Here is a 270,990-nt window from a genome sequence, read left to right as displayed (position 1 = left end):
CCAGGAATAAATACATGGAGAGGATTATCTTCTAGATGAACTTCTTAGCTATTAATACATCCACAGTTTGTACAGAGAAAAAAAGAAAAGAAAAAATAGCCCCATCTCAAAACCTTCAGAAAAGAGGAATATTAAATAATACATCAATTTTTTTTATTTTGTTTCCATTCATTTAAGCTGCATGGACCATGAAATACCATTTAAAGGTTTTCTCTTCTCTTTCTCACTACACTGATCCTAAATCAAAGCAAGATGGGTAGTAAAATTGTCAATGGTGTTTCAGTTGCCTTGAATGTAGGCTAATGTTCATGTATTATGCAAGAGTCTAGCATTTCTCCTTCAAATATGATGCCTTAAGGTTATTTATGTTTCTCTCTCAGAATTGCAGGTAAGGGCCTGCTGTATTGGCAGAAACATAAAGTTAATGAAAATTTATTCATAACATATTTATGGCAAATAAATGGCTCAAGTCATTTCACCTCTCCCACCCCTTCTCTGAATACTTTCCTTTAATTAAAGAGACTCTGTCCCCTTTTTTCTTTCAAACATAAATCCAATTTTGTTTGAGAGGTAGTAGCAGAAACAACAGTGAATGAATCTGGGAGTCCAGTGAGTCAGGATCATATCCCAGCAGTCTCCAAACGTGCTTTTTGACCTCAGTAAACCTGCTTCCTTGTCCCCTCTCCCTCAGTTTCTCCCCTCTGGAAGATCATAGACTGTTAATCTTTTTATGGGCAGGGAAAGTGCCTGCTAATTAATGATGATATTTGTTAAGCGCTTACTGTGTGTCAAGCACCGTTCTAAGCTTTGGGGTAGATACAAGATAATCGGGCTGGACACAGTCCCTCTTCCACATGGGGCTCACAGTCATTTTACAGATGAGGGAACTGAGGCACAGAAAAGTTAAGTGACTTGCCCTAGGTCACCCAGTAGACAAGTGGCTGTCGCAGGATTAGAACCTAGGTCCTTCTGACTCCCGGTGTTTTGCTCTATCCACTAGATCATGCTGCTTCTCTAATTCTGTTGTACTCTCCCAAGTGCTTAGTACAGTGCTTTGCACATAGTAAGCACTCAATAAATACCACTGATTGATTGATAAAATGATATCCACAGGAAGACCTCTAACTAAATTCAAAGGGGTGCAGTTGGTGCATTAAAATAGAATAGAATTAGAAATGCAGTACATGCATTAAAAAGAGATATGAAGAGGTAGTAATTATGGTTTTTATGAAGTGCTTAGCTTGTGTCAAGCGCTATTCTAAGTTCTGGGGTAGAGACAAGTTAATCAGGTCATACACTGTCCCACATGGAGCTCAGAGTCTAACTAGGAGCAAGAGCAGTTATTGAACAAGTAGAAAGAAAGGCCAATTTTACAGGTCCAAAGAGAAGAAAAAGATATTGCCCAGTGAATGGGACTATCCTGAAAGAAATCCAATGAGAAATTGAGCCCTCATTCTGTGGGGCTTTGTCTCCCACTCAGTTGAACCCATGATGTGACTTCCCGCCCATTCTCACCTCATTGGTAGTGGGTAGTGGTAGTGGTAAGGAGTAGTGGGTCTCAGGAATCCAGATATAGATAGCCAACTCTCTTGTGTGGGAGGGGTGGGATCCTCAATCCTGCAGTTTTGGGTGGGAGGAAAGAGACCCTTCTGCCCCTGAAGTGACCAGAAGAACCTAAAGACATGGTGGCTCTGGACCTCATGGGTCCCAGCTTCCAGCCTGGGGAAAGTGCACAATCTGTGAACTAAAGTGTCAGCCACACAGTTCTTAATAATGACTTATTGGGTGATCTTGGGGAACTTGCTAAACACCTAGGAAGCTTCCATTTCAGGCCACCAGAGGCTGACATCAACAGGGTGCAGGACATAATCAAGACAAGGAAGAGCCTAAACAAGTTTACAGTCTAACAAGTAAATCATACTATCCATTTTCTCCTCCTGAATATCTGCTCCACCCAACCTCAGAGGGATGTTGTAAGGACCATGTATGATAATACAAGTAAAAGAGCCTTAATTTTTCAAACTGCTAGGTCAATACAAAGAATTATTAGTCCAAGATGTTTACCTTAATTATAACTTACATAAAGTCCTCATCCTTTATATTGTAGATGACATCCTAGAAGAATTGATATGTTCTTTTTCTAATTTGGCCTGGAAAAAAAATGAAATAAATTCATTTGCACCTGGTTACTACCAATCAGATATATCATTTTCTATTTGAGTAAGTGGTGTAGAGGCTGGGAGAATCAAGAAATTGGTAATATGCCCTAGAGATTTCCCTTTGGAGCTTAGGGGTTCAAATGTGCAGCCAGGACTGTGGCAGTGCATCAGTCTCTAATGCCCAAGAAACACATGACTCCACTGTAACTCTGGATAGTTGTCTCCCCACAGAGACATCAAGCTGCTGAACTGGAGGGTTGCCTTCTTGACTGAAGTTAAGATATTCTACTCTGGCAGTGTTCTCTATTTGCCAATGCTGTACCTTGTCTGACAAATCAGTGGAGTATATCCATTTCCCCTGCTCACCATAATCCCTCTCATGAGCAGAAAAATATTTTTATGGTATTTTTTAAATGTTTACTATGCATCAAGCACTGTTCTAAGCACTGGGGTAGATATAAATTAATCAGGTTATACATAGTCCCTGTCCCATATGGGGCTCACAGTCTAAATAGGAAGGAGAAGAGATATTGATTCCCTATTTTGCAGTTGAAGAAACTGAGGCACAGGGAAGTTTAGTGACTTGCCCAAAATCACACAGCAGGCAAGTGGCAGAGCTGGGATTAGAAGCCAGGTCCTCTGGCTCCCAGACCCATGCTTTATTCACTAGACCATGCTGCTTCCCTGCTTCCATTTAAACTCAGGTTTAAAATGTTGAAGTGGTGATAAATTGTATTAGCATAATCATCCCAAAAGGCTGCTGTAGTGGAATCCAACTTTTGCTTTGTTTTACTTTGGTTTATGTGGGATAACTAGATTGTAAACTCTTCACTAGCTTGTTGTGGCCAGGGAATGTGTCATTCATTCATTCATTCATTCATTCATGCATTCATTCAATCACTTTTATCAAGCACTTACTGCATCTGATATATTCTACTCTCCCAACTTCTTTCTACAACGTTCTGCACACGTAAGAGCTCAATAAATATGACTGATTGAACTCTTCACTAAATTGTAAGCTCCTTCAGGTCAGGAATCTTGTCTATCAACTCTATACTATTGTGCTCTCCCAAGTGCTCAGTACAGTGCTCTGCATACTACAGTAAGTGTTCAATAAATGCCATTGATTGATTGACCTAAATTGGGAAAAGAGTTAAACATCTGGGTGCACTCTTCTCTTGGGAACATGAGTCTCTCTGTAATTCTGGTGTAATATTCAGAACAATTCTGCAGCTATCCCATGCCCAGCGTGAAGAATCCCAAAATGTGAAAAGAGATTTATGATGCCTAAAAAAAAAAGAAAACCCTCCAAACTCCATCCCTCTTGAGAGTTAGGTTTGCAAAACATCCAACTGAATCATGTCTTTCAAAACCCACAGACAGATGGTTAGATCTCACAAATTAAACACTTGTTCTAGTTGGAATTTTTCTGCATTTCTTTCTGCCCAAAACACCTATTAATAAAAAAATCTTTTAAAAGAAACATGTCTTAAACAACAATGAGTATTTTTTTAAAAAGTTCAAGAGTCTTTTTAGAGCTGTTTTAATCCCAAGAAGCTAATCCTGAAATGTTTCAAGCTGAAACTGTGGAATGTCAGTGATAGTGCATAACCAGCACAGAGCCCTGGCCCCCATCCTCTCTCACCAGAAATACTTGAAATTACAGTATCCCCTTTCACAAATTACTTGCTGGAACAGGTTGTGTCCTACAGTTCTTTTTAAAATGCAGGTGCTGTCACTTTTAAGTTAGTGCTGGTCTCTCTTTAGTTATTTATTTTACTAGATTACATTATAATAGAATTTGGAATCTTAGTCAAGAGCCCTTCAGATTCTCTATGCTTAATATTCTTTATCCTAGAAAAAAAATACACTAAAAAGGTACAAACACCTGACTTTCCAGTGAAGTTATGGGTTTTTATCTCTTCCCACTGTACTTGTTGGAATAAACCAAATCAACATTCCAGATGCCCCATCTCACCCTGTTATTTCCTTTTGAGACAGGATGATTCATGAGCCAATCTGCCCCAGAGAAAACAGCAAGATTGGTGAGCAGTTAAGGAATCTTTCTCTGCCTGGCAGGACACTGACTTCACATATTTATTTCAGTGCCCCTTTATGCTCACCTTCCAAATAAATTCCAAATCACTTCTAGTATGGACATCCATGTAAGAAATAGTTATTTCTCTTTGAATAAATTGTTTCTCAACACCCATGTCCTATGTATATGTTTTTGTCACCCATGTCATTATCATCAATCAATGGTATTTATTAAGTGCTTACTATGTGTAGAATACTGTACTAAGTGCTTGGGAGACTACATTACAACAGAGTTAAGAAACACGTTCCCTTCCCACAAGAAGCTCTCAGTCTAGAGGGGGAGATAGACATTAATGAAAATAAATAATTTAAAATATATAAATTATAAAAATGTACTTAGGGTGCATACCGCAAGTTCCTTGTCACCATAAACCCCAGTGACAAAGATTACATCTATTTTAATGCATTTTTAAAAACTGTAAAATTTGTATCAAAAATAAAGTCAAATATATACATACCTTATACCCTGCCATTATCTCCACCTATAATTTATTTTAATATAATAATAATGGTATTTGTTAAGCACTTCCTATGTGTCAAGCACTGTTCTAAGTGCTGGGGTAGATACAAGGTAAACAGGTTGTGCCACGTGGGGCTCACAGTCTTAATCCCCATTTTACAGATGAGGGAACTGAGGCACAGAGAAGTTAAGTGACTTGCCCAAAGTCACACAGCTGACAAGTGGCAGAGCCAGGATTAGAACCCATGACCTCTGACTCCCAAGCCCAGGCTCTTTCCACTGAGCCATGCGTTTCCCTAATATCTGTCTGCCCTTCTAAATCATTAACTCTTTATGGGTGGGGATCTTGTCTACCAAGTCTACTATATAGTACTCTCCCATGCGCTTAGCAATGTTCTCTACACGTAGTAACTGCTCAATAAATAACACTGATTGATTGATTGATTGATTCTTCCTGGATTCATGGATTGCAAGGATTAGGGACAAAATGTCTATCACCTTAACATAGACATTCTTTAAAGATGAGCAAGTTGTATTTACCATATATGGTTCCACTTGCACATTGGGAAAAACATGTTATTGCTATTATGCTGCCGTAGAAGTAAACAATTATGTATCGGAAGATATTCATTATTCAATGAGAATATATTGAAATGGATGATGCAGAAGAAAGGAATTAAAATTATATCAATTGCACTTGAAGAAGACCAAGATTTAATGTGAACAGACACTTAACATTAACAGGCACAGTCATGGGTTTGGGATGCATTGTATTCCCACAGAGCCTCCAACAGGCCACTAGTATCCTGCTTTCAGCCAGGTGGAGTCGGGAATCTGAGAATTCTGATAGTGGTCATGCAGCAGCAGCAGCAGTGGAGGGAAGGGTGTCCAGTCTAGTCTCTCTCTTGCTTTTCTTCTTCCTCTTTCTCCTCTTTATAGGTCCTAGTTGATCACACCTTAAGCCTCCCCAAAAAGATCACTTTACCCAGGACTATCTCCCCATATGTCTTCATGGTGAAATGTTGGAGTCAGTCCTTTCCTGAAAGAGCAGATTATGCACAAAATGAAGGAAAATTACACCAAACAAATCCTCTATGATGCTTGGGAATCCCAGTTTCTCTGGGATAGCTCTCTAGCAAGAACTGAGACTTCCACTCCCCTTGGTTTAGCATTTGTCACCCACCTAAACCCCAAGAAGCTAGATTCTAAAATAATTCTTTGCTGGTTGACACCCCTTAGCAAGATCAGACTAAAATGCATGAAAATTGGGCTTTTTTTTTTTTTTGCCTATGAGTATCTAGGTGGCAACCTTGACATGTTGATGTCTCATCAGCCAGAGGCTCATCAACTTCCTTCAACATTTATATAAGCTTCCAGAATTTTGTACAAATCCGGTGACCTTTCAAGGTCTCGCATGTATATAAACTTGTAGCTAAAAATTGGAACTAAATGGTAACAGGCATTCCCAGGCAACATTTTGAGGAGGATTGGCTATTTTCCACAAAATAAATTTTTGACATGTGTGAGCCGGATCTTGGCCTAGAGAGTGGTAGGTATTTCTAATAGCAGGTGAGTGCTGCTGGCACATACTGTGTTACTGTGTGGTAGAACAGAAGGTTGCTGTGTGGCATTTGCTAGTAATTGTTTGTTTTTATCCTAGGAGTTCGTTCAAGCTCAGGAATAATTATTGCAGGAATGCATTCCAAATTCAAAAGAACTCTCATTCTTGTGCTGCTGCATAATAGCATGCCTTTTCCAACGCTGCTGAACTAATGATGTTAACTATTCAGGCTTTATATGGCAGAGAAATACCTTTCGTTCCAGCCAAAGACATGATTTCTCTCATTTTTTTGTACATTAGACTTTTGACTCCCATATTTTAGAAGTTTGTTTTATGGCTATTTTCAGTATTTTGTTTTTTTAAAAAAATAGTATTTGTTCAGTGCTTACTTTGTGCCAGGCACTATACTAAGGGCTAGGCTAGATACAAGCTAATCAAGTTGGACAAAGTCCATGTCCCACATAGGGCTCACAGTCTCAATTCCCATTTAACAGATGAAGCAACTGAGGCACAGAGAAATGAAGTGACTTCCTCAAGGTCACAGAGCAGACAAGGGGTGGAGGCAAGATTAGAACTCATGACCTTCTGAATCCCAGGCCCGTGCTCTATTCACTATGCCATGCTGTTTCTCAGCACTTAGTACAGTGCTCTGCATGAAATAAGAGCACAGTAAATACTGTTAATTGATTGATTGCTAGCCATACTCCCTCTCCCCAATTCAAAGCAAAAGTCCTCAAGATTCTGCCTGTTTGAGTGCTGAAGAAGTAGCTGTAGTGTTTATTAGTTCTCCAGCTGAATGAGCAGCTCATTTGATTGGGGAAAGGCCCAGAACGGGTGCCTATTTCTTTTCACAGTAAAGATTTGGCTTGTACACAGTAGGAAGGGGCTGGTGGTCACTCATGCTCTCTTTGGCCACCATTGCTTGTAGAAGTAGAAGTAATCATGATATTATCGAGCAGCTATTGAGTTCTTGGGAAAGTATAACAAAAGCCAAACCCACGTTCCCCGCCCACAGAGATTTTATAATCTAATGAGACATTTGTCTGTGTGAATGTAATCTCATTGTCAATATTGTACTGTTTGATTAGAAAAACAGCTATGCATTGACAAATATTAGAAATTCAGACAGATGCTATTTGGTCAAGAGAAGAAATACATCACAAAGATTAAGTCTAAATGCCCCACCTGAGGAATTTATATGTGACAGTCTTGATTTTCTAGAGAAGACTGATTTGGGATTTCAAATCAAAAGCATCATTATTCTTCCTTTTTATTAATGGTATTTGTACCTGGCACACACTAAGCAAAAGTTAGATACAAACTAACTAGGTTGGACTCAGTCCATGTCCCATATGGAGTGCTCAATTTTAATCCCCATTTTAGAGATGAACTAACTGAGACACAGAGAAGTGAAGTGACATGCTGAAGGTCAGATAGCAGACAAGTGGCAGAGTCAGGATTAGAATTTAGGTCCTTTGACTCCCAAGTCTGGGCTCTTTCCACTAAGCTATGCTGCTTATAGGAACTTAACTGAAATTTAACTTTCTTCCTTTTGGAAATTTGCTAATCCAAATTCAATTTGGGACATTACTTATTCCAGAAACCTTTTTCTTTTTGTTCCAAGTATATACTTAACCGTAGACTTTTACATTTGATTCTTTAATCCAAAAATGTGATCCTGAACCAGCAGATACCTTTTTCACCTGGGTTTTCTTTGACTCTCATAGAATATTGAATGATCCAAGGAAAATCATTCTTCCATTAATATCTCCATATTTTTAGGATGGGAAGGTTGTAAATAGAATCCAGGAGGCCTGGATCGTCCCACTGGGATTCTGGAAAAATTCTGGTGGGCCAGCAAGTAGTAGTAATACTGTTTATTAAGCACTTACTGTGTGCATAGCACTATACTAAGCGCTGGGAAGGAATAAGCAAGTGGGATTTAGACACAGACCCTGTCCCTTGAGGAACTCACAATCTAGGTTGGGGACAGGAATGGAGTCACAAAAACTGTAACTATCTACACATAACAGACAACAGAAAGAAGAAAGGGTCTCCCAGATTCTGGGGGAAATGAGGAAGAGGGAGTCAAAACAAGGCTGAGTCGAACAGGGTTCATTTCCCATCTTCATAAACCACGATCCTCTAGGTGTGTACGCATCTTGCCCGCACAACGTGAGTAAAGCCTAGCGAGGAACACACTGTCATGTCCAACAACAAGCACCTAACAAAAGTCCTGAACTTCCTCTTGCTGTACTAACTGGCTTCGGAGCCATCTGTTATTTATTCAGAGCTGCAGAGTCAGGTAGGCAAGCAGCATGTTAGAGGTAAAGGAAATTTCTCTCCTCAAAGCTCCCTCTTATTCCCCACAAAGCCTCCTCATTTTCAAGTGTTCACACCAGGATTTCCTGGTAAGAATTTCAAAGTCACCTTATTCCAGGGGGGCTCCCTTATCTCTTTACTGGAGGGGTCAAGTTCCCTACTTGGTCATCATTTCAGAGTCTTGCCTTCATTCTTAGGCAATTTTTTTTGAGGAAACCATGACACACTGTCCTCAATTATGCCTAGCAAGCTCCCATTATCTCATTTCCCAGAGGGAGGCAGCTTGCCAGCAGAGGACACACAGGAACACTGTTTTAAGGCTACACCACAATTGCCCATTTTCCCATGAAAAAAATTTAAACTTGTATTCCCTACCCCTGGAAGTTCCTTCTTTGAAAACAATGCCATACTAAATGTGCATTTTTCATTAAGATTTGACAGATTCCCATGCTTGGAACTGAAATCTGCATTCGGCCAATGCTTTGGCCAAATGCACACCCACATATTTTGGACATTCTCCTGGCAAAACTCTGCACCCACAGCATCTGTTCTGTGCAAAAGATTAATGGAGAAAAAATGTGAGAGCAATTCAAAAAACCAAGCAGCGGTTCAACCCTTCAGCAAACCAGTCTTCCTTAGCTCTCCTCTGTCAATAGAGTCCCTATAGAATATATAATGAAAAATTAGTAGTGTTGTCCTCCTGTTCAAAGATGATGCTGTCTACAATGAGAACTGCAACCTTTAGTGTGTGTTTGAGAAAAAAATCTGCTGTGCCCTGGCACACTTTAATGCAAATTCAATCAATCAATCAGTGGTATTTATTGAGTGCTTCCTGTGTGCAGAGCACTGTACGAAGCATTTGGGAGACTACAATAGAGTTGCCAGTCACATTCCCTTCCCACGATGAGTTTACAATCTAGAGAGGGAAACGTTAATATAAATAAACTACAGAGATTTACAAAAGTGCTGTGGAGCTGAGGGTGGGGTGAATAAAGCTCCAAATGCATAGATGACACAGAGGAGAGAGGGAGTCAAGAAAAGAGGAATTAATCAGAGAAAGCCTCCTGGAGGAGTTTTTACCTTAATAGAGTCTCTTTTCTCCCCCCTTGCCATTTTGGGTGAGCACTACCTAATCCCAGTGGTTGAGAGTAGGAAGGAAAGTCTTAGCCGCAGCAGGACAAGAACTTAAATTGTTTTTACAGCAGTTGTGATGGTTTGTGCTGAACCATTCACACTGTCTCACCTATTTTCCCTACACCCAAAGGCCTACAATGAAAGACGGCTGGGGGTACAGAACAGGTACAGGGTGGGCTCATATAATTTAGTATTTCCGAGTCTACTCACTGCAAGAGGCATCACTGGGCTTTCCTCTCTTTTATATGCCATCAGTGAGTATGATAGACTGGCTTACCAAGGGATGTGGAGCCAGCAGGAGCGGAGCGAGGGAGCGGAGGGATTCAAATGCCAGGAGAAATGCAAAACAAAAACAAAGAACAAGAAAAACAAAATATGCAGTTGTTACCATGTTGTCTTCCGACAGCTAGTCAGATCAGAGCCAGAAAATCAATCAACGAATGGTATTTATTGAGTGCTTACTTGTGCAGAGAACAATACTAAGTGCTTAGCTCAACAAGTTTGCCTGGAAAACTATCCTCCTTGTCAGCTGAAGTAAAGACCAAAACAACGTTCATCCCAAACCTAGTACTACCTAGTGGAAAGAGCCCAGGCCTGGGAATCAAGAGACCTGTGTTCTAGTCCTGGCTCTGCTGCTAGCCTACTCTGTCACCTCAGGCAAGTCACTTATCTGTGACTCAGTTTCCTCATCTGTAAAAAGGGTATAAACTACTAGTTCTCTCTTTTAGAATGTGATTCCCTGTATGGGCAGGGATTGGGTTCCAATGTGATCATCTTGTATCTACCCCAGGGTTTGGCACATAGTAAGTGGTTAGTAAATATCATCATTATTATCCTGTCTCCTTGAACAACCCTTCATCAGGCTGAACAATGAAGAAATTATTTCTCATTAAACTACTCTGCCCTTTATAATTTAATTCAATAATTAACATATTTAAGAAGGTAAATAAAAAAAGACTTTCCTATTTTCCTACCAACAAGGGGATATCTGCTTTATATGAAAAGCTAATAGAAGCTACAGTGTTTATGGTTCATGATGAACCATTTGAAAAATGTTGTTTTTTACACTCTAAAGAAAATCTGTTACTTCATATTTGGACATAATTTTATTCTACTGGTAACTATGGAAGGGAAGGCATGGGAAATGGTTGGCTTTATTCCCTTATAAATGATATTCATTCGTTCAATTATATTTATTAAGTGCTTACTGTGTGCATAGCACTGTACCGAGTGCTTGGGAGAGTATAACAATCAACAGCCACATTAGCTGCCCACAATGAGCTTATAGTCTAGAGGTGGAGACAGACATTAATATAAATACATAAATAAATTATAGATACAGATAGAGCATCAATTTCCCTTCTGCCCAGTGTTCCTCTTTCTGCCCTCTCTTTCTATACTAAATTCAGGGTAGGATCAGCATCAGTCAGTCAGTCAATTGAATTTATTGCACACTTACTGTGTCCAGAGCACTGTACTAAGAGCTTGGGAGTATACAATATAGCAATATAACAGACACATTCTCTGTCCACAAGGAGCTTACAGTCTAGAGAGTGCATGGCACAGTGACCAAATACTTTGATAATGGAATTTAACTTCCATATGAGGAAAACGAGTTTTGAAAACAAGAATACTAAAGTAAAGATATTGAAATTTGTGATCATTGTGTTATTTTTTTAAAAAAGCCCTTTTAAATCTAAATCAATATGTATCTGAAGCAAGATTCCACTTATTTTTTCTGGTAATGAATCAAAATAATCTGATTTAAAATTTAAAAACTGGTCCCTAAAGGATTATCACAGAGCACCCCCTTATGGCAAATGCACTCACTGAAACAAACATTTTAAGAAGGAAACCAAATTTACTTCAAATCTTTAAGTGGGATGGGCAGATACAGCTAATAAATGTTTCCAGGCAGTTGAGCAGCAACTCAGTTTTTAAAGCAGCATGTCCTAAAGTTTATTAAGTTCTATAAACTAAGGGACGATCATTTTTTCCCCTCAAGTAGCTTATTAAAAACAACCATTTAATGATTTCATGAATTGCCTTGCCACTTTCTTCAAACTGTAAAAATCATAGAAAGAGATTTTGAAACCCATCATCTTCCTGGATTAACCAGTTGAACCTACTCCACCTTGGGTGAGATCTGCTTTTGGAGCAATAGCCTGTGCTAGGTTTTCAATTCCAGCAGAACTTGGGGTATGTATTTGGTTGTAGTGAATTATACTGGAACTGCAACCATTATTATAACACAGTCCAGCACTGAATCTGGCTGAGTCTGAGGGGTATTTGGAGTAGTTATTATGAAGCGAGATCACTGATTTCTATTGTTAAGGTTTTGAATAATCCCAGCTTGTAAATAGGATTCTACAGAGAGTGTTTGCTGCAGCTGGTTAGGCAAGGAAGGCAGGAGCAGTTTCTACTCAAGCCTACAGTTAATTGTTATTTAGGCACCGCAGAAAGTCATTTAATGTCTTGCAGCTTTCTTCTCCCACCATTTACATTTTCCCATGTGTGTCATATGCTAAATGTATTTATTTACATTTACTGCACATAAAATTCTAAATGACTGTTTTCAAATCTCAGTTTAAAATCCAAAACCCATGTAAATAGGAACATCATATCACTTATGAATAGAATTTGAAGGACCAGCTCGGTTACTAAGTCTCTCTGTTAGACCTCAGAGTGTGCTCTCATGTCCTTTTAACTAATCAACTATCAGATTTGGGAAATGACACTGCCTGGGTACTAAGCTTTACATTCCCTGTAGCCCCAACTTCAGCAGGCTAGTAATAATGGTGGCATTATTTTTTAAAAAATCAGTCAATCTTGTATTTATTGAGTGCTTACTGTGCAGAGCACTGTAATAAGCACTTGGGAGAATACAACAGAGTTTTTAGACACATTCCCTGCTCATAAGGAGGGAATACACTCTAGAAGATTGTAAACTCATTGTTGGTTTGAGGTGTGTTCTGCATTGCTGTAATGAGTTATCCTTGCTCATAGTTGAGCCAAGCATGAGGTAGATACAATATAATCTGATTGAACACAGTCCCTGCACTACATTGAGTTTGCAATCTAAAAGAGAGAGAAAAGAGATATTTATCCCCATTTTATAGTTGAGGAAATGAGGCACAGAGAAGTTCAGTAATAATCATAATTGTGGTATTTGTTAAACACTTACTATGTGCCAAGCACTATATTAAGCACTATGATAGATAAAAATGAATCAGGTCAGACACAGTTCCTGTCCACATGAGGCTCACAATCTAAGTAGGAGGGAAAATGGGAGAATCCTCATGTTACAGATGACAAAACTTGGGCACAGTGCAGTTAAGTGACTTACCTAAGGTCACACAGCAGACAAGTGGCAAAGCCAGGACTAAAACCCAGGTCTTCTGATTTCTAGCCCGAGGCTCTTTTTACTAGGCCACACTGCCTCTTTAGTGAATGATTTGTCAGAAGATTTGTTGACTTAGCAAGAATAAATTCATTCTGCTGTCCAATAATTTTTTTACAAAAACGTTCAGGACATGTTTCCCCATTCCTCAAGTTACTCCAGTGGTTGACCGTCCACTTCCGCATCAAACAAAAACTCCCCACCATTGGCTTTAAAACACTCAATCACCTTACCTCTGCCTACCTCACCTCCCCACTCTCCTACTTTATCCCAGCCCGCACACTTCGTTCCTTTAATGCCAACCTTCTCACTGTACCTCCAGCTCATCTATCTGACCACCTGCATCCTCCCTCTGGCCTAGAATGCTCTCCCTCCTCAAATCAGAGAATAACTCTCCCCCATCTTCAAAGTCTTATTGAAAGCACATCTCCTCCAAGAAACCTTCCCTGATTAAATCTTCCTTTTCTCTTCTCCCACTCCCTTCTGCATTGCCCTGACTTGTTCCCTTTATTCATGCCCCCTCCCAGCCCCACAGCACTTATGTCCATATTTGTCATTTATTTATCTATATTAATGTCTGCCTCCCCCTCTAGACTGTAAGGTCACTGTGGGCAGGGAATGGATCTGCTTATCGTTATATTGTACTCATCCAAGAGCTTAGTACAGTGCTCTGCACACAATAAGCGCTTAATACGAATTAATGAGTGAATATAATTATTATTCACTTAATTCAGTGCAGTTTCGTCCCACTAATTTCAATCCTGCCTGAATTTACTCCAGAATCCGCTGGTACTTACAAAAAGAGGCCACCAGAGGGCACCTTGTCCTTGATGATTAATGGCACTTGACCCTTAATCCAAGGTTATTGAACAGTGAAAAATCTCTTACTTAAACTGAGAAATTCAAAACCGAGGGATTGCAAACAGAGGGGAAGATTTCTATTGAGGAATAAAGGCCGAGCGCCAACGCGGCTTTCTATAAATCAGTTATTTGTATTTACTGATTGCTTACTGTTTGCAGAGCACTGTATTAAGCGCTTGGGAGAGTGCATTAGAACAATAGACACATTCCCTGCCCACACGAGCTTAGAGTCTAGAGGGGGAGACAGACATTAATATAAATAAATAAATTAATTATAGATATGTACATGGGTGCTGTGGGGCTGGGAGGGAGGATGAATAAAGAGAGCAAGTTAGGGTGAAGCAGAAGGGAGTGGGAGAAGATAAAAGAAGCGGTTAATCAGGGAAGGTCTCTTGTAGGAGATGTGCCAATCCCTCAAATTTACTGAGTGCTTACTATGTGCAGAGCACAGTCCTAAACGCTTTGAAGAGTAATAGTAATAATAATTGAGGTATTTGTTAAGTGCTTATTATGTGCCAGGCACTGTACTGAGCACTGGGGTGGATACAAGCGAATAGGGTTGGACACAGTCCCTGTCCCACATGAGGCTCACAGTCTCAGTAACAGAACAGTTTGACAAAATTGGTAGACACATTCCCTGCCCACAATGAGCTTTCAGTCTAGAAAGGAAGACAGACATTAAAATAAATAAATGACAGATAAGTACATAATTGTTGTGGGGCTGTGGGGCTGAATGAAAGGGTAAAAATCCAAGTGCAAGCAGAAGGGAGTGGGAGGAGGGGCAGGGGAAATGGCCTATCTTGCCCATATCCTTTCAAATGTAGATTGCCAGAGGATTATGCTGATTTCTTTATTTAAATAAATAAAGGTCAAAATAATCCCTGCTGCCTGGGAGGAGAGTGTTCATGCCAAGGCAGGAAGTGTGTGAGTGGAGATTCTGGGGAGGAGGACAGAGGGCAAACTGAGGCTGACTGTTCCAGGACCTACCCCACCCCAGGCCCCTCACCTTGCCCTTCTTCCTCTGTTCTCCGGACTCTTGTGGCCTAATGCAAAGAGTACAGGGGAGCAGGAGACTTGGGTTCTAATTCCAGCACTGCCACATGCATGCTGTATGACTTTGGGCAAGACACTTGATGTCTTTCTGCCTCAGTTTCCTCCTCTGTAAGATGAGAATTTAATATCTGTTCTCCCTGCCTCTTAGATTGTGATGCCCATGTGGGACAGCGACTCTGATCTGATCTGATCTGATTATCTTGTATCTAAACCAGTGTGTGGCACATAGTAAGCATTTAATAAATATCATCATTATTGGTAATAATAATAACTCTGACTTCTCCTTGCAGAATGATCCACATGCTGAGCTGCCAGAAGATGAGTCTTATTAATAAGTTATTGTGGTATTTAAGTGCTTATATGTGCTGAGCACTGGGGTAAGTACAAGATAACTAGAAGATGTGTGTTCTAATCCTGGCTCTGCCACTTGTCTGTTATGTGACCTTGGGCAAGTCATTTCACTTCTCTGGGCCTCAGTTGCCTCATCTGTAAAATGGGGATTGAGACTGTGAGGGCCATGTGGGTGGGACAGGGACTGAGTCCAACCCGATTTGCTTGTATGCACCCCAGCGCTTAGTACAGTGCCTGGCACATAGTAGGTGCTTAACAAATGCCACATTTATTATTATAATCAGCTCAGACACAGACACATGGGGCTCATAGTCTAAGAGGAAAGGCCATCAGATATTTAATCCCCCTTTTACAGATGAGGAAACTGAGGCACAGAGCAGTTAAATTCGGTCATTCAGTTGTATTTATTGAGCACTTACTGTGTGCAGAGCAGTGTGCATACCCCAGATCCTCTGACTCCCAAGCCCATGCTCTTTCCACAAGGCCATATAGCTTCTCTAGCTGCTTCTCTGATTTCAACCAGAGGCCAAGAATCCCTGCCCAAAGGCCCCATTGCCTGGTGCTATCCAGGTCCGGAGCTGCTCAGAGGTTGCAGGAGTCAGCAGGGCCCATAGTCAGTCTAGGCCAGAAGCCACTTGGTGGGGAGAGAGAGCCGGGGGATGCCCCTCCCCACCATCCAACCTTTTTTTTTTTAATTTAAATTATTTTTGTGCCAGGCACTGTAATAAGTGCCGAGGTAGACACAAGAAGCAGCATGGCCTAGTGGTAGAGCACAGGCCGGAGTGTCAGAAGGTCATGGATTCTAATCCTGACTCCGCCACATGTCTGCTGTGTGACCCTGGGCAAGTCACTTCACTTCTCTGTGCTTCAGTTACCTACATCTGTAAAATGGGGTTTGAGACTGTGAGCCCCACATGGGACAGGAACTGTGTCCAACTTGATTTGCTTATAATAATAATTATTATTATGGTATTTGTTGCTTACTATGTACTAAGTACTGTTCTAAGCAATGGGGTAGATACAAGATACAGATAAGGTAACTGAGACACAGAGAAATTAAATGGCTTGCCCAAGGTCACACAGCAGTTAAGTGGCAAAACCAGGATTAGAACCCATGTTCTACTTCATGCTTCACTTCTCTGTACCTTGTTTGCTTGTTTCCACCCCAGCACTTGGTACAGTGCCTGGCACAAAGTAAGAGCTTAAAAATATGCCATCACTATTATTATTATCAGGTTGTATATAGTCCCTTACCCACATGGGGCTTAATATTCTTAATCCTCATTTACAGAAGTTATGTGATTTGCCCGAGAACACACAGCAGACAAGTGGCAAAGGCTGGATTAGCACCCAGCTCCTTCTGACTCCCCGGCCAGGGCTCTATCCATAAGGCCACGCTGCTTTTTTACAAGTTCCCAGTTCTACTGTTTGCAGTGTTCTCTTTCCACTGGAGCTTTTCGGCCCGGAGCCAGGATCTGAAGGAACCTCTCATAATTGACCCTTAATGCATTTGTTGATTATCTGGGAGATATACTGAAGAAGGGCTAGTGGGTGAGGGATGGGGGAAGGGGCGAGGGGAAATGGGCTCTGTCCCCTACATCCTTTCAAACGTAGACTGCCAAAGGATTACAATCCCTTCATTCAAATAAATAAAGGTAAAAATCACGTAATGATGACTACAGCAGCCACCCAAGATAATTAAGAATTTGGTGTACATGCTTGTCGAGTTCCCTAATAGGAAAAAAGAAATCAATTGAAGTTACACTAGAAAAAATCGGTTCCTTTATTCACCTTTGTACTTGTCTGAAGTTTGTGGTGCCTCTATTCTTAACAAATACCACTATTATTATTATTATTCACAGTCTTAAAACAAATAAATCTGTGAATCACCAACTTGAGGAGCTCTTCTAAAGAGAATGTTTTCAGTGCACGGCCTCCCGGGTCGGGCTGTACAGCTCAGCAAACGAGTAGAAGGTTCCCATTAACAGAGAATATATACTATAAATGATCAGGATGCAGCATTTACAGTTGGGGAGGGGTGTCTGACCCTATTATAATAATAATAATGATAATAATGATGCTATTTGTAAAGCCCTTACTATGTGCCAGGCACTGTATTAAGTGCTGGGGTGGATACAGGCAAATCGAGTTGGACACAGTCCCTGTCTCGGGTAGGGGACACAGTCTCAATTCCCATTTTACAGATGAGGTAACTAAGGCCCAGAGAAGTGAAGTGACTTGCCTAAGGACACAACAACAAACAAGCGGCAGAGCCGGGAATAGAAGCTATGACCTTCCGACTCCCAGGTCCTTGTTCTATCCACTACAGTGTTTGGCACATAGTAAGCGCTTTAACAAATGTCACCATTATTACTGACACCCGTTGCAGCAAGCGGGGCGGATCTTTCAATAGTTTTCAATGAGCTGGTGATCAGTATTGAGAGCAGCCAGAAAATAAAGGACTCCAATTACGTGCTCAAGAATCACTGTATTTACATGTCACTGCACTTCAAAATCTCTCTTGAAATGTGTGTTGAACAAAGAGGAATGGTGCTGGGACTTTTACCTGTATAGGTGGCATTTTACAGCTATCAAATCTGACCGATTTATAACACGCTTTTTATTGGACCCCTTTGTATGAAATGCTATTGTGGTGCTCTGCTAACTTTTCTAAATTTCTCCTTAGAGGTCTCGGGTTCATTAATTATGGCACATTGACTATTTGCTTTTTGAATTTCTTTGCTCCCTCCTATTTAACTATCGCGGTCATTTGCATGAAAATAGGGCATTCTTTCTTCTGCTTATTCCAGTTAGAAAACCAAATCCCCTGTTTATGAAGTCAGAAACTAACTGAATTAGCAGAAATGAAGTATATGATTTGAAGGAAGAAAAAAGTCAAGCAGACCAAACAGCAGACACCAATATCTTGTTTTCATGAAAATGCCTCCGATGAGCAAGAAAAAGACAAGAGGGGAAAAAAAAAAAGAAAAGAAAACGTTCCAAGTAACTGCATCCTCACACACAGAGACACACGCACACACAAATGGCTCTTTCGTTGAAACAAGAAGGAATCCTTATCCAATCAGATTGCATAAAGCAGCCATTGCTGCCGGGTTAAAATTGCCCATCATCACCATCCTGCTCACTTAGAATGGCCTTTTCTGATTCGAAATGGAAAGATTAAACCTGGCACCCTGGGGAAACTCAGAAGACAATAAAAATAAAACCAGAAGATGGGTGAGAGCAGATATTCAAAATAAGGGCACGCTATGCAAATGGTCCAGTATGTAGAATGTGTGCAGAGATGCTTCTCTTGACTCAGTGGGAGAATCACAACCAGCTAGCCACCCACAGTTGAGATATTCCCATTTTTTTACTGTATTTGTCTAGAGCTTGCTATGGTCCAGGCACTATACTAAATGAGGAGGTAAATGATGAGGTAGATGAGAAGCAGTGTGGCTCAGTGGAAAGAGTATGGGCTTGGGAGTCAGAGGTCATGGGTTTTAATTCCAACTCCGCCACTTGTCAGCTGTGTGACTTTGGGCAAGTCACTTCACTTCTCTGTGCTTCAGTTACCTCATCTGTCATATGGGGATTAAGACTGTGAGCCCCATGTGGGGCAACCTGATCACCTTGTATCCCCCCAGCACTTATAACAGTGCTTCGCAGATAGTAAATGCTCAACAAATGCCATCATTATTATTATTATTATTGTACAAGCTAATCAGGTTGGACACAGTGCCTGTCCCACATGGGGCACACCGTCTGAATATCCCCAGTTTACAGATGAGGTAACTGAGGCGTATTAGACAAGTGGTGGAGCAAGGTCACACAGCAGGCAACTGGTGAAGCAGGAGTTAGAACGCAGGTCCTTCTGACTCCCAGGCCCATGCTGTATCTAATATGCCACGTTGCTTTATTTGGATGTGGCTTCTTCTAGGATTATACGTCATTGTCATCAATTGAGAAGCAGTGTGGCTTAGTGGGAGCCAGGGGACCTCTGTTCTAGTCCTGCCTCTGCTATTGTCTGCTGTGTGATCTTGGGCAAATCCCTGAACTTCTCTGTACCTGTTTCCTCATTTGTAAAATGGGAATTAAATACCTGTTCTCCCTCCCCTTTAGACTGTGGGAGAAGGATTTTTTTTCCAACCTAATCATCTTATATCTACCCAGCCACTTAGTTCTTGGCACCTAGTTCTTGGCACTTAAAAACTATTATTATTGTTATTATTATTACCAGGAAGACTCACATTCAAAATCTCTTTTTCAGGGACCTGCAAAGTCTCATTGAAAGTGTTTCAAAAATATGTTTCAGCAGTCTCATCGGCTCCCAGTCAAGCCATGGCTACCATCTCAGGTTTTTGGACTGCCTGTGTGAATGCAAGGCCAAAGCTTGTGACGGGGTGTCAGCTGTTGCCACCTCCAACTTAATTAACCCTCCACTCTCAAAGTATTCACTGACTCGACCCTCGCACCCTCTGGTTACATTGGAACCAGAACGATAGCAGATGGCAGCATGTGCACTGTCCTGAAACAAGAGTTTGGAGAGGCTTCAGACTTCCCCCTGCTCTCAGTTCCTGGGTTTGGGGAGGGAATCACTGGGCAAGGCAGCAACTTTAATTAGAATGGAAAGTAATTGACAGTCCTTTCTTCTTGGACCCAGAAGTTTAGGTCAAGAAGGAGTAGTCAGCTTGCCTCGCAAAAGGCTTTGTGCTCTTTGTACCTGTGAAAAGCTGAAGCCAGGAAAGTCTATTGGCAAGAAGATGAAAAGCAGGCTAAATGTTTCCCTGGTGTACAAAATAATTCTGTCCCCTGAAGATTGTGAGCCCCCACTGCCCCTGGTAGGACAGGACAGCGACCATATCTAATTCCCATCGTTGTATTCTATTATAGAGCTCTGCACACAGTAAGCACTTAATAGATAAGTACTATTGCAACCAAAGGGTTCTGGGCATGGGCCAGTGGAACAAGCATAGTGTTTTAGTGGCTAGAGCATGGGCCTGGGAGTCAGAAGGACCTAACTTTGAATCATGGTTCTACCACTTGTTGGCTATGTGACCTTGAGCAAGTCACTTCACTTCTTTGTGCCTCAGTTACCTCATCTGTAAACTGGGAATTAAGACTATGAGCCCCATGTGAGACAGTAACCGTGTCCAACCTGATTAACTTGTATCTAGCCCAGCATTTAAAGCAGTGCTCAGTACATAGTAGGCATTTGACAAGTACCATTATTGTTATCATCATTACTACTGTTAATAAGAAGAATAACAATAATATTAAGGACAGTCTGGGTTCTTGTCTCAACTTTAGGCTACTGGCCTTGTATGATCACTTAACCTCTCTACACATCCATTTCCTCATTTTTACAGTGGGGATAAGAATGCCTGCCTTTCCCTAATGCACTGAGATGGTGTGAGGATAAAAGAAGTAAATTACTGCAAAAGGGAGTAAAAGGGTATGTAAGATATGCACATAAGATATGCTTCGGGGCCTGTGGTGATGTAAGTGCCTTAGATGGTGCAGGTGACTGGGATGGGCAGACTGCAAGGTGGGATGATGAGGGATTTCTTGGGGAAGACCTCCTGGAGAAGATGTGAAGAACTATACCTAAATTGAAATCTGGAGGTATACTTTTCTTTAAAAGTACTGAAGCCCAGCCTCCCTGTTGTGGAAAGGGAAAGATGGGTAAGTAGAAGTCCAAGCATGGAGTTCAGAAACCAACCAGAGAAGGCCTCCTGGAGAAGAATGATTACAGAAGGGCTTTAAAGATTGGGAGAGCTGTGGTTTGTCTGATATGGAGTTCACTTCTGTGTGCCTCAGATCCCTCATCTGAAAAATAGGAATTAAGACTCTGAGCCCCATGTAGGACATGGACTTTGTCCAACTTGACTATCTTGTAATTACCCCAGTGATTAGAATAGTACACAGCAGGCCTTTCAGTCACTGGACTCTCACATCCATACTACAGTAGACCTCTGATGGCTCCAGACAAATTCCAGTTTGTCCTGGGGCCTGTAAGGGCACCCATTTTGAAGAACTCCTCACTTCTATCTGCCAGAGTGACGGGAGAGGAAGACTGATAAGTGCTACTTTCTTTTATCACCTGGTCAAAAGCACCATCACAGTTAACATCATAGTTGGCTCCCTTGCAGGCAGTAGTTTTTCTATTCATTCATTCAGTCATATTTATTGGGCACTTACTCTGTGCAGGGCACTGTTCTAAGCGCTTGGGAGAGTACAACACAACGATAAACAGACACAATCTCTGCCCAACAGTGAGCTTACAGTCTGGAGGCTGGGAGACAGACATCACTATAGATAAATAAATTACAGGTTTGTATGGAAGTGCTGTGGAGCTGGGGGCGGGGGGGGGGGGGGGGAAGGGGGGGAGAAAGAGAGTAAGTCAGGGTGATGCAGAAGGGAGTGGGAGAAGAGGAAAGGGGGGTTTAGTCTGGGAAGGCCTCTTGGAGGAGATGTGTGAAGCGGGGGTGAGTAATTGTCTTTGGGATTTGAGGAGGGAGGGTGTTTCAGGCCAGAGGCAGGGGCTTTTGCATCCATATCAGCTGAAAGCAGCATGGCCTAGTAAAGCAGCATGGCCTAGTGGATAGAGCACTGGCCTGAGAGTCAGACATACCTGGGTTTTAATCCCAGATCTGCCTTTTGACTGCTGTGTGACCTTAGGCAAGTCACTTAATTTCTCTGTACCTCCGTTCCCTCATCTGTAAAATGGGGATTAAGACTGTGAACACCATGTGGGAAAGGGACTGTGCCCAACGTGATCTGCTTATATCCACCCCAGTGCTTAAGACAGTGCCTTGCACATTAGTAAGTGCTTAACAAATATCATTATTATTATTATTTTCTGTTTTCCTCCTGTGCCCAACAGATGAAAGCATTGGGTCCACTCTGACAGGCTGGCTGATCATAACTGGATCTAAGACAAGGAGTAATGGCACAGGAACAGTAGAAGAAACATGCCTGGTGGAGTCGCTTCCTGTGTTATTAGGTGTGGCTGATTAGGGTGACGCATGACTGCAGGCCCTTCCATATTGAGTGTATGAACAGATTAAGTGGAGGAAGTGAGATTCTCATCTGTGGATTTTTTCACTTTTTAAATTAATAGTTCAACAAACATACATAGGTTGCTCATTTTCTCCTTGGAGCAGTGCCTGCCTCATGTTCTATTCAGCACACTCTCAAAGATCAGAGGAGTACATGCAGGTGAATAATTTATGTGTGATAGAAGGGCTTCTTAACCAATTTGGACACCTTGGAATTTATATCTATTCAGCTTGGTAACACATTAGTTCGACAGATGAAGAATTGAAAGATGGAATTTTCTAAAACCATCATTCTTAATATGGTTATGCAAATGCTTTCTGGGGAAAGGACCTAGAAAAAGTGCTACACAGGACTATATTCACTTTACGAATATTTGAGGAGTTAAGTCTGAGTTAAAATGCTAACAAAATTTCATAATAATAAGCAGAAGACTACACCCCTCCTTAAAATTGAACACATTTTAAAACTGCTCAGGAATGCACAACTCTTCCTCAGTCTAGTTACCTAGAAATGAGACCTACAGAGTTATTTTTACTCCTGTCACCATGACTTGGCTTCTCCTTTTCCCAGCTGTTGCTAGCCAATGGGTAGAAACCTCTGTGGTAGAGAGGAGGTGAGAAAATTGGTGTAAACTACTTGCCCTATCAACAAAGTAAAATGTCATGGATAAAGATAACAAATAATCTCAAGTGAAGTAAATGATAAGATCAAAGATAGGATGTCAGAGTATTTTGCAGCATAGAAGCTGGGTCTGCATAAGTTTGACAGTTGGGAAACAAAGTGGTAGTGTAATGCATTGAGCGTAGCAGTGTAATGTTACTTTAATCAAAACTGACAGACAAAAAAAACCTTCATTGTTGTCTTTGAACCACTAATTTCAGACTGAAATTTAGAACATTCAAGTTTTAATTGTTAATACCGACACTGAAAAAAAAAACAGAATAAAATCTTTTATACCCAAATCACATTGCTGTTTTAAATTTGCCTGAGGAAACATCAGTAGAGACTGAAAACTAAATTGTACGGTTTCAGTTCAGTGTCTTCAACCAAAGTCCTTTTTAGCAATCATTCAGTGAATTATACTACAGTTTAATTTAAGATCTGTGTTTTCACAGACAGGTGTACTTGCCATCCAGGGTGTACTGTACCATTTTAAGAGAAATATACTTTTCTGTACATTTTTAGCGAAGTATTAGGCCTAGAGAAAAGAGCACAGGACTGGAAACCAGGAAACCCAGGTTCTAATGCTTACTGCCTCTTGTCTGCTCTGAGCAAGAAACTTAATTTCTCTATACTTCAGTTTCCTCATTTGTAAATGGAGGAATGATCAATCAGTGGTATTTGAGTGCTCACTATGTGCAGAGATTTCTCCCTCCACTTTAGGCCTTGAGCCTCATATGGGATTGGAACTGTGTCCAATTTGATTATGTTGCATCTACCCCAGGGCTTGGCACATAGTAAGTGCTTAATAAATACCACAATTATTATTAGGTTGGAGTTGAAAAGTTTCAGAAGTTGTTACAATGACAAAAAAATAGAAAAAAATTTGTATTGATCTAAACATCAGCCCCAGAGCTACTAGATAATTGCCTAGTTACACATGCTAAACTTCCATGAATTAATTTCACAGCCAAGATTGGACCAAATTCTCCTAGAGATATCTTTAGAGTCTAGCCTCAGATAAACTATAGGGTTTCAACTATTGGGAAGAAAGGTAAGAACCAATCAAAACTAAGATAGGTGTCCACTGAACTAATTTAATGGAATTAACTGGGGCACCTTGCATAATTAGCTCTCCTAGGGAGGCTGAACCCATCCCGCATCTTTTGAGAATGTTTCCCCAAAGGTATAAAAAGAAAGAAAAGTCCAGAGTCAAATTAAAACCAAAACAAATGTTTTTTATATTGCAATTATACTTTTTTTGCTAAAGTGAAAAGTAGTTGTAAATGGAATGCAACTGGAACATCTCTAGAGATAGAGTAGATGTCCCTTTTAGGGTTACCCATCCCTGATTAGATCAGAATCAGGTCCCAGAGAATGATTGAAAGGAGGGCCCAGATATCTCCTATTTTATTTTATCAGCTATTTTATTGCTGAATTGTACTTTCCAAGTGCTTAGTACAGTGATCTACACACAGTAAGCGCTCAATAAATACGATTGAATGAATTGAATGAATGAATTTCCCTGAACCCACTCCTATACTTCCCTTTGGAGGTCTTTCATTCATTCAATAGTATTTATTGAGCGCTTACTATGTGCAGAGCACTGTACTAAGCACTTGGAATGAACAAGTCGGCAACAGATAGAGACAGTCCCTGCCGTTTGAGGGGCTTACAGTCTAATCGGGGGAGACGGACAGACAAGAACAATGGTGATAAATAGAGTCAAGGGGAAGAACATCTCGTAAAAACAATGGCAACTAAATAGAATCAAGGCAATGTACAATTCATTAACAAATGAATTGGTCTTCTGGGGGCTCTCAGAAGGCTGATTGATTGACACACCTTCCATGAGTCTTTCTCTGGTAATACTGACACCCAGACTTCCTGGTTAAAGCCAGCTTCCCACAACCATTCCCTAGGGTTGCCTAACATGAACTACCCCCTCCTCATGGCTCTGGAGTTTCCTCCCACTTTTTTAACCTACACCTCCTTTTTTTAAAGTATTTGTAAAGGACTTACTATGTACCAGTCACGGTACTAAATGCTGGGGTAGATACAAGCCCATCGGCTTGGACAGAGTCCATGTCCCACAGGGGGCTCTCAGTCTTAATTTCCATTTTACAGATGAGATAACTGAGGCACAGAGAAGCTAAGTGGCTAGCTCCTTGTCCCAAACTTTTTCCTGCCATTGGCTGGGCTCCAGCTAATGTTCCCAGGTGAGAGATTGGCATTCCATGCGAAAAAGGCTTTCACCCTGGGTGTGTCCCTGAAGAGTGAGGTGTTCCTCTGTTCTAGAAAATTCTGGGCTGTTCCCCTTTATCTGTATATAAGCCTAACATTGTTTGGACAGCACAAGCATTAACATGAAACACCTGTGCTTCTACACCTGCAGTACCAGAGTCAGAATCAATACTATTTATTGAGGTTCTATTATGTAGTCTTCTAGTTATAAAGGAATAAGAAGTTGAAGATGCAACTTCTGTCCTTGTGACAGCAGGGATGTCATGACAAGGAAGGTGCAGGGGGCTTTATCCACAAATAGAAGGGAAGTTTGTACAAAACTCTAGGCTTACCTTTTTAAAAGGTAGCTGATTCAAAATTAATAATTAGGACAATTTACTCATTAATATCATTCACCCACATGAGTGTGTGTCAGCATGCAAAGCCCAGCCACAAAGTTGGGATAACCAGAAGGCAATTTCTCCATCATAGGTTTTTTTATTGTCCATTAACTGAGCCATGAATCTCTTGTTCTTGAAACAACAGAAGGAGGTCCACTTGATTTATTGCTTGTCGTTGCCAGTATGGTGTAGACAAGGTTAAATATTAATATACTTCAGGTGCTTGCAAGAATAAAACCACTCCAGGGTGTGGAAATGAAGCTTTTGATCTGGAGATAAAGGTTATTCCAAAGGGAACAACAAGAAAGCTTGACTGGCAAATTTATCCTACTTTAGAAGGACCGGTGTTATCTGGGCTTCAATCTAAGGAGTAAGAGCAATCATCTCCCTGAATGCTGCGACTGTAGGAACAAAACAGAACTTCTTTCCTCCCCTTTTTTAGTATTCCCACAGTTGTTCATTAGCTAAATTTTAGCCCATAAGCAGAATCTAAACCAAGCCCTATGTGCCAGACACTGAACTAAATTCCGGGGTAAATACAATCCGAGTAGAGTGGGCAGTGTCTCTGTCCCTCATGAAGTTCACAATCTAAGAAGAAGTGAGAACAATTATTTTATCCCCATTTTATGGATGAAGAATCTGAGTCAGGGAAAAATTAAGTGACTTGCCCAAAGTCACACAGTAAGCAAGTGGCCTGCTGTTTCTTACCAGGGAAATATTCTCCACCTTGTTCTCAGTGTTACAGATGATTTTGGAAGACTTCTGTCGGAGAGCAGCTTTCCGTCTTGTTTTGTCTATGCAGTCAAAGTGAGATTTATGTCTCATGCTGATCGGCTGGAAGTCTACCTGATGGTTAGCTTCTGCCTGAAATTTCTGGGACTTTTGGTTGCTCAGAGAAGCAGCATAGCATAGTTGAGAAGCAGTTTGACTTAGTGGATAGAGCACAGGCCCGGGAGTCAGAAGGTCATGGGTTCTAATCCCAGATCTTCCACTTGTCTGCTGTGTGACCTTGGACACATTTAACTTCTCTTTGTCTCAATTATTTCCTTTGTAAAAGGGGGATCGAGATTGTGAGCCCCATGTGGTACAGGGACTTTGATCAACTCGATTATCTTGTATCTACCCCAGCGTTCAATACCTTCCACTTGTCTGCTGTGTGACCTTGGACAAGTCACTTAACTTCTCTTTGTCTCTTTACCTCCTCTATAAAAGGGTGATCGAGACTGTGAGCCCCATATGGTACAGGGACTTTGTCCAACTCGATTATCTTGTATCTACCCTAGCGCTCAATACAGTGCCTGAAACATAGTAAGCACATAAATACTGCAATTATTATGTGCATGGCACTGTACTAAGCGCTTGGGAGAATGCAGGAAAACAGAATTAGCAGGCACATTCCCAGTACATAAGGAGCTAACAGTCTAGAGAGGGAGGCAGACATTAATATAAATAAATAATCAATTTATAAAATATCATTATTATTTCACCCTTACCCCACAGCACTCATATAATTCATAATCTTTTTTGGGATATATGAGTGCTGTGGGGTAGATGTGAAATAATGATAATAATATTTATTTAGTATTTACTATGCGCCTGCCACTATATTCCTCTGGGATAAATGTGCTCAATCTGATTAACTTGTATCTGCCCCAGCACTTAGAATAGTAGTTGGCATATAGTAAGCACTTAAAAAGTACCATAATTGTAATTATTAATTATTAGACAAGATAATAGGGACAGACTCCTTGTCCCAGATAGGGCTCACAGTCTAAATGAACTTTATGGGACTTTGTGGGAACCATGCTGCTCCCCAGAGAGGTAGAAGAGTTGAGGGACAGAGTAAAGGCTGATCTGTCAGGCAGGTGACATGCTGACATCAAGGGTTCTGAAACAGGCTTTTGCATAGAATGAGATACAGATATAGATATAAGGGCATATTTATATATACCTCGTTGATTGCAATCTTCTCTTTGATTGAATGGGATAATCCCGAGACATTATTCATTTGACTCGTTTTACGGACTTGGAGATTTGCAAGAAAAGATAGTTTAAAAAAATACACGTTCCATGCACATTCAGCCATTGAAAGGGGCTGCCAGAGAGGAAAAGCAGAGAATTTGGAACAAAGTAAATTTGGTCCTACATCTGGCTTTGTGTTGATTTAATAAGTAGTTTAGAGTAATTGGCTAATTCATCTTGCATGCATTATATCTTCTGAGGAAACTGTGAAATTCAAAAAGAGTTATGAAAATAGTTCACTCAGCTTTGGATGGATCCTAGCAGAATTTTTCCCCTTGGGTACAACTGGGGTGGGGTGGTGGTTATTTGTCTGATCTTTGACTCAATAATAGAGTTTTCAGTTGGTTTGTTCCTTGTCTGGGACAGATAGGGTACAGTATGTCTTTATTTCCAGTATTTTAACTTCAAACATCCAGCCTCCCTCTGCTTCACATCCTGTGCCCCTATTCAAGGGTCCTGTCAGGGAATGAATGTAATAGGTCTGGAGCAAGAGGAGGGTCAAATATCTGTGGCCCCCATCCTCACCACCCTAGACACGTATTCAGTTCTGTAGATTTCTGTGAAAGTCCTAAAGGCTCATAATATATATTTATATATATATATATAAACAATATCTGAACTTATTTAAGTATTGTTTGTGTGAGTTAAGAATCAAATGTGGGACCCTACTGGGCACACAAAAAATCTGTTCCTTGTGTCACTGTACTTAATGTTTGTAGCGCCTGGTGCTGTTTTCTCTTTTGATTCCTAACCTCTTTTTCCAAATAAAACTTTTGTTCAAAGAAAGTCATCCCCCTCTTTAAGCTGGTCTATCCTCAGCAAATGACTTGCAGTTTTCATCTGGGATGCACATTGTCGGAGACTTCGTTTAACCATTTTATAATGCTTGCTTTGCTCCCCTTGCTTTGGGCTTCCCAATTTCAGCTCTCCATGTGGGCAGGGAATGCGCCTGTTATATTGTTATATTGTACTCTCCCAAATGCTTAATACAGTGTTCTGCACTCAGTAAATGCTCAATAAATATGACTGACTGCTGACCTGGACTGTTTCCACTGTCTTCACTGGGTGGCAGATAGAGGAGGGACAGCTCTGGTTGGTACTGCCCCCAAGATTTTAAATACCTTGCCTTACCCCACCCTCCTGCAATATAATAATAATAATAATGATTGTATTTGTTAAGTTCTTACTATGTGTCAAGCACTGTTCTTAGCACTGGGATAGATACAAGCCAATCAGGTTGGACACAGTCCCTGTCCCACGTGGGGCTCACAGTCTCAATCCCCATTTTACCAATGAGGTAACTGAGACACCGTTTAGAATATCAGCCCTTGCCACACTGGGCCATCTTCCAAACAAGTGAATGTTGTGCATCCAGTGAACACAAATGTGGAAACAGCTATACTTTTCTAGTTTGTGGATAAGAATGCCCTGAAGAATGAAATCCAAAGTTATACTTAGCCTAGATCAACCGCATATATTTATTACTTCCCCTTGGACTATGTAGCCATTTACTGTAGCATAGATGATAATTAAATTGCTCTGGCTCTATTAGTTTTCCCCAGAGTCATTTGAGTGTTTTCCTAATATTTTTATATTCTTCTAGGACAATAAATTATTAATAATAACACTACTTATTATTCTTATTATTCTATTTATTAAGTGTTTACTATATGTCAGGCACTGTTCTAATCTAATGTTTCCTAATATTTTTATATTCTTCTAGGGCAATAAATTATTAATAATAACACTGCTTATTATTCTTATTATTGTATTTGTTAAGTGCTTACTATATGTCAGGCACTGTTCTAATCACTGGAGTAGATATCAGATAATTGGGTTGGAAGCAGTCTCTGTCCCACATAGGGCTCACAATCTTAATCTCCATTTTAGGATAGGGGTACTGAGGCACAGAGAAATTAAGTGACTTGCTCAAGGTCACACAGCAGATAAGTGGCAGAGTTAGGATTAGAAAACAGAACCTCCTGAATCCAAGGACTGTGCTGTATGCATTAGGCCATGCTGCTCCTCAATTAATTAATTAATTGATTGATTCATTATTTGTTCTAATAACTAAACAGACATCAGGATGAAGCTAATTACTCTTTAACTCCGGGATCATTCTTCTTCCCATTTTAAGACATGGATGTAATTTTCACCCCTTATCCAGTCCTCCAGGACTTCTTCTGGCCTGTATGAATTCTCTGAAATAATGGTCAGAGGCTGTAATAACATCCAATCAGACCCTGCTGATTTTAATCCATTCATTTTCATTTTAGATATGCTTTATTTCCTTCTTCTAGGTTGGCTTTTCAACCTTGCTCTTGTCAACTGTTCAAGTTTAGTCTTTTGCTTGAAGACAATGCAAAACCCACTAAAGCCTCTGCTTTTTATTACTTTTCCTTCTTACCTTAGGAAGAAGAGCACAGTTTTCTATGGCCCTTGTCTTTTACCTAATAAAATTGAAGAAATTTCCTTGCTTAGTTTGAAGTCTTTTGATGGCTGCATCTTCTTTTCAGCTTTAGCTTTTCCAATCTGTCCCTACACAATTGCTCTGTTTCTCTTTCAATGTGGAATAGCCTTTGATTGCAGAAAAGTGACAGATCCTATTAGTGGGCTCTGTGAATGAGGCCTGGGAAGGAACAGAGAGCTGCAAAGAGAGAAAAACCCTGCAGTGGCTCCACAACTCTCTAGGAATTCAGTCCTACTTGCATACTCAGACAGTAATGGTCAGCAGAGTCACCATTAAAAAAAGGACATCAATATACGTTCGTTAAGATTAATAGACGTGCACATAATGTGTGTGTGCATGAGTGTGTGTATTGTTTGGGGAGCGGGGAGGGAGGAGAAGAGAAACACATATCCTTCCAGATAAAAGTCTTCTCTTTATTCTTTATTCCCCACAATAGAGTGTGCTGAAAGTTTGGGGACTAAATTTTCCTGTGATCTTTGACTTTTTCTGCTAAAGTTTATGTTCCATAATCACATTCCAAAGGAATTTAAATTAGTGCCTTATTCCAGTAAATCCTACCCTTTAGAGTTATAAATGCAAGCCACAGAGAGCCCCATTTATTACAAGTGTGTCAGGTGCAGAATCCCTTTGCCAACCTTGGAAGATTTTTAAAATGAATAATACTTGGAGTAAAAGATGAATGACTGCCCAGAGAATTCAAGAAAGGCTACTGGGTAAAGCAGCTTGTGACCAGGTGGGGAACAGGTCAAATGCTCTCAGGGAGTGAAGTGGTTTGTATTCGGATGTTTTGAACTTCCAGGTGATAAGTTTCCAGAGGTGGAACACATCCATGAATTGAAAGTGGACCCAGAAGTCTGAGGAAAGTAGAAATGGAAACAAGGAAAGAGAGGCAACTATTCGGGAATTTCTTTATAGTATTTGTTAAGTGCTAACTATGTGTACTGTACTACGCGCTGGGGAAGATACAAGGTTTTCATGTTGGACACAATCCCTGTCCCACATGAGGCTCACAGTCTTAATCCCCATATGTAATCGAGGCACAGAGAAGTTAAGTGACTTGCCCAACATCACAGCAGACAAATGGCAGAGCTGGGATTCGAACACAGGTCCTTTTGACTCCCAGGCCCATGCTCTATCCATTTAGTCATGCTGCTGTAGGTGGTATCACATACTTGGAGCAGAACAATCCTTTTCTCTCTCTTTACCCTCATTTTTTCCTTCTTTTCTCATTCTTCAGCCTCCCAATCTTTTACCTTTCCCTTCCCCTGTTTCTCCATTTTCCACAGAGAACTTGTGCCCCACTCCCACTCTTTCTTTCTTTTGCTTTTGCTTAGAATAAGCTTGCTGCAACCAACCTGAGTTAATAATTGTGGTAGTTGTTAAGTGCTCACTATGTGCCAAGCACTGCATTGCACACTGGGGGAGGTACAAATTAATCAGATTGGGCACAGTTCCTGTCCCATATGGACTCATTGTCTTAAGTAGAAGGAAGAACAGGTACTGAATCCCCATTTTACAGATGAGGAAACTGCAGCCTGAAGAGGTTAAGTGACTAGATCAAGGTCGCCCAGAAGACAAGTGGCAGAGCTAGCTGGGATTAGAACCCAGGTCTCCGGACTCCCAGGGCTGGGACCTGGGCTCAAAGTGGGCTTTCACTGAGTTTTTACTGAGAATACTTTCATAATCTTATCCCTGCACAAAGCACTGTTTCTATATCCATGTGGAGTTGCCTTTGATTGCAGTTAATGAGCCAAAAGACACACTGGCAAGCAAGTATTAGAGAGCTCAGAAATGAAACCCAGGGAAGAAACAAGATGGAGGTGGCAGTAAGTAGCTGAAAAAGGTGGTGTAAACGATAGAGAAAAGCGAAGTTTCCAGAGAAAACTGCGTCACAAACTGATGACATCTATTATACAGTCTCAAAACCATTCCCTAGAAACATAATAATAATGATAATAGTAACAGTAATTATAATCATGGCATTTGTTAAGCACTTATTACGTGCCAACCACTGTACTAAGGACTAAGATAGATAGATACAAGATAATCAGGTTGGACACCATCTTTGTACCGTATGGGGCTCACAGTCTAAGTAAGAGGGAGAACAGGTATTGATTCTCCATTTTACAGATGAGTAAACTGAAGCACAGAGAGGTTAAATGCCTTGCCCAAAGGCACACAGTCAGCAAGGAGCAGAGTGGGGATTAAAACCCAGATCTTCTGACTCCCAGACCTAGGTCTTTCCTCCTGAGCCACACTGCTTCAGTAGTACATGAGATGGAATATCGTCTGTGGTCAATGAGGATGGCTGCCAAAGCAAAAGAAGATTAAGCATGGTTCTAGAGTGTTTTTTTAATGAACCTGAACGTATATACTCTACTCTTTTTCTATACATGGAGAAGCAGCGTGGCGTGGTGGAAAGAGCACGGGCTTTGGAGTCAGGGCTCATGAGTTCGAATCCCAGCTCTGCCACTTGTCAGTTGTGTGACTGTGGGCAAGTCACTTTACTTCTCTGTGCCTCAGTTCCCTCATCTGTAAAAAATGGGGATTAAGACTGTGAGCCCCACGTGGGACAACCTGATTCCCCTGTGTCTACCCCAGCGCTTAGAACAGTGCTCTGCACATAGTAAGTGCTTAACAAATACCAACATTATTATTATTATTATTACATGAAAATTGGGGTGGAAATTGTCCCTTCAAAATGTGTTTTCCTTTATCTATGAGGACAACTTTCCAACAGGATAGTTCAGTGTGAGGAAAACATTGTTCAGTGAGAAAACAAATGCTTGGAAATTCTCAAGTGCCGTTTTGATATTTGTAATGGTTCAGCTGGTATGTTACCTATGTTTTATTTTAATACAATACATTTTATCACCATGTTTAATAGTAAGATGAATATAAAAGAATTACTACCCCAGCTCTGCCACTTGTCTGTATTGTGACTTTACTTCCTCTGTGCCTAGGTAACCTCATCTGTAAAATGGGGATTGAGACTGTAAGCCCCACATGGGACAGGGACTGTGTTCAACTCTGTTTGTATCCACCCCAATGCTCAATACAGTCCCTGACACATAGTAAGCGCTTAACAAATACTATTATTATTACTACTCTGGGTTATCTTTATCAACCACTGAGTTGGGAAAGGGGAGGAACAGTCCCTGAAAGATTAAAACCAGATTTGCCCACCTTTCTCACCCAGATCATTTTTCTAGTGAGAACATAATTATACATACAGGCAAAATAAAAAAATTCAGAAACTTTCCACATTTTGTAACAGTGATCTCATTGAAAGTTTCCTCCTCTGCTATTTTTGACTTGGTTGTTCACCGAGGTTTTTTTTTCAAAGAGCAAGAAAGAGCTGGGAAGCAGCAGGAAACAGCAAGGCCTAATGGAAAGAGCAAGGACCTGGCAGTCCAAGGACCTGGGTTTTAATCCCAGCTCTTCCACTTGTCTGCTGTGTGACCTGAGGGAAGTCAGTTAACTTCTCTGTGATTCAGTTCCCTCATCTGCAAAATGAGGATCAGACTGTGAACCCCACAAGGGACATGGACTGTGTCAAAGCTAATTAGCTTGACTCTACACTAGCACATAGTAGAGTGCCTTGCGCACAGTAAGTGCTTAACATATACCAATTAAAAAAAGGACCTTGGTTTAAGGTCTAGTTAGGCTGGGAACTATGGACCCAAAAGTGTAATTTGCTCAAGGCTCAGACACACTACTAGTTTCAGGACTCAAAGACAACTGGTTACTTAGGCAGTCAACCTCACATACAGCCAGCCTCTCATGGCCCCAGAATGCAAGGAGGAAGTTTTGTAGGACTTCATTTTTCACTTCTAAACTGATAGAAGAGAATCTAGCCCGCTGATCTGAGGGAAATTTGTTAGGGTGTAGCCTGAGAGGTTGATGTTGAAGGAGCCAGGTAAGGCAGATGTGATAAATCCATCTTGAAACCCTCCTCGGGGCAGAATATCGGGGTCTGTCTTCTACATTAGGAATTGTTTAACTTAACATGCACATTCGTCCTTTGCATACAGGATGTGGTTTTCGTCAAATAAAGCAGCACTGTGGTGCACCTCTGCCTTCTCTTCCACTTTCTTCCTTTTGCAGCTCATTCCCTTCTGACCAGACAATCCTGCATGATTTTAGAATGACCTTTATTTGAAAAAAAGTGGAGAAGTGTTTCTAAATGGTTTGGAAGCTGTAAATTACCATTTTACAAACAGCCATTGTCAACACCCTCCACCTCCATTAAGCAACTTTGAAAAGCATGTTTAAAATGTAAAAGGAAAGTTGGAGATACTCCACTTCTTCCTTCAGCAGAGATTCCTTCTTGTTTATTCATTTAGCTTCCTTTTTCATTGTTATCAAGTTTTGTTCCCCAAAGTCCCTTTCTGTTGCTGATCCTTCTTGTCTGCCTTACTTCTTTTCTCATTCTTTTTGTCTTTTAATTGATAAGGATAGACAGATTTTGGTATCTGTGTTCCTACAGGGGGGAGGGTTAATTTAAAAATTAAAAATAATGTTTCACCAATTAACTAAGGAAAGAAATAAAGAAACAACTCAGTTTGACTCCAGACTTCCTTACCTGTCAAATTCCTCACCACTGGTATCCTCTAACTTTACCCATTATATCCTTGTCAATTATTTTCTATAAGCTCCCTCTTTCCAGGTCCCTCCTTCTACCCCTTCCCACTATGTTGTCTTGTTTTTGTCCATCTGTCTCGCCCGATTAGACTGTGAGCCCGTCATTGGGCAGCGATTGTCACTGTTGCCGAATGGTACATTCCAAGCGCTTAGTAAAGTGCTCTGCACATAGTAAGTGCTCAATAAATACTATTGAATGAATGAACTTGCCTACCACAGTATTTAGAAGCTTGAGCTTCCTCCCCTTCTCCCCTCCCTGCTCTCAATTCCATCAAGAAATCTCCTTCAGCCTCTCCTCTCCCTCCAGCCCTTTACTCTGATCTAGTCAGATGGGCTCTTTTCCAGCTCTCATCTTGCAAACTACCTGTTTTCCCGATTTTTCATTTTGCCTTCTGAGGCCCGCTGTCACTCCTTCTGCCAACATTTCCTTTTCTCACCGATATTTGATATATTTTCCCTTCATATTCAAGCAGACTTAGTCCCAGTCAAACAAATAAACAAAACCAAATCACTTTGATTTCATTCTAGTTCCTTTTACAATTTCTGTCACCCTATGATATGCCTATTTTCTTTTATTCTGACCTCTCCTTGACTTTTCATATCTGTCTTTAATCTTTCTACTCCATCGGAACAGAGCTAATGACTAGAGCAAGTTTAATTTAACCCACTAATCTCTGGTCTCCTACCCACCCGCCTCCCCTCCCCACTGCATGAAATTCCTTGCCCCCTCAAAACCACAAACCACATCCTGCTTTCCCTTCAAAGCCACTTCCTAAAATGCCACACCCTCCAGAAGGCACTTCTCAACTGTCGATCCATCAATCAATTAATAGGATTTATTGAGTGCTTACTGTAAATCAATTAATAGGATTTATTGAGTGCTTACTGTATATACTTAGGAAAGTAAAACAGAATTAGTAGACAAGATACTCTTATGGTGCTTACAATCTAGGGTCCAGCTAGGAGGACGTAATAGAGAATGTGAGATTGGTATACAAGTGCTGCCTGAGTTGAAAGTGTTTAAAGGGCTTATATGATGTGGAAGGGCTGAAGTGGCAGGTGGGGGGATATAAGGATAATAATAACTGTGGTATTTGTTAGGCACTTTCCACTATACCCCAACCATTGTACTAAGTACTGGGGTAATTGGGTCCCACATGGGGCTCACAGTTTGAGTAGGAGGGAAACTAGCTATTGAATCCCCATTTTGCAGAAGAGGGAACTGAGGCACAAAGAAGTGAAGTGACTTGTCTAAAGTCACACAGCAGACAAGTGGCAGAACCGGGATTAGAACCCAGGTTCCCCGACTCCCAGGCCTAAGCTCTTTCCACTAGGCAGTGCTCCTTCTGAGGAGATTAGAAATTAGAAATTAAGCAAATAATATGGAATGCTTTGTGAATATGGGTTTCATCCTTACACAGGGGGCATACTAATCTTCTCTGTATCATTTCTCCTGAATCTTGTCATCCTACCAGCTATCTAAAGTACATATGAGTATTTTTCTATGCCTGCTGAATGAAGTTGGGCAAGTCATTTAACTTTTCTCTGCCTCTTTTTCCTCATCTGTAAAATGGGGATTCAATACCTGTTCTTCCTCCTATTTAGATTGTGAGCCCCAAGTGGGACAGAGACTGTGTCTGATAAGCCCCTAATAAATAACATAATCATCAACATCATCATCATCATATTTATTTATTAAATTTTTCTTTAATTTCTATCAGGATTTTTACTCTTGTTTCATCTATAGGTAATCAATTTACATCTGGGTGTATCTCTGATTAGATTGTAAACTACTTGAGAGCAGAGATTATTTTTGCTCCCATTATATTTCCCTAATGCAATGTTCTGCACATAAGGGATGCCCAATAAATGCTTATGATAATGAAGATGATTAATCAATCAGTGGTATTTGTTGAATGCTTAGTGTGTGCAGAGCACTCTACTAAAGGCTTACATTCTCCCCTACAAGGACCTTACAGTTTGAAGGGGGAGACCGACATTAAAATCAAATATAGGTATGTACATAATAAGTGCTGCAGGGCCAGCCAAGGGTGGGGTGAATATCAAGTGCTTAAAGCGTACAGATTCAAGTGCATAGGCAATGCAGAAATAAGAGCGTGGTAGGGGAAATGAGGATTTAGCCTGGAAAGGCCTCATGGAGGAGTTGTGATTTTAATAAGGCTTTGAAGGTGGGGAGAATGGTAGTTTGTCATATACGAAAGGGTACAGGAGTTCCAGGCCAGAGGGAGGATGTGGGCAAAGGGTCCTTGGCACGAACGGGTATTGAATCCTCATTTTTAAATGATTTAAATGAGTTAAATGATTTGTCCAAGGTCACACAGCAGGGAAGATGAGGAATCTGAATTAGAACGCAGGTCCTTTGACTCATTCAATCGTATTTATTGAGCTCTTACTATGGGCTGAGCACTGTCCCAGGCCAATGCTCTTTCCATTAGACAGCACTGCTCCTCTTCAAAGACACTCCTCTTTCTTGGTGTCGCCCTGACTGCTGATCATTTTCACATCTATTGATGGTGGTGTTTCCCTGTCTCATTCCTGGATGTTTCACCATCACCTCCAGCTTATCATGACGGCAACAACTTTAATTAGAGTTTCAATTAACTTCAAAGGGATACATCTCCTAAAAGAATTGGTATGGTTTGCATTACACGACTCCTTGGAGAACAGGACGCTGAGGGTCTTTGGTTTAAAACCTGAGCCTGAGCCTACTCGTATGTGTCATGGGGACTAGACTGTGAGCCCGTTGTTGGGCAGGGATGATCTCTCTCTGCTACCAAATTGTTGAGAAGCAGCGTGGCTCGGTGGAAAGAGCACGGGCTTTGGAGTCAGGGCTCATGAGTTCGAATCCCAGCTCTGCCACTTGTCGGCTGGGTGACTGTGGGCAAGTCACTTAACTTCTCTGTGTCTCAGTTCCCTCATCTGTAAAATGGGGATTAAGACTGTGAGCCCCACGTGGGACAACCTGATTCCCCTATGTCTACCCCAGCGCTTAGAACAGTGCTCGGCACATAGTAAGCGCTTAACTAATACCAACATTATTATTATTATTATTATTCATCACTAGACTGTCAGCCCATTGTTGGGCAGGGATGGTCTCTCTCTGCTGCCGAATTGTACATCACTAAACTGTGAGCCCATTGTTGGGCAGGGATGGTCTCTCTCTTTTCCAAATTGTACATTCCAAGTGCTTGGTACGGTGCTCTGCACACCATAAGCGTTCAATAAATACGCTTGAAGGAATGAATAGAAGGAAAAGCTTACACGTGGTTTACACATTTCTGGTCATTTTGTTGCTTTTATGTTGCGAATTAATGCTGTGACACCCTACTTCTGAGCTACTTACTGGGACACCTGCTGCTAAGTGGCAGGTGTCTCTGACAAATAGCTCCACAGGAGCCATTAGGAGAATCCATTCCCCGGTCATTTTTTTAATCCGAAAAGCTCCTCTATTAGCTATAGACATGTCCTAGCACATTCCAGGGGCAGCGTGGATTCTCCTCGAGGGGCTTTCACCCTTTTCACCGCTCTGCCACTTATCAGCTGTGTGACCGTGGGCAAGTCACTTAACTTCTCTGTGCCTCAGTGACCTCATCTGTAAAATGGGGATGAAGACTGTGAGCCTCACATGGGACAACCTGATGATCCTGGATCTCCCCCAGCGCTTAGAACAGTGCTCTGCACATAGTAGGCGCTTAACAAATACCAACATTATTAACTTCTCTGTGCCTCAGTGACCTCATCTGTAGAATGGGGATGAAGACTGTGAGCCTCACGTGGGACAACCTGATGACCCTGTATCTACCCCAGCGCTTCGAACAGTGCTCTGCACATAGTAGGCGCTTAACAAATACCAACATTATTATTATTAACTTCTCTGGGCCTCAGTGACCTCATCTGTAAAATGGGGATTAACTGTGAGCCTCATGTGGGACCACCTGATGACCCTGTCTCTCCCCCAGCGCTTAGAACAGTGCTCTGCACAGAGTAAGCACTTAACAAATACCAATATTATTAACTTCTCTGTGCCTCAGTGACCTCATCTGTAAAATAGGGATGAAGACTGTGAGCCTCACGTGGGACCACCTGATGACCCTGTCTCTCCCCCAGCGCTTAGAACAGTGCTCTGCACAGAGTAAGCGCTTAACAAATACCAACATTATTATTAACTTCTCTGGGCCTCAGTTCCCTCATCTGTAAAATGGGGATGAAGCCTGGGAGCCTCCCATGGGACCACCTGATGACCCTGGATCTCCCCCAGCGCTTAGAACAGTGCTCCGCACGTAGTAAGCGCTTGACAAATACCAACATTATTATTATTTTCCGAGGGCGTCTGAGGAGCCCCATAAAAGTGGGCCTGGAGGCTCCTTGCTCGGCCCTGCCGGGAGGGGGCGCGCGAGGCGGGGGGGGGGGCGCGAGGCGGCGGGGGCGCGAGGCGGGGGGGGGACGCGAGGCAGGGGGCACGAGGCAGGGGGGGCGCGCGAGGCGGGGCTCGGGCGTGACGTCACGCGGTGACGTCGGCGGCCGCCTTCGCGGGACGGGGAGAGGGAGCTGGCAAGATGGCGGCCCCGGCGGGCGCGGGTGAGTGCGCCGTGAGGCGAGGCGAGGCGAAACGAGGCGGCCGGCGGGGGGGGACGGGACGCCCTCCCTCGACGCCCCCCGGTCCCCGTCCACCCCGCCCGCAACCGGGAGGCGGCAGAGCTTGGGCAGGACCGGACAGGGAGGCCGCCCGGGCTGTGGCGGGGGAGGGAGGCCAGCTCCGGGCCCCGAAGGCTCCCTCCTCCTCGTCCTCCCTCTGGCCCGCAGTGCCCTCCCTCCTCACCCCCCGACAAACTCATTCTCTTCCAAGCTCACCTCCTCCAGGAGGCCTGCCCAGACTGAGCTTCCCCTTTTCCCTCTGCTCCCCCTGCTGCTCCCCCTCAGCACCGTGCTCATTTGTCTGTCTTGATTTTGTTCATGAGGCGTCCATCCCCTTGATTCTATTTATCGTGATGAAGTTGTCTTGTTGTGGTCCGTCTGTCTCCCCCCGCCCCCCATCAGACTAGGAGCCCGTCACTTCATTCAATCGTATTTATTGAGCGCTTACTGTGTGCAGAGCACTGTGCTAAGCGCTTGGAATGGACAAATCGGTCACAGATAAGAGACAGTCCCTGCCCTTTGATGGTCTATCAGTTGCCCAATTGTCCAATAGTATTTATTGAGCGCTTACTATGTGCACAGCACTGTACTAAGCGCTTGGAATGGACCAATCGGGAACAGATAAGAGACAGTCCCTGCCCTTTGATGCTCTCTATCTGTTACCCAATTGTCCATTCATTCATGCAGTCGTATTTATTGAGCGCTTACTATGTGCAGAGCACTGTACTAAGCGCTTGGAATGGACAAATCGGTCACAGAAAGAGACAGTCCCTGCCCTTTGATGGTCTCTATCTGTTGCCCAATTGCCCATTCATTCAGTCGTATTTATTGAGCGCTTACTATGTGCAGAGCACTGTACTAAGCGCTTGGAATGGACAGTTGGGCAACAGAGACTGTTCCTGCCCATTGACGGGCTTACAGTCCAAGCGCGCGTAGTCCAGTGCTCTGCACATAGTAAGCGCCCCATAAATACTATTGAATGCATGAATATTGATCTTTATTGATGGCATTGATCATTGACTAATTGGTTTTGTGTCTGTCTCCCCATCTAGACCGTGAGCCCGTGGTTGGGCAGGGATGGTCTCTCCCTGTCGCCCAAGTGCTCGTTCCAAGCGCTTAGTCCAGTGCTCTGCACCTAGGAAGCGCTCAATAAATGCGATTGAACGGATGAATAAATAAAGAGGCGGAGGGCTTTGCGGGCAGGCCCACGAGGGGAAGCAGCGTGGCTCAGTGGAAAAGAGCCTGGGCTTGGGAGTCAGAGGTCATGAGTTCGATTCCCGGCTCTGCCACTTGTCAGCTGTGTGACTGTGGGCAAGTCACTTAACTTCTCTGTGCCTCAGTTCCCTCATCTGTAAAATGGGGATTAACTGTGAGCCTCACGTGGGACAACCTGATGACCCTGTATCTCCCCCAGCGCTTAGAACAGTGCTCGGCACATAGTAAGCGCTTAACAAATACCAACATTATTATTATTATTATCTCTCTGCCTCCAAGTGCCCGGGCAGCACTTAGTGGGGAAGAGCAGCGTCTGTTGTGGGTGTGAGTGTGTGTGCCAGGGCGTCGGGCCCCGGGGGAAGAAGGGACAAGCACCTCGACCGCTTTTAACGGTCGAGGAGTCTTCGGTTGAGGATGCTCCAAAACGGCGGGGGACAATTCAGAGGGGGCTTTGCGGGGCCGAGTTTCATTCGGTAGTATTTATTGAGCGCTTACTATGTGCAGAGCACCGTGCTAAGCGCTTGGAATGGACAAATCGGCAACAGAGACAGTCCCTGCCCTTTGACGGGCTTACAGTCTAATCGGGGGAGACAGACAAAAACAATAGCAATAAATAGAATCAAGGGGATGAACATCTCATTAAGTTGAACGCCATCCCCTGCCCTGCTCGGGCCCCTTGCACCTGCCGCCTCGCATCCCTCTCCTCCTCACCCCCCTTTTCACCGAAAACAACCAACGGCGACTGGGCCCGAAAATGCCCCTCTCACCCACGCTCATTATTATACCGTTACTATCGTTATTTCTTAAGCGCCCACTCTGTCCCAAGCACTGTTACTGATCGTGCGTATAAACGCCCGTCTTTAAGTCGTGGCCCTTTAAAAATCAAAGTTGTGAAATTCTAAGGGTTTGTGTTGGTTTTTTTTTAAAAAACCAACACAAACCGGCGTGGTGTTGATTTGCCGGCTGCCTCTCTTTCGAACTTGTGAAAAAAGGAAAGCGAAACACGGGGGTCTTGGGTGTTTAAAGAGCAGCGGCGTTTGTCTCCGTTAACCAGAAAAGCGTCGGTAGTTGCCCTTCCTATTTTTAAAGAAGCTTCTTCGCGGCTATCACAGTTAATCCAGATTCTCGGGGAGTTGTTTTTTAACGTGGGTGAAAGAGTTGGGAAAGAAGCGGGCGTGTGTGGCCCTGGAGCCTTTGCCCTTGAATTCTTTGTTAGGGGCCAGTGGGGTAGAGCCAGAGGGGGAAAGGTTTGAAAACCTTAGAGATGGCTTCAGAGACCGCTTTTGGTGCAAAAGGATGTAGGCGGAGAGTAGTTGGATGTGAACTGAAATCCAGGCCGATCTGAGAAATCCAGGCCGATCTGAAGTAGAGAAGAGTCGGGCAAGTTCGGAGTGGAGGCTTATGTTAGAAAAGTCTGGTGGGATGCTTTGCAAATCACACCACACTGCTTTGTATCTTGGGTCCCAGAAAATCTTAGCGTTAATGGAGCAACCCAAAGGATTGAGTGGGGTAGAGGATTCTGTATTTAGAGGGCTTTTTAAGATCAAATTTAACTTTTAGCCCTTGGTTAGTTGCGATTTTTGTACCACTTCAGAGTATAATTTGTCTGATTTCCACTTGGTGGGTAGTGATGCAATTGTTTATGTGTACACATAAAATCAAAATTAGCCCATAAGTGTCCAGAATTTAAAGAAAAACAACACAATTGCTGAAGTAAAATCTGCTTCACTTTGCAGTTTGGGTCAGAGATCAAGCTTTTTACGATTTCTAGAAAATAAACCAGTAAGTTTATGGTTCTGCAGGGTCTCTAAAATGGCAGCTGTTCTTTCCAAATATTTACATATTCAGAAGAAAATTTCAAAACCACTAATTCTTGCTCTATAATCATGATATAGTTGGGTTTTTGCATTGATTTTGTTCCAGGAAAAAGCAGCATTTAGACTCTTATTCTTGAGGTCATCAAAAGCAAGCCTTTTCTAGTAAATCACAAGCTGAAACTTTAGGCTTTGTCAATGTGTATTTATATACATTGTCCCAGAAATGACCAAAAAACCCCACAGTAATCTTTTTGTTGTGTTTATCTGGATTGTAAGCAGTGCTCAAATATATTTTGATACTAGCATGATTACTAATAATTACATCATAATGCCTTATTCCTGATGGTTTTTAACTCAGTATACATAGTGATGCATAGGCTATGTAACAGTCCCTAAGAAATTGTTTAAAATGTAATTCACGTCCATAACTGGTGTTTTAATTTCCATTTGTTTCCTAGGTGTATGCCTTTTGCCAGTCCTCATTCAGAAGACATGAATGTGATTATATTAGTACTTCTGTGAAATGACAGGCTCCACCATTTCATTGACTTTGGCATTAGTGTAGGCCACACCTGTGTTGGCTTGGGTACCCCAACTCTTTTTGGTATTCATTCAGTCATATTTATTAAGTGCTTACTCTGTGCAGAGCACTGCAATAAGCACTTGAGAAAGTGTAATACAGCAATAAGCAGAGATAGTCCCTGTCCACAATGAGCGCACAGACATCAATACAGGTAAATAAAATTACAGATATATGCACAAGTGCAGTGGGGGTGATGGGGAGAGCAAAGGTAGCAAGTCAGGTAATGCAGAAGGGAGTGGGAGATGAGGAATAGTGGGGTTCAGTCTGGGAAGGCCTCTTGGAGGAGGTATGCTGTCTTTGAAGCGGGGGAGAGTACTCATGTGTCAGATATGAAAAGGGAGCGCGTTCCAGACCAGAGGCAAGACGTGGGTCCATCCACGGGGAGACAGGTGAGATGGAGGCACTGAGAAAGTTAGCACTAGAGGAGCAAAGTATGCAGGCTGGGTTGTAGGAGAGGAGGTGGAGTAGGAGGGGGCGAGGTGATGGAGTGCTTTAAAGCCAAGGGTAAGGAGTTTTTGTTTGCTACGGAGGTGGTTAGGAAACCACTGGAGATTTTTGAGGAGTGGGTGACATGTCCTGAACATTTTTGTAGAAAAATGATCCAGTCAGCAGAAGGAAGCGTGGAATGTTATCAACAGTAGGTCTAGAAAGTTATCATCCTAACCAAGCCTAAAGGAATCAGACTTGTCCATTGATTAATCTACTCTCCTGAAAGAGTGGGGAAGAATCTGGAACTAGGGTATTGGTGAGTGCAGTAGATATTGGAAGGGAATTCTGAGAGAGTAGAAGCTGGAGGAAAGAGGGATGGTGATATATTTTAAATATAAAAATGGCAAGGGATGTCTTGCAATTTGTAGATGAGAAAAAGCATCAGAAAACTTCTGAATTATTTGAACCACTAAACCAGCCACATACAGAATTGTGATGACCCATGCAGGAAAGTTATCTTGCGTTGACCCAACCCACCAATATCAACCTCTCCTATTTCCCATATCATGAGATTAAGTGAACCCCCCAGCGTTTAGTTGTGGCAAACACATACTTTAGTTCACAGGCATGCTGTTGTTGAGTTCAACTGACACTACTAATTGTAAATTTTGTATGTGTGTTAGCAAGCTGAAAAGAATGATTCATGACCCACACAGTTCTTTCCACATGTAAAGTTTGTCTTTTGTGTTGGTGCCTTTGCTATTCATTGTCCAGTCATTTTTGATTTGCTTCGTAGTATAGTATTACCATCATCATCGTAGCTTCTATCTTCAAGACCCATTCCATTCCTGATTAATTTACACCATTCAGACTCTCTGCTGGTGTTGCCTCTCAGTAGTTTACTCCCGTACCCTTAAATGGGTTCTAAGAAAAATTGTGGTGGTAGAATATCCAATGAAGTAATTTCCCTAAGGAAATAACGTAAAGTTCATTTGGAAGTATTGTAAAGTTCGTTAGTGTTCCCAAGATAAAAAACAAAACAAAACTACTTTAGATCAGTGATAAAACACATGGTTTCTTCATCAAAAGCAGTGGAAATATGCTCCAATATTATTTTGAATTATATTGTATATATGTAAATACTTTTCAAAGTATTCTTCCTTCTTAACAAAATACCACCTTGTGCTAAAGGACTAAAGAGCTGTCATCCAATACTAAATTAAATTGAGCTTCAATCTCTAATCAAGTAGGTCAAAATATTTCTGAAGTTGAGGGCATAGGAGGTGTTTAAATGGAGGTAAAGTTTTCAGGGCAGTGTAAAAGAACTCTGCCTCCTCTCCCTCAAATATGTTTCCTCATGAAAATATGAAATGATTAAAGTCCGATTTACCCTTTTTGGCTTGATTCCGGATTTATAAGATGTGCTTTGATTCCTTTAGGACTGTGTTTGGGCTCATTTGCATGGCTGGACTGAACCATTTGCTTTTCCTGACAAATAGATGAAAATCCAAGAGAGTGGATCTATAAGGTAGAGGTCAATATATATTGAGGTGGTTACATTAGTCTCAAGCACTCTCCCAGAGTACCCAGATGCTTTTAAAAAATGCTTCCACCATATTTCAGATGAGAAACCTGATGGCAGTAGGTACACCAGCACTAAACCTTGTTTAAATGCTAGTACAGTAGGAAAATAAATCTAATAATTATGGTATTTAAAGGCTTACTATATGGCAAGTGCTGGAGTAGATGCAAGTTACTCAGGTTGGACACAGTCCCTGGCCACAAGAGGCTCATAGCCTCTGTAGGAGAGAGTCCAGCTATTGAATCCCCATTTTACAGATGTAGAAAGTGAGGCACAGAGAAATTAAAGTGATTTGCCCTAAATTACAGGATGCAAGTCACAGAGATGGGATTAAAACCCAGGTCTTCTAACTCTCAGGTCTGTGCTCTTTCCACTAGGTTTTACTGCCACTTTAAAAGTAAGAGAGTGCAATTGCAACTTCAGTAGGTAATTTTTTAGTGGAGAGAGGGGAAAAGAATATTCAATCCCCTCCTAGGTTGAGGAAGGTATGAATAAAAAGAGCAACACCTTTAAAGGAAGATGCTAGCAGAGAAGGGGAAAGAATAAGTGCCTTGAGGCCAGGGATCTTATCTACAAACTGCATTTTACTCTTTGAAGTGATTAGTGCCCTACTCTGCACAAAGTAAGAACTCAATAAATACCATTGATTGAGCCAATCTAATGGAAATATCCAAGGACTAGGAGACAAAGTATGTGCTTGTGTCTGACCTGATTATTTTGTATCCACTGCAACACATAATACAGTGCTGGCACACTATACTTATTGTTAAGCACAATATGCAGTCATGTAGTATTATTCATTGAGCTGTCTCTATTGAGCGCTTACTGTTTGCAGAGCACTGTACTAAGTGCTTGGGAAAGTACAGTGCAGCGATAAGCACATTCCCTGCCCACAACTAGCTTCCAGTCCAGAGGGGAGTCATGGTGCCAAATGATCACTTGGAAAAAGACAAGGACTAGCAGGGGGGTGTTCACTGAAGAGGGAAGAGGGAGCAAGTTGTGGGGCCAATTATGCTTGGCAGAGGAAGGATAAGGCAAGAGTACTGCAAAATGAAGCGAAAATTACTAACCTTCATGCGGCGAGGGCAAGACTCTACCTTTTTTACCATATTTTAAGAATGGAATAGTTATTCTCATTCTTGCCAGGGTTATGCAGTCTGTTCAGTGGGGGAGAAGTTTCCAAAATCAAAGAAAGATCCAACTACGTATGGGTTTTAATGGGGGAAATCACCTCCATATTGTGTAAAATAGCCTACAGGCTTCGATTTTGAGGTACTTAGATAAATCTGTTGGGATGTTACAGTAGTTTACTTGAAAAGATGAGTTTTATACCATCAAATTAAAGGCAACGTACGCCTGCTTTAGTTTTCAGTACTTATCCTAATAGGCAATCCAAGTGTTTATAGTGATAAAAAGCACTACATTTTTATTTAAAAGTATTCTAGTCATTAAGTGTCTTGTTTGCCAATGTGAACTCTCTCCTTTCCTAAAGTAGTCTGCTTTAAAAATAATAAAATATCACTGAAGTTACTCAGCTTTCTGTTATATACTCTCTTCTGCTGTAATGTGTATGTTCACTTCATGCTTTGTTTAGTACTGGGTTAGGGAATTTGAAGAAGTTCTTCCAACACTGCGGGGAGATACAGCTTGTGCATCAGCAAGCAGCATTAAGCTCTTGAGTTCAGTGCAAATTTTCCTTAACCCTGGTGTTCTGCAAGGACACAATTTGCACATTATAGGAAAATTAAGTGACAAAGTGCACTTTATTCTTGCAAGCATGAAATTTAACTTTTTTGCTTAGTTTGGTTCACCCTTTACAGTTGAAGGTTGTAGAGGTGGAGGGCTGATTATTTGATAGTGTCTTTGTATGTGTGTATGTGTGTTCATCCTGGTCTGGTGAAATCCCAGGTTTATAAAAGGGAATTTAAGATAGTTTTTTCTATCATTACTTAGCTATGCTTAGTTGTTGGATAACAGTGATCTCTTGTTATCGATCATTGGTATTTGTGGATCTGTTGAGGGCACTGTTCTAAATGCTGGGGAGAGTAGAAAATAATCCCTGCCCATAAGGAGTTTGCAGTGTAGAGTGGGAGACAGACATTAGCAGAAATTTCAGATAAATAGAAAAGGCAGACTCTAAGAATATGCACATGTGTCCCGAGGGACTGGGGGTAGGGTGAATATCAACCAGTCAATTGAAGTTACTGAGTGCTTATTATGTGCAGAGCACTGTAATAATTCTTGGGACAGTACAGTTCAACAAAGTTGGCAGACACATTCCCTACCCACGACGACCTGACAGTCTAATGGGGGAGACAGACATTAATGTAAATAAATAATTTGTAATATATAATTTAAAAGGGGTACAGAGTATAGTTGACTCAGAGGAAAGGGCAGGTTGGAGAAATAAGGGCTTAGGTGGGGAAGGCCTCTTGGAGAAAATGTGATTTTAGGAGAGCTTCAAAAGTGGGACAGTGGTCGTGTGCCGGACATTAAGGGAAGGAGAGAGTTCCAGGCCAGAGGGAGGACATGGGCAAGGGGTCAGTGCCAGAAAATAGGGTCCAGGTTCAGAGAATAGGACAGCCTTAAAGAAGTGTGCAGGTTGGGTTGTAGTAGAAGATGAGTAAGAGGAGAGCTGATTGTGTGTCGTAAAGTCGACTTTGTTGTTTATGTGCACTTGGCAAAATGTAGCCTATTCTTTTAAGTTATGAATATGGAAATTGGAATAAACTATTATAGCACATTGACAGCATGCATTGGGAAGTGCTTTTGTTGCCCACCAAGGCTCAGACCGCTCAGGCCCATCTGCATTCCTTTTGTCCATCATCTAGGTTTCCTGCTGACTCTGAGGAGGCAAGAGGCTAGGAGCCAGGGGGACAGCAGACACATCACTGCAGTGCTGGTCAAATTGTGGACTTTGGCTGATGGGCCATGAGCACCTGTGGGCCTCTCTTAGGCATCTGGGATTTCAGAAGCTCGCTTCATATTGAAACTGGCAAGTTTCACATTAAATTCAAGTCGCTTCAAAATAAACAAGGGCTTTAAAATGCATTCTGCAAAAATTGTGTTGACCCCGCCTTTTTCTTTTGGAAGGCATTCTGGAAATTGGAATAAGCAGTGCATTTTATAATCATCTTAGGTTGCAAGGAAAAAATGTAAAATATGCATTATGTTTAATTTTATTGTGGGTTCTGGGGATTACAAAGAAGCACACCTAATAGTCCCATTTTTCAGCACTTGGCTGTATCTACCGTAGGCCTGAAGAGCAAAGAAAGAAGGGAAAATAGAAAGAGGAGAGGGTGACTAGCTTTTTGTGGGAGAGTGTGATGTGGCTTTTCTTTTCTTTTTCTGTTTTTCTTCACAAAGATTGCTTTCTCCTTCCGGCATTGGCTTAATCTCTATCTGCTTGGGTTATCTTAACTACATGCTGTGTCATATTCAACCTTGAAGGACTTCTATATCCCACTGGATAGTAATGCTAGCAGGTTTCTCTTTTGTGGAAAATTTGTGAGGTGACAAAATTTAGCTCTTTCTAGGTGAAAGGTTTTGTGCTGCTATGTTGAGATGTTTAAAACCACTCTGCTTCTTATCTCTGCCTTTGCCCTTTCTCCCCTACTTCATTATGGGCAGGGAATGGGTCTACCAACTCGGTTGTATTATTCTCTCCAAAGTACTTAGTACAGTGCACAATAAATATGATCTACTGATTAGTTGCACGGGGGAAGCCTCCAGTGTAACAGGGAATAGGAGTCCAGGGCCTGGTAGTTAGTTTTCTTGTGCTGCTGCTTGCAGGTCATTCAAGGAGCAACAAAGAGTGGGTCCATTTACCCAGACTGAAAGTCTTCAGCATGGCCAAAGCTCTGCTTAGGGACTGGGACATCCAAGTTGGTCTAGCTCCCACTGGGAATGGGAGGTTCCCAGTGCTTCACTTTCAGAGAGTCTGCCACTTAATATGCGTGAAATATTTCACACACGGGTGGATGGGATGTCCTCATGGGCTGCTGGAACTAGAAGTCCTTGACAGCTGGACAGGTGCAAATGAAACATCTGTGCCTGTCAGCTCTCCAGCTAGTTTTCCATGATCTGGCTGTCAGCCCTATCAAGAATAATAATAGTAATTATGGTATTTGTTAGGCATTTATGAAGTTTCCAGGCACTGTACTATACCTTGGGGTGGATACAAACAGATTGGGTTGGACAGTCCCTGTCCCACATGGGACTTACCTTCTTAATCCCCATTTTACAGATAAGGGAACCGAGGCCCAGAGAAGTGAAGCGACTTGCCCAAGGTCACACAGCAGACAAGCGGCAGAGCTGGGATTAGAACACATGACCTTCCGACTCCCAGGCCCGGGCTCTATCTACTACGCCAAGGATGTGGAGGTGGTCCTGAAGAGATTGTAAACAAAACCCACATCCATTTGAGATTTTTTTTTTAATCCCAATTAACCCCTGAGCTAGGTATCCAAGAGCTGTCCGAAATATAGGGAGGATTCTAAGGCAGTTGGCAGCGAGTAAGGACCTATCTTAGCCCTCTCACGGATGTGCCATGGCACACATGCCGTGGCCATATGTCATGGTAAATGGCAAACGGAGGGCCTTGAGGGAGAGATCGAAATGGTCTAAATGGGAGTACTAAAAATGGTGGGAGTTATTTGGTTGTGAATACTGGCTACCCCTACACTGGACAGGATTTATATGCAGTTCTCTATGGAATAGTACTGAACTAGTGCAAGAGCACTAGAACAAGAGCAAGCAGCGTGGCTCAGTGGAAAGAGCACGGGCTTTGGAGTCAGAGGTCATGAGTTTGAATCCCAGCTCTGCCACTTCTCAGCTGTGTGACTGTGGGCAAGTCACTTAACTTCTCTGTGCCTCAGTTACCTCATCTGTAAAATGGGGATTAAGACTGTGAGCCCCACGTGGGACGACCTGATTCCCCTGTGTCTACCCCAGCGCTTAGAACAGTGCTCTGCACATAGTAAGCGCTTAACAAATACCAACATTATTATAGTGCTTAAAGGTTTAGTAGTTTTAAGATGATCACAAGCTTGTCCTGACTTTACAGTTTTGTTAGAGTTTGGAAAATGTTTCCTTTTTCACTGTTCAACTATTATTTTTTCCTCAGTACTTCGATCAGTCAATGGTATTTACTGAGTGCAAAGCCTAGAAACTTAAGTGCTTGGCAAAGCCCGTGAGCCCTATACACAAGGAGTAGTGTGGCCTAGTGGAAGTCAGAGGACCTGGGTTCTAATCCCTGCTAAGCCACTTGCCTGCTGTGTGACCTTGGACAAGTCATTTTCTTTGTGCCTCAATTCCCTCATCTGCAAAATGTTCATCTCCCTCCTACTTAGACTCTGAGCCCCATCTGGAACCTTATTATCTTGTATCTATCCCAGCACTTAGGACAGTGCTTGAAACATAGTAAGTGCTTAACAAAAACCACAACAAAGAGGCTGTGTGGTGAAGTGAAAAGAGCATGGGTCTGCCAATCAGAAGACTTGGGTTCTAGTCCCAACTGTGCCATGGTCAAGACACGGTCTCCATGAGCCTCTGCTTCTTCATAAGTAAAGTTTGTATACCTGCCTTTCCCTATCTCACAGGGCCGCTTTGAAGTCAAAAATGAGATGTGAAAGTTCTTTGGAAAATAAAAGCACTATGTATAATTCAAGGTGGCATTCATTATTACAGTCTAATGGGGGAAGACTTTGTGATGGTTACCTTTGTTGCCAGCCATCTTAATTTTTAGGAGGTAGTATCTAAAATCTTTAATTCTTTTTCTCTGTAATCCTAACTTCCCCTCCATAATGCAGTACTCATTGATATAAAATCAAATTTGCTAGTATTTTCAGTTTGCACAAACTTCCCTTAATAACAAATTTCATTTCTACCCCTCTGTGTGACAAAGTATTTGTCTTTTTTTCCTGTAGATCTGGTTCTCCCTAGCCTGCTCTTTCATCTTTGACTTTTGATTGTAGCTTCCTACCCTGTCCCCCTGAAGTCTCTTTCTGCCTCTCCCCCTGACAAATAAAAGTTTCTATGTTATTAAAGGTTTTCATAACAATTGTATTTGAGTGTTTTCTGTGCACAGAGGACTATGCTAAGTGCTGGGGAGAGTACAATAGAATTCATAGACATGATCCCTGCCCTCAAAGAGTTTACAGAGAAGACACACTAAGATATCCTAAAGGTAAAAGGTAGCAATAGATTATGAAGATATGAACAAGAGTGTCATGGGCGGGGAGGTGGTGAGAGTATTCCTAGTGCTTCCCAACAGAGTCCTATTGAGTAGAACAGATGAACTGTTATGAACTGGGAACAGACAACCTGACGAGAAATTTGCATGTTAATCTCATGCAGCTGGCTATGGTATGACATTTAATGTGCTCTCAGAAATTGTTGGTAGAGCAGATGAAGAGTATAAAGTTGGGAAAGGGGAACTATCAGAGAAATAATCAGAAATAAGGCACAGGCACATTTGTATTATGCTTTAATATAATTGTTTTTATGAAAAATGGTCAAAACATTTCATAAAAATAAAGAAAACTTCATCTGTTCTTAGTAGAAACCTTGATGAAAGCTATGCCTCAAACTCACTAAAGGTGGCTGTGAGGTGGTGCTGGTAGGTTAGGTCTGGCTTTTGGAAACTTCGAAAACAACTTTATGGGAACCAAGAGTGTTTTTATTCCTTGTTGCAGACCTTGCTCCTAAATCAACAGCTGTTGCTCTTTAGGTGCAGCTAGGAATGAGTGCCTTTTACCCTCTGTCTTTAGTCCAACGGTTGTAATGCTTTCCTTCTCAGTTTTATGTCAGTGTTGGGAATAGTCTCCACTGGATTCCATGAGTGACATCATTTGATGACTTTGGAGCTCGCTTTATTCCTAAGCAGTTTTCATTTCTCTCTCCCTCTCCCTCCTTCTCTTTCTCTCTCTGTATTATTATTGCACTTATATGAAGATGACACATTTTTAATAATAATAATAATGTTGGTATTTGTTAAGCGCTTACTATGTGCCGAGCACTGTTCTAAGCGCTGGGGTAGACATAGGGGAATCAGGTTGTCCCACGTGGGGCTCACAGTCTTAATCTCCATTTTACAGATGAGGGAACTGAGGCACAGAGAAGTTAAGTGACTTGCCCACAGTCACACAGCTGACAAGTGGCAGAGCTGGGATTCGAACTCATGAACCCTGACTCCAAAGCCCGCGCTCTTTCCACTGAGCCACGCTGCTTCTCCGGTTAAGTCCTTTGGGCAAGTCACTTAACTTCTCTATGCCTCAGTTACCTCATCTGTAAAATGGGGATTAAAACTGTGAGTCCCCATGGGACAGCCTGATCACCTTGTATCCTCCCAGGGCTTAGAACAGCGCTTTGCACATAGTAAGCGCTTAACAAATACCACCATTATTATTATTATTATTATGAGAGTGGGTGATTATGAAAAGACAAATTTGTGCACCTTTATTCCATCCTACACTATGTATGGAAGAAAGATGAGCTGGACTACAGGCCTAGTATCTGGATCATTTTCCTCTTTGCTTGCTGGAGCTTCATGGTCCATTCCTGATTCATGATGGCCAACCTCTACCTCCTACCGCACCTTCGTGCATCTTTGTACCCCATCAAAGTAGAAGAGGGCTAGGCCTCCTAAAATGCTGCGCTGATTGGTTACAGGAGCGCTTAGCGCTCTGGCCTTGGCTGGGAAGAAAAATTGCTCAATCAGTCGTATTTATTGGGCACTGACTGTGCAGAGCACTGTACTAAATCCTTGGGAGAATGCAGTATAATAGAATTAGCAGAGACATTCCATGCCCATAATAAGTCTACAGTCTAGAGGGGGAGACAGACATTAGTATGAATAAATAAATTTAAATAACCTTAAAGGTTACAGAAGTGCAGGGCTCCTGCTGCTTCTGCCTTTCCTATCTCCGTCACCTCTGGGTAGCCTACTTTTTTCAGATCCAGGGGAAAATGGAGAAGGGAGAGGCATCATATTGAAACGTCACTACCCCAGGGTATGTTGTAAATTTTGCCCCCAGTCTTGAATTATTCTGTGGATTATTCCTAATTCTGAGAAGAAAGCAATTTTGCTTAAAGCTTCTGAAGTGCTCTGTAGCGTGATCAAGAGTGTAAGTGAACAGGAACAGAGTGGAATTCAGTTCTGGTAAAGCAAAATTGCCAGAATAGCCATTCCAGCCAGGAAATCATTTTGCCACATTGGCCTGCTGTGTGCCACTGCTCCAGCCCTGACCTGTCTTGTTCACAGTCCCCATCACCATCCCCCTTACCCCCCTGCTCCCTTTAAAGGGATTTTTTTTTTTATTTTCAGCCCCAGGCTCTCAAAGAATGAAAAATAAACACAAGAAACACAAAATTTTTATGTCGGGGTTATTCCAGCTGCAACTCTGGGACATGTTTTTGGTTGGATGCTCTTCACTTCGTGAGGCTTGGCCACCCCCGTTTTGGAGTTTAGTTACTTCTTGTAATTATACTTGGAAGCTACTTCACAACAGTAATATAACTTTTTTAAAAAATTATTTGGCTAAGTCAGAGCAGATGGGCGGTCACCTGCTCACTAAGCATTCTGCAGGTTAAGATTAGCCCCAAATGGGGCAGATGGAAGCAGTTGAAAAATATATAATTAGTTAATACCATGAGATGATCAAGAAATTTTGTAATCTTCTGCTACTCACTGGCTGTTGCATTAAAAAACAGGTGTGCATTAGAGAGGAAAAAAGCAGTTTGTAGAATTGCACTTTTAAACTCGAAAAACAACCAATCGTCGTACAGATGAAAGCTTATGTATTCACCTCTTTCATTTGTGTTTTCAGAGCCGAGCGTTATGGAGGGGAAACTCACTTGGATTATGTTTCTCAGCTGGACTGCATAAATATTAACAATGGATAAGTGCAAACATGTTGGGCGACTGCGGCTTGCCCAGGACCATTCCATACTCAACCCTCAAAAGTGGCATTGTGTGGACTGTAATACTACAGAGTCGGTATGGGCCTGCCTCAGCTGTTCCCACGTGGCTTGTGGAAGGTACATCGAAGAGCATGCACTGAAGCACTTTCAGGAGAGCAGTCATCCCGTTGCATTGGAGGTGAACGAGCTGTACGTGTTCTGTTACCTCTGCGACGACTATGTTCTGAATGATAATGCAACCGGAGACCTGAAATTGTTGCGAAGTACGCTGAGTGCAATCAAGAGTCAAAATTATGACTGCACCACTCGCAGTGGAAGGATTTTGCGGTCTATGGGGGCAAGCGATGACTCTTACCTTTCCCATGGCGGTGCCCAAGCTCTGCTTCGCAACGAAGATCAAATGTTTACTGCTCTGTGGCATAGGAGGCGTACTTTAATGGGCAAAGTGTTTCGATTTTGGTTTGAACAAACTCCCATTGGGAGAAAGATACTGGAAGAAGAAAGGCTGCAGGAAGAAGCAGAAGCCAAAAGGGAGGAAGTTAGAAAAAGACGGCAGGAGCTGAAGCGGCAGTTGAAAGCAGAAATGGAGCGATTGCCTCCGAGGAAGAGCTCTCGTTTGCAGTGCCAAGCCACATCAGCCTTCGAGAATGCAGCGTCACCTCACGCCCCAGCCTCACCGGCAAAACAAAATGAACTATCTACCTCAGATGAAATAAGGCCCAAAAAGATAGGCGAGTCGCCAATTAAACGAAGGCCGACGGTGACTCCCGGTGTAACCGGATTGAGAAACTTGGGCAATACCTGCTACATGAATTCCGTTCTGCAAGTTTTGAGTCACTTGCTGATTTTTCGGCAGTGCTTTCTAAAGCTCGATCTGAACCAGACCCAAGAGTTGCTGGCTACAGCTGCTAGTGGGAAAACGAGATCCTCTTGTAAACACCCGTCCGTCTCAGATTCAGTGATTCCAATGCAGGAGAACCCAGAGAAAGTGACAGGCTCCCCGCTCTCCAGGCGTCCAAGTTTATCTTCGGGCTTGAGTGGCGGGGCATCAAAAAGTAGAAACATGGAACTTATTCAGCCCAGGGAGCCCAGTTCGAAGTACATTTCACTTTGTCATGAACTGCATACTCTCTTCCAAGTTATGTGGTCCGGAAAGTGGGCACTGGTGTCTCCTTTTGCTATGCTCCACTCGGTGTGGAGACTGATACCAGCCTTTCGCGGCTACGCCCAACAGGACGCTCAGGAATTCCTTTGTGAACTTTTAGATAAAGTACAGCATGAATTGGAAGCAACTGGTACCAGGTACCCTGCTCTTATTCCAAGTTCTCAAAGGAAACTTATAAAACGAGTTCTGAATGTGGTCAATACCATTTTTCACGGACAGCTTCTCAGTCAGGTATGAATTCTTTTGGTTTTGAGTCTTTTGCTTTTTAGGGGAATGCCTTGATTCAGTGTGTTGTAAGCCAGTCTTGAAAGAGGGACTGGGGTACCTACCCTCTTTGCATCTGGGATTTTAAGTTAAAGTACATTCTGCAAGAGTTTAGGACCCGTAAAGATGAGCTGTAAAACATTAACCGAGCAAAGATTCAGACTGTAGCAGCATTTTCTGTGCTGATATGGTCATTAAAACACCGTGACCTTAATCTTTCAGCTTGGACTAGAAGCTCTCCTATCGCCTCATTTGCAGTTTGGAGCTGCACTCCCTTGCTGGCTTAGTTCCAGACAGGTATTGAAAGCTTAAGCTTCCTACCACATGTCAGCACAGAGGCATTTTAGATCCTAGTGCAGGGGTAGGCATCCTGTGGACGCTCAGGAATGAATGAATGAATATTTTTATTGTTTTTGACCTGTTGGTATGGGCTATGGGAGAAAGGAAGCGAGGGTGTGCTGAGGTCATCTTAACTCCTTTGCAGGGAGAGTCTGGAAATGTCTGGTCTGTTTCTTTGTTGAAAAAATGCCAGTTAATTTTTAGAGATTTAATTTTAAGGTGCCATATCACCTGACTTAGACATGCCTCAGTTTTTTTTGTGGCTCCTGCTCTGCCTCCCACCCTCTGGCAGTGGGGGATCCCTCAAGGTTTAGTAATGGATCTCCTTTTCTCTATCTATATTCACTCTTTGGAACTCATTGGCCTCCATGGCTTCATCTCTATGAAGATGACTTCCAAATCTACATCTCCAGTCCAGACCACTCACCTTTTCTGCAGTCTTGCATTTCCTCCTGCCTACAGGACATCTATACCTAGTTGTCCCAGGACATCTCAAACTGAACCCCTTGTCTTCCCACCCAGACCCCGTCCGCCCCGTCTTTGCCATCGCCATAGACAATAACGTTGTCCTCCCTATCTCACAAGCCCATAACCTCGACTCATATCTCATCCACCCACATATTCACTCTGTCACCAAATCCTGTCACTTCTACCTTCACAACATTGCTATAATCTGCCCTTTCCTCTCCATCCAAATTGCTACCGCATTTAACCCTATACCACTTCGACTCCTGAATCAGCCTCCTGACTTCCTGGATTCTTGCCTCTCCCCACCCCAGTCCATACTTTCCTCTGCTGCACGGATCACGAATTAAGCCTCTGAGCCCAAAGTGGGACAACCTGATTAGCTTGTATCTACCCCAGTGCTTAGAACAGTTCTTGGCAAATAGTAAGCGCTTAATAAATGCCATAATAATAATAATTCAATAGACCAGGTAGACATGAGGCCATAAACCAGGAGCAAACAAAGCCCCCTAAGGCTGAGAAGCCTAGGTCTCAGTTCTTACAAGACCCTTAAGGAAATGTTGGCTGCTTGTAAGGCTGAAGGACAGATAAGGCATAGTGAAAATGTGAGTTTGTAGGCCTGAAAGATGTTGCTCACATCTTGGGACCCTGGAGTTCTCATGGTTCCGTGCTTCAGCCCCAGAAGAATTCAACCATCTGCAGCAGACCTTCCAAACTCGTAGCATGTTGAGGAGGTCACCAGCCAGGCTACCCGTCTGACTTCTGAGATGAGGCTGAGCTATGTGTTGTTATGGTATTTTTGAAGCACTTACAATATGCCAAGCACTGTACTAAGTGCTGGGGTAGATACAAGATAATCAGGTTAAACAAAGTCCATGTCCCAAGTGGGTCTCACAGTCTTAGCCCCCATTTTACAGATGAGGTAACTGAGGCACAGTGAAATGACTTACCCAAGGTCACACAGCAGGGAAGCAGTGGAGCTGGGATTAGAACCCAGGTTCATTCATTCAGTCATATTTATTGAGCGCTTACGGTGTGCAGAGCACTGTACTAAGCGCTTGAAATGTACAATTCGGCAACAGATAGAAACAATCCCTGCCCAACAATGGGCTCACAGTCTAAAAGGGGTAGAACAGGCAACAGAACAAAACAAGTAGTCAGGCTTCAGTATATCAAGATAAGTAGAATTGTAGATATCTACACATCATTAATAAACTAGAGTAATAAATAATATATACAAATAATAAATAAAGGTCCTCTCACTCCTAGGCCTTTGCTCGTTCCACTTGGTCATGAGCCTAAAATCCTGCTGCTCCTTTCATGTTTGTTGGTTTCTGTCTTTGTGGTATTTTGGTTTGCCTTTCCTTAGGTGTTTGTTGCTAATACTTCCCCTCCCTCCCCCTCTCCAGCCACCCACTCTTAGATTCTGAACGCCTTGAGGCCAGGAATCATATTTCTTATCTTATGTGTTTCTTTCTTAGAAGTAGTCATGGTACTGCTGGTAGCAGAATCTTAACTGTAGAAATCATTCTTAATCTTGTGACTTGCCTAACCCCATATCAGATTGAAAGGAAGCAAAATTCTTTTAAGTTTTAAGGACTGAAAATACTCAACTAATAGCATCAGATTCAGCGTACATGGTTCTGGTTTTAATGGGCTAAGTTGTATACAGTGAACCTATTTGAACACATACCACAAAAGGTCTTCCTATTGAGCAGTATTTATCTTCAAGTCAATTTGTTTCAGTATAGTGAACTTTTAGGCTAAAACAAACAGTGTGTCCCAAACATCAAGTGAGTTTCTCACATTAAAATGAAGATGGAAGTTTACTTACAGAAACAGGCTTCGTAGAAGTTTGAGAATGTGGGCCCAAATCAGATCAATCAATCCATGGTATTTGAGTGCTTACTATGTACAGAGCACTGTACTTAGTCCTTGGGAGAGTACAACAGAATTAGATCTGTTCCTTAAACAAATATAGTGTATTTGCCCCTTTTCATCCTTGTGTATGTTGTCAGTCACTCAATCAGTAATGTTTGTTGAGCAACTATTGTGTGTAGAGAACTGTCCTAAGCACTTAGGAGAGTTCAGTGGAATTTGTAGAAAGAGCAGACACAATCCCTGCCCTCACAGAGCTAAAAGTCTAGTGAGGGGAACAGATACTATGATGTAAATTACAGCTAGGAGGAAGTAGTAGATTATAAAATGTCAGTGCTTAAGTGCTAATGGCGGAGGGGGCATGAACTGGGAAGGCCTGAAGGAAGTGTGAGGGAAGATAGTAGATACAAGATGTGTGATGGAAGATATAAGAAACAAATATGTGATGGAAGATAGGACACAAGTATAAGTGGTGGAAGATATAAGATGCAAGTATAAGTGATGAAAGATATGATACAAAATATGTGATGGAAGATGAAAGAAAGAAGCGCAGGTTATTTTCAGGGAGATGAAAAGTGAGAGCTGTGATGAAGTGAAAATAAGTACTGCTAGCACCAACCATTTTGCTGTACCTCCATCTGTCTCTTACCACCAACCCCTTGCTCACAGCCTCCCTGGGCCTGGATCTCCTTCCCATTTCATGTCTGACTAACCACACTGCCCATCTTCAAAACCCTTTTAAAATCATGTCTTCTCTAAGATTCCTTCCTTCCCTTAAACTTCTCTTTTCCACAGCTTAATTGCCCTCCCAACTTCATTGCCTATGCACATGGTGTGTACTCGTTAATTACTTTGATACTCATCCCAGCGCCACAGCTATTAATGTAAACATTGCTGTACTCTGCCCCTTTCACTATCTGTAACTCATTTTAATGTCTGTCTTCCCAACTAGATTTTTAAGGTCCTTGTGGGCAGAAATATCTACCAATTCTGTTCTATTGTAATAGTAATAATGATATTTGTTAAGCGCTTACTATGTGCCAAGCACTGTTCTAAGCACCCGGGTGGATACAAGCAAATCGAGTGTACACAATCCCTGACCCATGTGGGGTTCACAGTCTCAACCCCCATTTTACAGATGAGGTAACTGAGGCATAGAGAAATGAAGTGACTTGCCCCAGGTCATGCTTGTACTCTCCCAAGCATGCAGACCAGTGCTTAGCATACATTGTGATCAATAAATGCCATTAATTGATAACTAGTGGGGAAGTGTGCCTTAAAGCCAGTGAGTGATCTTGAGTTCCTGCTTGATGTAGGCAACCATTAGAAGTATTTGAGAAAATGGGAAATGGTGCAAAGAAAAATGGTCAGGGCAGCAGAGCGAAAGTATGAACTCAGCAGGGGAGAAGATTAGGGACTGGGAGGTCATCAAGAAGGCCAATACAGTAACGAAGTAGAGATATGACATGTACCTCGAGAGAAAGGTGTGAATTCTGGAAATGTTGTGGAGGAAGAAGTGATAGGATTGGTGATGGGCTGAATATGGGTTTTGGCTTCCAAAATATTTCAAATTGTGGTGGATATGAAATGTAATGGGTAAGAATTATCTGGTAGAAATGTATAAATTCACTTTTAGTAGCTAAATGTCATCTTATTTCCTCGTGACAAGAACTCACTTTTTTAGCAGCAGGACCACTGTGAGATTTAAGATCCACTTCAGTACATCAAGGTGGATTTAGTGTTTATATTCAGAAATGCCTTTAACTTTTAAGGACAAGGGTGGTGTTTAAACTCTTAGATTTCTAGTATATGATGATGTGGGTTATGGGCAAAAGGAGAAATTAATCTATGACCTCTGCCAGAACAAGGTTTGGATTGACAGCGGCAGCTGAATTAGGAAACATTTTTCTGACAGTGTGTATCTGCCTAGTTATAACATGACACAGAATTTGCAGCAACAGCGATGTGACTGGAGTTGAGAAGGGGTGGGTACTAACAATGTGAGTTTTCCTTAATGAGGGATTCTGCAAGAACCTCCATGTTCTAGGCGAGCTGATGGTACGGGTAATAGAAATAAAACAAACACCCTCAGTCTGCAAGTGTTGATGAAATGGTTGTTATTAGGAGTACCAGTGATAATTTGTCTTTTTTCAAGCAGCGTGGCTCAGTGGCAAGAGCCCGGGCTTGGGAGTCAAGGTCATTGATTCAAATCCCAGCTCTGCCACTTGTCAGCTGTGACTGTGGGCAAGTCACTTAACTTCTCTGTGCCTCAGTTCCCTCATCTGTAAAATGGGGATTAAATGTGAGCCTCTCGTGGGACAACCCAATTACCCTGTATCTACCCCAGTGCTTAGAACAGGGCTCTGCACATAGTAAGCGTTTAACAAATACCAACTTTTTTTTTTGAGTCTTACCAGTATAGCTAAAGTACTGTTTGTCTACCATACAGGGATCTCATATATTTTTTACGTCCTGTGAAATGAGTAGTTGTAGAAAGTTTACAAGAAGCAAAATTATCAGTTGCTATAACTCCCTGTTTAATGGAATGAGTTATTTCTGAAGTGTTCATCCTCTTTTTACATGGAAATGAAAAATGCCTACTCTATTATTAAGAGCCAATTTGGGCAGTCTGAAAATAAGTTTTAATAGAATAGTTTTGGAGCCATGACCATACTCTACCAATAGATTTAACCTTTCTTATCATCGTTTAGAAAAAGGGACAAAACAAAAAAAATGGTTCCTGTTAATTACTAAAAAGAACCCTTTTTAAAAGGAAACTCACTATTTAGAATTGCACTGGATCTTCCTACGATATGTCTGGTTCCCAGAATTATGCATCCTTGAAATAGAAAATGAAATTTTTATCATTTCTGATGTATGTATCTTGTTGAATCTGGAGGTGATAGCCTCGAGTTCTGGGGATTATTAGTAATACTTGTACAATGCTTCACATAGGCTTTGCAAAATACTGTGTGTTGAAGGTATTCCTGGAAATGTTTTAATGAATACAAATGGGGATTTACAAGAGATTCATTTAAGACTTGGTTCCAGGCTCAATCCTGGGGAGGCCTGAATCACAGAGCAATGTGACTACGACAACAAGGAGAATACATTTAATATCGAGCAAGTCATAAGTAGCTACAGTAGAAATTTATCCAAGCTGATTTTTGGGCACCTCACCGCTTTGAGCAAAAAGGTGGTGGGGGAGAAATTTCTCAAAAGGCCTTAATGTTCAAAGTGTGTTCTGGCAACCCTATGCACTCATGCAAGGGTGGACTGGCCCTCCTATCTGTGTACAGGCACATAAGCAGTAGTAATTTGGTGGGGTTTATGTGCTGTAGTAGTCAGCAGCCAGTAGTCAGTGTAGGGAGGATTGTGAAGATCATTAGGCACAACTTAGTATTTAGCAAGCTGCTTGTCTGGGAGGGAAAAAGAGTATAAAATATTTTCTTGTGTTTCTTTTATATTGAGTCCAGGGCATGGTGAAAGATGGTGGTTGGGGGATAAGTGTTTTACATGATACCAATCTAGTATTTTTATTGACAGGTTACATGTCTTGCATGTGATAACAAGTCAAATACAGTAGAACCTTTCTGGGACCTTTCATTGGAATTTCCAGAAAGATACCACTGCAATGGAAAAGAAATGGTCTCCCAATATCCATGTTTGGTTACGGAAATGTTGGCCAAATTCACAGAAACCGAAGCTTTAGAGGGGAGAATTTATGCGTGTGACCAGTGTAACAGTGAGTATGTGTTCTGTGCTTAAAATATTAACTGATCAACTTTCTGTGAAAAAACTATTACCTTGATTTTTACATACTATCCATCTTCAAAGTTCAGGCATTCCTGCCAAAATGTGACTGTTTAGAGCTTGATTTTAATAGAAATACAAAGAACAAGGGAACAGAGTTACCATTGGCTTTAACAGAAAGCAGCTCCTCCAGAAGTTAATTCATTAGTATTGACACCTACAAAAAATTAGTTTAGTACAAATAGACTTTAAGCAGTGGCAAATGGAGTCCCCTCCAAGGCTCATAAGTGCTAATTAGTGTCAGAGAAACAAGTGGAGTTTTAGGGTTTGCCTTCTACAGCCATCTTGAAAGCAGCAGCAGCATGGAAAGAGCCTGGGGCCCGGGAATCAGAGGACCACCTGGATTCTAGTCCTAGGTCTGCCCAGCTTTAGTCTGCTGTGTATCCTTGGACAAGTCACTTCTCTGTGCCTCAGTTCTGTCATCTGCACAGTGGGGATTCAGTATCTGTTCTTCCTCCGACCGTGAGCCCCGTGTGGGACCTGATTATCTTTTATCTACCCCAGTCTTGGCACAGAGTAAGCACTTAAATGCCACGATTATTATTTTTGTTATTACGCTTTTGTAGGAAAAATCTATTAAAACCACATCTCCTCTAAGAGGCCTACTCTGACGAATCCCTCGTACTCCCCATCTTATTCCTCCTCCCTTCTGCATTGCTGTGGGTCTGTACCCCTTAAGCAGTTAGCCTTATGGATCTGTTTATTTTAATGTCTGTCTCCTGACCAGACTGTAAACTCCTTGTGGGCAGGAATTGTATCTGTCAACTCTATTGTAGTGTACTCTCCCAGGCTCTGCACATAGTGAGTGCTCAGTAAATACCACTGACTGAAGTGCCTAACTGTTTGCTGAAATAGTTGTTTGATGACAGCATATTTGTCTACATCTGATTTGGGATGCAAAGGTAATAATGGTAGATAATTATAATAATGTATAGTTAAGCGCTTAACAGATATCATTATCATCATTATTATTATTTGTTAGGTGCTTACTGGGTGCCAGGCATTGTACAAAGCGCTGGGGTGGATAGAAGATAATCGGGTTGTCCTTGTCCCATGTGATGCTCACAGTCTCAATCCCCATTTGACAGATGAGGGAACTGAGGCACAGAGAAGTGAAGTGACTTGCCCAAGGTCACACAGCAGACAAGTGTCGGAGCCAGGATGAGAACCCAGGTCCTTCTGACTCCCAGGTCGGTGCTCTCTCCACTATGCCATGCTGTTTGTCAGCATGGCACCCTTCAGGGTTGAAAACAGCTTGGAAGGGGAAGAGTAAATAGTGTGAAGGATTCTGCCATCTGTTTCTATCAGCAGAGAGTGGTTAGTCCACCTGGCAGGAGAGGAAAAATTTCCTTTAGGGATCACCCTTATGCTCTTTAAAAATTTGCGATTCATAGAATCTAAATGGGGTTCTCAAAGAAGAACACTTTTCTTTGGCCATTTGTAGCTGCAAAAATTATGCTGATAATGAAAAGTCATTAAACCAGTAAAACACAGTATTAAGAGTGCCTTACTCAGTTTTTCTGTGTCACTGTGGCTGCACAGAAACCTTCTGTTTGTCCTATTTGAGAAACACTGGTCTAAATGCTTACTATTGGTTTGATTTTGTTTTTAGTGAGTAACTGCAAAGGGGAGGTTCTGATTAAACACTGAACAGGTAGGCTTTTAGAATTGGAGATATTTTGTGATTCTTTCAAAAAAGTTTCTAGAGAAAGGAAAACTGAAATTTGTCTTACTAATACACAGCATTAGCCCAACAAAGATTTTCAGAACTGCACAACATGTAGTTAAATCACAAATGGGTATTAAAGAAATCTAGGCCATATGTATCAGTGTTGTGGAGTTCACTTTTTGCTGAATTAGTACTGGCATTCAAAATGAAGAATGGTAATATTTTCTACCAGTTCCATTTTTAGTTGTACCCTGAAAATGCCCACTTGAAATCTAAGCATATTATCCTTCTGTTTGCTCCGTTACAGCAAAACGTAGGAAGTTTTCCTCAAAGCCAGTTATACTTACAGAAGCACAGAAACAGCTGATGGTCTGTCGACTACCTCAAGTTCTGAGACTACACCTCAAACGATTCAGGTTAGTATTGTCGTCATTTCACAAGGTTTTGTACAAATGATTGGCTCAAAGTTGGTAGTCATAGCTACTTCATAAATTTAATATTTTAATAACTTCAAGTGCTTATTACCATGCTCTCTGCACACAGTAAGCATTCAGATACCTTTGATCAGTTGAGGAGCACATGCTGGCTTTAAGCTGACATTGGCAGTTAAAGCTATTTAATACAATTACTTTACTATTCCCCAGAATATCTCTAAAATATTTTAGCTGGCAATTAGTACTAATGATAGACATAATCAAGTGCTTACTACATGCCAAGTACTGTGCTAAATTTAAGATAATCAGATCAAACATGGCCCTTGTCCCATGACCCTCACAATTGAAGAGGTGAAGAATTAGGTATTTTATCCCTATTTTACCATTTTCTCATTGTGGACCTTGTGTGCAGTTGCTGGGAATCACTACCACTATTCTTGGTCCTGTCTAACCTCCTCCTCCTCCCCGCCATTCCCCAGTCAGAAAAGACCTAATATAGCAACCTGAATTACAAACCCAGCCCTGCAATTGTTTTGTCGGACCCATTACAAGATTCTACACCCGAGATAGTCCTTCCCTTGGAACAGGCTTCCTCCCAGTCTTGATTCTCCCACTTTATCCTCTCAGTGGTAGTAACCAAATGCAATGACTTCTATCTACTCCACTCTAGTCTTTCTCAACCTCTTGGCTGCCTTTGACCCTTGGACCACCCCCTTCTGGGTATATTATCCAAACTTGGCTTCGTTGACACTATCCTCTCCTGGTTCTTCTCCTCGTAGCTCTCTGGCTGCTCTGTCTTTTTTTTGTGGGCTCCTCTGCCTCTCACCCACTGACAGTGGGAGTACCTTGAGACTCAGTTCTGGAGCCCCTTGTATTTTCCATCTGAACCCACTCCTTTGGAGGACTCATTCACTCTCATGGCTTCAAGTGCCTCTCTCTGCAAATAATTACCAAACCTCCAACTCTAGTCCTGAGCACTCTTTCATTCATATTTATTGAGTGCTTACTGTGTGCAGAGTGCATGGGAGAGTACAATACAGTGACGGACAGACACCTTCCCTGCCCACTCGTCTGGAATCTCATATTTCTTTCCGCTTTCAGGACATCTCTACTTGGATATCCCACCAATACCTCAAACTTAACATGTCCGAAAGAGAACTCCTCATCTTTCCACCCAAACCTTATCCTTCCTCTGACTTTCCCATCACTGTGGACAACCTTGCTAACCTCCCTGCCTCCTGTCTCTCCTCACTTTAGTCCAGACTTCACCTGCTGTCCAGATTAATTGATATCCCCATTCCACATTATGGCCCTCATTGCCAATCCCCATTCTTATGATCCATTATCCATGAAAGACAAACCCTGATTTGAGACGGCCTCATCTCCATACTCCATGGATTCACAAAACTCTGCGACCATCCCTATAGAATACTAAATTTGATCCGTATTTGCTATGTAAGAGTTCACCAGAAATTTTCTCCCAAGGATGTATTTTGTGTCCTCGAGTTTTAGATATTGACTAGCTTTGTTTGTGTGCCCAGAGAACTGAAGGAAAAAAAAATTACAGAGGAAGGGGGAATGGACTTACCGCCTCCCCCCCCCCCCCCTTCTTTAAGCTACTAAGAACCTGGACAGTGCCATTACTGGGTTAGTCCAGCGGTCCACACAACCCTGTAGTGTGCAAGAAGATACTTGGAAGAATCACATGCTGGCTACTCTCTACAACATCAGTCCGAATGGTTATGGATGCCTTATTGAACATCCTTAATTTACCCTTCAATAATCCATAATGGGCTTCTTGTCCAGGGCATTATCCAGACCCCATCTGAAAAGAGTATATGCAGCTAAAATGGGGAAATAGATGTGTAGCGTCACTTTCATATGGTCAGGAAATTGTGAGCATCATTGAAAAAGATGATTTTCCTGTTAGAACCACCAGAGTGCCTTAACTTTTTAAAATTTGGTTTTGTAGATGGTCGGGACGTAATCATCGAGAGAAAATAGGAGTGCACGTGAGCTTTGAAGAAATTCTCAACATGGAGCCCTATTGCTGCAGGGAATCCGTCAAATCCCTCACACCAGATTGTTTTATATATGACTTGTCTGCTGTGGTGATGCATCACGGAAAAGGATTTGGCTCAGGACACTACACCGCATACTGCTACAACTCTGAAGGAGGTAAGGATGAAGAAGAATCCTACCTAATCCCAGCTCTGAGGAGGACTATGCAAATAATAAATGGAATCTTGAGCTAGGAACTTAATTCTTTCCAGGTCTAGCACTTACCAGCTAAATAGGCTCAGCAAGACCTGTGTCCTTAAAGGGAAAAGCTTGGGCTACGATGATGTTCCTCCCACTGTCCTAGCAGTGATATTAGCATAGATAGGCCAGACCATTTCAAATGAGCACAGTCAGTTCCTCCAATCGATGTGTTCACGGCCGGAGGGCAGAGTTAGGGAACGTGCTTCCATAATATCCCTGTCTGGTTACTGTGCAGCTTGGGTTCAGAAGAAGCCATTGTGCCCGGGTGTGCAGCAGTGGTCAGAGGGAGAGCACTACAACATCCACTTTCTAGCATGGGATGCTACATGAATATAACCCCAGCATCATAGAAAAACTGGTATACAATAAAAGCTCGCAGTGGTAGGTGCCAGTGAACCAAAAAGGCCTGTCATTAAGAGTAAGGTTATGTGATAGGGGGTTTACCAGTCCCCCGGAGAACTCTGTGACTGATGAGTCTTACAAATCCAGGATTTGCTCACGATTTTGACTCTGCAGTCAGGAGAGCATCTACGGGAGAGGCCCTGAGTGCTGCAAACTCCTTTTCTGCAAAAGATTGATCCAACAAAGCTTTTGAGGATTCATTATATGAATAGTTTTGCTATAGTCCAGCCCAATTTTGTTTTTGTGATTCAGTATTCGTGGTGCATGGTCAGAGAGAAACTCTGGGAAGACCCTTTTACACCCAATAGTTGAGGTGTATCCACACAGGATTAGCCAGTCACTGAGCGGTGACACTCCACAAATGGCAAGAAACTGCTCTATTTTCAGTCTCCATCAAGGTCATTTAATGACAATTTTAGAGTAGGATTAAGTCAGATTAATGAAACAGTTTCTTCCGATTTAGGATTTATCTGAAAAGAGTAATAACTTTTTCACATAATCAGGTATATCATCCGACTTCATATGTTCAGTCAGCACTGATATGATATACCTGCTTATGTAATCAGGATGATATACCTGATTATGTAAGTTTTATTGAAAGTTATGTTTATTAAAAAAATAGCAATTTAAATGATTTGCACAATTTTGTCTTATTGTAGGATTCTGGGTACACTGCAATGATTCCAAGCTCAGTCTGTGCACTATGGAAGAAGTATGCAAGGCACAAGCTTATATTTTGTTTTATACCCAGCGTGTTACTTGGGGAAGTGAACACTGTCAGTTCTCAACTGAGGCATTGCCTAGTTGCCAACAGTACACTGAAGAAATTGAGAATTCTTGCGAAAGCAGGAGCTGATCCACAGACAATGAATGGTTTTGGTAACTTGTACATATATGAACTGATTGGTTTTTGTACTTTTTTAAATTTTCATTTTGGTGAATCAGTGTACACTGTTGTTTATACATTTAGCCAGTTGAAACAAGTGGTATAATTTAACATATATATTGTCAGAAGGAATTTTTTTAAAAGCACCTGAATTTCTTATACAGCTATTTTTTTAAAGAAAAGTATCTAAATTTTACCTTACCTCAGGAGTTTCTGCTTTTTCTATTTTGATAGTCCTTAATTGGTTTTTTGAGATTGTGTTTTTTTATCGGGTGGTGATTTTTTGTAATGCTGGTTTTATCACGTGTAAGAAATAGCTTTTTAGCAGATCTTTCCTACTGTATCGACTAATTTCTACTAGCTCTGGAAATTAGCTATTTTCTGGATTGACTAGGTAGTTCACCAAAAACATTTTCCCCCAGGATTGGTAATGTTGAAGCAAACTGATCCCAACTGTCTGGCCTGTTTAGGTCATGCTCTTCACAGTTCACTTACATAGTACAGACCAACTCATCTTGAGATGTTATTTGGCTGCAAAAGCTAGGCCATAAAAAAAAGGTCTTAGTTGTTGGAAATAATGATTTATGAGGCCATGTGGCAGCCTATTAATGGGCTTGTATATTTAAGTGAATTTAGTTCATGGTTAAGGGAGTAGGCCTGTTGGCAACTGAGCGGTAGGATCTTTAAACTGTTGTTTTTTAACAGCATAAAATAAGTTAGATTCTAATTTGTACAGCTGAATTGCTGCAGTTTAAAAAATTAGTTTTTCCAAGTTCCAGCAGCATAGTCCTTTACCAGAAGTATGAACTGAAATACAGCATGCAGGGTAAGAGGTTGAAGCACAAGTTCATACTGGTGTGCACTTAATTGGTAAAGTTAGCACTTCGTATGTGCTGTTTTAAATGAATAAAATCAGTCTTAATTTGAATGTGTGCTTGAGCAGCCAAAGGTCTAAGCACACCTCTGTTTTTCCGGAAGACTACAGTGAATTATTCTTTTGATTGAAGGGGCTCTAACATTCAAAGCTTCCCTCTAACTTTAGGTCAATTACTACTCCCCAATTTTTTTTTAGAATGGTAGCATTTCCTTTAAGAGACAAAGTCCTCAGGGATAAGCACAGACAAGTATCAATCTTCTTCCCTTTTTGGAAGTCCAGTTCAGGTGGAATGTCAATAAAATTCAAAGCTGAGAAGGGGAGCAAACCACTAATTACTGCTGGGCTAGCTACATTGTCTTTAGTTTATGGACAGTGATCCCTCTTTACCTTCAGTAGCTGTTGGATTGTCTCAGAGGAGTGGAAGGATGATTTTGGGTGACAGCCTAGCATTAAACAGTTTAATTTAGCACCACACTTCCAGCAGGAATCAAAAAGTGTATCATAAAAATGGGAGCGAGAGTGGATTTTGAGGCAGCCTTTCTCCACCAAATCTATTGTACAAGGGTGAAAGAGGCCTTGATGTGCAATGAGAATTTACCACACATTTTTCCCGGAATAGTTTGTGCCAAAAAAAACTTGCATTAGTTTAATACTAGGATGTGAAATTGTGCATTTCATATACTATGCAAGTCATTACCTCAAGTTAGATCACTATACCTCAATAAAACTTCATGTGGCCAACACTTTTCCTGCTTTCTTAATTTTTAATGTCAAATTGTCTTCATTTAATAATACAGTATAAAGAGTAATATTGGTTGTTCAGGGGACTTGCATAAAAGAAACCTTCCTAGTCCTACCGTGACAGCGTGGGAATCTTACCTTGAAGCTGGTTCATGCTGAATTTTAAACACCAAGTATTACTCAGTGGGAGAGAAGGTATGCTGTTCACATTAAAATGAGAATGAATAGAGCAACACTGTGCAAGAAGTATATTCACTTAGCCCCTCACCAGATGGATCTTCCTGCTAATGCACCAGCAACCCTACAGTTTCGCTTTGCTTGTTCTTCTCCCTTCCCACTGCCCCACCCCATCCAGAATGTCAGGGCAACGTAAAGACATAGCAATTGCATGATGGAGTTTATTCACTTCTACAGCCAATTTTTTCAGTTTTGCAACACCAGTAAAAGCAGCCTAAAGTCAGTTCTTCGTTTAATACTTGTGATCTAATTTTTTTTTTTAAATCCTAATTTGAAGGAGAACTTAATACCCAGGGTCCTGCTCTAACCATGGGATTGAAAAATCTCACGAGTCACGGTTTAATCATTTCAAAAAAGTACTCAAACATCTCATCTTGATCGCTCAGTCTAACAAAAGCTCAATCGGTATAGATTGTTCAGCAATGTCTAAAGGCACTATGTGTTACCGATTTGGGTACGTCATTACTCTAAACGTGACAGCAGTCAAGTGAAACATTAATAGGTAGTTGTAAACTTATAAAATCACAGACATCAAACCCTTAAAGGGTTCAGTACAAAGTTAATAATACAGCTCTGGATCATCACTTTAGAACCAGCAAGTGACACAAGTGACTACGCTAAGAGCCTTTAGTCAGTTTTCAGGTAACAACAAATGTTTCTGAGCCAATTTAAGGAGGCCTCACTCCTACCTCCCCTGGTCCAAAGCACTTCAGCACACAATACTGATAACCATTTGGGCACTATACCCAGGAAGGGAAAAGTTACAGGTACCCTACCTCTTTCTCCAATTTTGCGTAATTATTTCAGCTGGCAGGTATGCCAAAGAAACCACTTTTATCAACAGATTTTAGGTGGTTGTAGGTTTCTCCCTATCGTGAGGAAAAAGGAGCCAGTGAGGACAGACAAAAATCATCTCAAACACACACAAGAACACTGTGAAGGAGGGCATAGCCACATTAACTTAAAATTTACCTAGTTTAAATAAGAAAGCTTTGGGCTTGCTCTCTGCTGCCCTCTTATGGTTTATATTAAGCATTAACCGTCTAGGTAGGTAGTTCAAATGGATTTCAGCTCAAAGTTGATAGAGACGGATTGCTGGAGACTCGATAGACGCTTAATTATCCCTCTAGTGGCTAAGGAAATAGGACGTTTGTATACCTTCGTACTTCGAATGATCGGTTGAAGGAAAGTCAACCCATCAGCTTGAAATAATCTGAGAATGAGCTTCTGGGAACACCTGGGCTTCAGACGGAAGACCAGCACCAGCCCGAATCCTGCATAACTGATGAGCTTCAAACAAAACCATCCTAAAAACAGAGGCAGTAAAAGTTTTCTTACCACCAGGAACCAAGGATTCTTACATTTTCTGGGGTGCACTGCAGGGTGGTTGGATGGACCTGTTTTTACTTAGCTCTATTAGCTGCAGTTGACTCGCATGAAGAGGAGGTGGCATCCTAAATTTGGTGAGCAAACAGTGATCCACAGAAAAAAATCTGGTGCAGAGACGATTTACTGTATCACCTCATCAGGCATTCGTCAACAAGTACATTCCTGAGAAGTCAGGATTCACATGGGAGAAACTAAGAAACCTGGTCTATTTGGAAAGCTCCACCACATGCAAGTAGTCTTCCAAACCTATTTTCTAGTAAGAAATCCATTCTCGAGATGGATTTTAAGCAGTATTCCGACAGTGATGATGGAGTCTTCCCAGGGAAGACTATTTTGAGCCTTAGGACCAAGAACTTGTGCAAAGAAAAATCTCTGTGGTAATAGTGGCTTGCACAGCCTGACTTAGTCTCTTGTCCCTACCAGTTGTCTTCCCACTGGGGCAGAGGGCAGTAGCGAATAGGCTGGCCTGCCACACAATGCAAACTCTCTTAGAATTGGGACTAAAACCCAGCTTTCCTGATTCCCAGAGCAGTGCTCAATCTACTGGAACGTTATTCTACTTGAACAGATCAGTTGACTGTCAAGATCTGAAGGATGGGAGAACGTGAGACAAGATGACGTGCAGGACTACAGACTTAAGCATATCGGTCTCGAACCCAGAATTCTCATGCTAGTCAAGGTGTGTGGAAACTCCAAAAATAGATGCTTTTTCTCACTGGTAAGTCACAAGCTGGGAGACCCATTGGGGGCACTCTGTGCAGAAGGGTTAAAAATCAATGGATTTGAGTCAAACCTTTTCTCATGCATTTTTCCATGTTTCCATTACTAGTGTTCTGGAGACAGACCATGGACAGAAGATGGCTTTGCTGGTTCCACTTTGATCAAAACAAGAAATTGCCAGAACAATTAGTAGCCAAACAATAAGAGGACTATTAAGGCAGCTGGGAGATCATCTTCACCTATAATGCAGGACATGGGTCATATCCTTCTCCCTACCAATAAACACACACTATCAGCCTGGCTCCTGGGAGCTTAGAGATCTGACAGACCTGCTTACCTCAGTATTTATTTAGCATTTGTGTAGAGAACACTATACCAGGTGCTTGGGAACATACAAGTTAAGGGCAAGGACCTTGAGGTCTTAATGTCTCCATGTGCTGAAGGTAACGCAATAAGATGGAATCAGGGGTGCAATGGAAGTTCTGTTTCAACTCAAGCTACTGATCCATGCCCTTCCTATGCAGCACATTCAACCTCACCTTTGGTTTTTTCACAAATGTAATTCACTTGGTAATAGAACCAAGGAGCAAATTGCAAACTTCATCTATCAATTCCCACTTCAGTAGGCTCCTCAGATGGACCCATACTATGGTCCTTCCTACTGTGATCTTTATCCTAATCAACTTTAAGAAATATAGATTACTCTCTACTCATCAGGGCAATTTTTACAAAGAAAGTCAATTAGAATCAAGTAGGTTACTATATGTAAGGGTTTGACTTCCTCTCACCTTTCTTATTTGGAAAAAGCCATCTCTGGGTACCTATGTTTTTTAGTATTTGTATCTAAAAATTTCTCAACCATGAAAGTCTCATGGCTATTTGGCTTTCGGGGGCAAAGATTGGATCTTTTATGTCTCTGGTATGTTCCCCAAGCCTCTATGTAAGTGCTGTGCAGTGGGTGCTCAATAAATACTGTTGGTAGTGATACAACTCATTTATCTCACACAATTATTGCTTGGATGCACCTGTCAGGCCAGATTTTGTACACAGATTTACAATTTTATTTCAGCAAATTTATCCCATTTTCATCAACCAGGAAACATGCTCATCTGTGGAGAAACTAGAGACACTTATTGTAACCACAGTTCTCCTGGGTTTTTTTTAAAGCATGCCATGGCTTCAGCTCTGCTGGACTCTGGACAAGAGGGATTTCTTCACTGGCATTTCAGTAAGGCATCAAACCTTTCCCCTTTAGGTCAGGCACTGTACATTGGCTAGCTCACTTTTACATTTTGGAGATGATCCCAAAGACAACTGGAAAATTACTGGAATAACCAAATGGGGTTTCTACATAAGCTTTGGAAAACTGTAGTTACAATGAGCAACTTAAGGTACTCCTAAAACAGCATTTCCAGATGAGATAAAGAAAAAACCCAAAGCATCATGGATTCATGTTGTGGAATTCTACCACACTCAAATAAAATTAATTCACCACATTGAATTTGTCAGTATTTTAAAAATTGTAATGTCTGGTGGTGTTTCATTTCATCTTTCCAAACACAACCAGAATGATCAGACATTAATTTGGCCTGAAATGCAGTTTCGGCTGTCACTAACCTGATGCGTTCTCAGTTGGCAAAATCTTTTCCAGTGTAACTGCAGGAATTTAAGCAGGATCGGATTTAAAAGCTTTCCTGCTTTTCAAAGTCATTCAACCTTCCATTGCTTGTTGGTCCTTCGCTAGAGAAGTTGAAGAGATTTCTCAGTGCTTATTATTAATGATGAGCAATTAAAAAGTGCTTCCTTAGGCCTGGATTACAGATTAGTAGCAAGAGCACACCACCATAAAGTTAATGCATCTTCCCATGGACTGGAACTCGTTGAAAGCCAAGAACGAAAAAGGTCTTATTAAGAAAATCCAAATGAGAATGTGAAGGCAAACTGCTGCTGTGTCCATGGTGATGAAGAGATGATCTTCCTGCTTGACTCATACATAGCAGGACTTGTTTTATTCCCCACTGCTTCAGCAAGAAACTTAATCAATTAATCAGTGGTATTTATTGACTGCTTACCCCTCAGAGTATTGTACTAAGCGCTTGAGAGAATTCAATACAAGTACCATAACCTAGTGGATAGAGCGCAGACCTGAGAGGCAGAAGGACCTGGGTTCTAATCCCAGCTCTGCCACTTATCTGCTGTGTGATTTCGGGCAAGTCACTTAACTTCTCTGTGCCTCAGTTACCTCATCTGTAAAATGGAGAGAGATTGTGAACCCCAGGTGGGACATGAACTGTGCCCAACCTGATTAGCTTGTACCTACTCCAGCACCTAATACAGTACCTGTAAGCACTTAAATACCATAAAAGAAAAACACAATAGAGTTAATAGCCACAATTCCTACACTCAAGGAGCGTACAATCTAGTGGGTAGAAGCCTAGATTCCAGCTAATACAAGTGATACTGGACTCTGATCTCTCAGCATGGAATATGGCAAGTTTTCTGCCCATAATTATAAACAAACATTGAAATATATCTCTTAGATCTGAAAATTTGTCTTTATTTTTTACAAAATGGATTCCAGGAAGTTTAAAAGGCAATAACCAGAGGATCTAAGAGCAGAATCAGATGTTGTCATTCAAAGCATTTAAGTAGGAATATGGTAATATAAATATCTGAAAAGCATCTCTTAAACAAAAATTCATTCCAAACTAAAAATTGAGCTTTATAGCACATTTCCCTGAACAGAAAAACTCTGAAATATTTCTAAAGGCCTGAAAGCTTTTTCCTTGGTTGAAGGTACATTAGAAGACTTGCCTTTGATTGAATTCCTTCCTTCTCAAACGTGGGAGAGTGTTACATAGGTCCACTGTTAAAACAGACAATATGTTGCAAATTATTCTGGCATAATGCGTTCCAACAAAGCATAGAATATAAAGATGTTGAAGTAGCCTTTGATTAAGTTTAATAGTCATCTCCTCTACTGACAACTTCTTTACATGTTGGGCGCAAGAGTATGGTATGCTCAAACTGTGCTGTGTATGAGCCTTTAATGTCGCATAGGGGTGGGTATGGATCCACTATACCCAAATCACACAGGTTCTTCAGAGCCATTAAGTATTTACTTTCTCCCAACCGATCTAGCCACCTGCGGCAGAAGGCGAGGGTGCCAAAGTTTTCGTTGATAACATTTAACAAGTGTTTTGCTCTTGGAAGTCTGAAAGAGAAAAATAAAAAACCCAGGGGATCGGTAGGTGAAAGAAAATTCATTTGGAAACATCTCTTAAGGTTTAAACCACTGTTAACTCTTTCAGGAACCCTCTATCCCAGAAGAGTTAACAATGATCAGAATACATTTAAAATCTTCCTTCTCTAGGCCAGATGTTTTCTAAGGGCTTCAGAAGCTAAAGGGTGGGACCAGATTCTAAGGAACTGCATCGCCAACAAAAATCCAAATTCAGGCATCTCTGGATTTCAACTAATTTAAGACTGGACTTCACTCCCTATGGCTATCATGAATTCTATGCCTCTTCCTAGGAAAGGTTCCCCAAAATATCTGATTCAGTTTACAGGAATTTTGGATTACCTGACACCTCCCACGCCCTCAACATGATGGATAACGGAGCTTTAATTACATTGTCTTCTTGTCATTGTCTGTGTATTTAAATGAGCTCTGGAAAGACTAAAATAAACTTGAAAATCATGGCACTGGTGGAATTTCTGTTTTCCAAAGTTCTGTTGAACTATATATTAAATATTCAATAAGACAATAGTCATCAAATTGTCTATCTCAAGGTGATGCACCTGGGTGCATATTTACTAGGCCAACACATTCACAGTCCTGGAAAAAGCTGGTAATGAAATTAAGTTTCTGGGTTGTTTTATTCTTAAAGATGCTGTTTAAGGAGTCGACAGTGTAAATAAAGTCTTCCGTCACATTTTGGTGCTCACGCACTGGTTTTGCACTACTCAAGTGAAGTAAAATTGACAATTTATCCACTTGATTTCCTCCATGAAGGCTACCTAAGGAATCATTTAGGCACCAAAGTGGATTTTTTGAGCCTGAATGGTTCATTTGGGCTGCCTAAAAAGAGAAAAACAACTGGATAATTGCTCAGTCTCTCATTTCACTTGAAATGAGCAGACCCAGCCATTTTCTCTTCATATCTTTTGAGAGCTTAGCTCTCTGCAAAAATCTTTATATGACGAGGCAGCAACAAGGTCATCTTATATAGGCTTAAAGATAATCAATCAAAGCAGTATTCTCACCTTATTGGCACATGTCCAACATCAAAATTCTTCATATAATGTGAACATTCCATGTCATCATGAACCACACCTTTTCCTGTGCTACCAAAAGTTTCTATGGCATATACTTCTCCTTCCTTTAAAATAAATAAATAAAAATTAAATGAGAGCATTCAGTTGTAAACTTCGATATGCTGTAGTCGGTCAAAGAGTGTCTACGGAAAAAAAAAGTTATCTTTTTCCAGCAGGGTCCAGAGGTGCAAGGTAAAGATTTGAGCTGTCAAGAGAGCTCTGGTGCACACAGCTTCTCCTAAAGATCACACATTGTACTGTACCCAATTCTTGTTGGTGGTTCTTCAGTGCCAGTTGGGCAGGCAAGATTAAAAAAATTGAGTAGTGTCTGCATGACTAATACCCTAACACGTAAACTTATTTTTTTTTTAATTTTAGGCACTGTATGCTATAAGGAAAAAACCTAGAAACATTCCTGGGACTCAATGGAGCCTCGATTCAGGCCACGTCCAGCTGAGGCAGGGGTAGGAGATTTTGGTAATAACAACAATTAATAATAATGGTATTTACGTGGTTATTATGTGCCAGGCACTGTACTAAGCACAGATCTGCCAAACATTCATTAACCACCAACACCTCGACTGTAGGAGAGAACCGAGGAGGCAACCATATAAAGTTCTCACTTGGCATTGCACTGCTTCTCCCTCTCCCACCCCATAGTTTTGGGGCTGGGGATCAGTCTAGGCTCTGGGATTTCAGTCTATGTGGGGATCCAAAGCAGAGGGTTTCTGGTTATTCTGATATCAGAGTGAAGTAGGTATTTGCTTAAAAATAAAAGAAAAACAAAAAACTCATGACCCTGAGCAAAAAACTTGGTGCCTTTTAGAGCTAAAGATGAAAGGCTATTTCATTGACCATTTAATTCTTGAAGTTTTTTTTAAGGTTTCCCATTTTTCCTGTAGATCATAGAAAATATGTCATGATGGAGTCTGTCAATTGACAGCTAATTAATTGTCCTAGGTTCCTGACCTACCAATTCACTGCACAAAAACACATGTCAACCAGATTTTTAATTAACCAAGAGCAATGGCAACATTAACCCTCTTTGAGCATTAGCCCTAGTTTACAGAAATGAAAACTTAAATGAGGGTTTAAATGACCTGCCTAAAGACAGTGAAAGAAAAGCCTGCAGCTACGGATTCCAACTCTAGTTAATAATTCTCTGAAGTCAAATCTATCTTGCTACCAAAATTTTGGCTTTTTATGTTTTATAAGTCCTGAACCTTCTCCCAATCCTCCCTCAAAATGTGAGAGTACTGGGGAAAAGCCAGGAAAGACCAAAAAGGACTGATGAGGTTATAAGTAGTCAAGTTGAATTATAGGCATCCACTGAATCTGAAATAGCTGAATGCACAAGCCCAGCACCATTCTTTGATTCTTGTAAATAGCATCCTCAGAGAACAGAGGCACTATGCAAAATGGGATTATACCTACTCCCATGGTTCGTCAGACCAGGTCACAAAATTGTTAGATGCATATAGTGAATCTAGAGATGGAAAGTGGAACTAGTTGTCCAATTTAACATCAACTGTAGCAGATCAAATGCATCCCAGCGTGGTTTAGTGGAAAGAGCATGGACTTGGGAGTCAGGGGTTGTGGGCTCTAATCCCAGCTCCGCCACTTGTCAGTTGTGTGACTTTGAGCAAGTCACTTAACTCTGCCTCAGTTACCTCATCTGTAAAATGGAAATTAAGACTGAGAGCCCCACGTGGGACAACCTGATTACCTTTTATCTACCCCAGCGCTCAGAACAGTGTTTGGCATATCAGAAGCAAATACAAATACCATTATTATTATTATCCCAAGCAACCTACATATTTTAATATATTTAAAGGGCAAGCTTCCTTTATCCATTTCACCCAACCCAGACTGGCCTAGAGACACACAGTTCTAGAAACCTTTACCTCACTGAATAGAACTTTGGGTGATAGTTTAAATATGACGGAAAACAGATATGTATAGCTCACCTCCATTCTAGTCGCTTCTCCTCCTTTCACAATGGGCACAGTTTTGCCAGCATGTATTCTATATTGTCCAATTGAATGTCCATTCAGATTACGAATTGGTTTCACTATTGTAAATGAAAGGAAGAAAACACAGGCAAGAGTCACAACTTCTTCATTAGCACTTCAACTCCCTGTGGGCTTGGTCTGTGTCTCATGCTTCTGTGGGACTTTCCCAAATGCTTAGTGAGTGATCAATAAATGTCACTATCACTACTATCTTGGGGCTTATGATCTTGAAATTGTGGCTACTAAAAACATCAATACTGAAGGCCCAGAGAGTACTTTAGAAGAATCAAACAATAGTATTTGAGTGCTCTCTGTGTACAGGACTGTATGAAGTGATTGAGAAAGTGCAATACAAAAGAGTAGGTACGTATATATGAGCTTACAAACTAGAGAGACAGACATTTAAGTAAATTACAGGTGGAATACGTAAGTGCTGTGGAGCTGGGAGAGGGATATATATCAAAGTGTTTAAGAGGTACAGACTCAAATGCTAGGTGAAGGGAAGGCTTAGACAGGGGAGTGAGGACTTACTCGGGGAAATCTCTTGGGTGAGATAGAGATATGATTCTAGTAAGACTCTGAAGATGGAAAAGTGGTGGTCTGTAGGGTGTGTGTGTGTGGGAGGGGAAAAGTTACAGACTCAAAGGTGGAGGTGGGCAATGGATAGGTGGCAGTAATCACAACGGGAGATGCTAAGTGCTCTGATTAGCATGCTAACAGTTTGGGTAGGGGAAGGGGCATTATAGAGACGATGTGAAGACAGAACTGATAGGATTTGAAGAGATTGAATATGCAAGATGGATGAAAGATGAGTCAAGGATAATGCCAAGGCTGCAGGCTTGTGAAACACGGAGGACAAGTGTTGTCTACGGTTGTGGGAAAGTCTGGAGGAAAAGACCAAAATTTACCAATGACTCAGTAAATCTCATGTTAAACATCACAGATAAATAGTCTCTATTATACATTATTCAATGTCAATTCCCAAACAAGGATTCCCATATAAGGCAACTGAATGAACACATATACATCAAAACAGATAAAATGAATATTTAGAATTAGTTTAAATGGAGGTAGCAAAATTTTGTTTTAGTCCAAACGTAGCAAGGATCTCACCAAGGCAAGAAACATAGCTGTCGAGTTGTAAGGATTATGTAGCTACATAATCTTTAATTTAAGATTAAGATTTAAGATGCAACCTATTCAAATGTAAGCACTACTGGAGAGACTGTCAATACTGCAGTTCATTCATTCATTCAATCGTATTTATTGGGCGCTTAGTGTGTGCAAGGCACTGTACTAAGCACTTGGGAGAGTACAACACAATAATAAACAGACACATTCCCTGCCCACTAAAAAAAGTCTCGATTTGTTTTGTATTTCTATGAAAGAGGCAGACAAAAGGGGCAGAGAACAAGAGGCATGAGAAAGAATGAAGGCAAGAGAAGAAAAAATGTGGCTAAGAGAAGTTCAGCTAGGTCTTTGGGGCAAGAATGCAAAGCTTCAAAAACAGTACCCCAAAGCAGGAGAGGGGCAACTGGCAGATCCTTACAGCCAAACACTCTGAGGTTTGTGCTAAATGAGCTCATATTTGCCATGTGAACTGCTTGCTGCTCTGGCTACCCTGCTTCATCTCGGCAGGGCTGCCTGGGTTTTCCACGGTATGTGCTCTCCACCTTCAATCTTAGGGCCAACAGGCACAAATAAGAGCCAAAAAGAGGCAGCAACCCAAGACCATATAATCTCGAGTCATTTGTAAATGCAATTAGCTAAACTCAGCTGTTGTTCAATCACTATCCTACTGTGCCTCACTGTAATGAGCAGAAGATATGGTAACTGACTGTGCCTACAACATGCACAATGCCAAGGGAGTGGTTTCCAATACACCTATGTCTCCCTTGACACAATGTGACTGCATACTTGCAGAACCTCAAATTAAGGAAAACCCAGGCTAGAGAATACTCACCTTGCCTGATCTTTCTGAAACTACGATGCAATATACCAAAACAGACTCACATCTTAATGTTCCCTATTCTCTCTAACAACAATCCACTCAAAACATGACCTGAAAATGTGTTATGGCAGAACTGAGTACATAGAGCTTAACAGTATTAGGTTTGGTGCATTTAAAGCAAATATTTGTTTTCTCAACTTCTGCAGGCGAGAATCCTTTAGCAGGAGAGAAACACTGATTAATTAACATTCCTGTGACTGTCTGAAAACGGTCTTCCAGGCCCTGCTCTTGTCCCCATTTTCCCCTACAGTCATGGGGTTCCCCACCAAGTAATCAGTCCCATTTTCCCTAAGGAAGTCCTCATTTCCCTAAGCCCTCCCTTCTGCTTCACCTAGTCCTTGAATATTCCTTAAGCACTTGGAAATTTACCCCTTTCCCAGCTCCACAGCACTCACATATTCATCTATAATTTACTTTAATGTCCATCTCCCTGATCACGACCTTCCCAGATGCTTGGACAGTCAGGTCAAGCCTTTGCGGGATTAAAAAGCTTCCCGTCAAAACATTATTAACAATTATTTCTGACTTATATAACTTGAGGAATTTAAATGACATTTTCTGTGAAATTATCATTAAAGCTATTTTGGACTATATGTATTCTACAATTTTAGCATATTGTTGAATAGTTGGAGCTTCCTTGGATCCAGAAATGGCTTTTAGACAGTAGCTCTAAGAGGGGTGGGAGGAGAGAAAAGGAAGGGGTCAGGTAAAAGTGGGAATGGCAAAGCACAAAGCAGCACCATGACTATAAATCCACGCATGTCCTGCCGGCAGGGGGTCATTCCTCTCCTCTCAATCATTTGTGCTTGAGCAATGCTCATCCCAAATGTCAGGAAAAAGTGTATTGCTATATTTTCAGCAGCTGCCTTTAAACTTAGGGGCAACTCGGCTTGTACTTCCCAGCCTGTCTTCTCCAGTTTACTTCCATCACAGCTATCTTAGGAGGGAGAGACAGTGTGCATCTACTTTCTGGTCTCCTTTTTTCCCCTTCTCTTCACCTCCCTGCCACTTCTCTCCCTTCTGTTTCTCCTTTCCCCAACTATCTCCTGACTTGCTGGGCTGGACTGACAGTAAGACTTCTGCAGTATATCCCAAATGGGATCTTGCTGAACTTAATTCCTCCTGTCTCATAGTAAGGGAAGTCAGATCAGAAAAAGAATGGTTCCAGAACCTTTCTGAAGGATAGCCCTGATTCTGCTGTCACAAATGCCTAGGACAAAAGAAAGGCTAGTGAGTCATACAATGTAAACAGCATTACCCCATAATCTTAGCAACCAGGCAAATCTGCCTAAGTCACTAAGTGAAGTGATTTTCAGAGAAAAGGACAGAGAGGTGTTGGGAAAAATAGGTACACAGTCATTCTGAAGCATCCATTTTTAGGGGTTTGTCTTATGGCTAAGATTGTTCTGTTTGGAACAGTACGTAGCTTGCCAACCAACACTTCCATATGCAAAATTAAAACTGAAATCCACTGGAGAACAAAGCAAGATACCTTGATATGTTTTGCCATCAATTTCAACCTCATAAGATTCCATAACTTCTTGGATGGCTTCTCCAACATCACAAAGACGGACATCGATCCCAGCACACTAGAAACAAAAAGTGTGGCTTTATTTTTTGTTCATCAAAAATGTACATGGATTTTACTCCGCACTACATTCAGAGTACAGTTAAAAGTGCCAATAGTTTACCTACTTTTATTCCAGTGTTAGTGGCATCTTTTACAGCTTTTAATAGTGTGTCATATTTGGGATTGAAAGTGACAGTAAAAGCACAGTCAATGATCCGGCCTGGGGGGGAAAAGAGTTTTAATTAGTTTTCTAAATCTAGCAAACCTTCAGCATTACATAATTAATTCTCAGGTATCTGCGGGGCTTATCCCATTTATTATTATTATTATTTTTACTATGGAATTTGCTAAGCACTTACTATATGTAAAGTACTACTTGAGATACAAGTTAATCAGGTCAGACACAGTCCCCTCCCACATGAGGCTCACTGTCCAAGTCTGATTCTGCTGCTTATCTTCCTCCCAGAGGAGAGCAGGTAAAATACACAAAACACTCTATTTTGTTATTTAGAAGGAGCTCTGGGAGAACCGATGCTGGGTTGTCTACACACTGTCTCGCATCAAGATGCCCTATTGCAGTGGAGAATCAAAAATTATCTTTGCCATTTTTTGATTAAGTACTCACCACTAATGTGTGTGCCAAAATCAATTTTACAGATATCGTCATACTGCAATACTGTTGGGTCACCAGCATTGGGAGTGTAGTGGGCTGCACAATTATTCAAAGAACATCCAGTAGGGAATGCAAGGCCTGCATTTAAACCATTCTCTTTTATGAGTTTGCGGGAGCAATCTTCCAGCTTTTCACTAGAACAGAAACGAAGACAAATGGGTTATTTTTCAGTTTTATGGACACTGAGCTCTACTCCTTAGGTGTAACCTGCTCACTTCCCGTCTGCCCCTCAAATACAGATTTACCGAAAATAGGCCATTAACTTCCCCAAAGCAAATCATTTCTCATTTTTAAAACAGGACTTCAGTGAATTGGCAACCTAATTTCAAGAAGGCATATAATCCCAATCTCTTCAGTAGGGTAAATGGAGTAATTTGTGAGAGAAAAATTATTCCATTGGAGAATCTGATTTCTGGATTTTTTGACCACATATGAACATACCACTGTCATTGTGCTTTGTAATCATATATTCCTTTCTCTCAGTTAAGATTCCTTGTCTTATTACAAAAAGAGGTTTGGACAAAATTTCTAAAATTTGGTATCTTAATCAAACAATTTCAAAGGGGTCTCCGAAATCCAAAGGGAAAAAAAGTCTTTCTGGAAACTAATCTCATTCTTTTGCTCACAGCAAGAAATAGACATAGATAAAGTTGACCTATGGTTTCTACCAGAAGTGTTGATTCATTGCCTCTGATTTTGCATGTCTTTTGCCTGGGTTTTCAAAAGTTTAGTTTTAATCTTCTCTCCATCCCTCCTCCCCCAGGGGTTTAACACATTCTTACCAGATTTCTATCATTGTCATTCCGGGCTTAATCCAGCTCATGACATATTTTCTCACTTGTCTGTGTGCTTCAGCAGCTTCCCGAAAATCATTCCATATCTCTTCACTGGCTTGATCTAATGCTTTCTTTTCATCACTGGTAGTTCTCCAGGCAGCAGTTCTCCTTTAAAGTAACCATGGTATATGTCAGCAAAAACAGAAAGACTGGAAAAAGTCTAGGTCCAGTTGAAAGCTTTAAGATACATTTCAGGGCTGTTTCATTTAATTTTTTCATTTTCTTATTTTTAGTAGTCCATACTAAAACAACAAAGCATACAAACCCACCAAGGTATGAAGAGGAAAAAATACTAGACCTAGAGCAAGAAATAAAATGACATTTTAATGTAGGAATAGCTAGACTCTGAAAAGTTCTGTAAGATTATCTATATCATCTTTATATGGCATTTTATGTAAACACTGTACTAAGTGCTGACATAGATACAAGACAATCACATTGGACACAGTCCCTGTCCCGCACAGGATTCACAGTCTTAATCCCCACTTTACTGATGAGGTAACTGAGGCACAGAAGTTAAGTGATTTGCCCAGGGTCACACAAACAGCTGACAGACAGCAGAGCTGGGATTAGAGCCCTGGTCCTTCTGATTCCCAGGCCAGTGCTCAATCCACTAAACCACAGTGCTTCTCATATCCCTAATTCACTGAAGAAGAGGTTAGAAGGAGTTGTTTTTTGAAGTCTTAAATTCGGCAACTTATTTTGTCAACTGTTAGAAACAGAGTGGCCAGCAATTTTCTGATTTAAGTGTGCAAGTTTTAATATAAAAATAAATACTTGCCTTGCTGTCAGAAGTTCCTAGAACTGGTATCTTGATTGTTGGTTAAATCCCTTAACAAATGATAACTGCTTAGAGAGCTCCTATGGAGCCAACCAACTCAGCAGAGAAAGTGAAGAAGGAACTTAGCTATTAAAAATAACCAAGTAATGATTCAGGTAATGTTAGCCTAGCCCTTTTCCACTGTAACACAACCTGGAGAGAAAGTGGGCTCGGGGACTATTTTAAATCAGGATAAACTGACAGTAAGTACTTTCTTTTTATCTTCTCAGATTGTGGGCAGAATTTAGATCTTCTTTTTGGGGGTTTAGGCTGCTTGGTCACTGACTCTACAGAAACCACTCCCCTCTCAAAATCCCATCTTTAATTTTGGGAATTTGCCTACTGCTAAACCTGTCATTTCCAAAAAAATGGAAATAGATGCCGGGATGAGTGTAATAACTAGTAGATTAACATTGTCTTCCAGGCCTACTTTAACTCAACTAGACTTAAAACATGAAAGCATTTGCAGCCACTTTACTTTGTCTGACCTCCTTAAATTCAGTAATCAGCCAACCAAAATTTTCTGGTAGTGAAGGATATCAGAAATGGTAGTTAATAGGGCCTTCTGCTTGAAAAATGCCAAATATTGGCTTTTCTAGTGAATTTGGACTTGTAGTAAAATTGGTCTCTTATGGATAATTCCTAAATACAGCAGGTCTTTTCAATAATCAGGATACACTCCTACCCTGAACTGCAGACAGCTCTCCCTAAGCAGTCTTTCAGCAGAAGTAAATTGGGCAATCCAGATTAGGCTAGCAGTGCTAAATTCTCTTCATCTAATGGGTAACATAGTCCTTAATCTAAATTTCAGCAACTGGTAGTGGACTCAATTTCTAAGGGTTGCATCCTTCATCCAATAACTGAATCTACATATAGTCAAGATTTAAGTAATCGGTAAAAATCTTTCTTCCCATTGATGACTACTTTCTGCCATCCTTTAGGTGAAGAGGCTGTTCCGTTAATAGTTTATTCTTAATATTTTGTTTTCACCAGTCATCTGAAATACTACCCCAAGAGTCCTAGCTTAGGCAGCCCTGATTAACTTAACTGTACTCCTTCCTACTTAAGACTGTGAGCCTCATGTGGGACACAGACTGTGTTGGACCTGATTGACTCGTACCTATCCCAGCGCTGGGATACACACACAGAAAGCGGTTAACAAATACTATAATTACTATTATGATTACTATGGGCACATGAAGAATTAAAGGGATTGCCAGTAATGTATACATAGTAGAGCACAACATGAAAGGCAGTCTTTTATATTACATATTTATACAAGACATACACAGTCATGCTTGCTTGGTGCTTCATACAGGGGTCATTTTTGAACTAAGTCTATACAGTGCAAGCGTAAATTAAGCAACAAGCTGATGCTGGCTGATTGTACAGTGTAGGCAAGACTGACTTTTAGAGCCATTTACCACTAGTTCCTCCTGAAAACAGCTTTGGAAATCCTGAAGTCAGCAAATCCGCCAGACAGATATATAGCATTTCACCCTTTTTTAGCCACAGAAACCCTGAAGGACCAGAGGTTTTTGTTCTGAGTCTAGGAAGGATTTGGGAGGGTGGGGAGGAGAAGGATGATGGGCCATAGGGCAGTAGAAGAGATGCAGAGCTGCCTACATTATCACATGGACTTCTACCAGTTAGAGAGCATGTATGAAAATGCAATCATTCCTAAAACACTTCTTCTGCAATATTGCAGCCCATTTTTAGGAGTGAAATTAAAGACTTATAAATCCCAAGTGGTAACTTATTTTCAAGATTATAAAAATTAATTCAGTCTGCTGTTGGTTTGACTTATGCAAATAATCAATGGGGACTTGCCATGTCTACTGTTCTCCATGTAATCTACAGTATTAAACTTCCACTAACTGAACTTTTAGGTTTTAATTATTTTAATGTCTACAGAAACACACCTTAGTTGTTTTTTTTAACTTTTTCATTAAAAGTAGAGGCAAAAATTGTGGGAAATTTGGGTAAGACATTTTTTAGAAAACCAAAGCTGTTTTTTGAGGCTTTTCTCTCAAATCCCCTGGTAAAACTTTTCCCAAAAAGAGCTGTTTTAATATGGGCCAAAAGAATTGAGAAGAAATGTTTCTCTGATTTCCACTGTGGTAGTAACTAAAGAAAGCCATAAGTATTCAACCAGCCTTATCTAGAAAAGTAGCACCTCTACAAGAAAATTAAGTTTCTTATACCGTCATATTAAATATTGTCACAAATGGAATTACCAGGCAAGTTTCTTTCTTTAAAAAATTCAAGTCCAAAGTAAATTAAATCCTGCGACACACTTCATTAATCTGACTTTGCCATAAGCAGTACCTAGAGCTCACACTATAAAACTGGCAAAATAATACTTGCACCACTTGTGTTTTCCTCAAGGTTCAATTGATCTCTATTGGGTTAATGAGATAAAACAGTCATTTGGTTTCAAGTTCACAGGACTCAAGGACTATGTAAATAACTATCTTATAAAAAATTGTTATTTTAAATCTCCATCTTGCACTCCAAATCAAGTCTGTTAGGATTCTCAAGGGACGGTTTTTGTAACTGTCAAATATTAGATAAAAGTCCACCTTACCCATCTTGAGTTGGTGGGTACTCGCATTCTTGTCCTTTTGGAAATACACCACCAGGATACAGGTCACAGATTGGAAGGGAAGGTGGATCCGTCTGAACCTTTGCTGTGGAATAGATTTAAAAAAAATTACCAAATTCATGGGGGTGGGGGGAAGAGCAGGAGTGTTGCTGGGTCAAATGAATGCTCCATTCAGCCCAGTATTCTCTCTCCAACAGCACCAAAGAATACTCGGAGGACTAAGGCTGTACTGTCTAATGTAACCTAATCCTCCTAAACCTCTTGGCTGCCATGACACCACGAACCACTCCTTTCTCCTGGAAACATTACTCAATCTTGGCTTAACTGCCACAGTTCTCTATGGAATTTTCCATTTACCTCTACGGCAGTGCCTCCAATCTCTTTTACTGGCTTTTCAATTTCTCACCCCCAAACTGTAGGTGGCCCCCAAAGCTTCATTAGGGGTCCCCTTCTTGCCTCAATCGATACCCACTCTACTGGGCAACTAGCTCATCACTCCTACAGCTTTTAACTGCCACCTCTGTGCAGCTGACTTCCAAGTCTACCTTGAGAGCCCTGACATCTCAACTCCACTACAACTTAACCACTAGGGCACCTCTCGTGAACATTCTAACACTTGCCTTGCTAAGCTCAATAAGTTACAAAACCCAACTCATCTTCCCCACCCAATCCTCTCCTCCACCTATCTTTCCCACCAGATGAAACCACCGTCATCTTTCCCATCTCTGAATCCCCAACTTTGGCAATATCCTTGTGTTCTTCCTGTCAACTCTTTCTGAATTTTAACCCTGATGGCTTTTCCTCCCCAATACCTCCCCCTCCTCTCCATCCAAGCTGCAACAGTGATGACCAAGATGGACTGGACACATGTATCACGGTTCAATTTAACTGCATTCAGCCTTTTCACAGGTCTCTCTCCTCCAATTCGGACTATTCCCTCAATCTCATTCTGCCCACATTTCCACATTGCTCAAATGCCTTCAATAGTTATCCATGTTTCTCTGCATCAGGCAGAAACTTCTCACCAGTGGCGTTGAGGTACTCAATCAGCTCTCTTCCTCCTACTTATCCACTCTTTAACCACTAGAATCCAGCTCACACTTTGTCCCTCTCAAGCTAACCTACTCATTACCTCATTCTTGCTTTTCCTGCTCTACTCTCATTTGGAAATCCCTCTCTCTTCATACCCGCAAGATTACAGTTTTCCCAACCTTAAAAGCTGTTTCTAATTAATTTCTGCTCTCCCATGCACTGGAGTAGATACAATCAGATTGGATTTATTCCTTGTCCCACAAGGAGCTCACAATCTAAGATGTAGGCCTATTATTTAAGGACCTCATTCATGCTTTTTTTTCAAGTCCATGAGTATTTTAAGCTTGTTCTGCTTCCCACATGAAACTTCAAGCTCTAATGAGCTCGTTGTGGGCAGGGAATGTGTCTTTTTGTTGTTGCATTATACTCTCCCAGGTGCTTAGTCCAGTGCTTTGCACACAGTAAGCGCTCTATAAATACGGCTGAATGAATAACGGGTGCTTTTTATTCCGGTATAAGACTTGGTGAACAACTCTGCATCTCTGACCACAGCCATCATGACTTTTGAGATACTACCTACTTCCTAGGACTTTCCCCTTCTAATCGGGATTCTAAATCTTGTCATTTAATCCTCAAAGAGGAGATGCTTTGCTCTCCACCTCTCCCCTCCCACCAACCATTTTTACTGCTTTCTCTGGACTTTCTTCAACAATATAATGTCCTTCCTAAAAAGCAGCGACTATGCTGCTACATAAAATATCCAGATATGGACATATTCAGCTGTGGACATACCAGTTCCATAGTGGCAGGGCCGATGATGCCCACGGCAAAGGGGACCAATGATGTGAGTAGAAGTTGCCATCTTTTCCTTGAATCATAACAGAGCTCAGAGCCCATCACCAAAAAAATGTAGTCAGGGTAACTTTCCCCTAGGTTCATTTCCTTGAATTACTCACAGTCAAGCTTACTTGCTACCTTTTAGTCCACTCAGTTTTATAGAGCCTTTCTGCAGTCTCTCCCCCTTGCATAACCTTTTCCCCTCCAGATCATCCACAAACTTGGAGATTTCTCTGCATATTTAGTTTTCCAAACTTTTTTGGGAAATGTCCACTAAGATCAGGGTCAAGATTTATCTCTGGGGACTCCGCTAGCTGCCCTTCGAGGTACAACCAACACAAACTGATTGTAATTAGCCACTTTTACCATTATGTGACCATCTCCATGCACAACATGGCTGCCCACCCTGGTGCTGCAGGCATCTCTCCTACAACTTCTCCCAATTCAAATAGGGAAGAAGATAAAAAGAAGCAAGAATAGGGGGCAGAAAGAGTTTTATCTTTAAGCAATGCTCTAAGTTTGCTTCTCCAAACCAGCTTTTACAAAGTATTCTCTCAGGTAACCTGCCTTCAAACAAATATTATTCCTCCTTACCCCAACTAAGATCTACACCCCTCTAAGAGCTGCACAAGTTTTTCTTGTTCAATAACTCCTTAAAACTCAATTCTTCATTCTTTCAAGCTTAAACTACAAAGCACATATTCCACAACTCTACATTAATGGAGGTCAGGGCACAATCAAAGCAGTTGACAATAGATCAACGGCTTTAGTTTTATCATTTTCTATGATGTACTAATAAAGTGAAATTTACTAGATTCCAATCTCAATGAAAATGAGGGTGTCTACCAAATGCTAATCTATTTTGAACGTAAATTTCAAGTAGTATGTGATGAAAACAATGACTGTGATATTTTTAAGCACTTATTATGTGCCAGGCTGGATACAAGGAAATCAAGATGGAAACAGTGCTTGTCCCCAAGGTAAAAGTGAGGGAGAACAGGGTTTTTAATCTACATTTGAGAGATGAGGCACAAGGAAGTCAAGCAACTTGCCCAATGCTACAGCAGGCAAGCAGCAGAGCAGGAGTAGAAACCAAGTCCTCTTACTCCCAGGCCCATGCTCTTTCCACTAGGCCACGCTGCTTCTCTAGGTACGACCCATACTTAAGTAGTCGACACAGAGTGATAAAACTAGACTTAAAAACACCTCTAGAATTCAGGCTTCACGGTTTATACTGACTGTTCTATCTACTATGCCATGCTGCTTCCTACTTTATGGGTAGACTTTAGACCCATAAAGTCTCTCCCCTGTGGTAAATTATAAGGCTTAAGTTTCAGTTCAAGAAATACTTTTACAATAGAAATAGTCCTTACAACAGGTATTTCCATAATCCAGGAAAGATCCAAAAAAGTGTGTTGGCTGGGGAGTCTCATTAAAATCATTACAGGTTTTGGAGGAGCACACTATTGAGACATTAGAGATCATTCTTCTGCCAGCAAGCAGAGTACAACAGTGAGTCATCCTTAAGGCAGGGGTTCTTCAAGAAGATAACTGTCACATTATCAGAGAACTGACTGTATGTACAGACAGGAGTAACCCAGTTTAATGAATGCTTTGATAATCTTTTGACTATGGATGTGCTTTTCGGATCCTTCCATTTTGGTCTACCAATGGAGAAGGAAAAGCGTCCACTTTCCGCTTTTTTACTGGGTCACCCTGCTACAGACCACAAGGTCCACTAGTAGCATTTTCTGAGTGCCTTCTGTGTGCAGAGCAGTCCTATCTACTACTCTTCGTTACCCCTCTCACAGGGGCATCTTTAACTAGTCAGGGTCAAGTGAGAACAGGAGAGCAAGGTGGGCCAGGACACAAGAAAGACTAGAGCAGTGCCGCACGTGCATGAAGACAGAAAGGAGTAACGAGATATCAGTTTTTTAAATGCTCATGGCTTAAAGGAACAGGGGTAAGAGAAGAGACATATTTTTAGGAGCGGAACAAATAAAAAAGCATTGTTAAAATACCAGTGATTTCCCAGACTTCAGGCTTGACGGTCAATTTTAAGGCACTAGGAAAACAGTACGTTTAACTGCAGCCAGTGGGGAGAAAAGGGATGTTGACTCAGTGCTGAAAAGTGTGATGAGAAAAGGATGTAGAGAGGCATTCTGGTGTTAGAACTGACTTGAGAACTATAAATAAGGAAGCAGCATGGCCCAGCGGCAAGAGCACCTAGGAGTCTGAAGGCCTGGTTCTAATCCAGGCTCCTCCCCTTGCCTCCTGTGTGACCTTGGGCACATCCTTTAACTTCTCTGCACCTCAGTTCCCTCCTCTGCAGAATGGTTATTCAACACCTGTTCTTCCTCCCACAGAGACTGGGAGCCTCCTTGTGGATTGGGGACGGTGTCCAACCTAATTCTCTGATAACTACCCCAAAGCTTAGTACAGTGCTTGGCACACAGTAAGTGCTTTACAGATACTACAGTTATCATCATTATTTGCCTACCTATGTGACGACTTTTCACATTATCTCATAAAAGTGGGACCCTGCAACTCTAAATTGTAGAATTTCTTCTTGACCCAGTGTTCTGCCCCTAAAAGGTTCAGAGCTATAGAGTTCAGAGAATCTCATCTGGATAGGGCCTGAATCTGGGGAGAGGACAGGAATGAGAGTGTTATATAAACTTCTAATACAGTGAAAGAATCTGGATATCACCATACTTCTTATAATGGACCTGACCTATAAATACAACCAAGCTACAAACACTTATACACTTTCATAAATTCTAGTTAAGTTTAGCAGATAGACTCACCTAAATTTAATTTCAATTTAATAGTATTTGAGGACTTACTGTGTGGAGCATTTCTTTAGGTGCTTGGAAGTATACAGTAAAAGACTGGGTCTTGCCTTTAAGGAGTTTAAAATCTTATGAGGATAATAGGGATAAGTGAAAGTGAAATTCCCTATACAGTTACCTGGGGTATTGCATTATAAAGTCTACCTGAAATAGTGAGATTTTTAAAGACTACATTAATATACTGTGGATAGCATTTAGCACAGGTACACAGTAATAACAACCTCTATTTCTACTAACAAAGTCTCCTAAATTTACTTATTTGGCTACACTAGAGTAGCACTGGGAGATAAACATTAGTATTTAAGCTCCCTGTAGGCAGGTAATATGTCTACCAACTCTGTTCTACTCTCCCTAGTGCTGAGTAAGATGCTCTGTACACAGTAAGAGTTCAATAAATACCATGGATTGATTTAAAATGGGTTACACCATTCAGAATTTCTGGGGAATCTTAATTTTTCAGTACATTAGATGAATTATGAAGCCATACACATATTCTGCAAGTCTAAACTCCTTATGCCCTCAGCTAACTGAATAAAACTAGACAACGCTTACGTCCTTTCTTCTTTTTCTTCTTCTTCTTCTTCTTTCCTGCAGCTCCATCTCCATCACCATCTCCATCTAATAACCAATTTATATAAATGTCAGCAAAAAGAAATAACTCAGATAAAACGCGCTTTCCATAGAAGAGGCGGCAAATTTTAAAAAGTAACTTTAGTGCCAAGAATAGGACTGATTACATAAAAATAATTCTGGACCTTCGAGTTGACTATTCACTACAGAGCCAAAAGCTGTTTATTATCAGCAGTGGTGAAAAACAGACATTACAAAAATGGATGATTAATTTAGTCTACCTACTATTTAATTGCCTACTATGACCAAGAAATATATTACAGGCTTCAGTGGTATCAGTCACTCATAGAGATCACAGGTAATAGTTTTCTTTCAGTTTGACTATAACACTGTATCCACAAGGAGGGAGGCAGAGGAGGGAACAAAAATAAAAACACACACACACAACAGCCATCTAGGATCTTACAAATAAGTGACTCAAAGAAGTTTCCTTGTCCCATGAAATTGCTGGAAAATTACATAGGCATACTACTCCATTATAGTTTTCAAACCAGTTAAATTATCCCCACTTGCATCTATCTTTTATGCAACAGTGTTCATGTACAATTAGCAGCTAATGTGGTGGTTTAGGTCAAAATGTTACATTAAAACTGCATTAAAACCTTTAAAAGATGCCAGAGCAAGTAGCCCATTTAAAGTTTCCCAGGGTTTCCCACCAGATTTCCACACGTCTATATCTAAATCTAATCTACCCATTGCCATGCTCAAAATCCCCTTCCAGCCTCCGGATCTTAATTTAATTAGCAAAAGCACTCTGCCACTGCCAATCTGTACCACCACTTAGTAGTACTATTAGCGACAGCATTTTTTGACCACATACTAAATGTACTAAGCACTTGGGAAGTATCAAAGATGCAGAGGGCATGACCTCTGCTCACAAGAAGTTTACATTTTAATAGGGGAAACAGATATTGAAAAATTCACAAACATTGAAATCAGAAGACTGAAATAATTAAGAGACTACATACTTTAGGTAAATACCTACATGACCATAAAAAAGTGCACTTTAAAACCGCACTTTGCACAACTTCAATTAAATCACTGACATAACACAAGGCTTGGAGAAAACGATAAAACTTCCAATTTTCTAGTTCAAGTTACTTATTTTTAAATGTTCATCCTATACCTTTCAAGGCCTTCAGAACATCCCTGTTCATCTCCTCTTCACAAAAAATTCAAATTATCTCTACTGTTAAGAGCTTATTATTCTCTTGCCAAAGATGAAAGAAATAAATAAACAGTGAGTGGGAAGTAGTCATGAGAAAGAAAATGAGCACTGCCATCCCATGTGACTGCACAAATAATCTCTGGAGCTCGGAAATCCATTCTTATGAGCACTATGGTACAGTGGGAAGAGCACCGGCCTGGGAGTCAGACCACCTGGATTCTAACCCCAGCTTTGCCACCTATCTGCTGTGTAACTTTAGGCAAGTCACTTAACTTCTCTGTGCCTCAGCTATCTCATCTGTAAAGTGGGGATTCAATACCTGTTCTCCCTCTGACAATTTGTGAGGCTCATGTAGGGCAGGGACTATGTCTGACTTTCATTCATTAGTTCAATCGTATTTATTGAGGGCTTACTGTGGGCAAAGCACTGTACTAAACCCTTGGGAGAGTACAATATAACAACATTCACATTATAACACACAATATAACAAGAGACAATATAACACACAATATAACAACAATAATTCACAATATAACAACAACAGACACATTCCCTACCCAAAGTGAGTTTACAGTCTACTGGGGGAGATGCTAATATGAATTATTATAAATATGTATATATTTGACTTGACCTTGTTTCTAACTTGTTTCTACCTCAGCTCTTGGTACACAGTAAACTATCAATTATTATTACTGTCCTTTTTCACTTGATTTGCCTAATGCTTCAGATAAATTCCATACGAAGGGTGGACCAGTGAATAGTCTGGGAGTCAGTCGGACCTGGGTTCTAACCCCAGTCCCGCCTCTTGTCTGCTGTGTGACCCTGGGTGTGTCACTTCACTTCTCTGTACCTCAGTTCCCACATCTGTAAAATGGGGATCAAGACTGTGAGCCCTAAGTGGGACCCAATTTGCCTGTATCCACCCCAGAGCTTTGTAAAGTGCCTGGCACAAAGTGCTTAAATTCCATATTAATCATTATTATAAGGTTGCATCAACTTTAACTTTCAAATTTATAGCAGTCTATCCACAAATCATACAACACTGACTATAAAAATAAGTTTCTCTTCAATAGTACAAAACTTTAAAAGCAGAAGGTGAGAGAGCAAAGAAATGTGCACACTTCAATAACTTCGTTGTTTTTAAGTTTAGGCACCAGACTTACTTACCCTCTTCTTCATCATCTTTTTCTTTTTCCTCCAGCACTTGTTTTTCCAGCTGTTTTGCTACCTCATCAGCAGAAGTTCCTGATTCTTTCTCAGCTTCCTGTTGCCCTGCCATTCAAATAATACTGTTAAAATCTTGTTGAGAATAAAAATACTTCCCAATCACCTAATCCTCTAGGTCCTCATGCCTCCAGTAGAACTGTTTATTCATACTCTACTGCTTCTGCCTACCTGACATATATTTTACTGCCCAACCCTTCCCAGTAGATTTTGTATTATTTGAGGGCAGAGATACCTACTAAATTCCCCCAAGAATTTAGTACAATATTCTTTCTACACACAACAGGTCCTCACTAAACACCAGCTGACACATCTGAGCACCAAAACTGAGCTACTCTGAGCAAAATGAAAAATTAGGAAAGCTCTTGCTTTAGATTATAAGATGCATCTGTGACTTTTTATTGGGTGTCAGGTGTGTAATTCAGTGCTTTTTACAGACGCTCTCAAATGCTATTGATCACATGAAAGACTGAAGTTGGACATCAAAAGGGATGAAGTCAAATGGTAGCTATAAAGTGTCAGTAATATTTAAGAACTTGGGAATGACTCACCCAAGGTTTTCCAGATACCTTGTCAACATTTTCTATGAAAACTATAGTCGGTAACCAGATTTTGCTGATTAGTTATGGATGAAAATCAATATATGGGATATTATGCCAAGTGGCGAGCAAACCTGGAACTTTAAAAGTTAAACTTTGTAGAACCAATCAACCGTATGTACTGAGCACTTACTGTGTGCAGAGCACTCTACTAAGCGGTTGGGAGAGTACAAAACAACAGAGTGGTAGACAAGATCCCTGCCCCCAGAAGCTTACAGTTTAGCGGGGGAGATACACACTAACATTAATTAGATATGTTCACTAACTCTGTGGGGCTGAGGGTGGGGAGAATAAAGGGTACGAAACCAAGTGTAAAGGCAATGGGGAAGGAAGAGAGTAGGTAAAATGAGGGCTTAGTCAGGGAACGACTCTTGAAATCCTCGGCCCAAACAGTCATTTTAAAAGTGTTCCTCTGATAAATGCTAAGTAGCCATTTTAGTGGGTAGCTTTAAGAGGCTTTAGCTCCAGATCCAATATATAGCCACGAGGAAAATTATCGTTGGCACTTGATCTGACTCATGGACAGGGAACATATGTGCTGATTCTGTTGTAGGGTAATCTCCCAAGCTCTACACATACTAAGCGCTCAATTAATACTATTGATTGATAACTGCCCTTCACCACGGACTTGGTGGCACTCTTCCCGAAGGCTGTGGGTCAAGAAACACTTTAAGTACACGTGAAACTTTGTACCATCATCACAGATCCTTGTGATGAGGGACTGAGTCTACCAACTCTGTTGTCTGGTACTCTCCCAAGCACTTAGGACGATGCTTTATACACCGTAAGCACTCAATAAATACAACTGATTGATTCTGGGCAGACTCTACCCCTCACACCAAAATGCAACCAACTCAGAAGAGACTGCCAACAACAACCGAGAAGCAACATGACATAGTGGATAGAGCACAGGCCTGGGAGTCAGAAGGTCATGGGTTCCAATACCAGCACTGCCACTTGTCAGCAATGGGACTTTGGGCAAGCCACTCCACTTCTCTGGGTCTCAGTTCCCTCAGTTGCAAAATGAAGATGGAGACTGTGTGTCCCTTATGGGGCAGGGACTGTCCAACCTGATTTGCTTGTATCCACCCCAGCGCTTAGTACAGTATTTGGCACATATTAAGTTCTTAACAAATACCATAATTTTCATTATTATTAATACGCTGCTGTACAATGCAGAGTTGCCACCTGGCCAGGGCCCCGAACTTCCCTCAATAGTTATTTATTGAGGTCCCACTGCATGCACAGCACTGCACTTGGCGCTTGGGAGAGCACAATATAACAGAGTTGGTAGAGATATTCTCTGCCCAAGCAGCATGGCATAAGGCTAGAGGACGCGCCTGAGAATCGGAGAGACCTGGGTTCTAATCCCTGCTCCGCCACTTGTCTGCTGTGTGGCCTTGGGCCGGTCACTTCTCTTCTCTGTGCCTCAGTGCATCTGATAAAATAGGAATTGAGGTAGGGAGAGCCATTTGGGACAGGGACTGTGTCCAATCTGATTTCCAATCGAGAAGCAGTGTGGCTCAGTGGAAAGAACCCAGGGTTGTGGGTCAGAGGTTGTGGGTTCTAATCCCAGCTCCGCCACTTCTCAGCTGTGTGACTTTGGGCAAGTCACATAACTTCTCGGTGCCTCAGTTACCTTATCTTTAAAATGGGGATTAAGACTGTGAGCCTCACGTGGGACAACCTGATTTCCCTGTATCTACCCAAGCGCTTAGAACAGTCCTCGGGACATAGTAAGCGCTTAACAAAACCCGAAATTATTATTAACGTCTCTGTGCCTCAGTTACCTCATTTGGAATATGGGGATGAAGACTGTGAGCCCCACGTGGGACAACCTAATTACCCTGTATCTACCCAGAGTTTAGATCTGTGCCTGCCACATAGTAAGCACTTAACACATACCAAAATTACTATTTGCCTGCGTCCATCCCGACACTCTGAACTGTGCCTGCCACATAGTAAGCGCTTTACAACTACCAAAATTATTTACCTGAGTCCATCCCGGCGCTTAGAACTGCCTGCCACATAGTAAGCGCTTAACAACTATCAAAATTGTTAACTTCTCTGGGCCTCAGTTCCCCATCTGTAAAATGGGGATGAAGACTGAGAGCAGCTCCACGTGGGACAACCTAATTACCCTGTATCTACCCAGCGTTTAGATCAGTGCTTGGCACATAGTAAGCGCTTAACACATACCAAAATTACTGTTATTTGCCTGCGTCCATCCCGGCGCTTAGAACTGTGCCTGCCACATAGTAAGCGCTTAACTACCACCAAAATTGTTAACTTCTCTGGGCCTCAGTTCCCCATCTGCACAATGGGGATGAAGACTCTGAGCCCCACGTGGGGCAACCTAATTACCCTCTATCTACCCAGCGTTTAGATCAGTGCTTGGCACACAGTAAGCGCTTAACACATACCAAAATTACTATTTGCCTGCGTCCATCCCGGCGCTCTGAACTGTGCCTGCCACATAGTAAGCTCTCAACAACTACCAAAATTATTACTATTTGCCTGCCTTCATCCCGGCGCTCTGAACTGTGCCTGCCACATAGTAAGCGCTTAACAACTACCAAAATTGTTAACTTCTCCGGGCCTCAGTTCCCCATCTGTACAATGGGGATGAAGACTGTGAGCCCCACGTGGGGCAACCTAATTACCCTCTATCTACCCAGCGTTTAGATCAGTGCTTGGCACACAGTAAGCGCTTAAAACATACCAAAATTACTGTTTGCCTGCGTCCATGCCGGCGCTCTGAACTGTGCCCGCCACATAGTAAGCGCTTATCAACTACCCAAATTATGATTTTCCTGCGTCCATCCCGGCGCTTAGACCCGTGCCTGCCACATGGTCAGGGCCGAATACTGAATGCCCGCCTGTTTACTTGTTCAGCCGTCTTCTAGACTGGGTCAAGACTGTGAGCCCGCTGTGGGCAAGGACTGGCTCTCCCCGAGGCCGAACTGCACTTTCCCAAGCGCTGAGCACAACAGTGCTCAGCCCACCGTAAGCGCTCGAGGGACACGCCTGACCGAATGAATGAATACTACGGTGACGACGGCTCTGCTGAGCTTCCAATCTCCAAGGGCTGAGCCGTTGAGAGAAGTAAAAACTACGGATTTGGGGGAGCCCCGTTTTGGCCCCCTCCACTGGAGGGTCCGCAAGAGGCCGCGTCCCCGTCGTCGGGCCCGGGATCCCCGCTCTCACCCGCCGCGGCGCCTTTGCTCTTCTTCTTCTTCCGCTTCTTCTTCTTGGCGGTCTCCTCCGCCGTGGCGGCGGCCGCCTCCTCCTTGTCGTCGGGCTCCAGCTCGCCGTTGAGGTGTCCGCGGGGGGCGGCGGCGGCGGCCACGGGCCGGTCCCGCTCCACGGCCGCCATGTTGCCGGCGAGGGAAAGAAGGAGGCTCGCGGCGGCGCGAGCCAGCCTGGCGGCGCGGGGCACGCTGGGAAGCTGGAGGACAAGGCCGCGCGGGGCGGCTCGCGCGCTCGGGCCTCGTGCTGGCGCGCGCCCGAGGGGGAGGGGGCAGGAGGGGGGGGGGGGGCTGAGGGCCTGAGGGGAAGCCAAAGATGGAAGCCAAAAGCAGGGCAAGAGCCCAAAGCACGTGGCTTCTAACCAAGGAAGGGGCTTGGCCTGGTGGCAAGAGCCCGGTTGGGAGGTACAGGTCGTGGCTTCTCATCTTGCCTCCGCCACTTCTCAGCCCCGTGACTTTGGTGGGTCTCTGGGCCTCAGTGACCTCATCTGTACAATGGGGATGAAACCTGGGAGCCTCACATGGGACAATCTGGTGACCTTGTATCCACCCCAGCGCTTAGAACAGTGCTCTGCACATAGTAAGCGCTTAACAGATACCAACGTTATTAATGAGAGAAGGAGCATGGCCTGGTGGCAAGAGCCCAGTTGGGAGGCACAGGTCGTGGCTTCTCATCTTGCCTCCGCCACTTCTCAGCCCCGTGACTTTGGTGGGTCTCTGGGCCTCAGTGACCTCATCTGTACAATGGGGATGAAGACTGGGAGGCCCACGTGGGACAGTCTGATGACCTTGTGTTTACCCCAGCGCTTAGAATAGTGCTCTGCACATAGTAAGCGCTTAACAGATACCAACGTTATTAATGAGAGAAGGAGCATGGCCTGGTGGCAAGAGCCCAGTTGGGAGTCACAGGTCGTGGCTTCTGATCCTGCCTCCGACACTTCTTGCCCTGTGACTTTGGGCAATCACTCACTTCTCTGGGCCTCAGTTCCCTCATCTGTACAATGGGAATGAAGACAGGGAACCTCACGTGGGACAACCTGATGACCTTGTATCTACCCCAGTGTTTAGATCAGTGCTTGGCACATAGTAAGCGCTTAACAAATACCATCTTTATTTTTATAAGAGAAGCAGCGTGGCCTACTGGCAAGAGCCCTGGCTTGGGAGTCACAGGTCGTGGCTTCTGATCCTGCCTCTGCCACTTCTCAGCCCTGTGACTTTGGGCAATCACTTCACTTCTCTGGGCCTCAGTGACCTCATCGGCAAAATGGGGATGAAGACCATGAGCTTCATGTGGGACAACCTGATGACCTTGTATCTACCCCAGCGCTTGGAACAGTGCTCTGCACATAGTAAGCGCTTAACAGATTCCAACGTTATTAATAAGAGAAGGAGTGTGGCCTGGTGGCAAGAGCCCGGGCTTGGGAGTCACAGGTCATGGCTTCTAATCCCGCCTTCGCCACATCTCAGCCCTGTGACTTTGGGCAACTCACTTCACTTCTCTGGCCCTCAGTTCCCTCATCTGTACAATGGGGATTAAGACTGGGAGCCCCATGTGGGACCAACATTGCTTTGTATCTACCCTCGTACTTGGCACAAAGTAAGCACTTAATAAATACCATTATTATTTATTTATTATTATTCTTATTATTCACACACACTGACTGATCCCCTTTCTCGCTCCCAGAGAAAGATACATTCCATATGAATTTCACATTTTTAGACATCAACAGATCTAGTTGCATTTATTCACTTGTCATTACAGCTCAATAAATCCAACACCAAAAAGGGTCGTGATCACTGAGCAGGATGCAATCTGGGTAAAGATCATTATTTAGGTAATCTAAAATCCAGAGTTTAAAAGACCCTAACTAGGACAAAGAGTCTGCCTTATAGCGTACAACAGCATGACTATTCAATTTGTTACTCCTTCATTCAGAATCTCTTAAGTATAGCTCTATATGTTTATGTAGCACCCTTAAATATACCATCCATTATAAATGAAGCTTCTCCTAATGTTCCTCCAAAATCCCTGGCTATTCATTACTCATTTAATTAGACCTCTTCAAGATCCAGACGTAGACACCTTGTTGTTGTTTTTGAACTGCCTCACTTTTTTAGCTGCCTGCTACCCTGCAATAGCACCGAAGAGTCAAGAATAACCCTGGCTAGATGGAAATAAGGTCTTCCAGTTCTTTTAGATCTCAGGGTGTTCTCTTGGGACTAGAGGAGTGGAAGGGCTGGCAGTTGAGACAGCAGGCAGAGTAATGTCAAGACTTCTCGGAAGGTTTACTATTGTTATTAATATTAATGGTAACATTTTTTCAATGATAGTAGTTAAGCGCTTATAGGTGGCAGGCACTGTGCTAAGCACTGAAGCAGATACAAGCTAATCAGGTTGGACCCAATCCATGTCTCACATGGGCCTCACAATCAACCCCCATTTTACAGACGAGGTAACTGCGGCAAAAAGAAGTTAAGTAACATGCCCTGAGTCACGCAGCAGACGAGTGACAGACCTGGGCCCTTCTGTTCCTAGGCCCGTGCTCTTTCCGTGAAGCCTCGCTGTGATAATTGTGGTGTTTACTAAGCGCTTACTATATGCCAGACACTATACTTAAGAATTGGGGTTAATATGACGTAAGCAGATCGGACACTCCCGAGAGGGGGAAATTCCTGTATGTCCTGTATAAAAATGAAACCTCTCCTCTCTTGAAGGGTTAAATGACCCCATCATACATAACATGGTATGTGTCATTGCCTCCCAATTTGTTGGAGTCTACAGTTCAAAACTGCTCTCCTTTGATTCCCAAATTCTCTCTTTATCTCAGTCTCTCTACAGCTTTAGCGATTCTTTATGCTCCTTTAGTTCTTCTCTGGTGTCAGACTCTATCTGCCCTTCCCACAGCTTCTCCTAGTGAGAACAAAAATCTTCACCATCTTACTTCTTGAAACAGCATTCTAATATCCTTTACACTTCACTGACCTGATCTCACTCTGGTTTATAAACTGTCTCCAGAATCGTTCTTTAAGAGCTAGACAAACCTCACCTTGAAAAGTAATCATTAGCTTTAACAGAGCGTGAATGTTTTAATTCTACTTTATCCCTAGGTCCCCTTCAATTGAACTGCAATGCCGAGATGCAGTTTCTAAAGATCAGAGTGTGGGGTGGTGTTTGGCAGGCTCACTCATTTTGCCTCCACCAAACGGAATACACCTCATATATTTACTGAGGATTTACTGTGTGCAGGTCACTGTACTAAGTGCTTGGACTGGATAATTCAATTAAGTTGGTAGACACAATCCCTGCCCTCAAGAAGCTTACAGTCTATCTGTGTAACTTTCCTTAGATAGTAGACAGTGTGCAGAATCTACTATTTACTTCTAAAACTGTTTGAAATTATAAGACCATTATGGCTGTAAACAAAATATAGGCATCTTATTTTATTTCTCATAAGGAATTGTACTTGCTATGTTGAAAATAATCAAGGAAGTCTATTTTGAGGGGCTATTGGAAGATATGTACACTTCAGCATCTCTCTTCTATGAGGAAAGAAACTCTAGCTAAAGCAAACAGCTTGGGAAAAGTTGGCAAAAGATTACTCCACTCAGGTTCAAAGGGTGAGGTTACTAAGCAACAAGACCTTTTAAACTCTGTGTTGAGGAACAGTCTCCAGAGACATGCTTCCTTTCTCTCTCCCTCTTTCTAAGAAGCGACGTTATATTTGCATCTAAAGATGTTCTGTTTTTAGGGATCAGCTTCTGCCGAGGTATGTTATATACTTTTATTTCAATCATTTATATTTGCAGAGTTCATTTGATTGGAAGGGAATATTTTAGTGGGGTAAAGTGCTAAAAGAGAGTGATCTCCATTAAAGTCAAAGAGAATAATCTATAACAGGAAAGTGATTCTTATTTTAACAAAGTAATAGAAGCATCAGTAACAACAGCAATTCTTAATGTGAGGATTTTGTCATCCATTTCCATATGGATTATGTATGTGTTTGTATATGACTGATAAAGTCCATCTAAAAGTATTAGGGTTTACTGCAGCTCAAGAAGATTTTTCCCATAAGGGAGGTTGGTTCAGCATTCTCGGATTGATTCTTCTACCACGCCTTAGTTTCTTTTCCTCTTCAAAAGCATGAGGATTCAAAAAGCTGTAGTCTTTATGTTAAAATATTCTTCCAAAGGAAATGTTGAGCCAAGTCTCCTAAAATGTTTTATTTTGAAAGTTTATATGTTAGTTTGAAAGCTCTTTAAAGTATTTTTTCTCCCCCAAGAATCTTGTCAATCGATTGTGTTTATGCTTGTGTGTGCATGCATATATTAAAACTATTTTGTGTAGGGGACTGTCCTAAACCCTTGGAAGAATGCAAGAGAAGCTAAAGACACAGTCCCTCCTCCCAAGTAATATACAGTCTAATGGGGAAGACAAGTCCACATAAATTATTCATAATTAGTTGAAAGAGGAAAAATAAGACTTAGCAAGAATAGGACAAAAGAATAGGCAATAATAATAATGATAATTGTTATCATTATGATATTAAGCACTTACTATGTGATAAGCACCTTTGGTAGATACACTAGAAACAGATTGGGCAAAATCCCTGTTCCTCATGGGGTTTCCAGTCTGAAAATGAATACATGAGTAGTGTAGGTTTATTGTATTTGCCAGTGATATAAACATCCAGTTTTCCTCTCAGTCATGCTTAATGAGCACTTATTGTGTGCAGAGCATTCACTGTACTATGCACTTGGCAGAGTATAATATAACAGAGTCGATGAACACGTGCTCTGCCCACAAAAAGCTTACAGTCTGTAAAATAAATTACACACATGTACCTAAGTGCTGTGCAGATAAGAATGGGATGAATAAAAGATATGAATCCAAGTCCGAAGGTAATGCAGAAGGGAAAGGGAGTGGGGGAAACGAGGACTCAGTTGGGAAAGGCCTCTTGGAGGAGATGTGACTGCAATAAGACTTTGAAGGTGGAGTGATGGTCTCTCAGATACGAAGCGGGGAGGGCATTCCAGGCCAGAGACAGGACACGAATGAGGGGTTGGTGGGGCGGTAGACAAGATCGAGATACAGTAAGAAGTTGGCATTAGGCAAAGTGAGTGTGCTGCGTTGTACAAGAAAATTATCAAGGTAAGATAGGAGGGGTTGAGCTGACTGAGTGTTTTAAGGCCGTGGTAAGGAGTATCTGTTTGATGTGGTGGTAAATGGGCAACCACTGGACGTTCTTGAGGAGTGGAGAGATATGAACTGAATGGTTTTTTAGAAAAATGATCTGGACAGCAGAGTGAAGTATGGACTAGAGTGGGGAGAGACAGAAGGCAGGGAGGTCAATGAGGAGACTGATGCAGTAGTCAAGGTGGGCTAGGATGAGTGCTTGGATTAGCATAATAGTTTGGATGGAGATGAAAGGGTGAATTTTAGCGGTGCAGTGAAGTAAGCAGGATTGGGAACATTACATATGTGGGTTGAATGAGAAAGATGAGTTAAGGATAATGCCAAGGTTCTGGTGGAGCTGTCTACAGTGATGGAAATTCAGGGGTACATTCTGACAAATCTCCACAATAGGGCTGCCACCACAAAACCTTGGGAAGACTGTGGTGACTTGCTGCTGTTCCATTCACTGTGGCCGTCGTTATGACTGTGGACTCTGAGCCATGGAGGAGCCTGAAATTCTACTCCTCTAGCCACAACACCCTAGAGATCTTTGTTTTTGTCTTTATGCTGCCTGAGTGTTTTGTTTCATTTCTCCTTGTATATCTATTCCCAGTCAATCAATCAATGGTATTTATTGAGCTGTGTACTAAGCACTTAAGAGAACACAATACAATAGAGTTGGTAGACATGATCCTTGACCTCAAGGAGCTTGCAATCTAGTGATTCTTCCTTATTTTTAGATTGAGTCACCTGAGGGTCAGAGAACATGTCTAATTTCCACCTGGGTAATCTTTCTCAGAGCTTTAGTGCAGTGTCCTCCACACAGTACTTAATAAATACCGTTACTATTACTAATGGAAGAGAACCCAGAATAGTACCTTAAATAATAATAATCATCATCAAGGAATTTGTTAAGTGCTTACTATGTGCCAGGCACTGTACTAAGCACTGGGGTGGATACAAGCAAATCAGGTTGGACACAGTCCCTGCCCAAATAATAATAATAATAATATTGGGATTTGTTAAGCACTTACTATGTGCAGACCACTGTTCTAAGCGCTGGGGTAGATACAGAGTAATCAGGTTGTCCTAAGTGAGGTTCACAGTCTTAATCCCCATTTTACAGATGAAGTAACTGAGGCACAGAGAAGTTAAGTGATTTACCCACAGTCACACAGCTGACAAGTGGCAGAGCAGGAATTCTAACTCATGACCTCTGACTCCCAAGCCCATGCTCTTTCCACTGAGCCATGCTGCTTCTCCAGTGGGGCTCAGAGTCTCAATCCCCATTTTACAGATGAGGTAACTGAGGCCCAGAGAAGTGAAGTGACTTGCTCAAGGTCACACAGCAGACGAGTGGTGGAGCTGGGATTAGAACCCATGACCTTCTGACTCCCAGGCCCGTGCTGTAACCACCATGCCATGTGGCTTCCCATAGGACACCTATAGTTAGTAAATGGACGGTTCAGGAAGAGTCGGAGACAGAAACTAAGAACAAACAACCAGTGAGATGAGGAGAACCTGGAGAGTTCAGAAAACCAAGGATAGATAAGTTTCCAGGAGAAGGTAGTAGTCCTCAGTGTTGAAGACAACCAAGAGGACAAGGAGGCTAGGATGGGGTAGAATCAGAGAGATTTGGCAAAGGTGTCATTGTGATTATGGAGAGAGCAGTCTCGGTGGAGTGAAGGGGGAAGAACTGGATTATTGGAGGGTTAAAAAGGGAATTAGAGAATATGGAATACAAAGGTATGTAGTCAAGGAGTTTGGACAAGAATTGGAAGAAGGAGATGGAGCAATAGCTGGATGGTACAGTGGGGTCAGAGAAGGTCTTTTTAGATAGAGGAGACGTGCACAAAATTATCTTGAGAGAGAAAATGAAACCTTTCCCATTCCAGAGGTGCTATTAGGCATATTTAGTTGGCTTCAGATATAATTAAACCATAATCTATAAAATTTGCTTCCACTGTCTTATCAGGGCACAAGGAAAAATGGAAAGAATGGAAAGAAAGCCCATGGGGTCGGCTTTGGAGATTGGTCCCTTGTATTTCTTTGATCAGGTAAGATCTCTCTGCTTCAGCAGATTTTTGATCTTTACTTTTTCTGTGCTTTTATTTGATCAATCAGAATGTCACTTTCATTTTAGCTGCAAACTAAAGCACAAGAAAAATCCAAGAAAATACCTAAAGAGCTGTGTATTGCTTTTAAATATCTGATTCCAGGTCCTCATTTTGCAGCCACAATAGAAAGGTAAAGGAATTTTGATTATTTTAGGACTGTCATTATTGTTCTTTTCAGTAAATTGTTTTGATGTCTGTCTCCACCTCTAGACTGTAAACTTCTTGTAGGCAGGCAACGTCACCAACCCTGTTATACCGTAGTTTCCCAAGTGCTTAGGTTACTGCTCTGCACACAGTAAACTCTCAGTAAATATGATTGATTAGTTGATTGATTTTCCATGTAAGGAAATAGGTGCTCAAGGAAATAGGTGCTCAATCAGTTAGCTAGCCCTGCATTCACAAAACTTATGATCTAAAAAACAGTTTTATGGAGAAGCAGAGTGGCCCAGCGCAGAGAGCATGGGCCTGGAAGTCAGAAGCCTCAGGGTTCTAATGCTGGTTTCACCACTTGTCTGCTGAGTCACCTTGGGCAACTCACTTAACCTCTCTGCACCTCAGTTACCTCATCTGTAAAATGGGAATTAAAACGAAGAGTCACTTTGGGGACATGGACTGTGTCCAACATAATTATGTGGTATCTACACTTGTGCTTAGAACAGTGCTTGATACAGATATCATTAAAAAAAAAAGTGGGCTTAAATTAAGACAGGAGAAATTTGGGGTAGGCATTAGGAAAATTTGCTTGTCTATCAGAGTGATAAGACGCTGGAATGGGCTATCAAGAGAAATGCGGAATCACCACCTCAGAGAGCTTTAAGAAAAGAATAATCGGTGTCCTAGATGGCCTAGCCATTCACCTCTTGGGAGGCAGAAGGATGGACATATGATCCCTCAAGGAGCTTTTGGCTCTCTGGAGTCTATGATTTTATACTCTGGAATCGATTAGACTGTAAGCCCGTCAAACGGCAGGGACTGTCTCTATCTGTTGCCGACTTGTTCATCCCAAGCGCTTAGTACAGTGCTCTGCACATAGTAAGCGCTCAATAAATACTATTGAATGAATGAATGAATGAATAAAAATTTTGCTTGAAAGGAGCGAAGAGCGTGGATAAAGGTGAAATGAATAATTAGGGTGGTTGGGAATGTCAGGTTGGACCAGGTGGTGGAGTTCATTTAAGAGCATAAATAGTGCATTTGCACTTGATTTAGAGGGCACTTAGGAGCAGACTAAGGACTGTGAGGAAGAGTGAAGCGATTACATCACCATGTTAGCTGTATATTTTTGGCAGCATGAAGAAACATGAGGCTAAAAGTGAGAGTTTCCCAAGAAAGAGGTTACAAAGCAACAAGATCTTGAGCTTTGGCAGGAGATTTCACTTAAGACAATTCTCTACTAGGAGAAAATGGATCCTATTCTTTCTAGCTAGTTACTTTTGTGTATCTTCCTTCAGAAAGGTATTGATATTTTGATTTTGTATGTTTTTTTTCCAGTGTGTTTATCTCATTTATCCTCACAACCACTCTGTGAAACAGGAAAGACAAATGTTATTTTCTTCATTGTACTTATGAAGAAAATGAAATTTAGAGAGGTTTATTCATTCAGTTGAATTTATTAAGTGCTTGGGAGAGTACAGTTCAACAATAAACAGATACATTCCCTGCCCGCAATGAGCTTACAGTCTAGAGGGGGGTTTAGTGCCTTGTCTGGGGTCAGAAATAAAAATATTAATAATGATAATTAATAATAATAATTGTGGGGTGGTTTTAAGTGCTTGACAATCCTGAAGGACTGTACTAAACACCTGTATAGATACAAGATAATCAGGCCCCATAATGGGCTCTCAGTCTAGATAACAGGTATTGAATCTCCATTAGACAGATGAGAGAACTGAAGCACAGAGATGTTAAGTGACTTGCCCAAGGTCTCACAGCAGACAAATGGCAGAGCCAGGATTAGAACTAGGTCCTAGGATTCCCAGGCCTGTGCTCTTTCCACTAGACCACACTTCTTCTCTAATCTTAATGAACTTCTCAGGGCAGCCAAATTTACTGAACAGTTGACATAGTTCTCAGATGTTTTACTAATGTCACATACTTGATTAAAATCTGTGAAAATTATATGAAGGCCTTGGTGCTGCTGCTTACATTTTTCCCATATCATAATTGATATTGAACCTAAACAAACTTGAAAAAAATTAAAAAGACAAGTTGTGTTGCATTAGAGCTAGAACTCTTAATGGACTAAATTGAAACTATTTAAAATGGGCAAGATCTCTTTTTTTAGGCCAAGCAAATTTATGAAGTCTGAAGAACAAAAGGAAGGGGTTTTATTTCAGCAGGAAACTCCCAGGAAGAAAAAACATCTCATTCCATCTTCTACTTTAGAAACCAATGAAGAAGATTCAAAGCCTTCCCAAATTCCTCCAGTCACAACAGAAGATGCAGACTTGCCGATGAGCCTATTTGATGAATACAGATTTGCTTCTTCTGCTATATTGAAGGAACTTGGACAGATGTTGCATTTTTTTGCTGACCGTCACATTACTTTCCCCCAGGGAATTGCAAATTTAGTGAACTATAGCTGGAAAGAACTTACTGAAGGAGCTGTTTATAGATCAACACAGCATGAGACTTTAGCAGACAAAAAGGAAAGATCCTTGAAAGGCAGAGGTTCAGTAACTGGAGATAAGGTGCCCCTGGGAACTGAACATCTAAGACCTGAAGTCACTGAAAATGCAAGAGGTCAGGTCAAGAAATATCTTTTTATTGGAGGAGAAAAGGACAAAAGTAATCATGACAATGCCTCAAAAAAAATCCTAGCAAATAAAGGTAAGTAGAATTTACCCATCAGCTCTAGAGGTGTTTCTCCATGTTATAAAAGGGAAATTAATGTGGCAGTTAGGAAAAGATGCAGATGCCACAATTTATCCACAGATTTTGAATGTGCGGTATTGTCAGTTCAGTGTCTTTTGTTCTTCAAGAGTGGCAGTAAACAGCTGGTGTTACTGCTGCTGCTGCTGCCATTTCCATTCTGGCTGAGGGGCTTCTCTCCTGCCAAAAGCTGCTCCCTTTATGACTGCCTTGGATCTGCCAGCTGGTGGGGCAGAACGCAAAAATAAGTTGACTGCCCTGCCTAGTGTGGGAGATATGGTCACCTGAAATGTTTTACTAGGAAGGTATGGACTCAAAAAAATAAGGAGATCACTTTTAATATGCCACAGAATATGAGAATCTAGAGGAATTTACTTTTCCCAGCATAGCTTTGTTTATGTGAAAGATATTTATCAACAGCCACAATCTGCAAAATGAAGGTTTTGAATTTTGGGTTTAGACTTTATTTTAAAATTTTTGTGAAAAAAGGCAACCAAGAAAGGGTCTTAAACAAAAAAGATACAAGCTCGGTATATTCCGTATGGTGAGTTTTCAGTTTTCAGAGAGTTCGTTAGACTGTAAGCTCCTTTTGGGCAGGGATCACATCTAACCACTTTTTAATGTATTTTCCCAAGGATTTAATACAGTGCTCTGCATCCAGTAAGTTCTCAATATCTATCACTGATTGATTGATCCTCCCAACAATCACGCATGAAAGTGGGTTATTTTGGTTAGTGTGGTGTCACGCTCTCTGTGTTGTGAAAGTCTTCTTAGGGTGCAAAGATGAATGAACCTAGAGAAACAAAAGCTGCTGACTCAAGAACTGTAAGCTTGCAGAGCTTTGTAAATTATCAAATTTAGGATCGAATGATCTGTTGATTTCTCATGTCATTTTGGAATAAAAATGCTGGAGAAGAGCAGTTTGTCCTAATGGACATGGGCCTGGAAATCAGAGGACTTGGGTTCTACTTCCGGGTCTGCCACTACCCTGCTGTGTGACCTTGGGCACATCACTTGGCTTCTCTGTGCCTCAGTTTCTGTATCTGTAAAATAGGAATCAATACTTGTTCTCCTTCCTACTTGGACTGGGAACCCCATGTGAGACAGGAATTGCATCCAGCATGATTAACTTGAATCTACCTTAATGCATAGATCTGTGCTTGACACATAGGAAGTGCGTAACAAATGCCTTAATAATAAATACCATAATAACAACACACCATTGAAAAATAAACTGTATTTTTAAAAACAGCAAACATGGAAGAAATTTTATAAGGACATTAAGTTTTGCAGCGGGTTGAAAAAAAATCTGTCTGCCCCAATTTTTTCCCCAGTGCAAACCACCCTTACCTGTGGAGAGGGCAGTGAGATTCAGAACTATGAAACTTTTGGCTTTATCAAAATTCTCACTTGCCTGCTAATTTGCATTGTATATTTAACAAAACACAAATTGTTTTTAGGTTTTTCTGTCTCCTATGCAGTCAGTATTTTAAGCAACTCTCTCAATCAGTGTGAGGAAAATATTTCACTTCATGAATTAACATGTTTCTTTTTTAGATTAGCAGTTTAGCACAAACCTAGAGTCAGCAGAAACGAGCTAATATTCTGATAGGCCTTTTTATAAGTAGTTTCTGCTGCTGTAAAGAAGGGAAATCTTATCTTCCTACAGTACTGTTGTTGGAAGAGGCATTGCAAATGGGTTTTAGAATGTTCTTGTACAAATAATCTTCCTAAGACAAGGGGCAGATCAAAATAAATGAAACTAAGCAATCTTTCAAATCATAAACCAAAGGAAATAACAGATTTTGATTAGAGAAGCTGATTCCTATCAGAAAAGAATCCATATTTTATGAAGTCCTGATAACTTTTATGAAAAACATCAGCAATAATAATGAGAACAATAATAAAATAATGGTATTTGTTAAGTTCTTACTATGTGCCAGGCACTGTTCTAAGCGCTGGAGCGGATACTAGCAAATCAGGTAGGACAAAGCCTCACAGTCTCAATCCCCATTTTACAGATGAGGTAACTCAGGCCCAGAGAAGTGAAGTGACTTGCCTAAGGTCACACAGCAGACAAGTGGTGGAGCTGGGATTAGAACCCATGACCTTCTGACTCCCAGGCCCTTGCTCTATCCACTATACCATGCTGCTTCTCAATCTGCCCTCTTTAAAAGAATAAAATATTTTCAATCCTCAATGTGATAAAACACTTCTTTCTTCCTGTTAAGGTCCTGTTCCTCAGTCTACCAACTTTCCAGTTAAAATACGTTTCTCAATGTCATCAAAATACTGTGAAGAAAAAGGTAAGAATCTTTGCTTCCATAAACAGGATTGCTTCAAATTACCAACAACCCTACCATTGTTCCCAACAGCATGGCCTATTGGAAAGAGGGCAGCACTGGAAGTCAGGAGATTTAGGTTTTAATCCTGGTTTTTACCTGCTGTGGGACCAAGGGCAAATCAGTTAATTTCTTACTGCTTCAGTTCTCTCTTTTGTAAAATGGGGATACAATACCTGTTCTTTCCTCTTCTTAGACTGTGAGGCCCAGGTGTGGAACAGGGATTGTGTCCAATCTGATTATCTTGTATACACCCCAGCACTTGGTCCAAAGTACTTAACAGATACCTCAATTACTTCTCTGATTATTTACATTCAAAAGTCCCATTATGAGAGGTGACTGTCAAAGAGAAGCAGACAATACTCCCTAACCTTCAAGGTTGAATCTTTAAATTCTACAGATGTACGCTATGTACCTCATAGTTTTCCTCCATACAATACCCTTTAGTTATAGGAAACAATCTGCCTGCAGACTTCAAATCCCAGAACCCTCTAGAGCCTTAAAAGGAGAACTCAGACCGCTTCATCATTAAAATTTACCCAATGGGGGCTGAGGTGGGAATCATTATAAATAACCTTCCTAAGGGAAGGTTGGGTGTTATTTTTCTTCTAGCCTGTTCCCTTCTTAACTCCATGTAGTTTAACAAATGCTGTTTGTAAAGTACATAAATAAATAAAACAATCAATCTTTAAGTAAATTGGCAATATTACCTGTGACTAAAAGAAAAAAATAACAACAGTGCCAGGCCTTGCAGTCAGCAAACACATCTCAGAATAGAAAACAATCTGTTATATGTGTGGTGTAATAGGGACTGCCTGATCTCCCTCTGTCTTTTCAGCCATCCTCATACCCACAGATAAACCTCAGGGTCAGTGGCATTATCTTCAAATAGGAAGAACACTGAAGTATACTTGGAAAGGGACTAAAGAGTTTTTGTTTATTTAGTTTGCTCCAGTGGTTTTGATTTTTGAAAGACCATTTTGGGAGAGGGCATATATTCTTATCTGTTAGGAAGTGCCACTCTAAGCAATTCTCATCTCATTTTCGTTGTTTAATTTCACTGTAATTGTATTTATAGAAATTTTCATATTCTCTCAATAAAATGGCTTACTATATTCTTGTATACATGGCAGTGTCTCCCAAATTGGTGAAGAAGAAGGGGGATATTGTTTCAAATTTGTTTCCCTAATGTCACATACAAATCATAATCTGGTATTTAATTCAGCACAATGGTTCATTTAAGGGGCACTTAGTACAGTAGTTAATTTAAGGTGCATATCCTTTCCTAAAGGGGCTTTGCAAAAATAACTCCAAATTGTTCATTTGTTTGCTTTTTTAAGGTTGGATCTTTCAGCATAGCAACTCTGATGCTGAAGCTATGGAATTGAAGGCACTCCTTGTCTGTGCGGTAGAGAGACTACAACAAGCCCAGATACAAATGTAGGAAATCTTTCTGAGTCCTTGGGGTCACATATTCCCTTGGGGTATTTCTCTTCATTCATTCATTCAGTCGTATTTATTGAGCGCTTACTGTTTGCAAAGCTCTGTACTAAAAACTTGGAATAGTACGATATAACAATAAGCAGACACATTCTCTGCCCACAACAAGGGGGTTTATTCCTGACACCCTAGTGATTGACCTAGATAAAATTATAGTGAAATATCAATCATTCAATCAATCAATGGTATATATTGAGTGCTTACTGTGTGCAGAGCACTGTACTAAGCTCTTGGGAGAGTACAGTATAACAGAGTTGGTAGGCATGTCTCCTGCCCACAGTGAAGTGAGAATATTTATTGGTCTTCTCTTTCCTCCTGCTTCCCTTGTCTGAAGGACTTACAAAAGCCAGGCAGTTTTCAGGTTACCCTATGGGTTTGTATCCACTTTATTTCAAACTGGATGCAGCTAAACCAACCTGATCTTCTAGGCCCACAATAGAGCACATCCGTACCTCAGAAAGAATCCCTGCCTCCCAGGATTTCTCCAAAGTAGAAATGATCTCTCGGAGTTGTCCTTCATTCATTCAATCAATCAATCATATTTAATGAGTACTTACTGTGTGCAGGGCACTGTACTAAGCACTCAGGAGAGTATAGTACAACAATAAAAAGACATATTACCTGCCCACAACTTGCTTACAGTCTAGAGCTGGGGAGCCTGAGCCAAAGGTCACCAGAAAAATGCTCTGCTGCATCAGACCAGTGGTCCATCTAGCCTAGTACTGCCTTCAAGAGTAGCAACAAGGACTGCTTGAAGGAACAGTGGGAGAGTTGTCTTCCTTGACAACAAATGACACCATTAAGGAATTACCTTTCAATATTTTTCATTTTTCTTCTCCAGTAACCCAGTTTGGATCTTTTGTCCCTGAATTTATCCGAACCCTCTAAAGTCCTTGAACACCCAGTTAGACTGGTGGGTCCATTAGCAAAATTGACTAGGTTGAAAAGTAACCTCTTCTGTTTCTCATGCCCAATTTCAAGTGGAGCAGAGATGTGACTACAGGGCAGGTCAGAAGGAGATGGCAAAGCAGCAAGAGGCCTGGATAATCTTCAAATTGGAGTTTCAGCTCCTGAAAAATCAAGACTGGATGGTACTGATTAGAACTTTCTAACATGATGACCCAATGAATTAAGAAATCATCAGGAAACCCTGTTTTATTAAATAATCAATTCCGTTTCTTGGTAAAATGATTCTGAGAAACTAAGGCTGCTCCCTCCTGGCCCTCAAATGTCAAGAACGGAGCATGAAAAAAGATAGCTAAACTGTTTAAGAGTCTGAATTAAAAGATCATAGTCAATGAATGGCTGTGGTTTGGGCAGGGATTACAGACATATGATGCTGAACCCAAATTCTGATTGCTCTGCCCCTTAAAACGGTGTATTATGGAAATCTGTTCTGCTCTCAGCCAGAATTTATTTATGTGGTGAAACTATCAATTAACCAATCAATGGTATTTATTGAACACTTACTGTATAGAACACTGTACTAAGTGCTTGAGAAAGTACAATAGAACAAAATTGGTGGACAAATTCCCTGCCCCCAAAGATTTACAGTCTAGAGGAGACAGACATTAAAATAAATTATGGATATGCATGTAAGTGCTGTGGGGCTGAGGGTGAAGTGAACATCAAGTGCTGAGAGGATACAGTGACCAGAGGGAGTTGGGGAAAAGAGGGCTTAATCAGGGAAGGCCTCCTAGAGATTGATATTTAATAAGGCTTTGAAGGTGGTGAGAGTGTTGCATATGAAGGGGGAGGGAGTCATAGACCAGAGGGAGGATGCAGGCAAGGAGTTGGAGGCAAAGCAGATAAGATTGGGGTACAGTTAGTAGGCTGGCGTTAGTTGAGTGAAATTAACCTACCAGGTTGTAGTAGGAGATAATGGAGGTAAGGTAGGAAGGGGCAAGCTGATTGAGGGCTCTTTGTGGGCAGGGAATGTGCCTGTATATTACTGCATTTTACTTTCTCAAGCGCTTAGTACAGTACTCTGCACACAGTAAGCTCTCAATAAATATGATTGAATGAATGAATGAACTGAGGGCTTGAAAACCGATGGTAAGAAGTTTCTGTTTGATCTGGGGGTGGATGAGCAACCACTGGAGGTTCTTGAGGAGGGGGGAGACTTGGACCAAATGGTGTTTCAGAAAAATGATCCAGGCAGCGGAGTGAAGTCCGGATTGGAGTGGGGAAAGACAGGAGGCAGGGAAATGAGTGAGGAGGCTGTTGCAGTAGTCAAAGTGGGATATGATAGGTACTTGGACCAGTGCAGTAGCAGTTTCGACGGAGAGGAAAGGACAAATTTTAGCAATGTTGTGAAAGTAGAACCAACAGGATTTGGTAACAGATTGAATATGTGGGTTGAATGAGAGAAATGAGTCAAGGATAGTGCCAAAGTAATGGGCTTTTGAGGTAGGGAGGATCGTGGCATTGCCTACAGTGATGGGACCTGAAGCATTTTTGTTCCCCTTTTCTCTCCTTTTCCAACAAAGTTGACTTTGTTTCTCAGTTACCCACTCTTGAACTTCCAGCTTGAATTGCCCTGAAGGCCAGAAGAACTGACAGCTGCTAGCGCTTTTAACTCTTACAGATCATTTCCCTTTTAGAGAGAGAGAGACCCATGTTGGAAGTCACTAGTGTGTCTAAATGTATGTAATCCTGACAGTTTATAGAAGTCCTGATTTTTTCTCCTCTTGGTTAGAAACAGGGAGAAAGACAAACTAAGAAAAATGGGATTCAGCAAACCAGTTATTCTTCGCCACTATGATGACTCAAAGAAAGAAATCTCTGTCAAGAAATTCCAGAGGCCCCAGTGTTTCTGGATTGAGCTTCTGAAGAACAAAACTCAAATACCAGTGATTAAACAGCCCGACCCGACACTGAATAAACTCCACTATGCTTTGGTTGACGGCTCTTCCTCAACATAATATCCTTTCAGTTTATAACCAAGGGATGATGGAGTGTACTGTTGAGATTGGCAGACAAATCTCAGAAGGGAGAGGGAGGGCTGACGAAATACAGACATTGAAAGTTGTTCTTATTCAAGCTGGAAAGCCTATGTAGTAGTAAAAGAGCATAGTTTACCACTTTGCGCAAATCTTGCACATTTCGCTGAAGATGTTTGTATTTTTCCCTGTATTGTTTCATGATCCTCTTTAAAGAAAGACTCAGAGATCTAGCAGTAGCAGTGCAATATAGATGAAGGAAGTGCTTTTATTCTAAATTCATAAATATCCAAAGATAAACTACATGAAGTCAAGATCCAGGTTAGAACCGGATGTCCTTTGCTGCAACTTCCAAGAAATTCCAAGCTGCCATTTTGCCTATCACACCCTTGTACTTGGGTTGTAGCCTAGTTATTAAAAGAACTCTGAGAAACTATAATCAATCATCAGTTGGAAAAAATATTTGTAGCTGCACTGAAAAGTCACATCAACTTATATAGTCTTTGTCATTGTTTTAGCTATGTACTAAAATATTTAAGTTCTTCTCATTCCCAATCTTTCTCCTGCTGAATTAGAACTCACAATTTCAATAAAATATTATCGACTCCTTTCCCTACTCCAAGTTTTTTGGCTTTGTTACTATTAAAATAGGGAACTTGGAGTAATGTGACCACTCACTGTTTGTTTGAAGAGTTGAAAGCTAAAAGCATGAAGTTAACTCCTTGACTTTGACTTTAGCTATCCCTCAGGCCAGCTAGCTATCTGCCAGAGCTATTCTAACCTCCCTGCCGGCGGTGTGTACACCAATGTATTCAGTGATTCACTGGATCACGATGTGCTTGGGACCTTTACTCCTTTTGGTTATGGCAGTGTCTCCTTTCCTCACAGGTACGTGTGATCTAGGAAAGAATGGGGCATGTAGTCTGTCTATGAGTGTTTACTGAAAGCCCTCAGCCTGCATAGCACTGACCTAGGAGTGATGGGGTTGATAATAACAATAATAATAATATTTGTTAAGTGTTTACTATCTGTCAAGCACTGTTCCAAGCTAATCAAGTTGGACACGGACCCTGTCTGCATGGGGTTCACAGTCTTATTCCCCATTTTACAGATGAGGGAACTGAGACATAGAGAAGTTAAGTAATTTGCCTAAGGTCACACAGCAGACAAGTGGAAGAGCTGGGATTAGAACCCAGGTTCTTCTGACTCCTAGGCTCAAGGTCTATCACCTAGGCCATGCAGAGAATTTATGAAGTAAATGTGTGCTGGGATCAACAGTTCAAGAAAGGTTTTTAGCTGCATTTGGCTTGGAATTGACCATCATTGATCAAGACTGAGGTGTGCAGAAACTCAGGCAGAAATCTAAAATTGTCAAATAGCACTAAACAACATAATGTCAACAGAAGAGGGAGGAGGAATTTTAAAAAGTTCCCCAAAGTGTCATTTCACCACCATTAGGGTAACCATTGTCTTGACACTGATAATCTCTCAGTGTGGGCAGGAAACTGCCAACCCCCAAATTCCTAGATGGAATGCTGAGTGGGGGTGGGAGTCACAAAACAAGCTTGGTGAATATTTGAAAGTGCTGCCCCAGATAGAGGCTGCACAACAATCAATCAATCAGTCAGTCAATGGAATATATCTAGTGTTTACTGTATGCAGAGCATTGTATTTAGTGCTTGGGAAAGTACAGTACAATAGAGTTGATAAACGCAACCCCTATCCACAAGAAGGTTACTGTCTAGAGGGGGTGATCACGTCAAAATTATTGCAGCAATCTCTTAAGCTTGTAAGAGAAAATGCATGATATACATTTCCCAAAATCAGGTAGGGAACCACATGTACAAATGACGAGCATTGTAAAAAACTTTTGCAGGCGTATGGATTTTTTTTGAAACCCTCTGCATGTTTATTTTGAACTTGATAAGGCAGCAACTTTTTTATTTTATTGGTATTTGGTGGATTACTTACTATGTGTCAAATACTGTTCTAAGTGCTGGGGTAGATACAAGTGAATTAGGTTGGACACAGTCCCTGTCTCTCACGGGGCTCAGTTTAAATAAGAGAGAGAACAGGAGAACTGAGGCATGGAGATATTAAGTGACTTGCCCAAGGTCACACAGCAAGCATTTGGCAGAGTCGGAATTAGAACCCAGGTCCTCTGACTACCAGGCCCGTGCTCTTTCCATAGACCATGCTGCTTCTCTTATGTCAAACATGCCACTGTGAGCAGTAAATGCAGTGGACCAAATTCTCATTCTCTTCCTTATGTCTATAGTCAGCTTACCTTCTCTGAGAGCATTTTGGGATTATGAAAGGCAAGAAGAATTAGGTCATCTATGATGCAAGGAGCTTTTTATTACCCTCATTAATAGGACTCTCTATATCTCTGCTAGCTTCAGCATTTTGTATGTGCTGAACATACATTTCAGCAGACTAAGCTTTGATTATTTCCCATTCCTAGCCTTTGTAGAAGGAAGTGGAATTTGTGTTAAGCTTGATACCTATGAAGCTACAGTTCAGTCAAAAATAAAAAATAAATGGATAGTCATTGACGCTATCCATTGCATAATACAGCCAAGTAACCTGATTTATGGGTAGACTATAAGGCATGCATGTGGAGCATGTACAGAGCTGTTAAGATGAGGAAATTCCCTGCTTGCTTTGATGCGAGATTACTCATCAAAGAACAACCAGAACTTGTATTCTTCTGACAAGGCGGTAGCATTTGAAGGATTAGGAAAGCACTCATTTTTAAAGGCTTTATAGACTCCCATATCATGTCTCATTAAACAAGCAAAAAAACACAAACCCACTTTCTTACCAACCCACCCACCCACTCAAACTCATAAGAAATTTTGGAACATTAAGATATTATGACTGGTAGAGTTAAGCCTATGACATATTAAAATTTTTAGAGTAGTTGATCAATCAGGAGTTGGTTGCTGTTTCACTTTAATTTTGATCTGAGCTGCTGTAACTCTGAGGAGCAGACCTAGTGGGGAGAACATGGGCCCGTGAGTCAGAGGATCAGGTTCTAATTCTCATCTGTAAAATGGAGATTAAGACTGTGAGTCCTACGTGGGTCATGAGGGTGTGTCCAGCCTGATTGTCTTGTAGGTACCCCAGCATTTAGAACAGTGCTTGACACACAGAAAGTGCTTTACAAATACCATTAAAAAACCTCCCAGTAGCTTTATAAAATGACAACATTTGTTACCAGAAGCTTGGCCTCTCCATTTGTATGGGGAAGAAGCTACGGAGTAATAGTTCTGTCCCTGACTCTCTGGAAGAGCTTGGCCAAGCCTTTTATTCCTTTCATTATTCCTCAGTTTCTCCATCTGTAAAATGTGGCTAATAACTTCTACTCCCCTTTCTAGGGAATTGAAAAGTAGTACTTAATGGTTTCAAACAAAACCCTTTAAAAGTCAGATTAAACAAGTGGTAAATATTATGCCACTATGTTAAATTGGGAAGAAAAATTAATTTAACCACTTGCATATACTTTGAGAGAAACAATTATAACCTAGACTTACTTAATAAAGAAATAATAGGTGAGGTGTATCTCTGGTGTTGGTGTTGGTGTTGAAATAAACATCACTGGTGTTGAAATAAACCTTTTGTTGGAATTCAGGTAAGGCCATAAACTTGCCAAAAAAATGTTCCGAATGTGAAAATTACTCATTTCAAGCTTATACAAAATTAAGAGTACAAGTTAATTAGTTAGAATCTAAGGGTACCATTTTATCTACTTTACTATTAATCAATCAACTGATCATATTTATTACAAAATTAAGGGTATAAGTTAATTAGAATCTTAAGGATCTAACATTTTACCTACTTTGCTATTAATCAATCAATCACAGTTATTGAGCACTTACTGTGTGCAGAGGACTATATTAAGTGCTTGGGAGAGAACAATATAACAGAGTTGGTAGACATGTTCCCTGACCACAAAGAGCTTATAAAAACACTTTTTCCTTCTAAGTGTAAATTAGTATATCTATGTCCCTATTAGATTGTAAATTTTTCATAGGCAGGAATCATGTCTCCTGCACCTACTGTACTCTCCCAAATGCTTATTACAGTGCTCTGCACATGATGTTAAATAAATTCTATTGACTGCTTTATTATTGACTAAACAGCTGGCTAGATGCTCAAAGGCAGTATGACAGTGAAAAGAGCATGAAACTAGGAGTCAGAGGACCTGGATTCTAATCTGGGCTCTGACATTTGTTTAATATGTGATCTTGGGGTGGTCACCTAACTGCTCTGTGCCTCAGTTTCCTCCTCTGTATCAATCAATAGTATTTAGTGAGTGCTTATTTTTGTAAAGCATGGGGATTCATACCTGTTCTCCCTCCTGCTTTGATAGTGAGCCCCATATGGGATTAAAATTTGTATCTATCCCATCATCTTCATCCTCAAATGTATTTATTGAGTGCATACCATCTGCAGAGCACTGTACTAAGCACTTGAGAGAGTATAATACAATGGAGTTGATAGATATATTCCCAGACTATGAGTTTACAGTCCCAAGGTTAGTACATCAGTCCAATGCTGAATACATTGCTTAACACATAGTAAACACTTGACAAATGCCAATATTATAATCACCATCATTATTATTCCCCCTCACTTTCTCTCATATAAACAAAAACAGTGGGCAGTATAGTTTTGCAAGGTTCAGGGAAGAGGTAGGTTGTTTATGAGATAGAACAAGGATTGAGTACCAGGAATCTAGACTCTGATTTCTGATTCTTTAAGTGACCTGGCCAGGTCTTTACACCTTTCTTGTCTATTACCTGAGGAAAAATGAAGATTTTCACCTATTCCCTCACTGAGATGCTACAGTGAAATGGACAATGTAAGACATTTAGGGAAGAGGACATTTTAAAACCACTGAGGGATATAATGGCTCCAACAGCAGCAATGTAATAAGCCTTGAATTTAAATAGCACCTTTAAAAAAACAAATTCCCCAAATATATACCAACTAAGTGCCCCTCTGAAACTCTGGGTTAGGTCTGAACTGGATCGCTAATCTCCTTGACTTTCTTCTTACTGTTTTGGTTTAGTTATCTGTTAGACTGAGGGATTTTCTTATGGGGATAGAATCTGTAAGAAGAGATGAGACGGCAGTTCTCAATTCAGGGTTTTCATTTAATCCTTACTGATTTATCTATGTGGGAGCTGGTATTGAATAATCATGGTGCCTAGATAAAACCCATCCTGGCCCTGAGCAAATAGTCCATCTGTTATGGCCTTCTTTATTGGGATTATTGCAAAACTCTGGCTCAACTATACAAACAGATTGCCAGCTGTCCCGACACAGTAGTCTGTAGTGAATCTGTAGTGAAGACACAGAGGCACAAAGGACATAAACCCCCACTGGCACTTAAATACTTTTGTTATCTCTGTATGAGTGCTAAGAATATAATCAATAACCCCATTTTGACCATACACTTTCCTATTGTATTTTTATCACTATGACCAGTGTAAAGTTCTTTATTTTTCTTGACTGTATTAAGATGCACTCAACAGCCCATTTTTCTCATTTTTTTGCAGTCAAATAATAGCAATGATGTTTAATCGGAGGGGAGGTGTTTTAACTAGTAGAAGAGGAGAAACCGTGAGAGAATGGAAATGGCCTCGAGTGGGAAAGCTTGATGATCCGGTTTTCATTCAGGTATAAAAGTATTTTACAGTTTCTCATTTTCTTGATTTTTTCTCCCCTTTTCCTACCTACCATTTTTCCTTTCAAGATCCAGAAAAACTGCTAGGGAGAACAAAGTCACTTTTTAGTGGGGCAGTATTAGTTTAGCAGTATGCAAAGATTAAATCTCTATTGCCCTTTGCCTACTTTTCCCTTTCTAAGGGAATTTTGCTTTTAAATGAATACCCTAAACAATTGCTTTTAAAAATGTCATTTAACAGTTTAGATTAAGAAAGTAAATTGTTTGTGTGAACCATTTTCAAATCAGGCACGCTTTTGTGTAACTTGTTACCTGAATAAGATCGGTCGTGGGTAGTTTAGTTCCTTTAGCAACAGAGTGGGTATGAGCACTGACACAGAAAAAGAGCCAATTGCCACAAAGAAGATTATGTCTTCAGTTCAGATTACCTCAACTGGCAACTTTAGGGAAGTGTATGGGTGAAGTCGACAACAAAGCTGTCCTTCATTGCCTACAGTAGTTGTTTTTTAATTAGAGTTATTTTTCTACATGGAGCTTTTTAATGTGTTATAAACTTGCAGATGTTCAGAAAAGATTTAAAACATTGCATTTGCTCTCATGATCATACTTTTCTTTTTCAAAGCTGATTCAACTTTAATCAATTTAAGGTAACAGTTTTCCCATGAAGGTGTTAAACTTCAGAGCATTTGACAGTCATTAATTAATTTTTCCAACACTTCTTTGAATTGGGAATCCCCTATTTTGCAGGGGATGCTGATCGAAGGAATAGGCACTGAATTTTCCCAGGGCATTCCAGAGTTGGAATTCCTGTCATTTTCTCATCCTAAAAGTTTTGGTTTAGTTTGTCAGTTGTTACTAAATTAATGCATAAATTGCTTTCTTTTTATCCTCTCCATAAAGAAGATTTTTTTCATTTTTTTCTCTATCAGTAATCACAGCAGCGCTAATGTTTGTACAGTATAAAATATGGCTGCAATTTAACAATAGAAGCAGAAGATTTAGAAGGAATGTTCAAGAGGATGACATTTGTAAATTTCCCTTCCTGGGATTTTAGAACCTATGTGTAGTTGAGGTGTGCAAGGCAGATAGCATAGAACAGTGCTTAGACATAGTAAGTGCTTAAAAATACCATCATTATTATTACTAGGGTATGACCTACCAGATGGTGGCAATAGAGACACCTTTCTCTTTCAGATGTTTCAGTAAACTATTTTAACACAGCACACCTTGGAACTATAGCGCAAGCCAGGCTGGATTAGAGTAGCTCAACCCATGCTCTTGGAATGTAAGAACTGTCAGACTTTACTTCTTATTACTGATAAAATTGCAAAATGTAGGATTATGGATTTCTGTTTTAACATTTTTTTTGGTATTCGATCACAATTCATTCTTAGAACCAGAAAAACAAGTTGCCTCGAAAACTACCTCTAAGGGTTTCAGGAAATACCTTTCCCCTTAGTTTTTAGGTGATGATTTAAGCAAAGTGGGAAGAATAGTTGGAGATTATAACAAAATCCTTGAGAGCAGGAATCATTTTTACCAATTCCATTGTATTGTACAATTTAGTACAGTGGTCTTCACGCAGTAAGTCCACAATACTGGTATTGACTAATTGATTGAGTGCTAACTATTGTCTTAAAAGCTCACTGCTTGATGAAATGCTCAGGCGGTCCAGGAGAGTGTTAGCAAGATGGATTCTGTAAGATGTCTAATTAGAAATCCCACTGCAGACCACCAGATTTTGGATTTCTATTTCCGCCTGTATTTTAAGAATAAGGTCTACTGTACCTATAAGTTATTTTATTTGATCCCAGGTTAATAAATATATCACAGTGAAGATTGCTGGGCGATTTGCTGTTGATTTGTTCTACAAGTGGCAGGGTGAAAGCTTAAAGTTGTCTGTGGCAACAGCTCAAGATTCAGGTGCTCCATGCTTTGAAGTGGTACGTTGCGAAAACTTCTTTTCAGGTCTGTAAGAAGTCATACAATATGACCTGGATTTCTGACACCTCTGCAAACACTTAAAAAGAGGATGTCAAAAGTCTCTCCAATACTTTTAAAGGTCTACCTTATAGACATTTTACAGTTGATTAAAACCATTATTTAAATTTCAGAGAACTTTTTTTCTGAATTGGTATGGATAAGTGGATTATAAGTAGTCACTAAAAATAAGTTCAGGTACCTTGATATATGCAAATGTGTGTGTGTGCGCGTGTGTTTGTGTGTGTGTGTGTGTATGTATTTCAGGTTTGACGTGACGCCTCTGGCCATGAGATTTTATCAAGGTATGCGAGTGCCGAATACTGAGTGAGAACAAAGGCATTATTATAATATTAAGCCATGTGAAAAGATTGGGAAAGACTATATTATTCATCAAAGACTATTGATGAGAACCATGGCAACGATTATCTCCCAGTTATGTTGTATCTGTGTATTTTGTGCTGGGTAAAGATATCATCCCCTCTAAAAACTAAAAGGTTTTTAAGTAACTATGAAACATTCAGTCTAAAACAGATTTTTATTTTTTCAGGACCAGGTAGTCACCAGTGTTAAATTTATACCTAAATCACTTAAGGAAGTACACAAACTAAACAGAAAGAAATTAAGAGAAAAAGAAGCAAAGAAGCCTAACCAAGAGGTAAGTGTTAAATAAATGGAAACTTGATGTTTGCACAAAGCCACATTTAAAATTTTATATTTATCTAAAGTTTCCTTCTTTCATTTATTTCCAGTTTGTCAGTTTCTCGGAAATCTGTTTGACATCAACTATTCCAATTTTGTAGGCCTAAACAAAGAGGGAATGCTAGTAAGCTGAAACAAGAGAAGGACTAGTAGGCAGAAACATTGACAGTAATTTCCCCATGTTATTATATTAATTTGAATTTATGCTGAATTTACCAAAGCATTTCTGTAGCTCAGCCAGTTTACAATCACAGCAATTTTTTTTATCCTCCTTTGCTATTTCATCTGCTAGAGAAGAAGGGGAGTGCTTAGAACAGTGCTTGGCACATAGAAAATGCTTAATAAATGCCATTATTATTAGTATTTTGAACAAGTGCTTAAGAACTAAGCCTGTCATAATGGTCCAAATAAAGCATCATTTAGTACCCAGTTCTCTCTTTGCAAATGCAGGCATTTATTGTGCAGATTCTCAATCCCAGAGTTTGGGAGGGAAGATGGGAAACAGCATGGCCAAGTGAAAAGAGCATGGGTCTGCGGAGTCAGGATACCTAGGTTCTAATCCCAGGTCTGCCATTTGCCTGGTGTGTGACCCTATTGATCAATCAATTAATCAGTTGCATTTACTCAGTGTTTATTGTGTGCAGAGCACCAAGCACTTGGGAGAGTACACTATAGCAGAGTTGGCAGCCACATTCCCTGCCCATGATGAGGTTAGAGTCTAGAAAATGGAAAATTCCTAGTTTTCCATGCTAGCCATTCAGAAACAACTTAAATGTTTGAGATTACAGGTCTTTTGAGAATTATTGCTTTAAAAATATTTAATTTAATTCCACAAAAGGATATAACCAGAATGGAGTAATGTCAATTGGCATTCACAGATAAAAGACAAATGTCACAATGAGTCAATTAGAAATCCTACAGAAATGAAAGTTATTAACATTAAATCAATAAACACTTTATTAGAAAGGAAGCTTTAATGTTATGGGCAGGGAATGTGTCTGCTAATTCTGTTGCATTGTACTCTCCCTAGCGCTTAGGACAGTGTTCTGCCTATAGTAGGCACTCAATAAATGCCATTGATTGATTTAATTAATGGGACTCTGGTAAACTGTGATTACAAACTAGATGAAAGACTTAAAGTTGCCTGTGTTTTTGCATCTCAAACTGGTCTGAGGAGGATCTCCAGGCAGCCTGCAAACTGCCATCCCCGCCCTCAGTGACATTCCCCTTTTACTCCCGATGGTTTCCCCTTGGATTCCCTGTGGATTCCCACTTTGTCTTTGAACTGCAGTGTTTTAGAATAGACATACTGGCTCATGGGCCTAAATTATTAGTGCTGCTCTATATGATCATTTTAGCAGCAGCATTGATTGAGCATCTGTTTTGGGCAGAGGATTACTTGGTAGTGGGAGTACACAGTAGAAAAAATATCCCCCAGCCCTTGGGAGTGTTTACAATCTAATGGGAAAGACAGATGAGCACAAATTATGAACATAGACTAGGTAAAAGAGTAAGAGCATAGATATGCCTATTAACAAGGAAGAATAATCAAACAAGGGGGCTAAGGAGGTTAATTAATTATGGTATTTAAGCATTTACTCTGTGCCAAGCACTGTTCTGAGCGCTGGGGTAGATACAAGCTAATCAGGTTATATTAATCTGTTTTACTGTCTTAATCCCCATTTTACAGATGAGGTAAATGAGGCACAGAGTGAAGCGGCTTGCCCAAGGTCACACGGCAGAGAAGTGGCGGAGCTAGGATTAAAGCCCATATCTTCTGACTCCCAAGCCCGTGCTCTTTCCACTAAGCCACATTGCTTCACCATAGGTTGATGAGATGACACGACCAAGCACATAGGGAGAAATCAGAGAAAGCACCTGATGGAAAAAGATTTTTAGGAGGATTGGTAAAATAGGAAGAGGAGTTGTTTGGTGGATTTGGAGGGGAGAATGGCAAATACTGTAGTTAATCAGATATAAAGGGCATCATCACTTACTCGTATTCATGACACTGGAAGACTTCACCTTCATAAGATGATTTCTCAAATTGCAGCCCTTAACTGATTTGAAAGGAGGCTTTCAAAGTCAGTGATGTATTTAAAATTTTGTCATAGGTATTTTGGCAAGCAATAAATCAATCAAGAATATTTATTGAGCGCTACTATGGGTAGAGCACTGAACTAAGTGCTTGGGAGAGAACAATACAATAGAGTTGGTAGTCACATTCCCTGTTCACAAGGAGTTTACAGTCTAGAAGGGGAGACAGACATTTAAATTTTAAAAAATACAGATATTTATATAAGTAATATGGGGCTGAGATGGGGTGAATATCAGGTGGCATAAAGGATACAGATCCAAGTGCATAGGTGATGCAGAAGGGAGAGGGAGTTGAAAAAAGGAGTGCTTATTTGGGAAGGCCTCCTGGAAGAGATGTGATTTCAATGAAGCTTTAAAGTTGGGGAGAGAGTGGTGGTATGGCATTCATGGAAGGGGAATTAGTTCCAGAAGCTGGTGCTAGAGGAGCGAATGTGTGGTCTGGGCTGTAATAGAAGATCACTGAGGTAAGGTAGGAGGACGCAAGATGACTGACTGCTTTAAAGCCGATGGGAAGAAGTTTTTGTTTGATGCAGCAATACTATAGGAGACAAAATGTATTCATCCTAATTTTCTCTCTTAAAGTCATCTGACCATTCAGAACCAGTGAAGACATTAGAGAGACCAGAAGTGGATGGAAGCCTTGTAAATGACTGCAGTGCCATAAGAGAATTAAGAAAGTTACAAAAAAAAATCAGGAGCATTGTCGACGACTGGATTAAACACTATCGCCTGGCATTTGGTCAGTCACCCACTCTACTTTGCAATATTTATGTGTACAGGACCTGCCCAACCACTTCCTAAAGTGCATTTATTTATGTGTCAGTCATTTTAAAGAAATCTCCTTTGGCTCACTTGGTACAGGAGATAACATTCTTATTGTCCCTGCCAAAGTTCCCAGAGTAGAGTTCCTGCCTCAAATAACTGTCTGATGGGGAATATGGGAAATGGAGACACTTCATTTCCCTTGTTTACTCAGAGAAAAAGAAATGTTATTGTCCATCTCATGGAGTCAGGGAGTCTGCTCCTATAACCACAGAAGACTATTGCAGTTGTACTTAGCATTTTCCTTGTCCTTTATGCTATTTTTGTGTTTTTATTGCTTCATCTTTTCTTATATGTCACTCGTAACCCTCTCCCATTCTTCTTAGATTGCAAGCCTCTAGGGAGCAGGGATCATCACTAATTCTCACCCACAAATTTTTTCCCAGGCTTAGTAAAGTGCTTGGTACATAGTAAGTGCTTAATACAAACTACCACTACTGTTATGGAATTACTCTTTGTTACCTAATGTCAGTAAATTAAAATGTTGGCCCTCATAAGCCCTGATCATAGGTTATATAAGTCATAGAATGTCTGTCTCCCCCATCTAGACTGTAAGTTTGCTGTGGGCAAGGACTGTGTCTGCCAACTCTGTTGTATTCTCCCAAGCCCTTCATACAGTGCTGTGCACATAATAAGCACTCAATAAATACCATTAATGTTTATGCCCACACCTAACTCCCCTTTAACGGCCCAAATCTGAAGAAAGGACATAATGTTGGTGTTCATGAATAGACAGGTCAGTATGTATTTTGGAAGGCTTGCAGGAAGTGTGGAGCCAAAGTGGTTATCACTGGGTGTTTCAGTGGTGTGTTTTGACTACATCTCAGGCATAGGATCCCCTCAGATTTCCCGAATTACCGATGTCCCACAAGGAATTCTTAGAAAATGCAAAGTCCAACCAGTAAGGGCACTACCAGTTGCACCTATGGTACAAAATGAAGAAGAAAAAGTTGGAGACACTGAGGTTCCTGAAGCAGGGAACTCCCTCCGACAACCGATGGACTGCTTCCAACCAGCCTCTGCTCGGAATATGCCAACGGAGACCAGCATCAGATCTCATTCCCTCAGGTAAGAAATACATTCTTCAACTTCCATAAATTCAGAATGAGTCTGCATTATTTTCAGCCCACTGTTTTGAATGGGATATCAGTGTTCACTTTTTGAACCAAAAAGAGCAGCAGGAATCCTGATCTCACCTTGATCCTGAGGTCTGTCTATCTGGTGGTTGTTATTCTACTCTCCCAAGTGCTTAGTACAGTACTCTGCCCAGAATAAGTATTCAATAGGTACCATTGATTGATTGATGGATTGATGAGGGGGCCAAAGTTTTTCCATTTCCTTTGACTTCCTGTCTGTTTCTATCCCCTTCCACTCCTGTCACTGCTGTGCACTTACCCAAGGGGAGGTCACTGGGCATGGACTCCTGACTTTGGGGATCATTGGAAATACCCCTGAAGATATAACTGTCCTAGGACATTCAGCTAAGTATCCACATCCAGTTTTCCTATCCAAATCAAATAGTCCTCCTACACTGGAAACTAGACTATAAACTCCTTGTGGGCAGGGAACATGTCTACCAAATTTGTTATAGTGTACTCTCCCAAATGCTTAGAACAGTGTGCTATAAATATGATTGGAAAAGAATGGCATATCCTTTCTTACTCATGAGAATCAAAATATTGTACTGAAATGTGGTGGGTTATTTGTGGGCATTGATTTTGGATCCCAATCAGGTGAATTAATAACTGTTAGGTTTTTGGGTTTTTTTTTTTTTGTAGAGTTTCCTCTCTCACAAAGAGCAGTATCAAGCCAGATCACTTAACTGTGCCTCAGACAACTCTAACTATGTACACATCTCAATTCCAGAGCTCTTGGATTTCAGGGTAAGAAAACAAAAGCCAAAAGTAAATGTTTTACTAGTAATAGTAGTATTAAGCACTTTAATAGTACTTGTTTCTGGGTGCAGCACACTGTAGTAACCACTGGGAAAAAGTACAGGTACAAATTACACACAAACACATTAATCATCCCTGTTTACCCTCATATGGGGAGAGCACTGAACTAGGTGTTTCTCCAAAGTGAAATATGATAAGTCCTACTTTTAAGTGGTTGACAATCTAATGGGAAATCATGTGGACACAAGTTACTGAACATAAAATGTACAGTAGGTAAAAGAAAAAAGGAAAAGTAACAAGTGACTAAATAAAAACTAAACAAATACATTCCCAAGTTCCAAGGTGGCTGTTGGGATGGCATGACCTACCAGGAAGGAGATCAGTCAAGAAATGCCTCTGGAGGAGTTGACTTCCTGGAGAACTTTGAAACAATAAAGGGCAGTGGTTTAATGAAACAGAATGGGTCGGGCATTCTGGGCATGAGCAATTGATCAGATTCAGGACAGTTGTGAGCAAGGCCCAGTTAAAAGATTAACTTGGAAGGAGGAAAGAGCACAAAGTGGTATGTAGCAGGAGAAAAGGAACAGGTGGGCAAGAGAGAGTTAACAGGTGGAGAAAGAGCCTTGAAGTCTACAGTGTGCTTTATTTTACTTTCTGAAGAACCAGACACTAATGGAGATGTTTGAGGAGGGGAGTGATGTGCCTCCATTCACTGTTTTAAAAAGACGATGCCTGCAGTTCCATGAAGGTGAAAGGTTAGATAGAGGAGTCCAGGAGGTGAACAATGTGCACTATGGGTGGTTGTGAGGGTAGAGGTTAAGGGGTGAATATGTGAAATAGAGGAAAACCCAGCAGATCTTAGACCACCGATTGAATGTGGACGGTAAATGAGAGAAAGGGGTCAAAGAGGTGATGATTTTGCCAGTGATGGAAAAGTTAGGTAGAAGAAATGGTTTATGAATGAAGGTAAAGTGTTCAGTTTTAGGTATAGTTGAGTTTAAGGTGGTAGTAAATTAGGAGCAACAGATGAGTGAAGGGAACCCAACTGCTGGCTCTTTCAGAGCTGATTCCAACCCCAGCTGAATTCAATATAGTTTGGTCCATTCATTTTGCACCTGACAGTCTTGGTGGTCATTTCAGTGAGCCTTTAATAACGTCATTTGGAAGCTGCTGTTTCTTACTATCGTCCTGTGCTTCTGCTTGGCGCGCTGTGCTGAATCTATCTATGTCTGTTTCCTTTTCTTCAACAGTCATCGTTATTGATGGTATTTACCTCATCTGTAAAATAGGGTCAAGACTGTGAGCCCCACGTGGGACAACCTGATCACCTTGTATCCTCCCCAGCGCTTAGAACAGTGTTTCGCACATAGTAAGTGCTTAACAAATGTCATTGTTATTATTATTACTATAGGAGCTGTGGAGAAATTCCAAGGGCCAGTGGGAAACCCAAACCTTGGTCTCAACCGTTGAAATGATTGAATTATTTAAAATTTGTATCTTCATGAAGTTTTTTTGTTTTTTAACAGGGTGTCCATTTCTCTCCTAGTAGTAAGAAGTAGTGCTTAACATCCAAAGGAGTTTCCCCACCCCCCCCATTTTTTTTTAAGAACGCACAGTTTAACCCATTCTCTATTTCCTCTTCCTAGGCTTCCTCTTTCCTATGACAATGAGAAGTTTTGGTTCACCTCTCACCTGACCTGCCCAGTGGTACTCCGCAGAACATTAAGAGGAGAGGCAGGGAAGGTGTGCAAATGCAGCAATCAGCAGATTCCATATGTGACAGACCTGGAATATGATCACATTATTAATAACCAGATGTCCTCCCCGGAACAGATCACTGTCATCTGTGTACTGGCCACTTTTCAAACAGAAAAAGATGTAATGGAAGATGAGGTAGAAGAGCTATATAGGCGGAAGAACAAAACCAGAAACATGCCCTGCATGCAGGTGGGTGATTTTTATAACTCTTTCATCCTTTTTCCATTCAGAGTTTAGACTGAGCTCTTCCACAAATACCTCTGAACATTTACTTAGCAGAAAATGTCTTATCAATAATCTTGGCATCTTGAAATTCCAGGTATTCCTTCTTAGCAAGTTTTATTGACTTCACATTTTGGAAATCAAGTAATACATTAACTGGTTGTGGGCAGGGAACGTTATCTACCAACTCTGTTATATCGTACTCTCCCAAGTGCCTGAGAAGCAGCGTAGCTCAGTGGAAAGAGTCCGGGCTTGGGAGTCAGAGTTCATGGGTTCGAATCCCGGCTCGGCCACTTGTCAGCTGTGTGACTGTGGGCGAGTCACTTCACTTCTCTGGGCCTCAGTTCCCTCATCTGTAAAATGGGGATTAACTGTGAGCCTCACGTGGGACAACCTGATTACCCTGTATCTACCCCAGCACTTAGAACAGTGCTCTGCACATAGTAAGTGCTTAACAAATACCAACATTAGTTCAGTGCTGTGCACACAGTAAATGATCGATGAATGCAACTGATTGATTTGATCACAGTATTGCAGGGGTTGCATTCTTGCAAAACCTTGTATTTTGGAAAACTCAGGTTGTCCACCACTGAACACATGTGCATGCATGCACTGCATGTGTGCACATGCAAACATACACATACACACACAGTTTCTTCCAACCCTGTGTTGTGCTGTAACCAAACATGTTGCTAGATGAATATGCCCATACTGGGTTCTAACCAAAAGGCATTAGGAAAACATGAATTTGGGGCTGATCTGAGAGCCTTTTGAAATGAAGAGCATTTTAACCACAGCTGTGGCCAACTCAGTTGACAATTAGAGTATACCAGTAATTTACCAACCAGTGTCAGGGGTTTGGGGCCCAGGAGTTGAAGGTGGTCGCACACTGTGACTTTAAACTCAACCCCCTTTTCACCCATAGGAACATATTAAAAACAAAGTTTGCTACCTCTTAGCCTACAGGAACATATTATTTAATAATGAACAGTTTGGCTTGTTTACATTTAATTCCCAATGATTCTGGGATCAACTATCCAGTTGTGGAATTTGCAAGCCCCTCTTTGCTCTCCTCCCTAGGTTATGTATTTCCCTATTAGCAGTGAAGGTGGGAAGAGGCTTGGAGAGTGATGATATTCAAACCAATCACTTTTGGCATTTCCTGTGGGTTGGATGAAGTAAATTCAAATAAGTGGTGAAAATGGGATTTGGGGATTACCTTTGAATTTCAATTCTATTTTCTTTATATACAAAGGCAAGCCAGTTATCTTCCATTCCATTCTGAGATGCTACATTTATGTTATAAAGTATTGTCATTGGATCTGCCCAACATGATCTCAGACTGACATAAGCCATTTTCTATTTCTTGGCTTTCCAAATGAGAAATCTGACAACCCACCTATGGGCTGTGAGGTCTGCTTAGTTTTGCTCATATAGAAGCAGATGCCATATTCAACTTCCTTAACTTTACTTTTTGTTTGGGAAGCCTTCTCAAAGTGAAATTTTGCATGTGCACTGTTTGTTTGCTTTTTGGTTTTCAGTCATCTTCTTTTCCTTGGTGGTGTTGGCTCATGTTGCAAACTATAGTTGATGGCAAAAAAGTAAATTGAAAAATTCTTTTTATTCTTCAAGGGCAATTCCTTGAGAAATTTGATTTCAACTGTGATTCCTCTAGTATTTTCTTGTTTTGAGGCATCATCTGTAATTGTAACTCCCACCCGTTCTCCCTTCCACAGTGAAGAGGACATGCAAGAGACAATGTTAATTTCCAAAAGGTTCAGTCAAGCTGTAAAATTGTCAGTTCAGGGACCAGTAGAATAGGGAGTTTTATTATGTCCCTATGATTCAAAGAGAAATTTAGCACGGTGAAAAAGGTTATGAGTTAAACCTGGTCCAAGTGTTCATCAGTCAATGGGTGGAATTTATTGTCCTTGATGACTTTACAATCTAAAAGAATTCAGATGATATCTGAAGACAAATAAGCATATAATGCAAATAAGAAAAACTAAGAAGAATGAAGTAGCAGAAAAAAAATGACCAACACAGATATTATTTTCAGGAATATTCAGAAGCTGGGAAGGTTACTAGAATAATTAGTGATCAAATCTTGGAGTGAATTAGGGATACTGCCTTGGAATAGGTGGGATTTGAGTAGAAATTGCAATTTTTCATCACACCCACCCCCCTATAGATCCAAGAAGCTATAGCCACTTAGGAATGAATAAATGAGTTCTGTGGGAAATAAGACACCATGTTGGAAATGGCAGGCCAAGTGAAGGGAAAATTCACTCATTGAGGTCAGTCAGTCAATCAGTGGTATTTGAGTGCTTAGTATGTGCACAGCATTATAGTAGCACTTGAGAGAGTATAATACAACAGAATTATGAGATTTAAATGTTATATGTGTAAGTCAGACATGTTTTATTGCTTCTGAAAATCATCATTATTCTTGCATTTCTGCAGAGTCGCCTGGATTCTTTTCGTTTGCTCAAATATATCATCTATCCTGCAGATGAATTCAGAGGTCAGAAAGGCTCACTCCTGGTCCAGAGACACAATGCTGCTCCAGGCATGTTTTTGGTATGTATGCTCAATAGCTATAACCCACTACATTTTGCTTTAAGAATTCAATATTATTTTTAATATCTCTGGACAACTTGTGGCAGGCCACTCACTGTGTCTCCAGAGAAAAAGAGTTGTAGGCTATTTGATTATTCATTCATGCATTCAGTCACATTTACTGAGAGCTTACTGTGATTATGTCCAATTCTAATCACCCAACAGATGGGGTTTTTCCTCATTAAGGTTTCCCACATCATCATCATCATCAATAGCATTTATTCAGTGCCTACTGTATGCAAATCACTGTTCCAGATACTTAGCCCAAGGCTTGGCTCTCTCTACAAAGGGAACAAATATTCAGAAGACTCCTTTTCTCAATTAACATCCAACCTGCTGTGTTAGAGGGGTGAAAAGCAAGTGTTCCAAGTGATTAGGATTTGCTCTTCCCCTCGATAGTAATAAGTGTAAGAAGTATAAGTGTAATAAGCACAAGTAAGAAAAGTAATAGCCTATCAACGGAGAGCATAACCTGCTTGGTTACAGGGGGTAATGGGATTCTGTAGGCTATACTCTCCACAGGCCGGAGGTTTCCCTGTGGATTGCTTTTAAGGCAACTTGTACCTTTTGACCATATAATAAACACAAAATGATGCCATAAGATTGGTTTACAACTCAATTACAAACATTAAAGAGTCAGGAACCTTAATAATAACAATAATAATAAATATGGTATTTGTTAAGCACTTACCATGTTCCAAGCCCTGTACTACTACTAATAATAATAATGTTGGTATTTGTTAAGCGCTTACTGTGCCGAGCACTGTTCTAAGCGCTGGGGTAGACACAGGGGAATCAGGTTGTCCCACGTGGGGCTCACAGTCTTAATCCCCATTTTACAGATGAGGTAACTGAGGCGCAGAGAAGTTAAGTGACTTGCCAAAGGTCACACAGCTGACAAGTGGCCGAGCCAGGATTCGAACCCATGAACTCTGACTCCAAAGCCCGTGCTCTTTCCACTGAGCCACGCTGCTTCTCTAAGCACTGGGATAGATACAGTGCACAGATGTATTGCCTGTCTGTCCCAGGCTCACAGTCTAACAGATGCTGAATCCCCATTTTACAGATGAAGAAACTGAGGCACCAAGAAGTTAAGCAATTTGCTCAAGGTCATGCAGGAGACAAGTGGTGGAGCCAGGATTAGAATCCTGATCCTCTGACTCCCAGGCCCATGCTCAAGGTTTTATTTTGCAAATGGGCCTCCCCCTCTCTAAAGGAAAGAAGTACAGTCTGTTGGGAGTATGAAAGAAGCTTTTTCGACAGCAGAAAGGGGTCATGTACCACCTCGTAACACACATAAAGGTAGATCAATCTCGCTGCAGTAGAGTGAATCACTTTATCAGAGTTCCATCAAAAAAAATGAAATCCAATTTCCATTTAAAAGACACATACTAATTTTTAAGGCCCAAAATATATCTGTTGGTAATGGGAGTGCATCCTATAGGTTTACCCAGAAACTACTTCTCTCATCAGAAGCAGTGTCTTTGTGACCTCAAATTGTATTTGCTGCCTGAAAACTTTTTTTTGTTGCCAGCTCTTATTCAAAGCCTCAGTTTCCTCTCAAGTTTACAGATTTTACAGATGAGGGAACTGAGGTAAGTGACTTGCTGAAAATCACACAGCAAACAGGTGGCAGAGCCGGCATTAGAATCCAGGTCCTTCTGACTTCCAGGCCCATGTTCTATCCACGAGGACAGGTTGATTGTCAGATCATCAGAAGGGATAGAGGAAGCCCCAGCCCGGTCTGGATCTGCAGCTGCTAGGTGGGGACCAGAGGGAAGGGACCAATCGAGCAACGATATTTCTTGAGCGCTTACTATGGGCAGAGCACTTACTAAGCGCTTGGGAGAGTACAATACATCAGAATCAACCAATGTGTTTCCTGCCCATGAAGGCAGAAGTGGCAACTTCACTTCTGGTCAGCCCCCATGCATTCCACAGGAATGACTGGGGAAGAACAAGTACCTGCCTTGCCCAAAAGCTGTAGGGACAAAGGTAAAGCCTTCCCCCCCAAACTGTACTGCTAATTTTGGGTGGGGGGCGAGTGCCTCCTCCATTTCCACGAGGACCAGCACCTGTGATTCCCAACCCCAAATGGCCTTTAAATGGACATGGTTGTGTATCCACTAGGTGACACTGTTGATCCACGCGAAATGAATAAGGCTCCAACTCACAGAACAGAAAATGTGACCCTAAAAGGTAAGAAGAATCAGGGAGGCGTTCCAAATGGCTCTGTAGGCAGTCTTTGACCTGCCAGGCAAGGGAAATCTCACTCCCGGGCAGCCTCTTTGGAGGACAAAGTCATCTCTATCCACTGAGACTCTGTCTGCCAGACAAAGCAAACAAAGACCTAAGGCAGTAGCAACCTGACCAGCTCTGGCCTCACTTCTAATTTTGCCTCACACACGTGGTGCTTTCACTGTGGGGTGTACAGATACAGCCAGGCTCTTGTTCTATCCACTAGGCCACCTTGTTTCTCTAGATCTCAGGAAAATCTGGTTCTTTTAGCCAAAGGTGAGTTTGATTTTTTTTTTTTTTACAAAACAGCCACATTTTCAAACATTCATTAGCAAATTAATCTCAATATACATCAGTGGTATATATTAGGATACCATATGGAACTGGGTGAGGATAATCTGCATTGGTAATTAGTGTAGTGGATCCTTGATGAAAGGCCTTTGGGCTTCATTAAAATTTACTTGCAAGCTTTTAGTCTTCAAATGACTCAATCTCTTGAGTAAACTTTCTTCTCCGAGTCCTTTCAGAAAATCTAGGCCAGAAATATTGCAGTGCAGCCTAGGTGATATTGCATTGCCCCATTAAACCCTCTGAATAAACTGTGACATTCTATCTGAGTGTAGTACCCTCCAAAATAAGAAACACACCTTGTTTTGGATTTGGAATTGGGGGACAGGGGGGAATCAGCTTAAAGGGACCAAGAACTGCATTACTGGTCCTCTCTACCTGCAGGACTGGCAAATGGGTGGCCACTCTCCCCCTCACCTCCCCAGCCAGCTGAACACAATCTGCTGTACTCAGAGGTCCCAGGGCAACTGTTCACACCTCCTCCTTCCTCTCCCCTGCCCCACTCCAGCCTTGGGCCTGACCACTTAGCCAGGAGAGAACACTGTCAGGTTCTCCTCTTATCTCTGGCCGGTCATTCTCGGTCTCCTTCGCAGGCGCCTCCTCCCCCTCCCATCCTTTAACTGTTGGAGTTCCTCAAGGGTCAGTTCTTGGCCCTCTTCTGTTCTCCATTTACACTCACTCCCTCGGTGAACTCATTCGCTCTCACGGCTTTGACTACCATCTCTACGCAGATGACTCACAGATCTACATCTCCGTCCCGTCCTCTCCCCCTCCCTTCAGGCTCGCATCTTCTCCTGCCTCCAGGATGTCTCCACTTGGATGTCGGCCCGCCACCTAAAACTCAACATGAGCAAGACTGAGCTCCTCATCTTCCCTCCCAAGCACGGTCCTCTCCCGGACTTCCCTATCACCGTGGATGGCACGACCATCCTTCCCGTCTCTCGGGCCCGCGATCTCGGTGTCATCCTTGACTCGTCTCTCTCGTTCACCCCACACATCCTATCCGTTACCGAGACCTGCCGGTTTCACCTTTACACTATCTCCAAGATCCGTCCTTTCCTCTCCACCCAGACGGCTACCTTACTGCTACGGGCTCTCGTTATATCCCGGCTAGACTACTGTGTCAGCCTTCTCTCTGATCTCCCTTCCTCCTCTCTCGCCCCGCTCCAGTCTATTCTTCACTCCGCTGCCCGGCTCATCTTCCTGCAGAAACGATCTGGGCATGTCACTCCCCTTCTTAAACACCTCCAGTGGTTGCCTAACACCCCGCTCCAAACCAAAAACTCCTCACTCTAGGCTTCAAGGCTCTCCATCACCTTGCCCCTTCCTACCTCTCCTCCCTTCTCTCTTTCTACCGCCCACCCCGCACGCTCCGCTCCTCTGCCGCCCACCTCCTCACCGTCCCTCGGTCTCGCCTATCCCGCCGTCTACCCCCGGGCCTCGTCCTCCCGCGGTCCCGGCACGCCCTCCCTCCTCACCTCCGCCAAACTGATTCTCTTCCCCTCTTCAAAACCCTACTTAAAACTCACCTCCTCCAAGAGGCCTTCCCAGACTGAGCTCCCCTTCTCCCTCTACTCCCTCTACCGCCCCCCCTTCACCTCTCCGCAGCTTAACCCTCTTTTCCCCCCATTTCCCTCTGCTCCTCCCCCTCTCCCTTCCCATGCCCTCAGCACTGTACTCGTCTGCTCAACTGTATATATTTTCATTACCCTATTTATTTTGTTAATGAAATGTACATCGCCTTGATTCTATTTAGTTGCCCTTGTTTTTACGAGATGTTCTTCCCCTTGACTCTATTTATTGCCATCGTTCTTGTCCGTCCGTCTCCCCCGATTAGACTGTAAGCCCGTCAAAGGGCAGGGACTGTCTCTATCTGTTGCCGACTTGTTCATTCCAAGCGCTTAGTCCAGTGCTCTGCACCTAGTAAGCACTCAATAAATACTATTGAATGAATGAATGAAGGAAGGAGTGTTAAGCAAATTGTAAAAAGAGCTTGGATCATCATTATCAACAATCATCAATAATATTTATTGAACTCTTACTGTGTGCAGAGCACTGTACTAAGTGCTTGCAAGTGTCCAATTCAACAGAGTTTGTAGATACCTTACCTGCCTACAATGAGTTTACAGCCTGATGATAAGATATACATTAATGTAACTAAGTCATTTAAAATATAATTTGTAGAGGTGTACAAATCGGGAAGCAGTTTGGCTTAGTGGATAGAATGAGGGCGTGGGAGTCAGAAGAACCTGGGTTCTAAACCTGGCTTCACCATCCATCTCCTGTGTGATCTTGGGCAAGTCGCTTAACTTCTCTGAGCCTCAGTTACCTCATCTGTAAAATGGGGATTAAGACTTGCATCCTATGTGGGACAGGGACTGTATCCAACCTGTACCTACCCCAGTACTTAGTACAGTGCTTGGCACATAGTAAGCACTTAAATACCACAATTATTATTATTATTCCACTATATTTATACCATAATACCATATAAATACATGAATGAATGATTATAGATCTACTCTTCCCCCCAACCCACTGAGGGAATTTTCATCAAATAAGAAAGCTGGAAGGAATATTTAAGACCCCAACTTTTTTTACGACTCTTTTCTTTCCCCTCCCCTCATCTCCAAAAAATCAGCCCCCCTCCAAAAAAAACAAACCAAAAACAGTGCCAATTCTGAAATGTTGGGATACTTTAGGGATAGGTAAAGTTGTTAGTTGTTGTTTGGGCAAATGTCAAGTTTGTTTTTCTTAATTTTCCCTGGGTGACCTAAAGGTTCCAGTAGACCTAAACCAGATGCTCAGATATTCTTCCCTCCTCTTCAGTACTGCCTTTCCTGGACATTTCTTCTTTTCAGTCCTGGATCCCAGAGTTTCCTCAGTTAAAAGCCTAGACTTGCAGAATCAAAAGCTGGAATCTTTTTTAAGTAGAAAAGAAGGTGGAAAAATGGAACAAAAGAAAATATTCACAAGTACATAAACAGAATCAATTGCCCTTTAAAAAAAAAAGTGTTTCTTTGCATGAAGGAAAATTAGGCTACCCGATTGCTCTTCTTCCCGAAATTTCCATTCTATAAAAAACACAAAGCTTAACGGACAGAATTGTTTGTTGTATTTGACTCCAAATCAAAAAGGCCACCATTACTCTGCCCAAAGGCCAGTACACTTCATCACATTTCCTATTTTAGTGACCACTGTTTAATCTCTAGTTAAACTAAGCTGTGATTTAGTTCCTGACAAAGAAAATTGTTGGAAAAATGTAATTAAACAATTACCATTAATCAAAGCCACTAAACTTCTTTGTAGTAGTAAAGCTATGTTTACACAGCCTTTATAAACAATATTCTAAATGTCTCTGACCAAACTGTGTATTTCAGTAGCAGCACAATGTGGGTGGGAGTTGGCTCCATGTAGCAGCTGCTTGTGCCTGATGGTAGAATTTGTTTCCCGCTATCTGGATGAGTTCAACCCCTTCCCCACCCCCATGCCTTCTTTCCTAGATGTAATTCAAATCTTCTGCTCAGAGGTGCCAGGGAGATGGGACCAAATTTTAGTCTAGGCCCGTGTAATATTCATCCTAAAAGAAAACAAAAAAACACTTTATTTGCTAGCTTTAACATTGTCAGGATAGCCTTTTTGTCTGATGTTCTTTGAAGACCGAAATTCAATGTAATGACTTACTGTTGTGTGGCTAGGAAAGAAAATTCATTAGACAGACAGGTATGTGAACCATTTTATAAGACTACTGGAGACCATGAAGGGCTAGCTTACAATTTACTCAGTTCCACCGACACCCATATTTTCACTCTGGATTTTGACTAGCTGGTTGTTGGGGAACTAGGGGTCCCTCGTCTGATAACGTGAGCCTATCTAGAGATGGCAGGTTGCAATCCATCAGTGGTTTTCATTGTGCGTTTACTGTGTGCTGAGCACTTTACTAAGCACTTGGGAGCAGAAAGTAATAGAGGTTATGATCTCTGTCCACAACGAGTCTCAGTGTCTGAAGGAGCGGTATCATGTGCACGGGTCTTCGGAGCTTTCTCCTTAAACCAGAGTTTTGCAACAACACACTCTTTGCACTGTAGAAGAATTGTGTGCTCTGGTTGCCATGGTTTCCAGAGGCACCTTAGAGAGAACCAGGTGCCTATAGGTACCATGGAAATGTGATGGATGCTGTTTGACCAAGGAGATTTTGCTGAGACCATCACTCTCCTAAATATTTGAATGTGCCTATTAGCCTTCATCCACTGTCCCTCAAAACTAGATGACTTAAATCTCTCTAGAAGATACTGAATTTCAACAGTGTTTACCACAATTTCCCAGTGCCCTGGTCTTCCCCTAGCGACAGTGGATCCTGCAGACAATTACTGGATCGCTGCTAACTCACTACCAGCTAGAGGTTAAACCTGCGTTTAAAAAAAAAACCCGTGCAAGGCCATTTAACTGCTTCTGACTTCTCATTAGTCTTTGTACGTGAATAACTAGTTCAGTATTACTGAACTTCCTTTGAAAAAGCACTGTGCTGTTCTGAGCACTTACAGGGAAAAGACTCTAAGCTCGTCAGCTTTACTTAAGCAGATAGATAAGCAAAAAGGCACTCTACCAGCTGAGTAACTGCAGCTGTTCAAGGGCTATAACAAAAAATGGGCCGTAAACACACTTCCTGATAATATACTACATTTAACATCCCAACTGCAAAATTCAGGCTGAGTTCCGCCAAAGCAATTACTGAGTCTGTTCTACAGAACTACAGATCAGACAATGTGCAAATGATGTTGTAGACATAAAGTGCAATGTAGTAAAACCAGGATCTCTGCCTGGCCCAGTTATCCAACCTCAGGAATAACAACAACAATAATTAGGGTATTTTTTGCCAAGCCTTGGGGTAGACACAGTATTTGCTACACAATTCCTGCCCCATGTGAGGCTCACGGTCTACAGAGGGGAGAAAACAGTTATTTAATCCTCATTTTACAGAGGAGGAAACTAAGGCATGGAAAGGTTAAGTAATTTGCCCAAAGCCATTCAGCAGGCCAGTGGTAAGGTGGTACTAGAACTAGTATATTAGTATAGTAGTATACTAGTAGTATATTATAATATTAGAGAAGCAGCGTGGCTCAGTGGAAAGAGGACGGGCTTGGGAGTCAGAAGTCATGAGTTTGAATCCCGCCTCTGCCACTTGTCAGCTGTGTGACTGTGGGCAAGTCACTTGACTTCTCTGTGCCTCAGTTACCTCATCTGCAAAATGGGGATTAACTGTGAGCCTCACGTGGGACAACCTGATTACCCTGCATCTACCCCAGCGCTTAGAACAGTGCTCGGCACATAGTAAGCGCTTAACAAATACCAACATTATTATTATTATTAGAACTGGTTCTCCTGATTATCGGTCCTGTGTTCCTTCCACTAGGTCATGCTGGCTCTCTAATATCCTTCACGGCTACAAACTGAGGCCAGAAAGCTTCCTTCATCTGTATCCTTTTCAGTCCTTCTTAGAGGCAATTGGAAAACTATTCTCCCTCCCATTTAGAGCCCCTTATGGGTCAGGGACTGTTTCCAACCTGATTATCCTTTGTCTTCCCTAGCCAATGCTTGGAACATAGTAAGCTCTTAACAAATACCATAAAAACCCCCAAACTCAGTTTTCTTTAATCTACCAGAGAAAGAAAGAGGGGAAAATAAAAGCAGGTTCAGATGCTCACACTCCATTATGGGCTTCTTCAGTATCCATACACAGGCCACGATAACCACACCTACACATTTCCATAAGTCCACAACCTTCTGTAGGCACACGAGCTTTCTGGGGCTTAGGCATGTCTACTTACAATTCACCACACGCAACAGGCCATCTGCCAAGACTGTCAGAGCATAATTCACTAGGAGGAAGAATAAGGAACAGAGTCTGAGGCCTCTCTCCTCTTGAATTGAAAATCTGTGTCTTGCTTGCTGGATGGGTCTCATTCCCAGAGGATTCTGGGAGATGTGGTTCCCCTACCACAAAGGAGGACACAGTGGCATTTGATCTCCTTTGACTTAGATTTCAGCCTTCAGTAAGAGACGACACATTTCCACAACCAGGTGTTCTCATACTCCAGTGACCATCTATTGGCCTGCACAGGACATTGTCTAGTCAATACAGGATAAGTCCACCTACACCTGGATCATGACAAGATGTGTAAACAAACAAGTTCTGGTGGTCAGATTGAAGCTTAAAGTCAGAATTCTACCCAATGACCTAAATAGTTCATATTCACTTTAACTCACTTACCAAAATGTTATTTTTAAAAATTGTAGCAGTTTACTTCTCAAAAGCCCTGAAGACTATTGAATTTTTATTTTTTCAGATGTACATTCAGGGAAGACTGTTATTTGCTAATTATATCTTCAATGGTTATAGTACATCAGCTAAAGACCTTCAAAAACAAATTGTGAAGTCAAGAAGTGATTATAAAATGGGTTTCTGCCTGCCTGATGATTTCAGATTCAGGTAACACTATTTTTTGTCAATTGCATCTAACCTTATTTTGGAAGTTGGAGTCATTTGAATTAGAAAAAAAAAAGAGATGAGGGGGAGAAAAAGATAGATTGGCCCCCCAAAATTTAGTCCTAACTCTACCAGTAATCCATCAGAGGACTCTCTTCAAAGTGCACATTTGGACACCTTTGACAAATTCGGGGAATGTCTGGGCAATTCAAAGAACCAGATGTCCTCTTTGGTTCATTTCTGTAACCAGACTGAAAGCAAAAACCATTTCTATAGATAGGCAAGCTGAATTCATCTCCCTTGTCTGCAGTATTATCTTCACTTTCAGTCCTGAACATAATTGTTGTCAGATCTGGTAAGGAAATTGATTAGGATGCTTTTGCTAACTGGTGGTTCCTGAAGGGAGTGAAAATGGAACTTTTGGATCAAAGTTACAGGTTTCTGTGTGTGCATGTTCACTTGGTACTCCTGGAACACGGGTGGTGCGTTCTTGCAAATCCCACGTAAAAAAAAAGTTATGATGTAGTATTCACCGTGTCAGATGCCACATACGTGTGCAAAAATTGTTTCACTGGATTCAAACAGGTTTGTGTGATTGAATGAATGCTCTCTAATTCCTGAACAACATTCCAGTTAGAACACATGGTGAAAATGTGGTTTGGCAGAACTGAGTGGAGGTGGGAGAAAGACAGAAGTACTTCATTGTATGCTTGAAAACATCACTTAAACTTATGTCACTAAATCAAAATTTTGGCATGCTATTACCCAGAAATCACAAAAATACTAGAGGAATGATAGGTATTTCAATCTTTCACAAATCCTGGACTTTATTACATTTTCTATTCATTTTCTCCCTTGGGGAAAATCATGGAAGACTTTATATGGCGGACAAACTCTTTTAAAGAAAACTTAAAGTAGCTTTAAATCTTTAAAGAAAAATTAAAGTAGCTTTAAATTCAAATTGAATTATCAGGAACAGATTACTGCCCAAACCAAAACAAACTATTTTAATTTTAATGGGAACATTTTCTTGCATTCTAGGGGAAACAGAATCTAGATGAATATTTTCCCAAACTCCTTCTAATTCCACATCTCTGACATTGAGAAATGATTTTGCAGAGAAGGGGGAAATGAACCAATAGTCGTAAATGATGAAGAAGGAAATTAATTCCAGGGTGTCTTATTGAATTGCAAGGTTGGGGGTTTAAGAGCTAAGAATTAATCACACATTTGGATTTTATTTGCCCTGTTCATGTGACCTTGCTACCTTCCAACAGTCACAGATATATACAGAGACAAAATTTCACGGGGAATATAATATGGATTATTTAAAGTAAGAATAGTTAATATTCTCTTTGACTTTACTAGTGAGTTTTGACTTGTAAAAGTGATCTATAATTAACGTGGGGCACATATGTCCATTCCCTCAGTGGGTAGCAGGGGAATAGGCAGTCGGGAGTGGAATGAAAGCCAATCCCAGAAAGAAAGAATGTGGAAGAGAAACATGGAGCTACGCTTCATTGGCTTCATTTCATCTCTCATCAACTGTATTGATAAGCAAATGAATAATGACCAAACTCCAGCACTAGCATCAAAGGCCACAGGAGCCTAGAATCTCACAGTTGGGTGGACCACTGGCTAGGCAGGGGACTGGGGAGAGAGCGATAGAGCTCTTCATGCCTGGCCCTCTCTGCTCCTCCTGCCTCTCCTCCCCTATGATTTCCTGAGCTGGCTCTCTCTTACTGCTCCCCCGCCAACTGTAAGCACGTTGTGGGCAGGGAATGTGTCTGTCCATTGTCATATTATAGTCTCCCAAGTGCTTAGTACAGTGCTCTGCACACAGTAAGCGCTCAATATATACAATTGACTGACCCCTACCTACTACCCTCATCACAATTTCCACCCTCCACTTAGTGCAAGCACCCTGTGGGCTGGGAATGTGTCTCAGTCTCCTGTTGTACTATTGTAAACGCTCAGTTCAGTGCATTGCATTTAAGGGATACCAAATAAATACCATTACCACTGCTACTGCCATTACTTTAATACCACCCATCTAGGCTGTAAGCTCCATGTGGGCAGGGAACATTTCTACCAACTCTGTAATACCATACTCTCCCAAGCACTTAGTATAGTGCACGGCATGTAGAAAGTGCTCAGTAAATACCACTGATTGATTACTACCGTTACTCTTTCTCCCACTAAGCCCTTCTAGGCCCCCAAATTAAATATTTGAATGATGCCCATTTAGCTTTTTAGGATTTAAAAAAGCAAGACAAAGAAAGAGAATAAAGAAGAACAGGCTTTAATACAAGAAATGAGAATCGGAAATTCCACCGATTAAAATATTGCCTCGAAGCCACAAATGCTTAGTAATGGAAAATTATCCATAAAACAGTGAACGAAACCCCCACAACCCAAGTTGACAAAGATGGTTTAAGAAACTACTGTGGTAAAAACAACAACAAAAAATAACCAGTTACAATCAAGTCTTCAGAGATACATATTTTCAACCGGGTTAAGAAACATATAAAACACAGGGTAGATCCAACTGGTGTAATTCCCTTCAGAAATAGTCACAAGTAATACCTGTAATGACCATTCCAACTACTCAGCACCCATCCTATCTTTGTATAAAATCGGTAGAAAATAAGTTTCAACTCATTAGAACAGTAAGAATTTCTGTACTTTTGGTACTTAGGGCCAAAGAATATGAAAACATATGCCAAGAGCCAACAAGTGGCCATTTATATTAGGGAGACTAAATGGACTTGAGGAACTTCCAGTCCCTGCAGAAATAAGGGAAGGGTGCAAGGATTTATGAATTAGTGTTATTTGACCACTCCATTCTGGTATCACAGATATTTTGAAAGATTAAAGCTTATCTAAAATGTTTGTATGTGAGAAAGTCAAATCAGACATCTCACTGGCAGGTAAACATTTGCTTTTTCCATTCCCAATGCAGGAATAACTGATTGCTGGTTCCATCATCAATTCCTTTGAACTAGAGGATAGCCATATAAAAAGTAGCAAAAAAGATATTTTAAAAATGAATTCATAGGGCAATAGGAAGATAGATTTCAAATAAGGAATTTGGGTTCCTGGGTTCAAAATCCAAACAGGAATACCCATTACCAAAAAGGACACACCTTTGTCCACAAAAAACTCCTCAGTGATCCTCAGAATGAGGGAAATGGGAGAAGCCCAACTGGCAACATGATCTTAAACATCTTAATGGACTTGGAGGGGGTGGGATGACAAGGTGTGGGGAGAAGTTAGTCTTTCCTTATTTGATAAAATGTCAAGAGACCAAGTTTTCACCTGGATGTCTCCTGTTTACTGATGACACATAGGAGAAAGCTTTTTTACATAGGTAAATGTCACCACCCCACCATAGGCAGTGAAACCACACTTTAAAAAGGAATATCAGGTAATGGAATTTAGGAAAACAATCCCCAGTTTTGATTCATGTTTTAAAAAATGGGGAAAATAAAGGAAGATGAAGAAGGTGTAAGGAGTCTTATGTAAGAAGAATTTAATATACAGAAAATGGTAGAGAAGAACTGATCAGGGTTAAATTGCTCAGAGCAAAACACGGGGGTGGGGGGGAAAGGAGGCTGGTAGGACAATCAGCTAATTCCTATTGTTTTTAGCCCCGGGGCAAGCTTAATAAAAAAAACTTTAGTGAAACAAATAGTTCCGTATTCTTAGAACTATCATGGTCTACTGAAATCCAAGTTGGACCATAGGAGGTGTTCCCTTATTACCATACTATATTCGATTACTATAATTAATGGCTAACTGGGCCTTTTATTTCTTTTCTCATTAGCAGTCATGTAGATGACTTGACACTGGCTTCCAGTTAAACAAGATCATGTGACAAATACTTTATGCCAGATTGTGAAGACAAGTCCAGGAAGAACAGAGGAAGACAATAACAAATGAACACAAAGTATCTTCAAGCTGCAGATTCTTCATTCAGAACATAAAGTTGGTGGTCAGTCAACTGACAGATTACAACTTCTCTTCTTGGCAACCTGCCGTCATCTTTTGGAAAAAATCTCCATTTTTCTTTTGCTACTGTAGTATATTCTAAAAGATTTAGCCAACTGTGAACACGAATAAGAAAAAAATCTGCAACTGGAGTTTAAGAACATATGATTATACTAAGGAAGGAAGAGAGCATTAAAGCTCACAGTGCAAGCTCCTGCTGGGACAAAGGAAAGAGAGCAATTACATTTCAGTAACTTTTAGCAAACAAGTTACAAAAGGACGTGGGGTGAGTATTATACTGTAAGTTTCCTTTAATGCAATCTCCACATTATAGAACAACTGGGCAGGTATGCAGATTTTCTGTGAGTTTAGTCATTGATCACCCCGAAATCAGAGTTACTTATTTAAACTCAATATGTCTACCTACCGCCCTATGAAAGACACTGCCACCCAGGGCATCCAGCTCTTGAAAAGCACCCTGTAATTTATATCGAGTGTTTCCTTCTTTTTTTGAACTGCAAGTATTTCAGATAAAATCACTTGCTCAAGAGAAATTCCAATTCAGCCTTCCATAAAATCGATTCTTCTGAATCCAGGCTTTCCTTCAGCTCCTTTGGAAGGACAAATTTTGATCCTGGCAGGGCCTCCAGTTGCAAGGAAAGGTTAGAAACAGACAGCAATAACTTGGCACTATGCAGGTGTTCTTGAATCTAAAGCTCTAGGCTTTAAATTGTCAAACACCTGAAACTGGTGTTCTGGATTCAGCACAGCTGGAGAATTGAAGTAAATTTTATTGGTCGCATTAGAAATTTTAGAAATTTTTTTAATTAAATAAAATCAACTGTCCAACTAAAATGACTGGCAAACAAAAAGAATCATGAGTTAACCTGCACTCATGCTTTTAAAAAGTGAGAGAATACAAAGCCTTAGATTCACACACTTACAGAAGTAGAGTTCAAATTGAAGATTTTTTCTAACAAATATGGGCAAGATTATCTAATATTTCAGAGACACACCATGTGTGTCTTTGTTTTAAATATCTAAAATAGCCACCTAAATTTGTCACATCACTGTTGTGAACAATAGGAACATTTATGAAACAGGCTGTAACTGGAAAAAATTAAATATTCCTAAACATTCTTCCCCAATTGCCTATATAGCTCATGCCACAAGACTGAAAAAAAAAATGACCTGTCAATTTAAAACCTTTTAAACCAATTTTTTGCTTTTGCTATTTAATATAAAAAGTTTATGGGATTTAATGACTATTCACTAAAATAGTGCAAAATTGGTTACTCAAAGAACATATTTAATGTTTGCAAGTTTTTTCATGTGGAGATAAATTAATAAGCTATCAGAAATATGTTTCTTTTATTTTTAAAGTACAAAATAAGGCTTTAACATTTCATCTTTTCTTGTTGATCAGTGGCAGAATGATTGTAGAAGCAATTTTCACAATCCTCCAGTGCTGTGACTGGCCTAAAATTTAGGTCATCCAGTTTGACACTGAAACTTGATTTTTGTTACTAAATAAACTAGGTGTAATACACTTGACCTTCTTCAACAACACGTATTTATTCCAGATTTCTGTTTATGGCCTCAAGAGTCTCCTGCTGTTCTTTTAAGTAACTGAGTTTCGAAGAGGCCAGAAATCATGATAACCTCTACTATCTTAATCTGAAAAAGTTTCCCTCTAAAATTATTCTTAAGTAAGGTATTTGGAAATAGCTTTAGGGTTATTTTTAAGAATCAAGGCATAAGGGGAAAAAACCTCCATCAATTTATTAAATTGATTGAAATACATGTTTTCTGTTACTTGGTTGTTGCAAAATAAAATTCAGTAAGTCAAACATTCAATTTTTTGCTAAAATTATTCTGACTTTAATCATATGACTGGTAAAAATGTTAATAAAAATGAAGACCCAACTGGTACAAATTTACTGATGCTCACTTACCATCAATAGCATCATTGTTTTGACACTGCTCAGTGTGGGAAGGCTGGTTAAAATTTTAGGGCAGATAAATTTTTTGATCTTATCCATAGTTGATATATAGTGTGTGTATATACTATATACATTCAATTCCATATATGTACCCACTCTCTTAAATGCAGAAATGGTACAGTATATAGCACATAAATATAGGGAACATAGTAAAGAAAACCAAGTATTTTGAAAGGAGTACAATCACAGTCTTCTCCTCTGTTTATGAAGTCTCCTTCATTTGAGGTCTGCATTTATAATGGTCTGACTTTAAGGTGTTTAGGAGTTGCATGCAAAAAAGAAAAAAAAACATGCATAGCTGAGACTCCATAAATGATTACGTAATACAATTAACTGTCACCCATTTAGCATCCTTATTAATAAGACTTAGATTGTAAGCTTCTCAAGGGTGGGGACCATGTGATTTTCCCTTTACTGTACTCTCCCAAGGATTTAGTACAGTGCTCTGAAAGTGCTCAATAAACACCTCTGAATTGAACGAATTGTCTTTTTGTTCAGTTGTACTCTGTAATGTAAATATTTGTTCATTTCTTTTTTGTTTAGGTATTGAAAGCTAACTTTGCCACTGATGCCAAAGATATTTATTTTTAGATTAGGAAATACTGCCTGAATACGCAAGCTGCAGGGTGAGGAATCTTAACAAAAAAACCCCAGCAAGGCCTAGTGGAAAAGGCACACATAAGCCTGGGCATCAAGGAATCTAGATTCTAATCTTGCCTCTGCCACCTGCTTGCTGGGTGACCTTCGACAGATCACAACATCTCTGTGCCTTGATTTCATCATCTGTATAATAGAGATTCAGTACCTTTTCTCCCTCCTTTGAACGGTGAGCCCCAGGTGGGGCCGTGGATATGTACGACCTGATTAACGTGTATCTACTGTGTCATTACGTGTATTTACTATTACGTATATGGCACGTAAGTGCTTTACAAATACACAATTAACAACAAAGGATGTATCTTTTCAGACATAAGGGGGCAAAAGAGCAAGTTTTTCCCTTCCTTGTGTCTGTCAAGTGCTACCTCTGTGTTTTTGTTCTGCCCCGGGGCTTGTGTCTCAGGAACAGCAACCTGAACCTGGGAATGAAGAATAAGGCAGCTGTAGTCCTCTGGGAGCCTAGCACTTGCCTGCTTCTTTTCCTCAGGCTTTTCCAGAGGTCAGCATGGCTATTTTTGTTTGCCAATACTTGTTTTTAAGGAAGAAGTACATGGAGGGACTGAATTAATTAGTTTGGGGAGAAATGAGGTCATAGAGCATTCTCAGAACCTGATGCAATATAAAATGAGTATACTTTTTGTGAGCCTCACTTCCATTCCTTCTCCCTCTTGACAGTAGCTCTTTATGGGCAGGGAAGGTGTCTACCAATCTGTTGTACTGCACTCTCCCAAGTATTTAGTACCATGCTCTATAAACGACATTCAATTTATATCACTGATTCTTATACTCAATGTCTCTACTTAGAAACTGGACTCAGAGACAAGTAACATCTCAGAATCAATAAAGCCAGTGGGATTCCAAGATCTCCATACTCGGGGAGTAGCAAGAGGTAACATCCTAAGAATGGGACAGTTTGAAATCACTGATAAAACAGATGAGCTAGGAACCAAGTAATCTGTTCAGAGAAAAATACAAAGCATCTATATCCATGTAGAACATATCTGAATCCAATTTTGCAGAGTGTTTTAAAAATTCCCCTTAGAACACAGTTATAGAGCCAGTTTGTCCATTTTGTCCAGATAGAGGCCTAAGCTGTGACAATCTTAATATGTGTTTCTGGGAGACAAAGTGTGTAAACCTCCTATCTATGCTGCAAGATCCTGCTGCTACCTCTGCCTTCTCAGGATTAGCGCCACAAAGGGGATGCCTGTTGATTCAGTTGCTCTTTGGATTAGCATTTTGCATTTCAGCGAGTACTGAAATGAGCGGAGAAAGGATATAATATTGAGGTAAACAGAAAGTAAAAGTTTGGTTATCTGGCACTCTACCAGCCAGAAAGCACTAGTAATGGACATTTCTAATCACTTCAGCCCACTACTCCCTTGTGAGGATTAATATTTGAAGGCAATTTTAAGTAGGGGGAGACTGATAAAAATTAAATTATATGCAGGTCCCCCGGAGCTTTCAACCTACATTCTCCCATCTCCCACTGGACCCGGCTTTCTTGGGCAATTTAAGCTAGGCAAGCGGAAAGTGTTTTGCTAATCTGATAAGCAAATAGCAGTAGCCTTTAACAACTGGTGCAGAGAGGATTTCCCTGCCAGATACCTGAATTTAAGCCCTTAGGGTTTAACTAATCTGTGAACACCTTCTTCCCTCCCAAGTCTGCTCCTCTGGGTTTTTCCTCCCTTCAACTAACAGGCTCCTGGAGGACTTTATCTTATACCTCCGGCTAGCCCTCTGTATAACCCATCAAAGCCTCCAGGCTGGAGTGGTTCCCCCAGGCAGTTCCCACTCTTAGGTAACTTGGATTTTTGGACAAAGCAATATCTCCTGCCCCCCCACCCCGGCCTGTCAAGTAACGATGCTTTTACGAGATGTAAACAAAACGGTAGTTTTTTAAAATGAAAACGAACTCCAACTTCACATTTACTATAAAAAACACACATGTACAAAATGAATATTGCATCACAGCCCCATGAACTTGGAACTAATTTTTAACCCCAAAACACACCAACCACATGGATTGCTGAATATTTTTATTTAAAACCTACACCTTCATTTTAGGTGGGCAATGAACCAATTCAGGATAAGTAGTCATTGACTTTAGGGGGCAGTTACTAGCCACAAAATAAAGGTAGTAAAAAGGCGCCACCCTTGAGGCTTACATTCTTTTAAAGAGAATCATTCTGCCTTTAAGACTGACATGGCTATTCAGGGTAGAGAGTTCAGGTAAGAAGAGAAAAATGCATTTCTCATTAAAAGTGATAAATTAACAAAGTTTTGAAAGACTCTCCAATATCCACTAGTTTGGGTTTTTTGTGTTTTGTTTTGAGGTCAGCTCTTACCACTTCCATTTTTCTTCATGCCCAAAGGAATGGTAGGAGTCCACTTCCAAGTAGCAAAATGCATTAAACGTAGATGGGTTTCCCGACCGTGATTTTCTCTTCCAATCCATATCTCAGGTCCATCTTCCTTTTACGGAACACTTACTCTCTTGATCTCATCAAAATGCTAACATAACATGTTCTAAATCCTCATTAGACATAGTCATTCATCTTTTGCCCTCGGATTTTGATTTTTAATTTCTTCCATCCCGTTTTCATTTCTCCAACTCGTATGCTGCTCTTCTTTGACCACTTCCTCTCTTTGATCCACCCACTCCTTCTTGTCCTCCACCCACTCCTCCTCCCGCTCTTTCTCGTCCTCCTCCTCATCCCCAAAAGTCTGCTCCTGCATAGTAGTAAAGGTGAGCGACCTAGCAGCCACCTGGGCTGCGAGGCCAGAAGCGAAGGTGAAATCTGGTGACGCACGGAGCCTTGCCAACCGCTGCTTGATGGAGGGTTTCAATGAGTCATTGAGCATCGGCAGGAAATCCTCTACGTCCCCCATCCCTGGATGCTCAGACTCTCCTCCGCTTTCAGACCGGTAACATGTTTTTTCTTCGGCCTTGGGGCAGAACCCTTCATCCGGGGGATCTGGATTGCCCTTGCTCTCGCCCGCAGGGGGACCCTCCAATAAATATTCAGTCCGACTTACGGCGCTCTCATTCTGAGTGACACCGAGTTCAGTCTTTTCCTTTTCAGGGTCATCTTCAGTTTTATGACAGTCCCTCCCTGTATCTGAATTTACAGGTGACTCTGAAGTACTTATAGGTTCCACTGGGTCTACAGGAGATAAGGGTGTCATCACAGCTTAAAAGAAAAAAAAAAAGAAAAAAGATAACTAAAGCAATCTGCTAGTAATTTAGCATCTAACTAAAATATGAGATTTAAATCTCAGTTTTTAGAAGCAAACTTCTCTTCTACTCAAAAAATTCTAACTGCAAAATTGGCATTTCCTGAATGATACTGCCAGAGCCAGAAACCTATACAACTGACACATGAGAGGTGCAGGAAATGAGATAAGACAAGGGGGAGAGTGAATGAATTATACAGTAATTACTGATGTAAAGCTGCTGAAACCCCAAGACACAAAATTCTTTTGTTCGTCTGTACTGTCTTTCAAAGTCAACGATATAATTTCACTTGATTATGCATCAGAAAAAAAAAAGCCAGACCCCAACCCAGCCAACATTCACATCTCAAATTTACGTTCTTTTGTTTAGTAAAGCAGAGTGGGGTAACATACAACAATAATGCCACTGACTTCAAAGCCACCTTAAAGCCTTTTAATAATTCCCTGGAAAGAGGAGAGCATATCTCTCTCTCTTTCTCTCTCTCTCTCTCTATATTTACCCAGTCTATACATTTTGCAACATTGAGGGAAGACATACACACTAATGAAATTAAATCTGCATTCAAGATCAACCACCACACAAAGCACAATGAATAAACAAATATCCATACGGTAGAAGAAGTTGTCCTTGCAAGGGAAATGCGGTTTTATCTAGCCCCTCTTGATGTTAGTAGGCAGAGTGAGTCCCATTGCCAGCAACAGGGAGCTTGCTGGGCAGTCTCTCCTCCCAGCAGGAGGGGGTTAGAACAACACGATACTATGAAGCATGACTGAAGAAAAAGAAACTGCTTCTTGAAGAACTGGAGTCTATTTTTTAAAAATTAGTTTTGCAAAACGACAGTGTCCATTTCCAAGAAAAGTTCCCTAAGCTGCAGTAGCTCCACTAGAGAGGCAGCAACAACACAGAAAAACTGGTAACCGCAGGCTCTCGTGAAGAATTTCCCTTTCTAATTCCATTCGGACTTTACCCCTGTAAGCAGAGATGGAAAGAACTCTGGGCGATGTATGGAAATTTTTCAAGGGAAAATCATTTATGGCATTTGCAATTTCTCCCCTGAATTGTATCTTCCCCCTAGCTAAATTTAGGAGTGACATCAAATATTCAAATGCAAATAAATATCAATACATCCCCAACAACAGCATGGACAGGAAAACAAAAATAATTAACTGCCATATCTTATTCCAGTTCATTAAAGGAGTGGCATTCACCTTGTAAACGAAGAGCAGTTAAAAAGAAATATGAAAACAGAACACCTGCAGGGAGGAAAGACGAACACTGCCCCATTTTCAGTCTCCAAATCTTTAGGCTGCAACTTCATTAGCACTTTGGTTGTGCACCATTTTGGTACTCCATTAAGCTAACAACTAAAAGGAAAAGGTGAACTTGTCACCAAGTCATCTCCTGCACAACAGGAAGTTTCTAACGCCCAATCTAAAGCAAAGAACTACAGGCGATCCACCTTCATCCACCCCAAACAAGGCCTCAGCGTGTGGGGGAAATCCTGACACTTGGGGGATGAAGGGAAAGAGACTTTGGTGGGCAGGAGGGAAAACAAGGGCCTCTCCTTTGGGAAAACTCACCTCCTTAGGGAGCCCAATACGGAGCCCTTCTGGGCAAACACCATCGGAAACACACTCACAGGCTACACACAAAGTTTAGAACTTCAAATTCACCCCACCTATAACTTCCTCTTATCCTAACATTTACAAAGTCACTAATAAGTGAAGGCCAGGACCATAATTTTCACCTGTGAGTTAGTGTCTTACTGGTCAGTACAACACTGCTTCCAAAATAGGAAGGATAAAATGCTGTATTCTCTGACGGATCACTAAAATTGGGGCCAAAAATGGTACATATAAAGAATGGTTTGAGAAAAAACTAAGATATGAATTCTCACAACTTCCCTTAGTCACCTAAATGCTTACCGTGATCACTAAATAGAAGCTGCTTCCATTTCTGCCTCTCTGTCTCTGAAGCTTTAAATCCCAGGACTGATTTTAATTCCTGAAGGACTCTTTTGGATTCTTCACGTTCCCGCTTCTGTCTGTCTCTATCTTCTTGAGACAAGTAATAAAAATCTTCTGTCCTCAACTCACAGTCGAATTCTGAATTGTCCACATATGCTTCTAATTCCTAGAGAAAAAGGGATAACTTTTTTTTACCTATAAGTCTATTACAGTCATAAAATGATGGGTGATATGTTACAATACATTTCAACACTGAAACAACAATGGATAAAATACTCACAGCAAGGGGAGAAAATCACCTTTACTTTTAAAAGGCTAGCAGTTTCCAACAGAAATAGGAAAACCGTATGTCTTTATTTTGTCTAGCAAAATTGAATACAGGAGCAGAGAAGTACTCTATTTATGAGAAAGGCGGCATGGCCAGTGGAAAGAGAATGAATCTGGGTGCCAGGAGACACAGGCTCTAGTCCCAGCCCTACCACTGGCCGATTGTGTAGCAATGGGCAAATCCTTTAACCTCTCCAGGACTCAGTTTCTCGTCTATAAAATGGGGATGATACCCACTGTCGCCACTTCTTTAATCGTGAACCCCTGTTAGGTAAGGCTTATATGATTTTCTTGTATCTACAACAGTGCTTTTACACATAGTGTTTAATAAATACCCTATTAAATACTATTTAATGTACCGGGGGAGTGGAAGATGGAAAGGAGACATGGAGAGATGGGGGGAGAGAGAGAGAGAAGTACAGGACCTACAGTGCTCTGCACACAATAAGTGCTCAATAAATAACAATAATAATAATAATGTTGGTTTTAAGCGCTTACTATATGCAAAGCACTGTTCTAAGCGCTGGGGGCATACAAGGTGTTCAGGTTGTCCCACGTGGGGCTCACAGTCGTCATCCCATTTTACAGTTGAGGTAACTGAGGCCCAGAGAAGTTAGGTAGCTTGCCCAAAGTCACACAGCTGACAGGCAGTGGAGCCAGGATTAGAACCCATGACCTCTGACTCTCAAGCCTGGGCTCCTTGCACTGAGCCACGCTGCTTCTCTGTAAATCAATTAATGATTGATCTGTAAATCAATAAATGATTGGTTTATGTAATAAAACAAATTATGCAATTTTAAAACAGATTATTCATAAACTGAATCCCAAAGTTCGTCTAGGATCCAACTATGTGTTTAACAACATATATGACAACCAGGCTACCCAAATATTACAATTAAAAAGGTTCCCCTGCTCTGTTGCATCAAATCAACAATATCAAAAATAACAGAAACCTCGCCACAATGATATACATTTTGAAGGTGTAACTATGCCAATCCTCAGCACTTATGTGCATTCATTTATTCAATTATACATTAATTATTTATTTTATATCTGTCTCCCCCATTAAAGAATAAAATCCTTGTGGCCAGGGAATAGGACACTTGTTTGTTTTATTCTTCCCAAGTGCTTAGTGCAGTGCTCTGCACATAGTGGATGCTCAGTAAGTGCTATTATTACTACAATGACTATGACTACTTAGGCCAGGGCTGGCAAGTCAGGTGGAAAGTCTGGCAAGCCACTTCCTGGTACAAATAATGTTAAGCCACTGGAAGGAACCCAAGAAAAACCAACTTTATTTTTAAAATACAGTGTTTTCTTACCTGCTCTTCAGGAATTGGATCCTTGTCTTCTATACGTAGAGCAGGCTTTAGTGGAGGTACCACGGCACAAAGTGGGTTTTCGCAAGCCCCATCAGGTTTGCCTTCAAAAGAGGGAGAGGGGAAAAAAATGAGGAAATGTGGGTATTTAAGAATTAAAGGTTGTATCCCTCACTCCGATGCTTTATTTATTTATTTAATAGGACAACTGTTTGGAGTAACCCTTTTATAGATCTAAGGTAAAATCTTGAGGGTTAGCCACTAGGCATTTGCTCTATTCTGATCTCAAATGCTAGATATGAAATCAAGGTCTTCAATCTCTCAAAACCATTTATTAAGGGCCTACTATGTGTAGTCCACTGTACTGACTGCTTAGGAGGGTACAATCAAATTAGTACACAAGATCTCTGTCCTCAAGGAACTTAGAATCTATCATCAGTTTTTTTTTTTTGACTTGTTCTCTTTTCTAACTTGTCATGAGACTAAAAACCTAAATTAAGGTATTTTCAGAAGACCTCAAACCTAAATTAAATGCTACACTGCTGTACTTCAGTTAATGTTCTTAACTGGCTCCTGGAAAACAGAATGCTAAACAAAGTATAAGTTGCCACCAAAAATAATGTAATGTTCATTAAAGCATTCCTAAGATTAAAAAAAAATACCCAAAACATATTAAAAAAAAGAACATGCTGAAAAGGTAAAGGAAATAAATGGAAAGGGAAAATTAATTTACTAAAGTGAGGAATTCACTGTTATCTACTCAGCTAATGTTCAGTCCCCTGTAAGAAAAATATTAAGTTTAAATGACTTAGCAATTTCAGAACATGACACTTTACAATTAGCCCAAACCACAGAAGGCCTAGGGGGCTGATAGGATTTAAACTGTTTTAAGTCTCCATCTGTGCTCAGCTTGTCCCGGTCAACCCCTGTCAAAATAATTATTTCCTGATATCATGGTGAGAAAGCAAAGAGATACTAAAGGTCACACTGGGGAAAAGTTTGCATGATATTTTGGCAATTTTTATAAATCTCAGGTCAAGATCAAATCCTATTACCCCACATTTTGAGGGGTGGGGAGGGGACTAGGGCCTGTAACCCTCTGTAGGGAGGCTATCAAAATGGACTCCATGCTGGTCCTGGTACTTAGGGTATTCCAGCTTGACTACCACGTCTATGGTCTCCTCATCGATCTGCCTGTCTCCAGCCTCTCCCTTCTCCAGTCCATTTGCCACTCTGCTGCCTAGATCATTTATCAAAAACAAACATCATTTGGCATACAACTCCTCATTCCTCAAAAAAATTATCTGATGGTTCCCCATTCCTGTCCACATCATGCAGGAATTCATGACCCTTGGCTTTCAGGCAATCAACTTTCTCTCTTTCTCTCTTTAGCCACTCTTCCCACTACACCCCAATTCACATACTTGCCTCCTCAAACTGAATAAATCACCAAGCCTCACACTTGTCTTTCCTGCCTCTGACAGACTGCTCACCCTCTTCCTCCTGCCTGGAACTCCCTCCCCTTTCAATCCACCAGACCACACTGTTTCTCATCTCCAAAGCCCTTCTGAAATCACTTCCAGGATGCCCTCCCCAATTAATTTCTTTTCTTCCCAGATTATAAATCTCTAATGCCTCAGTTTATCTGTGCCACCCACACACCTGGGTACTCACTAGAACCTGTCAAACCTCAGTACCTATTGACTGATGCTCTATTTTTTAAGTATTCTACATATCCAATTTTCCTTTCACCTGGGTACTCACTACCACCTGTCAAACCTCAGTACCTATCAACAGACACCCTATTACTTAAGCACTCTACATATCCTATTTTCCATCCACCGCATAACTCTAAATTATTTCAGTGACCACCCATCCATCCCTACTCTAACCCCAGTGTCTCCCTCCATCTTTGAGGGCAGAAATTGCATCTCTGATTGTATCGGTCTTTCCCAAGTGCCTAGTTCAGTGCTCTGCATACAGTAAGTGCTCAAAAAATACCATTGATTGATTGACGGGGGCAAAGGGACCTAGTACTTCCAGTTAATTCCCTCCCCACAATGAGGGAGAAATCACCTTCCGTGCCACCTCACTTTTTCAACTGGAAGCGGAAGACAGAAGTTCCGCTTATTTTCCCTTTTTGGCAAATCACATTTCTTTGGTCCGCGCTCTCTCTTGACCCTGCTAGGATCCTGGACTGCTCTCACCCACAACCCAGAGGTCCTTCCCTCCCATCTGCAGACCACCAGGAAGCCTGTTTTTGCTCTTACTGGGACTGAGGGCAGGATTCTCCCCTGAGCCTGCCCCCAGGGGTCCATCAGGGTATCTGAGGCGAGCTGAGGTATTTTCCTGTCTCCACCAGACCCCACGGACTCCTTTTTCCACAAGGGGCTTTTCGAACTCCCTGTAGACTGTAAGCTCATTGTGGGCAAGGAATGAGGTCATTTATTGTTATATGGTATGCTCCCAAGCACTTAGTACAGTGTTCTGCACACAGTAAGTGCTTAATAAATATGACAATGAATGAATAGTGAAAGTGGGCACAGGTTGGCATCTTTTTGTATTCTTATCAGATTCCTGGGGCTTATTTCTCCTCCACCAGGTTCCAGGGCAACTGGGGATTCTCTGTTCCTGAAGGTCACTGGGGAGGAGTGGTGGGGTAGGGGGAGAGGAGGAATTTCTTTCCCTAGAAACCACCCCCGCACATAACCATCTTGAAACTCCACCTTAAGTTGCCCTTGCATTCATAATCTACACATGGCCTCATGATCTACAGAAGTTCTCTCCAAGAGCTGCACAAACAGGGGGGTGGATATGGCAGCCTCTGCAACATAATTCTAAGTAGGGTGGAGAAAAGAATCAAAATGCACTGCTTAATCAGTTTCTTAAAGACAATGAATTTTAAATATCTGCAATTGGCTTCCTTCAAAATGTTAATGAAGGATGGGTAACAGGTATTCCTGAAACAACATACCTGGAAGAGTCCCAATATGTAGTAAAATTCACAGCCAAAATCCCGGCTATATTACGGTCATTACATTCCCCTATTAATCCACCACATTCTATCCAAATCACATAATGGAATAAATGACTGTATGTACTTGTTGCCTTGTCTTTTCAGTACCGTTACTTGTGGAAAGCAGACACTACACCTATGGAAGTTGGGTTTCACTGTCAGTTCCAGAGACACTGTGGGGCACAATTACTATTCAGTAAATAGTACAGGCATACTCCAGGAAATGTAGGCAATCTGGTCTTTGAAAAAGTGGGTGCGCTGAATGGTAGGATATGTTTTTCATAGATTGAAATGTAATTTGTTAGTTTCCTACTCCCAAAAGAATGATCGAGATATAAAGTAGGTTATAGACTCTTCCCTGCACCCACTCTCCTTGTCCCTCCCCATCCATCCCTGGGTACACCAAACAGGGTCCCTTTCACCTATCTCCCTACTCTCTCAACCTCCTCCCAACCTACCATATATATATATGCCAGTGAGTCACTTGGCTTCTGCTCAAGCCAAGTGCTGCCAACACCATTTTCAGCAGAAGAGGGGTAGGAAAATGTTAGAAAGTCCCAAGCAGGAAATCCACCCTGCCCTGCCCCAGTCCAGATATCTGAGGGCTCGCCCCACCCCCTTGCCTCAAAGAATGAGGCGCCAGCTCAGTCTAATACAGCCACATTATCTGTTGGCTTGATTCCAATTTCCTCCCTATAACCTTGATTCTATTTATTGTTATTGTTCTTGTCTGTCCGTCTCCCCTGATTAGACTGTAACCCCGTCAAAGGACAGGGACTGTCTCTATTTGTTACCGATTTGTACATTCCAAGTGCTTAGTATAGTGCTCTGCACATAGTAAGTGCTCAAGAAATATTATTGAATGAATGAATCCCCCTCTGTCGCTTCCATCTGCTCCCTGTGAGTGTCAGTGCCAGGCCATTTTCAGCTGTTTAAGAACTGAGAGAAAGCTGTGACAAAAAAGAGCAACTGCATGAGCAATTCCCATACCGAGCTGCCACTCCCTCATCCCATGACATGCAGCCCAGAATTTTGGAGTGGGAGGGAAGGCTGCAATGAATGAATGGGAAGTTGGGGAGGTGGGAGAAGGAAGGTGTTTGGAAGGAAGCAGCTACTGAGTTTCTCTCACTCTGGCTGAAGGCAGATCAGAATCTGGGTGGGAGAGAACTCCATCTTCCCTTTCATTCCCATCCCAATATGTGCTGAGTCCCTCCTGAGCTCCCCGCTGAAGTAGAGTGATGTGGAGGCTGGGGGTGGGGGAAAGGAGTGAGGAGAGGCCAATCTTCCCTCTAGAGAGTGGATATAACATCAGGTGGATCTTAGGGATACTGGGCTACATCAGAAATTAGAGCATGATAAGGCTCCAGATTTTTTTGCATTTTGGACTTTTGGAACTGGAGGGTACATTTGAACTAGGTTTACATAATCTGCCAAAATTTCTGTCAAAACTAAATAAGCCCTATCAGTGACTGGAAAAGTTGAATTCGCTCAGCTCTTTGGAAATCACAGAAGATGGGGATTCAAGACCCAGGCCCACTCACACCACTGGAAACGACAAACTCTAAAAAGAGCATTTTTAACTCTTTGCCCCAGGAAGTCCTACGGTATACTTTTCTTATACTATTCTTACCTGTATTTCTCCGTACCAATCTGTCCACCTGAGAAATGGCTTCTTCCCAACAGCTGTTGCTTGCTTGCACATGAGGCTGGATCAACTTTAGCTTTTGCTCTAGGATGTGGTAGGCTTCTGATCCTAGTTCGTGGGTTTCCTTAGAACCAACAAACTTTTCAAGCTCATCTTCAAGAATTATTACCCTGGGTAAATATCAGGGAAAGGAGAGTCGAATATTTCAAACTTCAGTTGGAAGACTAGAAATAGAATTCATGAGCTCCATTAGCCTAGCCCCGGCTGATATAAGCAAAGGGGCAAAGGGGCAGAAGAATGAGATCCCAACATTACCACAATTTTTCAGATAGTTATAGCCAGTACAGGGCCTGGCACATAGTAAGTGCTTACTGAATACCATTATTATAATTATTATAGTTTCTGAACTTACTCATTGAGTAAAGCTTTCAGATGGAGCTGCAAGCTGCGCACTGCCGCATGAAGGTTGTTCAGCTCTCTTGACTTGGGCTTTGTCTTGGATAAATGCTGTGACCCTGACTGGTGCTGAGTTTCAAAGTACCGATAGAACTCATAGCTGCGTTTAAGTTCTTCTAAGCAGGCAGCGTGAGCGTGAGGTAGACCTTGAGTCACATCGCGCAAAATACGATGGGGCAAAAGTGCGAGAGTGAGCAAGGGGGCCGGGGGTGCATTTGCGGTAGAGAGGAGCAGTGCTAGCCGTCTGAAGAATTCTGAGCTCTGTCCTACCCAGAGTTGGAAGAGAACCTGAAAAATAAGAAATGGAGGTAAACTCTTTACACATTCTGGCCATCATCAAATTGAGAACTTCTTTCCTTATCTTTTACTCTGGCAAAATTCCAGCTTAGCTTGCTCTCTTAATTCCTCTGTGCTTAAGAAGACAGATACACAGCCTCACTCCGGCTCCCTTGCAGGCCCGTGTGCTCAAAGGGCTGAGTGGAATACTAGACTGTGGATGGAAAATGGAAAGAGCAGGGCATAGATTAAAGGTGGGCTGGGTGGGAAGAGGAGTGTGGCAGGAAACTGCTGGTGAAGGCAGTGGACGGAAGTGGAGAAAGGAAACTGGGGCAGACAGGCTAAGGGGCTTGAGCCCTATGTGGGACAGGAACTGTGTTCACCCTGATTAGCTTATACCTACCCAAGTACTTAGTACAATGCCTGGCACATAGTAAGGACTTAATAAACACCATTAGAAATGTCCCAAAATAAATAAAACAATTTAAAGTTTTGCAAACCCAATTCAAAGTGCTAAGCTTTATTTATGAAGACAATTCATTTATATCACATGCAGGATTCTCTTTATGGTAGTAGTACCTAGATATTAAACCCTCAAAGGGAACAGATGCAAAGGGCAAGACTCCCTCCCCCCTTGTCCTCACCCCCAAGGGTATTGCCATAGTTGCACATATGTAAATCCACATGTTCATTCTCTCTCTTCCACAGTGTATTACCTTTAATGCAGGAAGGCTGAAGCCATCTGTGAGATTATGGGCCTCCTCTTCTGACACCTGCTCTTCACTTAATCCTAGTCCCAGCTCCTTAAAGGGGACTACACAGATGTAGTTGGTCACATTATCACTCTCCGAGTTCAGAGGATAGGTTTAGTAGGAATTAAGTCAGCCAACAAAAAGCTTTTGATTAAATTAAAAAAACCCAGAAAGAACACCCCCCCACACAACCCAAAAGACTAAAAGAAACAAACAAAACCCTCCTTCCAAACTCAAAAACCCACTGAAACTAAAATAAGACCCTATATTTTGGAAAAATGCTTTTTTTCAAGGCAGACTGTCTTGGTCTGATTTTAATTGAACTTTATTCATTTTTAAACATGATGCTATAAAAGTTCCCAGTCAGAAACACATGACCTCTCACCTTACTGAGTTCCCAAGATAATGATAATCAACTCTTTCACAGACCTCAAAGCAACCATCTTTCCTTGCCCAGGCTCCTCAAACCCTTTGTTACAGGGTTCTTGCTTCCAATCTATAAACTATCTTGCTTCCAATCTATAAACTATCTTCCCCCACTAGTAGCAGTGGGATGGAAAGGATCTTTATCCTTTCCCAGTTCTTCTTTAACTTCCATAACTATCATGTGCCTCCACAATTTCTTCTCCTTTTCCCATTTAATTCTCTGCTTAGGTTTCTACAGTGTACATTTCCCTAATAGTTGGAGAAAAAAGTAAAGAATGATTCATGAATTTATGTACAGAGAACCACTGAAAATACACTGCGGATTCATTTAGTTGAACAAACCTGGGAGAGGAGAGATAAGGTGCTCTACTGCTTTAAAATTAGTTCTTTGGTAACTTATTATGAATTATCAAAAAGACTATTTTTACTATTTGCCAGAACATATGTTTTATGATCAACCAATTTTCTAATAGAATTAGCAGGTGACCATTATTTTATTTGGGATTTAATAATGTTTTGAAGCTTCAAAATAGCACTGTATTTTGAAAGTTTTATCACGTGCTCCAATAAGGCATAAACAGTCAATAAAAGAATTCTTACAAATGTTAAGATTCCTTGTGTTCCCAAAATACAGTATTTCTGCATCACATATTCCACTGCACTTATATTTCAAGGAAAAAAGATGTAATTTCACTTAAACTCTTAACTGATTATTTCAAATATTGTTTTAAAGATAAATTCCCAGACAACTACACTATTTCATCTTCTGAATAAGGAAAAATCAACTGGTACTGTACTAAAGTTCCACTTTAGGGTATTATTCATAATAAAAGTAATCAATCCACGTTACCAATAACAGGTGTATCATGCAGTACAAAACATCAAATTAAGTATTGTTCTTGCAGGGCAAGATAACAGCATAAATAGAACCAATGAATAGTCTGTTACATTCATAGGGGAGGTGGATGGGTGACTATAAGAGAAGCAGGAATTCTAGATTGCTGAGCTACTGCAAAATAGGGGTTGAATCAATCATTTCGTATTTACTGAGTGCATAATGTGGGCAGAGCACTGTACTATGTGCTTAGGAAAGTACAATACAACAACATAAGATGAGCTGCTCACAACGAGCTTACAGTCTAGAGGGGAAGACAGACATTAATAAAAATAAATTATGGATATGTGTGTGGGGCTGAGTGAGGGGTGAATAAAGGGAGCAAATCAGGGCGACAGAGAAGGGAGTGGGAGAGTCAGATCTCTACACGTTACCTTGTAATCTGAGATGGTTACAAAAATTACGTCAAAATATGTGAAACCATGAAAAATTTGCATAATTTTGCAAAATCAGAGTTCAGGTGATTTATGGTAATAATGGTATTTGAGAGACGAGAAGAGCAAAGGTAATAGAAAAGGAAGGAAAATAAAAGAGCATAAATGAAGGCCTTGCAAATCCACAGCAAAGGTTTGGTTCATTCGCATTTTGAATTTTGCCAATTGTAGAACCCTAAATGTATCTGAACTTGGCTCAAACAGAAAAATTAAAATTGCAAGTAAGCATTGGCCGAAATATAGTTAAAAACATAAAATTGTCTAAAAATTCCCCCCAGGTATTCTAAAATGGTTGTGACTATTGCAGCCACACTGCAATTAAGAAAATCTGTTTTACAGTCTTTAGACAGGTTTCTCTATATGGCTCATTTCCATTTCTCGATCTTCCCGGAAAGGATATTTTTTCAGCATGTACAAGGTAGCTAATCTTGCGGCTCGGAAGTTGGCTCTGACAGACCTGTAAACGGCTTTCCGGAGGCCGATGAGATGCTGACTAGGATGCTGTCCGGCTTTATTAAATGGGCAAGCGGCACTGACCCTGTCAAGCAAACTTGAAAAGTAAAATGTAATACAACTGTACAGATGTCCTAAAGATTTTTTAAAAAATCAAACATTCTTTACCAATTCTGATTTTAAGACTAAAAACTGTATTTATCTGACTTGTAAAGACGTAATAAAAAAACCTTTCCTATGCTAACCTTTCAGTTCATTGGCATAGCTGAATCCATGTATGAGATACCAGAAAATTTAAAACCCCACCATAATGAAACGCTCCCTTTCATCCAGTCTATACCACTGTAGATCCACTGAGCCTGACTTTACAAATTTTAGGTTTTAAGAACCAAAGGGATGTGTACTCTCCAGATTACTATTAAGGTATTTATGCATTTTCCAATTAATCCACAACTTCACCTCCCACATATATTGTTAGGGACTTGCCAATGGAACTCTTGTTTCCAAACATACTGAACAGATTTGCACTACCCTCTTCACACCCCTCTGTCCCCAAACTGAAAGCCCTGGGAGGAAGAGGAAAATGAGGGAAAAGGGAAAGGACCATGTATATGACAAACTTAAAAACCCTTAAATCAAGTCTCGAAGCTGAATTTAACTTTGATTAAATGTTCCCAGAGCCTAATAGCTAGAGTCCTACGGCATATTAGTGATACATCCCTAATTCAATTTTATAGCATGACTTACACTCGGGTTTATGTTGACCTCTCCATCAAAAGTCCCAATGGGGCTCCCTAAGGAAATTAATAGAATGACCATTTTAAGAGAGAGGAACTGAAGACCGTTGGGTTAAGCAATTTACTAAAAATTATGGATAGTGGCAAAGCTAGGGAGGTTGAAAGGCCTTGACACCTATTCCCAAATATCCATCATGCTTTTTTTCCCTCATTAAACCAGCTTCAGAAGAAATATTTTTTAATAACTACAATTTCAGGTCTTATGTTTCCAGTATAAGGTGAACGGTTACTTGCTTTAAGGATCCACCAGTCTAATATCCCCAGCAAGGGATAAGAGTTGGTGGGGAACTGCGTATGGTGACAGATGTATCCTAAACTGCAGCTATAACAATGGGGTTTTCTGGTAAGCAACCAATAAACGGAAGGCTTTGTGCAGATTTGATCACCATATTTTAGGAAGGATGCACCAGAGCTGGAGAAGGCAGAGAAGAAAAACCCAAACGATCAGGGGAATAAAGCAGCTTCTGAACAAGGACAGACTGAGAAAGAGTAGCGTTCTGCAGTCTGGAAAAGTAAAGGTTGCGATGATAGGGAATCAAAGATTACAAAATGATCAAGGTCATGTGCAAAGCAAACATGCAATTGTTTTCCCCTCCACTGCACTTCATCAAGAGGAGGGAGCAACCACTGAAGGTGAAAAGTGGTTGATCTGAAACAAATTCTTTGTAGAGAGGTGAAAATTGTATGGAATTTGATAGTACAGCAAAATGTATAGAACAAAAGTAGTCAGAGGCTCACAAAGCATTTTAAAATGGCATTTGTTAAGCACTTACTATATGTCAAGCACTGTTCTAGGGCCTGGGTTTGGAAACATTCGACAAGATGCAATCAGTTGTAGACTCACATAATTATTTGGGAATTTCATCCAATCATAGTCATGCTACTACACTTTATATGTTTGTTCTTCCACCAGGCCTTCGGTTTCTGGTGTATTCTCTCAAGTACTTAGTAATGTACTCTGCACACAAAAGGGGTTCAGAAGTAGGATGGGTCTCTCCATAGGGAGGGTTCATTACACAGCTGTTTAACCTGAAGTCCCATCTTCACTCACTCAAAGTCTCTGGCAAGACCTGAGAGTTTCCCATCAGGGCTGAAAAAGACCCAAAATGTTGGCTTTCCAGCCTTTGGGTTTTTAAAACTTATCCCCTCCCAGTCCTCAGCCCCTATAAAATCTCTGCCCTCTTTTTGCTCCCACTCTCAAAATGACAAGCTGGTACCTTCCCACTACGATATCACCCATTGGGTGATAATGCATTTATGGTAGAATAATTTCAACATCAACTATGTGATCAGGGGTACCATTAGTCATGACCCAGGAAAGAGATCTTGGAGATTTTGTCAACTGTCTGCTAAATGGTAAGTTCCTCATGGGTAGAGATCATGTCTCCATCTAATGTAGTCTCCCAAGCACAATACAGTACTCTACACACAGAAGTACTTAATAAATATCACTGATTGGCTGAGTGATTATTTTAAACCACTGGTCCAATGGGAAGAAGCATCTTAAAAATCCAACTAGATTTTGGGCATCAGGAAGGAGACAGAAGAAACAAAACAGAACAAAAAACCCAAAAGCCAGAATTTTACCACTACATTAAAATACAGTAAACCAACTCCTGGAATACCGAGTGCAGTTTTGACTCTCTGTCTCAGGAAGGGCATGAGAGTGCTGGAAAAACTCCTAAAAATGGTCAGTCACCAAGATAATCAGGATTATGGAGAAGCTTCCATAGAAAGACAGGCTGAAAGAGAACTCTTCAACCTGGAAAGATGCAGGTTGAAGAAGAACATAGTTAAAGCTCACTGAACAGGGCAAAGAGAGACTTGTTCCTCATCAAAACCCAAAACACCAGACAAGGAGGACATCTTTCTGAAGCAGGACAGTGGTAGGTCCAAAAGGAATAAAAGGAACCATATCTTCATATAGTTAGCAGGCAGAATTCATTACCACAGAATGTTGTTCAGGCAGATAATATAAACAGGTTCAAATGGACTTTGGATAAATTCAGAAGGTGTTAGTAGGAAAAGTAGGAATGTCAAGGAGGGCAATGATCATACGGTACTGCCACGCCTCTTAACAGCCCCAGAGACAAAATACTGCTATGGATGAACTAACTGTTCTGACTCAACCTGACATTTCTTATGGCCTTAGACTGATGGCAATCCTTTTCCCAGAAGTCCAAGTGCCTTTAAATGTTTCCATTTCTCTAAGGTCCTCTATTTGAATGAACAAAAATCATGTGTTGGGAAGTTGTGGTAAAAGAAAAAATCGTTCTATTTTAAAAGGGCAAACTGAAAAAAACCTGACAAATATTGTCTCAGGAGTACAGGAATATGGTTTGGAGTGTACCACCAGTAAGAAGGAAGAAATTTCAAATTACAACCAGAACAACCATTCACTGGAATTCAACTACTTATTTACAAATTCAATTCAAAATAAAAGATGATGTCATTTGCTCTTACTTCAGAATCCCCATTTTCTTGTTATTTTATCAATTGGCAGAAATTACAGAGCAAATGGTTGGATTATGGGATAGCTTTGATTTAAGGTAGCAGAATAAAGAGATTTCATAATGCATGTTGTGATGAGTAGGAATCTGAGGTGTGCGGTCCCCATTTATAAAATAAACTATAAAATGAACTCACAGGGTAAATCCTCTGGAAATAACTTCAGTCTCTTGAATGAGTCTCAAAGCTTTTCTCACAAGATTTGTGAAAGCTCGGCTATTTGCTGCTGCTTCTTCCAGCTGGACATTGTGTTTTCGCAGTGTTATTTGCAATTTGGCTGTCCTCCAAAAGCTCAAAGCTCGAATGACCATGTAAACAATCAGGACCAGTCCCCACATCAACCAGGAAAATACACTCCACCAAGAAGGAAACATAACGGAACTGCTAACAAAGGCAAGCAGCAGTGAAACATCCCTAGGAAAAGAGAAATCAAGTCAAGTGACTTCTATTGTAGGTTCATAGGAACAACAAATATGGTAAAGCACTGAATAACAATTTTAGTTAATTTTGGAAAATCATACACAAAAATTAATTTTTACTAATTAGAATGATTTAATCACCTAAAAAATAGCTAGTGTACTAATTAAATGTCTCTACTTTAGCACAAAATCTAAGGTGCTGACTCAAATAGTTCATCTCATCAAACTGGATGCATTTTAAATATCAGGTTTAAACTGAAGTGGGTGGGTACCGTAATGTCAATATTAAAGTTCTGCCTGAGAACTGTAGGTAAAAGCCTCTTCTGAGTGCATTTTAAAAAATATCTTGATTCCATCTTGAAAAACAGTCTACAAAGCACTCTTGTGGACAAGGAAAGTGTCTATTATTATTCTGTATTCTCCGAAGGGTTATGTACAGTGCTTTGCACATTGAAAGCACTCAATAAATATAACTGAATGAATGAGTGAATCCAAGTCCAGATTTTAAAACTCAAAGATGTGGTTTCTGGATGAAGGTTAAGTTCCTTTTCCTAAATTTAGATTTCAGATGTTCCCTAAAGAACAGTTTTTGTATAAGCATTTCTGTATTTTCTTAGAAAGTTTTTCATCAGAAAATTAGTTTTTCCAACTGGAGAACAAAAACATTGGCCTTGACATACTCTTGAAATGCAAAGAAACAAAATGTTCATATTCAGTACTTCAGTACTCCGTACAATCTATTTCATATCCCATCAATCATAGGTTTATAGGAATTATAATAATAATAATGTTGGTATTTGTTAAGCGCTTACTATGTGCCGAGCACTGTTCTAAGTGCTGGGGTAGACATAGGGGAATCAGGTTGTCCCACGTGGGGCTCACAGTCTTAATCCCCATTTTACAGATGAGGGAACTGAGGCACAGAGAAGTTAAGTGACTTGCCCACAGTCACACAGCCGATAAGTGGCAGAGCTGGGATTCGAACTCATGAGCCCTGACTCCAAAGCCCATGCTCTTTCCACTGAGCCACGCTGCTTATCGTTCTGCCCAGAGGAATGTGGTGTGGAAAAATAAAGTCAGATTGCTTCCATATATAATTCATTGTAAAGTCCAGCTACAGGAAACTAATGAAATTCATAAGTAAAAGTAAGAACTTAAAAAAACCAATGAAAACTTCAAAAAAGGGGCAGAGACAGATTCTTAATGGCAGAAGGTATGAAAATTCTTCTCCGATGTAAAATATTTGCCAAGGTTCTCCCACACTATTTCATAATCAACCTCTTTCCTCCATTTCTTTCACCATTATGGTTAGACTGGTAGCAGGAGAAATAACTACAAAAATCACACATAAGTTTCTAAGTCCTATCTTTGGATAAAGATAATTTGGCTTGTATTTAAGAAGTGTTCATATACTCCTTGAGAGTTTAGTCTTTACTTCAGTCTTCCATGAAAGATAACCATCACCCAGGAGAGATAATTTGAACACGGAGATGCATTTCAAAATGTTATGCTTTGTTTTCGGTGTTAAAATACCATTCATAAAATAGTCTAGAGTAACAGATAAATTCTGAATAATTGCTTCATTCGTGTCATAGGGGCAGGGATCTGGGAATGTAAATACCCTCTCCTCTCCTAGTCCCTCTGCCTGCTACTGTCCGTCAGACTGCCTCCTGCATCTCTTTATTCTGTTACATTAAATCAAAGGTATCCTGTAATCCAACCTTCTGCTCTGTAACTTCTTCCAGTTGATAAAATAACAAGAAAATGGGGATTCTGAAGTGAGAGCAAATGATTATCACCTTTTATGTTTAACTGAATTTGTAAATAAGCTCCGGCAGCAATCGCTGCTCCTCCTGCTCTCGTAGCACTGGGATTCTTATCTCCATAGGTGGAACTTGGCTGCTCTTCTCTCTTCTGGCTGCCAATACGCTTTCAGGCCTGACCTTTTCCAGCATTCCTCCTCCTCCCCCTTTCCTTTCCCTCTTGCTCCTGCTCTTACCACTCTTGCAGTGGTTACTCTCAAAGCAATCAATCAATCAATCAATGGTATTTACTGAGTGCTTACTATGTGCGAAACATTGTACTAAGTGATTGGGAGAGTACAACAGAATTAGCAGACACGGTCCTTGCCCATAACAAGTTTAAGATCATCACCGAACCAATCAGAGCCTGGTGATGATACAGATATTTCCACTCTTTATACATAGTTTTATAAGGGTGTGTACATTTCCACTTTCTATTCGCTTTCCAAAGGTATTCATGACTCTTCATTATTTTAAAGTTAATCAGCGAACTACAGGAGACAGTCATTTTTGAGGCAATGCCTCTTACAAAGAATAGAGTGATAGTTTTCTTATTACCACACCCATAAATAGTCATAGGAAAGTGCTTTCTGTACATTACCAGTATGGCCTGATAGAATGAGCACAGGCTGGGGAGTCAGAGGACCTGGGTTCTAATCCCAGATCCACCACATGTCTGCTGTGTGACCTTGGGCAAGTCACTTGACTTCTCTGTGCCTCAGGTCCCTCATCTATAATATAGGAATTCAATCCTACGCCATCCTACTTAGACTGTGAGCCTCCTATGGCAGGGACTATGTCCAACTGGATTATTTTGTATCGACCCCAGCGCTTAGTTCAGTTTTTGGCACACACTAAGCCCTTAATATCACTGTTATTATTATTACCAAATAGTAGGAGTTGCTAGGGAACGTAATGTTGGAAGGTGTCCATTTTCTGGTTCCTGAGGCTGCCCTGCAGTCAGGATACTGGGGTCAAGTAGTTCTATCAGCTCCACATCCTCCTGTAGCAAAACTTCCTGTTGCAGGATGGTACGAAGTGAATCAAGTCGGAATCCAACATCCTTGATATGGAGGGAATCAAGAAGCAGAATATAAATACAGCAGTCATACAGTTGTATCAGCTCCACATCCTCCTGAAGCAAAACTTCCTGTTGCAGGATGGTACTAAGTGAATCAAGTCAGAATCCAACACCCTTGATATTTAGGGAATCAAGAAGCAGGGCATAATTCAGTGTTCATACCTACAGTATTTTGTTCTAAAAGGTTATTCCCTCATTTTATAAAAGAATAGTCACAGAAAATCTCTGATATTTATTTTTGTCCCAAACACCAACATCAGAGAAATACCACTGATAGTAGCTCTTTTGATCATAAGCAAAAACTACATTGAACTGAATAGATGCTAAGGATATTCTTATTCTTGCCTTGTTTTATGCTGTCATCGCCAATCCATAGTGACGCCATGGACACATCTCTCCCAGAACGCCCTGCTCTCCATCTGCAATCGTTCTGGTAGTGTGTCCATAGTTTTCTTGGTAAAAATACAGAAGTGGTTTACCACTGCCTCCTTCCGCACAGTAAACTTGAGTGTCCGCCCTCCACTCTCTCCCATGCTGCTGCTGCCCAGCACAGGTGAATTTTGACTTGTTGTATTCAATCATTTTTATTGAGCGCTTACTGTGTGCAGAGCACTGTACTAAGTGTTTGGAAAGTACAATTCGTCAACAGATAGAGACAATTCCTACCCAACACCGGGCTCACATTCTAGAAGGGGAGAGACGGACAACAAAACAAAACAAGTAGACAGGTATCAATAGCATCAAATCAGAGTTATAGATATATACACATCATTAATAAAATAAATATAATAAATATGTACAAATATACACAAGTGCTGTGGGGTGGGGAAGGGGGTAAAGCAGAGGAACACTTTTCAGTCGCTAGTCACTGCCCAAGCTAGGAATGGAATGGATATTCCTCTGCTTGACTCTCCCTCCTTTAATCGAGACTGGTAGAATACTGGAAACTCTCCAGATGTGACCCTGAGAGGGAGCTAAGGATATTAGGAAGATTCTAATTAACTTAGAAATTAACTGAATTGAACTCTGTTCCTCACTACAACAGGATACTGCCTTTAGATCTTTTAGAATCCTGGGGGAGGCCGCGGCAATTGTATCTGAGGAGTCTTGCCTGATGTAGTGAAGACCAAGCGTCCCTCTATGAATGTCTATTTCTGTCACAATTGCTGGTCTGTTTATTCTAATGCTATTACCTTGGTTTATTTAATTTGTAATTTATTTCATATTCTTAATTTCAATCCCACTGTTCTATGCATCTGCCTTCCTCCACTTACATTACTGAGCCAGGAATGGGGCAGCAACCATGGCTAATTTAGTAATCTTGAATTTATTCTAGTGTTTACCACAGTGCTTTGCATGCACTAAGCACTTAATAAATCCCATTAATACTACTGTTACTAACTGCATGCTGATAAACCTGGTATATTCATATTAGTATCCTACATTTCTAGGGGAACCTTAAGTTTCATAAAAGGCAAACTAAATGTAAATACAAATAAATGATACTCACTACATTTTCTGACTGGGAGACACTACTTATAATAGCATAATTACCAACAAGCTCAATTCAAAAGCTGCACCAGGATCTTGGGAAAATGGTTACAAGCACAAATCAGTGGTCTGTTTAATGCTGCAGGTTTTGCTAATGTGGCACCCCAATCACAATTCTACCTGAAAATTTACTATTTCATTTGTTTGGTTTCAGTAGTAAGAAATGCCTAGAGCAACAAATTTTAAGTATTTTTTTTGAGTGGTAATATTAGAGATTTTAAGGTACATTCAGAATTAGGTAACACAAACTCTGCATTTACTTATCTTTAAAATTGAGGAGTTTTGGAATGAATTACAGACCTTGCTTACTCTCTTACTACAACGCAGCCTGAACACCTCATTCCTCTAATGCCAACCTTCTCACTGTACCTCTCTGGTCTGGAATGCCTTCCCTTTTCATATCTGACAACTTTCTCCACCTTCAATGCCTTATTAGAGGCACATCTCCTCCAAGAGGCCTTCCCTAACTAAGCTCTCATTTCTTTACCCACTCTCTTCTGCGTCACACTGACCTGCTCCCTTTACTCACCACCCACCCCCAAGCTTCAGAGCACTTATATACATACCCGAACTTTATATTAATGTCTGTCTCCTCCCTCTGGACTGTAAGCTTGTTATGGGTAGGGAATGTGTCTGTTATATTGCTTTGTTGTACTCTCTCAAGTGCTAAGTACAAAGTTCTGCATACAGCAAGGGCTCAATAAATGTGATTGATGTGGAAGATCTGCAGTGAAATCTCCCATTTGAAGATGTCACTAAGCACTTAGTGTGTCCATAGTTTTCTTGGTAAAAATACAGAAGTGGTTTACCACTGCCTCCTTCCACGCAGTAAACTTGAGTGTCCGCCCTCCACTCTCTCCCATGCTGCTGCTGCCCAGCACAGGTGAATTTTGACTTGTTGCATTCATTCAATCATTTTTATTTCAACTGGTGAAAATGGCATGCAGGTGGTGATAAAAACCCACAACACCTCAAAGCTCAATGAGTGGACTGAAAAATGGCAGGTGAGCTTCAATGTGAGCAAGTGAAAGGCAATGCACTGGGGGAAAATAACCCAAATAATTCTACTTAATGATGAACTCCGAGATATAGATCTGGGATTCAGAAAAGACACTCTAAAGTCACTGAAGACTGTTCTTTTTAATCATCAGCCAAATGTGTGGTGATAGCCCAAAGGCCAACCAATTGCTGGGCATCAACAGGAAGGGATAGAAAACAAAAGGCATAACTTGACCATTACAAAAAAGGATGGTGTACCCACAGTTGAACTACTGCAGGCAGTTCTGGTGGCCACATCTACAGAAGAATATAACAGAGCTGGAGAAGATTCAGAGAAGGGCCACCATGATGATAAGGAAGAGAGTATTTCATTGTGGGTAGGGGCCATTAATGTCTTTAACTTCTGCTTCATGTTTCCAGGCACCTAGTACATGACTCTGCACACAGTGGGTACTCCACAAGTGCTGCTGAGCAGGATGGAAAAAACGAAATATACCCCCTAAATTAGGACTCTTCAGTTTAGAAAAATGAAGGCTGAGAGGGGACATGATTGAAGTCTACAAAACCACACAAGGTGGGGACAGGATGAACCCAAACTTGATCAGCAAATCCCACAACATGGTGTGTGGGCAGAGGGGCACCACCTATTGTAACTTGAAAGGGAGGTTCAGAAAAAACAAAAGGAAACATTTCTTGGCACACTTTCCCATCAGGCTGAAAATATCAAAAGTTTACAATGGATTGGGTTAGAATCATGGAAAAATGGTCCAAAGTGGGTTAGGAAGATTAGGGATCTTAGATAGTACATCCCTCCCTAACCATTAGTTGGAATGGCAAAGAGAACTAATAATAAAGCTCCTTTGAGCATCCAGTTGCCATAGTTGGACTGGATGGGATATTGGCCTGTTTCAGTAACATTGTACTTTGCAACCTTAATGCATCTATAAGAAAACCCATATTATATGAAGGAATAAACTCTCAAATTCTACACTAAATCTGGAAGCAAATGACTCTTGAAGCAATGATCAAAATAAGAAAATGCAAACAAAACCAAATTTTGTTAAGGTGACCTATTATCCACTGAAACTGATTTCATTTTTAGCATGAGGACAACTTGGGCGGAGAAGTTTTTTCACAATTTTTCACTTAGTTTTGTGATTATATTATAGCATTATATCTATGTTCCCCTGCTTGTTTCCAAGAAGGGGCAAGGAGGACAAGCTGGATAACAGAGAAGCCGCGTGGCTCAGTGGAAAGAGCACGGGCTTGGGAGTCAGAGGTCATGGGTTCAAATTCAGGCTCCGCCACTTGTCAGCTGAGTGACTGTGGGCAAGTCACTTAACTTCTCTGTGTCTCAGTTACCTCATCTGTAAAATGGGGATTAAGACTGTGAGCCTCACGTGGGACAACCTGATTACCCTGTATCTACCCCAGCGCTTAGAACAGTGCTCTGCACATAGTAAGCACTTAACAAATGCCAACATTATTATTATAACAATGTGGGAGGTAACAGAAGGAAGAGGGGGGTGAAGGGTGCAAGAGGAGAAAAATGGGGAGTGAGGTGAGGGAAGAGGAAAAGGGGAGGGAGAACTATGCTTAATAAGTACTGCTAGATTCTGGGAAGATAAATAATAACAATGTTGGTATTTCTTAAGCGCTTACTATGTGCAGAGCACTGTTCTAAACACTGGGGTAGATACAGGGTAATTAGATTGTCCCACGTGAGGCTCACAGTCTTTATCCCCATTTTACAGATGAGGTAACTGAGGCACAGAAAAGTTAAGTGACTTGCCCACAGTCACACAGCTGCCAAGTGGCAGAGCCGGGATTTGAACCCATGGCTTTTGACTCCCAAGCCCAGTCTCTTCCCACTGAGCCACGCTGCTTGTCACTAGCCAGTTTGAATCTTGTCGGAGATTTAGTTAGATCTCTCGAACATCTAAAGTCAGGCTGGCTCAGCTGCTCCCACTGTCATCCTATTTTTTTCACTAGCATTCCTGCCTTGGCCGTGTCCCAGTGTTCTGGTGGCCCATGGCCAGAGAAAGCACAACTTCTGCCATCTGGGGTTACTCCCGCCTCCAAAGCCACTCTTGGGACTTGTCCGCTTAGGAGATCATTTGATAAAACACTTTAGTCGACTAGATCACCCCTTGGATTGCTTAATCAGTTTTCAAGAATGCTAAACAAGCACCAAAGAGCTATTAAAACTATAAATTCTATCAGTCCTTAAAACCAATCCTGACTCCTTACAATTGCTCTGTGAACAACTTGGGACTTAGGTGTTAGTGGAAGTCTTAGAGAGTAGGTTCTGTGTGGAGATGACAATATTATTTTGTTCTCCAGTATCTGAAAAAAATTATTTTAATTCTCAGAGTTGAAAACCTGTACTGAAGGATTGTAATGTCTCAGTTATGTGTACAATTACAAGTAATTAACTTAGTTGCAGAGTTCACTAGAATTTCTCACTAGGATGTCAAACTATTAACTGTCGATCAATTATCTTGAATTAGAAGGAATTAAAAAGACCACGAACTTTTTCTGATGAGATGGAAGTCTTGGAAAAGACAGCAAGGTGAGCATATGTCAAAAAATAAAGGATACAAACCAAGAAAACTTACCAGCTTGTGCAGTAAATCATCTTTCTTATTGAATGGTGAAAGGGAGATCCAATTTTTGGCAATTTCAGCCACTTTTAAGAGGCTGCTTTGCTGTAAGGAAAGACACTTCATTTTTAAACGATATTAACAGCCCCTCACAAAATTCAACATTTTGTCATGTATTCTTTGGTGCCCACAAAGGAATACATAGATGAGGACATGGCATGCTATGATATCTAGAACTCTGTTGGTGATCCATGAATAGTTATAATTATTACTAATATCATCAACAACAATCTCATAAAATGGGGTGCTTCGATTTCAATGGTTGCTTTATCATGCAAGACCTAGCAGACAGAGCAACTATGTTCCTACTTGGGATATTTTCTGCCTAGCAGTAGAAGCAAAAGTGTTTATTGATTGCTTACAGTGTGCAGAGCACTGTGCTTAGCACAGGTAAAGACAAACAGGTGGGAATTAGAAGAGTCCCTGTCCCTCAGGGAGCTAACAACGTAGGGCAGTGATTTTCAACTTCTTTTTGGGGGTACTACTGAGGTGGCATATGGACCTCCATAACAGAATGGATAAAAACAGCAATATTTGCTATGACTTAACTGCATAGTTGCTGGCCACGTCATAATTTGGTTCGGATCAGACTTTCCCTTCCTCCCTTCCCTGCCCCCCACCAATCATTTAGGGTCATTTGGAATATTCTTAGAGGGATTGGCTTTTGGCCAATAGGATGAAAAGCACTGGAGCTGAGAACTAGTGAAAGAGGCTTTTTGTTTTGTAGTTTGTGGAGAATGGTCCTGCAAGCCTGACTCCTGTCCACCAAAGGGATCTATATGTAATAATAATGTGCGTTTGTGTTTGCTCTCTCTCTCTCTCTTCCCCCCGCCCCCACCATCATGTTCACTCATTCATATTCTTCTCTTTTCTCTCTCTCCACTCCCCCCACCCCATCTCCCCCACCTCTCTCCACTCCTTGTGCTTGAAGGAGTGACTGTTGGGGTTGGGAGGAAGCAAGTCTCTACTCTCCAACAGTACAGGCACTGGGATTGTGCTGGAAGTGTAAGACAAGGTTGTGGGAATGCAGGGTACAAATGAGGAAACTGTGGGGAGAATTGCTAAGAAGTATTCAGGGAGAAAGAGGAGAGAAGGAGGAGAAGCAAGAGAAGCAAAGGTGGAAACTGGAGGGAAGGCAAGGAAACACTGAAGAGTGGAAGAGATACGAGTTTTGACTCTTCGGTTTCAGGAAGGGAATGATGAGTAAGAAGGATTAAGAGGAAAAGATAAGCCAACATGGTGCTGGGCATGTTCTTCCCACAACGCTCTTCTGTCTGGATTTAATTTAATATGGTATTAGTAGGCAACTTTATGGCACACAGGTGGTGGACAGGAGGTGACTACTACCATATATGTTCTTCAAGAACGCAATCCTCACATGACAAGAGAACTGACCTCTTGTCAAAGGTAAGGCTCAGCTGCCCTGAAAACAACTACTTCATTTTTACAACCCTTCTAAACAGTGTAAGATGTTTAGTATGAGAACATGCAATTTGAGAAGAATTCTACATTTTTTCTGGTCCCTAACAAAATCTCGTCTCCTGACTGAAGCATTTCTGGATTAACCCCATGGCTGCCCTGGTCACACCATTAAGTTACACAGTGATTTTACATGAATTCTATAGCCTTCTTTGTATACTCTCTTATTTATACCTATGTTTTTATGCTAGCTTCTGTCTCTCATTAAGATATAAGCCCAAATATATCGTTTTTTCTTTTGTAAAATTCCCTTTGTGCCTACTCTGAGTTCTTGGTACCAAGAAGGCCATCAGTGATGGTATGAAGACAAAATCGATGATAAAAAAGACTCACGTTTGATGACTTCTGGGCATCCTGCTCTTGTTGCTCTTCTTGTGATGAGCATCGTTCTGCTTTCCGTGACAAAGAAGAGCATATTTCAAAATCAGAATGACCCAAATCCTGCAAGTACTGATAAAGTGGGGAATTCTGAAAGAGATCAAAAAGTGGGAGGAAAACTTGATAAGCTTCTCTAATATTTTCTACATATTTTCCAGAGCCGCAGTACGGCCTACTTAGAAGAGCACAGGCCTGTGAATCTGAGGATCTGGATTCTAATCCTGGATCTGCCACTTGTCTACTGGGTGACCTTGGGCAAGTCACTTAACTTCTCTGTGCCTGCTGTACAAAGCAGCTTGGTAAAAGTTTATATAATATTTAATAAAGTCAGCAAAAAATACAGCAGATTGAAGAAAAATGATACAAACAAAAAATGCAATTTCTGAACAGGATAGTTACTGGATAAAAGCAACTGCAGAATTATACCACCATTCTTGACAAACTAGCAGCAAACCAATCCCCAAGGAGAGAAGAAAGTTCTTTGTTTTCCTCTCTCACTCTCAGTCACTGAAAAAGCCTACAAGCTCACTGTGGTAAGGAAGTGTGTCTACCAATTCTGTTACACTGTACTCTCCCAAGCACTTAGTACAGTACTCAGCACATAGTAAGTGCTCAAATCTGACTTACTGATAAACCATTTCAATTTATCCATTATTCCCTAACCACAGGAACAAGGGAGTGTAAATATAGGTATAGTTAAGTCTTAAATCTTATAAAATTTGACATCATCTCTTTCATATCAATTCTACTTAATCGTATATGATTCCTATTCAAAGGGTATTCTTCTGAATGACAAACTAACATTAGGTATTTTGCCTATTACACATGTGAATAAGAAGAGCCAAAAGAGGAATTTGATATTAGGATTTCAGTTTAAGTTTCCTTCTACAGTAAGGCAATATCTGTCAACCCATTTTCAAGCTCCTAAATTAATTTTAAATTTATAGGCTGACATCAGAATAGGCCATTATGTTTGACTTCTACAAACCCCAAGAGAGTCATCTGTCAAACATGTGAACATGTTCAACCAAGCGCAGTAGCGACATTTCACCACCTCACCAGCCCGCTACCGCAGTCTACTGTACTTCTCCAGCTCCGGCCAAAAAGAAGTCTAAGCAGTGTCAGAAATGTTTTTCCACTATGTTAGCAGAGCTGCCATATCAGGGGCTCAAAGGCCAGTTCATTTGGGTTTGCTTCAAGCCTGCAGGTGGACATAAGGACCAAGCTCCACTAATGGCCATGGAACATCCAGATTTCAAAGAGGCTGGACCAGTTCTTTGGCAGGATGATCTGGAATGGGTCTTTATTATTCATTTCTGCTCCAAAACAGAATTAATTAATGAATCGATGGTATTTATTGAGCACTTACTGTATACAAAGCAGTGCTCTAAGCCCCTGAGTACAATCCAACAGAGTTGATAGACACAGTCGCTGTCCACAACCGTAGGTCACCAAGTACTTCCCAAATGCTATGAAGGGATGGCAAAGAAGTAGAAGGGGGAGAAGTAGGGAGAGAGGAGAGAGAGAAATAATAAAATAAAATGCCTGGCTGTCCCCATTCTTAGAATTTGTTAGACTGCACTGCAAAATTCTCTGTTTTTGGAGAGAGCTCTGTGCTCCCAAAACATCCAATCTTCTGGAAAGTCAGAACTGCAGAGAAGGGAAGTTACTAACCACACTTCCAGGAAGCAAAGGGACCGACTCACGTCCCCAGAGTTCTCTAAGAAAGGTGGGGTGGACACAAAATATTTCTCTTCTCTCCTCAGTCAACCAACCGCTCAATCGTTAGTATTTACTCTGAGCAAATTTAAATTTGTTGTTTAAACAAATTTAAAGACATGTACATGAATACCAAGGGCAGAGAGTGAGTATCCAAGTGCTCTGATGGTGTGGAAATGTTGAAATGGCAGTAGGTGAGGAAAGAGGGATGATGAAGTGGGCGTCGGCAATGTATTTTAGGACTTACTGGTTTAAATCTTCATTTACAAAGTTAATGTTCCACTTGAATTTCTTTTTTTGAACTTTTCTATTGTATTGCCAATTAAAATATTATTGTTAGCGGATAGGTTTAATCAGAGTTTTATAATTCCTCAAAGGACTCCAGTTGAGTTCCCTTTTGGATTCTGGCCAGATTTCACATCACCTTTATTGTTTTTGAATGCCTGGATTGGCAAAGAGCTCCCTTTAGCTTCCCTTTCTAGAAATTACCAAAGTGGCACCTTATCTCACAAAATCAGTCTAATAGAGTTTAAAATTGAGAAGCAGCTTGGCTTGGTGGATAGACCATGGGCCTGGCAGTCAAAATGACCTGGGCTGTAATCCCAGCTCCACCATTTGCCTGCTGTGTGACCTTGGGCAAGTCACTTAATTTATCCTTGCCTCAGTTCCCTCAGTTGTAAAATGAGGCACATTATCATTATTCCCAAAATGAAGTTTACAGATTAGCTGTAGTCAGGGGCACCCAAAGTGGAGTGTAGGCAACACATCTGAGTCAACAAACTTCATAGAGCATCTTGCAGTGGAGGGGTTATTTACATAGCACCAGTTCTGTCCTTAAAATCGTGCTCTGGGCTGACCACAGAGAGTTTTGCCCACCCTAGGCAACATCCTCCCACAAATCCCCCCTGCAGGACCTCAGGCAGAGCAGGGAGGGTGAGGGTGACACAGGTGCACAATGGTTTCTCTCCTCCCACCCTCCGTGGCCCCCACAATCCCATGGAGCAGCAGCTCTTTAGAGGACACAGACATGGAACCCGAGAAGACTGTCTTAACTGACTCTACTCTAGGGACAACCCTAACTGGGGCTTTCAAAATGTTTGTGCTCTCCCATACCAAAGTGGGTCCAAAGTGCCACAGAGGCTTTCATTAGTTCTGTGAAGTATCATTCTTGTCTCTAAGTACTTGGTCTACAACCAAATCAGAAACATTCTCTCCAGTAATGACTTTGTCATTCACCACCTTAAATTTAGCAATGAGCTGTCCAATGAACTCATTAAAATGGCCAGGTTCCAAATAAATCTGAAGCATAAGCTGGAATTCCCTCATTATGCCAACTCTTCCATTATTCACTACCTGAAACCACCACCAGGTTTCTTAAGTAATTCAGGAGAAATGCCAATTTCAAGGTAATTTCATCTGAAATCTTTGAGTAGACAACTAAGTCATCTACAGAAACTCTGGATTAAGCCAGTGACTCAATTTGGGGAGTCCATTCTGCACTATAATTACTCATGGAACATTTGGAACATCCTTCTTTAACTGTAAGAAGGGTCTCATTAAAGTTTTATGCTGGCACAGGAGAGTGGATATCCTGTTTTCTGGTAAGACTGCTCATTTCCCTTGTACTAAAGGAAGCTATTTCATTAAAGTAGGAGTCTAATAAATTCTTGATTAGAAGTGGGTTTTTCTATCAGAAGAAACCATGTGGATAATGTCCCGCTAAGTTTCTTAATTATCTTGCTTTCATGAATGATGGCTATCAATTAAAAAAAAAAGACTTGAAATTTTAGTGAGGTCTTTAAGAAAATCTTTCTCGAAAATCCCCAGAAATAAATCAACAAAGTATTAAAGGGTAAAAAGGGCAAATTATTTATTTGATCAGGGTTAACCCAACTATGCTTGTAGAAGAGTCCAATATATACAGCTTCCAATTGCCTTTTTTTCTTTAAGTAACATCACTGTTCAACCAGGCCAAGTATGCTCAGCACTAACTCAATAATAATAATTATAATAACTGTGATATATGTTAAGTGCTTACTATGTGCCAGGCACTGTACTAAATGCTGGGGTGGATACAAGCAAATCAGGTTGGACATAGTCCCTGACCCGCTTGGGGCTCATAGTCTCAATCCCCATTTTACAGATGAGGTAACTGAGGCACAGAGAAGTGAAGTGACTTGATCAAGGCCACACAGCAGTCAAGTGGCAGAACTGGGATTAGAGCAGGTAGGGAGAGCAGCATGGCACAGTGGATAGATCACAGGCCTGGGAGTCAGAAGGACCTGGGTTCCAATTCTGGCTCTTGTGATTGTTACTATTATATACACTAATAAGATAAGTGAAGAAAGGTATCACAAACAAAAGTCACTTTTTTTGGTCTCCTCCTAGTAATCTAATAATATCCTGCTATTCTCCCAAATCTCAAATATGTTGCCCATTTATCTTTTCATTCTTGTTCTATGGCCTGAATTAATGAGGACCGCATAAACTTGTTTGATTTTGCATCTCTTCCTGCCTCTAGGACATTGTTACATGAACGTCCCACTGGCACTATAAGCTCACTGTGAGCAGGGATTGTGTCTGCTTATTGTTAAATTGTACTCTGCCAAGTGCTTAGTACAGTGCTCTGCACACAGTAAACACTCAATAAATATGACTGAATGAATGACACTTCAAACTCACTATGTTCAAAACTGAACTCATCTTCTCTCCCAAATGCTCTCTTTCCTCTAACTTTCCCATTCAGTCAATAACCCTTCCATCTCTTCCACATCTCTTGGGCCTGTAATCTTGGTATCATCCTTTTCTGTTCCTTCTCTTTCAACTTGACATCCAATGTGTTGCCAAATACCCTCCTCAACATTTCCAGAATCTGCCCCTTTTTTTTCCATCCAAAAAGCCACCTGGCTGATCCAAGCACTTATGTCTTGCCTTAACGACAGCAACAGCCTCCTTGCTCATTTTCCTGACTCCTGGTTTTCTCCTCACCTATCAATACTTCACTCTGCCTGGCTCACTGCCTTCTCTACACTTCTCTCTGAAGCTCAAAAAAATCTCCGATGGTAACCCATTCCACCTGGCATCAAGCAGAATTTTCCAACAACTGGCTTAGGGGACACCCGATAAGCTTGCTATCCCCTATACGTACTCTCTCCAGTTCATGCTCTTTGTTCCCCTCAAGCTTACCTAGTTACTATGCCTTGTTCTCATCTCTCCCTTTGCCTGGATCTCTCCCCAGCTTCATATCTGGCAGGCTATAACTCTAACCATCAGTTCCATCCTTGAAAACCTCCAATGAAAACCTACTGCTCTCCATAAGCTTCAGTTCGTTTTCCTTTATGGGTTTTTAAGAGAGAAAAAGTGGGCAGAGATGGTGCAAAAGAGAAGAAAATATAAGAGTGACAGGTAGAGACAGAAAGACGAATTTGAAAATGAAAGAAAGGAAACTATGTAAAAATCTGCGGCAAACATCCCCCAGGGTGAAGAGAAACATCATAGGCTGACAGAGGGCATATGGAAGAGGGACATGCAAAGTCAGAGAGGCTGAAGGCAACATCAATATCCCAAAAAACCTGAAGAATTTCATATGGAAGAGCCACACTGTACAATAGAAGATTCATTTTCTTTGGTCAACATTATACTAGTAGAACACTAGAGTGTTGAGGTAGGATGTGGCTTCCTCCCTGTCCGTCTTCTATGCTACCTCTTCCATGAGGGATTTTTGGAGGAGTTGAGGGAAGTGAGGAGTCATTTCCATCTCCTGCCCTTGGGCACTCAGTCTTTCAAAAGTTTCTACCTCTGGCACAGAAACTACTGCTGGCAACTCTGGAATTACCACACCTGGGGCAATCTGTCTCAAGGAAAGGGTAGACTCGGCCCACTGCCATATTTTTCCACCCAAAAGTCCTCCCTGACAATCATAGTGCCTGCTCCAACTGGAATTCCATGCTAGCACTAGAGCATTATTCAGGGCACTGAAGCAATAATTCATTTAGGAGAGCCAGTCACCAGAAAAGGGTAATGTTGAAAAACCAACCAACCTTCTGGAGATGACTAAAGTGAGAATTAAAGTTCTAAAATTACCAGGAAATCAATCGTTCCTGATGATCAAAAGCAAAATCCCAAAGTTTAAACAGTCTGGTAGGCTATTTATTTATTACAGTTCTTTCTGTAAAAATAACTTCAAGACAAAGAAGTTCATTCTTTTTTGCAGAACAGGTGGTTTTTTTTCTGTTTTTATAGGCACGATGGAAGCAAAGGAAAGACCACTGCTCAAATAATTCATTTTGCATCTGGACCTCATACATTTTCTTACCTGTTTGCTCTAAAGAGTTTAAAATAGTCTACCATAATATTATAGCTTTTGATTCCCTGACTTATGAAGATATAAAATATCATCAGCGTTCAGGGTTCCAAGTTGTAAAAATTACCACTAGATATGAGCATCTATATGTGCATGATGGTATTTAGGCACTGCACAGAAAATAACAGCATTTCTTGACTTCAAGGAGCTTTCATGCAGAGTAAAACCTAAGCTTTTAAGAAATCAGTTTCAGAGAGATGCCCAAGCTGAAAAATGTTCAGTATAAGTACACATTAATACCATTAATCTCCCTTATAGCACTTAGGTACACATCTTGAAACTCTGCTGCTTTCCCACTGAGGCTCAGGCTAGACTAGGCCAGAAGAAGACATTCCCAGTTCGGGGCTGGACCACCTGTTCCCTGCTGAGGCCAGGACTGGCCAGGGATCAGCACACCCATTCTCAGACCGAGTCTGAGGATGGGAGAGCACTGCAACTGAGACGACTTGTCTCAGCTCCAGCCTTTGCCAGCTCCCTTCCTACAGTGAAGTATGTGGTGAGGAGCCTTAAAAGCTGTAGGGTGAAGATAATGCCTTTCTCACTCCCAATATTTGTTGGGTCGATGGCTCCCGTTAGTTCGTTGATCTACTATTTCCTGCAATGGTGAAAACCTCCTAAGCCTTATTTCTTTCAGTTCAATAGTAGCCTAAAGAAACTGCCAGAAAAAATGATGTTCATTCATATTATTAAATCATTTGCTATGAAATAGGATAGTTCAGAAAAGATGGCCACTGTTCCAACTTTTGGAACATGGAATTTTACTTTAGCTTTGAAATTTTTTGGGGGGGTAAAACATAAAAGCTAGTCAAAATTTATTTAAATTTGTGGAAAAGTATTTAGAGGTTGAGGCTACTAATTCTCCACAATGAATTGCTTTTGGCCATTAGTACTCTCTTTTCTCGATAATTTTACCCCTTACCATATATTTATGTTTACAAATATTCACTGACTTCCTAAATTTAACTGATGAATGTTTCAAATTAGGTCAGACTTTCCTAACAGACAGGTGGGCAAAGTACAAGTGAAATGTAAAACATGTTCAAATACCATTACCCTAAGGTATTTATATGAATGAAAAAGTAGGTCAGTATATAGTAGCAAGATTTTATGCCCACTAAGCAAGGACTGAGTTCTGCATGAAGCCATATGTCTACTCTTGGCAAAAATTTATTAAGAATCAATGCACTATATAATCCTTGGGTCCAAAATCTTCTCTGCTGATGGCAGAGCCCCAGAGGTAGAATTGGGACTAGAACCCAGGTCTGGCAATTCCCAGAGCTAGCATTCTTTCCACTGGATCGATACAGCTACAACACCAATATAATCACAGTACTTTTCATCAATGACAGATTAACAGTTTTGATTTAAACAAAAAGGTTACAACTTCATTAAACTTCACTAAAATAAAGCAAGATACATTTTTTCCCCAAAGAATGGTTAAATTTTAGAGCTCTTGAAAAAAATCCCTCTATTCTGCATTAATGGTTATTTAAGAAGACTAGAGTACACTTCCTTTTAAAGAATGTAAACTGATTTTCTTCGAATACCTCCCCTTATTGAAATAACTATCGAATCAAACAGAAGGGCTCTAGAAGAAATTCTGGTCAATCCTCTTTCCATGAAGATTGTTTTTAGCTAGCAGTTAATTAATCATCGATTATCAGTCAACCAACCCTATTTTCAAAGACCCCAGATTAAGAGATTCCATAACCTACCTTCCAAATCTCACTATTATGAGATTTCTCTAGTCTTCCTAATGGGCACAAGAAACTCATTTCCTGTTTTTCCTCATTTTCCACCCAAACCCTGTCCTCCTCCTGACTTTCCCCCAACACTGTGGACAGCACCGCTTTCCTCCCTGTCTCACTACTCTCGACTCATCACTCTCATTCAAGCTACACGTTCAACGTCACCAAATCCTGTCAGTTCTACCTTCACAATATCACTAAAATCTGCTCTTTCCTCCCCCAACTGCTATCACATTGAGCCAAGCACTTACCCTAACCCACTCCGACTACTGCAACAGCCTCCTTGCTAACCGCACTGTCTCCTGTCTCTCCCCACTCCAGTCCACACTTCACCCTGCTACTCAGGTCATTTTTCTAAAATAGGTTCAGTCCATAATTCCCACTCCTCAAGAACTCCAAGGGATCCCCACCCACCTCCACATCAAACAGAAACTCTTTATACCAGCGGTTTTCAATTACCTTGCCCTCTCCTATCTTACTTCACTGACTTTTTACTACAAACTAGTTCGCTCACTTTGCTCCTCAGATGCCAACCTACTCGCTATTCCTCGTTCTTGTCTATCTCCCTACCGACCTCTCGCCCACTTCATGCCTCTAGCTTGGAATCTCCTCGCCCTTCATGTCCAACAGTCCACCTCTCCCCGCACCTTCAAAGCCTTATTAAGGTCACATCTCCTCCAAGAAGCCTCCCCTGACTAAGCCCTCATTTCCCTTACTCCCACTCCTTTCTGTGTCACCTATGCACTTAGATTTGTCCCCCTTAAGGATGTGATAGTCCCTCCATCCTCATTCCCACAGCACTTATTTACCTACCCACATTTTATATTAATGTTCATCTCCCCCTGCAGATTGTAGGCACCTGGTGCGCAGGGAGCAGGTCTACCAACTCTGTACGCTCCCAAGCACGTAGTACAGTGTTCCGAACACGGTAAATGCTCAATAAAATACCACTGCTTGACTGAATTGGGATTTTGGTGTTCTACATGCTATCTAATCATGGATAAGGATGTCTACAAACTCTTTCACCTTGTTCACCCTCCAGCAAGAGCACACTGCTCTGCAGATAGTAAGCACTCAATAAATGCCATCTATTGATATTCATTAGGTCACTTTAAACTAATTGCTTTAATTTATTCATTTGAGTACAAGTTGAAATGTAACCTCTGATGAGAACGCGTCAAATTGGAAAAAGGTGGAATCTTATTTTTGCTAATTTTATTAATGAGAAATATACTAAATACATTTAGGAAAGTTTAATAGGCAAATGTCAATAGAAATAGACATTACGAATACAAAATAAACACATGAGTATGTTTAACTCGTATGCAGTTTTAAAATATTTTTTCATTTTAAGTGCTTACTATGTGCCAAGCCCTGTTTTAAATCCTGGGGGTAGATAGAAGCTAATCAGGTTGGACGCAGTCCCCTTCACATATGGGGCTCCCGTTTTAGAGTCAAGGCACCAGAGGCATAGGGAAGTGACACGCCCAAGGTCACAGAGCCGACAAGTGGCAGAGCTGGGATTAGAACCCAGGTCCTAATAATGTTGGTATTTGTTAAGCGCTTACTATGTGCAGAGCACTGTTCTAAGCGCTGGGGTAGATACAGGGTCATCAGGTTGTCAGATTACAGACCCATTTTACAGATGAGGTAACTGAGGCACAGAGAAGTGAAGTGACCTGCCCACAGTCACCCAGCTGAGAAGTGGCAGAGCCGGAATTCGAACCCATGACTGCTGACTCCCAAGCCCGGGCTCTTTCCACTGAACCACGCTGCTTCCCTAATCCCTAATCCCCAGCCTGTGCTCTTTCCCCCCTAGGCCACGCTGGTTCTCTACGGTCTGCAGAATATCCTATTCCCATCAAAATGTTGAGAGATATGAACTAGATTCACTAATCAATGTAAATTCCATCATCTAGGGGTAGCCTTGATATGGTTCAAAATCCACACCTGCGGAGGCTTTTGGCCCCTACTGACTGAACTGGCAACATACACACAATCTGGCAAAGAGGGTACTGAGCGCTTCCTAAGTGCGGAGCACTGCGCTAAGCACTTGGGAGAGTGCGCCTTCGCAGCCCAGGCTCGCCCCCGCCCCTGGGACCCCGAAGAGGGGCTCAGGGCCCAAGTCTCGACCTCCCCCCATCCCCCCGACAGCCGGCGGGGGAGGAGGACTCCAGGGGTCAGGGGTCAGGGGCCAGAGGACAGCCCAGGCCCCCCGCCCAGGAGGGGCAGACCCCTTAGGCCCGCCGGGGCCGGGGCCGGGGCCTGCAGGCTCCAGCCTCTGCCGCTTCGAAGAGGCCCAGAAACGGGAGAGGCGACAGTCCCGGGCCGGGGGAGGAAGGGAGGGAGGCAGGGAACGGAGGGGAGGGAGGAGGGAGGAGGGAAGGAGAAAGAGTGGGAGGGAGGGGGGAAGGAGAAAGAGTGGGAGGGAGGGAGGAAGGAGAAAGGGTGGGAGGGAGGGAGGAAGGAGAAAGGGTGGGAGGGAGGGTGGGAGGGAAGGAGGGTAGGAAGGAAAGAGGGTGGGAGGGAAGGAAGGAAAGAGGGTGGGAGGGAAGAGAGGGAAGAAAGGAAGAAGGGAGGGAGGGAAGGAGGAAGGGAGGGAGGGAAGAAGGAAGGGAGGAAGGGAAGGAGGGAGGAAGGAGGGAGGGAGGGAGGATGGGAAGGAGGGTGGGAGGTTAGGAAGGAAGGAAGAAGGGAGGGTGGGAAGGAAGAAGGGAGGGTGGGAGGGTGGGAAGAAGGGAGGGTGGGAAGGAAGGAGGGTGGGTGGGTAGGAGGGTTGGGAAGGAAGGAGGGAGGGAGGGAGGGAGGGAGGGAGGGAAGGAAGGAAGGAAGGAAGGAAGGAAGGAAGGAAGGAAGGAAGGAAGGAAGGAAGGAAGGAAGGAAGGAAGGAAGGTGGGTAGGAGGGTGGGTGGGTAGGAGGGTGGGTGGGAAGGAAGAAGGGAGGATGGGAAGGAAGAAGGGAGGGTGGGAGGGTGGGAAAGAAGGAAAAAGGGAGGGAGGAGGGTGGGAAGGAGGGAAGGAGGAAAGGAGGGTGGGAAGGAAGGAGGGAAAGAGGACGTAAAGCCCGGCGCCTCCCACTCCCACCTGCCAGGCAGCCCCGCAGCTGAGAGCGGGCAGAAAGGAAGGCGCGTGGCCCTCCCCCCCCCCCTCCCTCCCCGCTCGAAACAAAAGACCAAACGCCCCCGAAGATCCCGGCCTTCTCCTCGGCGCTCTCATCCCCCACCTCCAAAACCACTTCTTCGTCAAACTCCGGTGTCATCCTTCTCCGCCATGCCACCCCGCCCGGCACCATGGGAAATGCAGTCCGGCCGCCGCCGGCCGGAAGGGGACTACAACTCCCGGCCTGCCCCGCCGCCGACGCCGACGCCGACGCCGCCGCCTCGCCCGCCCTTCCGCCCGGCCCAGGGGCCGGCGCTCCCATTGGAGGGCGGCGGCACGTGGGGCCGGCGCGGCCCCGCGGGGCTCGGGAGCGCGCGTGTGGCGCGGCCGCGCGGCCGGCAGGGGGCGCGGTGATGGCCGTGAGCGTCCGGGCGGAGGAGCTCCCGGAGGCGGCCGCGGCGGCATGGGGCAGCGCGGGGCTCCGGCCGCCACTCCGCACCCGTAGGAAGCGGCTTTTTAAAGAAAATATGGATTAAAGCGCGGCGACGGCGCGGGGAAAAAGGCGCAGGGGAGGCCAGGAATCATGAATTCTCCTGCCGGTAAGTGGCCGGGGGCCGAGGAGAGTTTCAGGTGGGAGTTGCTCCCGAAGGAGCTACCTGAAGGCGCGAGGGAGGGAAGGCCGGTCCTGCCGCACGTGCAAAGGCAGTGAGTTGGACGAGGGAGGATCCGCCCAAGGCACCGGGGAGGGGGGGAGGGGGGGGAGGGGGGGGAGGGGGGGGAGGGGGTCCCTCCGTCTCCATCCCCTCCCAAGAAATATGTACGAATGAATGATGGTCCCTATCCGGTGCCCAGTTGCACTTTCCAAGCGCTTAGTATAGTGCTCTGCACACCCTAAGCGCTCAATACATCTGTAGGAATGAATGTTGGTCCCTAGCTGGTGCCCAGTTGCACTTTCCAAGCGCTTAGTACAGTGCTCTGCACACCCTAAGCGCTCAATACATCTGTAGGAATGAATGATGGTCCCTCTCTGGTGCCCAGTTGCACTTTCCAAGCGCTTAGTACAGTGCTCTGCACACCCTAAGCGCTCAATACATCTGTAGGAATGAATGATGGTCCCTCTCTGGTGCCCAGTTGCACTTTCCAAGCGCTTAGTACAGTGCTCTGCACACCCTAAGCTCTCAATAAATGAGATTGAATGAATGATGGTCCCTAGCTGGTGCCCAGTTGCACTTTCCAAGCGCTTAGTACAGTGCTCTGCACACCTTAAGCGCTCAATACATCTGTAGGAATGAATGCTGGTCCCTCTCTGGTGCCCAGTTGCACTTTCCAAGCGCTTAGTACAGTGCTCTGCACACCGTAAGTACTCAAGAAATGGGATTGAATGAATGATGGTCCCTAGCTGGTGCCCAGTTGCACTTTCCAAGCGCTTAGTACAGTGCTCTGCACACCCTAAGCGCTCAATAAATGGGATTGAAGGAATGATGGTTCCTCTCTGGTGCCCAGTTGCACTTTCCAAGCGCTTAGTACAGTGCTCTGCACACCATAAGCGCTCAGTAAATGGGATTGAATGAATGAATGATGTTCTCTGTTGTCCAGTTGCACTTTCCAAGCGCTTAGTGCAGTGCTCTGCACACAGCAAGCGCTCAATAAATATGTATGAATGAAAGATGGTCTCTGTTGCCGTTATCCTTTCCAAGCGCTTAGTTGGATGCTCTGCACACAGTAAGCGCTCAATAAATTGGATTGAATGAATGAATGATGGTCTCTGTTGCCGAATTGTACTTTCCAAGCGCTTAGTACAGTGCTCTGCACACCGTAAGCGCTCAATAAATAGGATTGAATGAATGACTGAATGATGGTCTCTCTGTTGCCGAGTTGTGCTTTCCAAGCGCTTACTACAGTGCTCTGCACACCGTAAGCGCTCAGTAAGTACGACTGAATGAATAACTCAATGATGGTCTCTCTCTGTTGCTGAGTTTTGCTTTCCAAGCGCTTAGTACGGTGCCTTGCACACAGTAAGCGCTCAGTAAGTACGACTGAATGAATGGACCGGGTGGAGAATGTCCAAGTGGAGCCTTGGGATGTCGACCAAAAAAAATCCCTCTTTTTTGGGTTGTTAGATGAGGGAGAAGGCTCAGGCAGGGCAGCCAGACCTGTTCCTCCACCGGGTTTTCATTCAGTCGTATTTATTGAGCGCTTACTGTGTGCAGAGCACTGTACTAAGCGCTGAAAGCTTGTCTGGGCTGCCAGGGGAACCTTCTTTCTGTTTTCCCACTTCTACCCCACCTATGTCAACAAAAAAATCCCTGCTGTCTCCCCCCCTTCATTGAAGCGTTTTAGCCCATACTGCTAAAAAACTCATTCCAGTGTACCCTCCCCAGCGCTTAGTACAGTGCTCTGCCCCACTTCCCCGCCCCCCCGTAAGCGTTCAATAAATACGATCGATTTCCACAAATGCACTTGCTGTTATTATCAAGGTGTTGGCCTCCCTGTTCGGACGTCTGCAGAGGAAAGTTAATTTTCATCCCAATTCTGGCCAGTTATCCTTAGGTTTTCCGCCTCTTTCCTATGAGAAGTTTACTGGGAAAAGATCCTCTTCCTCCTCCTTCGATGCTTTAAGTGTTGAGAGTGCAAGTTGAACACTCCCGAATCATGTGCTAATCAAAACTGACCTATTTATAAAAGTATAAGGTTTCAATACGGTCAGTAGATTAGTGGCAGGTGTAATTAGATTGGTAATATCAATTTAGCAGGATTTTGAAAATAAAAGGGACCGCCTGAGTGTCTGATTGCATTTTAATGAAAATGTAAATGAGCATTGCTCTGATGAGAATGTGAATGAGCATTGCTCTAATGAGAATGTGAATGAGCATTGCTCTAATGAGAATGTGAATGAGCATTGCTCTAATGAGAATGTGAATGAGCATTGCTCTAATGAAAATGTCAATGAGCATTGCTCGTTGTGTGATTATTCCTCCAAAAGGTATCTCAGAAAGATAATGTGTGGGGGACTTGATGGCTATAAATACCTCAGCCAGGTTATTAGTAAAGTTCCGTGAAAATGACATCCTGCTTTCCTGAGTCCTGACTTCTTTTCATGCCATGCGTGTTTATGTGCTTTTTGTCAAAACTGTTACCCAACTAGTTAACTTCAGGCTATTATAGGTGAGTAATAAAAGGACTGGAAAGAACCCTTCAACCAGTTTCCAGTTCATTCTATTTTATTTCAAATAAATTTGAAGTATGCTTCTTTTAACCCACAGTGAATGTTTCAGCTTTCATTTTTACTTAATCCAACATCTAGCACTACTCAAAGACCTGCATAGGTTGTTTGTTTTTTTTTAATTGATTAAAGAGTAATTTTACTTAATGCTAATGAAGAGACGGGAAACTATCGATTTCAAGGTTGTGTTTTTTTCTTTTTTGTTTACTGCGATGTATTGAGAATACTCTTTTAAAATAGACTCAACTTTTTAGCTTCCTAGGCTTCCTTTATGTGTTTGTATGGGAAACATGGAAGAGAACTATTTTTCCATTTGAAGCATGGAAGAGAACTATTTTCTATTTGTGTTTGTGTGTGGCATACACATATTTAAATACATAGTGTTTTCAGCATAGTAATCGAATCCATTTAGACTCTTGAAATGTTTCTTGTATTAAAGAAGTGGTTATTCTGTACCTAATGTGAGATTTTTATGGAAGTGTTTGGATTTGTTTTGAATAAAAGTTTGCAACCACATTTATCTATTCATGAGGGAGCATTTTTTTTTAAGGATATCTACCAGGGAGACTAAATTAAGCAGTTTGTTTTATTTTAAAATGAAGAGCTTTTCATTCTAAATCTGTTCTCATTTGTACCCGAACCATAAAGTCTTCAAGTTGTCTGCTTTACAAAGTACTTCTTAAATCTGCAGCTGGTTCACTAATGGAGAGCATTCAAATGTACCATATTCTCTATATAAATATGAGCTGTGTGCTTATTATTATTATATCTGTTAGGTGCTATGTTCTAAGCGCTAGGGTAGATAAAAGTTAATCAAATTGGACACAGTCCCTGTCCCGCATGGGACTCAGCCCAAGTGCACTTGTCACTCTTAGTAATATATTTTTAGTTCTTTAACTTCTTTATTTTTCTTGGAATTGAACAGCTGTGTAAACAATAGATTTTCAGCGTTTGCCTTGAAAGTGGAGTTTCAGTGTCGGTGTATAATTTGATACACTTTTAAGATTCTGACCACTGGATCATTTCCAAGCATTGACAAACTTTTTTTTTTCAACTATTTTTGACTCTGGCACATACTATGCCATAATGGTTTGTTTCCTTTGATTGGTACTTCTAGTTGTGTAGGAACACAACAAATTTAGGGGTGAAGAATTTAAAATTCTGCTACTTAAGTGACTCTTTGAGGTTAAAAAACCTGATCTTAATTATTAAGAATAATAAATATAAGAATAATAAAATATTGCTATCTGCACCAAATTGTCAAGTGACTACATTTAAAACGTAATATTTAAAATAGTTGATTGCTAAAATGAGGATAAAACATGTTTCACTATATTTTAATTACATTAAATATGTAACTCTTTGAGCTATCCAAAATTGTGTTCTCTTTTGAGTCGCTTAGAAAAGTAAAAACCTGCTGGTAATTTTGTAATAAAAATAGTACTTGTGTCACTTTTTAAGCGCTTACTATGTGCCAACCACTGTAGTAAGCTCTGGAGTGGATACAAGATACATGGGGCTCACAGTGTAAGGGGAGGCAAACATGAGGAAACAGAGGTCCAGACAGGTTAAGTGACTTGCCTATTGTCCCACAGCAGGCAAATGACAAAGCTGGTAGAGGTCTCAGACTTCCGGGACATGCTGCTTCTCAATACTTATATTATTATTTAGTCAAAGATTAAAATGTTGAAAGTGTTCATCTTGTAAGTTGACTTTTTAATCTGCTCCCAGTTTTCCTGCCTTCCAAATCGACTTTCTGACATTGTGAGCACATTGTTTTTGTCTTTGCTAGAAATGTTACCTGAGGAAAAGTTGATATGTGAACTTTTTTTTAATTTAACTAAGAAGACATCATCAAATTCCTTGGGCCTCTAATACAGTTTTTGAGAAAAGGAAGTTATCCTAATGGAATTAACCATATAGATTTTCCATCTTTTGTCTTGTTTGCACTACTCTACATTTGGGACCCATCTAATGCAGTGATTGTATGATTCAAGATCATGAACATTTGCCTTTGATCATTTTTTTCTAAGATAATTAACTGTAGCATGACATTTCACCATCAGTGGCATCATTTTGGAAACAAAGGACAATAATATATTAAGTTTAAAAAATTGCTTTTTAAATCCACCATCAGTGGAATTCAGGAATGTGTAGCAAGAATCTTTGCCCTTGATTTCTTTCGTTAGCCTTAAGCAAGATTGCACATGCTCATTTTGGTGAGTGTTTCATGACGTATTACTTTAAAGTCCAAGGATGAAGGCACATTAAGCCCAGGTCCTAGTTTGCATGTTTAGGGGATCTCCCCAATCCCTGCTATCAGAGATTATCTCCAGAATAATGGCTCACCTCTCCCTCCTCCCAAACGACTCTTCACCTCATAAGTAGATTAGTTTTAATATTGACATACCAATTCTTTATTTTTTTGTGGCTCTCCTTGATGACAACTTCTTTACAAAAATGTATTTACTACAATTGCTTAAGTTGAAATAGTCTTGTTCTATAAAATGAGTTTTAAAAGCAATTGTATGTCTCGGGAGGATGAAATATGACTACTGAGAATTGGTTTGATGTTTCTTTTTAAATTTCATTAAACTTTCAGAGTAGAAGGACGTTTAAAAATTGATACGTAATTAATTCAACGTAGAAGAAAGAGGCCCATGATGTAACTTCTGCAATGCCCATGGGCCAGTAGTCTAGAGAACATGATGGGGACCCAGTACTCAGTTGCCCAACTGGTTTGCTTTTACTAACTATTTTTGACCATAAACAAAGTAAAATATCTAATTCCATCCCTCCCAGTGGCATTTATAATGTCTTGTCAAGTTCCAAATTTTAGCACCATAGGAGGGGTTATTTTTTCATCTTCCTATTTTAATTATTGAAGGTGAACATGATTACGAGCATCTTACTTAAAATGTATTCTTTGGTAAATTTGTATTGTTTAGAAAATATTCATAATTTTTTGCTTTTGTTTAAGACACAAATAAGGCACGGATGAGGCAGAAGCCGGTATTTGGTATCTTTTTTCACTGTCTTAGGGGCAAAGGTTTGGAAAACTCTTTGCCATTAGGGGAAGGATTATTTTTTCTCTTTCCTCTCCCTGTTCAAATCTGCATCAACTCCTCCGCACCCCTGCATTATTTTTTTTCCTTTAGACCTGGCTCCAAGTAATTCCATGAAGGATGTTAAAGGTAGTTTAAAAAAAAAATCCATGAAAACCTAAACCCAACAAATGAGCTCCTGAAAACTAAATAAACCAACAACTTCCTATCAAAGCAGACTTAAAAAAAACAACAACATTGCAAGAAAAATAATTTGGATTAAATAAATCATGAACTTTTTTTCAGACAATAATAACCAGTCTTTGATTTTGGGAAGTCAGTGTTTTTCACCATTATTTGAAAGCTCAGCAACGTTTGTGAACTCCCAAAGCAGGTTTTTTAGCAGTTTTTTAATTTATTTTGTAGACCACTAAGAACTGCTATAAATTAGAAATTCCAATCTGTTGTTTGAAATTCTGTTCAGTAATACTAATTTGGAACAATCCCCCATTTTGAAGTACTTCAGAAAGGTTTTGGTAAAATACAACTGTAAATGAAAGCATCAAGGAACACTCTGAGAGGAGAAGGCAGGCTGAAGAGATTTTTTAATTCATTTCATTCAGCCGTATTTATTGAGTGCTTATTGTGTGCAGGGCACTGTACTGAGCGCTTAGCACTGTACTAAGCTCTCTGCCCTGTTGTACTGTAGAATGCTTGTATGGGAAGTAAGTAGATTGTAACAACCAAAATGCTATCAAATTAAATTTGAATGCTTGGACGTGGTGACTGATGTTTCCATTCTTCCCTTCCTAGAAATTAAGAAGCCACCGGTGGCCCCTAAACCCAAATTCGTGGTAGCACATAAACCAACACCCCCTCCTATTGCACCGAAACCTGATGTAATGATTTCCAGTGGTGTACAGTCAACAAAGAAAACAAAACCAGCAATTGCCCCCAAGCCAAAAGTCTTCAAGGACTCACCTACCTCTGACATTAAACTGACACCAGCAAGAAAAAGCACTGTAAATTTTCCAGAACGTAGCAAGGAGTTATTTGAAAACTTGGAGAACCTAAATTGCAAAAATGGAATCCCTGGAGAAGATGTGAATGAAACTTATATTTTCTGCTCTTGTACTTCTGAGTGCACCCACAAGACTGGGACTGGAGAAAATGTATGTAAAGCACAGGTAGTTTTAGAGCACCTTGAAAAACTTGAAAGCTTAGAAAATATCGAAATTGATGAGCAGGCCACAAAAACTCTGAGGACTAGAAGAAAACTCGATCTTAATCGGGAAAAAGTGACTTCGAGTCATGTGTTTGTAAAGGCGAGCCTTTTGGAAGGGAAGCCCAAAGATGTTTCAACACACGGAGCCCCCATTGGTTGCCATTTGAACCAGGGAGCTGGAGACAGCACTGAGGAGGATGATAACTTAAATCCTAATAAGCAGGTTAGAATTGACTTTTATGATCTTGTTACGTCTCCACTAAATTTTGATGAAGATTCTGATAAACCAAACCATTATTCCAAGCTTGTTAGAGATGAGGGTCAAGGACTTGAAACTTGTCAAGATTGGACTCGTGATGGCAGGCATTGTTTTTGCTCATTGGACCAAGGAGCGAAGGAAAATGGCAAAATGAACAGTCTCAAATTTCAAGGTAGAATTAGAGGGAAAGCAGAAGACAATGATGTTAGCCTCTTAGTAACGCCTTCCTTACGGTGTGCCAAAAAATTTCCAGTCCCTAAACCCAGAAAGCCCCGGCCTGCTTGTCTTGTACGGCAAGGGGGTGTAGATGACCCAGACCCCGGGGAACCAGATAATTCAGCCAGTGACTCCTTTAGCTTTGCTGAACACTGTATGAAAAAAACAAATGAGTCTAATATTCCTGGTCAGAACATTTTATATCACAGTCCACACGGAGAAAAAGGAAACCAAGCTAATCATCATTCTGGTGATGAAGGAAGTCAGAGCCAAGCATCTCTTGAGAAACATTATTTCACCCCCCAGAAGTGCCCCAAACCCCCTTACCCTGTCGAAAAAATGGAGTTTTCTGTAGTGACAGATTGTAATCCGAGACTTGAGAATAAAACCTTAGATGGTTCCAGTATGTTACCTGACGTGGACACTCTTTCTTTGAGTTTGCATAAGCGGCTCCTACCAACCAACAACCAACATGTACTTCCCGCCAGCAGCTCCGATGTCCCTGCGCAAAAGACGGACAAGGAGATTCATGTTAGAGTGGAAAGTTCCCCAAAGATTGCTCCTAAAAAGCCTCAACGACATAGCTTGCCTGCAGCCGGCCTCCTTAAAAAAGCTGCATCAGAGGAGCTTATGGAGAAAAGTTCTTATCCCTCTAATGAGGAAAGAAATTCAGGAGGGATTTTGGAGGAAACTTGTCTAAGGCATCTGTCTACCAAAGATATGCCAAAACGGGCTTCAGAGAAACCTGTGTGGAAATTACCTCATCCAATTCTGCCATTTTCAGGGAGTCCAGAGTCCCTAAAGTCTGTCAGGATGCCTTTAGCCAATCTGCCCTTAACTTCTCTGTCCAAACCTAGAGCAAAATCAATGTCCTCTGTGGATATAGAAAGAACTGAGAAACCCTGTAAAAACTCTCAAAAGAAAAGCACTCTGAAGAGATTACTCAACATGAAATTGTCCCTCTGCATCATGAAGAGTGACTTGCAGAAATTATTGTCTAAGGGCAGCCAATCTGTGGACAGTGTCCCAGGCGACCTCTTGTGTGGAGAAGGAAAGAGGATTCATAATGACCAGCATGGGCCAACTTTAGTAAATGAAAAGAAAATTAAATCTCTTAAGGCATATTCTGCTGACTGCCCAGCCTTGAAGATGAAGTCTCAGAGACCACTTGAAGTACCAGACAGTCAAAGAGCGGAATCCTTAGATGATCAAATGCTCTCCAGGGAGACCTCGTCTCAGCTTCCTCTCAGTTCTTTGAAGGACAGCTGTGCTCCAGAGTATGAAAATGTGCGCCACTATGAGGAAATACCAGAATATGAGAATTTGCCTTTTATTGAAACTACTGGTAAAGCTCTGAGTTTTGAATGGCAGAATTCCAGCAGCGTGGAAAACTCTGACACAACTGTCTGTGTGCTAGAAGAACTATATGAAGACTCGGACAGCCAGCTGAATCATGGACTCCATCATCTGTCTTTCAGGTAACACGGGGGAGGGTATTAGGTGGGATAGAATAGGTCAAGTCAGTCTATTGAAGTAAAAAGACTTTATTTTCTGGCTAATAATTGACGAGGACAAAAATCTTGTTGTAAGGCCCATTTGCTTCTCTGATGTACTTAGCCATTTTGGCCTGGTTGGAAGTGTGTGATTGACTTAAAAAAAATAAACTCCAGATCTTGTCTGCAGCAGTTGATAACATACTAATAACTTAGAGCCCATTAGGAACTGCAGAAGCCTTAAAATGCAACTTTTTGAGCTATAGTAATGGTACAGTTCTTTGGGGATTTTAGATGGCTGCAAAGTTAAATAGATCTAGCAAAACACATTCTCTGCTTTTCCTGGGTGAAAGTTAGGAAAAAGATTGGACTCAATTCTTCTCCCTTTACACACTACAAGTAAGTGTGTTTCTTACTGCTTAGGGAAGGTCAGTGCTCCATAGGCTCTGAAGGAGTTTCATGAGATTCCCAAATTTCTTAGCCCCCTCTTACCCTTCCCCAGCTCTTCTCCTCCACTCTGTTTCTTGTCCCACAATAATCCACCAACTTCATTAGTTTGTAATTTCTTTAAGGGTTTAGGTGCCTTTTTTTTTAATAAAACTTGGAAAGGGAAGAGGGATTTAATAAGGTAAAGAATACAGAAGGAGGGACATGGTCTGAGTGACCTGATCAAAAATATTTTATTGGAAGTTTTACATTTAATTACTAATATTGAATTCACGTAGTCCTCATTTGATTCTCTACTTTAGAGTATAAACTCTTCGAGAGCAGGATCCTGGCCGATCGGCTCAGAGAGAGGATTCAATAAATAAAGAATTAGTAAAGAATGACAAAGATTGATTTGACTGGTGAAGCAGCATGGCCTAGTGGAAAGAACCCTGGCGAGGGACTCTGAGGATCTGGGTTCTAATTCTGGCTCCACCACTTGTCTGCTGTGTGACCTTGGCCAAGTCACATAACTTCTCTGTGCCTCAGTTACCTCATCTGCAAAATGAGGATTAAGACTGTGAACCCTTTGTGGCACAGGGATTATGTCCAACCCAATCATCTTGTTTTTACTCCAGCTCATAGTACAGTACCTGCTACATAGGAACATTTAATAAATACCCTAAAAAAAGAAGATTGTCAGAGAAGGATTAAAAAACAGACATCAAACAAAAGTAGATAAGCAGGGATAATATATAATAATAATGGCGGTATTTATTAAGCGCTTACTATGTGCAAAGCACTGTTCTAAGCGCTGGGGGGATACAAGGTGATCAGGTTGTCTCACGTGGGGCTCACAGTTTTAATCCCCATTTTACAGATGAGGTAACTGAGGCACAGAGAAGTTAAGTGATGTGCCCAAAGTCACACAGCAGGCAAGCGGCGGAACTGGGATTAGAACCCACGATCTCTGACTCCTAAGCCCGGGTTCTTTCCACTGAGCCACGCTGCTTCTCTATGATAAGTGGTTGGTGAATGAAAACATCTGTACTCCTTGAGGTCAGGGATCAGGTCCATTATCTTTTTACCCTCCCAAGTGCCTAGTAGAGTGCTCTACATAGTATATACTATTGATTGATTGATTTAAATTATAGCACATGATCACTTTAGATGGATGGGGCCAGAAGGGGTTGCAAGTAGGAGGTAAGATCAGTCAATCAATGATATTTATTGAGCACTTATGATGTGCAGAGCACAATTTTGAATGCTTGGGAAAGTACAGTACCACAGAATTAGCAGACACATTCCGTGTCCATAATTAGCTTACAGTCTGGAGAGAGAAAAAGACAATATAAATAAGTGATTTATAATAGATAATTTAAAGATATGTGCATAAGTGCTGTGAGGTTGAGGGTGGGGAGGATATCAAATGCCCAAAGGTCACGGATCCAAGTGTGTGGACGACAGAAGGGAGAGCGAGCCGGAGAAAGGAGGGCTTAATCGGACAAGGCATCTTGGAGGAGATGGGGGCTTAATAATGTTTTCAAGGTGGGGAGAGTGGTGGTCTGGCCTGTGTGGAGGGGGAGGGAGTTCCAGACTAGGGGGAGGGTGTAGAAAAGGAGCTGCTGGCCACATAGACAAGATCAAGACACATTGAGTAAGTTGGTGCCAGAGGAGTGGAGTGTGTGGGCTGGGCTGTAAGAGGAAGTCCTCTCTTGCCTCTTCCACTGCCATAGGTTCAACCCTTTGGAGACCCAGTGGTGTCAGACCAGTTTTCTTGGGGCCAGTGTTGCTGCCTCTGGCTAGGTTGTGACAGCACTCACCTTCTGTGAACTGGACCACTGACCTAAGCCACACCTCCACAGGCTCTCGGGGTTGAAGTGGTAATGTGATGTGGAGCTCTTGCCATTTCTGCTCAGGCGAGATAGTGGTAGTCCAGGCTCAGTACAGTTGGGAACACTTGCCAAGTGCTTGTAAGACAGCTTGCAGCTACCCCAGCTTAGATCCCTGTTTAGAATCGAGGCTCTGACCTGCAGGCCTGGGGCTCAGGTTGGCCATAACTCTCTGAGCCCCAGACCTGGAATTCCTGGGCGTAGTGGATAAGGGTTCCCCCCCTTAGTCTGCCTACCTATTCTTCCCCCAAAGCAATATAGTGTAGTGGACAGAGCACAGGCATGGGAGTCAGAAGAAGCTCATGGGTTCTAACTCTGGTTCTGCCACTTGTGTGCTGTGTGACCTTAGGCAAGTCACTTCACTTCTCTGGGCCTCAGTTACCTCATCTGTAAAATGGGGATTGAAACTGTGAGCCCTATGTGGGACAGGGACTGCGTCGTACCCGATTTGTTAGTATCCACCCCAGCACTTAGAACAGTGCCTGGCACATAGTAAGCACTTAACAAATATGATAGCTATTACTATTATAACTTTTAAATGTTTCTCAGAGAACTCAAAGTGGGCAAGGGGACAGACCCTGTATTATAAGTTACATGCACCTATAGTCGTTCAGCAAGTACTTTCTGATAATGCCATTTGCCCTGTTTCATTAAACCTATCCTCATTTTAAAAACATTGTTGATTCTTAAAGTATCAAGCTTCATCATGGAATAGAAAGTGTGCTTCTAAATTGATGCTAATCATAGAAACCTTGTGTCAACAATTCTGAAGTGTTCCTTCCATTCTTTGATGTAATTTCCGGTTCTCAGACTTGACCATCGTCAGCAGGAGGTAGTGTGATCACCGTAAGTGAGGGTGCTTTTCACCAGTATCAACCATCTGTGGCCCTTTAGTGCTATGGGTGCTGTCAGGGGAGCAGATAATGTCTGATTTGTTTAAGGAAGAATGCTCCTGAGCCTCTGCAGTCATAAATTGTTTCTTGGTTGATTGGGGTTTGTTTTGTTTACTTTCTGATAACATGGAGTGTGAAGTGAGAGGCAGGATGGGAAAGCTAAAAGGAGGAGCCAAAGAAGAGTAAAGGAAGTGGGGCAGGGAGGAAAGGACAGTCATACACACTAGTTTGAATAGAAAGACCTCTTCCACTTGGAATGGCCAGAGTTGGTTACTCTAAATGGTATGATTGAAATGTGAAGAAATCCTTTGCTTATTTTGGATTTCCCAAGTAACCACTGCACTTGCACTTGGTGGGAACTCAGTAAACTCTGAAAGGCAGCATGGTGTAGTGGATAAAGCCCCGACCTGGGAGTCAGAAGGTCATGTGTTCTAATTTCGACTCTGCCACTTGTCTGCAGTGTGATCTTGGGTGAGTCACTTAATTTCTCTGTGCCTCAGGTACCTCATCTGTAAAATGGGGACTGAGACTCTGAGCCCCATGTGGAACAGGGACTGTGTCCAACCCGATTTGCTTGTACCCACTGTAGCACTCAGTACAGTGCCTGGCACATAGTAAGTGCTTAATAAATATTATTATTATTATTATTAATAATAATAAATAGTACTACTGCTATTTACTCCCTGACTGTTGAGGCAAATATAGGAAAAATATTATAGCCCTTGGATCACCTGTACTGGAATGCAGTTAGAGATGGACAGAGGAACACTGTTTATAGGTCAATTGGAACACTAATAGTGTCCACTTCATTGCAAGATTTTCTGTTTACTTTTGGTGCCTGCTCTTTCAGCAGGGGCTTCTTCTCAGTTAAGATGGGCAATAGTATTTATTAAGCATTAACACTATGCAAAGCACTGTACTAAACCTGAGAAGATGCCCTGAAGATTAACTCAGACCTGGCCCCTGACCCCAAGGCCCTCACAATCAAAAGGGGGAGAGGAAGGAAAGACACACAGGGAAAGTCAACAATTGAAAGTCTAGAATGGAGAAAACAGATAAAATAGAACAATTGAAGAATTTTAAAAGCAAGAAATGTACCAGAACTTCACTGGGCCTGTCCTGAGGCTCTTAATTGTTCATGGCACACAGTCCAGTGTGAAAAATTACAAAAGCTCTCAGTTATTTGTATTTTTCTTCTTTACATTTGCTTGCTGTTTTAACAATATAAATTTCCATTTGGTCTTTTTTAGTCAAATTTCCTAATGATAAGAGTGAGAGATGGTGATGATCATTTATATTCTGAGGTTCTAGTTCATGGTCTTACCAAATTTTGCAGATTTCTCCTTCCTCCGCTCTCTCTCTTTTTCCTTGTTACCCCGCCCTGCCATTCGAGCTCTAGTTTGAGCCACTCTTCTCATTGCTGAGAAGATTTTGGTGTTCTACTCAACAGTTTCTTTAGAACCTTTTCCTCCTCTCTGATGATTTAGTCGTTCAATTAGTGGTATTTATTTAGTGCTTACTGTGCGGAGGTCACTGTACTAAGCGTTTGGGAGAGTACAATGCAGCAGAATTAGTACACGTGTTTCCTGCCTATAATGAGCTTACAGTCTAGAAGACTAGTCTAATCCTTTTCCAGGTAAAAACGTTTTCACCATTTTAGTTTTCAGTCCACAAATTGAATCCTTCCAATAGCTATGCCTCCTCAGAGGGTTGTTCTAAAGGTGGTTGGAGTGGGTAGATTGGCATATATTGTTCAAGGCCATGGTGATTGTAGGATCGATGCCTTTCGATCAATTCATTAAGCAAGTGGTGAAATACACCCAGCAATCTTCCAAGGTGGGACTCGTTTGGTATACTGACCAATACTTGATCTTGTAGATAGAATGAAGTTTACCAAAGCCTTTTGAAATGTGAAGCACTACCCTGGCTGGACCCCTGCCCCCCTACCACCACCCCCCAGCTGCTGCTGCCAAGATGGGGCCCGGAAAGGGCAGGGGAGGGGGAAGGAACTTTAGCACTCCAGTAGCCTAATGGTGAAATTCAAGGAGATGAGGCCAGGTTTGAAGGGGTTAAAGAAATCAGACGACAGTGCAGCTGGGAGGCTTTTGTAATCAGAGGCTAGTTGGTGAGGCCACCGGAAACAGAGGGAAGTGTTGGTGAGGTTGCTGAAGCCACCGAGTAGAGTGACTTGATAGAACCGTTAAGAGCAAAGTTGTGCCTTGATGTTTGGATTTTCACAGAGTCCTTCTGATGGATTAAGGGAGCCGGACCACTGAATTTGCTTGGGACTTAAAAATGTCAGTTCAGTCAGGAGCCTTCAGGCATACCTTGTGACTCATAAAAGTGTGAGGCAGAAAGTGCCTTTTTAAGCACGCCAGGAAGGGAAAACGGAAGCCCTCATGAAGAGAGTCCCTGGAAACTCTAAAACGAGGTAAAAGATGATCATTTTTGACCTAGGATGCTGGTGAGAAGAACTGATATTCCTCCAAATGTAGACTCTTGTCTTTCTCAAATTATTTAACTCCAAATCTGATAGAGTTGAGGTCTGAAAAAGTCAAGAGAAAAAGTGGGGAAAGCCCTCCAAAAAATAAATGTACTTTTTTTTTTACCTGAATGGTTTATGGATCGGAGGATAAGGTATGACAGTTTTTCAATGCCTCGGGAATGTAATGTGGGCTTTTGTTCAAAGGCTTAGAAAGTGCACTTCAGCTCACTCAGTAATACAATGGCTTGGTGAACAGCTTTGGAGCATATCTGGGAAGACCTTGCTAAGTTATGTAAATCCAAAAATTAAGCGATTAGAATGAGAGAGACAGAGAGCTACCAGGTGTATATATCGGGTGCAGTGATTATCAGTATTAATTTTTTCAAGTTGTAGTAATCAGTGCTGCTCATTTGTGGTCTTTCTTAGTTGGACTCATCTTTCCAGGCACACACTGACTTTTTTTTTCTTTCCTGTATCCCAAAATGATCCATATACTGTCTTGATAGAGGCAGGAATAAAATGTTGCATCCTTATGGGCCTCCTGCATGACTACTAACTTAGATTCATTATCGCTGTGAAAGTGGAAAAGGCTTTGGAGGAGGATCTGTTGTAAAAACAACTGGGCACAATTCTTGGCTCCCTTTATGATCAGTCATGCTTTCTGTATGTCTACTTTTCTTTGTAGTACCTCCACCCAAGAACCCCCTAATCAATTTTCTTGACTAGCCGAAAAGATTAACTTCATTATTAGGGAGTGGTAATTATAACTACTGTTTTTTCATTGAAATGCTTCATTGCAATGTTGTCTAAACTGGGCTCTTTGTACTTGAATTTAGCAGAAACAATTGCGTTTAATAGTGTCTGGCTTTTCTTGAAATCACCTCAAATTTCTTTGATCTGTTCCAACTCTTCAGTCCATTCCTCCAGACTTTGCTTTTAACAGAAATGTGGTGTGGAGAGGCTTCAGTCAGGCCTTTGAGACTTACTTCATAGTAGGTAATCTATCAGTAAGTCCTAGTGAACACTGAGGAAAAAAAATGTAGCCAAATTTTCACTCCCATTTTTTAGCTCCAGTGTTAGAATATGCTACCTAACATGGTTTTGACTTTGTAACCAAAGTGGATTCAAAAATGACCCCAACAAGTTATTCCAAATTATTTCATGGCTGAGCAATGGCCTAAATGTGCTACAGAAAGTCAGATATACAGTGAGAATGGATAAAACATTCATTCATCTATCTCAACAGCAGCCTTTTCCTGTGAGTTATTTTTGGCATCAGCTCAGGAAATATGACAATTTGTTAGGCTCCTTTGCGTTTTTCACATTGGAATCTTAACCACACAGTTTTGGCTAATCTTTGTGTTTACATCCTTAGCAAAATTGAAACACAAGTTAGTAGTCGGGTTGACTTCTTGGCACAGATGTGTTAACATTTTAATATATTAGGAAATGTTAGGTTACAGTATTGGGTGCAGCTGTGTTGCTACAAACCATAGTTGTAGCCTGAGTAAATGGGTGGAATTTGTATATCTCCTAGAACACTGCTTTAAAAGACACTTACAGACAGGTACACTTGCGATTCAGGGAATCTTAAACAAGGACACTATGAAGCTTAGTAAAGTCCTGAGTGGGTAGCTATTGTTTGAGATCCATTAAATTTTGGGCTAGAAATTAAAGTTATTTGTTTATGTGCTTTATAAACCTTCGTAGACAGTAACACTGACTGTATAGCATTCCTTATCAGAACCATGTCTAAGCATTTCAGTTTTTGTGTGGGTAATTGTCATGATACTTATAAAATATATGAAAATTGAATTTGAAAGTCCAAATCCTGTTTTATTAGTTTTAAAAGTTATGAGTTTTACTTATATGTAAGAGCAATTAAAAGTGCAGCAGTTAAGTAAAGCTATATTGCTACAATAAATTCGTAGTAGTTCTAAACTTATTTCACTTTCGCAGGCAGATGGAATTTCCAAGGATCCAGTGCTATGTAGAGAGTCCTATTTTGGATTTCTAACAATAGAACTGTACATCTAACCCCCTCCTCTTTATTGCTATTTCAACATGAGATTTGTAAATGCTGAAAATCTGGTCAATTGTATATTTTTTTTTCCAGATTTGGATACTGGAAGCTAAGGATAGAGTGCATGCAAGCCTATTTTCTTGTATTTCAGAATCAATCAAAGGTATTTATTGAGTGCTTTCTTTATGCAAAGTACTGTGTTAAGCACTTGGGAGAGTACAGTGCAACAGAATTAGCAGACATCATTCTTTTCCATATCCGTGTCAGTTTGATACCGATGATGAGGGGGTCAAGAATGAAGGATGAACATTTGTAGGCTTCCAACACTGGGTGAAAGAGATGACTCAAGTACTAGTGGCTTGCTCAGCTTCCCTTATGCTCTCTGGTCCATGCCAATTGTGTTCCCACTGGGGCATGGAGCAGGTAGGAAGATGGGGTGCGGTACATTGTGAGGTGAACATAAAGGATTTTTTTTTTAAAAATCTGATTTTTATGTGCAGGATCCATGGATGGCCAAAGTGACTGCACCAATGTGGCACTGTAGTGTTCTGTCCCCTTGTTAGCCAGGTGATTTTTAGGATTTTGGCTAGGGTGGACCACCTTACCGAACACTCTAGGTGGTTCTTTGGTCAGAAACCTTCGCCTCCAATGATATAACTAAAGCAAGCAGAGCTGGAACTTGAATCCAGCTTGGCCAGTTCCCACCTCTCTTTCCAGGAGATAAACAGCATGTCTTCACATGAAGCAAAAACTCCTCAGCATCAGATTCAAGGCAGCTCTCTGCCCCTTTCTTCTCCTTGCTCCTCACCTAGGACAACCCAGCCTACTACTTGCTCCTCTAATACTAATCTCGCTTTTGACTCATCCACTGCTGATTTTTTGCTCATGCCCTCCCTCCTTTCTGGAATTTCTTCTCCCTACAACCGTGACAGACCAGCACTTTCCCCATCTTCAGAGCCTTACCGAAACCCTATCTCCTCAAGGAAGGCTTCCTTGACTTACCTGTCATCACTATTTCCCATCACTATTTTCTTCCCTGCTGCCTCACCCCTTCACTTATTCCACCCTGCCCCTCCCGCCTGCCCCTGCCAGAAAAGCTCATAGGTGCTCACCCCATTCCCAATCACTTATGTACATGTCCTTATATTCAGTTGCTTCCCTTACCTGAAATTCTGCTTTAATGGCTGTCTCCCTTGCTAAACTGTAGGCTCCTGAGGGCAGGATCATGTCTACCCACTGTATAGTACTCTCCCAGATGCTTAGTAAAATGTTCTGCACAAAGTAAGTACTCAATAAATATCCCTGATTAATGTAAGTTTAGATATTTGGAGATGTGAATATAATTGTAATATAGAACATTTAATAATTTCTGTGTGTGAATAAAGCTTTTTCCCCATTCAATTTACAAAGTACTAGATTATCACATCCTCAAATGATGGGAAAATTAAGCTTAAATTAAAAAAGACTAAAAGTCAAATGGGTGTGCATGTAGGCATTCACTTATCAATCAGTGGTATTGAGCGGTTACTGTATTACAGTGTGCAGAGCTATGTACTGAGCGTCTGGGAGAGGACAGTGTCGCAGACATGGTAGAAACGTTCCCTTCCCAAAAGGAGTTTACTATATGTCTTTCTAGGACCAGGTATATAGGAATGATAGTTTTGGTTTTTATAAACTTACAATAATTAAAAATTGTAAAAGTTATCCTAGTTAGAAAGTATGCTTCACAATATAGTTGCCTTTGCAGTCTGAGTAAAGTGTGGGAGACAGAAGTTCCATCTATACACCTGTGGTGTAGCCCCCAGTTCCCCCTTTATAAGGAATATTTGACTATACTAGTCAGATCTGAACCAAGTGGTCTGGGCCATCACCTGACAGACTTGAACAAGCAGGGCTGTTTTTAGGAGTGGATAATTGACTTAGTTTGCTTAGGTTTAAAGGAACTATCTTGTGAAGCTCTCTGATACTCATTTATTCTTTACTAGACTAGTTCTTGCACCTGTCAGAATTAAACCATATGGTGAGGGGCCCAGTGAAATCAAATTTCCATGTACAAAAAACTTCCATGCTCATTCATCCGTTTTGAGGTGATGTGTAAAATAGAAGAAACCCGGAAATGGAACACTGGCATTTAGGAGGAATTGGGGTTTGTTCAGAATTTGGGGAATAAAATTTATTTAGCTGTTGAACCATCATGAAAATACTTGTATAACTGGCATGCTCATAAATGGTTTAAGTCAAATAGTTTGTGGGGGTGTTTTGTTAATCTAGTTCCTAATTTTGCGCTAGGGGTTATGAATCAGTTCTACAATATAGAGTACTGTTATTTTGGTTTGCAGTGTTTCCACTGTGTATACTCTTGGGACCTTCGTGATTTTTTGCCATAACAATATGTTAGGATAGACCCCGAAAACAAAAATGACTCAGAAGCTATATAATCAGGAAGGAAGTCATGGCCGGGGAATATACATGAGCACTTAATATAGGACAGCCCCATTAATCTAAGTTTCAAATTAGATTTTTAAAGAAATTTCTCCATCTCCTCAGCCTCATACCAAAAAACAAATGATCACACCCAAATACCCTTTCCTAATGGCTAACCAGTTTAAGATTATCTAATCACTGGAATGACTGACCTTTAACCTTAGAGATACTGAAAATACTATGGTCCAATCATTTTACCTTAAGATAATTTGACTTTGACAAAAATTGATTGGAAAAGTTCTGTTATCAGTAACATTTTTGAGTGAGCCAGAGCACTGTACTAAGTTCTTGGAAACTTTTGAAAGAAGTGGAAAAAAAAAAGGCCCCTGCCCCTAAGGACATTAGCTTTATTAATGAGTCTTGGTGATATTATGAATAATTGAAATCCATAGGTAATATGAATTTATTTTTGCTGAAAATTTCAACCATCACTTATGCCTAATCTTTTACCTTTGCTGTTTGCAAAAGGTAGAATGGAGTTCACACTTTAGTGGAAGTGTTAATGAGGAGAAATAGGAACAAAAAGGCCAGGAGCTCAGAATTAAAACATAAACCGACCTAGATAACTTAGAAATGGAAAATGCATCTTTTAAAATAGCTGATGATATGGTGTTTACTAATTTTATATTTTAAGAATTTAAATGTCATGTGAAACGGACTTTTTACGAAGGTCTGTGCTACTGACGATGATCAGTAGTGCTAAATCTGTTGAGATAATACTGAAAAACCAAGAAGCAATTTTTAAAGTACAAATAAGAACAAATTCTCATTAGCCTTATAGCAGTTTTTGTAGTTTAGCTCCAAGAGGATGTGATTTTTTTCCTAAGGGATCTTTTATTATTCATCCATGGCAATATTAGGAAGGAGTTAGAAAACTTTCAGAGGAAAGGACAGGCTTTGATAGAAAAACCACTGAAACAACTGGGGCTTTCCCTGAAGCCAAACTTTTCAGCAACTGTTAGTTAGCACTGTCGAAAGCAGTGCTATTGCCTGGCCAAATAGTTGCAGAGTTAAATATTGTCATTGCTGTGTAGGGTCAGAATCCAGCTACATTTGGAGTTCAACCAGCGTCCCACTGTCCAGGCTTTGCAGTCTAACAGGAAACATCTGTAAACTTTGGATAGTGGAATGACAGATCTGGATAGTAGTCTAGTTTCTATTTGCTAACAATACAAGCCACTTAGAATAGAGAAAATAAGTTTAAAGATCCCCCTCCCCCAAATCAAGCAATGAGTGGTATTTATTGAATGCTTACTGTGTAAAGAGCACTGTACTATGCACTTGGGAGAGTATGATAGTTGATAGACATGAGCTCTGCCCACAAGGAGCTTACAGACATTTCTTTATTAGACACAGTCCTGCAGTGTTTCCTTATTATGACATAACTAAAATAAATTCAGATTAAACATGGCTACTAGTCAAGTTACCAAAGGGTAGAGAACCGAATTGTACTCTCCAAGCGTTCAGTACAGTGCTCTGCAAACAGTAAGCACTCAAAAAATATGAATGAATGGATAAAGCTTGATTGCTTGGGTTGCATGACCGTTTGTGCAGATTTTCTTCTTGTGGGCGCAGTTTTCAGATCAATCAGTCGTATTTATTGAGTGCTTGCTGTATGCAGAGCCCTGTACTAAGCGAGTGGGAGACTACAGTTCAACAGAATGAGTAGACAAGATCCCTGCATACAACAAGATTACAGTCTAGAGGGGGAGACAGATTAAATAAATAATTTGTAATATATAATGCATAGATATGTACATAAGTGATATGGATTGAGAGTAGATTGCAGGATTTAGAAAGTAAGCTATTTGTGGGTAGAAAATGTCACTTTTTATGTATTTCCCAAACACTTCAGTTTATTGAGCTCCTATTTTAATGTAGAATGCTGTACTAAATTCTTGGCACAATACAATAGAGTTGAAAAACACAATGCCACATAGTGTAGTGCATTGTACCAAGTGGACGATCAATAAATACTCATAGTCACGAGTTCTAATTAGAGGTTGAAATCGATTCTTCAAATTTCAACACTGAGAGGAGAAATTCTTTTTTTAAAGATAGCGGAAAGAGTCAGAGTCCTTGGTTCTAATCCTGGCTCTGCCATTTGCCTGAAGTGTAGCCTTGAGCAAGTCACATAATTCTCTGTTCCTCAGTTTCCTAAACTGTAAAATTGGGATTCAGTACCTTTGTCCCCTCCTACTTAGCCCGTGAGCCCCATATTACGCCTCATTAACTTGTGTCTGCTCCAGCAATTAGAACTGCTCTTGAAACATAGTAAATTCTTAACAAATACCATGATTACAATTATGAGTTAAAGGATGAAACAATTCACAGGGAGTCATCTTGAATGGGTATCTCTAGGGAGCAATTGTCAAGCACTTAGTATAGTGCTCTGCACACAGTAAGCGCTAAGTAAATACGATCGAATGATGGATGAATGAATGAATGCATACAGCAATTCTTGATTGTCTCTGTCTATAGGATTTATGATGTTCAGTCTTTTGAATGGAAAGTTTTCCAGAGAAATGAAAGGGTATTTCATACCCTTGGTATAACACCTGTATCCAAGTCTCTTATTGCATCTTCCAAATACGTCCCTAGAAAAAAAATGGTTCTTCTACAGAGACTATTCTACAGAGAAGCAGCATGGCTTAGTGGATGAAGCATGGGCCTGGGAGTCAAAAGGACCCTGGTTCTATTTCTGGCTCTGCCACATGTCTGCTGTGTGACCTTGGGCAAGTCACTTAACTTCTCTAGCCTCAGTTACCTCATCTGTAAAATGGGGGTTGAGAACGAGAGCACCATGTGGGACGTGGACTGTGTCCAGCCTGATTAGCTTGTATCCACTACAGCGCAGAACAGTGCTTGGCACATAGTAAGTGCTTAACAAATACCATCATTATTATTATCAGTTTTTTGAACTGTTCAGATGGTATTAGAGATAAGCAGTTAATAAGCTCACCCCCACCCTGTGCTCTCATGCAGGTGGCCTCACTGCCCCATAACCCCACGTGGGCGGAAGGTTTCTGGAGTAGCAAAAAAACACGTCAGTTATTGCATCAGGAACTTCCAGGAAATGACCTAGGAAGTGTCCATTTCAGCTGGGGAAACAGGCTTTTGTGAGGAGGAGAAGGGGAAAGAACAGGAGGAGGCTGAGAAGTTTCTCCTCTAACTCCCTGTGGTTGATGTATCATTGCCATGATGTACAACTCCCTCTTGGCACGTTGGCCAAAAACGGGAGCTTAATACATCCTGCAGGGAGTTTATTTTGTGAGGTTGTCAGGATGAAACCAAAAAACACCATCCCAATAGAGGCTACCTGATCACCTTTGCTTTCACTGGCTCTCTCTTTGTCCCTAACTACATGGAAGAATGGGTAATTCACTCAGTACCTTGACAATTCCTCTGCCAGAGCTCTAGTCAGAGCCTCTTTTATACTGCCAAAGTCAGCAGCAGTTCAGGTGTTGCCACTGTCAGAAACCTCTTAGGTCAGAAGCAGTGTGGTCTAGTAGATAGAGCATAGGCCTGGGAGTTAGAAGGACCTGGGTTCTAATCCTGGCTCCGCCACTTGTCTGCTGTGTCACCTTGGGTGAGTCATTTCACTTTTCTGTGCCAGTTACCTCATCTGTAAAATGGGGATTTGGGACTCTGAGCTCCATGTGGGACATGGACTATGTCCAACCTGATTAGCTTCTATCTACCTCAGTGCTTAGTACATTGCCTGGCACATAGGAAGCGCTTAACCAATACCAAAAAAAAGCTGTCAGTTTTCCAAAAATGGAGTATGTGTAAAAATGAACATCTGTTATGTGGTAACTGAGTTAATGTGCTTCATTTTGTTAGTGAAATGCACAGTATTTTTTAAAGGGCAATTCCACTTACTTAGTGTTGGAAGTAAAATCAAGATTGCAGTAAACAAAAAAAAAATGAGGCAGAGTGAGCGAATGGTGTGAATTTTTGAGAAGTGTGGAGCCTTGGTTGGTTGCACCTGAAGTAGAAGTGCAGGGCTGCAGAGGAGGATAGAGCAGGGAAGCAGCTCCAGGTGCACTGTAGCATTCATTCATTCAATCAATCATATTTATTGAGTGCTTACTATGTGCAGAGCACTGTATGTAGCACCCTCTGCTCCTTCAGTAAACCAAACAGGACTCTGGGCGGGAGTGGTGTGCAGGGCCAGAGGGTCTTGGGGAAGTGAGCACTGCCAGGGGACTGGCTGGAAATAGTGCTTTTCAGAGTGCAGGGCTGTGCCGACCGGCACCCCCACTGTGATCTGGTTGGCTCCAGCCTCTTGGCTACTGCTTCATCATGTATCCTGCCTTTTCAGGTACCGAGCTCATTGCCCGTCTCTGTCGCCCACCCCGACCCTGATGCGAGTGCTGCTTCCAGGACAAAGGAGATGGCAGAGCTGGGTTTCCAACCTAGGTCCTCTGACCCAAAGGTCCATACTCTTTCCACTGGGCCACGCTGCTTCTCAACTTGTATCCACCCTAGTGCTTAGAACAGTGCTCGACACACCGTAAAGTAATCAACAAATACCATAAGGAAGCCGTGTTTTTTTTTACTTTCACCCTTGTGTTTAGTAGGATTGCCATCTTAAGTCCATTGCCTTCTGCTGAATCTCTCTCCCCTCAGTTGCCCAACATGTGGGGAATTTGGTCAGCTTTGAGCCCGTGGCAGTTTGCAGCCTCCACAGTGTCTGCCACCTTCCATCTACCCAGAAAACAAACAAAGTCTGGGAACACAGTGGCAACAGAAACTGCTGCCTCAAAGCAATTTGGCCTACCAGCTTGGGAGGAATTTTTCATATTTTGCTGTCCTAATTTTTTTCCTAGTTGGATGAATTGAATTGTAATAATGTGCAAAACTACACATGATTTTTAAATAATCACCTGAAAAAGCTGTTTTAAAAATCATTATTTTACAGTGGTTTGGCATTTTGACTTGAATTTTTAAGCCCTATCAGAGGTCTAAGGACATACCTAATGCCATTCTGGATCAGATCAGTGGTCCAGCCTGTCTCCAGCACTGGAGCTCATTGGTGCTTGAGAAAGTCTGCTTTTTGGCACACTTCCTCAAAGGTCTAAATCACTGATTACTACTGCTTTGGTTTGTAAACTAAATTCTTTTAAAGATAGGACATGCAATATTATGCTCATAATTAGTACTGTATGTATTTTGTTTTTGAAGGAAGGAAAGGGAACTATTAAAAAGTGTCCAGTGAAATCAGTTCATCAAAAAGTTTATTTTTTTTTGTAGCGTTAACTAAGTAAGCTTAGATGTGGGTTTGCAGCTTGAGATATAAATATATCTCACTGGCTCACATGAGTATAATTCATGAGGCATTACTCAAAAGGATATTGTGGTTAAGTTGGTGAAGAGATGTTTCCCGTGATTTAGTTTGCAGAAGCTAGATTTTTTAAAAATACCAATATATTCAGGGCATAGTAAAATATTTAAAAATAAATGAAATTTTGAAATAGTAGAAATCTTTCTCCTGCTTCTCTCTCACTTTTCTCTGTGTCTCACTCACCTTTAGCAGGCCAAGATTTTCCATTGTTTTTCTCTCTCCACCCATAACTGAAACTATGCTAATGGGGCTGCTCTAATCATCTGGAATCTCCACCTTTGGGAGTGTAGATGTCAGACTGTGGATGTCATAAACTTTCTTCCTCCTCCTTGCTCTGTGGAATTGTGTTCTCTGGTTGAAGGTCTTGAGACACAGGCAGGGTTAGTATTCGAAGTATGAGGACTACTACTTGGAGAGGCTGAGATGGTAGTTAAGAAAATTCTGAGGCCCAAATGCACTCACTGAAGTTCCATCCTGAGTACAGGATCAGGGCTCAGTGTTTCCTCTTGCTTGTTCTACCTTAGACTGGGAGTCTCTTGTGGGACTATGTCCAAACTGATTATCTTTCGTCTACCCCAGTGCTTAGTACAGTGCTAGTCACATAGTTCCCTCTCAGGTTCGCACCTTGAGAGTTTCCAATACTCCACCAGTCTCTGCTGTGGGAGGGAGAGTCAAGCAGAGGCATACCCATTACGTTCCTTGCTTGGGCAGTGGCTAGTGAGAGGAAGGTAATCTGCTACAAGTCAAAACTTGCCCACCATGGGCAGCAGCGGCATAGGAGAGAGTAGAGGGTGGAGACTCGAGTTTACTGCGGGGAAGGCGGCAATGATAAACCACTGCCAGATTTTAACCAAGAAAAGTCTGTGGCTACACTATGGATATGCACTCTATGGACTGATTGCAGATGGAGAGTGGGGCATTCTAGGAGGGATGTGTCTGTGGTGTGTCTGTGGGTCGGAAACGACTCTATGGCATAAGACAAGTCACATAGTAAGCACTTAACAAATACCACAATTATATTATTATCATTATTATTAATAGGTAATAATCATGGTATTAAGTGCTTACTACGTGCAAAGCACTCTTCTAAGCATTGGGGGGGGAAAACAAGGTGATCAGGTTGTCCCACGTGAGGCTCACAGTCTTAATCCCCATTTTACAGATGAGGTAACTGAGACACAGAGAAGTTAAGTGACTTGCCCAAAGTCACACAGCTGAGAAGTGGCGGAGCCGGAATTAGAACCATGACCTCTGTCTCCCAAGCCTGTGCTCTTTCCACTGAGCCACACTGCTTCTCTCTCTGGATTATTGTCTGGATAAGACATTTTAAAATTCCAAGTACTCTTGGGCCAGGTTGAGGTAGGGAGTTCTACAGACATGGCACTCTACTATAAATTCCCTGGTTCCACTTCTCTGAAGAAAACTAATAATGATGGTTTTGTCAAACACTTACTATTTGCCAAGCACTGTGCTAAGCACAGGGGTAGATGCAAGATAATCTTTCAGGCATAGTGCTTAGCTCTCATCAGACTATATAGCAGGGAGGGAGAACAGATCTTTCACCCCTGTTTTTTTTACAGATGAGGAAACTGTGACACAGAGATTTTAAGTGACCAGTACTCAAGTCTCTTAACTCCCCATCCTCTGCTCTTTCCATTAAGCTACACTGCTGTCCCACTGAGGAGAATAATCAATCAATGGTATTTATTGAGCACTTACTATGTACAGAACATGTACTAAGCTCTTGAGAGAGTCCAAAATAATAGGTTGATAGACACATTACCTGCCCATAAGGAATTTACAGTCACCTCTTTCTCATTCTGTTTCTTTTAAACAAAGGATACAACTTTAGCAGTCTAGCAAATAATATGTGAAGATCTACAAGAGGAATTAGGGCTTGCATGCATTTTCTGTAATGCTTGGGAACTATTTCCAGTGGGTTAGAAAATAGGGCCAAGAAAATATTAGGAGACTGAAATTCTTTTCCAGTCAGGAGAGTGAGGAGACAGTGACGGTACCCCCATATTCCAGGCCGCTGGAGATGCTGTAGAAGATGCCTCCATTCCTTTTCTTCCCCCTCCTCGGCCCCACCAGGATTCTGATCATTCACTCCTTCCCAGCAGGGGCAAGGAGACGGCAACAGCTTGAGACCCTCCCAACTTCCAGAATGCTGGGAAGACTGACTGTTAGACTCTGAACTTGGGGAAGCCCCAAACTCCACTCCTCTAGTTACTGTGCCCTATCCTTCTCGGTGTCCTTCTCTTTATGTTGTTTTTATGTTTGCATTGTTTCATCCTTCCTTACTTGTTTGCCTCCCAGCCCCTCTCCCTCCCTTATTCTTAGGTTTTGAGCAACCGGAGGGCCAAGGATTGTGTTTGATTTTCACCTATATATTTTTTCCAGAACATAGTTCACTGCTCCACACAAAGTGTTTAATAGATACCATTATTACTGTAATAGGAATCTCTGATGATAATGGATAGGCCTCCTCCAAGAGGCCTTTCCTGAGTAAACCCTCATTTCTTCATCTCCCATTCTCTTCTGCATTGCCCTTGCACTTGGAATTGCACACTTTCTTCACCCCTCCCTCAGCCTCACATTACTTAGGTACATATCCATAATTTATATTAATTTCTGTCTTCCCTTCTAGACTGTAAGCTCACTGTGGGCAGGGAATGTGTCTATCAACTCTGTTATATTGTACTTAATGCTCAGTACAGTGCTCTGTAAACAGTAAGCAGAGTTCTTTTTGACTGTATGCTCATTGTGGGCAGGGAATATGTCTGTTGATGGTTATATTATGCTCTTCCAAGTGCTTAATACGATTGACTGACTGACTGAATAAATACAATTGATTGACTGGGCTTGTCAAATCTATTAGCAGGGCAGTTTGTTTTCATCCTGACCGGCCTTGTTTGTTGCATGAGTGTCGGGTTTGAGTGAAAAGAAAGAGGTCTCTGGTCCTGCCAGTTTTCTGGAGAGAATGTGTTTGAATTGCTCCTCTTATAGCTACCATTGTGGTCCAAAAGCTAATTGGTGGTGTGGGTGCCCAGAGCTTGGTTAGGCAGCATTCTTCTGTACTCTTGGTGTTCCGTTAAATTGAGAAAAGAGGAACTGATACCACACCGATGAGAAGAGAAACTGCTTTTTAATTGAGTTTACTTCGTGATACTTAGTTTTGGTTGTGTCACTCTTTCTGTGATCATTTTTCCAGAAACTTTGTCTGCTTTGTGACTTTGGTCAAGTCACTTCACTTCTCTGTGCCTCAGTTGCCTCATCTATAAAATGGTGATTAAGACTGTGTGTCCCATGTAGGGGGACTGTGTCCAACCTCATTAGCTTGTATCTACCCTAGTGTTTACTAAGTACTTATAGTGTAAGTACTTAACAAATACGATTAAAAAGAAGAGAGAAAGTTGCCAGAGGAAACACAAAGTCTTACGGACAGATTGAAAGAGGACCCAAAAATGAATTATTGCAATCTCCTTAGGGTGAGCAGATATCATTTACAATACATCAGAATGGAATGAAGAAAGATAGAATTGTGCAAGCCAGGGTGGAACTCATAAATGGGGCAGAGACGAACATGACAGTGCGAGTCATTGTTTGTGTTTTATAATGGTGAGAACCGCAGAGTTTATTCTTGATGAGCAGAGGCAAAAGGATGGTGTGGTCAGCCCATGCGAGTTTAAGAGGGAAGTGAAATAGCAAGTGGATAGGGGGTCATCGGGGTTCTTTACCTTGCCAAAGTGTCCTGTGGACTGAAAAAAATTGAACTGCCATAGAACCACAGGGTTTATTCTTGATGAGCAGAGGCAAAAGGATGGTGTGGTCAGCCCATGAGGGTTTAAGAGGGAAGTGAAATAGCAAGTGGATATGGGGACATCGGGGTCCTTTACCTTGCCAAAGTGGCCTGTGGATTGTAAAAGTTGAACTGCTGTGGGCCCCTATTTTTCAGGCAACCAACCAGTGTTGCTTGGAGAAGTAGGGTGGAGAGATGCAGTGTCTTTGCTTTGGGTGGGAAATTAGTGCTAAATGATGACTTCAGTGTAGGACCTGCAATTTAAAGGGGCCTCTTGTTAGTGCTGCACCACTGGAATCTTCAGAATTTTGAAATTCTTTTTTTTCCCAGAAGCAGTGTTAGAAACTGTAAAGCAAGATCCTATTGTCTCAAAAAAAAAAAAAATTTGTAGCTTTCTAGGTTAAATGAAACCCGGGTAAGTTGGAGACAAAAATGAAATATCCTGTTGACTTTGGTTCCTCAAGCTCTTTGCTTACAGGTGTATCTTCATTTTCCTCCTTTGCCAGTGTAATCGTGAAATATCCAAGCAGGAGGATCTGGAAGAAACATCATGTCCTGTGCTCTTGACCCTGGTACCTCAATAATAGGTTTAATGTTAGGATGTTAGACAGCCAGTGAAAAGAGAGAACTAAAGTCAGTTAAACAAAAAGAAGGGACCCTTCAGACAATGTGGTATATGAACTTGCTTAGTGGGTATATATGGAGCCAAAAATCACTGCTAGTCATTTTCTGATACTACTGTAGGTCTGAAACCCTCTCATTGGCTGTATTTACACAGAGCAAGCTAAGAGTTATAAAGTTTGAGGGTAAGAAAATCAGGTTGTGACCCAGATTTATTCATACAAACCTTATGTTGAGGGCCGAGCCAACATTGTTGAGGATTGCAACATACAGGTAAGAGCAGTCTTTTTTAAAAAAATAAAAAAGAACACTTGGTCTAAGAGCAATGTTTTTTAGAATAATAACGATGATGATGGTAATGATTGTGATATTTAAGTGCTTACAGTATGCCCAAGCATCATACTAAGTGTTGGAGTAGGTACAAGATAATCAGACTGGGAACAAACCCTGTCCCACATGGGACTAACAATGCAAGTAGGAAGGAGAACAGGTATTGAATCCACATTTTACAGATGAGGAAACTGAGGCAGAGATTAGTTAAGTGACTTGCCCAAGGTGACACAGCCGGCAAGTGACGGAGCCGAGATTAGAACCCAGGCCTTCTGACTCCTAACCCTGTGCTGTCTCCAATAGACTTGAGAATGTGCTCCTGATGGACAACATTTCAGGTTTTTCCAGCCTCCATACCTGTCCTCTCCACTTTCTTCTCTCAACTCACTGCTTCTTTAGGTAGCATTCAGGCCACATAGAATTCAAAACAAGTGGAGGAGGGTAGAGCTGCCAGCAGCTGGCCAGTCAGGCAGGTTAGAAGGATCCAATCAGGATCCAGTCTTAAAGTAAAAATATCCTGTTCGCAAAATTCGAATGTGACCTTTTTGGTCCCTACCTGCCAACAAAAGAACTTAGAAATAAAATCCGAACATACCCAGTCGTGTTCACAGTTTTCCGTTTTTCTTTTTCAGTAAGTGATTTAGGTAAGCACTCAGTATTGTCAATTTCATATTTCACCTGTACTTGAGTGCCTACCGTGTGCAAAGCACTGTACTAAGATCTTGGGAGAGCATCGTATACCATACTATTGATTGATTAGTTCTGTAATCTTGCACCTTTTAAAATCGGCATCAGTGTATTTTTTCCCAGAATGACTTCATTTCCTAAAGAAGTTCTAGAATTTCAGTGACCATTCTTTGACCTACCCTGGTAGTTCCGATTACTAGAACAAAATCGATTAATCATTTTATCTTGCTGGGGTACCGAGCCTTGTGCTCTGCTGCCTGATTGGTCCCTGACCTTACCCTTTCTATTCCGGTGACATTGTTACGTGACACAGACAGAAGCCAGGAAACTAGTCTCTACAGGCAGTTTCTTCCTGAACCTTTTACAACCAAAGCTAGAAATAGTTCTTTTCATCTTTTCTTCCTGGGGAACATTCTTCTGGAATTTCCCTCATAAATAGCATTGCATTAAAGTCTTTTATATGTAAACAGAAATTAAATGCTGGGTTGGGCTATAACCTTGAAGCAGGCTAAGCAGTTGTCTGTGGAGCAGGTGAGTGGGAAAATGATGGAGTGTGCTCGGCCGTGCTTTCTTTTTGGGGTAGGTAGCAGACAGGGTTGAGAATGAATTCTATGAGGAAGTGGATAATAATAATAATAACAGTGGCATTTGTTAAATGTTTACTATGTGCCAGACACAGTACTAAGTTCTGGGGTGGATATAAACAGATCAGGTTGGACAGAGTCCCTGTCCCACGTGGGGCTCACAGTCTTAATCCCCATTTTACAGATGAGGTAACTGAAGCATGGAGAAGTGAAGTGACTTGCCCAAGGGCACAGCAGACAAAAGGATGACCCCTTCCCCACATTCTAACACCACTAGTTAGGGCCAACTGGGCCACCATTTCCTTTTAGAGACTAAGAAGCTGTCTCCCAGCATCTTAGTGGACAGGTCCAACCATGTCTCTTATGTAACTTTTTTTATGGTATTTGTTAAGGGCTTATTACGTTCCAGGCACTGTACTAAACACTGGGGTAGATAGAAGCTAATTGGGTTAGACACAGTCCATGTCCCACATGGGGCTCACAGTCTTAATCCCCATTTTACAGATGAGTTAACTGAGGCCCAGAAAAGTGAAGTGACTTACCCAGCAGACAGTCGTTTTTGAACTCCTAGGGCCGTGCACAAGAACAGGTGTGTGTAGACAAGAGTGTGTAATGCTGGTGCTCTGCCTGAGCCTACTTGCTGGGTGGTTAATGTTTCTCTTTCTGTTGTTATGATTCTAGAGCCCCTCATGAAGATCACGATAGCCTGGGTGTGGTGTCGAGTGACTTTCCCTCCGATGATGAGGAGATCATCGATAGTTCTGATGAAGACGATGCCAGCTCTGATTCCAGCAAAGGGGAAGTTGATCTTCTAGATGATAAGCAGGTGTATTTTAGTTTTCATTACGTTTTTAAAGCATCTCTCATAGTATTTCTGGTCAAGTTAATTTCTTATACAAAAGCCAATGTGGCCTTTCTTGAGGACTCTGTCGGGGTAAAATGTCTTACTAGTACATTATCCTAAATTAATTTCATGATGTGATACAAAACCTGAATCCTATTCCCTGTCATGATTCCGCATTGCTTACAGTGACTTTGAAGATAATAATTATAATGGTGGTATTTATGTGCTTACTATGTGCAAAGCACTGTTCTAAGCGCTGGAGGGTTACAAGCTGATCAGGATGTCCCAAGTGGGGCTCAGTTTTAATCCCCATTTTACAGATGAGGTAACTGAGGCACAGAGAAGTTAAGTGACCTGCCCAAAGTCACACAGCTGGCAAGTGGCAGAACTGGGATTAGAACCCATGACCTCTGACTCCCAAGTCCGGGTTCTTTCCACTGAGCCACGCTGCTTCTCGAGATACCCTCGAGATACATAGACACCCTATGAGATAACCTCATAAGCTAGCAGAAAATCGCCAGAGGATTGCAAAGTTCCTGAGCTTTTTTATTTAATATTATAAACTCCTTTGGCACAGGGGAGTGAGTCTTATGACCATGAGCATATTCCACCTGCATAGTTATTAATAGCATCTAGATATGATAGATGCAGGGTGTTTGGACACCTATAGACATCTATGACAATTATGAGTATTTTTCCTGTATAATGGCAGCTATTATCCCTGTTGGGGTCAGTGAGAGATTAAGTAATTTGCCGAAGGTCACATAGCAGGTAAGTGGTTAAACAGAAAAGAAAATTCATGGTTTTTGTCTAAAAATCCATTTCTCTATGAAACACTTCCCTATAACCCACACAATACTAATTATGCAATCTGTTCAACCATTCAGTTCTGATATGTAATTATCTTGTTCCTTTGTTGTGGTTTTATATATCCATTTGCATTTGTCTACTTGTCTTCCTATTAAAGGGCCCTTGAAGGGATGGTATCTTTTATTAAATATGTAAGGTCTTAGAGCATCTAATGCACATTACTTGGTAACACACTAAGTTCATTAGACTATCAGTACCAACAGTCTTTGTACCACATATAAGTTGCTATGGCCTCTTAGAGTGTTGCTGTCTCCATCTAGGAAGAGCTTGAATTTTGGTCACAGGTGAAGTTTTGTATCACCAGGTCAATCTCATAAACATTTTGAGGTGTCTCATGTCTTTTTAAGGTATTCATGGAATTAAAGTAATCAATCCGTGGTATTTATTGAGTGCCTTCTGTGTGCCGAGCCCTGTACTTGGCGTGTGATAGAGTACAAGAGAGCAGAGTCTGTAGACACGTTCCCTGCCCACAAGAAGCTCACAGTCTAGAGAAACTCTGTGTAGTTAACCAAACCCAAACGATAGTTAATTTGGTAACAGCATTACTATCTAAAAACTACCACCGAAGTGATACATAATTATCCAGAGAACAGTAGCTTCATATAAGCACTTCAAAGTTTTATGATACCTAGAACCTAAAAACAGAAAATAAAACAGCTCAGGGCTAATTTGAAGCAGTGTCCCATTACCTTATTAATGCATGCGATGTATTTTATGGGCACGTGGAGACTTTCTCTAGCTGAGTGAGTATGTGGCACCTTTAACGAATGGGGATGGGTCCCCTGGCTAACTTAGCAAGATGAAACCCACCAAAAACTGGGACAGAGGCAATTACATCATGCAGCTTTCAGCTATTCTCTTGGACCATGGCAATAAGAACTTGTAATTTGACAACCAAAAGTGAACTTGAGGGTTGCATCTGCTCCTTTGTCAGTGGTAACTGCCACCGTTTTTACAACAGCAGAAAAGGGATTGGAATTTAACCAACTTGTTTTAATTGCTCCATCAACAAGGAGAGGTCCAAGCTTAACTAATGCTTTGAGAGCTCATCAGCGTACATCCTAGATATTTTGAAAACATCTGCTGAGAAGATCCTCCCGACCTCAAAACCCCGTGTTTTTGTTTGAGGAATAAGAAAATGCAAAATCAGAGTTTTTAGGCAATTTAGTGGTTTAACTTTTTTAGCTACATTTCTGCTGAATATTCTTGTTTTAAAAACAGCTACTAACACTAAACCCTCTTGAAATCAACTGCACAAAGAAGCCTTCTAGTGGATTTGAAAAGCGCAGGCTTGCTCTGCAGCGATGTTTTTAAAATAACAGTTTCACAATAGGAAATTAGTTTTTGGCAACTATCAATTATTTGGAACGGATAGATATTTCATCTCTAAGATGACAGGCTACACTTAGGGCAGGTCCCTGAGGTATGTCAGTTATGGAATTCCAAAGGCAGGAGAATGGGGTTTTGTGGCTTGGACCCCCATCTTCTTCAGCTGAACAAAAAGTTAACAGAGCCGTTTGCCTAGTTAACTGGAAACCTGTCTCGGAGAGAAGCAATGAAATGGAGAAGGGGTCTTAATTGTAGTTTTAAAAGTAGTACTATTAACAGTGGGAAACTCTCCACTGGTGTTGGCAAGGGTGGCTATCCATTTGGTTCAAATTGATTAAACTGAGTTGCCAGACTTACTGAAAATACTTTGAAAATGCTGTTGCCTTTTGTGCACAATGAACTAGTAGCTATTACAGACTAGCCCGTAGCTAGAAAATCATTTGAGGTGCTTCAAAGCTCCAGATATTGATCCTTATATCTTGGGTCCTCCTAGACTGGGGGTTACAGAGTATAGATTGTGGGTTCATGCCTTTGGAGCCCCAATGCTTACACCTCATCAGCCTCAAGATGTTTGATGAAATGCAGGAAGATTTTGAAATGAAAAATTTGAGTTAAAAACAAATTATTTTCAAAACTTTGGTGTTCATTTTTTGGTGTAATGAAGATGACAGTTTCTATCCTCTCTCCCCACCCTTGCCTTTGCTCTTGATTTATGTGGCAGAATTTTTGGTTAACACTCAGTTTTGCCAATTAAGAGCCATGTTTTGCTTTACTGACCATGATGAAAAATTGGAAACTAGATTTTCCGTATTTGGGGATTATTTGGATTTTTGAATCAGTTTCCATTACCAATAGGGATCTTGTTTACTGCTGCTTAGTGATTGAGATCTATATAAAAATATCTGTATAAAGAAAGAGACTGAGAAGACTGACACAAACAATTCACCCACTGTATCTCGATATGCTTTGCTATCAGGAAACAGTCATTTTAGGGAACTGTATATAGTGAGTTCCAGCAAGATTACATATTTACACAATTTCCTGCTTTCCGTTTAAGTTCCTGAAGTCCGGTGGGATTTAGGTTAAGAAGAAGGATATTAATTTCCACCTTCTACCAGATCTGTGATGTCTGATCACCTAAATCGGGGTGGGTGATGATTTGGGCAAGAGGGCCACTTAATGGGAATTAATAAGTTGTTGAGGGTTGTGCGTAAAGTATTTGGTTTTCACAATAGAATTGTGGCATTTATTGTATAACAAATTCATGATATAATTTCCACGCAAATTTGCACACTTATAAATATGCTGCGAAACAGGTATTCACATGTACAGTGATCATTTTTTCATTCATTCAGTTTTTATTGAGTGCTTTCAGGGTGCAGAGCACTGTATTGAGTGCCCTTTTTTCTGGACATAGTGGGCTGGGTAGAATCCACTGAGGGGCCAAAACTGGCCCTCAGGTTGTATTTTGCCTACTCAGACCTGAATACGGAAAGATAGGTGCTGTAAAAATTAAAATAAAGTGTTCTCAAACTTTGAAATGTTTTTGACGATTAGATGGCACATCTCTCCTTTCCTTGGTGAATAAAGGGTATTTCTTGGTAAAATGCACTCTGCTAGGACTCTTCATTGCAAGATAAAATCCACAGAGCTTTATTGGAAGAGCATCATCCCCAGATCACCTATCAACATGTAACTGTGTTCACCTTTGCAGACCTTAGGTTTAAGCTGATACCAGGACCAAAGGTTAAGACTCAAGAAACCAAGTCTGAAAGACTACAATTTTTCAAATCAAAGCAATTTACTGCTAAAAAGGCAACAGAGCTATTGGTATCAAACTGTGACAGGATCCTGGACCTATCTGTATTTCCTCAACAGGAGGACCAAATTTCAGAATCTCAAATGCACTTACACTCTTTTAAGGGGTGAGCTTTCAGATGGCTTGATATTCTTACATTTATTGAGGTCATCTTTGGTATGTGCCTGGCTGTTCTCCACACGGAGCCTGTCCAGATGCTTTTAATATTCTTGGTGCCATAGCCCCCCAAAATGTAAAGGAATGTTCTACCAACTCTGTTGTACTCTCCAAAGGTCATAGTACAGTGCTCTGTACATATTGAGTGCTTAACAAATACCACTGATAATGTTGATGGTAAAAATCCAATCTGCTTTTTCTCTAACGGAAATTTTGTACTGAAGTACTGTACTTTTAACATAAAGGAAAATTATGTTGAAGTCTCTGAAATCACTTTTTCCATTCTAACGTCATCAGTTGTTCTCACCATAGATCATAATGCCTTGTCCTAGAATAGAAATGAGGATGAGAAACTCCTCCAGTGTATTTACTGAGATCATGGCAAATTTTATCAATAAAAATGTGCTTCCTCTCGGTATGTAAAGGGGCCTCTCTCTAGAAACAATCATCTTTCTCTCTTTCCAAGTGGACAAATTTTACTGTTAATAGCAATAGCAATAATTGCAGTAAAAGAAGTTGATATAAAAAGGAAATGCATTTAGTTCTTAAGTCAAATGAGTGTCAATAAAAGAAATTTCTAAAGCATATTCTTAGTTAGTTGCTTTGCTATGTTCTGGCTTTTAAAAATAAATTGTATCTAGTGCTTACTAAATCCTTAAGTATTGTTGCTTCCCCTAATAAACATTCTGGTATTAATTGGTTCTTGGAATCACAATTGCAATATTCAAGCTGGCTTGAATAATTTTATTTAAAAGGCGATTTGCCTCAACCCTAAAAGGTATTTTACTAATCTCTAACTCGTTTTTATCACAAATGCTAGTAGGTATCACTAGCGTGACAGATTTACTCTGTGTATACCTCGTCCTAATTTTGCACCTGCTGACAGCCAGTTTTAGAGCAATCTACAGTGAAGAAGCATTGTTTACCCAAAGACCGTTTTTTCTACTCTTTTATTTTAATAGTGAAGGTAGTAGTAATAATCATATTTATTGAGCACTTACACTGTGCAGAGCACTGTACTAAGCCCTGCTTCTCTCAGGGAGCTTTTCATAGAGGCAGAGGAGATACACTAAAAAATAAGTGACAGGTAGAGGAAGCAGTGGAGTATAAAGTTATGTACATAAGTAAAGCAGTGTGTCATGGTGAAAAGAGCATGGCTTGGGAGTCAGAGGACCTGAGTTCTCTTTCCGGCCGTGTCACTTGCCTGCCGTGTCACAACTTTTTCGGTGCCTCAGTTTCCTCATCTGAAAATTGGGAGTTTAATATCTGGTCTCCCTCTTACTTAGACTATGAACCTGCTGAGGGACAGGGACTGTTTCCAACTTGATTATCTTATATTTACCCCAGTGCTTAGCAAACAATAAAGGCTTAAATACTACCATTATTATTCAGTGCTGTTGGAGGGGATGGGGAGGGTGATAAGTACCTAAGTGCATAGGGAGTTTATAGATAATGCAGTAGGCTGGAGAGATGATCAGTTAGTCAGGGAAGACTTCCTGGAAGAGATGAGATTTTAGTCCTCTGGACTGTAAACTCGTATGGGCAGGGAACGTGTTTGCGGATTCTGTTGTATGTTCCCAAGAGCTCAGTATGGTGCTCTGCACATAGTAAGTTTTCAATGAACACGATTGATTGACAGTAGACTTTGAAGATGGGAGAGTGATGGTCTGTCAGATGTAAAAGAGGAGGGAGCTCCAGAGGGGAGGGAGGGCATGAGGAAGAGGTTAATGGTGAGAGGCAAGAGCAAGGCACAGTGAATATGTTGTTAGAGGGTCAAAGTATGTGGACTGGGTTGTAGTGAGAGAGGAATGAGGTTAGGTAGGAGGGGGAGAAATATTTGTTGTGGACTTACGGAAATACTGTAGTTCATTTTACTCTAGTTAAAACTGACTGTATTTTTGACTTCATTCCATCAAGACTCTGGCGTAGCATGAACTGCTAGAGGTTGGGTCTGCCTGGCTCAGAAATAAGCTTAGCAGTTGTTTCTTGGATACATGCCTTCCTAAATTGTATTTTCATTTTCAGGGTAAAGGGGCTGGAAAGAAGAACAAAGCTCATCATATTGCCAAGGAGATTATGAGCTCGGAGAAAGTGTAGGTATTTATGTTGAAATTAATAAGCCTTAATAAGCCTTTGAATCAGTCAATCAGTCAATCGTGTTTATTGAGCACTTACTGTGTGCAGAGCACTGTACTGACCGCTTGGGAGAGTAGAATATAACAACGTTGATAGATACATTTCCTGCTCACTACGAGTTTATCTCATCTGTGGTGTCAGTCATGCAATTTTAGTAACTACATATCTCTTTGTGTCATTCTACAGGTTTGTGGATGTGTTGAAACTTCTACATATTGTAAGTATCTCCCCCGAATTTGCTTCAGTTCTTAAAGCCCAGTGTTGTTCTTCCTTACCCCTATTGCGATATCTGCTTAACATAATGAATCTGCTACTTGTTAGGGTGCATGTATTTTCTGATATATAATATGTAATCATCTTAAAAGATACTTTAGTGTCAGCATTCCAAGGTCTTGTTGCTTCTCATAGGCAGTATAAAAAATGCTTGTCATTAATTTTTTTTGCACAACGCACATATAATTAATTATGAAGTTTTCACAAACACTGAAAAAGGAAAGTACTCCGGTAATTTTTATCTGCCTCATCAACAAAGAATACAGAAAAATTGATCTGTTTTAAAGTTTCTACAAAAAAGATGTTATTGTTGTGGTAACCAGTATGAATATACGTGTTGGAAGATACTTCTAGAAAAAAAGTACTGATATCTAAATATTTTCCCATGATCCATGAAGGCATTCTCACCTTTATCCTGTTCTGCAAGTTCTTACAAGTACTTACTTGGTTCTTGTAATTAGAGTGTGCTATTGTCTTGTAATTGGCAAGGTGTAGTTGTTTTGTGGTATCTTGATGCTTGCAATTTGTAATCTGGGAACCTACATAGATGCGATTTAAATTAAGTGTTGATATGAGAGGACGGCTGGAGAATTAAATAAGATTTATATGACTGCCCTGAGGTTCTGGTGCTTCGCCTCAATGATTTTGAATGGATATTTAAGTCAAGTTGCACATTTTAAAATAATATCATTTAGTAAACCGACAAAATGTACCTGTAAATCTTCTGAACTCTTTTGTGAGGTTTCTTATAACCTTCCTCATTTTTTGAATAGGAGGATGATTCATATTTACCTTATGAGCTTCTTGTTTTATTTTCCCCAGTTGGGAATGAGGCACACACATTCTGTGTCTGAGAAGTCTCCAGGACAGGGAAATGATAAAAGTCCCATTGGAATATGAGAAATTATAATTCTATTCAGATGGAAAAAGTCCCAGAATCTCCCACATACCCTTTGAGTTAACATGATGGTATTAGAGTCCAGTGAGGCATTTTCCCTGAGAGCTCTAAATTGGGATTGCTTTAGTTATATATAACTCCAAATTAGGTCCAAAATTATACTATCCTGTATTTAAGAATGCAAGGGAAGATGTAAAATTAGGAAAATTATTTTTATTGAAGACAGTATACTATTTTGAATGTGACTGTGAAGGTGACTGACAATGAATTTTCCAGTAAATAATAATAATTGTGATATCATAGTGCTTACTAATTGCCACAGTCCCTGTCCCACATGAGGCTCAGTCTCAATCCCCATCCCCATTTTACAGATCGGGTAACTGAGGGCCAGAGAAGTGAAGTGACTTGCCCTAGGTCACCCAGCAGACGAGTGGCAGAGCTGGGATTAGAACTCAGGTCCTTCTGACTCCCAGGCCTGTGCTCTGTCTAGTAGGCCACGTTGCTCTTTCACACTCAGGTGCCAACTCCCAGGGGAGGACAGAGTCATGTAGGTTGTTGTCCCCAAACGCTCAGAATCGGAACTACGTAGGTAAATTGACTAGCTTCAGTGTTTTGGGTAGTGAGGGCAGCCATGGCCCTTTGGGTGACTGGGGCACACTTTGAGACTGGTCTCAGGGCTTGGGTTCTTAATTCAGCTTCAGCTCATGGAGAACTATTGAACCAGGGCATGTTATCATCTTTTGGGGGCATCTCTGTTTTTACTGGCTGGGTCTCTGGCTGTGGGTGGAAGACTTTTCAGTCCCTTGGAAGCTCTGCCCCAAGTTCAGTCCCTCATTCATAATGAAGAGTCAGCTCCTGTGTTTGCCCCCTCATGCTCCAGAATGCCATTGATAGAAGACTCTAGAGCTCGTTGAGGGCAGGGAATGTGTCTACCAACTCTGTTCTATTGTACTCTCCTAAGCGCTTAATACAGTGCTCTGCACACAGTAAGTGTTCAGTAAATACGACTGATTGATTGTTGAATCCACAGAGGAAGGAAATTCTAAAGATGTGTCTTTCTTGGAAAATGCTAGGACCTGAACTATGGTGACCTAAGGATGAGAATACTCAACTTAAAGAGTGCAAAGAAGGAAAATATTTCTTCAGGCAGCTTTCTTTGTGGCCATGTGATCAGATGTTGTGGGTCATTATTTTGTTTGTGAAAGACCCTTAATTTTCCCCATTTTTAGTCCTACTCCTTTTTGGAAACAGCTTTGCCCTGAGTTAATCCAGGAATTGAGGATTCTGTGTATTTTTTAAAAAATAACATCAAGCATCCTTTAACATTTCATGTAGTTTACAAATACATCCACGATGAGGTGTTACAAAATGAATAATATTGAATTCAAAGACAAATTGGACTATTTTATAGTACTGATGAATTTTTTTTTATGGTGTTTAAGTGCTTATTGTGTGCCAGGCACTATCCTGAGTGCCGAGGTAGATACAAGGTAATCGGATCGGACATGGTCCATGTCCCACATGGGGCTCACAGTCTTAATCCCCATTTTATAAGTGAGGTAACTGAGGGACAGAGAAATGATGTGACTTGCCCAAGGTCACACTTTTAATTATAAAACTGCTTTGTATGCCATCCATTTACTATTATGAGAGCCTAGATTTGTCAATTTAGTCATACAAAGATTCTCTCTTAGGAATATTTACCAAATGACATCAAATGTAGCATTTTGCAAGAGTACAAAGGTAGATTATGCACATCTGTCACTAGTTAACTAAAAATTTGACTCTTGTAACATAAAATGCTACAAAGTCTAAGCTTTAGGTTTTATGAGCCCTAGGCTAGGGTTCGTGGTTGTGCCTTAATGACCTTAGCTTGTCTCTTCTTTTCCATTCATCCAGTGCCTCTTAGAATATCTTCTTTCTAAGGTCAGTAAACTCTCAAAGATAAAGAGCTTATCTCTCAAATTTTAAATAATTTCATTCAGCCTCAATTTTCATGGTTCCCAGACACTAAACTGTTTCACCCTCATGGGCCACATTCTCTCACTGAATGAATCTCATTGTTCCTATTGGATTCATTTTACATTATAAAATTAAGGGGGTGTGTGTGTGTTTTCTCTTTGGTTATTCTGATGTACACTCATGTTATGAGTTTGTGCTTATAATTCATTAGTCTTCCAAAGGTCATGTTCTTGTTAAAAGACTTTCCCATGATCACACATTCCTAAGCAGTGATGCTTAATGAATGGTCATGAATGATACCTGAAACTTCTTCCTTTTACTTGATGGATTGCCTTTTGTGGTGATGTACTAACTCCTTCAATCATCCTGCTACTGCTTTATCTTGACACTTGACATCTGGTTACCAGGAGAAGAGAAAAACAGTAGAAGGATGCCTGAAGGAAGCTCAGTATATCACCACAGGAGACAATCTTTCATACAGTCTTTCATAAAAGGACATTTGTCTTCCAATTACAAGGAGAAGAGAAAGGACAGTCCTTGCACAGCCTACTTATTGTAGCTAATGTATTCTCTTATCCCACAAAAAGGGAAAGGCCAATCAGCATTATGATTGGGAATTTCTGCTTTTAGGGCACAATCCAATGTTCTATATACCATTTATTAGTCACTCGTTCTTGGTGCATTAGGAAGGGAGTGGCATACTTATGAGACCAGAGCCTTGTAGTATCCCACTCTGGCTCCCTTTATCTAGTCCCTCCTCCCTTTAGCTGCCCTCAAGTGATAAACAAAGAGAGAGCAGAAAGGATTTTGCTGATGGCAAGGTCATCTTTGCCACTTAATTGGCAATACCTGATCTCCCTCGTACTTAAACTGTGAGAGCCATGTAGGACAGGGACTCTGTCTGACCTGATAATCTTATACCTACCCTATCGCTTAGTATAGTGCTAGGCATATACAAAGTGCTTAACAAGTACCATTAAAAAAATCATCACCCCAAATGATCAGTACTGAGATCTAGCGAAAATTCTTGTCTTCATGTATCTCGATTAATTAAGTCTTGAGACCAAGTTCTACTGTGGTCAAAACACCTTCCTCTTAAAATGGAAAAGGTTTTGGAGGGTGATCAAACTTATTTCAAACCTAGAAGTGAAAAAATGAAACAATACTTGCTTTAAATATAAATTTTCAACTGCCACTTTTATGCCCTAGCTGGACAATGAATAAAACCCATGTACTGACATTTTTCAAAAACAATAGTCATTCACTCATTATGTGGCTGAGCTCTGTGGTGGACACAGATAATAAATCATACCTAGTCCCTACCCTCAATGGAGCTTATAAAACTAAGAGTTAAGGTGAGCAGTTTCTTTACCTCATTTTACAGGTGAGAAAACTGAGGCACAGGAGGGTTGAGTTGCCCTGAGGCACAGAAGGGTTGAATTGCCAAAGGTCATTCATTGTGCCAGTGGAAAAAACTGGGAATAAAACTCGGGTCTTCTGATTTCCAGTCCCATTCTCTTTCCAATAGCCCATATTACCATGCCCAATATCTTTATATTTCTGTTTTTAATGACAGGTTGGGAGATCACAGACTCAAATCCCATCTAAAATATATTCAAGGCACCAGTCTATCCAAGCATCATGTGACTTGCTGGGACCAGTAGATAAGGGGAATCTAAATCATCTGTTGTCATGCCCTGAAGCCTTTAGAGACTGGTCTTTGTGCTGGTGAATCTGTTTTGGTTGCCTTTGGCCTCTCTGGGATTGAATTTTCTTCTATGGCTAAACAGGTTTCCTTGCATGATGAGCAGATTGGCAGGCATTGTGCTGAATGGGGAGAATAAGTGATTTAGCTGCTGAGGTCTGCTACCCAGTGTCACAGCCGAGGAAATATTTTCTAGTCGGAAAGAAATGTTACCTTGCTGCCAGAAGGGAAAGTGCATTCATCACTCCCTGGGTCAGAAGAAAGGGCAGTGCTCTTGGTGCTACAGAGCAAATAGGTTTGGAATCCAAATTCTAGACATTCCTGTACTGGGAGCAAAGAGCTCAAGCGAAAACCAATAGCAGGAAAGATTCATGACCTAAACAAGTGTAAGGGATTAAGAAGGAAATTACCGAAGAGTATTTTCTTATTAAAAGGCCACCATTTCACCTTCTCAGACATGTTTTCAGGCAGGGGTGGATTGTGGATAATGCAGGAATGTACAGTCTGGATTTTTTGAATGATCTTTGGCTTTCTGAAGTAGTTGAACCTGATGTTGATTAGAAATTTTCTGCTGAGGTCATAGATACCTCAATTGGTTGTCCATATCAAGCCGGAGCTCCTAAGACACTCCATCAACTCTTTCTTATGAATTCTCTTCCACCAATACACCTCAGTGTGCACTTTTAACCTCACTACATACACCTTGTTCCCGACTCTTCTTCTTCCACAATTTTGCTCAAACCCTTCTTTCCTGGAACTCCTTTCTCTTGCAGATCCATCAGATCATAGCTTTTTCCACCTTCAAACCCCTCCTGAAAACCCACCACCTCCTCCAGAAGCTTTCCCTAACTCATTTTCTCTCCCCAGATCATTTGCTCCCAGTTACTGTCTCATCAGTTATGTATTCACAGCAACCTGTAGCACTGTGTACGTATTGATTTATGTACACAGCTATGTGAGCACTGTCTAGCCTTCCATTCTCTTTTTCCTCCCATCCCTAAATTCTATTGTGCACTTTCCCTGTTAGAATTCATAGAGGGCAGGAATTGTGTCTCTTCTTTTGTACTCTACCAAGCAATCCAGTATAGTGCATTCCAGTCAATCAACCATTGGTATTTATTGAGTGCTTACTGTGGGCAGAGCACTGTACTAAGCATTTGGAAGAGTGCAGTACAACAGTCGGGAGACATGTTCCCTACCTACAAGAAGCTTACAGTCCAGAGGTGTTTTGAGTCTCGAGGCCTCTTAATAGAGGGTATTGACTTATTAGATAGTCCTCAAAAACCACAATGATTTTGAAGAGGCTACACCTATTGAATCCAGAATGTGAATGAAGCCTAGATAGTGAAAAATGAATACATAATTTTCCATCCCTTTCTAAACAGAGTAGAGGAAGGCTCCATTCATCGTGTGTAACAGTATGGTGGGCTGTGTTTTTAAATGTGGGAGAGAACGCTTTTTGTGAGTAGCAAGGAAGGAATTCCTGATGGGTTTGGTTCCCTTGTTGAAAGGTGTAGTAATTAGAGTTTAGAAACACATTTTTGTATAATTGCTTTTTCAAAATTAGAAAGCCTACTTAGTGTCCTAAAATGTCACCTTCAGGCTTAATATTTAAACTTGTGGGCCAGTGTTTATAAGAATCCATCAATAAATTGTCTTATGCTTAACATTGTACTTTCTGATATGGGTAAACACAAGTGTGTATCATGCTGATAGTAGGACACACCCCATACCTTTCCCCTCTTAGCCACTGATGTCTGAGCAGTGTTCACCCTGAATATCTAGGAACCTGAAATGGTGCACTACTTTTTCTTTTCTGTTCAAGTCCAAAAGATCCTTTCTTAATCGTACTCATAATCATGGATACAGTCTTGCCATTAGGAGCATTGACTTCAAACCAAAGAGCAGTGCTACTTCTACTTTCTAATATTCATCTTTATGTAATTTGGGTTAGTTTGAAAGTCACCCTGTCATTCATTCCTAAATGAGAATAATACTGGCAATTTGATATCCCACAGTAAATCAAAGCCCATGAAGAAAAGCTACTTCTCTGTTAATTGCCCCATTATATCTGGATCAACCTAATGATTATTTGATACTTCTATATTAATCTGTTTTAATCTTCCTCTGAAGAGTTCTGATTTTGGGGTGTTCTTCTCTAAATGGCTATATGTCGTTTTTCTTCCTAACTTTTTAATTTTGTTAATACGAGTTCTATAGTATGCCTTCTCAGTGAAAAACATCAATCACTACAGAATAATAATAATATCAGTAACTGTTAAGCTCTTGATGCTAAACCCTGAGGCTGATACCAGATAATCAGATTTGACAGGATCCCTGCCCCCACACAGGACTCGATGTTTAAGGGGAAGGAATAACAGGTATCTGTTCCTCATTTTACAGATGAGGAAATTGAGGAACAGAGAAATGAATTACTCAAGGTTACACGAGAGGAAAGTGACAGAGCCAAGATTAGAATACAGTTCTGAAAAGATTAGTCCAGGTTTTTTTTTCCCTTTATTCCGTCATTCTGCTGGAGAAATAGAACAGTTCACTAATGACTCTCCAACAGGAAATCTGGCAGAAAAAATAATGATCGGGTTTCTGTGCACAATAGCCTTTCCACTGCCTTTGAAGTAATCAAAGCATTAGAAACTTCTCGGTGCCTCAGTTACCTCATCTGTAAAATGGGGATGAAGACTGTGAGCCTCACGTGGGACAATCTGATTTCCCTGTATCTTCCCCAGCGCTTAGGACAGTGCTCTGCACATAGTAAGCGCTTAACAAATACCAACATTATTATTATTGTTATGCTGAATGCTGAATTCGGGGGGCTATTCACAGTGTTTAGGCCAGAAACATTTTCCAAGCTCAAAAGACTTTTCAAGAAGCTTAGACCTGTCATGTAGTGTTCATTCTATGTTGTCTAAAGCATTACCCGTCACTTCGTTGTAAGAAAGGCTACATCATGGGTCTGGGCTGGCTTTATAGAATATATTGCCGGAATCCGAGAAAAGCAAGCAACTTGGAAGCTGGTAAACACCTCCAGTTCTCCAGGTAATGAAGTTTCGTAAACTGTAAATTGGAAATTTAACCAAGAGTGTTTATGTTCAGGAAGTGGGTTTCAAGGCAGTACCTCGTGAGACCCCCAAGAATATAAGCAGCAGTTGAGTGATTATTTTGCAGTGGTAATTTTTATTTGACTTTGACTCTGATCCTCTAATGCCAACCTACTCATTGTACTTTGATTTCATCTATCTCATCACTGACCCTACGCCCATGTGCTGCCTCTGGCCTGGAGCTTCCTCCCTCTTCATATCTGACAGACGGTCACTCTCCCCACCATCAAAGTCTTATTAAAAACCCTTCAAAAGGTGAGATAGACAGGATCAGGTTACAGTGAGAAGGTTGGCATTAGAGAGGAGCGAAGCATGTGGGCCGGGTTATAGTAGGAAAGCAGTGAGGTGACGTAGGAGAGGACAAGTGCTCAATTAATTGACTGAATCCGGAGGTAAAATAAATTTGTAGCTTTACAATATCCCTCTGAAGATTTCTTGGCATGCCTTACTTTGATACTTTGTATTTATGTGTAATGGAACAAGAAGCTTAAATTTCACGAAATCAGTGACACCTTTTCTCTATTTAGTCCTCAAAACCTTTGATCAGACACTATCTTTGATCATTTTCACATTTTGTGAGAGCATTAATTCTAGTTGCAAGAGGACAGAAAAAATGAATTTTAGTTGGATTGAGTAGGATTCTTCAAAATAGGGCATTTAGTGAGCTAGAAAATAGTTGCTCTGAATGATCTGCAAGGGGAATAAATTGCTGTTGACTTAATGAGGCCTTACCCTTTTGCATTCATAAGCAGTGCGAGAAGCTGGTCTGCTATCTGGACTGACAGTGCTTGGCACATAGTAAGCGCTTAACAAATGCCATAAAAAGATGCATTTTTCTAATATCCTAATTAATAACTTCCAAGTAGTTTTGATATGGATCCCTAGCTATATATATGATTGCAGCAGAGTGGATGACAAAAATTTAGAAGTGACTCCTTGATGGAAAAAGACATTTTATTATAGTAACATCCTTATGTCACCATTATAATATTAGAAATATGGGAGAGCAAGTCTTTTTGTGAATCTTGAACTCCAGAATGACAGAAAAGTAATTTAAGTGCATAATAAATATAACTACTTGACTGAATAGCAAAGTAAATATATACAAATAAGAAAGATTCTGAATTTTATTTTATTTGTACATCCGTGAATATTTAATTTTCACATCCAAAAAATGTGTTAATGAAGGCATTTTATTAATCTAATGCCAGTGTGGTATAGTAGATAGAGCACCGGCCTGGGAGTCAGAAAGTTGTAGGTTCTAATCCCAGCCCACTTGTCTGCTCTGTGACCTTGGGAAAGTCACTTTACTTCTCTGGGCCTCAGTTACCTCATCTATAAAATGGGGACTGAGACTGTGAGCCCCATGTGGGACAGGGACTATGTTCAACCCAATTAGCTTGTATCTATCCCAGCGCTTAGTACAGTTCCTGGCACATAGTAAGCACTTAACAAATGCCACAATTATTATTATTTATTTACTTTGTACAGAACACTGTACAAAGCTCTTTAGTAGAATGTATAATTCAGTTGGTCGACACGTTCCTCTCCTCAAGTCTAATTGGAAGATCCCACTATAGAATCCCATGGGATCTCCATTTGAGAGGCATGATCTAGTGTGAAAAAAGTCTGGTATGGGAATCTGAATTCTAGATCCAGTTCAATCATTTGCCTAAAGTGTGCCTTGTGCTTCAGTTTCCTCATCTTTACAATGAAGATATTATATGCCTCTCTCTTTGCCTTCACAGTGTTAGAGTGAGGGTAAAATTAGATAATTAATCTGAAAGAACTTTATAAATTAAAGGTATAACTCACTTGAAAATACTAGAGCATTTTTGAGCACTATAAGAAATAAAGCAGAATGTCTTTATCTGGCATGGAGACAAATTATCTTAGTATTTTTTAAAAGCACACGCAGAACTCCTACAATTAACCTGATGGGGAAGTATCCCCAAATATGAATAAGATGGTTAGAAATGTCTAAATGAAATTGGATTATCGACCAAACTAGGAACTTTAATTTGGTTCAGCTGATTTACAGCCAATTTTCAAAATGGGAAAAGAAGCAGGTTTGAGCCTGGTAAAAGTCTCAAGACTTTTCAGATGTTAAGGTACTTTTCCATTCATTTCATTTATACAGTGGCATTAGAGTTATTTTCATCTCTCTCGGTTAGGTTAGCTGTATTTATACATTGCATATGGGATTTAAGGAGATGTGTAGGGTTTTGGTATTACCCCAGAAGGCTTTAGGAATATCACATCTAGGTTTTAAAGTATTGTGTTGCCTTCTGTTCTGAATAATGAAACTGGTAATGGAGGAAATGTACACTTGTACAAGTGTACAATTTCAGTTCTGCAAGTCTCCATGGGAAAGACAGCGTTGCATTGTTGGAGGGGGAAAAAAATGTTTCAGTCGAGTGTATGTTGTTTATTTCCCCTTGTTCTATGACAGGATTTCCGGGATGCAGTGGCCCATGCTTCCAGGCAGCTTGGCAAGCCAGTGATTGAAGACAGATTCCTGAATCAGATCCTGTATTATTTGCCCCAACTTTATGAACTCAATAGGGATCTTCTCAAAGAATTGGAGGAGAGGATGTTGAACTGGTAAAAATGAACAAAATTCACAAAAATCAATTCACAGATTCTAACTTAAATCCCAGAGTGCGATTTAAAGCACGTGGAATGAAGCCACTGGGCACCCTCTATGTACTTTTCACCTCTAAACTATCTAAGACGGTTGTCTTAAAAAGTCGGGATCTCTTACGTACACACTCAGCTAATTTTAGATGCACAAATACTGGGCTCTGAACTATCCAGTCACAACTCAGAAAAGTGTTGGAAATCATTGTCAGCTGTCCCTTCAAATCACTGGATCAGTATGTGGCCGCCAAAAGAAGGCCAATGATATAATGGTCATCTTTGGGAGCAACATAAATAATAAAACAAGAAATGGGTATTGCACAATTAAACACTCAGATACCGTGGGCAGTCCTGGTCACCACATTTTAGGAAGGACAAAATGGAGCTGAAGAAGGTATGGAGAAGGGCAACCAAGATCATTTTGGAGATAAAAGAGCTTCCTGTATCAGGTTGAACTAAAAGGATTAAGATTTTGTGGCTGGAAAGACAAAGGCTGAGATAAGACATAATTGAAGTTAACCAAATCATGAAGGGTTTTGGCTGGGCAAACTCAGAATTATTGCTTCCCAAATACCAGAGTATCAGAGTAAGTGGGAACTCATTTAAATGGAGAGAACCTGTGTAATAATCCATCAGTGGTACTTATTGAGCACTTACTATTACTAATAATTATTATGGTATTTGCCAAGCACTGTACTAAGTGCTTGGAAGAGTGCAGTGCAAAAATTGATAGACACATTCCCTGCACATAGGAGTTTACAGTCTGTTTTGTTGTTTTAATGGTGTTAAGCACTTACTTATGAGCCAAGCGAAAACAAGCTGGGGTAGATACAACCTAATCAGGTTGGACACGGTACTTGTCCCATATGGGGCTCACAATCTTAATCCCCATTTTACATATGAGGTACTGAGAAGTTCAGTGACTTGCCCAGGGTCGGATAAGTGGTAGAGTGAGATTGGAACCCAGGTCCTGCAGACTCCCAGGCTCATGCTCTATCCACTAGGCTATGTAGGTTGAAAATAATCCAGTAAAATGACAGGCCTGAAAGAAACAGCAATTAAGGGAGGCAGGATATTACTAGAGGATTTGGTAGAAAATCATCCAATGATGTTGGAAGAAATGCCTGCATACCCGCAGTGTCAGACTCAGCAAGACCACAGCATGAGTTTTCCTTAATGTGGGTTTTTGCTAGAATGTACCCTTCTTGGTCAGTAAATCAGTGGTATTTGAGTGCTTACTGTGTGCAGAGCACTCTACTATTTGGGAAAAGATAACAGACATGATCCCTGACCTCAAAGAGCTTGTATTCTAGTGGAATCAAGAGACAAACATGAAAATAACTTAAGATAGGGGAAGCAGCAGAGTATAACTATATGTACAGACGTGTGGTGGGAGTGGGGTGAGTATCAAAGTGCTTAAAGGATATGGACCCAAGTGAATATTAATATTCACACATGTATTTATTTGTGTCTCTTCCCTGCATGTAGGATGGAACAACAGAGAATTGCTGATATATTTGTGAAGAAGGGACCATACCTAAAAATGTATTCTACCTACATCAAAGAATTTGAGAAGAATGTGGCTCTGCTGGATGAACAGTGCAAAAAGAACCCTGGTTTTGCTGCTGTGGTTAAAGATTTTGAGGTAATCCCTCTCTTCCTCCCCCCAACCCCCATTTTCCCTTCTTTCTATATCCTATGGGAAGTATGGGAAAAACGAATTGAGTGAAGCATTTTTTCCATGCCCACCAAACTAAGGATGAGGCATGAAAATCTTGGTTTTCAATCAGTGATATTTATTGACTACTTATAGAGTACTGTCCTGAGTGCTTGGGAGAGTATTCATTGTATTTAGTGAGTGCTTACTGTGTGCAGAGTGCTGTACTAAGCACTTGAGTATAATACAACAGGTTTAGTTACGCTCGTTCCATGCCCACAGTGAGGTTATGTCAAGCTTTGTAAAAATTAGTGACATGTACAACACAGAACACAAAATCCACTTTTGTCTTCTGCCTTTATAACTGCTCCTCCCATTCTAACCATTGCTCACCCTAGGTTTGTGAACCAGATCTGACTAATGAGACCATATATTGGGATTTGGGGAAGTTTCAGTATAAGTTGGTTGCAGTGAAATTTTATTCTAGGAAAGCTTAATTTTAAGCCTTCCTCTCTACAATTTTAGAAAGCCTGTGGTTTTCTGGAAAGTTTTATAGTATTCACCTTGCAATTTCAACTTGTAAAATGAAAATAAAATGTATACATGAATGCCTAGCTCATTATTTTTTTAACTAAGGGTAAAATACCGTAATATTTTATATGAAGTCCTACATGTTTTCTTCTTCTGCCCAAAGAATTAGGTAACCTATTACACATGGTAGTACATCCAAACCTAAATTTTTGACTCAGTGCACTTTAAGGAAAAGGCAGGTATCCAAATGTGTAATCCTATCTACAAAGCCAATAGGTGTTTAGGTGCAGGTCTTTTCGGCACAGCCATCCAGTTTTTTTTTTTTCCATTAGCAAGTGTCGGTGTTTATTTTGGATGGTTGTTTTCCAGATGAGCCCTCGTTGTGCAAGCCTGGCACTCAAGCACTATCTGCTCAAACCAGTTCAGAGGATTCCCCAGTACAGACTACTGTTAACAGGTACAGTCCAATTTTCATGCTGTTTGCAAACTAACAAGGCACCATTGCCTGACTCTTAGAAAATGTCACTCTTTCTTCTTCTTCAGGACCTAGGGTCCATCTAGTGCCACCTCTTTATATTTAAGCACACCAAGCAAATGGTTGCATTTATATAAATATGAGGAGCAGCCTGGCCTAGTGAAGAGTGCACAGGCCAGGACTCAGAAGTATCCGGCTTCTAATCCTGACTCTGATACTTGTCTGTTGTGTGACCACAGGCAAGTCACTTGACTTCACTATGTCTGTTACCTTATCTGTAAAATGGATATTGAGACCGTGAGCCCCACATGGGACATGGACCCTAGTGCAGTAGGTGCTTAAGTAATATATCTACTAGCATTACTTGTTACTTTAAACTTTCCCACACCCCTCTTCACGGTTGGCCTGTGGACCCTTAGAGCAAGGCAAAGTGGCCCATGGACCAAATTACCTATGCTCCCTTGATCGAGTGTGACATATGACTACATACATATTTCTTTTAAATAAAGTTGACCCCCTGGCTCAAAGGTTATTGAATAGACTTCAGTGAGCCAGAAGAAAGGAGATGCTGTTTGACCCGCGTAGAGGAGGATGCATAAAGATAAGCATCCATTTAGAAAAGATTGTGGTGCACAATCCTTCTGGCACAGGGGCAACTGTGGTAATAATAATCGTAATAATGTGGTATTTGTTAAGCTCTTGCTATGTGCCAAGCTGTACTGTACTGTACTGAGCACTGGGTAGATGTAAGGTTAAGTTGGACACCCTCCTTGTCCTACATGGTGCTCACAGTCTAAGAAAGAGGGGCGATAGGTATTTAATGCACACTTTACAGATGAGAAAGCTCAGGCCCAGAGAAACTGACTTGGTCACTGTAAAGGCAAGTGGCAGACCCAGGATTAGAATCCGGGTCTCCTCATTCCCTTTTTCTTTCCATTAGGCCACTGTGGCTACTTCAGTCACTGCTGGAGAAAAGGCGGAGAAAAACTCTTCAGCACTATCCATTGCCACTGTGGCTAAACTGCTTCATCTGGGCTACAGCTGGGAGTTTCTGACCCACCCAGAAATTAGACGTAGCTGTTCCGGGAATTCTGATTCTTCGCCAGTTTTGTAGCAGCCAAGCTGTTATGGCCACTTGCCACTCTCCTGTACCCCCTCCTCCTACCCTGCTTTCTGCTGCCTACAGCGGCTAAACTTGGGCAGAGTAAGAGGACAATGGGAAAAAGTGGAGGAGGTCAGTCTCACTTAATAGTTTTTGCGTGCCTGCTCTGTGTAGAGAATGGTTGTAAGTGCTTGGGAGACTACAGTAGAATTAGAATATTCATTCCTTCAGTCATATTTATTGAGCTCTTACTGTGTACAGAGCACTGTACTAAGCCGAAAGTACAATTCGGCCACAAATAGACACAATCCCTACCCAACAACGGGCTCACAGTCTAGAAGGGGGGAGACTTGAGGTAATATGTCAGTCTTTCCACAGTCTAGAAGGGGGGGAGAATATGAGATCCCTCCCCTCAGGTATCTTAGTCTCCTCCTCTCCTCATATTTCACCCCGCTCTCTGTCTCCCTTTTTCTTCCTTGATTTTCTCTTACCTTCCCCTACCTTCCCCTTTTCCTGCTTGGTGATCCTCAAATTCTGGTCACCTATAAACACATACAGTGTAACTTAGAAATGTCTCATGCTCCATTATCCTCTTTTCATTTCTTTTAGCAGTAATTGAAATATGTACTCCAGAACTATTGTCTTTGATAGATACATTCAGCCATCTAATCTAAAACTTAGTGGTGGATTAGATTGTTTCCACAGTTTGGTTCAGTTGTTATTAATGGCAGGGTGGTGCTTTGGTTTCAAATGTCCAGGGAGATGGATAATTCTAAAAACATAGTATAAAAATACTTTTCTTTTAATCAGATTGATTGAAGCAATAAGTCATAGAGTTCAGGATTCTTGCTAAATTAGTCATTTCATAACACAATTATAGTTGACTTAGTTTTATTTGTAGGATGAGAAAGCAAGTACTTATTTAGATTGATTTTTGTTCTTTGAAAGTCATTTAATAATACATTAATTTCTTCTTTAATGCATATTTTCACTTTGTATTTTGGATAAAACACTGTTAGAGAATTAGGGAGTATTCATCCAACAATACTGAGTAATTGGAAGGCAGTGCACTGTCAAAAGAATGGCTGTACGTGTGTGTGCAATGTCGGTCAAACAACTTCTGGTACAACACAAACGCAGGGTTTGTCAGGAGAACTGGGTCTATTTTGTTCTTAGGAAGTGCAATTAATCCATGGATCCCTCTGCAGTTAACTCACAGGTTATTTCTGGTGTTGTGTCACAGAACAGCCATTTTTACCAACTTGAGCATCCCAGGGCATCAAGCGCATGGTACAATACAGAATGGTGGAATTGAGGTCACATAGAAGCAGTGTGGCTCAGTGGAAAGAGCCCGGGCTTGGGAGTCAGAGGTCATGGGTCTTGTCAGCTGTGTGACTTTGGGCAAGTCACTTAATTTCTCTGTGCCTCAGGTCCCTCATCTGTAAAATGGGGATGAAGTCTGTGAGCCCTATGTGGGACAACCTGATTGCCTTGTATCTACCCCAGTGCTTAGAACAATGCTCAGCACAGAGTAAGCACTTAACAAATACCAACATTATTATTATTAGAGATCTAAGTCGCCACCTAGCTCTCTGTTCGACTCTGTCTAAAATACTGCTGCATGGTTTAAGGACAGTTTATCATCAGTAAAAATGATAGTTTTTGTTAAGCGCATACTATGTGCCAGGCACTAGTCACAGTCCCTATATTCAAAAACTCAACACAGTTTTAAGGACAAACAGTAGTGCATATGTAGTAAGTAGAAAACTTTAAGATCTGGTTGGCCTGTGATTAAGCATTATTTCACTGTGGGTATCGATAAGCAATTTTCCCATCCTCCTTGATAAATATTATCAGTTCCGTGGTGACCCAGTTTAGGTATCCAGATTATCACAAGCTCAAGACTTGAGAGTTAGCCCTGTGTTGATTTCAGCACCACCAAGGAGCCCCTTTCCAGCCTATTGTCTATTGGGCTGAACCCCCAGCTCATGTGAATATCTGTGACTAAAATTGATGAATTATCTGTAATGGAAATCAAAAGTATTATAAAAATGTGTTTTTAAAAAATTTCCGTATCATTCAAACTCCAGAGTGAAGCAACAACTGGCATGTTCTTATAAGCTTCCAAAGTATGTGGTGAAATGTGGAACTGGAAAATCAATGCACCCACTCAAAAAACATGCTGAGACTTGTGTTTTAAAAACCATATCAGGTAGGACGAGGGGTTTGGTGTTATAATAATTGTAAGGTGATTAGTACCTAAAAAGAATATCTCTGCACATAGCTACAGGGAATAGAGCCAGAGAGCAAAAGGTTGAAAATATAATGCCATTAATGGCCACTGGAGAAAGAAAGGAAGACAAGGAGTGTTTTATCTGAAGGAATCCTGAGCAGCTGGGGATTATCTGGAGCTTCCAGGCATAGATCACACAGGATTCCACTGACTGATGCTGTGATGGACTCTGAGCCAAATTTCCCCTGTACTTTGGGAGACTTACAAAATACCAAGATAACAATTCTTGTCAGTTCTGAGAGAGTGGGTGCGGTTCCTTAAACCATCCTTAAAGGGTGGGATGAAACAGAATTTGTAAATTGAAGCATTCTGTTTCTGTTATTTATGCAGTCATCCTATTATTCTTATTCGTCATCTGAGGATGTGTGTGAGGGACATTTCCCATGTGCTAAAGATTTTCTGAACATGCATTGATTTCTACAAATTCTTAATAATAAGACTGCATTCCATTCAAATCTGTTCCAAGAAACCTTTTAAAAATCTTCGATGGAAATGTTCAAGGAAAGATTGGGGGACAGGGAGTAGGAAACACTCTGCATGTATCCATCTGAGATAGCTTTCCAGCGATTTTCAGCGCCAACACATTGCATTCGTGGTTTGACAGTCTAATGATCAAAAGAGGGCACTCCATGGTGGAGAAGGGAATGTGTGAAACCAGGACCCTAGGGTTCATTGTTGTCAGTGGTGTGGGGAGAGAAACCAAGGCCAGAGAAATTTCTGCAATTTGGGTGCTATGCCCTCTTTTTTGTATCTTCACACACATTTCTACTGGTCAGTAAATATAGGTTGAAGGAATGGAACACCTTTCCTCTGCAGACCTGGCATTTCTGTAGTCACACCATCCTCATTAGACGTTCTACCCACATTTCAGTTGGGGAAGTCTGAGGTATCACAAGGTGTTGGACTTTTGGTGAAAACTGCTTGGAGATCTTTGATGTCAGCCAGGTGTCAAGATTTCTGACTCAGAAGACTGTTGTTACTTCTGAGACTTTTAAAATGCAAAATTTAAATAAGAAGCTGGTGAGTGATATTATATGGAAAATGCAATAGAAATACCCCTTTGTGTGTATAAATGTGTCATATGATTAAGCTGTATGAGCTAGGGATAGAATGAGTAGAGAAGGCAACCTTTATTATAAAGGCTAAAACTCTCATACTAGAATTTAGCTGGGCAAAAGTAAATACTCTGTGATCCACTTTGAAAAAGATGATTTTCTACAATTTCTTAACTTTAACAGATATTGTTATATTATTGTTATAACTATTATTATTATTATATTAAGTTATAACTATTATTATTATATTAAGTGCCTATGCTACCAAACACTGAGTGAAGTACTAAGGTAGACATAAAATAATCAGATCAGACACAGTCCCTTCCCCACAAGAGATTCATAACCTAGGAGACAGAGCAGATATGAGTCACAGTGACACAGAGAGGGTGAGTGACTTGCCCAAGTTCACCCAGTCCAACATTGGCATAGCTGTGATTAAAGCAAAAATCTTGAGAACTGGGCATTCAAACAAAATTTATGCAAAAATATATCAGGCAATTGTGGCATTTGAAAATGCCCTTCTCCAGTATAATACCTTATTTTTCAGAAGCCTACATTGAAAAATCTTCAAAGCAAAAGTTCAATAAAATTTTTATTCAAAAATAAAATTATTCTAGCTGTTACTTTGGGATTTTTCATATGATTTTTTAAATCTCTACCAAAGCATTTGTACCACCTTGTATAAAGTGATTTACGTGAAATTCTTTCTCTTTGATAGGGTAGAGAATAGTTTCGATCTTGGTATTTAGTAAAGCAAAACACTCTTAATTATAGTCTATATATCCGAAGAATTTTCTCATCTGAGATTGACATGTTTTAAAGCTTTGTAATTTTGATTGTGTAGATCAAGTGGTTTGATGCTTGTTAAAGCAACCTATAATTTAAAATAAACTGTTTAAACCATAGATAGTCACCTTTTTCTGTAGTCCTTCTTTGCCTCTAGGTATGGCATTAATCTAATAAGGCTTTTGAAGTCCAGAATTTGCAATGAGTGTGTATGAAAAGTCAGCTATTACAATCATCTGTTTAAAAATTCTCCTTGAAGCTACAGGTTTTAGCTATGGAAATTACCCAAAGGTTATTTCAGCGTTTAGGGTTGTTAAATGAATCCACTGCCTAGAGAAATGACACTCTGTGAAGAAGCGTTGCCTAGTGGAAAGAGCACGGGCCTGGGAGTCAGAGGACCTGGGTTCTCATCCCCGCGCCCCCACCTGTCTGCTTTGTGACCTTGGGCAAGTCACTTCACTAATCTGTGCCTCAGTTACCTCATCTGTAAAGTGAGAAAGGTATGAGCCCCATGTGGGACATGGAGTGTGGTCAACCCGATTAGCCTATATCTACCCCAGTGATTAGTACATGCTTGGCACACAGTAAGCACTTAACAAATACCATAAAAAAACTTGTTCTTAAAATAGTTCCCTCTTCTATAGTTCAGACTCGATTCCTTTTATACATTGATTTAGTTAATAGATAACTCTCGGCATAAATCATTCCCATTAAGTAGTGTACTGTTGGTGAAGTGTTAGGATTCAGCATGTAAAACAAACTGTACCTTTTATATTCTGTACCTGTAGAGGCATGAGTACATCTGTTTTTCTTCTATAGAGTCCCTCTTCTTACCTCTTTCAGGCCAGAAATGTGTCTGCGATTTTGTCTTTATTGTTGAGACTTGTCTAGGCAGTTACAAGAATAATCTATTGCTAAAGATTTTCCCCATATAGTCTTTGTCATAAATCATGTATAGTCACCAGGAAGTGTTCCAGTCTATGATGGTATGTCTGTTGTGTTGTGAAATTCTTCTATGTTTAAGATCATTTTGAAGTTTATATTTGTCTGTGCATCCCATAGACATTCTTTGGTAGCCTATGAAGAGAATTATGAAAATCATATTTACCGAGAGGCCTATCAATTCTAGACACTGTTCCTTCAGCAACTTGGGTCAGATTATTGTGTGCTAGGTACAGTATTTTTAATAATTTAATTTGACTGCATGACTGCCATTCTTATAGTCTGGTTTTTGAGCTCTTCCTCAGTTTCCTGTTTTTGCCTGCTCCCAAGTTGGCCTATGGAGGTCTGGCTCGAAAAGTGATAGCCTCAATTCAGAACCAGAGTGACCCCTCCTTCCAGGCCCATGACTGGCCCACTTCCACATTCTTTCCTCAGAAGGAGAAGAGCAAAATCAGAAAGGATGGATAGGAAAGGCCCTGGCCTAATGGTAGCCTAAGGACAACTGGCCCAGGCCCAGTCCCAACTCTGTCGATTAGTCAGTCAATCAGTGGTATTTGTTGAGCACTTACTGTGTGCAGTAAGCACTGTACTAAGCACTTGGGAGAAGATAATATATCAGAGTTGGTAGATGCATTCCCTACCTACACTGCACTTAGAGACTAGAGGGGGAGACAGACATTAACATATATAAATTAAGTTTCAGTTAGGTGAATAATTATGGGACTGAGGATGCAAATTCAAGTGCAAGGGCAACATAGGAATGGAAGAAGAGGAAATGAGGGCTTAGTCGGGGAAGGCCTCTTGGAGGAGATGCAGTTATCAGCTTCCCCAGCCCCTGTAACTACAAGGAAACTTAGCCTTGGTGAGATCAAGACTGGGCCAGCCACAGCATCCCTAAGTAGATCAGGGGGACCTGTCCCCAGCGCTGAGTTGGCTGGAGGCAGAAAAGCTGTCCCTGCTCTTCTCTCTGTTCATGTGGGGAGAGAAATAGAAGTAAGAATGTGGTGGTGGCCAGAACAGAAGCTACAGTAAGTTAGGCCTTAACTCTACCTTTCCTTTTCGTCCTTCTACTCTTCCCCTGTAGAGGACATCCATAGGTTGGGGTGAGGCATTCCAGGTGGAGAGGGAGAGTAATGTAAAATAGGGGTCCTTTCCTGAGCACACAGTTTTCCTATTCTGCTATTTCTTCTTGGTGATGTTTTTAGCATCCTCTCCAAACATACAAATATTCCTTTTCACCAATTACTTATTTTCCTTTCTGAACCTGAGTGAATGTTGGTGATTACAAGGTAAACCATTGCAGCAAGAGCATGCCATTTCTGTTGGTGTTTTCCACCCTATGATTTTTCTGATCATGTTAACTTTTGGCAGTGGGACAATGTGGGAAGAAGAGTAACATGATTAGATGCTCCAAAATCATACTTTTTTCATCATGACCTTCCAGTGCTTTCCCTCTAAATTCACGGGGTACTACATACTGCATTTTCTATGCCTTTCCCCGCAAAGGTTTCATCTGAAGTGCAACTTGGTGTTCTAAAGAGACTATATAAAGGGAAAGAGTTTTAAAGGATAATTATGCCTGGCCAAGAGTTCCATCTGGTGGCTGTAGATTAGATTTTTTTTGGGGGTGGTGGTGCCAGAAAGTCTTGTCAATTTCTATTTTCTGGGTAGATTGAAAATAAAAGATGCCAGGATATTTCTTTGGACTCACCCTCAGTCATAATATTTCACTAATTTGGTAATATATGAGTGCCTTCTGGTGCACAGCTGTGTACTGGACTCTTTCTAATTGTCCCTTCAAAACCTCAGCATTCAAATGTAAAGAAACTGAATTGGCCATGAAATCATGACTCCAACTGAGCAATCATTCCACATTCTCAAGGAGTCCTTTAATTGTATGGTTCTTGCTTTAATGAGCTTACATTTGAATGTGGGAAAAATGGGGGAGGCAATACCCAGAATCTATGCATACAATGGGAGCAAGAATAGAAACATAACTACAGTTACATATTCATACTGATATGCCCCCGAGTAATCTGAATGGCTGATGGGCAGATATATCCAGGGGAGGAAGGGATTAGTTGGGAATGCCTCCAGGAGGAGGTAGCTTTCAGGGGGGTTTTGAAGATTGGGAGAGATATAGTTTTGCTGACTGTTTCCCTAGTTGAAGTTGATATATGACCATGCTTTGCACACAGTAAGAGCTCAATGAGAAACACTATCGCCTAGTGGATAGAGCATAGGCCCAGGAGTCAGAAGGACCTGTGTTCTAATCTGGCTCTGCCACTTGTCTGCTGTGTGGCCTTGGGCAAGTCATTTCACTTCTCTGTGCCTCAGTGACACCTCATCTGCAAAATGGGGATGAAAACTGAGTGCCCATCTTGTATTTAACCCAGCACTTAATACAGTGCCTGGCACTTAGTAAGCCTTTAGCAAATACCATTAAAAAAAGTAATACAATTGAACGGAATGTGACCACTGAAAGTCCAGTGCCGTTCAGGTCCTGCAAATAGTGCATGATCTCTTCTACAGTCATTCTCTCTCTGCCCATGATAAGGTAGTGCCATTTTCACTCTCACCAGGCCTGTGTGGTGAGAGTCCTAAATGATGATTAATTTGCCGGATGCTGAGACAGCTGAGTTGTTTCTCCAATCAATCACTCAGTTAATGGTATATTTGGAGTGCTTACTGTAATAAGTGCTTGGAAGAGTACAGTAAAACAGAGTTAAGAGACCTGTTCCCTCCCCACAAGGAGCTTAGAGACTAACGGGGCAGAGAGACATTAAAATAAAATCACAGATATGTACCTAAGTGCTGTGGGGCTGAGGGTGAGGTGAATATCCAGTGCTTTAAGGGTATAGATCCAAGGATGTGTGTACTAATAATAGTGGCAAGTTAAGGAGCTTTGAGGGCAAGTGACTACAGGATTGGAGCTGAAACTGAAGATGAAAGGTCTCTACAGAATGAAATATATAGCCATATCTACTGGTTGCCTTTCGTCAGGGCATTTGTCAAGTACCAACTCTGTGTGTAGCATTGTACTAAATACTTGGGAATATATATAAAAGATATAATTTAAAGAGTCACTGCCCACAAGGACATGACAATATAGGGGATTAGAAAAAAGTGAGGAGTGCAGAAGTAGAAAAATTACTAATCATCATCATTGTGGCATTTATGAAGTGCTTGCTTTGGCCAAGCACTGTCCTAAACACCAGCACAGGTATAAAATAATCTGCTCAGACACTGTCTGTGTCCCACATGGAGCTCACAGTCTAAGGGGGTGGAAGAGCAGGGATTTAATCTCCATTTTACAGATAAAGAAAATGAGGCACAGAGAAGTTTAAGTGACTTGCCCAGGATCACACAGCAGGCAAGTGGCAGACTCAGGATTTGAACTCAAGCCCTCTGACTCCTTTGCCCTTCCATATTCTAGTAATAGAAAAATGCTCAATGTTTAATTATTCCCTACAGCTCTGCTCCACCAGCCATGGGGAAAGATGTCTGATGGGCCTGGGCGGTGCAGGGGGGAGTGACAAGACCTTGAACTGAGTTAGAGCCATGCTCCCTGCTTCAACCAACAACTTGGTGGCAGCTGGTGCGTTGTAACTGAACCACTACTGGCATGCCGACAACTTCAAAACATATACTACTGAATCTGGCTTCACTTTGAATCATACAAATATATTCTTCAATAGTTATGTAAAAAAACCAAATGAACAGGAATAACTTACATTTGCAAAACCAGCCTTGAATAAATGTTGGCTTGGTTCCTTTATGAAATAAATATATCAGTAGCAAGTTGCTCTTGGCCTCTGCCAGCATGTGCCATCTAATCTCTGATTCAATTTGATGTCATTTCTTAATATCTGTCTTCTTTCTAGTACTGTATATGCTAAATCCATTTAAGATTACTTGGCTTGTCAATCTTTAGTTTTCATTGATTAATTTTCTGAGTCCTCAGCATAGATATTGATCTATATTAATATAGAGAGAGCTTATTATATGGAAGCAGTAGGTCTTGAAGGAACTTAGTTTTTAAAATTTATGGTCCCTAATTAAGTAATGTCAATCATTCTTATTTTCCTTAGATTATTTGAAGAATTTGATAGAAGAATCTGCAGACTATAGAGACACTCAAGGTTAGTCATTTTTTGATTTGTGTATGTGTGTGTGTATATGTATATATACATATATATAATAATCCAAATGTTTATCTTTCTGACATAACAGAACATAGATTTGCCAACCACTGTGTCACACTGCCCAAGTGAGAGACAGCTCTTTGTCACCTGGAAAGGATTTATTATTAAAGAAAACCCAAAAAACTTTCCAGCCTTTCTTTTTTCCCCAGTGCCTCCCTAAACTGTAGCTTAGGCTTCCCACAGGCTTCGATGTTAGTGTTAACAATATTCCAGGTATGTTGCCAGTATTATCAAGAGCCTAATGTTACAGAATTTCTGTGTTACAGTAGCTGGGGAAAAAAGTGATATTGAACTATAATGAAACAAATTATTAGCATCTGTAACCTGCAAAAAAAGGCTTAATCATTTCTCATCTCCTACTGGGTGAAATATCACTGAAGTAATATGTTTCATTTTTTATTTTTTAAAAAAGTGATTTTGAAATCCTTTAGGCTTAGGGATCAAACATTTATGGTTGTGGGTGTGGGGGCTGTGTGTGTGTGTGTGTGTGTTTGTTTTCAAAGGGATTTTACTGGAGGTGAATGGCAATTATGAGAAGTATAGTGATAGAAATGCCATAGTCAGGAATTTCTACTCTTATGGTCAGTAGGCAATGTCAGAGTTGTCTTACTTTAAAAACGATTATTTGTTAAAACTTTTAAAAATCATGTTCCTCTTTCTCCAGTCTGGTGACTTAACTGCAATTTCTTAATGCAGTTAAGAAGAAGCATGGCCTAGTAGATAGAGCACGGTCCTGGGAGTCAGAAGGACCTGGGTTGTAATCCCAGCTCTGTGTGTTGTCTGTGGTGTGACCTTGCCCTAGGTCACTTAACTTCTCTGTGCCTCAGTTACCTCATTTATTAATTGGGGATTAAGACCGTGAGCCCAGTAAGGGACAAGGAGCATCATTACCTTATATCTACCCCAGCACTTAGAAAAGTACTTAACACATAGCTCAAGAGGTATGAACTAGTAGTTGACATACTGAGCCATTGAAAGTTAAAGCCCAAGACAGACTTTTCTTTCAAAGAGTTACCTTCAGACTTGCCCTGCCTCATGCAAAAGTATTACTTAACTGTATGTATATTTCCCATTTATTTAGAACCCACACCAAAAAGTTGTTTGTAATGAATTAATGTCTTCTCTAGCAACGCTGTAACCTTTTCTTCTTGTACCTTTAGATGCCCTTGCTGTTGTCATTGAAGTAGCCAACCATGCCAATGATATCATGAAACAGGGAGTGAGTATTTTGGTTTTGGAGCTAGAGCCTAACTAATTTAAGGTATCAACTGGTGACTAATGTTTTCTGTTTCCTTGTGTAGGACAACTTTCAGAAACTTATGCAGATTCAGTATAGCCTAAATGGACATCACGAGATAGTTCAACCTGGAAGGGTGAGTTATCACAGATGGAATTGAGAAATGTATTCTGTTTCTGTGGGATCCTTGGGGTCATTTCTTAAGGCAACTGTGAAAATAAGTGACTGCCAGTTTGTTTCATAGCCCTGCTCTCTCTCCATGAATTTCCCAGCTCCTTCTCTTCACACATGCCAAAAGGAAGAATTAACATGTTAGCGCTACATAGTGGGTAAAGAGCTCTCACTGAGGTGGGCTTTTTAAAAATTTTAATGGTATTTGTGAAGCGCTTACTATATGCCAAACACTGTTTAGGCACTGGAGTAGATACAAGCTAATCAGGTTGGACACAGTCACTGTCCCACATAGGGCTCACAATCTTAATCCACATTTTGCACGAGTTAACTGAGGCACAGCCAAGTGAAGTGACTTGCCCAAGGTCACAGCAAATGCGTGATGGGCCAGAATTAGAACCCAAGTCCTTCTGACTCCCACGCCTGAGCTCTGTCCACTAGACTGTTCTGCTGGGTTTTGTGGCTCAGATTGCAACCGTCAGACTACGGAGAGACACCTGAATTTATCATGCCGGATGGGTGCCCAAATTAATCTGTGTTTGTAAGCAGTAATCATTAACAGTATTTATTGGGGGCCTGTACAAAATACTGGCTTGTGTTAAGTACAGTGACTTGTTAAAAGAGTCTCTTCAACATTGTTATTGTTTTTCCCTTTCAGGTCTTTCTGAAAGAAGGAACACTGATGAAGCTGTCCCGGAAGGTCATGCAGCCACGAATGTTTTTCCTGGTAAAGTGCCATACTCATTTCCAATAAGCCTGTAATGAGAGTTGTTTTATTGGGTGGAATACTTGCACAAAGAGAATATGAAAACTTGGCATCTTCAGCTGACTCTTTCTGTTAAAGGATTTATAAGTGACTTCTTTGCTGTACTACTCATTTACTTTTCAAATGTAGGGAAATTGATGCTGTTGATTTTCTCATTAGTAGTTAATTTTTTTTAAATCTATAATTTTCCACAAATTCAAATATGTGACTTATTTCAATCTGCTTTTATGTGAACCAATTTAATATCATCTATCCATATCCCCAGCTATTATTTTAGTGCCTATTTCAGTGAAGTTTTAGAATTCTCAAGTTAAAGATTTTACTGTACAAAACACAGGAAGATTTTTCTGGAATTTTTTAATTCTTTTCCAAGACTTGGGTACATGTGGCTCAGCATTATTACCAAGGAGCCGACGGAACCTTAGCTAGTAGTGCTCTGAGTTCAGTCATAGACCTAGGAGTTTTAAATATTTGTGTCCAATACCTGGATGATGGAACAGAAAAAATGCCTTTTCAACTTACCCTGACCCTAATGGAACTAGATGTCACCCTTCTCCAGTCAAGAGGGAAATCAAGGAAGCAGATACAGACTGGAGCTGGGAGAGATATACAAAATCTCCCAGATCCATCCCTTTCTCTCCACCCATATCACCTTGGTACAACCCATTCAACCCACATCCATCACCAAATCCTTTCAGTTCTACCTTCACAACATTACTAAAATCCACCCTTTCAACTCCATTCAAACTGCTACTCTGCTGATCCAATCACTTAACTGTAACCTGCCTTGACTGCTAACTGCATCAGCCTCCTTGCTGTCCTCCCTGCCTCCTGTGTCTCCCCACTCCAGTCAGTGTTTCACTCTGCTGCCCCAATCACTTTAGAAAAAAATACTCAGTCTATATTTTCCCACTCCACAAGAACCTCCAGTGATTGTCCGTCAACCTCTGTGTCAAACAGAAACTCCTTACCATTGGCTTTAAAGCACTCAATCAGTTTGCCCCCACTTACCATTCCTCTCTAATTTCCTTGTACCTAGCTTGTCCTCTTTGTTCCTCCAAAGCCAGTTACTCACTGAACCCCAGTCATATCTATCTCCCCACTGTCCACTTGCCCAGATCCTTCATCTGACCTGGAACTCCCTCCCCCTCCGGATATGACAGACCACCACTCTCCCCACCTTCCAAACCTTATTAAAGTCACATCTCCAGGAGGCCATCCCCGATTGAACCCTCTCTTGCCCTCTTTTTCCTCTTCCTTCTGTGTCACCTCTGCATTTGGATTTATATCCTTTTAGCATTTCATGTTCACCCCACTTTCAACCCCATAGTGCTTACGTATGTATCTTAGATGCCATTGATGATATCTGTAATTTATATTAGTGTCTGTCTCTCCTCCTAAATTGTATACTTCTTGTGGGCAGGGACACGTTCTCCAACTCTGTTGTGCTCTCCCAAGCACTAAAGTACTTAGTTCAGTGCTCTGCACACAATAAGTGCTCAATAAATACCACTGAATGATTGGTTGATTAAACGCTGTGGTCATATTACGACTAGATTATTGCATCAGCCTCCTCACTCACTTCCCTCCCTCCAGCCTCTTCCCACTCCATACTGTACTCCATGCTGCTGCCCGGATCATTTAGAAGCATTGCTCAGCCCTAGCTGCCTCCATCCATTGCTCATCCTATTCCCTTGGCTTGAAACTCCCTCTTTCCCAAAATCGGACATAGACAATAATAATATTAACAGTAATGACTGTGGCATTTAAGCGCTTACTATCTGCCAGGCACGGTACTAAGCCCTGGGATGGATATAAGCAAATTGGGTTGGACACAGTCCCTGTTCCATGTGGTGCTCACGGACTCAATCTTCATTTTATATATAAGGCAACTGAGGCACAGAGAAGTGAACTGACTTGCCCCGAGTCACACAGCAGAAAGTGATGGAGTCAGAATTAGAACTCAGGTCCTTCTGACTCCCAGCCCCGTGCTCTGTCCACTACTTCTCAGACCACCACTCTTCCCACATTCAAAGCCCTCCCAAGTCTTCCAGAAACTATGCCTCTATCATTCATTCATTCATTCATTCATTCATTCATTCATTCATTCAATAGTATTTATTGAGCGCTTACTATGTGCAGAGCACTGTACTAAGCGCTTGGGATGAACAAGTCGGCAACAGATAGAGACAGTCCCTGCCGTTTGACGGGCTTACAGTCTAATCGGGGGAGACGGACAGACAAGAACAATGGCACTAAACAGCGTCAAGGGGAAGAACATCTCGTAAAAACAATGGCAACTAAATAGAATCAAGGCGATGTACAATTCATTAACAAAATAAATAGGGTAACGAAAATATATACAGTTGAGCGGATGAGTACAGTGCTGTGGGGATGGGAAGGGAGAGGTGGAGGAGCAGAGGGAAAAGGGGAAAATGAGGCTTTAGCTGCGGAGAGGTAAAGGGGGGATGGCAGAGGGAGTAGAGGGGGAAGAGAAGCTCAGTCTGGGAAGGCCTCTTGGAGGAGGTGATTTTTAAGTAAGGTTTTGAAGAGGGAAAGAGAATCAGTTTGGCGGAGGTGAGGAGGGAGGGCGTTCCAGGACCGTGGGAGGACGTGACCCAGGGGTCGACGGCGGGATAGGCGAGACCGAGGGACGGCGAGGAGGTGGGCGGCAGAGGAGCGGAGCGTGCGGGGTGGGCGGTAGAAAGAGAGAAGGGAGGAGAGGTAGGAAGGGGCAAGGTGATGGAGAGCCTTGAAGCCTAGAGCGAGCACTCTAAATTGTCCTAACCTATTAACCATCTCTGGTGCTTATGTACTTATTTATACTCATCATCATCACTTGTGCATCTTTGCATAGCCAATTAAATATTTGATTATTTATGTTGACTACTGTATTTGTAAACGATTTTTAGGTCTATTTCCCCTTTTAGAGTTTGAGCTGGTTTTGCAAAGGGAATATGTTGTTTGTATTGCACTTCCCAAACACTTTGTACACTGACTGTGTGCTCAAGAAATACTGTTACTACTAGTAATGGTATTTACTAAGCACTCACTCTAAATTCTGTATTAAGTACTTGAGAAAGTTTAACAGAACATTAATGACAATAATGGTAGTTGTTAAGCGCCTAATGCGTGCCAAGCACTTCTCTAAGTGCTGTGCACTGTTTAGGATGTTGGAGATTAATTGGGAAAGGCTTATTAGAGGAGGTGGAGTTTAGGAAAGCTTTGAAGGTAGGGAGGGCTGGAGTCTGGCAGGTTTGGATCGGAAGGGAGTTCCAGGTTGGAAGAACAGTGTGACAAGAGGGTCACAGGGTCAAAGGTGAACTTTGGAGGACTGGGTGAAGAGAATCACTATGTAAAATGGAGAGATCCAAGGGTGAATCTTGACGCCCAAAGTAAGAAGTTGTTGTTTAATGTAGGAGGTGGTCAAGAGCCAAAGTTCTAGGTTAGGCAAATGTAAAAAATTCTTAAGAAAGTTGTTATACCTTGGAATGGCTAACAAAGTGAGTTTGGGGAGAACCTGTAGGAAATGCTGATTTCACTACACTCCAAACTTGCTGTGGCCAGGGAACGTGTCTACCAACTCTGTAGTATTATATTCTCCCAAGCATTTAGTACAGTGGTCTGAACATACTAAGCACTCAGCAGATACTAATGATTACACTGCCTAGGGTCTAATTGTAATATCTATAGTAGGTCCTTCCCTTTTAGTTAGTGTGCTTGAATAGTGATTTTATTTAAGTTCCCAAATGTATTTCACATCTCATGTAGATTTTTTGAAGGGAAGTAACTCAACTAAAATCTTCCTTTATCTTTGTGTGTACTTTCTCTCCCTTGTTTAAAAAAGTAAATAAATTTAGCTATGGAAATGTGTTTATTTTTGCAGTTTAATGATGCCCTGTTATATACAACCCCAGTGCAGTCTGGAATGTATAAACTCAATAACATGCTTTCATTGGCTGGGATGAAGGTGAGTCAGTAGGCTCCTGGTAAGGTTTCATTCAAAATATTTATAATAGACCTCTCAAAATATTTGTCAAAGGACCATTTGTGAAAAATTTCTTATGGGGGGAAATAGGAAATGATGGATTACTGATAGGACCTAAAAATTGTATGTGTTAATTAGAAAATCAGGGTTCATCTTGATTACCATTAGGAGTAAAGTTATCCTTTTAAAAGTGATTATTTGTGATTCATTTGTGTTTACGGCCATTTTCTAGTGATGGGAATGAACGAAGCTGAATAATTGCTTGGTCACTTTGCTCTTGAGCTGTGTTCTGTTCTCTTTTTCCAGCATAGGATTCTGTTGTTTTGACTGGTTGGTCCCCTTCCCCACAGTGGAAATTGCTCACCCCTCACTTCACCACTTCCTCCTTTTCAGAGCTGATTTCAAGCTGACTGTTCTGTGCCCCTCTTCATTCATTCATTCATTCATTCATTCATTCATTCATTCATTCATTCATTCATTCATTCATTCATTCATCTTTACTGAGCGCTTACTGTGTGCAGAGCACTGTACTAAGCGCTTAGAAAGTACAATTCAGCAACAGAGACAATACTTACCCAGCAGTGGGCTCACAGTCTAGAAGGGGGGAGACAGACAACAAAACAAAGCAAGTAAACAGTCATCAATAGCAACAATATAAATAGAATTACATATACACATAATAAAATAGAATAATAAATATGTACATATATACATAAGTGCTATGGGGAGGGGGAGTAGAGCAGAGGGAGGAAGTCGGGCAATGGGGAGGGGAGGAGGAGCACAGAAAAAGGGGGGCTCAGTAGGGCTTTGAAGGGGGGAAGTGTACTAGTTTGGCAGATGTGAGGAGGGAGGGCATCCAGGCCGGAGGTAGGACGTGGGCCGGTGTTGACGGAGGGACAGGCGAGAACGAGACAGTGAGAAGGTTAGCACCAAAGGAGCGGAGTGTGCGGGCTGGGATGGAGAAGGCCTCTCTGAGGCCCTCTCGTTTTGTCAGATCCATCCCATTCCTGTGGGTTAGATATGCTTTAAAAATATATAATTTCGTAACTTGAAAACTTTTGTTGTTGTAGGTCAGAAAACCGACTCAGGAAGCCTATCAGAATGAACTAAAGATTGAAAGTGTTGAGCGGTCTTTCATTCTGTCAGCCAGGTAAAATATTGCTGATGAACACTGTCAGCATTACAGATTCCAGTCCAAGTGCCCCAGTGATTCCCGAAGCTTTAATTAGTCACACATCGCCTCTCCCTGCTCCGATCTATACTGTGTGCTGCTGAACTTCCTCTTTTCATGAACAACCTCTTCTTAGGTTCTCAGCCCCCAAGGCTCATTTTGATCCCATGATCCCACAAATATGCTTCTCTTCAAGCAGTCTTAATCCTGTGACATGATTCTGAGGTTACCCCTCCCATAAATAGGCAATTATATATATATTTTTTCCCGTTCCACAAGAAACTTCTCAAGTAAAATCTTGGCCTCGGGAAACCTGGATAATGGGATTATTATTATTTACTGAATAATGGTCCATTCTTCCTTTAAGCACTTGTGCTAGAGGAAAACCACTCCCAGCTTTTTTCTTAAAGTTATTAGTATCTGGTTTGAATGTATCATCTTTGATACAGACTGATGTGATCTTTTGGAAATAAATGGTCTTTTCTTTTCAGTGTTGAGCTCAGGACATGCCAAGGTATTGATTGTGACTGACTCCAAGATATTTATTCCGATCACAAACTCAGAAAGAATATTTAATTTTTGTTCCATTTTGTGGAAAATGCCCCTTCGTGCACTATTTTAATCTCATTGACTTCCATTTCCTCCTTTTCTCCAATGCAAATTTGTTGAGATATGGTTATGTGAATAGGGAATAAGGAATATATCATTCTTCTTTACGTCTTCCTTGTCAGCACAGTAAAGAAATAGCACTTGTAGCTGGGGCTTTTTTTCATAATAAAGAATTTAAAATGAGCATGGCCATAAATTGAAATCCTACCCTTTATTTTGTATATAGGTTTTTTTTTTCTCTTTCTCTGGTGTTTCTACGAAGCTCTTGTACAGTAGGAAGTAGCAATAAACCTTCCCTTTCTGTGTGGCTGCTGGATGGATGAGGTGAACAAACCCGCCACTTGTAAAATTGGGAGTATGATGGAGGATTTCCCATTATCTTTCCAGAGCTTAAAAAACACAATTTTCTATGAATTATAGGCTTTAGAGAACTATTTCAATTTAGCCCAGGAGCACTTTTCACATATGTCCTTATCTGTTGAAAGATGGCGAAGAAGCATTATATAAATCAGTTTTAAATCATGTAGAATGTCTTCAAAAAAACAATCCTGTTACTGCATTCAGGCTCAAAAATTCTGGGTCCTGTGAAGTAGGGAGATATAGTATTTCACACTATATACACTGAAACCCTTGCCCGTCGTGTTTAAATAATTGTAAAATATTTAGCATTCCTATGTCCTGACTTCTTAACACATTCTGGATACAAAATTAATGTAATAATTATTTGCTATTGCATTTATTTAACCTTTCCCAGTATAATACTTTTGTCATTAAAGTAAACCTCAACAATCATTTTAACCCAGAACAAGATGTTTAAGAATTAAAATGACAAGTGGAAATTTTTTATTTTGAAATGGCAAAGAAAAGGAAATAATGGAAAATAAATGGTTAAATATCTGATTTCCAGCTGATGGAATCTTTGTGTCTCCACCCCAACAGTTCTGCAATGGAAAGGGATGAATGGTTAGAAGCTATCTCCAGGTCAATAGAAGACTATACTAAGAAGAGAATCACATTCTATCCCAGTAAAAGTATTGATGAGGTATTGATTCTGCTCAGTTTTTTATGTGTCTGGAATAGTTTTCTTTTAAAGGACAAGAATGTTTTCAGAATTTAGAAAGGAAACTTAACTCCTGTTATCGAAGGTCATCAGTCTGTGCCTTACCCTCCTCTCTGCTTTCCTGGTCATGATATCCCCTCAATAATCTTATGGTTTTTAAATGTTTATTTCTTTTATTTTGTGTGTGTGTGTGTATATATATATATATATATATATATATATATATATATATATATATATATATATGTGTATGCATTGTAAAATTGGGAGGATGATGGAAGATTTCCCATTATCCTCCCAGAGCTTAAAAAACACAATTTTCTATGAATTATAGGCTTTAGAGCACTGTTTCCATATATATATCCACTTGGGTTCTCTTGGCAAGCTCTTTTAAACACTGGATATTGTCTGCGTCTGCTAATCTTCCCCTTTAGATTGTAAACTTCTTTAGGGCAGAATTCTCACTGGGGTATATACTTCTTTGATACCCAAATATTTAATGCACCACTGTTTACTAAGCATTTTGAATAGTAGTATTTATTGAGAGTTTACTCTTTGCAGTGTACTGAGCACTTTGGAGAGTGCAAGAGAAACAGTTAACCCAATCCCTGCCCAAAGTATATAAGTACCCAGAGCAAGAAAGAGAAAGTGAACACCCTACTGTTATTTTTTAGTAATTTTACTGAGCATGAAGGTTCATGGCATAACTTTTCCACTTCCGTGGCTTTTGACACCCTGGTCTTGTTGTTCTAGTTGTGGTCCTGGCTCTGCTCATCATAGGCACACGTAAGCATTGCTTTAGGGGTGATGTGTGTCACCTTGTAGACGTAAAGGTCTGGGTTTTCTATTTTATCCTTATTCAATTGATTTATTATCTCCATAGTATAGAGGCATTTTAAAAATGCTTAGATTTCCAAAGACTAAAAGGAAATGAAGGTTGAATAGGTTTTTCACCTTTTCCTAAGGATTTACTGAGATTAGAAAATATAAAATTCAGCCAGTGTAACTTGAAAGATGATTTTGAGGTTGAGGGTTCGATCAATCAATCAATCAGTGGTATTTTTTGAGCCCTTGTTTTGGTCAGGGCACTGTACTAAACACGCAGGAGAGTAGTATACAATAGAGCTGGTCGGCACGTTTCTGCCCTCAAGAAGTTCACAGTCAAGAGGGGGAGACAGACTTTAAAATAAATAAATGGTATTTATTGAGTGCTTGCTGTGTGCAGAGCAGTGTACACACTGCTTGGGAAAGTGCAGTACAGTAGAGATCGTAGAGTTGTTTCCTGCCCAGAAGGAGCTCACTATCTAGACGGGGAGGCAGACATTAAAATAAATCACAGATAGTGCAAGGGACAAATTGTAAAGACATGGACATAAGTTATGTGGGACTGGGGGAGGGGGGTGGTGAATATCAAGTGCTTAACATAGATGAAAAAATGTCCATGAAGCGTAATATAACTTAGTTTTGGTTTGTGTGTCATGGTACTTAATGAGCTTTATTTCTCCTTTTGTAGACAGACACAGAGAAAGAGGAGGAAGTTAGTCCTTTAGGATCAAAGGCTCCCATCTGGATCCCCGACACCCGGGTTACCATGTGTATGCTCTGCACAAGTGAATTCACTTTGACCTGGAGAAGGCACCACTGCCGGGCATGTGGAAAGGTTAGGAAAAAATGATCACTTCCTCCATTTGAACCATTTCATAAAAAGCAGTGATTTCATATCCAAAGTTTTGGCCTCCTTGGGGGTTAAATGCAAGGGCTTTAAATTATTGCTTCACTACTAGGCTTTGAAGCATAATTGAACTGAGAAGATGATATTTATAGAAAACTCTTGAATAATACCTTGGATGAGAGAAACTAGAACAGAGATTTGTGTTCACATTGTTTAGGAGGGGAGAGGGTTGTGGGTTTTTTTAATAATCTTTAAACTTTCTAGGGCTTTAAACAGTGTAATAATAATGCCTGTGATAGTGAGCACTTACCATATGCCAAGCACTCTAAGCAAGATACAATTCGTGTCCCACGTGGAGCTCACAGTCTAAGTAGGAAGGAGTAGAATTTAATCCTCATTTTACAGAGGAGGAAAATGAGGCACAGAGAAGTCACACAGCAGGCAGTCAATGGAGCCAGGATTAAAACCCAGATCCTCTGACTGCCAAACACATGTTCTTTCTATTAAACCAAACAGCTTCTCAGTTTACTGTTTTTTTTCCAGACAAAGTATCTGTGTAAAGTTTTTTATTCTCATGAATATCAGAAGCACACAAATAAAATTAAAAGGAATTTAGAAGGTGTCACTCAGTGATTTTTTGCTTTAAGAATATCAACTCTGGTCACGTAATTTTTTTAATACTTGGGTCCACATCAAACTGCAACAAAGATACATACCATTTCAGTGATATAGAATTTGAATTTAAAAACCCTTATTTTGATGGTTGCCACACAGCAATATATTCTCAGACTTGAAGGAATCAATCCTATTTATTGAGCGCTTACTTTGTGAACAGCACTGTAGTTTGCACTTGGGAAAGTTCAGTGTAACAGAGTTGCTAGACATGTTCCCTATCCACAACAAGCTTACAGTCTAGAGGGGATCTTCAAAAAGAGAAATTTCTTGGAGGAAACAAATACCCAACATATATTTTTAAATTATCATTATTTTCATTAGCATCTTTTTTTAATTGAAGGACTGTCTTAGCTTTTATCAATCATTGGCATGTATGGAGGGCTTACTATATGCAGAGTACTTTACAAGAGCTTGGGAGAGTGCAGTATAACAGAATTGGTGGGCATCTTCTTTGGCCCCAAGGGAGCTTGCAGTCTAGAGGGGAAGACAGACATTAAAATAAGTTAAAGATATGTACATAAGTGCTGTAGACTATAAACTCATTGTGGGCAGGGAATGTGGCTGTTTATTGTTGTATTGTACTCTCCCAAGCATTTACTACAGTGCTATGCACACAGTAAGTGCTCAATAAATACCAATGAATGAATGAATGTTGTGTGGCAGGTAAATACCAAGGGCTTAAAGGGGACAGGTCCTTATGCACAGATGACACAGAAAGGAGAGGAAGTGGGGAAAATGAGGGTGAAATCAGGGTATACTACAGACTACATATATATTCCCATACATACATTCAATGTATAATGTGTGGGTGTTTATATGTATACATTATGTCTTATCACAGCATCTCTTTGAGGTGGAAGAGAGAATGAGTTGAGGGAGAGTTGGGCATTGGGCATTATTTATAGAGAAAATGAAGCACATGGAGACCAAGAGACTTTCCAAGATAGCACAGTCAGTTGTAGAATCCTGTTTAATGACCCCTAGGCTTGCTCACCCCAGTCTACTTCACCATACAGCCTTAGCCACAGTTGCTATTTTGATGATCTTCCTGCTTCCAGTTATTAATTTTCAATTTTGCACAGTGATGCTTTTTTGTAAATGTATTTAATGTGTTTTCAGATAGTCTGTCAGGCTTGTTCATCGAATAATTATGGCTTGGATTACCTGAAAAACCAGCCAGCCAGAGTATGTGAACGTTGCTTTGAACAACTGCAGAAACAAGGTAAAGAAAAATCCCAGTCCCCAGAGCTTTTTCTAATTTTTTCCATAATCAGCTTGTCTTTGTCATTTACGGTAGATGGCTCTGGCATCAATAGTAGCAAGAAACATAGCCCCAGAAAACGTATCAAAAAGACCTCTTTTGCCCAGCTGCTGGTGATCACCAACCTCTGGTTGATGGGAAGGGAGAGAAGGCAAGGAACTGAACACTTGAATTTCATAAAGGCATAGGAGCAGTTGGGACCAAATTGGGGGATCCCTCTGTCAGACAGACTTGAGACCCTTGAATGTTCTTGGCACTGCACCTCTTGTCCCTAGAGCCTTTGGAAGCCAACCAGTGTCAGTCTCTGAAAGACATGTGATTGTCACAAATCAGAGTGTGTGTCCTTGTAAAGTTCTGTGAAAGAACAGTTTTCTGCTTCGGATATTCTATTTGCTGTAATTTTCCTTAAATTTGAATAATTACAAATATGGTAATTCAGTTGGGCATGGAAAAAAAGGGAGCTTTGCTTCTCTTTTGATAATTGAACATTAAAACTTGAAAAATGAGTTGAATACCTGGGGTTCTCAAGCTTATGGTTGTGATTGTTTAGACGAATTCCTTATCTCTTTTGCCTTACCTGACACATCAGCAAAATGGGATTGATAATGTCAGCATTGGATTAAGAGAAAAAACAAAGTTTGAAGTGCTGACTGGACTGTGAAAATGGATTGGGATACTTTCCCTGCAAACTTTAAAAACTTGAGTATAAAAGGGGTAAATTTCACGTTAAGGGAAGCAACCCATCGAGGCCGGTTGGGAATGGATAGGATATAAAGCAACTGGTTCAGTATATTTTTCCACCATTTTCAGAAACGGGCAGTTATAAAATGAAACTTCTTTAGTTGACATTAGTGACTTTTTATCTAAAAAGTATACTGTAATGCTCACATTCAGTTACATGAAATCATGTGATTTGTTTTAGACCATCAGCATTCACCTAAACCTGGGTCCCCAGCTAATCACAAATCGACTTCCAGTGCTCTCTCTTCAGTCTTGCAGAGTATTCCATCAGGAAGGAAACAGAAAAAGATTCCAGCAGCTCTGAAAGAAGTAAGTATTTTCATGAAATCGTAAAGTTTGCGGCTGTTAATCACTTAAAATGAAGATGAAGGATGTTTTTGTAAAATAGTGACAATACAAAGGTGTTTTTTTTAATTTACGGGGTAACTTCAGAGGTATCTTTGCATTCAGCTCTGAGAAATACCAGCTGTGAGGTATATCAGACAGAGAATGGCATGGATGGTGGTGATGGAGTGTCAGTCAGTCAGTGGTACTTACTGAGTGTTTATTGTATGCAGAGCACTGTACTAAGCACTTGGGGAAGTAGAGTTCAACAGAGTTGGTAGACACTGCCCCTTCCCACAAGGAGTTTACAGTGTACAGGACAGGTGGATGTTAAAGTAAATTACAGATAGAGGAAAAAGGAGATTCATACATAAGTGCTGTGGGTCTGGGGGTGGGGTGATAGCTATGATCCTTTGGCTCTCCTGTGAGCAGACTCTGTCAGTGGTCATTAATGATCGGGCCCAGATGGAGTGTGAACTCCTTGTGGGCAGGGAATGTGTCTACCAACTCTATTGTACTCTCCCAAGCTCTGCATACTGTAAGCACTCAAATACCATTGTTTGATTGATTGATTGAGTAGAGTCTAATAGAAGCGGGCTGAGTTTTCCTGTGAGGTTACAGGGTCTTCCGTGCATACACGATTCTACCAGACATAGCCCTTGGCCTGACCTGAAAACTCTCGTATGAGTACCATTTTGTTAGTCTCCATTTTGTATTTTAGCTCTGTTTAAGTGTACATGGATGAAAACTGAAACATTCCTAGGGGAATGACCAAAGGATTAATCTCTGAAAACCTAGGGAGTAACAGCCATTTTATGATGCTTTTTTCCCCTTCAGGTCTCAGCAAACACAGAAGATTCTTCTATGAGCGGCTACTTATATAGGTCAAAGGGAAGTAAGAAGCCATGGAAACACCTATGGTTTGTCATAAAAAATAAGGTGCTATATACATACGCTGCAAGTGAGGTAAGAGATGAAAATTAAAATTTCTACAACCCATAGCTTTAACATCCATCTTTTTTTTTAATATTTTCATTTGCCACATTTACAGGTTTGGGGCTCAAGGTCAATCCTTCTAATTTGGGGGTTTCTGTGATCATTAGTTAATGTAGAGAAATTCAGTCTGTTCTCCTATAAGGCGTAGATTGTGTTATCCCCCTCACTTTAAGAGGAAATTATATTATTGTACTTGTAGTGACTGACATCACGTGATTAACACAACCATTTTTCCTGAGACTAAATTATGTTGTAATCAGACAGATGTGCACTGTGAAAAGAAGTTCCCTAATTCTTCAACAATGTTCTGTGGCATTTACAATGGAAAACTAGCCAATACTAAACTGATTGTAATAAGTAGTCAGCTCTTTTAAAAAGATGGACTGAGAGCAGATTCTTTGGATCCCATGATAGGGTAGGGGTGTAGTGTCCAGTGAGAAGTGACTTGAAATGAGAATGGTGGGATTGTGAGTAGAGGGCAAGTCTGGTGGAAGGAGAAGGAGGGGAAAAAGAGAGGAGGCCAAGAAGACCGGGGACCCTGTACTCATCAAGCCACCTTTTTCTGTCATGGTTTTCCTTGGCTGCCAATGTGTACACCATAGTTCTCCATCACCAGGACAGCTACTGTCAGCTGGTCCTTTCTCTCTGGGGAGAGAAACAAGTAACAGTCTGTTCCCTGGGGCCCAGGTGGAATCCACTGCCACCAATTGGCAGTGACTGTTGATGGGCAGCTGGGGCTGTTACCACCTTATGATCCCAAAATTTGTGGCATAATGGAAAGAGCACAGGCCTGGAAGTCAGAGGACCTGAGTTCTAATTCTGCCTCCACCCCTTGTCTGCTGTGACCTTGGGCAGTTACTTCTTTGTGCCTGTTTTCTTATCTGTAAAATGGGGATAAGACTGTCACTGAGCCTCATGTGGGTTAGAGACCTTCCATCAACTACTGGAAGGCTACAGATCATATAGTTGCTGAAAAAAGGGGAAGATTGGATGTCCTCCCCACCCCCCGCCCAGTACTCCCCACGGCCCAGCAAATACCACCTTGGTTGTGGAGATAGTTCTTTCTCTTTACCTCAGGCAAAAGCAGGGGCCTAAATGGATACTGTCTTGAGTCTTTTGGGTATTCTTGTCTGCCCATCCGCCCAATATGGGTCATCTACTCACCCCTTGGACTTAGTTCTTGGACAAATTCTTAATGCAACATATACTATGTTGCCTGCAGCAATACAGTGCCTTTAAAAAATGCTTCTGTGCTATGTTCCTGTTTTCATTTGAGAGGATTTAAGGAGTAATATCAGCATAGGTGTATTTTCCTATTAAGATCTTGGTGCTGAATTGTACTATCAATATAGTATATTAGTAGACAAGTTTGTTTTGGGCAGGGAATGTATCTACCAACCCTGTTATATTGCACTGTCCCAAGTGCTTAAAATAGTATAAGGCACAGAGTAAGTGCTCAATAAATACAACTGACTAAGGAAATTAAGGATTTCTCTGTCCCCGAGTAAGGCAATGGGATTCTTTAAATACCGGATTTTTTTTTATCTTGCTCAGTTTTAAATAGCATTTAAATCCTGGCACTTTTTTTTTGAGAAAGAAGCAAGAGAAAATAAATCATTCACTGATCTTTAAAAATGAGGTGCAGTACTATGGGAGGTTCTTTCAAACATGAACACCAAGAAGACTTCATATCTGTACCAACAAATTATGAAACAGAGATCAGCAACGAAGTCATTGTTAGGAAAAAGAGATGGTGGAAAGAGCAGAGAGAAATAATGCCCAGGAAAAAGAACTAGATGATTGACTGGAAGTTGTCCTCAGAATCTTCCTTTTGTATTTTTCAAGTGAGAGTCTTTTGGAAAATTTAAGAGTGAACTGTGCTAGTGCCATCAATCAGAACTTCTAAGACCACCAATTTTAATGCTCTTCCAACAGCACTGTTATTTTGGGGTTTTTTTATTTTGTTCTATTTTTTAATCCTAGGATATAGCCGCACTGGAAAGTCAGCCTTTATTAGGATTCACTGTCACTGAAGTGAAGGATGAGAATTCAGAATCTAAGGTGTTCCATTTATTGCATAAAAACATATTATTTTACGTATTTAAAGCAGATGATCCTCATTCAGCTCAAAAGTAAGTCGCCTTAAGATTCCTATTTTTAATGAATTTACGAAGTGCTATTTTTAATGTCCTTTGAGCAAGAATTCATTTAAGGGTACTATTCTGACAGAGTTCCTCAGACATTTACTTCTTAGGGTAAACACATCTGAAAATGAATGGACAGCTATTGTCATTGACAGCGTTTAGTGGGGAGGTGAGGGATTCATGGGGGCTTTCCAAAAAAGCTAGAAGTTTGAAAATGGAATGAGGCTCCCCCCCCCCCAAAAGTCTCTTGCCCATGCTGAAACCCAAACAATGCAACATGTTGAATTTCATGCTGAGAAGAGAAGCTGAAGCATTTTTTGACCTTTCTTCTAAAGAGTGCAGTATTCTTCCTATAAAACATTCCTTGATATTGACCATTTGGGGACTTCATATGCCAGAGAACTATGCAGTTTACACAGCGGCCTGTTAACTTGTTTTGGCAAGAAAATTGTCCCTGGAAGAAAGCACAAGCCATTATCCTGATCTCGTGGGAGAAAGTGAACACCATTTTCGTTGTGCACTGAAACGGCCTCTTTTAAAAGTAGCTGATGGTTCTGTCTACTTACTTGTGCCTTCCCTGTGGTTATGCTTGCTCAGTATTATTCATATCACTCTTGGAACAAGCAGAAGCCATCTGCCTTAAGTGCTCACAAGATTTGGGGTTCTAAATGATCCAGGGTTGCAGTCTATGTTTATCAAATTCATATATCAAAAATAATTGTGAATGTGGAGGGAAAGGTATCTGGCTGCATTGGATGGCAAACGGCAGTGATCCATTTCATTTAGCGAATGTGCCAAACACCATCTCGTGATAATCAGTAACCAGATCTTCCACTAACCAAATAAGAGGTAAGCTCTTGAATGCAGTAGTATTATGTCATTGACTATATCATGGAGCAAGAGAGAAGCCTGAAGAATATATCTATTGCAGCAGCCATGCAAAATTCCATTAAAAAATCTGGCCTTTAGAGAAAAAAAAGTTGTAGGTAGCTGTATCCTGCAGTTCAGAAACAAAATCTAATGTCTTTCTCTTGTCTTTAGGTGGATAGAAGCATTTCAAGAAGGCACAATATTGTAGTGACATTTGTAAACCTCTCTTTATAATTCACAAGGGAAAAAAATCATCGAAAGGAGACACTAAAGTCCAGAAGAGAGCTTGAAAAATGATAGGACACTGCTAAAATGAATTAAACTGAATCTTATGTTCAGCAGGATTAGAAATTGATGTCTATTTTAGTCAGGAAGTAAATATTTTAAGCAGCTGTGTACTTTTTCTGTGGAAAATCTTATTTATTAAATTTTGTTGTTCATATCAATGGTCAGAATCATTTCTGAGGCTCACACTGAATTACAAAGTGCCCACATCTTGAGAACATAAAGCTTCATCAAAAGTGCTTTATCCGTTTGAACACAGGCATCACACATTTTACATCCACAAAGGAGCAGCATTCTTAAGTTGCCAATACTACAGTGAAAAAGCACATGGTTACATTAATTTTTTATTAAGTGCTTAAATTGGAAATAGTCACTACTTGGTAACTATTGGTGAGACAGTTCTCTTCTTGGTGAAAGAGTCCACAATGCTTCTCTGCATTTTATAGTAATGGAAACTCACATAGCCAGCTTTTTCTTCACTAACACCTAGAAAAGAAAGTTCTATTTTTCGATGTATCCTTACCTTTTCTGTTCAAGGAGAACAGAAAACAATCAAGAAATGTGGCTACAAGATAAAAGAAGAATATTATTGACTGCATAAGAATGATAATTTTTGATTCTTTATGCACTAGATTATCTCCTATTAAAGAAATAAAAAGTGGCCAATTGTGTGAACTATATGTAAAAAAAAGGCTTCCTTTTTTTCTGAAATATCACCAGTAGAAAGTGTTGTTCTTTTTAAAAATAAACAATCATTAAAAGAACAACTTATGAAGAATGGCTTCCTTCTGGAGAAAATCAAAATATTAGCAAAACATTTTGCATGGATTCATGGTTTTGCAAGATTGTCATTTGACCAAATTTGCAGCATTTGTAGTTGAACTGAATGTTTTATATTCTTCATTAAAAACGACTGGAATACAGAGATACAAATTCTTATCCAGAAAGTATTTCACTTGTCGAGCTTTCATTTTCCATGGCTACTTTTACACTCTTTGAATATGTTCAATTGGATGCTTTAAAACACTTTCTTCCCCTCTGTGCATGCAGTTGTCATCGCACCTCATTGGGAAAGGTTTCTGCTTACAATTCTGACGGATGTATTTCCAGCCTTTTATAGGCTCACCTGCAGGAAGATTGTGTTGGAAGCCTATAGCTTTCATACGGCTGAAAATATTTTGCGTCACTTGTTCCATCCTAGTCAGGAAGCCAGTTGTGATTCAACGGGTTTTGTACTTGGCAAGGAAACATTGCTTTTTTCTTCTTCCATGCACCCCATAATCTTTAAACTTTTTGGACGTTCTACATATCATGGATCAATTTGAAATAAAAATGCAAAATCTTCATTCAGGGGCAGCCAGGCCAAGTTTTTCCTCATGCAGCTGGATGGGTCCCAAGCCAAATAAATATTTTTTTCTAAAAAAATAATAGTCTTGAATCATTTGACTATAAAACTCTAGTCCAACATGGATAAGCTATCCTTTTTGTTCCCCCCGTCTCTGGGTTTAACATAATGTAAGAGTTTTGAGATGTACAAGAAGCTAGGTGAGAATTATCAATTGATCCTAAAGTCTTACTAGGAGATTGTAATGCAGTGCTGCATATTTCATTTATATTCTTCCCCCCAACAATTATTATTCTTAGCTCTCAGGGCCCATATTTTTAAATGTGGAATAGTGGTAAAAATATTTATTTATTTTGTCTTAGATGCTGGACTACCTAAGAGTCTATATTTAAATTATGTGGTAAAATTTTATTTTGAAATAAGATTTGCTTTCTGGGCAAGTTTTTAGAAGGAAAAGAAAAGTAGCTGAATTGAAATAGTACAGAATGACCTTTTCAGACAAAAGAATATCAGTGCAAGAGATGGGGGGGGTGGGGATGGTGTTGGAATAGTCACCTTCCATGCCCAATTTTTCAGTCGGGAGGGAGGTTCAATACTTAGCCTTTGGTCAGGTCCAAGAAGCACTAATCTGCTGTGACTATCCCATTGGTTCCTAGGGAACCCTACAGATTATCAATGGTATTTATTGAGCACTTACTATGTGCAGAGCACTGGATCTGTGATCTCAGGGTAGTCACTTCCTCTCACTGGGAATCTGCTTAAGTGAACTAAAATACCAACATCTAGAATTTGCCCCCAAAAAGTCAGATGAAATATTTTCCTCTAAGTCACTAGACCAAATGCACTGTGATATACGTGGTATTTTCTGGAGACTAGGATTAGGGTGTTATTGGGCATGAAAGGAATTTTTCATAAAACACCCTTTTTGAGATACTGTATCCTGGGGGTTGAGGGAAATACCGTAAATTCTTTTTCTCTTGTCTGTGATTAATTCTTAAAGTCTTTTTTATAATATTGGCTTTCTGGTTACACTTATATGGTGTGGTCATTGGTTAAACTGTATTGTCCAAATGGAAACATAGACCTGTTAAAAGGAAATAACTAAAAGTGATTGTAAATAATGTTGATATGTACTATATTTGTATAAAATAAATTTCCAACTGGTATTGTTTGCATCTCATTTGCTCTGAAAAACATCAAAAACTAGCCAGATCTCCAGATGACTTGAGTTTACTTCCAACCATTGAGGGAACCTGCCAAAACCCACCGTGGTTCACTCCTCAGCAACTCACTTTGTTCTCCTGCCTCATAATTAGCGATTCCTCTATTTCATACACCCAGCTTCTATGGTATACTTTTACTCAGAACCAGATTAAGTCTTTTGCATTTGAAATGAAGGCACTTCATTGAGAGGGATTTCACATTATTTCATGGTGTCATAGATTTTTATTTTAAAATTTAAAATAGACCTTATATTTTTCATGAGGGGCAGTGATGATTCCCCTATTTTGAATAGG

At 41.0% G+C, this 270,990-nt stretch overlaps 5 protein-coding genes and 1 non-coding gene across 10 annotated transcripts; 3 read left to right on the top strand and 3 right to left on the bottom strand.

The window, feature by feature from the left end:
- Positions 1-36,256: 36,256 nt before the first annotated feature.
- LOC114816822 lies at positions 36,257-36,358 on the bottom strand. Its single transcript, XR_003764628.1, has one exon. It is a non-coding gene; the product is annotated as a U6 spliceosomal RNA (small nuclear RNA).
- Positions 36,359-39,425: 3,067 nt separating this feature from the next.
- Positions 39,426-69,282, top strand: USP44 (ubiquitin specific peptidase 44). Of its 2 annotated transcripts, none has more exons than XM_029078740.1 (6): positions 39,426-39,479; positions 53,991-55,480; positions 61,742-61,940; positions 63,985-64,093; positions 66,084-66,289; positions 67,435-69,282. In XM_029078740.1, exons 2-6 carry the CDS (start codon positions 54,059-54,061, stop codon positions 67,629-67,631), a joined length of 2,133 nt encoding a protein of 710 aa, XP_028934573.1. In that variant the 5' UTR covers positions 39,426-39,479; positions 53,991-54,058; the 3' UTR covers positions 67,632-69,282. The 2 variants fall into 2 exon arrangements, with proteins under 2 accessions (XP_028934573.1, XP_028934574.1); XM_029078741.1 differs by lacking the exon at positions 39,426-39,479 and adding an exon at positions 43,269-43,302.
- A 4,877-nt stretch (positions 69,283-74,159) lies between these two features.
- Positions 74,160-98,202, bottom strand: METAP2 (methionyl aminopeptidase 2). The gene is made up of 11 exons (XM_029079298.2): positions 98,019-98,202; positions 94,156-94,260; positions 91,743-91,808; positions 86,452-86,554; positions 82,991-83,152; positions 82,161-82,342; positions 81,661-81,755; positions 81,458-81,554; positions 77,910-78,013; positions 75,892-76,007; positions 74,160-74,839 (listed from the first exon to the last, which is right to left on the bottom strand). Exons 1-11 carry the CDS (start codon positions 98,185-98,187, stop codon positions 74,587-74,589), a joined length of 1,452 nt encoding a protein of 483 aa, XP_028935131.1. The 5' UTR covers positions 98,188-98,202; the 3' UTR covers positions 74,160-74,586.
- Positions 98,203-122,389: 24,187 nt separating this feature from the next.
- Positions 122,390-145,775, top strand: LOC107547935 (uncharacterized protein C3orf20-like). The gene is made up of 10 exons (XM_039914039.1): positions 122,390-122,398; positions 122,514-122,642; positions 123,230-123,337; positions 126,061-126,217; positions 127,128-127,368; positions 128,079-128,183; positions 129,842-130,142; positions 132,639-132,755; positions 141,728-141,870; positions 145,694-145,775. Exons 1-10 carry the CDS (start codon positions 122,390-122,392, stop codon positions 145,728-145,730), a joined length of 1,347 nt encoding a protein of 448 aa, XP_039769973.1. The 3' UTR covers positions 145,731-145,775.
- Positions 144,149-188,529, bottom strand: VEZT (vezatin, adherens junctions transmembrane protein). 4 transcript variants are annotated; one of them, XR_003764255.2, is made up of 13 exons: positions 188,452-188,529; positions 177,354-177,488; positions 175,497-175,586; positions 170,135-170,310; positions 167,165-167,440; positions 163,669-163,818; positions 161,478-161,625; positions 160,442-160,773; positions 160,015-160,199; positions 155,372-155,472; positions 153,681-153,888; positions 152,366-152,724; positions 151,633-151,711 (listed from the first exon to the last, which is right to left on the bottom strand). XR_003764255.2 is itself a non-coding variant. In XM_029078716.2 (12 exons), the coding sequence occupies exons 1-12, from the start codon at positions 188,518-188,520 to the stop codon at positions 151,068-151,070; spliced, it is 2,514 nt and encodes an 837-aa protein (XP_028934549.1). In that variant the 5' UTR covers positions 188,521-188,529; the 3' UTR covers positions 144,149-151,067. The 4 variants fall into 4 exon arrangements, 2 of the variants coding, with proteins under 2 accessions (XP_028934549.1, XP_028934550.1); XR_003764256.2 differs by having other exon boundaries at positions 163,669-163,806; XM_029078716.2 differs by lacking the exon at positions 152,366-152,724 and having other exon boundaries at positions 144,149-151,711.
- A 236-nt stretch (positions 188,530-188,765) lies between these two features.
- Positions 188,766-270,639, top strand: FGD6 (FYVE, RhoGEF and PH domain containing 6). Its single transcript, XM_029079108.2, has 21 exons — positions 188,766-188,926; positions 195,408-197,772; positions 220,043-220,187; positions 226,405-226,472; positions 226,702-226,732; positions 236,925-237,076; positions 238,601-238,757; positions 239,670-239,757; positions 250,045-250,095; positions 251,319-251,377; positions 251,460-251,531; positions 252,225-252,293; positions 256,219-256,302; positions 257,391-257,470; positions 259,040-259,142; positions 260,674-260,820; positions 262,627-262,729; positions 263,691-263,818; positions 264,671-264,799; positions 266,813-266,961; positions 268,015-270,639. Exons 1-21 carry the CDS (start codon positions 188,911-188,913, stop codon positions 268,049-268,051), a joined length of 4,233 nt encoding a protein of 1,410 aa, XP_028934941.1. The 5' UTR covers positions 188,766-188,910; the 3' UTR covers positions 268,052-270,639.
- Positions 270,640-270,990: the final 351 nt, after the last annotated feature.

The sequence above is a fragment of the Ornithorhynchus anatinus genome, chromosome 14, assembly GCF_004115215.2.
Source record: "Ornithorhynchus anatinus isolate Pmale09 chromosome 14, mOrnAna1.pri.v4, whole genome shotgun sequence".
Taxonomy (NCBI): Eukaryota; Metazoa; Chordata; class Mammalia; order Monotremata; family Ornithorhynchidae; genus Ornithorhynchus; species Ornithorhynchus anatinus.
Note: the sequence above shows the minus strand (reverse complement) of the source record. Positions and strands in the feature narration are given on the sequence as shown.

Coding starts and splice junctions, on each gene's coding strand:
- USP44 (XM_029078740.1), top strand. CDS start 54,059: ATGGATAAGTGCAAACATGTTGGGCGACTGCGGCTTGCCCAGGACCAT. Junction 61,941..63,984: donor TGCGTGTGACCAGTGTAACA/GTGAGTATGTGT, acceptor GCTCCGTTACAG/CAAAACGTAGGAAGTTTTCC. Junction 66,290..67,434: donor CTGCTACAACTCTGAAGGAG/GTAAGGATGAAG, acceptor GTCTTATTGTAG/GATTCTGGGTACACTGCAAT.
- METAP2 (XM_029079298.2), bottom strand. CDS start 98,187: ATGGCGGCCGTGGAGCGGGACCGGCCCGTGGCCGCCGCCGCCGCCCCC. Junction 91,809..94,155: donor AAAAGATGATGAAGAAGAGG/GTAAGTAAGTCT, acceptor ATTGGTTATTAG/ATGGAGATGGTGATGGAGAT. Junction 76,008..77,909: donor GAGAAGCGACTAGAATGGAG/GTGAGCTATACA, acceptor TTTATTTTAAAG/GAAGGAGAAGTATATGCCAT.
- LOC107547935 (XM_039914039.1), top strand. Junction 126,218..127,127: donor ACACTATCGCCTGGCATTTG/GTCAGTCACCCA, acceptor ACTACATCTCAG/GCATAGGATCCCCTCAGATT. Junction 141,871..145,693: donor CCTGATGATTTCAGATTCAG/GTAACACTATTT, acceptor TTTTCTCATTAG/CAGTCATGTAGATGACTTGA.
- VEZT (XM_029078716.2), bottom strand. CDS start 188,520: ATGGTGCCGGGCGGGGTGGCATGGCGGAGAAGGATGACACCGGAGTTT. Junction 177,489..188,451: donor ACGAAGAAGTGGTTTTGGAG/GTGGGGGATGAG, acceptor GATCTCTTTCAG/AATTCCCCACTTTATCAGTA. Junction 153,889..155,371: donor ATCCAATTCCTGAAGAGCAG/GTAAGAAAACAC, acceptor CTTTTTCTCTAG/GAATTAGAAGCATATGTGGA.
- FGD6 (XM_029079108.2), top strand. Junction 238,758..239,669: donor CTGTGGTTAAAGATTTTGAG/GTAATCCCTCTC, acceptor GTTGTTTTCCAG/ATGAGCCCTCGTTGTGCAAG. Junction 256,303..257,390: donor TTTCATTGGCTGGGATGAAG/GTGAGTCAGTAG, acceptor TTGTTGTTGTAG/GTCAGAAAACCGACTCAGGA.